The sequence below is a fragment of the Gobio gobio genome, assembly GCF_949357685.1.
Source record: "Gobio gobio genome assembly, chromosome: 18".
In the NCBI taxonomy this organism is placed as follows: domain Eukaryota; kingdom Metazoa; phylum Chordata; class Actinopteri; order Cypriniformes; family Gobionidae; genus Gobio; species Gobio gobio.
This window is the reverse complement of record NC_137111.1, coordinates 19342918-19631275: the sequence shown is the minus strand read 5'-3', so window position 1 is coordinate 19631275 and position 288358 is coordinate 19342918. Positions and strand designations below refer to the sequence as shown.

At 38.7% G+C, this 288358-nt stretch overlaps 6 protein-coding genes across 8 annotated transcripts in view; 5 read left to right on the top strand and 1 right to left on the bottom strand.

Annotated features, from left to right (window-relative positions):
• The window catches only part of LOC307141746 (uncharacterized protein), a gene marked incomplete at its 5' end in the record, with an annotated part of 252555 nt that extends 172242 nt beyond the window's left edge, over positions 1 to 80313 (top strand). Inside the window, 34 exons of the mRNA XM_079842185.1 lie at positions 3894 to 3956; positions 4058 to 4102; positions 4299 to 4331; positions 13572 to 13610; positions 14784 to 14828; positions 15211 to 15246; positions 15575 to 15619; positions 16072 to 16125; positions 18298 to 18351; positions 19937 to 20026; positions 23920 to 23961; positions 24603 to 24680; positions 33213 to 33248; positions 33424 to 33468; positions 33629 to 33682; positions 33858 to 33899; positions 40256 to 40360; positions 41877 to 41930; positions 42725 to 42778; positions 43505 to 43558; positions 43697 to 43750; positions 45831 to 45875; positions 47660 to 47710; positions 47805 to 47852; positions 52028 to 52054; positions 55188 to 55241; positions 56035 to 56079; positions 57126 to 57170; positions 57283 to 57345; positions 64116 to 64151; positions 70234 to 70278; positions 70732 to 70884; positions 77089 to 77155; positions 78127 to 80313. Coding sequence (XP_079698311.1) covers positions 3894 to 3956; positions 4058 to 4102; positions 4299 to 4331; positions 13572 to 13610; positions 14784 to 14828; positions 15211 to 15246; positions 15575 to 15619; positions 16072 to 16125; positions 18298 to 18351; positions 19937 to 20026; positions 23920 to 23961; positions 24603 to 24680; positions 33213 to 33248; positions 33424 to 33468; positions 33629 to 33682; positions 33858 to 33899; positions 40256 to 40360; positions 41877 to 41930; positions 42725 to 42778; positions 43505 to 43558; positions 43697 to 43750; positions 45831 to 45875; positions 47660 to 47710; positions 47805 to 47852; positions 52028 to 52054; positions 55188 to 55241; positions 56035 to 56079; positions 57126 to 57170; positions 57283 to 57345; positions 64116 to 64151; positions 70234 to 70278; positions 70732 to 70884; positions 77089 to 77155; positions 78127 to 78290 — 1965 coding nt within the window. The 3' untranslated portion in view covers positions 78291 to 80313. The remainder of the gene's footprint in view (positions 1 to 3893; positions 3957 to 4057; positions 4103 to 4298; positions 4332 to 13571; positions 13611 to 14783; positions 14829 to 15210; positions 15247 to 15574; positions 15620 to 16071; positions 16126 to 18297; positions 18352 to 19936; positions 20027 to 23919; positions 23962 to 24602; positions 24681 to 33212; positions 33249 to 33423; positions 33469 to 33628; positions 33683 to 33857; positions 33900 to 40255; positions 40361 to 41876; positions 41931 to 42724; positions 42779 to 43504; positions 43559 to 43696; positions 43751 to 45830; positions 45876 to 47659; positions 47711 to 47804; positions 47853 to 52027; positions 52055 to 55187; positions 55242 to 56034; positions 56080 to 57125; positions 57171 to 57282; positions 57346 to 64115; positions 64152 to 70233; positions 70279 to 70731; positions 70885 to 77088; positions 77156 to 78126) is intronic.
• A 29607-nt stretch (positions 80314 to 109920) lies between these two features.
• On the bottom strand, positions 109921 to 144699 carry col9a1b (collagen, type IX, alpha 1b). Its single transcript, XM_079842402.1, has 32 exons — positions 144527 to 144699; positions 144070 to 144126; positions 143933 to 143968; positions 143782 to 143844; positions 142693 to 142746; positions 141900 to 141935; positions 141600 to 141623; positions 141438 to 141491; positions 140572 to 140625; positions 140168 to 140203; positions 139914 to 139970; positions 139703 to 139756; positions 138341 to 138394; positions 138176 to 138229; positions 137736 to 137789; positions 137465 to 137518; positions 137160 to 137213; positions 136936 to 136989; positions 136795 to 136848; positions 134264 to 134308; positions 133221 to 133274; positions 133093 to 133146; positions 132932 to 132985; positions 125737 to 125808; positions 124987 to 125022; positions 124393 to 124437; positions 124250 to 124282; positions 123905 to 124051; positions 122067 to 122121; positions 115071 to 115259; positions 112540 to 112617; positions 109921 to 110846 (listed from the first exon to the last, which is right to left on the bottom strand). The coding sequence occupies exons 1-32, from the start codon at positions 144599 to 144601 to the stop codon at positions 110641 to 110643; spliced, it is 2046 nt and encodes a 681-aa protein (XP_079698528.1). The 5' UTR covers positions 144602 to 144699; the 3' UTR covers positions 109921 to 110640.
• Positions 144700 to 158583: 13884 nt separating this feature from the next.
• fam135a (family with sequence similarity 135 member A) lies at positions 158584 to 194039 on the top strand. Of its 2 annotated transcripts, XM_079843074.1 has the most exons (22): positions 158584 to 158878; positions 159267 to 159321; positions 161751 to 161877; positions 170787 to 170866; positions 172681 to 172820; positions 172931 to 173001; positions 173111 to 173284; positions 175216 to 175342; positions 177914 to 178067; positions 179474 to 179551; positions 179950 to 179999; positions 182605 to 182763; positions 182951 to 183024; positions 183122 to 183276; positions 184036 to 185839; positions 187341 to 187501; positions 187597 to 187688; positions 187889 to 187986; positions 188588 to 188739; positions 188834 to 188944; positions 189027 to 189140; positions 192831 to 194039. In XM_079843074.1, exons 3-22 carry the CDS (start codon positions 161801 to 161803, stop codon positions 193034 to 193036), a joined length of 4077 nt encoding a protein of 1358 aa, XP_079699200.1. In that variant the 5' UTR covers positions 158584 to 158878; positions 159267 to 159321; positions 161751 to 161800; the 3' UTR covers positions 193037 to 194039. The 2 variants fall into 2 exon arrangements, with proteins under 2 accessions (XP_079699200.1, XP_079699201.1); XM_079843075.1 differs by lacking the exon at positions 179474 to 179551.
• Positions 194040 to 199797: 5758 nt separating this feature from the next.
• LOC307141689 (FERM domain-containing protein 6) lies at positions 199798 to 230263 on the top strand. The gene is made up of 14 exons (XM_079842078.1): positions 199798 to 199888; positions 214484 to 214688; positions 214929 to 215019; positions 217633 to 217712; positions 218055 to 218131; positions 219567 to 219750; positions 220712 to 220867; positions 221399 to 221464; positions 222730 to 222798; positions 222927 to 223101; positions 224267 to 224536; positions 225137 to 225268; positions 227871 to 227938; positions 228013 to 230263. Exons 2-14 carry the CDS (start codon positions 214611 to 214613, stop codon positions 228262 to 228264), a joined length of 1698 nt encoding a protein of 565 aa, XP_079698204.1. The 5' UTR covers positions 199798 to 199888; positions 214484 to 214610; the 3' UTR covers positions 228265 to 230263.
• Positions 230264 to 234542: 4279 nt separating this feature from the next.
• tarbp1 (TAR (HIV-1) RNA binding protein 1) lies at positions 234543 to 280241 on the top strand. Of its 2 annotated transcripts, none has more exons than XM_079842353.1 (29): positions 234543 to 235558; positions 235631 to 235728; positions 238279 to 238348; positions 238435 to 238580; positions 239687 to 239739; positions 239846 to 239943; positions 240050 to 240185; positions 241374 to 241470; positions 242206 to 242295; positions 242414 to 242579; positions 246941 to 247192; positions 247282 to 247379; positions 247634 to 247792; positions 248581 to 248792; positions 251649 to 251868; positions 253384 to 253572; positions 253692 to 253891; positions 255248 to 255319; positions 255593 to 255713; positions 255876 to 255986; positions 259887 to 260039; positions 260258 to 260344; positions 260434 to 260636; positions 262957 to 263038; positions 266012 to 266183; positions 266385 to 266564; positions 267230 to 267354; positions 270468 to 270604; positions 279748 to 280241. In XM_079842353.1, exons 1-29 carry the CDS (start codon positions 234682 to 234684, stop codon positions 279917 to 279919), a joined length of 4776 nt encoding a protein of 1591 aa, XP_079698479.1. In that variant the 5' UTR covers positions 234543 to 234681; the 3' UTR covers positions 279920 to 280241. The 2 variants fall into 2 exon arrangements, with proteins under 2 accessions (XP_079698479.1, XP_079698478.1); XM_079842352.1 differs by having other exon boundaries at positions 234611 to 235558; positions 253381 to 253572; positions 279748 to 280240.
• Positions 280242 to 280484: 243 nt separating this feature from the next.
• Positions 280485 to 286694, top strand: LOC307141887 (5-hydroxytryptamine receptor 1D). The gene is made up of 3 exons (XM_079842351.1): positions 280485 to 280850; positions 282074 to 282234; positions 284566 to 286694. Exons 1-3 carry the CDS (start codon positions 280712 to 280714, stop codon positions 285829 to 285831), a joined length of 1566 nt encoding a protein of 521 aa, XP_079698477.1. The 5' UTR covers positions 280485 to 280711; the 3' UTR covers positions 285832 to 286694.
• Positions 286695 to 288358: the final 1664 nt, after the last annotated feature.

The window sequence follows — 288358 nt, the reverse complement described above, 5'->3', positions numbered from 1 at the left end:
TGAACACCTGCGTACGTGTTTGAGTCAAAATAAGTATACTTTGCAAGGCTGTGCGTTTGACGGCACGTACTCTCGCACACACGTAAAAAAACAAACGTACTTTGGGCTTTAGGGTAATCCACAGACGTAATCCCCAAAATGTTTACAAGACACCATTTTCAACTAAAATCATAAAACGTTTTATGTGTTATGGCCATTTATTGACACGACAACAGCGTTTTGGGTGCCTGAAAACGCAAACGTTTGAAAACGGGTTTCAGAGTGCAAGTTTTTGAAAAGCTCTCAGAGTAAACGACAAATACACGAATCTGTGAAAACGATGACGTAATGCACATGCGTATTACATGTTCAGTCTATAGTGTATCATCGACATCTAATGGCCTAGCAGCAGAATACAGCATTTTTTGTCATTTTCGTGGATTCGTGTAAACGCACCCTTATATTGACAGAGTTAACAAGGCTAATGAGCAACAGCGGAATGCAATGAGTGCTGATGGGTCCAGGCAAAGGATTATGGGGAATGTAGTCCATGACTGAATAGCAGAGGTCTGGGGAGGAGTGCCCTCTGGTGACTGTGACACGAGGAATTTTTTTTAAAATGTATTTTTAAAATGTATTTAAATTTGAATTATTTATTTTAAATGTAATTACTTAATTTATTTATTTTTTATTTTTTAATTAATTTAAAACTAGAACCGCCAGGGGTCACTGTATACCTAAAACCACCAGCAGGTAAAATTGACCCATGCAGATGATTACTGTTTTTATACGGCTAAAACACGTAATATGTCACTGTATTATGCTACTGTCTTCACAAAGTAATGTATAGAGTCATGAAATGATTATTTTTAGTCATCAACTATGTTTTTGTCCTGTTGTTTTATGCTATTTTAAGCAGGTTACAATAATCACTTTTTGGTGAATATAGGCTAAATCAGCCTGCAATGACAACGAGAATTAGAAGGAAATAAATACATATTTGGGTGGTGTAATATTATAATAAAATGTCATTAATCACATATTAAGATAACCCATGTTATTTAAATTACTAAAATACCCTAAATAGACAATAAAGAGCAATAATAATCCACCGCGCTGCATAGGATGTATATGACAACCTACGATAAGGATAACATACAATGTATATATGCAACGACAAATTCAAGCATACAGTTTTACCTAATTAATTATTAATTTGTATAGTTATATAATAATAATTTGAATAAGTGAACAACACCCATAAACTTGGGGTAATCATGAAAATTGTTTTATTCATCATTATATATACGGAAACGGGCAGACTTGAATAAATAGCAACACAGTAGCAAACAAAACACAATAAAAATTGCAAAACAAAAATGTATACATCTATAAATAGGCTAAAACATCTTCATTTGAATGTGCGTCGTGTGACTGAGGACGAAAATAAAGGAATTATATAGGGGTAAATTTGACCCGCTGGCGCTTACAGGTATAAATGCCCCGTTTTTAAATCTGGTTTTATCTAAACAATTTTTAACAACAGGGGATTGTACATAACTCAGTATCAGTAAATGTCAGTGACTGGGGGACTGAAAATCTGTTATGTACATTTGAAAAACAGCGATTGGTAAATGTTAACCCGTGGCGGTAGTGTTAAAATGTATTTATTTAAAATGTAATTATTTATTTAAAATGTCATTTTATTCATGTTTTTAATTAGTAATACAGTTTATTTTTGTTCTAAGAAAACTATAGGGACAGCTTTAAATTATATTTTTGAATGAATCGTGATTTAAGACAATAGAATCCAATGATATGGTGGCAGATTTTTTTTTATTCAATAAAGAAATTCATGAAATGAGGTTCTTGTATGCTGTGCAACACTGGGGACATACTAGGGAAAGGCTATTATTTCCATGTTTCTTTCAAAATTGCATCATGAAATTAAAACATTCAGAAAGTTTTTCATAAATTTTTTATGTCTTTTTCATAAAGCGACAGTGAAAACATATGTCAACTTTTCAAATATAGCTTTTGGTGCTTCTTTACTGATTGGATTGCTATACTGCAGAGCCCTCTAAGACGCAATCAAAACAGACAGCTATCTGATCACTCAGGAGGTGGTTTGGGAGGTGGCAATTACAGAGAAGAACAGAGACTGTGAGCTTGGGCATTACACCAAGCTATCTTTTGTGTGCGCTTGTGGCTGTAAGCAATTTTATGAAAAAGAAAAGCTTGTACAATTTGGGGAAAATGTCTTGTCCAGGTTGAGTAGACAAATTGTATTACCTTTCCATGGAGCTCCTCTCAGGAATTTTAATGTGTCAGGCTTGACCAAACGCTGAACACTCTACCAGTAAAATCACCACAGGATTCTGGTCCCTTCTCTCCTCAACACTTCTTGAAACACTCTCTCACTCTCCCTCTGTTTGTTTTGAAAGAAAACACAGCATGCAATTCTAAATCCTTCATCTTTACATCAAATAACTATGAGCCCTGTGTATTGGAGTATCCAAAACCAAAAATGGTTTCCATACTCCTTATATAGTGACTAACTCCTCGATGTCACGCCTGCCAGTGTAAAAGATGCTCAGTTTGCATTGTCTAGAGAGAGGACAACATCTCAAAATGGACGCAGAATAAGACAGACAGGAATTCATCTTCAGTGAGAAAGTGCCATCTAATGGCCGATAAATTCCTGTCCTATGTGTGTGTGACATGATGTACTGTGTCGAGGTACGGAACATTGATTTCACGTTTAGTGGCTGTAATTAAGTGGTAAACCACCATGTGTGATGTATGCAAACATGAGAACATTTGTGTAATGGAAGTTAGCTCAAATTAAGAGTTCAGAGACCGTTTTGACTGTCCCATATCAACACCACCACCACCAAAAAAAAGGGAAGAAAAAAAAGTGTGATAACTGCAGTGCTGGATGCTAGACTCTCAGCATGCATCACAGCATGAAGCGTGCATATTACAGCTTCAGATTGTTTATAATGTTTTCTGATTTATTTGAAAGGGTGTCTTTTGTGTTTTTTTCCCTTTGACTTGTCATTACTTGATGTGTTTTTGAGTGTCACTGTCATTGCAGTTTAGTCTTTGCTACAAATTGTGATTTTATTTAATACATAATAGTCAGGGAAGTGCTGCTGAATTTTTAGCACTTTAAGCACTTTAGTTATGTTCATCTTTAAAGTACTTTGATACATTTTTATTTACAATTTGTATATTTCATATTGTAGATTTATACTGTAGTAAAAAAACTTAATATTTTAAAATGAGCATATATATACACACACACACACACACACACACACACACACACACACACACACACACACACACACACACACACACACACACACACACACAACCAAACACACACTATCGTTCAAAAGTTCAGGGTCACTAAGTTTTTTTTTTTTTTTTATAAAAAAATATCACAGTTTCCACAAAAGTATTAAGTAGCACAATCATGTAGGATCATGTGACACTGAAGACTGGAGTAATGATGCTGAATATTCAATGAATTATTGAATAAATTACATTTTAAAATATAGCAAAACAGAAAAGTTATTTTAAATTGTATATTGTATATTATTTCACAATATTAATCAATCAAATAAATGCAATCTTGGTGAGCTTAAGAGATTTCTCTCAAAAACATTAAAAAAGCTTACCGACCCCAAACCATTTTTGTTGTAATGTATTTATAATATTTAATAAAAATATATGTATGTGTGAGGGAATTTCTAAAATAAAAAATAATAAAATGAAGGTGAAAAAAAACTTAATAAAAATTTTGCTAGTGGTTACCCCCTTAGACGGTTGTTGAGCCCTAGACAATATGATCTGTGTGTTCATGTGTTGTATGCATATGTGTGATTGTTGTTGTTGTTGTTTTTCAGGGGGTGAAAGGTGACCCGGGTGTTGCAGGAGGGGATGGACAGAAGGGTGATAGAGGGGATATTGTATGTAACGTTTCAGGGACCTGATTTAAAAATTCCGTCAGATTTTTGTGTGTTTATTTACCTCATGATACATCCGTCTCATCTACCATTTCACTCTACAGGGTTTGCCTGGCCTGGAGGGAGCCAGCGGAATAAAGGGGCAAAAGGTGTGAAATGCATGTTTTATTTGTTACTTCCGTGCATGTGTGCTGGGAGGAAGTTGATCTTTTCACTTGTTTGACGGATCTTTGAAGTCTTGTGTAGAATGACTTTTGACTGACTGAGGTTCAGATTAAATGAATCCTGTGGTTCATTTGATTCCATTTCTTTGTGTTTGTGTGTGTTTTGTTAATATTCCTTTAGGGTGAAGAAGGACCCAGAGGACCGCCGGGCCCTGTGAGTACTGTACAGTTTCAGCCAGAGGCTTTCTGATAGAGTACATAGATACATCTGCCTTCATACCACAAACGGCTCAGATAAATGATTCAGAGTCAGTGCTCTAGGATTCATTTGAACTTTTCATTTTTACAGTGCCCCTAAAAGGACATTGTGATGAAAAAAATTAGTTGGGATGAAAAATTATATGTCAGTGAAAAACATGTTCCCTCACAAGGCCTTTGCATTCCCTCACAAAACTTTTGCATTCACCCTAGAAAAACGTTGTCTTCACTCACAAAACCTTTGCGTTTGTGCACAAAACTTTGCAGTTTGCTCGCAAAGAACATAAAAATGTGGAAAAGGTCGCAAAAAAGTCGAAACAAGGTTGCAACGGTTTTGTGAGAGAACGCAAAGTTTCTTGGGGGAATGCAAAAGATTAGCAAGGGAATGCAATGGCGTGTCTTTTCCTGGGGTCTTGCAAGGCAATACAAAGTTTCTCTGGGGGATGCAAACGTTTTTTAAGAGAATGCAAAGTTTCTCACGGGTGACACAAAGGTTTGCAAGGGAACGCAAAGATTTGCAAGGCTACACAAAATTTTCTCTGGGGAACGCAAAAGTTTTGCAAGGGAACGCAAAGTTTCTCACGGGAGCACAAAGGTTTGGCAACGGAACGCAAAGTTTCTTGGGGGGGGGGGTATAAAAGTTTTGCAAGGGAACATCTCGAGTTACTTCTGTAACCCTTTTTCCCTGAGAAGGGAACGAGACACTGCGCCGGAACGACACTTTGGGGAACGCCCCAGCGTAGCGCATCTGAAGCATGAATGAAATCTATTCCAATCCTGATTGGTGCTGCGTCATGACGTGGTATGTGACGGCATACACGGAAGCTACAAAGGGACGCCGGCTCATACTAGAGATAGCTTTTGCGATGAAGCAAACACTCCCGGCGTGATGAGGTGTGGCGGCGAGACGCAGTGTCTCGTTCCCTTCTCAGGGAACAAGGGTTACAATCGTAACCCGAGATGTTCCCTTTCGAGGGAACTCACACTGCATCAGAACGACACTTTGGGGAACGATTACCCACTATGCCACACCGAAATCACGCCCGTCCTAGTGTGAAGCTGGACCCCAGGCACACTTAGGACACGAGCACTCTGGCGCCAGGCGTCGCAGGGAGTTGCAGACTGTGGAATCTTATGAAGGTGTGCGGGGTGGCCCACCCAGTCCAGTGGAGAAACGATCTTGGAGGAACTCCATCACTGAAGCCAGTGGGCAGTTAACTGGGTCCACCTCACGCTCTCTACACCAAGTGGAAAACACATTCCACTTCAGGCTGTACAATCTCCTGGTGGAAGGAGCCCCTGGAGCTGAGTAAGGTCTTGACAACACCTGCTGACAAGCCAGCCACGAGAGACCGTCTAGCAGTGCTACAATGTCAGAGAACCATACCCGGGTTGGCCAGCAGGGTGTTACTAGAAGTAGGCTGATCCCATTCTCGGCGGACCCGCTCCAAGACTCCCGGGAGCAGAGCGATCGGGGGAAATGCATACAGACGCAGCCTCGGCCATGTCTACATCATGGCATCCAACCCCAGTGGAGCTGGAGGCCTGAGAGAAAACCACAGTGGACAGTGGGACGTCTCTCGAGACACAAACAGATCCACTTCCACTGGGCCGAACCTCTCACACATGGCCTTCACCACCTCTGGGTGAAGTCGCCACTCCCCGGGCCTCAGCCCCTGCCTCGACAGGATGTCTGCTCCCTAATTTTGGTCCCCGGGAACGTACATCGCTCTGAGAGATGACAGTTTCCCCTGGGACCACAGGAGAAAGCTCCACGGAGGAGGCGACCTCGATCGCTCCTTCCCGGGAGAGGGGGCTGGCCAGCAGGGGCCTTATCTAAGGGAGCAGCTCGACAGGGACGCAACGACTTAGGGCTGACACTGGGATTTGCAATTGCTGGAATCCGATGTGTGCCGCAGCCACAAGGCGACGAGAACAAGCATTGATTTCCTGAGGGAGGAGCAAGAACCTCACAATGCACGAAAGCAGCCCCCTCAGGAACTGCCCATGCATGTTATGCTCCCATCTTAGATGAATATTCTTTCCTCAGAGAAGTGATAGCAAGGAGAAAGGCCAGCTTAAGGGTCAGGTTCTTTGCCTCAGCCGACTCCAGTAGTTCAAAGGGGGTCTAAGCCAACCCTTCGAGCACCACCACCAGATCGCAGGTAGGGACTCTGGAGTGAGTCGCAGGCCTCATCCTCTGAGCCCCACGGAGGAAACGTACAACCAGATGGTGCTTCCCCAGAGGCCCATCACCTACAGGTGAGTGGAAAGCCCCAATGGCAGCCACATACACCTTAAGTGTGGACGGGGTAAGACAAGTGGAGAAACGATTTTGAGAGTCCTTCCCGGGAGAGGGGGCTGGCCAGCAGGGGCCTTATCTAAGGGAGCAGCTCGACAGGGCCACAACGACTCAGGGCTGACACTGCAATTTGCAATTGCTGGAAACCGATTGGTCCCGCAGCCACAAGGCGACGAGAACAAGCATTGATTTCCTGAGGGCTCTCTGGAGGAGCAAGAACCTCACAATGCACGAAAGCAGCCCCCTCTGGAACTGCCCATGCATGTTATGCTCCCATCTTAGATGAATATTCAGACAAGTGAAATACACTTTGGATGACAGGCTGATTTAAAATATCCAACTTATCAAAGTCAGATAATATGCCATTTAATTCCTCAGAATGAAATGCCTCCATAATCACCCAACCAGTGAAACATGGTCTGAATGATAGGCTGAATAAAAATATCTAACTCCTCAAAGTCAGATAATATTTCATTTTAATTCCTCAGAATTAAATGCATACTGTTTTAATATGTATTTATATGGTCTAGTAATCTACTCATTGTCTCAGCAAACTCAAGATTCGAGCCGTTATAATACAATTGGCTTTCATCCCTCGAGAAGAAAGTCAACAGGCGTGAGGCTGAATCACCCAAAAGCTCACGGCTGTATGCGTCGAGATATTTCTCAATGAAAACAGCCAGCACCCTCAGGAGCTGACTGCATGCCTTGCACCCAAACAGTATCACATGCACACCGATCGTGTGTGTCACTCTTCTTGAAGACCCGTGATCTACACGCTGCCTCAGCAAACGCGAGATCGAGCCTTACATTATGAAGTGGCAAGCTCTAATTTTTGCTAATTCAACTGCATCATTGCTCAGCACGTCTAATCAGAATCAGACAACTCAAGCATCGGGTCCTCCACTCTGGGGGAAGAAGCCGCAGGGGGAAGAACAACGGAACTGTCAAACGAGGAAAGAGAAGATGCCTCAGCACTCTCAAGTTATCTTGATATACCCATCTACGAGTCCCATGATCTGAGCCGCCACACTGCCTCAACAGACGCGGGACCAGAAAGCAAAAAGCTATTTAGTGTGAGCCGGCGTCCCTTTATATTTTCTGTTTATGCCGTCACATACTATGTCATGACGCAGCACCAATCAGGATTGGAATAGATTTCATTCATGCTTCAGACGTACTACACTGGGGGCATTCCCCAAAGTCTCGTTCCAATGCAGTGCGAGTTCCCTCGAAAGGGAACGCAAAGTTTCTCAGGGGAACAAAAGTTTTGCAAGGGAATGCAAAGTTTCTTGGGGGAACGCAAAAGTTTAGCAAGGGAATGCAAGGTTTCTTGGGAAATGCAAAAGTTTTGCAAGGCAACCCAAAGTTTATCTGGGGAACGCAAACGTTTTGCAAGGGAATGCAAAGTTTCTCACAGGAACACAAAGATTTGCAATGGAACGCAAAAGTTTTGCAAGGGAACGCAAAGTTTCTCTGGAGAACGTAAAAGTTTTGCAAGTGAACAGCATTTATATGAAATACGTGTATTTTTTATAACAAAGTTTTTACTGTCACTTTTGAACAATTGAATGCACCCTTGCTGAATGAAAGTAATAATTCCTTCAAAAAAAAAAAAAACATTACTGACCCCAAACTTTTTAACTGTTGCGCATGTTAAAATGCATTTATTTGTGTAACTCTATTATCAATTGCGTTAATTTTCATATTAAATTAAATTAAATTTGAATTTTAATGTTTATTTAAAAAAGACACATGATCGAGGAGAACAGTTCGCTCCCTTTAAGACATTCGGTAAGACGTGTCCACATGAAAACGCAATCTAGGATTTCGTTATTCTTTTGTTCGTTCTGCCTTTTTATGTTCGTCCAACGTTTCCTAGTACGGACAGCGGAGAGTGTACTGCATCAGTGCAGCTCTGTTCATCGACTTCATCTCTGCTGACTGGCAACTAATAAGAAAACCTTTGAGAGCTGGGAAGCCAAAAGCTTTTTGGTCGCACTTAGCCAGAAATTTGCAGGTTTGGAACAGCATTGCCAGTGTCAATTAAATCAAAGGGGGGAGAGGAAAGGTGCGATTTGACAGCAGGGCACAAAATCAATTGATGCCGCCTGCTGTGTGAATCTCTAGCTAAATGGGAAAAGCGAGATGACTGTGGCCCTTTTAAACCAATTTACAAAGATTCAGGAAGACTAAAGAATCCTTTTGTTGTTTCTCCTGTTCTGAAACGGCTAATTACGATGATGGGTGACTCAAATATGAACTGGCTTTTAAGAGTTTGTTTATTCTCCCATGGTTTCCTCTTTAGTTTGTAATTTGATTGTAGCTGGCTCTGAATGGAGCATGTTGTTTAGAGCCAGTTCTCTTTTAATTAAGGATGTGTAATTAATGTGTTTTTTTTCTGTCCAAGGAAAAAAAAAATCTTAGAACAACTGTAACCTAAATCCCATTTCAAGATTTTAATTACATTCTTGTTAAATGGTAATTAGCCATTTTTTTTCTGTGCTCAGACTAGAGCAAGTCAATGTATGGTTGTGCTCAAATGACTTCAATGGATTGTTTATTTAAAAAAATCAAGAACTTCTGTTTGTTTTATGATGATGTATTGCACATCATAGCTCTTTTTCAAAACCTAGTGTGCTGCCTACCTATAAATAAATTAGTTTCACTGCTTATGCAAGTCCAAAAAATAGCAAAAATATAGCAAAAAGTAAAAATATCATACCGACCCCAAACCTTTGAATGGTAGTGTACACTTATTTTTAAGAATAGTTTTTAAAGTAAACTTTTCTCTATTTAATGAAACAATTTAAATATTCAGTATATTTAGGGGTCAGCGATATGACCAAAATCTCATATATTTCAAGATATAGTTATTTTTGCTTTAAAAAAGGTTATGATATCATACTCTATAAAAACTGTCAAGCTTACTGAAGATAAGTAAACTGTGATAAAGAAAAAGCAAAGAAAACAAATTACAATAGAACAAAGACACAAATGAAATAGACCTACTGAAGAACTTCAAGCACTTGAAATACTAAAATGTATAATCAAATGTATAAAAAAGCAATGCATAGTCTTTGCTGTGTAAATTAAATATACCTTCATTCTTTTTAAAGTTACAAAAGGGAATCAGTCAAGAGCAGTGAGGGATTTTCTCTATTTTTGTGTTGTTTGATTAGCATTAATAATGACATCATGTAAATTTGCTGTCACTTTAAGACCAGCTCCACGGACCCATTATACTTGTGCGTTGTTCTTTCTAAACAGTTTACGTCGACTTAAGACATAAATGACTCTGTTTACTTGCAAATACATGTCACTCTGACACAAAGGTATGTGTATGTATCTGTTCAAGCCCAATTAGGCGGCAAAAAGCACTCAGATCTCACAAGCTCTATGAGCAGTGGCTTCAAAGAACGTCTCCTAGACAGCGCTGAGAAACAGTCTCTCAGAGAGCGTACGCATATACAGAAATGAGTTGTCTTCCGCTGCTTACCGTGCTTTAACGGTTTAAAATCACCTGTTTTTAAACCGCAGTGCTTAAAAACGCAAGCAAACGATAAGCTTTCATGACCCCACACACTGTTAAAAAAGTCCGTAAAAATAGGGCACAATGTACTGTATAAATATGAAGGAATTTTCCGTATTGTTTTTTTTTTTCAGTTTACCTGTATTTTGAATTACACATTGCATTAGTTTGTGTTTTAAAGGAACACGCCAACATTTTGGGACTTTGGCTTGTTAACTGTATTCCCCAGAGTTAGATAAGTCCATTCATACCATTCTCATCTCCGTGCGTGCCATAACTCTGTCTGACGCACCCCCCCCCCCCCCCCCCCCGCCCGCTAGCCTAGCTTAGCACAAAGACTGGAGGTAAATGGCTCCAGCTAGCCTACTGCTCAATAAGTGACAAAATAACGCCAACATTTTCCTATTTACATGTTGTGATGTGTATAGTCACAGCGTGTACAAATAACAAGGTTACATAAGACACAGCCATCTATAACGTATACATACTGGGGGCTATATTCTCAGAAGGCGCAGTTAATAAGTCAAAGTCATGAACAGTTAATAAGCCAAAGTCCCAAAAAGTTGGCGTGTTCCTTTAAGGGTTAACGAAAAGTGAAGTTATTAAACGTAATTTCGGGAGGAGAACGCCCATCTAATCTTTCAATTAATACCAAGGTATAAAACCAGCAGCTTACCTCTTCCCATTGTTAGTTCTTGCAGCATCCCTCCTCCTCCCCTGCTCCTCCTTTTTGTACAATTTTGCCTGTTATAGGGGGGCAATCGGAGCTCGGGAAGAATATCCTCTCCGAGCCCCTCTATAGCAGACAGCAAGCCAAATCTGTTTACCACCTTCACCAAGATTATACAGGGAGTGCAGAATTATTAGGCACGTTGATTTTCTGATCATATTTTTTTTCCAGGCACATTTGACCAATTCCAAACCACAGTAATCCTAATAACTACTATTGATTTAGTATTTAATAATGTATAAGTGATATATAATTGTTCATGAAGGCTGGAAATGAAAATCACCTTATATTCAGGTGTGCAGAATTATTAGGCATGTTTTCTTTTACAGATAAATTGAACCAAAAAAGAGATTTAACTCAGACTGAAAAGTCAAAAAGTATTAAATGCCCATGAGAAGGATGCAATACTAATGCAATACTAGACATTGCAGTTAAGGCATGACCATTGGACAGTGAAATGCTCGTTGGGTCATCAGGGTCAGACAAAAACAGGTGGCGGAGAAAAGACACCTGTTAACTGCAAAAGAATTAAGAATTAAGGTGAAGAATTAAGGGTGAAACCATCAGGAACCCTTTAGTCTCCAGCGCCACCATTTTCCAGAGCTGCAACCTACCTGGAGTCTCCAGAAGTGCAAGGTGTCAGGATCTCAGAGACTTCAGTTAGGTAAAGAATCCTAAAAAATGACCCCCACTAAATAAGAATCATAAGCTGAAGTGTTGTAAAATACATGAAGAAGGTTTTTTTATAGGCTTTATGGACAGATAGGTTGAGAGTGACTCTTGAAGGACCAGCACCACATCCTCTAGTACCACTGTTTGAAGAATTCATCTTCCAGAATCTGGCAGTACGTTTTGGGAGTTCATTTTTAGTCCATCTCTGCAAAACGGACTTCAGGATGGACTAAAATGAACTCCCAAAACGTACTGCTAGTATTTTACAACACTTCAGCTTATGATTCTTATTTAGTGGGGGTCATTTTTTAGGATTCTTTACCTAACTGAAGTCTCTGAGATCCTGACACCTTGCACTTCTGGAGACTCCAGGTAGGTTGCAGCTCTGGAAAATGGTGGCGCTGGAGACTAAAGGGTTCCTGATGGTTTCACCCTTAATTCTTCACCTTAATTCTTAATACTTTTGCGGTTAATAGGTGTCTTTTCTCCGCCACATGTTTTTGTCTGACCCTGCTGACCCAACGAGCATTTCATTGTGCAATGGTCATGCCTTAACTGCATTTTCTAGTATTGCATTAGTATTGCATCCTTCTCATGGGCATTTAATACTTTTTGACTTTTCAGTCTGAGTTAAATCTCTTTTTTGGCTCAATTTATCTGTAAAAGAAAACATGCCTAATAATTCTGCACACCTGAATATAAGGTGTTTTTCTTTTCCAGCCTTCATGAACAATTATATATCACTTATACATTATTAAATACTAAAACAATAGTAGTTATTAGGATTACTGTGGTTTGGAATTGGTCAAATGTGCCTGGAAAAAAAATATGATCAGAAAATCAACGTGCCTAATAATTCTGCACTCCCTGTATGTGCACACAAACTCGTGAATTTCCGTAAAAATTACTGGATAATGTACTGGCAGAAAATTACCCGTACATTTTCCGTTTTAATTTTTTACAGTGCAGCACAGCAACGTCAAATGAGCATAACCGTGATAGTCCAAAATCTACCGGTTGACAAATTTCTACCGGTTAATTGTCTACCAGTATATTACCCACCCCAAGTGTATTTGATTAAAAACATTGATTACATTTTTTTGTTTGTTTTTTTTGTTATTTTAAAAGTTTTACCCATTGTTTGTGCGTAGTATATTTTTATTTTTAGAGTATTGTGTCATTAGCATTCTAACACTGAACTGTGTTGGAATCGTTTGTGAGTCCAGTGTTTCAAATCAGTCAGTTGTGTAGTTCCATTTCACTTAGGATGTCTTAGAAGGCAACTTCCTATGCAAGGATTATAAAGCTAGGAATCTCACTAGGTTTTAGAGCAGAGCTCATTTTACATGCTTTTCTTCAGCACAATGAACTAATGAACAAGATAAAAAGAAACTACATTTTTTTCTCTAGACCCACTTTGTCTTGAAGTTACTTCAGGCCTCCTGTTGTTTCATCTTTATTCAGCGTTTTACACTGCGTGAAAGACAGTAGATGAATCCACAGATTTATCCAACGAAACACTCTTGTCTTTCACCGTTGACTGAAAGCCGTCAGAATGATTGACGGGCTACTAACCCTGCTGAGCACTGGCAGTTAATGGGTAAATGGAAAGCCATAAAGCAGATTCAGAATTCACCTCCATGTGCCTTGAAGAGGGTCTGTATTTCTCTGGGCTCTTGTTGCAGTAAAAGGCTCTTGCCATTTTAAATGTCATAAGCCCTGGATTAATGTTAATCTCTCACGCAGAGCCCATCCAGACAGAGAGAGAGGAAGCTTCCGTTTTATTCTTGTGCAGAGATGTTGAGGTTTTCAATGAACTGAGATCTAAGAGCGGAGCGTGAGAAAACATTAAATCATAACTGATGGGTTCATTTTACCCTGCAGTTGCAGTCTCATGATGGTCTTCTGTAACAGCATAAATTGACATCAGTATTAAAGATAGTCTTTTTTCTTTATTCAGGTAATGACAGCACATGGACTGAGACTTCTTTCTGGACCTGTAAGTTTAGATGCTAGGCTTTTAATAACATTTAAATATTTTGAAATACAGTATAGTGTCTGATGCCAAATTCACACAGAGCAAAGGTGGCACAGAAGCTCTTCTGAAAAGGCATCTACACCAAATGTTTAATGCTGCTCAGAGGTGGCATACATGCTTTTATACAGCAATTATAACTGTAAACTTTAATACTAGGGGCTGAAGTGGGTCAGAGCAGGCATCATTTTTTCAGGGTTTTTTTGCGGCATTATGTCTTCAAACAGAAATTTGAGCAGGCACAGAGCAGCCTTTAAAGGAATAGTTCACCCAAAAATGTTATCATTACTTACTCATCCTCAAGTTGTTCCAAACCTGTATGTGTTTCTTTCTTATGTTGCACACAAAAGAAGATATTTTGAAGAATGTTAATAACCAGACAGCTGACGGTAGCCATTGACATCCTTTTTTTTTTTCTACTACACTCTCAGAAAAAAGGTACAGTGCTGTCACTGGGGTGGTACCCTAAGGTACATCTTTGTACCTTATTTACCCCTAAATGGTACATATTAGTTCTTTAAAAGTACATATTAAAAGTACCTTTTCACTTTTGTATCCTAGGATACTGTCCCAGTGACAGAACTGTACCTTTTTTGTGTCTGAAAGTCAATGGGTGTTGTCAACTGTCTGGCTACCAACATTCTTCTAAATATCTTCTTTTGTGCTTAAACTCATACAGATTTGAAACAACTTGAGGGTGAGTAAATTATGACAACATTTTCATTTTTGGGTGGGAGTTATCCCTTTAACCTTTAAGTCTTCTCCACTAGTAAAAATTATTCAGTTTTGACTTTTGTACAAATATTTTACATTTAGTTTGGATTCTTGATTAAAATATTTTTTTTTTAGCTTAAAACAAAGTAAATTTTTATTTAGTTATTTTTGTAAATGCAAATCTATGATAAAATATTAACAGAACATTATATAAAAATAGCAATAATGAAAATATTTTCTTAATTTTACATCATGTTTCTTAAAAATGTTTCCTAAACATTCCAGGTTTACATTTACATTTGCAATTAATTTTAAAATGTCAGTCATGAGCTGTTTAAAATGTCAATATGAGCTGTTTTAATCATTTTGAAATGTAACCTCTATGCATTATTTTGTTTGTTTCCTCTCGCTATAATCTATGAGGGGGAAGGAGGTGAGAGAGGCCAGAAAGGAGAGAAAGGAGACCAGGTTAGTAGACACACATTAACCATTGTTTGTCATACATCCACAACAGTTTGTAAGATCATTAAAAAGTTGAACTATACTGCCGGATGGTGTTTAAAAGTCTGTTTTTGCAGCCTTGCCTCTAAAAAAAAAAAGAAAATATAAAAGCTGCATTTAATCAATACAATGGACAGCCAATCAAAATGCTCAGTCCGGCTTTCCCTTTGATCTGTCAGATGTTAGGAGAGGTTTTAAAGGTTTTAAAAAGAGGGACTCTGATGTATTTTAAAAGCATGGACACATAAAAAGATGTTTTTTCGACCTTGGAAATCTCTTGTTTTACGGTTGGTCCGCTCAAAAATGTGATTTCATGCATTGCGTTCAGTATGTTCTCTTCTTTCACCAGGGTGAAAAAGGTTCTGAAGGCTCACAAGGTCTACAGGTAAATAAAGTCTGTTTCTGGCATCAGAGGAGCAAATTAAACTTTAAGTGACCTGTCTTTAATTTTCTGCCATTTGTGCATTGTCCTTGTGATACAATTAACTTAGTCACATAATAGATTTACCTATATTTAAAAATCAATCTAAACTTATTTTTATTGAAATTAAAATACCCCTCAATGCCTGTATTTCTTTTTTTGTAATGCAGAATATTCTAATATAATATTTATTCTGACATGTTCTGGTAAATGGCACACTTTTCTGAGAAGGATTGATTTCTCTCTCTCTTCTTTTCTTACTCTATTGTTTTTTCCTTTAACTGTCATAAAGGGCATTAGCGGATTGTCTGGACTGACAGGGCCACCAGGACTTGAGGTATGAACTTCCTGTCTCCATGAACCCTCCATTCTGATATATTGGGAGTTGACCAAGACAGACTGAACATTAAAGTCTTTTTACTTTAGTGTGATGCAATTATTGTGGACCTTTTCAACATAATTGACCAGCAAGAGAGCAGCTCTGCCATGATCTCGCTGATTTACTGACCAGAGCCAAAAGCTTTCTAACGGGTGGCTTATTGCAACCAGTTCTTGCTGGGTTAAATGGGTTCAGTCACAAAAAGTGTCTGATTGTGGCCTTCATTTTGGTTAAGGGCACCGATAGGAGCCTCTCAGAATAGCAAGCAGTCACAATGCTACAATTTTCACAGCTGGTAAAAAATCAGAGTACCTGAAGCAAGAGCTTTCAGAGCGTATTTTTATTTGATCTGAAATAAGGTCATACTGTTCATATGAAGAGATCTTAACATGATTTTTGTGTTCTTGCAGGGAAAGGAGGGTCAGCCTGGTCCCATTGGCCTCCGTGGTCTTCCAGGAGACCCGGTAAGCAGGAAACAACTAGTTTCTCAACTTTTCCCACACTGCTTTGAAAAATGCATATTGAAATACATTGAATGGGGCAACTTGAAAAAAAAGAACCCTTTTTTTTAGATAGGCACCGAATGACTAAATGTCTCCACTGATATTGATAGTTTGATTTTCTTAAAGGGCTAGTTCACCCAAAATGAAAATTCTGTCATTATTTACTCACCCTCATGCTGTTCCAAACCCGTAAGACTTTCAATTATCTTCTGAATCAAATCTGAGAGCTTTCTGTCCCTCCATTGACAGGTAACTACAACTTTGATGCAAAAAAAATCATAAAGAGATCTTTAGTTGAGAAATGTAGTAGAATTTTTGATGAACAGATTTAATTTAGGCTTTTATTCACAATTAAACATTAATCAGTGAACATAAACGGAAGCTCTACTGAACCTGCTTGACATGTGAGAACAAACCACATTGGTTCTTGCAGAAACTAAAATGTGCTGCGTAACACACGAGAACGAACCTCATTGGTTCTTGCAGAAGCTCAAACGTGCTGTGTAACACATGAGAATGATCCTCATTGGTTCTTGCAGAAGCTCAAACGTGCTGTGTAACACACAAGAATGATCCTCTTTGGTTCTTGCAGAAGCTCAAGCGTACTGTGTAACACATGAGAATGATCCTCATTGGTTCTTGCAGAAGCTCAAACGTGCTGCGTAACACATGAGAATGATCCTCATTGGTTCTTGCAGAAGCTCAAACGTGCTGTGTAACACATGAGAATGATCCTCATTGGTTCTTGCAGAAGCTCAAACGTGCTGTGTAACACATGAGAATGATCCTCATTGGTTCTTGCTGAAGCTCTTATTTTCAGATATAATAATTACACTCAAATAAAAACTGAAATGTTTGTACATAAGGTAGTTTTCTTAAACACTTGTCTTCATGACAAATGTATTCAAGCATACATATATAATTTCCAGAAAATAAGCTCCTCTCTAGTGTTTTTATAGCTAACTAATAAACTGTGAACACTAGATAATTTCCTGAGGTAAATGCAATGTTAAGTGACATTGTTCAGAAGCTGTTTTATTTAAGTCTTTCCGCGGTTAAAACACTGATTGAGCAAGTACATGATACATTTTGGTATTTTTCAACATACCTTTTGATGTTCATGTATGTTTAAGTAAAAGAAAAGACAAGACTTGAGCTGCCGCTTAAACTTTGGCGCTACAACGATCTGTCACGTCACATTTAAGATCGTCAAATCGCCATTTATAGTTTTAATTTCGTGATACAGTTATCAGAAGTAACAAAGCTCTTTGGGATTATTGGATGGGAGGCACATTACAAGTAATGTTTGGTGTAGTAAAAAGTGCAGAACTGACAACCCTGGCTTGAACTACGGGTGATTCATTGGGTCAAATAGAACCTGCTTTATCATTGTTTAAAATGTTCATGTGTTATTGTTGCGTTTACTTTGACAGCCCTTAATTCAACACAAGAGAGATTTTCTTCGCACACAGTATGAGTATGAGACACTTTTTTCCGCCCCCTTTTGATCGACAGGATATTTTGATTTCATAGTGAATTTAAAGGTTCTTCATGGAACCACGTGTCAATAAAGAGGCTTTTTAAGAGTGTAGAGGCTTGGGGATGAATTATTCTGGCTACATAAAATACAACCCCGCACACACACACAATATCTAAGCAACTGTTTATGCTCTCGCAACCACCCACAACGTCTTAGCATAATGACAGTGAATTCTGCACGGGCAAACACTCCACAAAACAGTAAAAATCTAGTTTGATTTGAATCATGCTCTCCACATCCTTTTAGTTTTTCCCACTCTCGCTCACAGACAGAAAAAGACAATGCACTTATAAATAAGGCGAGAAAAACGAGGATGCAGAACTGTAAATTGTTGCGTAGACAATCAGTAATCAATCAGTAATCTGAGAATTAATTTGCAGGGACGGGTACATCTGAGTTCTCTACGTGTGGGAGGAAGCAGCATCAGCATCACAATCTGTTCTCGGCACCTGCTTCTGCTAACAAGCATCTGCCTTTATTCCAAAAATATGGGAACACAGGGATGGGGGATGTTAGGGATCAAATCAAAAGCGAATTGCTCAGGAACTGCTAAAGCTGATAGGCATGTGTCTTATCGCTCCTCGTTTTTTCAGGGCTCTCCCGGTCAGACAGGACTGCCTGGAAAAGATGGAATGAAAGGAGAAAAGGTACGCAAGAGCATTGTGCATTTGGAAGCACAGTGTAACAGTGTAAATGTTTCTAATGTGATGTTTTCCATGTTTCTGCATATGTTGAGGCACAAGGTCATGTTCAGAAGAATTTGTTCACATTAGGCTTCACTGAGCTGTGCTTTGCTTGTGCATTTCGACAGTTTGCACCAGCTGTAAGCAGATAAAAAGCTGCATGATGGAATAGTTTTGAAAAAAAAAAAGAAGCCTTTTGAAATTTTTTGAAAAAAGTTGCCGGCCAGAGCCAGCATTTTTGATCGTTTTGACAAAAGTTTCATGGCCCCCGGAATATTTCGTTTTATAAATATCTGAACATGCAATCTAGCAAAAGAAAAAGAAGAACCTGTTTTATTCTAGATTCATGCCTTTTTTATCAACACTTGAATGTGGGGAAGTTTCTTTTAAAAAACAACATTTCGAGCAAAAAGCTGAGAAAATCACATTTTTGTCAAAGACTAGATCTGGATCAGATTCAGAACGATGATCAAAACATAGATGGAATAGATCCAACAACACCCCAAAGCTTCACAGTTGTCCTGGGTCGACATTTCATTCAGTAACGTTCGACAGTTTTGATTTATATGCTGTTTAATGTTGATGATCGCTTTATTTTACATATGCATGTGATTACATATGATACCACTTGTTACTGCGTCTTCTTCGCATGTGTTTTGATCAGGAGATTCAGTACTCTTTCAGAAGATGTGTAATAGCGCCCTCCACTGTATTACAGTGAAAACCCAGAAAGCCAGAAAAAGAATGAATGATAGTATTATTTATATACTATTATATTTATTAATATTTTGAATGGTATTTTATTTTTATATGTCATTTCTTAATTTGAATATAAATTTTTTACGTTTTAATAATTTGATTTGCTTTTGTCATTTTTATATTTTTATGTTTTTAGCTTTATTTTTTATTTCAGTTTTAGTTAGTTATTTTAGTACTTCAATTGCCAAGACAACTTTTTGTATTGAAGTTCAGTTTAGATGTATAAATATTATATTTATTTTTTTATTTTAATTACTGAAAAATATTTATATTGTTTTATATTATTTATTTAATTTTAGTCAATTTTATTGTATTATTACTGTAAATATTCCAAGTACTTATGTTGATCTTATGTCTTAATAGACTAAGATATTGCATTATGGCAGGAAGGGGCCTTAAGTACATTTAATTTTCCTCCAATAATAATAATTCAAATGTGCAAATATGTTTGATTTGTTCTTTTTTGTTCAGAGCACAAAATTAAAGTCAACTAGTGAAAATGCTTTCAAAATCTCTCAGATCTCAGTTTTTAATAATGTGAGTGAGTTCAGCGTAGCGGAAGTTTAGTGAGCTTTTTTAGTCTCTCAGCTCACCTCTGAAGCTGCGTGAGGCGATTCCAGGTTGTTGGCATTTGCCCCAGATGTCGGTGATATTTACGTCCAGCTCTTGTTTTGTATGTGCGTGTGAAGGCGGGCATGTGTGTGCATTTGTGCGGCCCTTCTCAACCTGTCAAATGACAAACTGGAGGTGACAGTGTCTCTAAATGCCAGCTGTCGGTGTGTATTTGCAGGGGGATGCAGGCGGAGCACCAGGACTGATTGGCCCCCCAGGCCTCAAAGGTGAACCTGGAGAGCCCTGCTCTGTCGGACTTTGCAATGGGGTAGGTATACAACACCATTCCTGTGTTTCTCTTTCTCTTCACCTCCATGTTCCCCACTCAATATCATCTCTTTCAGCACCTCTTATAGACACAAACAGAATATCACTCAACACTTATCCAACGTCCCACCACTTTGATGACAGCTCAGATTTAAGAGGCCCACTGACCAAGACGTTATGCTCCTGTAAATCTGCAACAGCTAATGCGAGACATTGCTGCACATGCATTCTTCCTCCGCCAGCAGCCGGGGTTATTGATGACAGCTCCTTGTTTTCAGCTGTGACAATGAAAAACTGTTCATGCTAATACACCGCTTTGGTAAAACTATCCTAATTGTACACCTGTCCAAGTCATGAGAGAGAGAAATAACCAATCAGATCTGTTAAATAGCTCAGTTGTTTCTCTTAAAATCGAGCTAATTGAGGTTTTTGCTTCAGTGTCCGGCTTCTTGGTTTTCTCAGATCTAAAAATAGTCAATGATCTGAAAGTTCCCTTGCGATAGGCTACTACACGAGTACTGCGTCATTCGTTTTATTAATATGAATAAGACAGGGCACTACGGGGAAAACTCCTTTTTATCCGATTCTGAAGCCTTTATAGCCTGACAAGCCAGACCCACATCAAGATGTTGGGTCTGGGAACTCATCATTGGCAGGGCTCAATCCGAGGGGCGGGATAAACGGTTGTCTTTCAAATTTCCTCTGCACGCAATAGGATGGCGCTACAACCAACCAGAGCAACGTAGAAGGTGAAGCGGAGGTAGTTGATAGATTAAACTTTCGCCGTTTCCGGTCAGCAAAACTCTGAACACATATTCCTTTCTTAAGAATGACTTCAGTGCCGTTCTTTGTTCTTTTCTCAAAGAAAAGCTTAACAAAAAGCTTAACACTGTTTGCCAGCTTCTTTGTTTACAAGTAGCAGTCGGAACTGCGTCAACTCAGCCATCATTATGTTAAGCCCGCCCACCGACTCTATACACAATGTGATTGGCCTGACCAGAGTTTGTTTTTTCCAGCTCGCAAGCCAACAGAGAGTTGCTAGACTACCCTGGCTGCAAATTAGATTTGCTGTCGCTAGGGTGCGTCTAGATTTCTCGGCTAAAGCCTTTATACAATCACGCAGTGAAACTCGTAAAGTTCGTAAAGTTAAAGAAAACCCTGCTCGGTTCAGAAGATTTGGGATGTTTTCGTGAAGGCAGAGGTCGACCTCTTTGCTTCAGAAAACAATCATCAGTGCCCAATACATTTCTCAAAAGCCAAGGATGCGCTGGCCCACGATTGGCCCAGCCTCCTTCTTTATGTGTTCCCCCCGATCGCTCTGATGAACCAGGGAGGGCAGCCACAAGGTTCTCCTCTTTGGAGGACCTAACCATGGTTCTCGGAGCTGTCTTGGTTATCGCTGCTGAGGCCATGGCCGATTCCTCTGAGACAGGACCTCTCCCAAGCGAGAGGGACAATTTGGCACCCCAGACCCAAGCTGTGGGACCTTCATGTGTGGCTTCTCAACGGGAGCCCCTAAACCTCCCTGAGAATATCCTAAACACTATTTCTCAGGTCAGAGCTCCGTCTACAAGACATCTCTGCACCTCAAAGTGGGCCGTCTTCGCCTCGTGGTGCAAAACCCAGGGCGGCGACCCTCTAACTTGTGACATATCTCAGATATTGTCATTCCTTCAAGACTTAATGGATAGAGGCCGTTCCCCCTCTACTCTTAAAGTCTATGTTGTGGCTAGCAGCTTCACATGCTCCTATAGCAGAGCAGTCTATAGGAAGAAACGATCTTGTTGTTCGCTTCCTTAAAGACTCCAGGAGGCTAAACCTTCCTCGTCCCTCCACGGTCCCTACACCTAGCACGGCGTAATTGTATTATCCCCGTAGCGTCTTGTCTTATTTATATGAATAAGACGAACGACGCAGTACTCGTGTAGTATCGCAAGGGAACATACTCGGTTACTAACGTAACCTTGGTTCCCTTAGATACGGAACGAGTACTGCGTAATTTGTGTATGCGTAATATGCATCAAATTACAAAAAACTAGTTAACACTTCTGTGAGGGTGTTTCTAATACAGCGGCTGTGGAAGCGACGGTAAAGTTGACGCTGAAATCTTTTTCTCTTCTGACTGCGGTTATCAAACGCTCTCTATTTGTTGTTGTTTTTTTAAGTTGTAAAAACACCATTGTGGAGTGTCACATTTCTCATTCACCACTATAGAAGTTTACCCAACCATGACGGAAAAGGGCCAATTGTCAAATTTGATTTCACAGTTTTGATACTAGTTAGATGCCAGCTGGACTCAGACCTAAGAAATTATGTTTGTTTGCAAGAGAGGGAGATAAACTGCATATTAACTGTAATGGTGGCAAGAAATCCAGCATGAAACATTATAGACAGATGGGTGGTGGGCAGACAGAGCACTTGTTGATCAGTTGAATGATGGCTTGTTGGTCTGAAATCAATACAGCATGAAGTCATCAGCCACCTTCATCATTTCTGTTTTAGTGGAAAAGAGGGAAATTCATGAACGAATGAAATAAAACTGGCACTATTAACATTTTAATGCACATCCCTGGTCTCATTCTGCACTATTAATATTATTGCATAATATAAATTGAAGGGGGGAAAAAACGTTAAACTTGATCCATTTGGATTGAATGGATTGTGAAAGTGGATGTTTCTATTATTACCACTACTACTTCACACACTTTTCAATTTAATCCAACTTCTTAAAAAGGCCTTGCTGTATTTATTTAATCAGTTCACTATACTTTAATATCCTGTATTTCGTCTTCATGGAAATCAAACAGCCTGCAATGCGAAAACTACTTGCTAATCTAATTCTTGCTGACCACAAAAATCTATTTTCCATCAGTGGCGCATAGCAAATAATGCTTACTGCAACTCTTTCGCACTGTCGGCTCTTACAGTATCACTTGCAAATCACACAGAGAAAAACAATTAAAAATTTGCTGTCAATTGTACTCAACTCCAGAAAACAAGGTCATGCAATATTTAGAGATGTTGAAGAAACTACTTAAAAAAAATTTCTTGTCAAGCTATAAGATACTAATTTGAAGTGGTCTTGAAAAAGTTGTTTGCTTAGTAGTGTGACAGTAACTCTGTTTTCAGAATACTGTAGCTTTTCCAGTTGCAAGCTACTTTTGCAAACAACTGACAAAAGTGTTTGGAAAGTTGTTAGTCCACGGTTCAATACATACCTCGGTTTTTTAACCACAGTTTTCGGTTCGGTTCTGATGGCTTGTCACATCAGTTTTTTGCTATTCTATTCTTAGGCGACAGGAACAGAAAGAGGTTAAGGAGAATTTTTTTTTTTTTAATTATTGCAATACTCTTTCTTTATTTTACTTCAAAGACTTGAAAAACCTTACTTAAACTTAAAACTTAAAAAAAAAAAACTTGTACACATTCCTAGTGTATGGTATAATATAAAATAAATATATATAAAGATTTACAGTGGCCGCTCAGAGCTGTACAGCAGCATTTAAGTATGATATTGAATGAATAAATGTAAAAATAAAACACTACATTGACTTCACTATATATATATATATATATATATATATATATATATATATATATATATATATATATATATATATATATATATATATATATATATATATATATATATATATATATATATATATATATATATATATATAAAACAAACTATTCTTTGTTTCTTTATTTTATGGCTTTAGTAGCATCACTACTTTTTGTATTCCTGAACACTGATTTTGCAGCCAACTATTTCCATAAAAGTTTCTCAGTTCATCACTTGTGTCTATTTATCTGGCTGAAATTGAATCTTACGCAAGTCTTAAGAACATGGTCTTGATTTAAGTTTGTATTTCATCTCTTATTTTACTCTAGGAAGAGGTTGGGTCTGGTCCACGGGGGCCACGGGGCCCTAAGGTTGGTTACTGTGAACATTTTTTTTTTTTATTCAATTTTTGCGCTTGTGAAGTTTATCTGCAAAGGAACATCCCCCGAGTTCATATCAGTCATATTACCCTGCGCTTTGCTTCCTTGTGTCTTTTAGTCCACTTTTTTTTTGGTGTGATAAGAAATATCAGCATTGTGAATAGTTAAAGGAAAGTTCTGGGTTCATCAGTGACATTTTTGATTACCAGAGAATATAATTTTGACTCGTTTCTGTAGTTTAAAACAAAATAAAAATTGTGTTTACTGTTTCAAATAAGTTACAAGTTATAATTGTCTGTGATGAGCAACTTGTACTGAACGCAGAACGTTCCTTTAAACCAGTTACATGCTGTCATAAATGATTTGCTTATGCTAAACGCTTCATTAAATCTCTTTTTTTACTGCTGTGTAAGCATCTGTTTGTAAGTGTTTCATTTTAAATATATTACTGGCTGAAGATGTTCATGATGTTGCTATAGCAACAAATTCATTGAAAACCACAATAGTTATTCAGCCAAGCCTTATTGCATAAACTGTCATTACTTGACTGTTTTGTGAATTTTGGACTTACTCAACCCTGAGTTTATTTAGTTTGGCTGAATTAACTTTTTTCGGGGGGTTCTCTCTGCCAGGGTGAGCGAGGTGTACCTGGAGTACCTGGAGATGCTGGAGAGAAAGGAGAACCTGGGATTGGAATCATCGGACCCCCTGTAAGTACCTGTTTGATGTGAATGTTCAAATTATCTACATTTAAAGGGATAGTGCAGTAAAAAAATCGAAATTCTGTGATCATTTACTTCCTTTACTTAACCTCATGTTGTTCTTAAAGGCACAATATGTAAGATTTTTTATTAAAATTTACAAAAACCACTAGATCAGTATGTATATATATATACATATATATATATACATATATATATATATATATATATATATATATATATATATATATATATATATATATACATATATATATATACATATATATATATATATATATATATATATATATATATATATATATATATATATATATATATATATATATATATATATATATATATATATATATATATATATATATATATATATATATATATATATATATATATATATTGTTTGCTTGTGTTCTTACATTATCCCAGATGTTTCCAAGAATGTTTAAATCCAGAAAAATAAGCAAGTTTAAAGGGTTAGTTCACCCAAAATTTTTAATTAGCCCATGATTTACTCACCCTCAAGCCATCCTAGGTGTATATGACTTTCTTCTTTCAGACAAACAATCAGAGTTTGTCTGAAAATCAAAAAAATGTCCTGGTCCTTCCTTTTGGCTGAACTATCCCTTTAACCAGGACACAGGCCGTGTCCGTGCGTCGCGTATCAGTGACATCATTACGTGGAACCCTCGATTTCCTTTTATTTGGATACATTTATAGACAGAAAACTAATTATTGTACAGTAATACAGCATTTGTATAGTGTCTCATAGCAGCCGCGGAACGAACGCACAGAGGAACGTTATAACATAATTTTCAAAATACAAATGTATCTAATATGATAAATGACCGGAAGAAGCAGAAGTGGCGACTGTGGCATAATAAAAGCTCCACTGCTGTCGAGCTGCTTGTCGTGCTCGTCTCTCATTGGCAGTCGCTTTAGTGGCCTCGTTCAGCTCCCACAGCACTCGGCCCTGCTCTGCTTCATAGTTCATACTATAGTAAAGTTAATAGGCAAGGTTACATATTGTGCCTTTAACTTTTTTGTGCGGTGAACAAAAAGAGATATGCTGAAATTTCAGTCTGTTCCACATGCAAAAATATGGTACGGTCCGTGGCTTCAAAAGACTTGGAATATACTGTACTGTACAAGTCAGATGAAAAAGTACTTTTTGTCAGAATTAGAGCTTGACGGTTGCTTTATTTTGTTCCACTGAGTTATACGGGTTTGCAAAGACACAAACACTTCCGGTACTTAAAGTAAAGGCCAATTCACACTGCTCCGACAGACGGCAACAGACACTTTGTCGGGTTTTGTCGAATCAGTGTTACCGCTGTCGTAGTCTGTTGGCATCTGTCGGAGTTTGTTTTCGCAGATTGCACATGCTGAATTGGAATGGTCTGTGTCTGTCAGTGTAGTGTGAATGGGCCTTTAGACGTAAATGTCGGGCAGCGCTTCAACACCAGAGTTCGACTCCTTGTAGTTCTTTCCCGATCCTCTGCCCTTCTCTCCTCCCCTTTCGCTTCCTGTCTCTCCTTCACTGTCCGATCCAATAAAGGCAAAAATTCTCCAAAATCTTAAAAAAAATATGTAAAAGATAATCTAATCATGCAGTAGTTTTGGCTGAATCTCAGGGAAAGGTAACTTTTCACACATACATAAGCCCTATTCGGACGGGACTGGTTTTCTAAACGAGGTTTGACTTACTGTTCTTATCACTCAACACCTGTGATTTCATGTACCAATTCGGATGGGACTAACGTCTCCATGTTTATTACAGAGGTGGGAGTGTGTGTTTTTTAGACGTGAGCATGACAGAAAGTCATGTGCTATGTTTGCGTGCATAATTTATGACGTACATTTATTATTTGTTAACATAGTTTTAATTTATTAGAAAAACCCTATTTAAGTAAATTTCATGTTTATAACAAACTTGCATAATTGAGCAGAGAAATGTAGACAAGTATCTTACTCTTAACTGACACTGATATTAAAATGGGCAGTCATCGCAGTTTCTGCGATTTGCCTCTATTTATTGATTGTTATTTGTTTTTTTGGATACTATCTATACAAATCGAAAATGAAAGCAAGCCGAAGATTGGTGCGCAAAAGGAAGTAGGTCAAAAGCACATGAGGACAAGCGTTAGTATCAGCAATCAAAGACATTCGCATTCAGACGGGATTAGATTTCTCAGAGGACTGTTGAGTTTGCCCTAGAAAGTAGGTAATTTGTCCTGAGGTTGTGTGAGAAAAACACTGATTTGCAGATTCTGACGGGATTAAATTCGCAAAGTATGTCTGTAGCCCTATTCGCACGGGATTAGTATTACCTGGTGACCTCTAGTAATTTGTAATAATTGCAGAGGTTGTTTGTGATCTTAATCCCGTGCGAATCATGTCCGTATTCTGTAAAGTTAAAATTCCCCCGCAAATGACCTACCATATTTCACTGAACACAGAGGTCCTGTGATACTATTAGTCATGTGCGAATCTGCATCTCTGTGATTTGGCGGGGTTGTATATAATTTCTTCAAGGTTTTTGTCCATCTTTCGCGAAGAATGGAGGCTGCGTTAAAGTGTATAGTATTTTGTGTGCTGGGTCATATATACATCTATACATCATACAACTATATACAATTTGCAGAGTGTCTCCTGCCGTGTCCAATGCCGGTTTTTCTTCTTAGAACTCAAGATTCAAGATTCAAGATTCAAGATTCAAGAGTTTTATTTGTCACATACACAGTTATATACACAATATACAACTGGCAGTGAAATGTAAACAGGTCCGCTCCATGGACAGTGCAAATAACAGTTACAAGAAATTAAATAGAAATAGAATAAAATTAGAATAAAAAGTATTAACATAAGTAGAATTATAAATAAATCAAGTTAAGATAAAAATAGGAAATAAGATAAAAATAAAAATATAAAAAATATGTGGATATGATAAGTGAGATAAACTGTAGACTTAAAAATAAGTGGTTAACATAAAATATATAATATGTATATATAAAGAAGTATAATGTGCAAGGTTTATTACAGGTTGTTACGCAGTAACAATAGGGACGTAAAGTGCAGTGCAATTGCAGTATGTGGATGTTAATGTTAAAAGACTGGATGTTTATGTGTGTGCGGGGGTGAAGTGAGTCACGTGACTGAGTTCAGGAGTCTGATGGCCTGGGGGAAGAAACTCCTCCTGAGTCTTTCAGTCTTTGCCATCAGGCTACGGAAGCGCTTACCAGATGGCAGCAGGGTGAAGTGAGAGTTTGCAGGGTGATTAATGTCTCTGATGATTTTAGTAGCTCTACCTCTGCAGCGTTTGGTGTAGATGTCCTGCAGAGACGGGAGAGCTGAGCCTGAGATGCGCTCGGATAAGCGCACCACTCTTTGCAGGGCTTTGCAGTCGTGACAGGTGCTGTTCCCGTACCACGCTGTGATGCACTGAGTCAGGACACTTTCTATCGCCCCTCGATAGAAAGTTTTCAGGATGGCTGGTGAAACCCTGAATTTCCTCAGCTGGCGCAGGTGGTACAGTCTTTGCCTGGCTTTTTTCACCTGTGTCTGGATGTGTGTAGTCCAGGTCAGATCCTCGGAGATGTTCACACCCAGGTATTTGAAGCTGCTCACTCTCTCTACCGGTGTCCCGCTGATCATGAGAGGGGAGTATGACCGATGCTGTCTCTTCCTGAAGTCCACAATCAGTTCTTTGGTCTTGTTAACATTCAGAGAGAGACAGTTGTCCTGGCACCATGATGTCAGTTGCTCCACTTCGTCCAAGTATGCCGTCTCATTGTTGTTGGAGATGAGACCCAGGACAACAGTATCATCAGCAAACTTGATGATCGAGGTGGAGCTGTGTGTGGACAAACAGTCATGGGTGTAGAGAGAGTAGAGCAGGGGACTCAGCACACAGCCCTGTGGAGCTCCAACACTCAGGGTGATGGAGGTGGAGGTGAACTGGCCTACTCTCACCGCCTGGGGTCTGCCAGTGAGGAAATCTTCTATCCAGAGGCAGAGAGAAGAATTCAGGCCTAGATCCAGGAGTTTGTGTGTTAGCTTAATGGGAACTATGGTGTTAAAGGCTGAGCTATAGTCAATAAATAGCAGCCTGACATAGTTCCCACTTTTGCTGTCGATGTGAGTGAGGCAGGAGTGAAGGACGTGAGAAATGGCATCTTCAGTCGATCTATTGGGACGATAGGCAAACTGAAGAGGGTCCAAAGTGTCAGGAATGGAGGAGCAAATGTTGTTTTTAATGAGTCTCTCAAAGACCTTCATGACTAAAGATGTGAGAGCCACTGGACGATAGTCATTTAGGCAAGAGGGTTTACTGATCTTAGGTACAGGGATGATGGAGGATCGTTTGAAGGAGGTGGGGACAACAGATGTAGCAAGGGACTCGTTGAATATGGATGTAAAGAGCCCTGCGAGCTGATCAGCACAGGACCGCAGAACACGACCTGAAATACCATCCGGCCCAGCAGCTTTCCTGACATCCACACGTTTGAGTGCCCTCCGAACCTCGTCCTCCGAGACAGAGATCACGTGACCGTTGCTGCTCTGAGGGACTCTCTCTGACGCGTCACTCGCCGGAGTCGCGCTGCCGCGATTACCATCAAAGCGAGCGTAGAAAGAGTTTAACTCGTTCACCAGTAACGGATCAGCTCTCACCTCTGCAGAGGATTTAGTTCCAAAAGCACAGATGGTTCTTAGTCCCTGCCACATCCGCCGGGAGTCGTTGAGTTGGAAATGAGATTCCACTCGGTCTTTATAGCGGAGTTTTGCGGCTTTAACGGCGCGCCGGAGGGCGTAACATGACGCTTTGTACTCCCTCATATCCCCCGTTAGGAGACCGGCATTGTAAGCGGTGGTGCGCGAGTTTACTGCAGTGCGAATTGAACTGTCCACCCACGGTTTCTGATTAGGGAAGGACGTTATAGTTATTGTTTGTGTGGCTTGCTCTGTCAGTGTGTTAATAAAGCAGAGCGCCACTTCTGTGAACTCGCTGACGTCTTCAGAACTCGCGCGGAACATGTCCCAGTCGACGTCATCAAGAGCTGCCTGTAGCGTGATCTCTGAATGGGATGACCAGCGTTTGACTTCCCTCCTCACCGGGGGCTCTTGAACGAGCCTTTGTTTATATTCCGGTGTGAGGAAAATGGCGGCATGGTCCGATTTGCCAAAAGCTGGCTGTGAACGAGCTTTGTAGGCGTTCTTAAACGGAGAGTAGCAATGATCCAGTGTGTTTGCTCCTCGTGTGGGACAGGAGACATGCTGGTGAAAGTTTGGCAATACTTTCTTTAGGTTTGCTTTGTTAAAATCACCCGCGACGATGAAAGCAGCGTCGGGGTGTTTGTTTATGAAGCCGCTGGTCACATCATGGAGGGCAGATAAAGCCAGCCCCGTGTCTGCTTGTGGTGGAATATAAACGGCAGTGGAGATGACCGAGGAAAACTCCCTCGGTAGGTAGAAAGGCCGGCACATGATAGTTAAATGTTCCAAGTGAGGCGAGCAGGATCGCGAAAGAATGGAGACGTTCCTAGGATCGCACCATTTCTTGTTTATCATGAAACACACTCCACCGCCTTTAGATTTCCCGGCCTCGGCTGTTCTGTCCATCCGAAAAACAGAGAAGTTCTCGGACGGCGTCACGGCTGTATCCGGGACCGCTGGCGTGAGCCATGTTTCGGACAGACAATAGATGTTGCAGTCTCTCATGTCCCGTTGAAAACTTATCCTGGCTCTAAGATCGTCCATCTTATTCTCCAAGGATTGGACATTTGCGAGCAAAATGCTCGGGAGAGGAGGACTGAATGCTCTTTTTCTCAGTCTGTTGCGGATCCCAGCGCGTTTCCCGCGGTGTTTTTTGAATCTTCGCCGTCGACTCGAGTGGCCATTGTTCAACTCGGCGTCCCGGCGAATCTCAGATGGAAGATTGGAGAAAGTGTCCTGAAACAGGTCAGTGTAGCGGTAACCAATTTCCAGAAGTGTTTTGCTGTCGTAACAGATCAAAGCAGATGATCCGTTGGAAAAAATAGAGAGTAAAAGAGAGTAGAATAATAAATAAAAGCAAAGTCTTAGCGGAGCGACCTGAACGGCGACCGAGCACGGCGGCGCCATCATTTCCAGCCATGTTGAGAAACAAGGAAGCCTTGACATCATATACGGGAGATAAGTTTTATCTAAGATAAGAATAGGGCTTGTGAAACAGGAATTTCTCTAAGGTCTCCCTGGAACACTTACATTCCCACAGACAACCACAAAGTTCTATATAAAAGCATTCCAAGTAGCTTTAGATTTGAGCAGAGGTGTCAAAAGTATTCGCATTCATTACTCAGGTAGAAGTATAGATACTGGGGTTTAAAAAGACTTCTGTAGAAGTTGAAGTATCAACTCAAGCTTTTTACTCAAGTAAAAGTGTAAAAGTAACTGGTTTCAAAACTACTTAAAGTATAAAAGTAAAAGTAATGTAAGGGGAAAAAATGCCATTAAAGGGGTAATTCACCCAAAAATGAAAATTCTGTCATAATTTACTCAAATTGTTCCAAACCTGTATGAGTTTCTTTGTTCTGAAGATTGAAGAATTTTTGTAACCAAGCAGATTATATGCAACCATTGACTGCCATAGCATTTTGCCCCTACTATGGCAGTCAATGGTTGCTCTATCTGCTTGGTTACAAACATTCTTCAAAATATCTTCAGAACAAAAACTCATACAGGTTTGGAACAACTTGAAGGTGAGTAAATGATGACAGAATTTTCATTTTTGGGTGAAGTATCCCTTTAAGGACAAAAGATTAGGCCGCGCCACAGTGCATACCCCACCTCCTCAAAAAAACATTTTTCTGAAGGCCATAATGACTATAATGTTATATTAAAAAGTTAATGTTGAACATTTTTAGATGCACTTGGCTATGCGTTTCAGCCGCATATATTCCCATTGAAAATGAACGCATTTTAGGACAATGCAAATACATTAAAGAACCATATTGTGTACTACTGAGCATTAACGTGTTTCATGGAGTGGAAGATTTGATGACAAGTTGCCTATAAATATTGTAAAGGTGCAAAAAGTCAAAATTCAGAGGCATGTTATCAATAACCATTTTTTGAATGTGTGATCAGTGTGGCCAGATTGGGTCAACAATTTCCAGCCCAAAAACCTCACCAAATGTACATTTATATATATTTTAAAAAAAAATGGTTATTGATAACAATTTTGCACCTCTTACAATATAGGCAACTAGTCACTCCAAGAAAAAACCCCAAAACTTTAACTGCCAAAATAATGTGATATTATTTTATTGCCATACCAATCAATGTTGATAAGCAAGTTACCATTTTATCTCCTTAAAGCATAACATTGAACATTGAAAAAAAAAAAAAAAATCCCAGTACAATGGTTCAAATATGACTATATGTCCAGCTAGAAACTGTCAAAACAGCAATCCCTTAGAAAAACACAAGATTTTCAATGTCAACAGTAAGATGCCAATTTACTTGCAAAAAGTGCCCAATATAGAGATTGGAAAAAGCAATGTAATTAACAGGCATTTCACACGTTAATGCACACACCACTGTCAAAATGCGTAATTCATTTATACTGTACAATAATCCGTCAACAAATAAATAACAATGCGCTTACCTTTGTGTTGCACTTTGCTTTGACAAAACTACAGTATGTCTTTCGTGAAGTACATTGCACATGCACTTAGCACAGTCAAAATGGATTAATCGTTGATTTAAAGCTCTTTCAGCAGCTGTAGGGGTTGCTAGTTGCAGTCAGGTGTCCTAAGTGTGTATATGACGATGGACAGGAGTCACGGTTATATTTAAAAAGAGTCTTCGTGTCACAGGTGTAATTCACGTTTGAGAGTTGAGTCACTCTCCCACTCTTTACTGTAGATACAACTTACTGTATATTTATGCCACTGGCATAGCGATCACTGGAATACACAGCTATGAGTTATCGCGCTAAAAACCCGGCTAAAGTCATGAATGAGGCTGAGCACGTCTGCCTGCTGATCGCTGATTGGCTGAAAGTGCGTGCTCATCGGCGAGAACCCGCCCTATCTGGCAACATGGTGTGTGATTTGTGCAGGTGCAGTCGTGATTGATCGCCTACAACCCAATAGGGTGTCGGAATGGTTTGTGTTTATCCTTCTCATCCAACCACAATCAAATTCACTCTGTCCGGATGGCGCGATTTGTCTGGATAGTTTTTTTTTTTTGAAAACATGCAGAAATGGAATAGGAGTAACGAGGCTATTTTTAAAATGTAAGGAGTAGAAAGTACAGATAATTGCTTGATAATGTAAGGAGTAGAAGTAAAAAGTAGGCTGAAAAATAATTACTCCAGTAAAGTATAGATACTCAAAATTTCTACTTAAGTAAGGTAACGAAGTATTTGTACTTCGTTACTTGACACCTCTGGATTTGAGCCTTTTAGTAAATGCATATCAGACTGAAAACAACAGTATTATAAGATAAGTTCTTTATTTTGTATTAATATTTCTTTCTTTTTAGGGTTTTATTGGACTTAAAGGGGAATCAGGAATTCAGGTAAAGGACTAATTAATATCCAAAAATCATCAATTACATGTAGTCCAAGCATGTAAATTATGTCACTTTGCATATAACTGTATATTTATACCTCACTGTTACATATTTTTCTAGAAGTTTAATAAAAGACTGAATCTAGATTTAGTGAATTTGCATGATGGTGTCATTTTCACAGGGTCCCCGTGGACCTGCAGGGACAGTTGGATTGCCAGGAAATATGGTGAGAAGTGCTTTAAATTATTTGCATTCATATTATGTCAAAAGGTGGAAATATCCAATGTATATTCCTATATGTGTGAATTATAGTATTTGAAGAAATCCTAAATACATCAAATAAACTTATATATATATATACATGTATCTGTTACTTAATTTGAAAGGGACCTCCAGGCCCACAAGGCAGACCAGGGCCCCCTGGACCTCCCGGAGAACCGGTTCGTAACTTTTTTGTGCAGCTGTTTTTTTTAAAGGGTTGTTTTTGTGCTCCACTAATGAAAATAATTGGATTATGGCTACTTCATGGAGAATATAATAAATATTTGTGTTTGTGTTGCATCTAATTTTTTTATGTTGTATCTACTGCTGCTCCAAATAATGTTTCTCTTTCAGACAGCACTACCCATTGTGGGAGACATGGGGACATTACTGAAGGTACTGTTCCATCCAGCTATCTGTACACTTATTTCCACAGCAGTCTATTGGATGCTGAGCATTAGAAGTATGAACAGAGCTCAAATAAATAAATAAAAGATGCTGAATTTGTAGTTAGACCTCATGCTCCCAAAAAAGTTTCCGTTTAGATGCATATCAGCAAGATCTTTGCAAACTTTGAAACCTGACATCTCAAACTAAAATAGTTATAGTTTGACATCTCAAACTATAATATAAATCTATATTTAAAACTGCGTTCCCTTCAGTCAGATTGTGTATGGATCTAACCCTGCGTTACCTAGAGAAAGCTTATTTTTCCTCTATAAAATTGGAAGATTTCAAAAGAATTGCCTTTCATTATACATTATACTTGAGTAAAAAAAACACAAATGACAGACTATAGCCAGAGGGAATGTAAAGCCCAATTTTATCTGAAATTGCTATGAATAACTTTCAAGCATGTTTTATAAATTATTTAATTGTCTGGTGTATTACTGTCTTTGAAACTCTTTATATTCATTTATATTCAGCGCTTAGAAAAAGAAACACTCTTCCAACACACTCCCTTTAATTCTTGCCTATAAGTACATTCTGATCTGTCTTCCTCCTCCACTGCTCTTTATGTGTCTGTTTGGGCATCATGCATTCATCTCTTTGCGACTGAAGAAACTTCTGACAAGATAAATGCCCATTTGCTGAAATTCTGAAGCAGTGCGGTTCTTAGGAGTGAACCATCAACCACAACAACACATTGAGCTACTTACAGTAGCTAATGTAATGTAGTTCATCTCAAGTTTAGATTCATACACAAAGAAAAGGAAATGCATCAAAACATACTTAAATGTCAAAAGAACAAGCAAGCGCATGACTGCTTTCTGCAGAGTTTGAATTGGAGCTGGAGTCAAATATGTAGATACAGTAGATAGACAGACAGAGAGTCAGACCCTGACTAAAGGTTTTCCTAGTCAACTGTTACCCATTTATTTAAGCTATTAGTTGATTAGTCAGGGGAGTAATACTAAACCATAATGAGCATTTCAAATATAAATTACGTGGTCCAGCACACGCAAAATCATTGCATATAAACATCGACACTGGCATGCACTATTTTCTAAGATCACAGTGCAAGCAAAACAAATAACCTATAATATAGGCCTAAATAACAGCCTTATCTTAAAAGAACTAAATTTAACGATCATATTTTTAAAGGGGTCCTATTATGCCCCTTTTTACAAGATGTATAAGTCTCTGATGTCCCCAGAGTGTGTATGTGAAGTTGTTGCTCAAAATACCCCACATATCTTTTTTATAGCATGTTAAAATTGTCATTTTTTGGGAAGAACAAAAATGCGCCATTTTTTGTGTGTCCCCCTTTAAATGCAAATGAGCTGATGCTCCCGGCCCCCTTTCTAGAAGAGGGTGGAGCTTCAAGAGCTCATGTTAGCAACTCAGATTACCAGGGGTGTGTTTCTCGTACAACAACGTAAGTCACTGCATAACTACCATAGTGCGATACATCGTTGAAGAAATCAACTAGCTAGTCACGACTGTTTCCCGAAACCGTATTGTCGGAAATTTATCGTTCAACCACATTGGTTAATGATGTCACACAGGTGGTGGAGTATTAAAGGTGCAGTGTGTATTATTTATGAGGATCAATTGACAGAAATGCAATATGATATACATAACTATGTTTTCAGTGGTGTATAAAGACCGTACATTATGAACCGTTATGTTTTTATTACCTTAGAATGAGCCATTTCTATCTACATACACCTGTTTTGCTACATACTGCTAATGTCTTTACAGTAGCCCTAAACAGACAAACTGCTCTAAAGAGCGCTAGTCACTCTCTGCTGTCTCCGATGACTACATTTTTGTCCTGTGTCGGCCACCGTAGCTTCTCTATGTGCTTTGAAAGGGAGGGGTGAGCGGTGACCGGTTGCAATTCACAACCTCACCGCTAAAATGTACACAGTGCTCTAATTCTTTTATTGAATTAGTTTGCGATCGAATTCATGCTAGATTTTTTTGCTATAATTTATAGACATGACATCTGAGGAGTAATGAGGAGTCATTTTTCTCAGTTATTTTGCTTTATTTACAGATTCAATCATAGACTCGTTTTTACATGCTAGAGCATGTGCGCACATTCACACTCTTCAAAAACTGTGCTTTAAATCTCTAGTTTTAAATAAACTAAAAGATGTAAATGACATGTATGTATTCGAAATAAAAGATATAGATTGTACTATATCTAAACAATACGCTTTGCAAATGTTCGCTTGGAACTATAGTTTCGGGAAAAAGCGACTTGTTGAACTATGTTGATAACTTGCGACCATAGTTGGCTAATGAGCTTTTGGGAAACGCACCCCAGATTAGCTCAGAACAACTGAAAATGTCAGAAACTGTCCAGCCTTTTATGTCCAAACCGGAGTTGGACACTGATGGAGAGACTCGCAAAGAAGTGACAACTTGAAGAATGCACCATGGTGAATGGTGAGAAATGAATATATGTAGCTGATGCTGCATGAAGATAGAACAAGTATAGTTTAGTTTAATTACGCTTATAACTTATGTCGTCATCTTGATTTTATGACATGGTGTTGAATTTGTGTTACGTACTGTATTGCAATAAGATTGTATTTATTTGATTTGATTAGATTTTATTTATTTTAATTTTTACATTTAGCAGTATAATTCATCATTCAAGTTGTATGGAAAAGAGCAACTCTTCTTGCTTAAAAATTTGAAACACAGTTTTGGTAAACTATTCCTTTAATTTAATTCGTCTTAGTTATTTAATGAAGCTCTGATACATATTTGTACAGCAACATTTTCTCCCTTTTCAAAATCTTTTGAATTTCGAAATGTGTGTACAAATGTCCTATTTCTCATCTAATGCTAAACATCTGCTACTATATCGGTCACATGCTATTTGCTAATTGTCAGTCTTGCACAAAGAACGCAAATATAAATGCACTTCCTGAATTGTCCTTCACTTATCGAGCAGGACGGACTAATGCACTAGTAAATTGCTACCTTCAGAGACACGCTGGTGCCAGGCGCGAAAAGTGCATCCAGTGTGAAATGTCAGCACAATCCCTGCGACCCATTATGGTAAACCTTTGATTCCGCTTCCCAGTTATACAGTTATACTCTTTAAAGAGCAGAAGAGAAAAAGGTTGCTTACTTAGCCCCCGCGTTTAAAACTGCTTTTGAAAGCACCTTCGCTTTTGCTTTTCCTGTTTCTCTCTGTATCATTGGGCCAATGTATTGAGTTGAATGCATCAGGCTGACAAGGTTAAAACCTGGGGGAAAAGGCTTTGAGGAAAAAAAGTATTTCACTAATGCATACCTTTTCACAAGTTCTCTGCCTTTAAGTTTTTTGTATCTCTGGGTTTGACCTTTTAGCAATGTGCAAAGCTAGATTGCTGTGCCATATGTGTCTCTGAAAGCTAGTAAAAGCATGTAGCCAGATGGGCAGGCATGAATCCTATACAGATATGCAATAAAGGTCAGTGTACACAAACAGATAAATGTGTGGAGCTCATGCACGTAAATAAGGACACTGGAGTCTTTTTAGTGTATTTCCACAGGAAGAGTTGTCCTTTAGTGGAAATGAAATGGAGGTAAAAGGATTCCTCCTAATAATATTTCAGAAAATCTGCTATGAATTGAAATGGGAAGGAAACTTCATGACAGAGACTCATAGAAATATCACATCTCAAAATAAAATGGTTCCAGTGACAAAACGTCATTCCGCGTCAAAGGAAAAGTTGAATCATTGGTGAATTTTCAAACCATGTTGAAGTAAAATACAAATATGAATGAGATTTTTTTTTCTGTGCTACCATTTTGAGAAAATTCTTCATTTTAATAATTGGCTAATCGGTAGATCAAAAACTTACATTGTTTTATGCATTGGCAGTTTATTAAAGGGTACATAACACATCATTTCTGCCAATCTCATGTTAATCTTGAGTACCTATTGAGTAGTATTGCATCCTTCATATCTCTGAAGACTATTTAGTTTTATCATATTTATAAAAGAAAGATATGCTGTACTGCTTTATTTCCGAAAAACAGCCGAGCTCGTGGAGGCGTGCAATGGGCGGAGCTAAAGAGTCACGAGCACACACACACGCACACACAGGGGCGTAAATTTCATCTAACAGTTGGGGGGGACAATAAACATGAAATTTCTCAAGAGCAAATTTTGAAGGGGACACAAATAATACAGCCAAAATCGTACTTATAAGGATATGTGTACCAACAAAACAAAAAAAATCTTTCGTACTTATTTGCCGTTTTGGTGCACTGAAAAATGATGTAGGCCTAATGTCCATTTTTCTTTTCTCTTTCATTTTATCTGACCAACAACACAAATTGATAGTTGTTTAAATACGATTAAAGTTCACCACGCAGTCATATTATAATTATTATCTTATATTATCTTATCTTATATATTATATTATATCTTATATATATATCTTATATTATCTTGCGTCCTCCACATAGTATTTTATACTATGATATTCAGATCTTTAGATATTCAACTGCAGCAAACCCTCTGATCTGCCACTTCATATTGAGCAAAACCTAACACAGACCTGGCGGAGCGGCAGTGCGCATATAGGCTACTTTAGGTTTAGAATGAGCGCCAATTTGGGGGCGGGTTGCTTGCATTTCATTAGTTCATTAACCTATTATTCGTAATGAAAACACAGCAGGAAAATGACACACTCATTTAAATAGGCGCTTTTACATTTCGCTTTGAAACCAAATCTTCCGCGATCATCTTGTCTGTCAGCTGTTCGGCTCGTGCTGTATTGAGCAGACGCGTTCAGTTTTTAATAGTTGTGTCTGTTCTCTAACTGAACCAAATTATTTTATTACTATAAAAATGAAGACGACGGTGGCCCGGGGCAGTGCCGCGGTGGGCAAGTGATGTTAACAGTGTTTTGCCTAATCTGTATTAAAGAGAAAATAATCACTTCATCTGATGTTTAAAGTGAATAAAATAGCCTTGACAGCTTGCTGGAGTTTCACAACTGCTGTCTGAAGAGCTTTGTTCTCTCCCCAAATTTGTGTGGTACTTTTTTTACGTTCTATGGGTAACGTTAGTTGAGGTGCGCGGTGGATCAAACCACTGTGGGACAAGGGGGGAGGGGGGACTCAAAATGTTTCTAAACTTAAAACGCATTTTTTGTCCCGTTTGCATTTGTATTGTTTTACTACTTACACATTTATTTTAAGTATATATCATTATATTATTTACAATACTCAGCATGGTTTTCAGGGGGGGACAGCCCTCAGATTGGGGGGGTCCTGTCCCCCCCGCCCCCACAATACATCATTCGATTCACTATACGTTTGTGTTGTTTACATTATATGCACTTACGCGCCAATTGCCAACAAAACACAGACATTTGATGCAGTTTCACTCCTGCGGTTTCGACTCATGACCTGGTACAAACAAACACATTTGCAGAACTCCGTTGCTGCTCCGGAAAGACAAACTGCATCCACTGTTTCCTTAACTCTGGGTTATTTGGGAAGCTGAACAAGGTTATCTTTCCCTCACAACCAAAAACACACTTCTTTAGTGATATTGTTGATTTTGTGGTCTTAAAACAAAATGACAGCGCTGCCAATGGCTTCTGTAACCCAAATGAAGCTCGTTGATGGGGACAAACTTTCCGACACCCTCCTCGAATCCTGAAGGAGTATATTTGGCATAGAAATACTCCATAATGCATCAACTTGTTTTTTTTATTTATTTTGGCCATGTTTAGCATGAGAATCCAACTCTTTAACAGTGTAAATAAGTCAGAATGCACAAAATAGCATTAGACCCCCCCCCCCCCCCCCCCTTAAGATCTGTGGTATGTATTTTAAACCTGGATAAGTTAAAAAAAATAATTTTACCTGCTAAAATTTTCTTTGACATGCAAAAAAGCACAAAAAATAATTGTCTCATCTGCATTTAATCACATGCATTTGTATATGATGGGTTCTATATATGTGGAACTAAGAGAAAGCTTCATTTTAAAATGCGTTGCATCCGAAGCTCATCTGAACAGAAGGAGAAAGAGATTAAAGGAGAGAAAGTTGGATTGCTGCACCTTACTGTGTGTGTGTGTGTGTGTGTGTGTGTGTGTGTGTGTGTGTGTGTGTGTGTGTGTGTGTGTGTGTGTGTGTGTGTGTGTGTGTGTGTGTGTGTGTGTGTGTGTGTGTGTGTGTGTGTGTGTGTGTGTGTGTGTGTGTGTGTGTGTGTGTGTGTGTGTGTGTGTCTGTGTCTGTGTCTGTGTGTGTGTGTGTGTGTGTGTGTGTGTTTGTGATGTTGCCAGAACGCCTGCAGTGTGTGTCAGACCAGAGTACCAGGATTACCAGGGCAGAAAGGAGAAAAAGGTTCCTCTGGAGCTTCAGGTGTCCCAGGAATGGATGGAGAAAAGGTAAAAATGTCTGCAATTTCATCTCCTCACTAATTAATATTCTGCCCCTCCACCTGAGATTCTCTAGCACTGGCTGCTGTCATCTTTTCTGGCTAATGTGATGAATGATTTGTTTATAAATGGCACCATTGTAGACACAAATACAACATACATTTTAGATTTTAAGATTTGCCCTACAACAACCCAAGTAGTATCACAAGTCACTCTTAAAAATGAATGCATGTTATTGTATTAGATATCAAATCTGCAAAGAAATTTTCACTTCCCGCGCTAAAATTACAAGAACTTGAAATGTTTTACTTGCAACAGCAGCTTGTTCTGTTTAAAATGAATTTTTTTTGTTATCTAATGTGATGACATTTCTACATTAAGTGTGGCCTAAAGGCTGCTATACACTACCCCAATTTGCAGTTGAGGATAGTTTGAAAAGTAATTTTTTTGGGCTACAGACTATGATTCCATCTAGTCGGAAGATATCAAAACATGCTTAAAACATGCTTGAGCCAGTTTTAGAACATATATATAATAGTGTATGACGTGTGACTACTGAAACCGAAGCTGTCCTCCATCTTCTAGTGTTGTAATAAAATACAATACAAATACAAAAACAATACAATTAACAGAACACAATATATGACTCTTCAGCATACATAAAACAACTGACAACCACTCACCTCTAACTCCTGTAATCTATAGAGTACATGCTGACCACGTCTACCCACCCAAAACCGGATCCAAATGAGCTTGCCCCGTTTCTTTTGCGACTGAGCACACAGTCATCTCCATATTTGTTTAATCTGTCATGCGTGAGTTTGTTGTGTTTGGAATGATTAGAAAGTCTGGTACTGTAAGGTCCTTAGTAGTTTAATGTATGATAGCCAATTTTCCTCTGGACATCATAAAGTCATGTAGTGTATTCAAGCCTTAAAGGGATAGTTCACCCAAAAATGTAAATTACCCCATGATTTACTCACCCTCAAGCCATCCTAGGTGTGTATGACTTTTTTCTTTCAGATGAATACAATAGAAGATATATTAAAAAATGTCTTCCAAGCTTAATCATGGTAGTGAATGGAGGATGAAATGAAGCCAAAAAAAGTGCATCCATCCTACATAAACATACTCCACTCGGAATGCTAGTTATTTTAGTTTATAAAGTTTTAAATATGGATATTTTTCTTACACAAACTAATTGCCTCGCTTCAGAAGGCCATTGTCACCCCCTGGAGCCGCGTGGAGTACTGTTATGATGGATGGATGCAATTTTTGGGCTTCAAAATCTCATCCTCCATTCACTGCCTTTATAAAGCTTGGAAGAGCCACAGCCTTTTTTACATATCTCTGATTATATTAGTCTGAAAGAAGAAAGTCATATACACCTAGAATGGCTTGAGAGTGAGTAAATCATGTGTTAATTTTTGGGTGAACTGTTGCTCAAATAATTTTCTGGGCCACTGCATATTCTTGTGTCTGTCCTGTGGATCTGTCTTCTTAAGTTCTATGTTGGCTTCGACAGGGGGATCAGGGACTGCGGGGCCCAGCTGGTAATCCTGGAAAAGAGGGTCCGAAGGTAAGCCGCCCTAAATCACAGATTAGAGAAAAGAATCATGTGATCAGGAGACACATGAGCCCTAGTTCTGTCATGACAACTCTCGGAGAGACTGACATGGTAATGGATATGGCAATGTTAATGTATTTGGTCTTAGCGGAATAGATTTGCTTCGCTGCTGCTGCAGGGCAAGTACCGAGACTTGCTACTGCCAGTACATTCACAGACATTGCTTTGAGCATGTAAGACATGCTGCTGCACATGCAACATAGATGAAATAACTGCTGTAGCAGATCTATACAGGTGGAGCTGGGGAAGGAGGAGGGTTTGTGAAAGTGCGCTGCAGGCTGCTAAGAGCAACACTACCATTATTTAAATGTTAAGCCACAGCTCATTGGCCATCGATACAACAGCAACCAGTTAGCTGCGCTATGTAGATAACAATGTGATCGCTACCAAATTGAGTTAGGACCTATCAGCCTGCACCATCTAGAGGTTCATGACAGAACTTGGTATAAATATCCACAGATTTCCCTTTAGCTGTAATTCTTTTTGGAAGTCACATGCATTTCCTCCATTACAGCAAGGTGTTGTGAGGTAAATATTTTATAAATGGTGCAACAATTAAAGCAAAAGAAAAAAAGTTTATATACAGTACAGAACAGTGCCTGAATGCGAAACATTCAGTGACAGGCAAGAATTGAGGCCAGAGGAAAAGCATTAATAATGTATGAGAACATTCTTTAGAGAGAAACTAAATCAAAAGTGTGTACTTCCTGTCTCAACTATTGTTTATCTGTCTTGTCATCATATAGGGAGTGAAGGGTGAGAGAGGTTTTCCTGGTCCATTGGGGGATAAGGGTGATGAGGTGAGTTATCAGAATAACACTGTGTTTACACTGTACGGGTGTGTCTTGGTGCAATGCGACATAGATAAATAGATCCTGTTATAGTTAGTGGAGCTGCCTGATGCATCATAGTTGACTACTACTGTATACAGCTACACCAGTCACTTTATTTTCCCTGTCTGAAATAAAATAATTTTATTATCGCATTGCTGTTTATATAAGAGTTTAAATAACTTCAGACTCTTATATAATCTGTTTATGTCCAATAATTTTTATTGTGATAACATTTTAGCATACATATAATCAAACATTTCATGGTTATAAATAAACAGAATAACTTTGTATAGTTGGTTAGTTTTTACTTTTAAAATATTGTTTCCAGATCTTTTTTCTTCTTTCGGTTTTTAAAGAATATTGCAAGACAGCAAACAAAATCATTTAAAATATTTTTTTTTTTAATCCATTTGCATTTGTAGCGATACTAACATTATATGGAAATGTATTTTGCTAGTGTAAGACAGTTGGACCAATGGATTTTCATTAAAAAATGAAATAGAAATTTATTTTCAGCACATTTATTTTCATTTTATTGTTGCTGAAGTCATATTCCTCTGCATCCAAGTCTAGCCTCAAGCTCACTGTTGATTGGTCCAGGGTTAGGGAATGCATTATCATACAATTTAATTTATTATCACTAAGTTTACTAAGTTTAGTTTTGAGCTGTGCTCTGAAATTCTCTGTTCCCAGGGGACCCCGGGTGTGCCAGGATTGCCTGGATCCACAGGCCGTATAGGTGCACCGGTGAGGATCTCTCAACAAAACGAAATGTTATTATGGCATCATGATTTCTATATGGGGCTTAGTTTAGTTCCTTGGCAATCTTTTTCTTCCCAGCATCATTTCTAATCAAAATCCTTTTGCATATTCCTCTGCATCCAGGGACTACTTGGCAGACCAGGCACTGTTGGACCCCCAGGACTGAAGGGAGAACGGGTAAGCATATTAAGGACCTTCAAAAAAATGATGATGTTATTCCAAACCATCTTCTTTGTGTGAACCACATAGCATTCACACTACTCTTCCATAGAATGAAAATGAATGGTGACAGTCAAAGTTAAGTGAATAAGTGAACACCAGATTTGAGGGCTGAGGTTGTCATATGTACCAGTTTTTTAGGGCGTCTTGACGTCTAAAATAAAAACAATCTCGTTGTTGATGCTCTGTATACATACTATACACTGTGAATTCTGTAAAGTTTTTTTTATGCAATGTTTTTTTTAATGGGTACTTAGGTGTGTATAAATGTATTATATAATAGAATTACATTATTTTTGGTTATTTGGTGTCCTTTTGTAGTCTCCAATGATCCCTGAAACTTGCAGAAAATACAGCTTTGTGAGAACCCTTCAATCTGATTGTTTACTTTGGATATAGCAAATTATGACAAAATGAATGGGCCTCATTCATGAAACACGAGCAGAACAAATTTGTGTGTAAATTGTTCGTAAAGCCGATCTGAGGTCAATTTTCGGATTCTCGAAAATTTTCGTATTTTCAAAATGTCAGTTGGTACGAAAGAAATTTACACATGCTCCCTACCACGTGTAAATGGTGCGTAAAACATTTGAATGTTCTCTTTTCTAATTTAGGCAAACTGATGACATTGCATTTTGATGCACTATGTACCAGAATAATGTTTATTCTGTTGATTTGCCCCGTCTTTTTTTTTTTACTGTTCAACGTTGGGTAATAGGCAGCACTCTTCACTGTCACTTTTTACCAAGCCGTCCAATCACAATGGAGGAGGGGCAGGACAAATACTACACCAACCAATCATCATACTTGTACACCGACTGAACAACAATAATGGAGAAGTTAATACTGCTTTTTACAGCATTTTTTATATTCAGTAATATTCTTCAAAATTAGATACTAGTAACACATTACTGCCATGGATATTCTGTATCATATTCATAGCAATCAAAGTATCTCAGCTGGAAAAACGCTGCCCTTGCAAAGCGCTTTCAAGTGCCACCAGCTGGCCGTTTTCAGAAGAGCACCAGGCATTTTTTTAGCTGGCTAAAAATGCTTTGGTGGACACACGATAATTGAATATTTATTGCTAGGCATATGGTCAATTAGTCTCTTTAGAATTTATGCTAAATACTGTGGAAGATTCCACAGCGTTCCTGCACACGTCATTTGCAGTTGTAACTCATGGGCGGGGATTATGCTAATTATGAATGAGCGTGCACGTGCGTCCTATTTACGAATGTTCGGAATTCATTAATATACACACGTTTAACTACCGAATCCGTGGTATACGAAGCGTTTGTGAATCTGGAGGAGAGTTTTCGTAAAGGTCCATTATACGCGCAAATTACTCTGAATTTGCTCATATATTTACGAACATTTCATGAATGAGGCCCAAAGTGTTTAATGAGATAAATGGCACATGCTTAATTTCACGATAAGTGTGCGATTAATCGCACAACAAAGGTGCGATTAATCGTGAATCTTTTTTTTATCTATTGACAGCCCTAGTATATACATTTAAATGGGTTTTTTTTATATTCTGCAATTATATTGTATTTCAGAGTGGGATAAAGACAACATGTGATACACATCTTTTTCTGTTTTTCACTTTTCCCAACATTATAATTCTTTGACCCATCTGCATCAGTATGAGTCACACACACTGTCTGATAAATGGCTGGAGTAATACTCTCACAAACGGTTAGCAGGAGATAGTGAAAATGCTGCTCGATGTGTTCGACAAGCTTGTGTGGTGCCCTGCAGTGTGCAGATATGCACTAGAAAAGGAATAGAGGTATTTTTCATCGTTTTCATCAGCTAGTCGACTCCACTGAGAGCCAACCCAATAAGAGCTAAGGGGCACAGAGTCTATCCTCAAAACTTCCAAGGGCTCTATCTGAATCCTGTTATTATTCACACCATTTGCTAACACTGCAGCATGGCTTTGGCCCTGACTCTCAATGCAATCACATACCGTGTTTGGAGAGGCAGAGTTTGTGTTACGCATGTAAAGAAAAGGAATTTGTTTTTATTCCAGGGCAGTGAAGGACCACAAGGCAGACCCGGACCTCCTGGACCTCCTGTAAGTTCTGGTGCTCATTGCAAGTGTTTAAGATGACTTGAATTGTAAATGTAAAGGTGTGGAAGTTTAAAGTGTGCATGTTCACCATCACTAGGAATTGCAAAAACAATGAATTTCAACGGTTTTCCTTAACACTTATTTTATTTATTTATTTATTTAGTCAGTCCTCAGAATAAAGTATGAACTCCATATCATACTATATTGACATAAAAGCCTGATGTATAAAATATGATACAAAATGTTAACGTTTTATAATTTTTTTTAAATATTTTGTCTAAAGTTTCAATAACAATTTTTTCATACGTCAAGGTTTAGAGTTAAATGGACCAGGACCTAAATATTAAGTTCAGCAGTCCACATAACAATGTAGCTGTCATGTCAGTGAACATAAAGCTGCAAAATCTATTTTCTTCAGCACTCCATCTCATTTCAAACATCCATAATGAAATTAACAATTGATATTTACTACAAAAGAGTTTGCACAGTATGCAATGCTCTAACTGACACATAACATTAGCCATAATTTCATAACCACATCAGTTGAACATTCTAGCCACAGCTTGACATTAACACCCGCCAACCCGTCAAATGCGAGTGTATTTCAGCAGGGGTGTGTAACGCAGTCACTCCTACTAGCCACTTTGGCGGGTTGAATTTTCTATCTGGTATAGCCGATACATTTTTCAATTGTAGTCTTTTAAAAGGCACCTGAAATAATAAACTAAGTGCAATGTATTGTTGTCAAAAAATATTGTTTTCTCGATACTGAAATATCTGTTAACACTCAATTTCCACAGGATAGATACACCAGTTGCGTTTTCTCGCTCTCTCGTGATCTCTCCGACAGCGAGTTACACACAAACCGCCTCCCCTCACTCTTTTCATTTGCTCCAGATGAATATTGTTGGTGTTACAGAGCTTGAATCTCGGTGTGGGATTGTGCGGATTGCACATAATTTTTCTCCTTCCCGCAGATTTTTTGTTCACATAAAGCCGTCTCTCAGTACTAAATTTAGTTCTTTTTCCACTGCTTATTGCGCTTAAACAGTCAAATACACACAAAATAATGTCAACATGCTGATTATGGATAATATTCATGTAAACACAGTCAGTTATGTTTTAAGTAAATGTAAACAGTTGTGAAAGAAAACACATGTGTAACAGTATAATGGATCCGTGTGTCAGGTCTTAGTGACAGCAGCCTAATATACTTGCTGTATATATACAAATTATGAGGTAATATTAGAAATATCTGTATGGCAGTTTTTCCTCATAGTATTGATGTCAAAATTGTGGCCAGTGAAAATACTGAGCGGCTGGTAACTTTGAGAAACCACTAGCCACAATGGCTGGTGAGCAGAAAAGTTCATGTCAAGCCCTGATTAAAACCCATTTCTTGGCCCAAGAAATACACAAATGGCAACTTTAGATTCATAGTTAGTTATCCTTTAGTTCATGTTAACTTATGCATTAACTAATGCTAACTAATACAACCTTATTGTAAAGTGTTAGCCAATATCCTAGTTATATGCATGCTAATAAGCAACTAGTTAATAGTAAGAATTGAATCCTAAACTAGAGTGTTACCTTCCTTTCTTATTTTATTGCATAGTGAATGATAAAACGGGAGAAAAATCTCATTGACTTTGACTTTGACTAATTGAAGGAGAGACCCATGATACATTTGGAGACAAGAATATCTTATTGACTGGTGTGTGTTTTTAATTTTTTTTTACTTAACCACTTAGCAACATGCTAAAAACCTTGTAAACCTTTCTTTTCAGGGTGCTCCATTTGCAGAGGGCAATGGGATGAGCAGTCTCTATAAGCTTCAGGTAAAACTTTCAACACAGTCGCTGTATTTTAGTATGTCATTTTATTTGTCACATTGTTCATTTTTGATAAACTGTAGTATAATTTTTTTTTCAGAATGGAGCGGCTAATACCGGAGGCCAACCCGGACCACCCGGGCCCCCGGTACGTTGTATTTTTTTTAATTATGCCCCACATAAAATAAATAGCTGTTTTGAAGTTAACCCACCGCAGGGAATCAGTTGTTGCACTTTTAATGAAGTTTAAATGACGGTACACAAAGAAGCTACATTGATTTGTGAATCTGTATTCGGTTTAGCTGCTGTCTGCCTCTGTTTTCAAGAGTTTTACACAGCATGATTTGAAGGACGGATCACGGCCACACAGACACAAATGTGAAATTCAGACAATGGCATATAGCCCAAAGGGAGAAGGGCAAAACAACACATAGTCACACTAAGTCAACAATGTAGCTGCTTGTAAAGAAGGGGTAATTTAAATGCAGAGCTTTAACGGGGGGAAAAAAATTATATATATATAACAGAGCTTTTCTGCCCTAGCAGAAACATCCGATTAGCTTATCAACACAGCGACACGCACACTTATCTACTTTGTATGTAATGTGTCCTTCCTTTCCATGAAGAACAAGAGTGTATTCCCTCCTGGGCCATCTTTACCAGACCGCCCAGAACTCTGAAAAATGCTAAACCCTTATCAGCAGGTCTGAAATAGGACACTCTCCAATCTCCTTCCTCACTGTTATAGACACAAGGAGCTGCTTACGAGTCCCCCAGGGGGTTTTGTTTCGGTTTTATCCTCAGCTGAACCGGTTCTAAGTGGAACGTGACTCCTCTTGTTGACGTGCTGCAGCGAGAGAGCGCATTGAGACAAAGCTCACTTAAACTTCATTTGAACTATCAAGAGGCTTGCGGTTGGGAGAAAGAATGATGTGACAGGGTTATGTCAGCATGCAGAGTCATGATATATTAGCTCACTGGGGTGCTAAAGGATAAAATTAGCTTTCAAATGTAATATTCAATCATGTTTTAATGGGGGAAATAAGGTAAATTGGAGCCACTCTTGGCTGTCATCTCAAAAAGTGGCTCAATGTGCCTCAATTCACATTAGTGTTTGTATTTTATGTCTAATGCTGCTCTGTCTGGGCTCTGTTCCACAGCCTAGCATGCCGTTTCGCCATCTACTGACTACATATTGTAGGCAGCTACCTTCTGAGTCAGCATCCTAAGCATCATGGAATCTCATAAGTGAATGATTTGAAACAATCTACAAAGGCATAAACAGTCACCCATGCATATCACAAAACTAGTGCTCTTTTGATGCCTTAAATTGCTAGATAGGATTGTTCAGAATTTCAATGAGAATGCCGTTTAAATGTTTGTTAAATTGCTGAATTTGAGTTACCTGATCCGATCACAATTGGACAACGCTAAATACAGGTGTAAACAGGGTCTATAACGTTTTAAGCTTGTCCACTTTATACCACTTCCAGAGGTAGTCGAAAATGCATGTTCAAACAGCCACAAAAGACCGCCTACTGACCTAATGCGTAAATATTATGGGAAGCGCGCTAGCCAGACAGGATTTAAAGGATTAGTTCACTTTAAAATGAAAATTACCTCATGATTTACTCACCCTCAAGCTATCCTAGGGGGGAGAACAAGTATTTGATACACTGCCGATTTTGCAGGTTTGCCCACTTACAAAGTATGTAGAACTCTGTAATTTTTATCATAGGTACACTTCAACTGTGAGTGACAGAATCTAAAACAAAAATCCAGAAAATCACATTGTATGATTTTTAAGTATTTAATTGTCATTTTATTGCATGACATAAGTATTTGATACATCAGAAAAGCAGAACTTAATATTTGGTACAGAAACCTTTGTTTGCAATTACAGAGATCATACGTTTCCTTCAGTTCCTGACCAGGTTTGCACACAATACAGCAGGGATTTTGGCCCCATACAGATCTTCTCCAGATCATTCAGGTTTCGGGGCTGTCGCTGGTCAATACGGGCTTTCAGCTCCCTCCAAAGATTTTCTATTGGGTTTAGGTCTGGAGACTTGCTAGGCCACTCCAGGACCTTGAGACCCGGAGCTACTCCTTAGTTGCCCTGGCTGTGTGTTTCGGGTCGTTGTTGTAACGAGGTATGTAGGTTCGGGGAAGAAGGGGGCGGGAACCGGCGAACAATAAACAACAAACTTTTAATAAAATAAATGAACACAAAATGAAAGTAAAAGCGGCAGCCCCTCACGGACGACTGCCGCGCACATACATAAACAAAACGTATACAAAATACAAATTAAAGTCCAGGCCTGGTCCTCTCTCGTCCTTCACTGTCGTCGCTCCTCCTTTATACTCCCGTCACTCCTCCGCGAGAGACAAGGCCAATGCGGCACGCAGCTGGCGCTCATCATCATAATAATGACCGCAGCCTAGTCCCGCTCTCACGGTCCCTCAGCCTCGCTGCTCGCCACAGTTGTCATGCTGGAAAACCCAGCCACGACCCATCTTCAATGCTCTTACTGAGGGAAGGAGGTTGTTGGCCAAGATCTCGGGATACATGGCCCCATCCATCCTCCCCTCAATATGGTGCAGTCATCCTTTGCAGAAAAGCATCGCCAAAGAATGATGTTTCCACCTCCATGCTTCACGGTTGGGATGGTGTTATTGGGGTTGTACTCATCCTTCTTCTTCCTCCAAACACGGCGAGTGGAGTTTAGACCAAAAAGTTCTATTTTGGTCTCATCTGACCACATGACCTTCTCCCATTCCTCCTCTGGATCATCCAGATGGTCATTGGCAAATTTCAGACGGGCCTGGACATGTGCTGGCTTGAGTAGGGGGACCTTGCGTGGGCTACAGGATTTTAATCCATGACGGCGTAGTGTGTTACTAATGGTTTTCTTTGAGACTGTGGTCCCAGCTCTATTCATGTCATTTACCACGTCCTGCCGTGTAGTTCTGGGCTGATCCCTCACTTCATGATCATTGATGCCCCACGAGGTTAGATCTTGCATGGTGCCCCAGACCGAGGGAGATTGACCGTCATCTTGAACTTCTTCCATTTTCTAATAATTGCGCCAACAGTTGTTGCCTTCTCACCAAGCTGCTTGCCTATTGTCCTGTAGCCCATCCCAGCCTTGTGCAGGTCTACAATTTTATCCCTGATGTCCTTACACAGCTCTCTGGTCTTGGCCATTGTGGAGAGGTTGGAGTCTGTTTGATTGAGTGTGTGGACAGGTGTCTTTTATACAGGTAACGAGTTAAAACAGGTGCAGTTAATTCAGGTAATGAGTGGAGAACAGCAGGGCTTCTTAAAGAAAAACTAACAGGTCTGTAAGAACCGGAATTCTTATTGAGATCAACCATTCATTCATTCATTCATTCATCTGTTGATTTTATTCAATTTACTTTCATTTTACAAATTGTGGTGAAAGAACACTTCCCATAACATTTCCCATAATGCTTTAACATCATTATAATTAATAGATTCAAATAATGTCAAATATTTATCTAATAACATTGTAGTAGGCATTTTGTGGTGCGGTGGCTATTTTGTTTTGATTAGAAATATTTCCAATCTGTTGGGTAAAATGCCAATGGTCATATTTAATAAATAATTAAATATAATTATTTGTTTAGTCACAAACTTCCTAACAATCCTTTCTTGTGTGACTATTTAAAGCTGCAGTCTGTAACTTTTTGCGCTCTAGCGGTTTATAAACAGAACTGCATGCGTCTTGCGGAGCTACTTCTCTCTGTTTATGTCTATGGCGAGTCACGCAGGGACTGTGCTCCTCCGCAGCGGTTCCTACCAGACCGGTCTTAAATAGTCCCAATATAAACACTTATTATAAGTGTACCATAATGATTCTGGGTAAGACAAAAACACGGTTTGGAAAATGGATTCATGTTGTACATTCTCATTATATAATTTTCGTAAATCTCGAACACAAAAAAAGTTACGGACAGCAGCTTTAATTTAAATGACAACCCACTAAATTCTACTTCCTGTCATGCCAATGAAACATCCTGTGATACGTTGCTAGTTCAGTTCAAGTTCACACTCGTGAAAAGCTTTGATTCTTAAATTCAGATTCATGCTCAACCTTTGTTAGATGGGCAAGCTCACTAGGTTTTGGAACAGGGTTCTGTCAACATAATTCCCTTGTGGGTCTTTTGTTTGATTTTGTTACTGTATGACAGCAAATCTAAGCACATGTCATCCAGCTAATTACACAGTTTGGATTAATTGATCGCGCACATAGAAATAAGGTCAGTTTCATGAGCTAATTCTGTGCTTTTCTTTTCCAGGGGCCCAAAGGAGATGACGGAAGGATGGTGAGTGTTGCTTCACTGTGATTTGTATTAAACGGTCCTCTTCCCTTCTATGCCTTTGGATTGAGAGAAACAGGTCTGGCCAGCACTCGCGTTCTGGCTAGTCTCCATTAATCACAGCTCCTGGCTCAGAAGTAGCCCGAGAGCAGCCGAGCACAACAGTTTAGTCACACAGCATTCTCAACAACAATAGGAGTGATCAGGAATGCCGCCTAAATCAAATTGTCGCCGCATTTTCCTCTGCCTTTGGGGGATGTTGTGAACGCGGTACATGCACACCCCCCAACAAAAGCACAGGCACGTCAGCGACGGACCCCTACAATAGTGATAATACAGCTCCGGCAAGCAAAAAGCTGGCACTTCCTGTTCTCACGGGTGCAATTTTGATGATTTTTTTTGTTTCTTTTTTTGCGGAACGATTTTTCAGCGCCATGCTAATTTGACATTTGAATAAATGGTCCCAGCAGTCTCTGGCACTGTGCTGGAATTGCACCCATCTGTCTCCAGTCGATCCTCTTTCTGGTCCCACGTAGGTCTGCGCTCTGTTATACATGGCAATCTACACGTGCGACGATTACTGCCGCAATCCGTCTCGGCGGCGAGGCCCGTTAACATGGCGCCCGCAGCTGTCCGTTAATAGCGACTGAGGCATGAGACGAACATAATGTACGACACTCGAGCGCAGATTCTTCAGCGCTCCGCAGAAGGGTTCGGTGTGGTGTAGCAGCCAATCACTTGGGGTGAATTACGAGCTGCTCTGTTTGCGCCGAAGTACGTGTGATTTATTAACATGGCAAGCTAAATGAAAATGGAAGGGGGAAAGTAAATGCTTTGTCAGGATGGTAATGCGACAGAATTAGAGTTAACGCGACGCACTTGTCAGGACGAAGATAAATCTGTGGTTTTTAATTGAAATAATCAGTGACATGCTGGAGAAATGGCGTTTGGTGTTTGTTGGGTTCCTAAAATATATTACGATGGTTTAGTAGCTACACCGTTGTGATCTGTTCCATCAGTCGTTGTGACCTAGAAATACATTTTGAGTTTTATGCACTGAAGGAAACAGGAAAGTCAGCTTTCTCCAAAACGTTTCTGATACAATCATCTAAGGGTGTTTCTTCAACTACAGGCACTTGTATGTCCCAGGGGTTGATTTTTATTGTTTAATTTTTTTACATTATATATATGAAGGTAAAGTTTTAATTGACTTGGAAACTTTTTACAATGCTTTCATCACTTTCCAAATTCCATGTATTTGTAGTTTTGATTGTTTTACCTTGTCCTAGATCTAGAATATCCAATATCTAGACCATCCATCATGTTTTTAAGTTTTGAAACCATTCACACACACACACGTTGGGCTGTCATGTTTTATGTGGACTTTCCATTGACATAATGATTTATATACTGTACAAACTGTATATTCTATCCCCTTACACTAATCTTCCCCTAAACCTAAAGAAAATCACCAAAAATATGTCCCCACAATGACATGTATTTCGGATATTGCCATCTTTTTGGGGATATTTTGTCCCAATGATGTTTGGTGTACCAGGACCAAACTGTATAATCTATCCTCTAACACTAACCCTACCCCTAAACCTACCCATCACAGAAAACGTTCTGCATTTTTTTTTTAAAAAAGAAGAAAAAAAAAACACTGTTCAGTTGGTTTACGAGGACACAGGAAGCTTACGTTGTAATACCCATGCCATTTTGACATAGACATTTCTGTCTTCATAAACCGTATATATACAAGAACACACACACACACACACACACACACACATACCTATATGTTTACATTAAATAGCATTAAATAATAAAAAATAACATAAAAAAAATTGGATTATTTATTTATTTATTTATTTTTTAAATTAAGACCTAAGTCCTTAAAGGTTTAGTTCCCTTTTAAATAAACTTTTGCTGATAATTTACTCACCCCCATGTCATCCAAGATGTCCATGTCTTTCTTTCTTCAGTCAAAAAGAAATTAAGGATTTTGATGAAAACATTACAGGATTTTTCTCCATATAATGGACTTCGATGGGCTCCAAACAGTTCAAGGTCCAAATGACAGTTTCAGTACAGCTTCAAAGGGCTTTAAACGATACCAAACGATACCAGACAATGAATTAGGGTCTTATCTAGCGAAATGATCAGTTTCTGCGAGAAACCGAGTGAGGTGAGGTCAAAATACGAGCCTGGTCATAGATGTATACGTAGATGCCTCATTAGCGCCTGCACGGATCAGCAGAATGACGCATCTTCGATCGATATATCTATGACCACGCTCGTATTTTGACCTTACTTAGCGGAAGTTATGGCGGAGCTCAGAGAGGGTCACGTTCGTCTGATAAGAGGTAAAATAATAGCATAAATACTGCTCGGTTTCTCGCAGAAACTGATCGTTTCGCTAGATAAGACCCTTATTCATCGTCTGGTATCATTTAAAGCCCTTTGAAACTGTCATTTGGACCTTGAACCATTTGGAGCCCAAAATCCTGTAATGTTTTCATCAAAAACCTTTATTTCTTTTTGACTGAAGAAAGAAGGACATGGACATCTTGGATGACATGGGGGTGAGTACATTATCAGCAAAAGTTTATTTAAAAGTGAACTAATCCTTTAATTAGTCAACCCAATCCAGCTGTAATTTGGTCAAATTATCCAAAAAGGGTTATTTAATTTTGTGTATGTAGAATTCATATAATACTAGCTTTCAAATTAGCGTTATTAAAAAAGAGCCTGCCATTTTATTCCAAAATATAATGCTATTAAAAGCAATACAGAATTTGAGAAGTGACGTGGTGGTGAGCATTTTCAGTACTTTATTTAAAGTACACAGGGCCAAAAGTTGCGCAGTAAAAGTTTGAAATTGTGACAAAACTAACTTAATACTCAAAATCATTATTTGTGCATTTCTCCTCAACTCATTGCGACTTCTGACCCAAAATGATAGCGTGCCTCGCTGCTATTCGTAACTATCTTGTTTGTTTTCTTGAAAATTGTAGTGGAGTTAGGGTTAGTTGCATTGCCACTTTTACTTAGTCCCTCCTCAACTCTGACACACACAGACAGACTTTCACGCATGAAGGTGTCTGTGCCGAACTGGAATGTGTTTCTTTTATTCCAGGGTGAGCCGGGGATGATGGGATTACCAGGAATAGAGGGGCTGCCAGGTGCTAAGGTAAGCACGTTTGAATGAATCGTGTCACTGGACGCTCTCTCACACTTTCTGAGTGTCCCAGATTACACACAGCTTTCAACAGCTCAACCAGACGTTCCACTCTGTAGCTTCACGATTTGACATGACATTGCAGTTTCGGTGTGTAAGTGTGTGTGTTAGACTGACAGAGAGATGGAGGATGGCGGGTAATTGATTCAAGCATTGTTAGTATTCTAATTTCACCGCAGTGCTTAGTCAAAGCACTCGAGAATTCAAGAAAAAGACCATGAATACGAGAATACTAGAGAGGGTAGAAATAATAGGCTTCATTAAATCGAGCCCACAGAAGCGTCCAGACCCCCCACCCCCCCGCCCGACTGTTTCCTCATGCACGTATCAGAGCGCTGGTGCATGGAGACTCTCTTTCGTCTGTCTGCCAGAGCAGCTTCCTCCTTTGAGCGGCATCAAACTCGCCCACTCTTCCCAGAAAGGACTTGTCAAGATGTAGTCGCAGCATTTTGCGCACTCGCCGACTCCACCACAGCCACAAAGCTGCCTGATCTCAAGCTGTTTATTTGCATGCTGTGCCCTAAAACTTAAAAGCAGCTCATTAATTCCTAAAGTCAGCAGAGTGCATATGGAGAAAAGAGAGCAGCTCACACACACAGACAGAGAGAGAATGATTTTGGAGGACTTGTCAAGCACAGTTGGTATTGAGAACAAAAAGAAAAGCAATAATTGTGTTTTGGGACATTTTCACAGGCATTTTTGCATTGAAGATTCATCTTACATTAGTATGTTTGTTTGTTGTAAGGGTGATCCTGGACTTCCTGGTCCTTCTGGCGTTCCTGGTCCTGCTGTAAGTTATTCTGTTGTAATTTTTCTGCTTTCAGATGACACTAATACACATTAAAACTGCATATTATTTAGACAATAAGCTACAAGCCATAGTAAATAAATAAAGCCTTCAGCCTTCGCTATAGTCACAATTTTCACAATGTCATTGGCACAAATTTTCATGAAAACACAATTTATTCAGCAGATTTATTCAGTTCTGTCTTTCCGCTATAATAAGGATCTTCAAGAGAGGGTACAGCAATTATTGGTCAAACTAGTTTTTGTGAATAAATGGAAATATGCATTAAAGGGTTAGTTCTACCAAAAATGAAAATCCTGTCATCATTTGCTTATACCCTCCTGTAGTTTCAAACCCATAACACTTTTGTTCATCTTCGAAACACAAATGAAGGTATTTTAAATTAAATCTCAAAGATTTCTGTCCCTCAATCTGTTCTTTGTATAAAGCGATCGTGTCTGTTCCAAAAATATTTGGACTAAACTGCTCAATTCATTTGGATAGTTTTACAATCTCTTTATGAATTTTTTGAAGCGTCAAAGTGGTAGTTGTGTAGACTATCAATGGAGGGACAGAAATCTCTCAGATTTCCTCAAAAAGATCTTCATTTGTGTTCCGAAGATGAACAGCAGACTTGCACATTTGGAACGACATGAGGATGAGTAATTAATGACAGAATTTTCATTTAGGTGAATTAACCCTTTAAATAAAATACATAATGTGTTATGTTAAATTAATATTCTAATTTATTTACAAAAACTTGTTTGAGATCAGCATACTGTACAATAAGACTTTATTAGTTCAACTCTATACTTTACGCAAGAAGATATACAATACTCACTGACAAGTACAGTTCACATGGGAGCATACATTGCTTACATTGAAGCTGTAACATTTTAGTGGTCTATCTCAAGATATAGGTTTCATATCGAGTATGAATTTTACGATAAAATCAGTGAGTGTTGTAGCTGTGTCCCCAGCCTACAGGTGGTTTAGATGGACACCAGGTTTGAGGTCTAACTATTTCTCTCCTTCTCGTTCCTATGAAGGGAAAGCCTGGTCCGCGTGGTGAGACAGGGATCCCTGGAGAGCCGGTGAGATTTGCTTTGTTGCTTGTTAGCTGCTGTCAATCATACGGCAGGTTTTGGCAACAGGATGATGCGAGACTGATGATGTCCCATTTTCCCATTTTGTCTTTCCACACAGGGAGAACGAGGGCCTCTGGGAGAGACTGGCTTCCCTGGACCCGAAGGACCTCCTGGAGCCCCTGTAATCAATCTTAACATTCACTACACATGTAATCTGTACACTAATGCACACCTGCCTGGAATCTACAGCAGGGATGTTCAAACATCATTATGATAAGACCCCAAATATCAGAATCCCCTTGTAAGGGACATATTAAAATATAAAGGCATCTGTATATTTTCATGACAAAAGATCAATTTATAGTATGTGAGGAAAATTATGATACATCTTTTTCCAAAATGTATTAATTCAATGTTTTAATATATATTTATTTATATGGACACTGCGTCATGCAGGCGAACTTAAAGTCGAAGGAGAGTTGGATCCAAAGGCAGTAGATTTAGTACCAAAATACAAACAAACTACCACCAACATAAGAGCCTAGAAGGACAAGATATGACAAACAACATGGGAAACACAAGGGCTATAAAGTAGTAATTACAGCAATTACGTGATTTCAACTTGTAAAAAGCGTTCATGTCCTTGTAAGTTTTCTGAGATCCCTACTTATACCACCTGACAGCTGCAGATTAATTTATGCATTGATAGTGGTGTTATAGAAATGCATAATTCCCAGTCTGAGGACGTGAACAGCTCTGAATATAACATCACAGGCCCTATTTTAACAATCTGAGCGCATGGTCTGAAGGGCATGGCGCAGGTGCACTTAGGCCGTGTCCAAATCCACTTTTGCTAGTTTTAACGACCAAAAAAATACGGTGTTTTCAGTTGCTTAAAAATTAAATCTTCGCAAACATGGGCGAACAGATGGATGCTAGTGCATTTGCTATTAACCAACGTGGTGCTGGACGTAAAAATTATAACTGTGTCGGGCTGAAACTAGCAAAAAACACTTTGCGCCTGCCGTCACATTGCGCCGGGTGTATGTTAGGGCCCCACATGTGGTCATCTTGAGAGTACTGTAATTATAACATTGCGTGAAGGCAGAAATATATACAGACAAGCTAACAAGATAAGGTAACAAGAAACACATGTGGATACAATCAAGGGGAACCAATTATACAAAAGGACTACAAAGGGACTACAAAACTAGACACACAAAAAAAATGTAGAAATACAACTTAAAGTTCCAAACAAACAGGGAAAAGGTTATGCACTGGATTTGCAGATCTGTACATGCAAATTCAGTGTACCAAAGATGTTCCAATTAACACAAATGATTTGAGATGCTGTTAGAAAATCACTGTTCTTTAAGCAGTTTCACAGAAATGAAAATGGAAGCCAGGTTTCACCTCAGAGTAAAAAGGTACCTTGTTCTATGTAATGATATATGGTTGCAATTTTAAAAGTAGTTGCAGCTCTGAAAAATGTTGCAATTGTGAGATTTTCAAATATGCAGTTGTGAGAGTTTAAAGAAATCAAATATAAATGATTGAGAAATACACCGATCAGGCATAACATTATGACAGGTGAAGTGAATAACACTGATTATCTCTTCATCACGGCACCTGTTAGTGGGTGGGATACATTAGGCAGCAAGTGAACATTTTGTCCTCTAAGTTGATGTGTTAGAAGCAGGAAAAATTGGCAAGTGTAAGGATTTGAGCGAGTTTGACAAGGGCCAAATTGTGATAGATAGAAAAAAACTGCAGCTCTTGTGGGGTGCTCAAGAAGTTAATGCGGGTCTGATAGAAAGCTGTCAGAATACACAGTGCATCGTAGTTTGTTGCGTATGGGGCTGCATAGCCGCAGACCAGTCAGGGTGCCCATGCTGACCCCTGTCCACCGCCGGAAGCGCCTACAGTGGGCATGTGAGCATCAGAAGTGGACCACGGAGCAATGGAAGAAGGTGGCCTGTCTAATAAATCACGTTTTTTTTTTACATCACGTGGATGGCGGGGTGTGTGTGTGTAGCTTACCTGGGGAACACATGGCACCAGGATGCACTATGGGAAGAAAGCACGCCGGCGGAAGCAGTGAGATGCTTTGGGCAATGTTCTGCTGGGAAACCTTGGGTCCTGCCAGCCATGTGGATGTTACTTTGACATGTACCACCTACCTAAGCATTGTTTCAGACAATTCTGTGGGCCCCTACTTGACATCAAAGTTTAGTGTTATTGCGGCCCGCACGTTGTTCTGAAAAACACCTTTTTGCTGAGTCGTTGCGTGTGCTGCGCTTGGTTTGCCACGCTTGCTGCCTCCTTTGTGTGTGTGTGTGTGTGTGTGTGTGAGACAGAGTTGGCTCGCCCCTCCCTCATGCAGTATAATTGGTTGACACCGCATGATTGACAGGTACAGATTGTGAGGCCGATCAGACAGTCGAAACTAATGTGGTCTAACAGCGCTCATCAATGTCAAAATGATTGAGATGGCCAATCAAATCAAAGTAGGCAGGGTTTACGTTTTCTTTTGGCTCGTGCACAGTCTTCACACACAGATGGGCACGTCAATCTATCGCTTCATGCCGTTGTGGAGAGAGACTCTATTCTTTCGGGTGAAATCACAAAACAAAATGCACACAAACGTGTCCCTGCTCTTAATATACAATCATTGATGAGCATGTTTGATTTTACTGAAGAAAAAAAACTATATGAGAACGGATTAGAACCCAGAACCTTTGACACGGTTTTAAAAAAATTCTACCACCAGACCACTAGGAATTCAAATGTTAACAGCAGATCTATGTATTTATTCACTAATGAGAATAATACCGGGACTAGTAATACATTTGACGCAAATTAATGCAAATATTGTTTGCAAATAGTCCCAAAAAGATTATTTCCCAACTAGAATTAGACCTAGAATTTTGTTCACTGTTCTGTTTAGCCTAGTTACGGCCTTGCTTTGAATTAGTCTATTATTTAAAATAAAATTAAAATCATTCATTATTTCATATTACATAATAATTTAATTTCAATAGGCTATATTTTAAAAAATAGAGTAGGCAAGAGAAGCCTATGATCTGAAGAACCATTCATGTTCAGAAGGAAAATTCAAATTCAGAGGAACAGTTCATGTTCAGAAGAAAAATTCATGTTGAAGAACTGTTAATAATAAAGATTGAGAAGATTGGATCAGTTGTGGTCCTTTTTTTGGAATACTTGAAACACTTTTTTTTGTGGAATACTTGATGCGGCCCAGCCTGACCCAGAGTCTACCTCCAGCAGCCCCCAGGTAAAATGAGTTTGAGACCCCTGATGTACACCCTTTCATAGAAACAATATTCCCTGGTGGCTGTGGCCTCTTTCAGCAGAATAATGTGCCCTGCACCAAAGCAAAAATGGTTCAGGAATGGTTTGAGGAGCACAACAACGAATTTGAGGTGTTGACTTGGCCTCCAAATTCCCCAGATCTCAATCCAATCGAGCATCTGTGTGATGTGCTGAACAAACAAGTCCACTCCATGGAGGCCCCACCTCGCAACTTACAGGACTTAAAGGATCTGCTGCTAACATCTTGCTGCCAGATACCACAGCACACCTTCAGGGGTCTAGTGGAGTCCATGCCTCGACGGGTCAGGGCTGTTTTGGCAGCGAAAGGGTGACCAACACAAAATGATTATGCCTGATCGGTGTATATATAGAATTATGAGAAATAAAGTTTCACTTGTGAAAAGGTCGCACATAACTATTTAAATAACCTGAAGAGAAATGAATAGAATAAAACTATATGCAATGTTTTATCAAACACTATTAATTTTTTTTAAACAATTGTTCAGCTTTTCCATGGACCCTTTGTGGGCCCCCGGGGTCCCTGGATCTACCTGTTATCTACCGTTAATGCTGAACCTGGCTGTGATCTGCACTGTCTACAATAACATTATAGTTTCTGTCCTTTGTTCTCAGCTCTGTGATCTTATAACAGATTGATCCATGCAGACCAGATTTAATTAACTGATTAATGTGCTGATTGATTCACAGTTTGACTCGCTGTGGAATCAGAGTTCTGACACAAACATTCTGTTGGGGTTTATTTTTCCTAGATTCTTGATTTCCGCTCACTGGCCTGTAGTTTAAGAGTCTGGGCTGTTTCTAATTAGAGATCCCAGAATGCTCAGGCATGCTCAAAACATCAGAGATATTACGACGCAACTGGATATATACAGGTTTTGATCGGCTGAATTATTAATATTGCGTGATAGAGCGGCATTCATCAGAGCTCGGTGTTAGATTCTTCTCTATAAACCACAGCAACTATTTTCAGCTGTAATATCTCACTTCATAGCACTCTAATCTCTTCATATACTTCTCAGTACTGTGGGGTTAAACCCGGCTGATTTGTGCTGTGGTAATGAGTGCAGTCACTGGGGTAAATGTTTGATTGGCTGTCTCACTGAAGGAGTACAGTGGCTGAATGGGTCTCATATAATTGCTTCGTTATTCGCACAGACATAATGCCTTCAGCGCCTCAGCTGAATACACTGAATTCCCCTGAGGAATTCCTGTTTCTTCCAGGTGATGTTTTACGACTTATTCCTAGTTTATCTAGCTCAGTTCCTAATTATTCGCACTTAACCTTAGTAGAATTGTGTGCACTAAGATAGATAGAATCTAGATTACATCAAAGTTGAGATGCGTCTGCAACATAATGTGACATACAGTCACTCCAAGAAGCATTTGGACACTTCAGACACACGCATGAATGTCATTGCATTAGATGATACAATATATCAAAGCAAGTGGCATTTTCTCTCTCTAAATGAAACAGGACATTTAACAAAGAAAAAACAGCTTTTCCTTTGCAACCGCCTACACTGATGAATCAATCAAAATATGACCAGAAGCTTATATTAAGAAAGAAAATTGGGCCAATTTTGATTTCATATTGACTTCTGATTTCTATGGAATTAGTTTTTCCTGTTGGCTTCTATGTGACTAGCTTTCTTTTAAAATCTTACAATTATAGCAAGTTTTTAATGTTTTTTACTTTGAGGTGAAAACTGGCTTCCATTTTCATTTCAGTGAACATCATGAAAGTGGTTTTCTAATAGCATCTTAAAGGGTTAGTTCACCCAAAAATGAAAATTCTGTCATTAATCACTTAACGTCATGTCGTTCGACGCCCGTAAGACCCTTCATTCATCTTCAGAACACAAATGAAGATATTTTAGTTGAAATCCGATGGCTCAGAAAGGCCTCCATTGGCACAATGCACTTTACACTCTCAAGACCCATAAAAGGTACTAAAGACGTCGTTACAAAGTCCATCTCACTACAGTGGTTCTACAATACCTTTATGAAGCGACGAGAATAGTTTTTGTGCGCAAAAAAACCTAAATAACGACTTATATAGTGATGACCGATTTCAAAAAGCATCATGAAGCTTCGAAACGTTATGAATCAGCGAGTCGAATCATGATTCGGATTGCGTGTCAAACCGCCAGACTGCTGAAATCACGTGACTTCGACTCGAATCGACTCGCTGATTCATAACACTTCGAAGCTTCATGATGCTGTGTTTTTGGAAATCGGTCATCACTATATAAGTCGTTATTTAATTTTTTTTTGCGCACAAAAACTATTCTCGTCGATTCATAAAGTTATTGTAGAACCACTGTAGTGAGATGGACTTTGTAACGACGTCTTTAGTACCTTTTATGGGTCTTGAGAGTGTAAAGTGCATTGTGCCAATGGAGGCCTTTCTGAGCCATCGGATTTCAACTAAAATATTTTCATTTGTGTTCCGAAGATGAACGGAGGTCTTACGGGTGTCGAACGACATGAGGGTAAGTAATTAATGACAGAATTTTCATTTTTGGGTGAACTAACCCTTTAAAGCTGCACTATGTAACATTTTCTCAGTAAAATATTCAAAAACCACTAGGCCAGTGTTATTTATTTTGTTCAGTTGAGTACTTAAAATATCCCAAATGTTTCCAACTATTTTTAAATCGTGAGAAAATTGCTATTTTAACCAAGGAACCGGGACGTGTGAGGGAGTCGCCTGTCAATGGCGTCATATCTGCGTTACCCTCAGTTTCCGGTTTTATTTTGCAGAAACACTTTACTCTTACTGCAGTGTGAACAAGTGTCATCGCAGCCGCCGAGCGAACACACAGAGTAATGTCATGACATAATTTTCAACACACTCTGATGTATCTAATATGATAAACAGAGCTGCATTACCTCATACTCATGACCGGAAAAGCGGAAGTGGCTCCGGCGATTGTGGCATAATAAAATTCCAGCTGCTTGCGAGGTGTGTGTTGTGTTCATCTTATTAACAATCGCTCCAGCGGCCTTGCTCAGCTCCACAACACTCGGCCCTGCTCTGCTTCATACTACAGTAACGTTAATAATCGCATCCATGAACATGATTTCTGCCCGAGTCCTATCCCGATTCTTTTCCACCGGCTGTGAGGTGAAGACCACATGTCCCAAGATTCTGCGCTCAAACGTGGCGTCATCAAACTACGCCTTTGTTTTGAATAGGCGACCTCTAGCGGATGGAAAAGTTACATAGTCCAGCTTTTAAATATTGAATGAATTACCTATGGAAATGATAAACAATGCAAAGTTGCTTTTATTGCAACAGTTTGTTATTTTAGTATCATTGAGATATTATTATACTTTTTATTAATATTTTGAATAACATTTTATTTTTATATTTTCTGCATTTTAGTAATTTTAGCATATCAAGTTAAACTAAATGAAAATGAGAAATGTTTTCTTTGCAACCAGCTGAAATAAAATAATTACGTTTTTTAATTTAATTTTATTTCAGTTTACATTTATTTTATTTCAAGCAACAACCATTTTTTTTATGGTTTTAGTTAACTACAATAACCTTGGATTGCAAAGATTGATGAGAATGTTTTGTCTCCTCCACAGGGAAGGCCGGGAAAAGATGGAATTCCAGGCTATGAGGTATGTGAGTGTACAGTATATGCTTTTGAGAGAGCTTTGGCTCAGCTATAATGTTAGTAGAAAATGAATGTTTTGACTTTAATACATGCAGCATCTAATAACTTGTGCCTTAATATTTTGCCAGCGAGTTAGAATAGTGGATGACAAAAGCTCGAATCTGTGCTGGTCTACATTTATCTCTGTCTCACTCGATTTCTTTCTTTCCTGAGCAAATAAAAGCCCAACACCAGTCATTAGTCTTGTAAAGTTTTCAATAATAAGACCGCTTACTCACTGCTAATGCTCTTCAGTGTGGATAAAATCCTGCCCATGAGCCATTAAATCATGAATAATGCATGTGATCACTAATTAAATGTCCCCTACAAACAGGGTTTGTAGTTTCGAAAGCCTTGTCGCATCAAAAAAAAAAGTGTTCTGTTCTCTGATGCCTTGTCACAACAGAACGCATATCTACGACAGAACTGTGTGACAAATCGCACTTCTGCACTTTACTGCAGCAAGCAGACACATCAGAGAGCCACCAACACACGAACACACATATATAGACGCCTCCGACACAGACATACAAATGCGGTAAATACAGCATGCATCTGCAGATCTTAATGAGGTGAGCGTGAAAGAGCTGAGGATGAGCGATGAGTCAGAAGTCAGTTTGCTCAGCGGCCATCTTGCTAACATTCATGGGCAGCTGTGCCTGCCCACTTTTTCAACGACGTTTGTTACAGAAGTATTTTTTCACACATTTCTCCCATAGGGATTTCAAAAAGTCTTTGTTAAGCCTTTAACCAAGCCAATATATATATATATATATATATATATATATATATATATATATATATATATATATATATATATATATATATATATATATATATATATATATATATATATATATATATATATATATATATATATATATATATATATATATACGTAGCCAAATGTTTTGGGACGCCTGCCTTTACATGCACATGAACTTTAATGACATCCCATTCTTAATCCATTGGGTTTAATATGGAGTTTGCACCATTTGCAGCTATAGCAGCTTCAACTCTTCTGGGAAGGATTTCCAAAAGGTTTAGGAGTGTGTTTATGGGAATTTCTGACCATTCTTCTAGAAGCACACTTCTCAGGGTTAGGCACTGATGTTGGACGAGAAGGCTTGGCTCGCAGTCTCCGCTCTAATTCATCGCAAAGGTGTTCTATCGGGTTGAGGTCAGGACTCTGTGCATGCCAGTCAAGTTCCTCCATAACAAACTCGCTCATCCATGTCTTTATGGACCTTGCTTTGTGCACTGGTGGGCAGTCATGTTGGAACAGGAAGGGGCCATCCCCAAACTGTTCCCACAAAGTTGGGAACATGAAATTGTCCAAAATGTCTTGGTATGCTGAAGCATTAAGAGTTCCTTTCACTGGAACTAAGGGGCCAACCCCTGAAAAACAACCCCCACCATAATCCCCCTCCACCAAACTTTACACTTGGCACAATGCAGTCAGGCAAGTACTGTTCTCCTGGCAACCACCAAACCCAGACTTGTCAATCAGATTGTCAGACAGAGAAGCATGATTGGTCACTCCAGAGAACATGTCTCCACTGTTCTAGCGTCCAGTGGCGGCGTGCTTTACACCACTGCATCCACACTTGGTGATGTAAGGCTTGGATGCAGATGCTCGGACATGGAAACCCATTCTGTGAAGCTCTCTATGCACTGTTCTTGAGCTAATCTGAACGTCACACAAAGTTTGGAGGTCTGTAGCTATTGACTCTGCAGAAAGTTGGTGACTTCTGCGCACTGTGCGCCTCAGCGTGCGCTGACCCCACTCTGGGATTTTACGTGGCCTACCACTTCATGGCTGAGTTACTGTTGTTCCCAATTGCTTCCACTTTGCTATAATATAATACTTATTGCACATGTGGCAACCTATCACGGAACCACGCTTGAATTCACTGAGCTCCTGAGAGCGACCCATTCTTTCACTGCTTGATTTTATACACCTGAATTCAATGATTTGGAGGGGTGTCCCAATACTATTGGCAATATAGTGTATATACAAGCATATTTTATTGCATAATATGCTTGTATATTGAAATATTAAAATATTTAGAGAGTGTAGGGAGACTGACTCGATTACGTCATTTGCAGTGCTTCATGAGAGTGGTTGAGGCTGAGATATTTTGGCACGTTTTGTTTGGTTCGATTTTGGAATTTTCCAAATAGCATTGTGGGTAATGTAGTTTTTACCATGAATTCTGATGTTAAACAATTATTTTAAAACTAATTATGTAAATAATGTGGCCTGACTGCTTCAGCAGAAGCAAATACTATCAATTAACAACCTCGTAGCACACAGTAAGGCTGTCTTTTAAGTTATTAAGGGTTATAAGTTATCGTTATCTTATAGTTATCGCTTCCCTATGGAGAAAATGAATGGAGTTTTTACTTCTGGATCCTGACTGTTGCTCTCTCTAGGCACTATAGAGACCTGCCCCTGCTGGTTGATTCCGTAACTACAACATCTTACAGTAATAATCAAGCGTTGTGACCATAGACATAAAAAAAATATGGCCGATGCACTGTCACTCTATTCCATTGTAGAAAAGTGAAGCCGCCAATGTCCCAATATGGCACTGACATATTGAGCTGATGGACCTGAGTTTGCGCAGTAGTGAGTGTGAAATGGAGCCGTGGTGTCAAGGCCCCACCCACACTCCCACAGAATCGATTTGTACAGTTTACTACAGAACAACTCATTATGTCGGTGTAAAGTAAACAGTTATGGAATTGTAGAAATTAAAGTTAAAGCGCCAATTTCCCCCCGAAAATACAGAAAAATGCCAGTTGGTTCCTCAGGGACTACTTCGCTCTGAGAATCTGTCAATCTCAGCTGTCAATTGTGACGTCACACTACATTTTTATTTTATTTTATTTTATTTGAGCTTTATTCCAATTAAACAAAATGATTAATGGTGTGAAATGTTGGTGTTTTAGCATGAAAAAGGTCTGCAAAGTTACAAAGCACAAAGTCACTCTAAAGGGAGTTATTCTCTATATCAGTTATCACTGTTTCTGAATTCCCTTGATTGTTGTGTCGCGTTTTCTTCTGTGAAAATACACGTCACAATATTCCTCATTAAAATAATTCCCACCCAAGGCATACACAAAAAAATGGAGGTGAGGCCTGGTTGAGTTTGTTGGTTGTGGTTATGATAAGGTGTGTGATTGTTACGAAACATTCCTAAAACTGTTGACCAATCACAGCTATGCAAAGGAGCATAGGTCCCCTTTAAAGGTTTTTATTATTTTATAATGTTTCCTGAGGTGTACTTATATTGTTAGTATGGTTTTTACATCAAAACATTTCATAATTTAGATATAAAAAGCATTTTTTCTATTCTGATTAGTCTTCTGGCTTGAATGCTCTGTTTCAAGGGGCGTGTCTGCTGTGAGACTTCAGTGAAAACCACTGTTGTGTTGTGATTTGCTGACATCTTTGCATTTGAAATGAGTATTAGATTATGTGGCGGAGGGGGCGTGGTTTAGCGAGGTACCTTCTGACTCTGCAAGCACTGCCAGTCCAGAGAGAGACGGACTGGGCACACAAGATAGCTTAGAAAGTTTGATTGTACCGAGTTGTTGAGAGCGCTAAGAGCGCGAGTTTATTTTGTTTGTATCTTAGAGTTCTGAATAAACACGAGTCCCAGTCACGCAACCCTGTCTTCTTCCTCCTTATTCTACAATATTTGTAACATGTGGAACCCCTCTCGAATACTTTTTTTTACCATCACAGCCGTCGAGATGAACGAATCGTCAGTGTTGATTATAGCATTATTTTTCAATCTATTCCCATACACAGGCAGTCTGTTGATCACGTGAATGCAGTGATCCCGTCATTGCAGTGTATTTTCTCTCACAAAATGCTTTCACCACAAGTAACAGCAAACACGACATAGACATGAATACAGTAAGAGCTTCGTTGTGCTGAATAACAGCGTCATTCACTATAACGGCAGTTTGGACAAGTGGGCAGAAACACTCGTGGGGTGTGATTGACAGCTCCGATCATTATAAAGAGAGTGTTCTTTGATCGCTCTCTGTAATCATTTAAATAACGGATTTGTTTCATGCTACTAACAGAAACCATGTGAAGTTTATCGTTTTAGTCACTGGCTTGATATACTGATGCATTACGCTTAGGACATCAAGACGGCCAGCGGCGGGACTAACAGTATTAAACGATTTAGAAAGAAAGTCTGTGTGAAATTGAATAAAGCTACACATCAGAAATCACTGATCACAGATCAGGCATTAATGAGCACTGTTACTCACTATTTGTGGCATTGCTGTAGAATCCATTTCGTAAAAGTCTGTTTGTAAAGCCTGTGCTGACACTGATAAACGGAATCCATTTTCTCCAAATTCTGTGGGCGGGCAAAGCAGAGGAAGGGGAGGTAACCGTTCCCCGTATGACGGCATACAGGGAAGATTCCAGATCTGCTTTCATTTTCTCAAAGGCAGAGCAGGACACCCAGAACTCGGTTTACACCTATCAAAATTTCTAACCACTTGGGGACCATATACAGGCTAGGGGAACTCATATTAATGTAAAAATCCTCATAAAATGAAAATTTCATGCCCTGGGACCTCAAAAAATAGCAATGCTGGTCGTCATTCGTGGCATCATTTCCTGCGTTTCAAATGGGTTTTGTGGCTAACTCGAACTGACTCAAAACTGCTTGCGAGCAGAACTGAGCGCCTATGAGCAAAGATGGTAGATTTTATACTGAGATTTTCGACGAGCGGGCCACCTTTCTCCCCTTTATACTGTCTCTGAATGAGTCAAGGTTCAAATGGGTGCAGATCATCTGGAGGAAGTTCACTGACCTTATTTTCGCTTTCATTCACGTCACTGTCTTCTCAAATGGCACGACTGCATGTTTGCAGGGTGTTGGACCACTCATTGAGAATTTTCTCTATTTTCTTTTCCCCCTCCCTGTTTTGTTCATGGATGGCTGTCTGTCTCTTTCAGTGGTGCAACAGTGCCATCTAGCAGGAAGGAAGTTTTCTCGGTCCTCTCGGTTTCATACTTTTCCATCTCTTTTATGGCAGGGGCTGAGGGAAACACAATTCAGAGGGCACGGTGATGGCTTTAAGCTCTCCTCATCAGGAGCCTGGGAATAGAGAGGAGAAGAGAGAGTGTTAGACATTGATGGGGGTGTGGATGAAAGCAGATGGTAGAGGATGCTTTCACAAAGTGCCCGACCGCTTTAGAAACGCAGGCTAGATTGCATTTCTTTTTTGCTCTGCTGCTGTAATCTAGCAGGAGAATTTGATACAGAGATGTTCCCCGAGGAGCTAGTGGGAGCCGTGATGCGAGAGAGGAGCAAAGATAGATGGGAATGCGAGGGGAGAGTGGTTTTGGAGTACAATGAGAGGTGTTTCTCTACAGAGCCCTCTCAGAGGAGATGGAGAGAGAGGGGAATAAGAGAATGAGAGATCCAGAGGTTCACGGCTTTGATGAGTTTGGAGAGAAATTGGTCATTTGTAAATCCACCGAGCTCTTTCGCTCTCATCTCGACTGAATAACTGGAAAAGTTGGGCCATTAAAGCAGCCAAATAATTTCGTTCCGCTAATGCAGATTTGGGAGCAGTCTATAAAAAATGGTGCTTTTAAGCTGTCTATATGTATGAGGGTTTCCTTTGGGGACCAAAAAAATGTGCCTAAATCTGACAGAACCACCTTTGGGGAACTTCTTAGTTTGAAAACAAAATTGAGAAGCTAGTTTTGTGTATGTGACCCGTGCTGACAAAATGAGTTCAAGTTACAGGCAAAACAAGAGTAAAATGTTGATTATTGTAATATTATAATATAACTTTTTTGGACTTCAAAATCAGGACTGCCATTCAGTATCATTATAACGCCACATTATATAATTGTATGTATATATATATATATATATATATATATATATATATATATATATATATATATATATATATATATATATACATACACTTTTGGGCTTTTGTGATATTCATTTCTTGATTTGATTTTTTGTCTCTCTCTCTCTCTATTTTTACAGGGAGCCACAGGCAGACCTGGAGATAGAGGCACAAAAGGAGAACGGGTACGATTTTCTTTCTTTTTTTGATGGATCACAGTATAAAAGTCTGACTGTGTGACAATCATGTGTCCATGTTTATGTGCCAGAATGCACCTGTTCAATGATCAGAATATATATTATTAATGTTTTATAACGTTTTGTTTACCAACTCAAAATCACTGTAGTGCAATTAAGAATCAGGAAGACATTTTGTTGTCATGTGACAAGAAAACCTTTAAAAAAGGACATATCACAAAAACTGAAATATATCAATAATCAAAGTAAACGCATTTAAAATGTATACCTCTGTTATCGGCTAAAAATCTCTAAGCTGCACGTAGTAGTTTTGATTATTATCATGCATTGAATGTAATCCAGCTAAAGTCTGTTATCAGTTAATGTTAAGGCAGCTCCCAATAGCCAGCTTGTGTTGTTTGTGTTGTGCTTTTTATTTATATTTTGGCTTTGCCTTTGCAGGGAGATACAGGGATTCCAGGAGAGAGAGGAGTCCAGGGAGAAAGAGGGAAAGCTGGGGAAAGAGGGATCATTGGTCCTCAAGGGGTGCCTGGACCGAAAGGAGAACCAGGCTCACCTGGATCTTCAACAACACCTGGGACTGTCAATCTGTTGGTATGCACCAAATTCTTCTGTTACAAGCCATGAAGACAGAATGTAGTATTTGTTACAACGTTGATAGACCTCACTACACTTACGGAAAGATTTGAGGTTGTGCTGGTTTTCTTTTGGACTGCTAATGCTGAGATATACACTACCATTCAGAAGAGAGCTCCATGAACTCAGGTGTCCCCGTGTAGTGTTCACTGCTCCTCTGAGTATGGGATATCTGTTGAAGTTCACTTCACTTAACAAAATGTGTTCATTCAGAGCACCCTGCAACTTCATCAAACCTAGACGAAACTCAAGTTTAAAGGGGTCATGAATTGAGAAAACAAAACTTCTACATTATCACGTCTTGAGGGCTAAAATCAGGGTAGGATTTTCTAAATTATGACAATTTTTGATGTAAAAATCCTACTAACATTATAAGTGCACATCATTATAAAATAAAATAAAAAATGCAGTTCATGACCCCTTTAAGGTTTGTTGTCATAAAATACTTCTGTAAATAAATATAATATACATTTCTATACTTTTATTTAATGTGTTTAATACATCCGTATAAATATAAATTAATTATACATTTCGCTTAACCAAGTCAAGTCAAGTCAAGTGTATTTTTATTGTCATTCCTCTATATAACATGTATACATTGGAAAGAGATGGCGTTTCTTCAGGACGATGGTGCACCACGGAACATTACACAAAACTACATAAAGTGCCAAATTGATATGAACTACACTTAACACTTCACATGCACCATTTGTGGACCCAAAGTGGCCGCTGCGTGCTACCGCGCCGCCACACAAAGTGCTCTACTGGAGCACTGTAATCTTGTCAAAAGCCCTAAACTGAATGATAAATGTATGTTGCAATGTTTAATACGGAAATAAACATGCCGGTAATTTGGTTATATTAAAAAGGTCTTTTTATCTTATTTAACAGTAATTATTATAGTTGACTTATAACTCTCACGTCTCCCACACTTTATACACGTGAACAGCCGCGTACAAATACACCTGCTTCGGATTGGAATCTTAAGATGGTGAAATACCCTTTTAAGTACACTTTGCAGTGCAACTGAACGTGTCAGATAGGAGAGACAAAGGCTGTGTCCGAAAGCACACCCTATACCCTTAAATAGGGCACTATTTGAGGGGACAGTCATTTGCAGTGGTGTCCAAAACCATAGTGGAAGTTAGCGAGTGTACAACCAATGTATGCTCAACGACTAGAGAATACCCACAATGCACTGTGAGAGTCGCGCGCCGAATGAATTCCCGTGCCTGACCAGAAGATGGCGTCCGCAGCTGAATCATCCATCCATTAATTTTTCCAAACCATGCTAGTCCAATGTGGCTACAGCGTAATATCATGCAGGCCTAAATTCATTTTTAATTTATTATTAAATTGTTTAACAAAGGTTTAAACATAGTTTCCATGACAGATTTCAAGATAAATCTTTTCATCTTATTAATGGAGATGTCAGTTTGCTAAGTTTCAAATGATTATTGAACTTCAAGCACAAACTAGGCAAAAGCTGGAGCCCTTCTGAATGGAAGCAGATTAGTCTCATTAATAATTCATGCAAAAAAACTTTCGCGTGTTTAAAATGTACAAGTTTATCCTTGAATGTGAATGTGCAAATCGTCACTTGCGTGGGAATTGCCTTGAATGTGTGTGTGTGTGTGTGTGTGTGTGTGTTTTTGAGACATCCCTGGCAGCACTCTCCTCCCACCCAGGTCAGTCATACTCTTTAGCCAACCAGATGCTAGCTTACCATTCAACCAATCAGAAGCCACTGAGTGTGCATACACAATAAATATATTAGTGGAGTAATGTAGGGAATAATGAATGAGGGTAAAGGGCCGATTCCGGACACAGCCATACAAAATGTGCAGAGCGTGAAGGCGTGAGGATTGGAATTGGGAACCTCTGTAGTGTATTGTATATTTTGTGTATCAAAAACGATAGAGCAGGTATTTGAGGTATATGTATTTAAAAATAATTTACATTGTTACATCAAATTTAAAATGATTTAAAAAGAATGAAAATCTATGTTTTATTTTTTACTGTTATTTCATATATTCATGCCTCGGGCTTACAAGGTTAAGAAACATTCACATCAGCAGAGATTTACAGCAGTAAAGCAACCGGTAATCATTGGTTTGTGATGCGAGTTGGCATTGAAGACATTTGAAGTAACATCAGTGGTACATGTCCGTACATTTTTTGTGTCAAGAAAATTGATTCAATGTCAAACAGTACATCCCATTTGAAATCAGATTTTCAAAAGCTGTGGCCAGCGGCACAGCCACTCAAATAAACTTAAGGGCCTTCAGCAGCATGAAAACCCACTACAATCAACTGTACTGCTACTCCATAACCTCCAGCAATAAAACCCTGTCAGTGTGAACAGATTACAGTGACTGCACACTCTTCTGGAGGTGGAGCACATCTTTGACCTCAGTAAAGATCCAGTTGCTGGCGTTTCTCCCAATCTGCACCAGCCTCCTGGCCCCCATCCCGAATCCATAACCGCGGGGTCACCCCACGCTGTTCAGAGGGCAACCGTCATTGATTGCTTTGTTGTGCGTTACACACTCGTGAACACTCCAGAATAAATAATTAGTAACTCTGCATAACAATAATTACCCACACATGTTCACGAACCCATTAGCCTCTGAAAAGCACAGGATGCAGCAAATAGCCGCCTGCTGCGATCCCTATATGCAACGCTCTCAGTCCCAATCAAACAAACGCACAACCATGTCGCTCAGGAGTGGATTTTTAGGAGTGTATTGTGTGTGTGTGTGTGTGTGGCGGGGGTGGAAGGATATAGTAGCATCAGGAGCTCTACGCACCTCCACCTCTGTAAACCACACACACAGAGCAACTACCATTAATTCTCTTTAAATAATGGCTATTGTTATGGCAAGGTTGTGAGGGTTTTAAAGGAAAAGTTTCATTATTATTTGTTCACCTTTCATGTATTTATTTTTCTTTTGGGGTACACAGCAGCTGAATTTGTGAAAAACATCCTGTTTGCTTTTTCATATAATGAAAATGAATGAGAACTAGAGACGTCAAGCTTCAAAAAAGGACACAAAAAATGGCAAAAGAAAGAGTCCTGGACTCATACACTACCATTATTTTTTTACCAGATATTTTTTTTAAAGAAATTAATACTTTTATTCAGGAAGAACCCTCCGCAAAAGTGACGGTAAAGAGATTTATAATTTTCTAAATGCTGCTTTTGAAAATTATATTCATCTGAGAATCCTGAAAAAAAATGAATCATGGTTTCCATTAAAATATTAAGCAGCACAACTGTTTTCAACATTGAAATGTTTCTTAAGCAGTAAATCAGCATATTAGAATTATTTCTGAAGGATCATGTGACACTGAAGACTGGCGTAATGATGCTGAAAATTCAGCTTTGCCAACTCTGGAATAAATTCAATTTTATAATGCATTAAAAATAGAAAATATTTATTTTATAATATTGCTGTATATGACCAAATAAATGCAGCCTTGGTGAGCATAACCATAATAATTTCTTCATAATTTCAAAAACATAAACAAATCTTACTAACCCCTAACTTCTGAGAGGAACAAAATAAAATGAACTGTTGATCATGAAATTTGTGAACTGGATAAACTGAATCACTGAAAAAATCCTTTTCAAAATAACTTCCTCATGAAGTCCTATGAAAGTGCCAAGACGAGCAGTGCGGATATATATTTTTATTTTTTTCTGTGAATAATAACTTTAATTATATTGGCAAGAAAATGATGCTAAATTCACAAAGACCATCTCAAAGCAATCATTATTACTTTTTTCAGGTTTAAATGCATGCAATCATTCGCTTTCACCATTTGCAGTGATTTTCTCTACGTTTTGTGCTTTATTGCTGCCAACTTTTTAAAATCGCCCTTCCTTGTGTGAAAAGATTTTCTTGCAGAAGTGCATGACGCATATGCTACTAGTTATGAGGAAAAATAACTTTACCTTACCTTTGGTGCGTGCCAGGACATTTGATGAGGACATATTGTTAAGGACAATACTTTTTATGATATTTTAGTAGCATCTGTTATTTTCTATGCTATAGTATGTTGGGGCAGTGGGATTTCTGAGAGGGATAAAAAAAAAAAAGACTCAACAAACTGATTAGGAGGGCTAGTTCAGGACTGGGGTGCTCTCTGCCCTCTGTAGATGAAATTGGGAAAGAGAGGATGGTAAGGAAGTTGTCTTCCATCATGAATCATGAATCTCACCCCCTCTATTAAACATTTAGCAATAGACTTATTTATCCCCGTTCCTCAAACGAGAGATATAGGCTATGTTCAGACTGCAGGTAAATGCACCCCAAATCCGAGATCTTTTAAATTCTGATTTGGGCCATTTCCATATGTGGTCCTAAATCCAATACAGGTCAGATGTTTAGCAATGCGACCTCAGTCTGAACAGTCATATCGGAATTCTGTTTAGACTTTTTACGTCACTCTAGAGTAACATTCGTCACAATTCTGCGCTCATGAGAGTCACTTCAAAGATTTGTATACATACCCAAAGTTATCAAGACTTTGTGAAACAGTTACAGTGACAGCTCTATATACAAGCAAAACATGAGGGCTCGTAACTCTGCTCTCTTTTTTCGCATCCTCGTCTTAGTTTTTTTTTAAATATTGCCTGTGCAATATAAAGCGTAATCACTTACTGTAATGTCCTCCGTGTTTAATTCCGTTGGACAGCGTGCTGCGTGACGTCCACATGCGGGTCAGTTTAGGACCATGATCTGTTCACACTGGAATCTGATATTGGCCATATTTAAAGGTTTAGTTCACCCAAAAATTAAAATTAACCCATGGTTTACTCACCCTCAAGCCATCCTAGGTGTATAAGACATTCTTCTTTCAAATGAATACAAGTTTTAAAAATGTCCTGGCTCTTCCAAGCTTTTTAATGGCAGTGAATGGCAGCCCAAAATTTGAAGACCAAAAAAGTGCATCCATCCATTATAAAAGTAATCCGCACGACTCCGGGGGGTTAATAAAGCCCTTCTGAAGTGAAATGATGTGTTTGTGTAAGAAAAATATCCATATTTAAAGGGATAGTTCACCCAAAATGAAAATTATCCCAAGATTTACTCACCCTCAAGTCATCCTAGGTGTATAAGACATTCTTCTTTCAGACATTCAGAGTTATATTTAAAAAGTCCAGGCTAATACAAGCTTTATAATAGCAGTAATTGTTGCTCTTTTTTTGAAGTCCATAAAAAATGCATCTGTCCGTCAAATAACGTGCTCCACACGCCTCTGGGGGGTAAATAAAGGCCTTCTGAAGCTAATCGATGTGTTTGTGTAAGAAAAATATCCATATTTAAAACTTTATAAAGTAAAGTTTCGGCCAATGAGTTTCAGAAATCCTTTATTAACCCCCCGGAGCCATGTGGATTACTTTTATAATGGATGGATGCACTTTTTGGGCTTCAAATTTTGGGCTGCCGTTCACTGCCATTATAAAGCTTGGAAGAGCCAGGACATTTTTTTATATAACTCAGATTGTATTCGTCTGAAAGAAGAATGCCATATACACCTGGCATGAGGGTGAGTAAATCATGGGCTACTTTTCATTTTTGGGTGAACTATCCCTTTAAAACAACAATGTGAATAGATATACAGCAATAAATTGAGCAATACATCGGACATAAATTGGCTGTGTCATATGGAATCTCACGAGTCATGTTAAAGGGCTTTTAGACTGATCGCACAAATTTTCAACATCCTAAAAAAATTGGATGAACCCATTCCGTTTTAACCCACCACACGCGTTGAGGTGCGTATGCTGCTTGTGCAGCCTGAGGCAAAGAGCATCGCAGGGGCCTCTGAGCGTTTGACTGAATGGCCTTGAACTGAAAGGTATGTTTTTGATTGGAAGGAAGAGGTTTGTTTTCCTACGAGATGTTCTTCTCCAGGCCTCCTCCTGCGTAGAGCAGTGATCGTGAATGGCAAGATGCTTTGAGGAGAGATGTTGATTACACGTTTATGTGTCATCCATCCCTTTGTCTCTGAGAACTCAACATTTCTCAGCATGAATAAAACATGATTCATTGCCATTTTGTAGCTGCACTTTATAATCTGCAAATCATGTTTTGCTGATGTTTGTTTTCCCTCTCTGCCTTCTTTTTTTTCCACGTTCATTTCTGTTTTCAGGGAGATACAGCTGCCTTGGAGGAAATTAAAACATTCATCCGAAATGAAGTATTGCGTGTATTTGAAGGTACATCATCTGCCACCACTGAGGTGTTTTCTTTTAGTCTCCACCAGTAGACGAGAGATTTGGTTCTTTTAATGGGTGTTTGGAAAATTGTGACACAAAACATTGAAAGACATTTAAAAGGCATTTGACAACATTAACAGTACTGCAAATGAGCTCTTTACCAGATGGGCTCTAAAAATGAGAAGAGTTAAGATAAAGTGGAGTGATAAAGTGTATTGCCATTATTATTGCTTGTTTTAATGTCAGCTAGCACAGAACTTTGACCTTAGACTTAAAATAATGTTTCTGGAGCACCAAATCAGCCTATTAAAATGATTTCTGAAGGATCATGTGATACTAAAGACTGGAGTAATGATGCTGAACATTCAGCTTTGCCATCACAGGAGTAAATTACATTTTAAAATATATTAAAATAAAATGGTTATTTTTAAATTGTAATATTATTTCACAATATCAGTTTTTACTGTATTTTTGATTAAATAAATGCAGACTTGGTGAGTATAAAAGACACTAAGAGTACTGCAAATGAGCTCTATACCAGCTTTTAATAAAAAATTACCAGCTAAAAAATTAAATAGAAAAATTTATTTTATTTGTTTTTATTTGTTTTAATATTTTTTATTTCCTATATTTTTGTATTTTTTACATTTATTTTATTTTAAAATATACATTCTTTTATTTATTTTTTATTTTATTTAAAATATTTAATTTTATTATTTTTGTATTTTTATTATTTTATTTAGTTATTGTTTTATAATTTATTTTTTAATTTTGTTTTATTTTTATAATTTTTTAGTAATTTTTGTATGGTATTTATTTATTTATTCATTTTTATTGAGCGACAATTTGACATTTTGTTAACTGAAAGCTCTGTTCCATGACTCTAAGATAATATAATTAATATCAAATCTTATATCATATCAATCATATATCATATCATAATATGGAAGCTTAATTCTTCTTTTTTTCAGAGAAATTTTCAGACAGTTTGCTGCAGAAGACACCAGCAGCTATATTAGCCGCACAGGGTCGACAAGGCCCTCCGGGGCCACCCGGTAATGATGGCTCCCCAGGACCCCCCGGAGAGCCAGGACCTCCAGGCTCCCAAGGTAGGAGCCAAAACCCAAAAGACTAAACATAGTATGGACCTCTTGACGCTGCTCCTACGGTGGTCTTGGCTCACACAAAAACACAGATGCGCAAGACCATGATTTATTTAAATGACTCATCTGTTTCCCCAGTATTAAGCTAAGTTTTTTTGCTTGCTTCTCAAGGATTCCAGGTTTTATTTTCTCTCTCTCTTGGTAGAAAAGAGTGTGTGTATGTATTATGTTTGGATTTACTGTGTCAACTGCTGCTCAGATGATTGATTGAGTTACACTGAACGGAGCGGGTTGAGGTCATGTTGCTGTTTTGGCCAAGTCCAGCTTTGAACCTCAAGTTTTGATCACGAAAGCTGAGGAGTTAAAAAGGAGTCTTTTAGTTTGAGCCAACAGTATCTAGTGCAGAAAACTAGAAAACGAGCAAGACGGTAATGTCCTTCCTGCATGCCGTGCAAAAAATGGCCGTTGATTGGAATATTAGGAACGGGGGCTTCACAAGAATCTTGCTGGCTACGTTAGAGGAGAAAGAAGGAAGATAGCTGCATGACAAAGTGGCATATGGTGCCGGGAGCATATGAAGACGGATGAAGAACCGACCCAGAATAGGTGAATGTAATATCCCTGGACAGACTTTTGAGAGCAAGAAAGATAAAGAGAAGTGAGCGGATGGAAAAAAAAGCCACAGAATATCTCACTTTTTTTGGATTAAGCTCACGAAGGGGAGTGAGAAAATAAGCAATTCGGAAGATTCATCAAAGACTAGCAACTGATATACCGTTCCTCTAGTGTTTCTCATCAATAATGACTTGCAGTTTGGTTCTGTCCCTTCTGTCTGAGTTCCTAAGGACCCATGATACTTTTTAAGATTTAAACTATACGGTGTACATTCGAACTCTAATAACTGATGTCCATGCAAAGAAATCACATACTTTGGGCTGTGCTGAGTGCGTATACACATCTGTCATGTTGTGAAGATTGTTTTATTTATATATAGATTGTGTTGATGCATTTACAACAGCGGATGGAGCTCAGAAATGCTCATTTCTATCACTTTAATATGTATTTTTGTTGTGTGGCACATTTAACTGCGGATTGGGCTTTGGAGAATGTTGGAGAGAAACATTTCTCTGCAGGCACAAATCCAATGTGAGGTATCAGAGATGGAATATTAACTCTGGTAAATCTGAGTTGTTGTTGTTGTTTTGTTTTTTTTTGGTCAGATGTTGACGTCCACCTCCGTGTGGCTTGACAAAGATTGCGGGTAATATTTCCTCATTATTCCTCGTCATCCTCCGCTGGAGTCTGTCCTCCTTTGGAATCCTCAATCTGGCCACTTTTTCATGTCATATGCTAAAATATATTGTTATGAAGAAAAATACCTCTGCAATCTTGGATGCTTTACACGTCTGAGTCACATTAATTCCACTCGGGGGCAGTTTTCTTGCTACTTAAAAGGATAGCTCACCCAAAAAGGAAAATGTTGTCATTACATACCCTCATGTTGTTCTAAACCTGTACGAGTTTCAGTATTCTGTTGAAGACAAAAGAAGATTTTTTTTTTGGTAATCAAACACTTAATAGTAGCCATTGACTTCCATAGCAGGAGATATAATACTATGAAAGTAAATGGCTACCGTCAACTGTCTGGTTACTGACACTCTTTAACATATCTTCTTTTGTGTTCAGCAGAAGAAAGAAACTCATACAGGTTTGGAACAACATGAGGGTGAGTAAATGATGACAACATTTTCATTTTTGGGTGAACTATCCCTTTAAACTAAATGAGAATCTGCAACATTAATATGTCTTAGTAGGCGTTGCTCAAGAACGCTTCCAAATGCTGGTGTTGAATTTAAATGCTTTTGCTTTTTTTATGTCATTTTTGTGCCTTTTTTGGGGTGCCGTTTAGCTTTTCCTTATTTATTTCAAATATGTTCTTAAAGGAACACGTCGACTTTTTGGGACTTTAGCTTATTCACCGTATCCCCCAGAGTTAGATAAGTCCATACATACCATTTGCATCTCTGTGCGTGCCATAACTCTGTCTGACAGAGGGTAACAGTGAAAACCGTGGGTTTTCACTGTTAGAAAACCCACGATTTTCTAGACCGATATGGCTAGGAACTATTCTCTCATTCCTGCGTAATGATCGAGGAAGTTTGCTGCCGTACCATGGGTGCAGCGGCACAATGATATTGCGCAGCGCCTGAAAATAGTCCCCTGCATTCTCTCTGTGCAAGCAGGTTTTTCACGTTGGTTATGTTGACGGAAGTTAGCCTATTTTCAACCTCCCGCAGTTTCTCTTGTAGCCAATACGGAAGTGACTTAAAGGGATAGTTCACCCAAAAATTAAAATTTGCCCATAATTTACTCAACCTCAAGTCATCCTAGGTGTATATGGCATTCTTCTTCGAATGACGAATAAAATCTGAGTTATATTACAAAAGTCCAGGCTAATCCAAGCATTAGAATTGGATTCATAGTTGCTCTGTTTTTGAAGTCCCTAAAAAGTGCATCTGCCCATCAAATAACTGCTCCACGAGGCTCTGGGGTGTTAATAAAGGCCTTCTGAAGCGAATCGATGCATTTGTGTAAGAAAAATATCCACATTTAAAACTTTATCAAGGAAACTTTCGACCGACCGCCTTCCCTGTTCAATTTATGGAAAAATTGTTGAAAGTTCCTCTGCCGATCGAAAGACTAACGCGACCAGGTCCGCTCGTCATGACGTCACGTACGCATCTTGAGTTTCACTTTCAACATTCAACACTTTTCCATGGAAGGCGGTCGGTCGAAAGTTTACTTGATAAAGTTTTAAATATGAATATTTTTCTTACACAAACACATCGATTCGCTTCAGAAGGCCTTTATTAACACCCCGGAGCCGCGTGGAGCACGTTATTTGACAGACAGATGCACTTTTTATGGACTTATAACTGGTAATATAACTCAGATTTTATTCATCTGAAAGAAGAATGTCATATATACCTAGGATGACTTGGAGGTGAGTAAATTATGGGCTAATTTTCATTTTTGGGTGAACTATCCCTTTAAACTGCAATTCATCAACTGGCCGCTAGAGAAAGGCTCCAGAAGAGAGCAGAATCTCATTGAGCCCCATTTTAAAATGCCCAACTTTACAGCAGAAAAAAACATGTTTACAGTCTGGTACAAATTGTGGTTTTGGTCTATATGGCTAATTTTGCCCTTATTGACAACTGAGGGGGGTGAATTTTTTTTTATAACTCATTCGTTTACATTATATAAAGCCTTAAAGTTCTGCATAATTAAGGGCGTGGCCACTTTGAGTGACAGGTGAATTGCTCCGCCCACATCCCGCCTCTTTGTCTGTTATCCAGGAGTGACGTGCGACGACGCACTGCCAAGATGGCAACGGCCAGCTCGTCCCTTCTTTACGCTTCAAAACTGCTCTTCAGAATCCTATGGGTGACGTCACAGACACTACGTCCATATTTTTTGCAGTCTATGGTAATATCATTGGTACTGCACCCATGGTACGGCAGCAAAGTTCCTTGATTACTACGCAGGAATGAGAGAATAGTTCCTAGCCATATCGGTCTAGAAAATCACAACTTTTAATTTTCCATCGGTTTTAGTACACGATGTAACTATACACATCACATAATGTAAATAGGAAAATGTTGGGGTTATTTTGTCACTTATTGAGCAGTAGGCTAGCTGGAGCCGTTTACCTCCAGTCTTTGTGCTAAGCTAGGCTAGCGGTGGGTGCGTCAGTGAGTTATGGCACGCACATCGATGAGAACGGTATGTATGGACTTATCTAACTCTGGGGAATAAGGTGAATAAACTAAAGTCCAAAAAAGTCGGTGTGTTCCTTTAAGATGAAACGATTTATCGTGTTTCATGTTGTTTCCTTAAAATGACTTATGCACATGAACCACATATATGTGGTTCATGCAATTTGAGAGTCATATAACATCATAACATCTACTTATGCAACTGTTTTACAAAGCTCAAGTGTAATCAGCCATGCTTATGTATAACAATTTTTTGGGATAACATTTTTTAATCCCTTTGTAACGTTTTTATTCATTTAAAGGTGTGTCCTAGAGTGACGAAATCCTCTAACTTGGTTTCATTAAAAATGTATCTAATTTATATTTTCAGCTGTATTTTCCTGCATGCCAAGAACATACCCAGTTATACTTAATGCTGAGTGAGCCGTCATTTTATGAATATCAAATGTCATTTTATGCAGAGTAATGTAACATTTTTAAAAGGTGTTTTTTTTTAACTAACTGGTGGTTTATATGAGCAGATTTTATGGAAATACTGAGCCATTAAATGTAAATATATTTCTATAATGTTTTTATTCTCATTTTTATTTCTCCACAAGGTTTAGACTTTTTTTCCTGAGTATGAAAAAGGATTTTTAATGTAAGATCTTAGCAAGATAACAGTTTGTAGATGTTGCTGCAAGTATTGTATTGCAGCTCCCCCTGCCTTATAGCTGTGCAGTATGAACTCCCGCCTCGAGCAGGGGGTGGTAATGCAGTGATTGTGAGCGGCCACAGGAAGCCATGATGTGATGCCGCAGGTAGAGTGCTGTCCTTCCGTGGAATGCCATTGCATCGGATGAATGCATCTGAAGGTGTCGAGTCGACACACTTTAGTTAGTTAGCTAGTTAGTGTGTTTGCTTGTGTAAGTTGCACATGTAAATTAGCACTGGTCACACTGACGATTACTGCATCATTTGGCATCTCTTGGGTATTTTCTTTATTAACACCTTCAGTGTTTCTCTTTCAGGCTTGGCTGCCTTAAAGGAAACACATCACTAATGCATGTGTATTTTGACTGGAGGCAGTTTTCTGCATGCCATTATAAGATGATCTTTTGAATGGTTTCTTACTGAGTGTGTGAAAACAAAACTAAAAGATCAGCATCAGCTAATGCGTTTTTGTTTGTTCGTTTGCCTGCCCGCTGTGTGTGACATGCCGTCCAGCGCTGTCAGCATTTGTGGTGCTCTTTAAATACTTTGAAAGCGTGTTTCTGAGAGATGGATTTGTCATTACTCCTGAAGGGCTTAGAAAACTGTCTGAGACTAGTTGTGTAATACAGCAAATTTGATCAGGGTTTTATGTACAGTTCCCAACTAACTTTTTTTTACGGATGCAGAATTGTTTGGATATTATGTCTCAGCAAATCTGTTAAGATCTGTCAATGCTTTTTCAAAGATGGTAAAGATGGAATACAGTATAAAGTATTATATTAAAATCATCACATGACCATAACTCTCTCCCTCCCCACAATTACTCCCCCCTGCATAGATATATAAAGACGTATATATTCCATATCTGACATTGGGCTTTTGTGTGTTTTACCCCTACAGGGTATCGGGGGATGAAAGGGGAACGGGGTCAAATGGGGTTGGGAATTCCAGGAGCTCCAGGCCCCACTGGACCACCAGGTACAAAACTCTCCAGCACTGTTTAGCCATTTAGGAATATTTTGGATAAACATTTCAAATTGTGTTGACTCTTTCTGTTATATATCTTTCATATACCATAGAAAATAATTTAGATTAGTTAGCCTATATAATTGTTCACTGAATAGGTATAATTCATGTGCATTACCATTCAAAATTTAGGGTAAGTTTTTTTTTTAAATAATACTTTTATTCAGCAAGGAGTCAAGGACGCACGCATTAAGTTGATTTAAAAAGGACAGTAAAAATGTATAATATTATTGGAAATAATGATTTATATTTCAAGTAATTGATGTTATTTTCAGCTATCTATAAAAAATGTATCAGTTTTCACAAAAATATTAACTCTTTCCCTGCCATTGCAGACATTTCTGCTTTCCCTGTTTGCTCTGTTATGCATGTTCTGAAAGAGTACTGAATCTTCCGACCGAAAAAAAAAAGCAAAAACAAATGATATTATATGCAAGCAGATGTATATGTAAAATAACGCGATCATCAACACGCAGTGTTTCAGCCCGATGCAGTTATCATTTTCACGTTCAGTGCCGCGTTGTTAAAATAGCAAATGCACTCGCGCCCTGTTCACCCATGTGTGTGCTGGTCTGAAAACGAGGTGTGTTCAGGCGCATTTTTGGTGCATTGCTATTTTGAGGCAACTGAAAACGACTGCACCATTGACCAACAAAAACCTGGTCTAAAGTCAACAGCGCAGTATTTTTTGTGTTATTTAAAGGGCGCGTTAGTAAGTACTTATTACACACATAGTGACGCGCAGCAGCACACAAACATTTTTAAATATTAAAAATAAAAGAATTCCTCTCTGGAGAATTGTTTCCGCTATTCTTTCCGCTCGCCATGTAAATAGCAAATCCGCCATGGTGCAAGTGCAACTGGCTTTTAAAGGGAATGGGAGATGAGACTCTGATTGGTTTATTGCATGTTACACCCAAAACACACCCATGACTCGTTAAAAGAATAGGTACTACCCTTTTTGACCATGCGCCTGGCACACCGACCGTTTTTTTCCGTCATTAAACTAGCAAAAGTAGATTTGGACATGCCCTAAGTCCACCTGCGCAATGCGCTTCAGACCATGCGCATAAGATTGTTAAAATAGTTCCCTAAAAAGCAAATAAATCAAAACTACCTAATGTTACTGAATGTAATGTCGACCCAGGACGAGCTATAGGACTGTGAAAATTTGGGGTGTTGATGGACTCGATCTACTCCATCTGTGTTTTGATCATCATTCTGAATCCGATCAGATGTATTCTTTGACAAAAACATGATTTTTTTTCTCAGCTTTTTGCTCAAAATTATGGTTTTTTTATGAAACTTAACCATATTCAAGTGCTGAGGCTAGAATAATTTTTTTTGTTTGTTTAACACAAAAAAAGGTATCATTTTAATGAATCTAACCATTTTGATCAACTCTTAACGAGTGCTGAGTAGTCACTCTAAAATGGAGTGTACTGCCGGCAGGCACCATTAAAAAAATTAATAATCATATTATTTAAAACTACTGCCTAGATCAACACAAAATAGGTGTCAGTTGAAAGCTTAGAGTATGAACTTTACAATGTCAATAGCCAATTTGATTCACTCCTAAGTAGTGCTGAGTTATTTGCTGATAAATAAATAAAATAAAATAAATCATAATTTATTAAATACTTTTTTGTACTATGCACTGTAATATGTCAAAAACATCATACAGCTCTATGTCCTTTGAAAAGGAACACACAAGCATTTGTTTTGGGCTTTGACTTAACTTGAGTGAGTTCCCTTTCGTTCAGTCACTACGACGTACGTTAGTGACTAACGAATGGGGGTTTCGCTTAGAAGCCAATCATCTTCATCGTATTCAACACCGCCCAATGGCAGTGCCAATGCCATGGGCATGCGGAATTTGCATGCGTAACTCCGCCCCACCTCGTGGGTATATAAGGAAGTACGCTGCGAACATCGCATTATGTTTCTGCTTTGGAGCCAAGAGGATCTCTTCACTCCTACAAGCCTGATCTGAGTCATCGACAGCTTTCGAGACGAGCAGCTTTCCAGAGGCGTTGGTGTTACGGCGCGTTCCAGTGATCATCATACTGCCTGCCTGCTGATCTGCGCAGTGGTCTGCTAGACAGCTGGTGTGTGGTCCCTGGGCGCTTCGGCGTTCTCTGCGAGGCTTTCCTCTCATAAAAGAGCTTACACGTGACGCGTCCTTTTCAGGATGTCTCGTCCGTGTACTTCTGGGTGTGGTCGGTTGCTTTCCTCCTCTGATGGGCACGAACACTGTCTGGTATGTTTGGGCTTTCAGCATGCTCAGACAGCGTTCGCGGATGAGTCATGTTCTCACTGCGGGAACATGACCATCGCAATGTTGCGGTCAAGACTCCATGACCTTCGTACTGAAGTGAGAGTCCCCTCTACCACACCCCGATCTACTGAGTCCCAGAGGCCCAGTACTTCGGCTGGTGGTCAGGGTGACTTGACGGTTACGGTGTGGAACAAAGCCCCGACGCTCATGCCTCGGGCCACACCCCCGTCTTGCACATTGCAACCCGCGAGTGTTCAGATGCAGATCGCGGGGCCGGCTCCGGCCCCCCCCGCGCATCTCATTTGGCGCTCCGGAGGAGGATGCGATGTCGATCACCGCATCACAAGGTGGGCTCGAGTCCTCTGGAGATGATGACTCGGCTGTGCTGCCGCCCTCGGGCGTGCCAGCATTGCCCGAGTCAGATCCAGAGCTGACAGCCATGTTGTCTCGGGCAGCCACGAGTTTAGGGATCGAGTGGAACCCTCCACCCTGTCCCGAACGCTCAAGGCTCGATGATTGGTTTTTGGGGGCTCGCGCTGACACCCGTCAGTCCTTGCCCTCAATACCTTTCTTTCCCGAGCTGCATGAGGAACTCACGCGGTCCTGGAAGTCCCCGTTGTCTTCCCGTGACCGTTCACTGACTTCCTCCGCCTTCTCCGTCCTCGATGGGGCGGCAGCTAAAGGGTACACTGGGGTCCCTCCAGTTGAACGTTCTGTTGCAATGCAACTGTGTCCTCAGAGCGCTTCAACCTGGCGTGGTGATCCTAAGCACCCCTCCAAAGCCTGTCGATTCACATCAACCTTGGTGTCGAAATCGCACAGAGCCGCGGGGCAGGCTGCCGCTTCGCTGCATGCCATGGCGATCCTCCAGGTCTACCAGGCCAGGATCCTCAAGGACATGCACGAGGGTGGAGTTGATCCGGGGCTCTTAAATGAGCTGCGTGCCGCCACCGACCTCGCTCTCCGGGCGACGAAGGTGACCGCACGCTCCCTGGGTCAAGTGATGTCCACAAATGTGGTCCAGGAGCGTCACCTGTGGCTGAACCTGGCCGATATGCGGGACACCGAGCGAACCCGGTTCCTCGATGCCCCCGTATCCCAGGCCGGCCTCTTCGGCGGGGCGGTTGAGGACTTTGCCCAACAGTTCTCAATCGCCCAGAAGCAGACTGAGGCAATCAAACACGTACTGCCCCTGCCGCTAAACGCCAGGCCAAGCGGCGCTCCTGAGACGGACGGCTCAGGGATGGGAAATTCTTTCAAGGAGATGGTAGCAGGACCACTCCTTCCCCCGGTGGAGGGCCGGGGGAGAATCCTTTGTTCAGCTGCTGGCCCCCGGGTCAGCAGCACCCTATGTTGGTCAAAGAAAGAATTAACACTCCCATCCCTGAGCCCACAGAGTCCGGTGATGACGGTGCGCGCCACCCACGGGCCCGCCACTCGCATCCCACTCTGTCGCCAGCCTCCTGGCAGAGCAGACCCCAGTGGAACGCTGGTCCTTCCCTGGTCTCCTCTGTCAGGACGCAGCTGTCAACCGTGCCCCCGCACCGGGACGCCCCACAGCCTCCCATGTCCGGGCCGGTGACGCTGCATCGCTGCAAGCCCACACCGGGTACGTCTGTACACCGTATGACCCCGCTGGTGCAGTTTCTGGATGTCTGGCTTCAGCTTCCAGGGCTGTCCCGCTGGGTCGAGCGGACCGTCAGGCGCGGATACGCGATTCAGTTCGCGCAGGTTCCTCCCTGCTTCCGGGGAGTCCGTTCCACCATGATCGGGGCCAACGCCCCCATCATGCGAGCGGAGATTGCCACCCTACTGGCGAAGGGTGCGATCGAACCTGTCCCTCCAGCCGAGATGAATTGCGGGTTTTACAGCCCGTACTTCATTGTACCCAAAAAGACCGGTGGGCTACGGCCAATCCTGGACCTGCGCGTCTTGAACCGTTACCTTCACCGGTTTCCGTTCAAGATGTTGACAGCGAAACGCCTTTTCGAATGCGTTCGTCCACGCGATTGGTTTGCAGCGATCGACCTGAAGGACGCCTACTTCCATGTCTCCATTTTGCCTCGACACAGACCGTTCCTACGGTTTGCTTTCGAGGGGCGGGCATATCAGTACGCAGTTCTACCATTCGGGCTATCTCTGTCCCCTCGCGTCTTTACGAAGATTGCCGAGGCAGCCCTTGCGCCCTTTCGGCAGCACGGGGTCCGCATCCTGAACTACCTCGACGACTGGCTCATACTGGGTCCCTCTCGAGAGCAGGTTTGCGGACACAGAGATCTGGTGCTCCATCACCTAGCCCGTCTGGGCCTTCGGGTCAACTGGGAGAAGAGCAAACTTTGCCCCGCGCAGAGGATCTCTTTTCTCGGTATGGATATCGACTCGGTCGCCATGTGCGCGCAGCTTTCGAGCGAGCGCGCGCAGTCTCTGCTGACTTCCCTTCGACAACTCGAGGGCAAGAGTGCGGTTCCACTGAAACACTTTCAGAGGCTCCTGGGGCATATGGCATCTGCAGCCGCGGTAACGCCGCTCGGATTGCTTCATATGAGACCGCTTCAGCACTGGCTACGCGATCGAGTCCCGAGATGGGCATGGCGGTCTGGCACGCTCCGGGTCCCAGTGACCCGGGCCTGCTTACAGACACTCACCCCGTGGTCGAACCTCAAGTTTCTACGGACCGGAGTGTCCTTAGAACGAGCTTCCCGGCATGTTGTTGTGTCAACAGATGCATCATCCACGGGCTGGGGTGCCATGTGCAATGGACAAGCAGCCGCGGGCTCCTGGACAGGACCCCAGCGCCTTCTGCATGTCAATTGCCTCGAGTTACTGGCTGTACGGTTCGCCCTGCACCGCTTCCGAGCGTTGCTGAAGGGTCAACATGTGCTAGTCAGGACAGACAACACGGCCGTAGTAGCGTACATCAACCACCAGGGCGGTCTACGCTCCCACCGTATGTCTCAACTCGCCCGCCATCTCGTTTTGTGGAGTCAGAAGCGCCTGAGGTCCCTTCGTGCTGTCCACATCCCTGGAGACCTGAACTGTGCAGCCGACGAGCTCTCACGGTTTCAGCCTCTCCCCGGAGAGTGGAGACTCCACCCCCAGACGATCCAGCTGATATGGGAACGGTTCGGCGACGCACAGGTAGATCTGTTTGCCTCCCAGGACTCTTCCCATTGCTCCCTGTATTATTCCCTGACCGAGGGTACCCTCGGCACGGATGCACTGGCGCACAGCTGGCCGTCAGGGCTACGCAAGTATGCGTTTCCCCCAGTGAGCCTTCTTGCACGGGTACTGTGCAAGATCAGGGAGGACAAGGAGCAGGTCGTCTTGGTCGCCCCGCTTTGGCACGGCCAGACCTGGTTCCCAGAACTCTTACTCCTTGCGACAGCCCCTCCCTGGCCTATTCCTCTGAGACCGGACCTCCTGACTCAGAGACGGGGCACCTTTTGGCACCCGCGTCCAGCGTTCTGGAAGCTCCACGTGTGGCTTCTGGACGGGACACGGTAGGTTTGAGTAGCCTTCCACCTGCGGTGGTCGCTACCATCACTTCCGCTAGAGCTGAGTCTACACGACGTCTCTACGCGTTGAAGTGGAACCTCTTCGTCACATGGTGCTCTTCCCGCCAAGAAGACCCCTGGAAATGCCCGATCGGGTCCGTGCTATCGTTTCTCCAGGAGGGGGTGGAGCGAAGGCTGTCTCCCTCCACCCTTAAAGTGTACGTGGCCGCAATATCTGCCTACCACGATCTCCTGGGAGACAAAAAGGTAAGTCAGCACGACCTGATCATCAGGTTCCTGAGGGGGGCGAGGAGACTGAATCCTCCTCGCTCTCCTCTCGTTCCCTCTTGGGACCTCTCAGTAGTCTTAAGTGCTCTGCAGAGGCCTCCCTTTGAGCCTTTGCGGTCGGCCGAGATTAAGTTCTTGTCTATGAAGACGGCTCTGCTGACCGCATTGGCCTCGCTTAAGAGGGTCGGGGACCTGCAAGCATTTTCGGTTGACGAAGCGTGCCTTGACACTGCATGAAAAAAGGTGTATCCGGACCAGGATACTCCTGTATACACTGCTGAAATTCGGAAGAATCCAGGAGTATACTGGCCGGATAGGTCAAATTCCATGGATCCGTATATGTCCGTATTCATCCGAAATGGTACCAAATCGGATGTATGTTGTGGCCGTATACTCCCATGCTACAGCCATTTGTTGCCATGGCAAATAATCCCATCAAGTTTTTCCCAGGAGACATTTTCACACCTCTAAACAGCTTTGCCTTCCACCCCCTATTGGTCCTTCATCTCAAACTGGATTGGTTGTTTTTTTTAAAACCACTCCCAAAACCCAGACTGCTATTGGAGGACAGGACGCATTGAAAACCCAGTCAAGTGACTTTATTGGTTACTTCTAAGGCTAAGGGTGGGCTAGGTTTTGTAGCATAGGGACTTGATTGGTTATAGGCCAGCTATGCAGATTTTGCTCATTAATATATAATATATATATATATATATATATATATATATATAAAAAATAATCCCCTCTCCCTCCCAAAAGAAAAATACACACAAAACAATTTGAGAAAGTCTGAAATATTTATTAAAAAGGTATATAAAAAAAAAAAACATTCTTAACAGCATTATAAACGAACATTAAAACAATGGTGAAACAAAAACAAGTGAACTAAATGTATTTAAAAGGGATGAAAATGTAAAGGAACAAATGTAAAAATATAAACAGTCCAAAGAACATAAATATACGTTAAATTGAATTGGTAAAGAAACAAAAAGGGAAAAAAAATTAACAAAATGCATTTAAAAGACAGATGTAAAGGAATAAAATACACAGTGAACATAAAAAGGAAAATAATAAATATACAAATCAAACAATATAAAATGAGAACAATAAATTTATAAGACAAAAAAAAGTGTATATAAAATACACATAAATATTCCAAGTAAACAATATAACCAAATAAAAAGAACAAAGAGCATTATAAACATACATTCAAATGAATGGGGGAAAAGATAAGTGAACAAAATGTTTCTAAAGGAAGGCGACGTAAGAGGAACAACAATACAAAACGTGGAGATCAAAAGCAACATGGACATCTAAAAAGGAACAAACATACAAAGTATACAATATAAAACGAGACAAAGAAATCTATAAATTAAAAAGTGTATATAAAATATATGTAAATGTTCTATATATGGGAACCAATAAAAGTATAAGTATATAAACATAGGAATAAAGAAAATATAAAATGGAACAATTGAATATTAAAATTATAATTATAAAATAATTGTGACCAACTCTAACACAATGTTGTTTGAGCTAACCAAACCATCCACACTGGCCTTCCATCAACAACAGCATCATCTTCATCTTCATCAGGTCTATAGTTGCAGTCTTCCACAGGTTCTGTGTTGGTTTGTGCAACCCTGGACCTGGTCTCCAGCAACTGCAAAACATGACAGTGAATTAACCACTAAAACTCAGAGAGTGGTATAGTAACATTATGGAGGGAAAAAGCTTAACCGGTTTCTTAACTTACCCATCTCTTTCTCTGACGGTTCTGTGTGATGTTCTTCATAGTGTTTCTTTTCTGGGCCTTTTCAGACTGAGCCAAAGAATACTTCCTCAGCAAAGTCTCACAAAATAAAATACATCTTGCAACCTGCCAAATAAATCATGAATAATATATAGTTAATGCCAATAAAAGTAAGTAAAACAATTCAATTAAAATGTATTTGTATAGCGCTTTTCACAATACATATTCAGGGTTTTTCCTGGGTCAAAAATGGTCTTCGGTGGTGGCTGACAGACATGGTCACACGGTCACACGGTCTCACACACTCACACACACACACACACACACACACACACACACACACACACACACACACACACACACACACACACACACACACACACACACACACACACACACACACACACACACACACACACACAGTAAAAAAAAATACCCTACCCACTTGATCTGCAAGCACAAAACTGACAATAAATTTGAAATAAATTCAAAGAAAGTTTGTAACTTTTGCTTATCTTATTTTGATACCTTGATGTTTGTTTTTTTTCCTCATTTTTACACTATTTACTGATAATTGTTTGTTTGATAGCGCCACGTGCAACATGGATTCGGTCTTCCGACCTTTTGATTTTGATTAACGTAATATGTGAAACATTAGAAAGCTAAGAATGCTTATTTTGAAGACAGAGAGCGTGCGAGCGGGAGGAGCTCACTGGTCGTTCTCTCTGTCACTCAGTTAACGCAAGCGCAGCAGTCATCTACTACATCAATCATAAATCACAATAACTCATCAAATAAGGCTTTGGCGGGACAAAAATTTGTTTTGGCGGCCGGCAAAAAAATTTCAATGTAGGAAAAACCCTGATATTGTTTCAAAGCAACTTCACAGAAAATGCATGCGTCTACATTACAGAAAAAAACAGAGAACATTAAAATAATTTTTAAGATTACCTTTTACACATTCAGGGTCAACATCTGTAAAAGTTCTTCAGGATCATGGATCCAAAACTTCTGGATCATGAGGGGGGAAGAAACATGCACACACACAAATGAATATTAATTTGTTTGATAAAACATTAATATTAATTATCAACTTACGGACAAGGACTTGCAAAACATACTCACCAGGCCCATACAAAAACTTCACAGTAGATCCAAAATCCTGGTTTGCCTATAATTTTTCAGAGTCCAAGGATGGTGGTTTCCTGTCCTCTCTGCTGAATGAGTACATGATCTCAGATTAATCATTCCAAAGCTCCTTTACATTTATGACAAGCTTGATCTTAAAACTAGCTGACAGTAGGGATGGGCATTATGACCATATAATTATACATACATGAGAAATTTTATTTTACAATAACGATATCACAATATATTTATTTTGATGGATATTTTATTAAAATGCTACAGAATAATACTGCTTTAAAAGTCTTCACTGTATGATATTCAATTAATTAATATCACTTGATTCTTAAAGAAGCAGAAGGTCTTCTCTATTCTTTTGTTTTATTAAAATGATGACAAAGCTGCAGCCCCTTTAAGAACGGATGCACAGAATGACACGCATCTGGGTTTCCCCACGTTAACTTGAACTGTTTAATTTACTTAAGACATAACTGACTGTTTAAATCAAGCGAATACCTCACATGACAGGCTTACTGAGATAACTGTGTGCATTTTACAGAAAGATAATTGATTTCGGGATCGCCTGCTGTCTGAGAGAGGCTTATTTTAACACATGCATGTCCCGTTCATTATTCTACATTCATGCATGTTTCCTTGTCAAAATGTCAAAAAGTTTTAGTACAGTCAGTGCTGCGTTATATACGCTATATTCCCATTCCGCAATATAAAAAGGTAATGTTAACGTTTACAGCAAAATCGCTAACAATAGTCAGTATCATCAGATCGCCATAACACCCAGCCCTATCTTAACAATATTACAACACAACAAAACACAGAAACAGAATATGTAAGTTAATCACGATTAGCATATGACTTTAATGCACTAACGTTATATCTTGATGAGCAGTAGAAACAATATAAAGGGATTTACGTTACCTTCTGCCGTCTGCTGTCCGCCATTGGAAACTTAGTCTGTTCGTATTCATGTTTTTTCGTTCTCAGTCGACATCCCACCATCAAAATTCGTCCAAAATAAGATTTTAACAGGTTTAAATGGTCCATGCAATGCCATTAATAGACCGACGTGAAGATTAGAAGCCGCGATCGCGTCGCGTCCCCGCGAGCCACGATCAACGGCAACGGGTGTATAATTCAAACTGAAGGCGCGCACTGTCATTGGCCAGATTTCTGGATGACGTTCAGATTGACCAATCACGCTCAAAAGAACACGGAAAGACAGCAAATAGCCTTGCAAATATACACGGGTTTCCTGTTTACAAACATTACAGGGTGCGTGCGCATCCTGGAGGCAGAAAGACAGATCGCTGAGCTGGTCCGCTACTGCAACAACCTTAAGTATTGAAGCTTTCCTTATTGTTTGTATATAACTGCTGACTCAATAAAACGTGATTTTAGTTGGATCGGTTTGTCTGTCTTTAATTTTGCAGTGTTGCTGTGATACATGTATGAATGATCATGTTAGGCTAGTAATGTACTAGCCGCATCTAACGTTACTGGACAGCGCGAATTTGTTTTTATTTACGTTAAGCTTGTTAACGTTACTTTACGACCTGCCACATTTCATGACTGCACATATATACACAAAATACTAAACTGTAAATAAAATATTTGACAATGGATTACGTGGGAAGCCTCAGTACCTTAGTACCTCCGACCGTGCCGATTATATAAAAAAACTTACTCTCAGCAATGGTGAGATCTTGCCAGATCCTTACGCTGTATAATACATGACGATCTGTGGATTTGGATGACAAAAAATGGCCAGCAATTGAATGGCCTGATATATACAATTATCTAATTCAGACACCAAGTGTGTATACTAGAGAAATAGAGCGTACAAATCCCTCGATGCATACAACTACGTGCGGTCATGCGCAGCTTGTTAAATACTTTGATGCTGCACCGGATTTTTGCGTGTTGAGGTCAGGTGTGCTCCCTAGTCAAAGGCAAGGGATTAAAGCCAAGCCTTATGATGCCTGGGTGTATGTCCACAAGGCCCTTGGGTACATCCTCACAGCTAACTGCAAATGCATGGCAGGGTACGTCTACCTATCAAAATGTACCTGCAATAACAAAAAAAATTTTTTGGCAAACGCATGCTTCCCCCTAGGTATGTTAAACATCAGGCACCCAGCACTGGCTCTGTTGGTACAATTAACCACGCAGCAACTCCTTGGCATTTTGACTTATGCTGCGTCCCAATTCGCCTACTTATACTACGTCCTAAAAGTATGTACTCTTTTTGTGAAGAAAAAGTACATACTTTTGAGTGTATAGCAGAAGAGTATGCAAGCTTTGGGACATACTACTTCGTCATCTTTAACGGACTCTGTTACGTGCGTCCCGTCACCGTTTAAACTGCCCTGTCAATCATCGTCACAGTTCATATCCTCCACTTTCAATTTAATTTCCTACCGTATCGGAGAGAAATGTAGTCGCTCGTTGATCTGCCTTTCGTCGGTCTTTAATGCAGAGACTCCTCTCATGTGTTTGCAAAGTTAATGGGCAAACGTATCATTACAAAAGTTCTCAATGCTGCTGAAGGAGAAATATAATGTGGGTAATATTGAATAAATATCTTTTCGTCAGGTTAAATACTGATAATTGCTCACTCAAACCACTTTATCTAATCCTCTCCACTTAACCGTCAGACTCGCGTAACCGTCATGTTTGTAGTTTTTTAAACACTTTTTATCCGCGTTTGTAGTTCTAATCGAATCCTCGTCCATCTCGCAATGGGTTGTGGGCAATATCAGCCGTTAGAGTGCGCATCGATCAGCACTTCGGATTCTGACCGGAAATAGTAGACCATCCGGGAATCTTTGGAATACTTTTTTCAACATACTAAGATTTGGGACATACTAATTCTTTTTTCGAATACTATTTAGTACGGATAGTATGCGAATTGGGACGCAGCATTACAGACACGCCGCTACTAACCTACAACACGAGAGGTTTCTTCTTTCTGCCTCTCGGGTGCGTGCGCAAGCAGTGATGACGTCGCCGAGAAAACTTGTTTTAAACAACAGTTAGAAAATGTGTATATTTATTTTTATTTGCTGTTATATTTAATTAATTGGTCAAATGGTGTTTTGTGGTGTGGGCAGAAGTTTCAACCTGGAGAGCAGTGCAGATTTGTACTCTTTAAAAACAATTATTGTTTGATATTTAGTTTGCTATATATTTTGTTATATTTGTATCCAGAATTGAATGTAAAAATACACCTTCACTGTAAAACAGAAAATTAAATTAAAATATCTTAATTTAAATAAGGAAAAATCTGTAAACTAATAGTGTTTTCTCTAAAACGTTTAATGTAAATTTCTGTGAAGTTTTTTAACTGTATTTGACTTAAGATATTTTTACAGTGTAAATATAAAACTAATACGATTTACTTCAAAATGACAAAGAATAATGTTAAATTGTTAGTATGGACATAAACATAAATCTTTAATATAATGAGCTAAATATTGTATTACAGTTGTTAATTTACAGATATTGTTTGTAATTTTGCATGAATTTGTTATTTATGAAAACAGAAAAATAATACAGTGATGTTCCTGTATAAAAAAAATTAGAATTACTGTAATTTGTCATTAATGATATAATCCTTAAAATAACAGTCAAGTTGTTTATTTAGATATTGTTTGTAATTTTACATCGTTTTAAACATAATTCAAAATTACAAGAAAATACTGTAAATAAACTGAAGTTTTTTTCTGTAAAATTAGGATTATTTTTATTGGTTGCCTTATTTTTATTGGTAACCTTATTGGTTGCACCTACATCTATTGTGAGTGGTGGATTTCAAACCTCAAAATGCCCCTCTTTTGCAGCGTGTTAAAGTTAAGAATCTTGGAGTGACACTTTTTGTTAACAGTTGCAGAGCTGAGAGATCTGCTTGTGTTTCTGTGTTTCTTGAGCAAGTGAATCCCTGCTCTTTTTTTATTCCATATTTTTATTTTGAGCATATCAGTTTTTGGTGTTTTTAAAACAAACTTTTTCATTTTCCACATTTCATCTCCTCTTTATTTAATTCTATTATTGCCTACAATTTGTAAAACTTTGCAAAAATTGTTTGGGGATAGTCTAAAATGTTTGGTTAATTATCCTTTGTTAATTCCATTACATTTCTTTGTTTATTTCATTACATATTCAGATTTTTTTGTGAACGTATATGTTCAGACAGGGTTTTTATTTTGTACTGTTTTTATAAAAAATATTTGATTAAGAGACTCTTTTCATGCAGTGGTTTTAAGGCCCTGACACACCATTCTGATGGTTTGGCCCAGACCCAGACAACGTGAACTAACCCCACAGTCGGCTTTAGTCATTGCTAGTTCAGTTTAGTGTTTCAGGGCCTTAAGAATTATTTTTTCTGTGCAAAAAGCTTGTTTGCTGTAGCCTACAGTAGACCAGAGATAATTCTCAATCCTGAATTCCTCCCCTGCCCCCCCTCCCTCTGAGAACAGCCAGCACAAGTGTCAGTCATTAACATATGAAAGGTCTTCTTCACACCTAACAGTCTTCAGTCCTAGCACACCCAGCAGTGTTTCAGCTGTATATGTCCGTGAAATTTCACGGATTCCTGTATACGTCCGCATATGTGAGGTTTCCGGGTTTTTCTGGAAATATACTGTTCCGTGTTACTCTGATCCGCTTTTTCCCACATACATCCGGTAAACATCAAATTACACAGGAGTATACCATGCCCGGATAGTGCCGGATTTCAGTGTTTTCATGCAGTGTGAGTTCGGGCCGGCTAACTCTCACGTGATCCTGAGACCCCGGCCCGGATATGTGCCCAAGGTTCCTACCACTCCGTTCCGAGATCAGGTGGTGAACCTGCAAGCGCTGCCTTTGGAGGAGGCAGACCCAGCCTTGGCATTGCTCTGTCCAGTACGCGCTCTCCGCGCCTACGTAGACATGACGCAGTGTTTCAGGACCTCAGACCAGCTCTTTGTCTGTTATGGTGGAGAGCGGAAGGGAAGCGCTCTCTCAAAGCAGAGGTTGTCTCAGTGGATAGTGGACACCATTGTTTTGGCATACCAGTAGCAAGGCCGACCATGTCCCCTTGGTGTGAGGGCACACTCCACCCGGAGTGTGGCCTCCTCTTGGGCTCTAGCGCATGGCGCCTCGCTAACAGACATCTGCAGAGCTGCAGGCTGGGCGACACCCAACACATTCGCCAGATTCTACAATCTCCGAGTGGAGCCAGTGTCCGACTATGTACTCGCCCCTACGGGTGGCCGGTAATGGGCCAGGCTCAGGTGTCTTCGCTTGCTCGCCATTCCACTCCAAGGACTGGATACGTGCGATATTTTCCTCAGGTGAGCTCCCCGAGAGCCCTGAGCTCCTCCAGCACTGTCGACGCCGACATCAGTTCAGTCTGCCCTTTCGAGCCCAGACCCTCATGTCCGGCCAGGTGCTCCGTGTGCATGGTTCCCCTCCGGCGACCCCCACACGAGTATTCCCACCGTAAGCCTCCTCAGTGAGCAGGTGTCTTTCCCTTGGCAAGTCCCTGCCACCCCTAGGGTTAAAAATCCACCTTCGGCTGGTACCCTAGAGATCTTCCATATGCAACCCTCAGCGGGTCATATGTGTATTCTCTAAGTCCTCCCTACGGTAGGCATCTTGGCATTCCCTCACTGGGATATGCTTCCCAGTGTACCTTGGTATTCCTGTGATAAGTGGGAGTCCTAGGGCCTTAAGTGGCGGGATCTCACACTTACGCAGGGCACTGGATGACAGCTGAGTGGCGTTGTTGAATAGGATCCCCCATTCGTTAGTCACTAACGTACGTCGTAGTGACTGAACGAAAGGGAACGTCTCGGTTACGTATGTAACCCTCGTTCCCTGAGGAGGGAACGGAGACGTACGTTTCCTTAGCCACGTCAGCTGTGCTGCCTGGAACGCGGAGTTCAGTCTTGGCTCCTGCAGCAGTAACATAATGCGATGTTCGCAGCGTACTTCCTTATATACCCACGAGGTGGGGCGGAGTTACGCATGCAAATTCCGCATGCCCATGGCATTGGCACTGCCATTGGGCGCTGTTGAATACGATGAAGATGATTGGCTTCTAAGCGAAACCCCCATTCGTTAGTCACTAACGTACGTCTCCGTTCCCTCCTCAGGGAACGAGGGTTACATACGTAACCGAGACGTTTTTGTACGTGAAGCCCCCCGAATAAGAAAGAAAGAAAATTTCCCTTGAGCATGCTTTTTAAAAATCTTTTATCAGAAGTTTTGCCGCATAAGAATGTCCAAATGTAATGATTTTTCTAAAAATGTAAAAAGTTTTCAACTATACCTACCTTTTTGACTCTCCTTGCTATAGTTTTGGAGTGATGTGTCTTTACTTTTGTGTATGTCAAAAAAACAACTCTAAAAATGCCTTCAGGGCTTATAGGGTTAAAAGCAGAGGGTCTGTTCTTTGTTTTGATATATTGCATGTTCAGATATTCATACAACAAAATATCCCAGGGGCCATGAAACTTTTGTGAAAATGATCAAAAAAGCTGCCGCTGGCTGGCAACTTTTTTTCAAAAAACGCTGGCGGGGAAAGTGTTAAACAACTGTGATAAGAAATGTTTCTTGAGCAGCAAATTCCAATATGATTTCTGAAGGATCATGTGACACTGAAGACTGAAGTATTGATGCTGAAAATTCAGCATTGACACCACAGAAATAAATTACATTTGAAAATATATTCAAGTGGAAAACAGCTATTTTAAATAATAATAAATGCAGCCTTGGTGAGCAGAAGAGACTTCTTTCAAAAGCATTAAAAAATCTTACTGACCCCAAACTTTTGAACTTGAGTGTAAGTCCTTTGTAGTTCAAGCTCTATGCTTCTATAAGAGCATTAGCTTAAACGCGTTTACAAAATGAGGGAATTGAATTATTTTCTTTGGTAATTGACCGCATGCCTCGGATGCTGCCAATGGACCTTACAATGTATTTAACCCAGAGTATTTCTTAAATACATGAGCCGTGACCACGTAATGAGCAGAGATAATTAAAACAAACAAACAAATCATCTGGTTTCTGGTTATCACTTTTAAGAGTGAGAGATGCATTGTCCCTTATGTAATAGCATATGTTTTTTAAGGATGGACAGGCTAGATCATGTAGAACAATAGGTCCAGAAAGGCCCTCGTCGCTTGTAAACGCATTTCCCTGATGGCCGTACTTTACACTTTTCACACTCTTGACATTTGCAACACCCAGATAGCAGCAATTATTTAAATTGGTGCTTTAATGTTTTACTTTTTAAAAGCATGGGCAGATAATGGCTCCAAACTAAACTAATGACTACGGAATTCTTTAATGAACGGCTCTTTTATAGAGGTACAAAGAGCTCACTGATTGTTCTTCAAATGAAAAAATACAAAGGAGACTTCTTACTGTGGCTTCTTTATAATTGCACGGCACACCGTTATCATTGTGTGCTGTGATTTTCCCTCTTCCTCCCACCCTCTGCAGTTAAAGGGTAACAAGCCCATGAAAAGAACTGTTATTGTCTTTATATTCTGTTGTGACCACTCTATGGTAAATGTGCCCATAACACCTCAGCATCATAGCAATGAGTTTCACACAGGGGTTTTATAGCTTCTAGCAAACTACCTGTTCTTGATTTGTCTACAGGTTCACCTGGGATGGGATTCCAGGGGCCTTCAGGTCCCCCGGGACCCCAAGGCACACATGGAAGATGTAACCCCAGCGACTGCCTCCATCCTTACACCAGACGAGATGGGTAGAATCTGAAGCGTCCTCATCAAACCTGATGAGATCCTGGAAACCAATGAAGCAGCTCATCTACATAAGCTTTACATCCTATTACAAACAAATGTAGGATCCCTGCTGGAGGAGAAGACTCGAGCAAACTTCATCCCCATAGAGCAGCCATGACTGGTGATGTCATTTCATTTCATCATTTATCTCCGTTTCATTTCCTATATTTGTGACCAACGCATTTACTCGTTTCCCATGTTTTGTGGGTATCACGTGAGAATTCAAGTCCCGTCATTACACTAATCACAACGGTCTGCTTTATCTGAGGCGGCGGATGCAGGCGAAATGAGAATTTTATGTACGTTTGCTTATTTTCTTCAGGCCGATGTAGAGTTGCGTTTTAATTCAATTGTGATGGCGCTATGCAATCTAAAATAGAACATATGATAACTAACATTAAGTTAATGTAAATAACAGGCATTTTAATTGTCTTTCAAACTTTGAATTTAGGGGGGAAAGGGAGTTTTTGTCATGTTTATCACCTCAGATGCACTGATGTTACCTACAATAATGGAGCACTGAATATAAAGACGGAGGCCACATCCACACGAAGCTAGAGCTTTCACACGAGACCGCAACCACTGAACCCGACTCAAAACAATGTAGTATACATGCCAGACCAGTATGTGGCGCTGTAATTCTGCCACAGATACACTAAAAATGGAGAAGAAGACTTCATCATTTCATAAAATATACGGATTGGCTGTCCACACGAAAACGCAAGGGTGTCAGTTTCAGATTTATCCGCTCTGGGACCCGGTTTCATAAAATACTGGTTTCAAGCTCCCAAAACGCCAGATCCGTCTGGACGAAACGCTGATACGATACAATATTTTAACGTATACAGCTAAACGCGTCTCCCTCTTCGTGTGGACGGGGCCTGACATTATAAACACTAAATAAATCATAAAATAATTTAAAATATAAATACATATTTTTATATATATTCATTTATTTCGGTTTTGTAGTATTTATTTATTATTTTATTTAGTAATTATAAATAAATGTATTCATTACAAATTGCAAAATCAGAATAATTTAAATCGGGAAATGAACACAGACAGAATATCTCATATCATTTCTTGTTCGTTTTATCTTTTTGATTTTATTTAGATTTTATTTCCATGTTTAAAGCTGCTGTCCGTAACTTTTTTTTTGTGTTCAAGATTTACAAAAATTATATAATGAGAATGTACTACATGAATCCATTTTCCAAACCGTGTTTTTGTCTTACCCTGAATCATTATGGTACACTTATAATACGTGTTTATATTGGGACTATTTCACACCGGAACCGCTGCGGAGGAGCACAGTCCCTGCGTGACTCGCCATAGACATAAACAGAGAGAAGTAGTTCCGGCTGCAATGTTCTTCCGTAAGACGCATGCAGTTCTGTTTATTAACCCCTAGAGCGCAAAAAGTTACGGACTGCAGCTTTAAATTAGATTTTGAATCCCAGATCTTCAATGTGGCATCAGACTTTTATGTTCTTTTTTGACCAAACACAGTAAAGAGATTAGAGAAATAATACTGGCGATCTCGCTGTGTTGGCCAGTGCTGGTGAGGTGAAAACTGCTCACGACATTGATACGCTTTAATTGTTTACAGGGAAATAAGCGCTGTTCCTTTTTTTCTGACCGTTTAAACACCCTCATACTGGGGTTGTATGTATATTTTGTTCTTTACTTGGTTTTTTCTTTTCCAAAGAAAAGATGTGGAGTGCTTTTAAATATATTTATCTGTGCATTTGAATATCATTATCTCTGATTTCTTTAGCTTTGTATGGAAAGCGTCCTTCCATGTTACTTGAATATTTTTATAAAGACATACTTGTCGTTATCATGTTCACAGTTTAACAAATTGCAAACCTTTTAACATCAAACTTTGTACATTTTTCTTTTCATGGGCAGCAGTGTGTCTTAAGACCATGTTTCTGTGTAATTTTAGTTGTTTAATTTTGCAAGGATTGTAGTCTGGATTTAATTATTTATTTATTTGATAGATATTATTAATGTGGTGATCCAGAATCAGTAAAGTAAGATAACTGAAGGTGCATACGAGTCATTGAACAGAGCATGTGAGTGACGCTCAATATTTCCGCTCAATCGCGAACACCCGACATAGAATCCCGCTCCAACATAAAATAGCCCTCAAGCGCCAGAGAAACAAGTACGCAGCCATCTTTATAATTTTGTGTTTGAACTTCTGTTTTCACAGTTGCACTGTGTATCTATGGCATCACTGTCTAAAGCCTTATCCCGAGATGAGATGTCTTATCCCATGCAAATTGGCCATTAATATTACAGACGTCCTGAGGTAAAATTACTTTACCCCCACCTCCCCATGTAAAACTAATCCCGTCCGAATAGGGCTAAGAGTTAATGACAGTTATCCTGAGCATTGTAATGTTTGAAACGGATGTCATAACAAATGGCAGAAGACCGGGAATATTTTTAACAAGCGGTTCATTGGTAAATCCTTAAGATCTTACCTTCATGCTGTGGAAATAGAAACCGGAAGACAGAGTGTAGTGCTGAAAAGGGGCGGGGCTACGTGAGATCTATACTCATAGGCTGTTGAATGCTTGAATCTGATTGATGAACATTCTAAGGTGTGCAGTTGTTTTCAGGGAAACGCACGGCTAAAGTAGTTCCAGGCAGGTTTTGACCGCATTACAGTTCCATATCACTTTCCGGAATTATTTCAGTTATTTCAAAAGTCCTTACAGCCGCCAACAGCAAAAAAAAAACACAATGACACTGACCAAGCAAATAAATAGTAAACAATAGGATAGAACAACAAATTATTTATCTGTTTTTTTGCCACAAAATGACATTTCCCCGGTAAAAATCATGTTCAGGGGGGTAAAATCTTCATATTATTGGCGGGGTTCTCCTGCTTAAATTCGCATTCCCAGGGCTAAATCTCACGTTATTGGAGTCGCTTCAACCCGTGGAAACATTGTTAAAGTAGACTTGGCATCACTGATTCTGAGACAGCTTTTCACCTCAATGAGAAATATTGTCACGTTAATATTGCGAGATCTCGTCACACCCATAATATTTACATATTCATCTAAACACCACTCATGCTTCTATGGAAGCTTGTTTCCACCACTAAATAGAAAAAAAAAAGGTAATAGCAACTTCTTTTTTTAAAGTTTACATCTTGCAATCATGAATTAGTTTTTTTTTTTTTCCAGAATTGCAATTCCATCACATCGGAAAAGCATTTACTTTCAATAAAAATTAAGCAAAGGTTCTAAAAGTGGAAATAAAGTGCCTAATGACTGTTTAATAATAATAAAAGTATTTATTGGGTAGGGTTAGGGGTAGGTGTAGGTAGGGCTTTTATTGTCCCATTAAGGCGGCATTCATTTAATCATTTTAATAAATATAATCATTTACACTGTTATTATTGCATCCTGTTAATGTACAACAATTCCCGAGGTGCAGATAGTATATATCTGTCAAAATAAAGTATAAATTACTATTTACACATATTGCACAGAACTGCTACTTTTACATGGTGTAAATAGAATATATCACTATTTTCACTTAGTATTAATAGCAACTGCATTATTTTTTTATTCAGTGGTGGAAACAAGTACCTCCGTACAAGTGTGAGCTGTGTTTAGATGAATATGTAAATATTAGGAATGTGACGAGATATTAACAATATTTCTCGTTTAGCTGATGTGCGGGATGTTCGCTAACAGTTGCGAAGGTATTTGAATCTTCTTTTTACCCCTAAGCAAAGAACGAAAAAGAACTTTGCTGTTAGTATATCACAAAATGAATCTTTGCTAACTCGGTTTCTCCACACTTCCTTAAAGGTGCACTATGTAAAATGTTTTGAGTAAAATATCCAAAAACCACTAGGCCAGTGTTATATATTTTGTTCAGTTGAGTACTTACAATATCCCAAATGTTTCCAACTATTTGTAAATCGTGAGAAATTGCTATTTTAACCGAGGTACCGGGACGTGTGAGGGAGTCGCCTGTCAATGGCGTCATATCTGCGTTACCCTCGGTTTCCGGTTTTATTTTGCAGAAACGCTTTACTCTCACTGCAATGTGAACAAGTGTCATAGCAGCCGCCGAGAGAACGCACAGAGTAACGTCATAACATAATTTTCAACACACTCCGATGTATCTAATATGATAAACAGAGCTGCGTTACCTCATACTCATGACCGGAAAACCAGAAGTGGCACCGGTGACTGTGTCATAATAAAAGTCCGGCCGCTCTTCTCATTAACAATCGCTCCAGCGGCCTTGCTCAGCTCCACAACACTCGGGTCTTGCTTCTGCTTCATACTACAGTAACGTTAATAATCGCATCCATGGACATGATTTCTGCCCGAGTCCTATCCCGATTCTTTTCCACCGGCTGTGAGGTGAAGACCACATGTCCCAAGATTCTGCGCTCAAACGTGGCGTCATCAAACTACGCCTTTGTTTTGAACAGGCGACCTCTAGTGGACGGAAAAGTTACATAGTGCAGCTTTAACTACTGTGCATTAATTTATGTATAAGGTTCGCAACTTCAATAAAGGTGCACTGTGTAAATTTTAGCGGCATCTAGTGGTGAGTTTGCGAATTGCAACCGCCCACTGCTCACCCCTCCCTTTCAAAGCACATAGAGAAGCTATGGTGGCCGACACAGGACAAAGATGTCATCGTCTGAGACAGCAGATAGTGACTAGCACTCTGTAGAGAAGTTTGTCCGTTTAGGGCTACTGTAGAAACATGGCGGCGCAAAATGGTGACTTCACTGTAAGGAGACCCGCGTAGTATGGAGATAGAAATGACTCATTCTAAGGTAATAAAAACATAACGGTTCATTATGTAAGGTCTTTATACACCACTGAAAACATAGTTATGTATATTATATTGCATTTCTGTAAATAGATGCACCTTTAAAACAATATTTGAACTCAATAACCTTAGACCTATTTCACATATTCTCGAACCAGCATATCACAATCCGGAGAAGATATTAGCGCTCTGCTCACATGCTCTTGAATCTTTTGACTTCGCCCATCTGCCTCTGTTCGGAAGATGAAAGTATACTAGAGTCATGTGGGAGGATGACAGTTTTGTGATGTTCTGCTTTTGCTGTGTTTGTGCTGCTTTCTTCTTTTCATCTCTGTCTTCCTATACTCCTCAATTACATCTTTCTTTCTTTCTTTCTTTGCACCCAAGATTACGTTTGACAAAGCAAACCCTTGTTAGGTTTTTGCTGTTTTACTGTTTTAATTTGATGCTTTATACATGTAATTTACCAGATTACCTCTGCCGAGAGTTTAAATATTGATGGTCACAAGGCCCTTTTTGTGAGAGAGGAGTGAACTGCTTGTCTGAAATCCTTCCAAGTAAGCATCTCAGAGTTCATATTAACCTATTAGTACCGTTTGTCTTGTCAATTTTATTTATCACAAACATATATTTGCGTTGTTTTTCAGTCAACCACAGATGTTTAATTTAGAAATTGACGACGTGTAGCATGAATACAATATTCTTCTCAAGGGCTAAAACTGTGGACTTACTTGAAAGACAGTCTTGAGACAAAACACCACATCTACCTGATATGCACTGCATCACCAACTGAATATCTGAAATTGATATAATATGGTTCTGTTCTCAATAGAATGAATGCTCATTTTGGTCAGATAAAGTAGCACACATCATTTGTCAGTTCCTTTTTTGTGCTTGGTCTTGTAGATTAATTTGGTTTGCATATTTATATAATTGTACATTGTTTTAATAAATGTACTTAATTTAACATTCTTTGTGAAACAGTAGTGTCTTGCGTATCTTAATATGCAATTGTTTTCTTTTCTGACTTAATGGCACATTTTTGTAATTCAATGTCAAATTTGGTTAAACTATGAGGGATAAAAAGTTTCATTTATTCAGTTAATTTCAAACGGAAGGCAGAAGGTAACTTGCCTTTGCAGACTGTTATATATTAAACTATGAATGTACTAACACGTTTGGTTTATTATAAGTTTAAAGGGATAGTTCACCCAAAAATGAAAACTAGCCCATGATTTACTCACCCTCAAGCCATCCTAGGTGTATAAGACATTCTTCTTTCAGACGAATACAATCGGAGTTATATTAAAAAATGTCCTGGCTCTTCCAAGCTTTATAATGGAAGCCCATATTTTACTTCATAACGTGTTAAATATGGATATTTTTCTTAGAAAAACCCATCGCTTCACTTCAGAAGGTCTTTATTAACCCACCCGGAGCCGTGTGGATTACTGTTGTAATGGATGGACGCACTTTTTTGGGGCTTCCATTCACTGCCATTATAAAGCTTGGAAGAGCCAGGACATTTTTTAATATAACTGAAAGAAGAATGTCATATACAGGGTACCCCCAGGATCCTCCAAATGAAATTCAAGGCTTTTTAAGGCCTTTTTAATGCCATTTTAAATGAAATTCAATGCCAACTTCGTACCCATTCTGACAGAAGTATGAGGGGAAAATGTCAAATCTGTATAAATTTTGAACCCTAGAAAATAATTATGTACAAGTAGGCTACTTGAATTAAATACAACATTTTATTTAAATTATCAGTTATATTTAATACATACGCAACAGTGTAACACATTTGATTTGTAATAAACAAATAGATTTGATCTTGGTGTTGAACACTACAGCCTTCGCAGCTCTGCTGCCTTGGTTGCAATTTTTTCGCCCAGGCTCTCAAGTTCTGTCAACTTCTGCTTGTAGCTTCTTCTCAACGCGTTTGACTTTGACTAGGAGGACGTCCCAGGGTTTGGAAGCTTTTTGGTGCTAACAGCCTCAACATACTTCATCATGTCTGGCCAGATGACAAGGGCGATGACCACAAAAAGGCAAAGCGAAGATTTTGGACTTTGTGAGATTACAGAAATCCTCCCTTCTTGCTGGCACATTGTGAAAAATTGTATGCAGAGCTCTTAGGAACTTCTCCATATGCCAGTCGGTGAATCCACATTTGACAGCATTATGGAGAGTATGCAGGCCACAACTCCCCACCACTGCCAGCTGAGCACCCCCAAAATGCTCTGCATGCTCCTGCTGCAACATCTCAAAAAAACGCCAATTAACATTGGGTCCATCCATAGACACAGAGACCATCTTCCTCAAGTCAAGGTCACATACACACTCCTAAAAGACATGAAAAGCACATTTTAAACAAAGACATTATATAGCCTACATAATAGCTAGTGTGATGGAGGTTGGGTTAAAAAATATTTATTTGTAAGCTACTTCCATTTAATCACACATAAGGAAGTTTTTATAATAATGTTACAATACATTTTTAATGACATAATATGTTTCTACTTTTTAAATAATGTCTGTCATAAATAAATCAAATTTATTTTGAAGCAATATTCTTCAGACTTTACATACTTAAATCTGCATAATTGTCATTTTTACACCAGGGCGTTATTTACTTTTATAAGGACAGTTTTTAAACCTTACTATATATATGCACTCTCTTTCCTATCAAATTCTTACATTTGATCAAATTCAGTTTTAATAAGGCTGCCGTTATCAATCAAATTAAGTCATTTACACTGCAAAATTGCAACTGTAATAAATAATTTTATGAGATTGATGTTTAAACAAATGATATAAAAAAACAATGATGCCTTTAAACAATAAACCAATAGGTGGCAGCAAGTGACCGTCTTAATAAATGAATCATTGAGTCATTCATTAAAACGATTTGTTCAAAATGCTGAATCATTCAATAACAAAACACAGCACTTTAGTGTTGCTTTTCTTTTGTAACTATTTTCGTCGTTGAAATAGAACAAAACGATATTGCGTCTAAATTGTAAGTGACTACATATTAGCTAGGCTAACTTACTTGTTTATTAAACTATACATTCAATGTAACGTTAACATTTGCAATCGTGATATTATAGAACAGCTCACTTGCTCGTGTTATGTTACTTTACTATATCATATATTATTTATAAACTAAAAAAACTCAACATTTTTAAAATTCATAATAAAAACTTACTTTGAAATGTTTGAGGAAGTCCACCGCCGTTGCATGCCCCATGAACTGCGAGCCGAAGTATCGTGACTGGACGTGGTCTTCCACCCAGTAGCGAATATGAAGGTCCAACTGCTTACTTTTCGTCATCTTATTGAGTCGGCCACGGGTCCCACACACGAGCACACCGACGGGCACGGGTCCGGTTCACCGGGAGCCGCTTTAAACCCCGTGAGGTGAAGCACGAGCAGCGCGAGGCTCACAGCGCGAGCGGGCTGCGGCATTATCACCCGCAACAACAAAAAATAATTAAAAAAAAGTAACCATAGTAACGGGTGCACGAGCTTTCGTGCACCCGTTGTGCAATGTTGAGTGCACATCGCGCTCAACGTCATAGCAGTAAGCGCGATGTGCACTCAACATTACGCTGCATGAATTTTTAATTATCCCACACTAGTAACAGTTCATTTTGTTACGGTATGAACTTAATCCTAGGAAGAGTTAAAAAAAATAAGACCTTTGTAACGAAATCCAAGACTTTGTATACCAAATTCAAGGCTATTAAGGCCTTAATTTTAGATTATCAAATTTAAGACTTTTTCAATGCTTTTAAGACCCCGCGGGTACCCTGCATATACACCTAGGATAGCCTTAGGGGGTGAGTGAATCATAGGCTAATTTCCATTTTTGGGTGAACTGTCCCTTTAATAGCATCATTTGAGTTAGAAAATTATTGTAAAATTTTTTGTGGTGTCATGAATATTTGTTAATAATAATTTAACATCTTTGGTTGTTTCTCACTTGTGTGACAATGCCATATTGCAATACCTTTAATATTTACTGTTGATTATGTCCTGTACAAAGATTGTTTGCATTTTTATCCTTTGCTTGGTGTTTTCAGGATGCTCAGACTTTCAGCATTCCACTCATATTGTTGTCGTTTGGATTGCTGAGTGCATGAGATATTAATATCTACAGTGGATTCAAAAAGAATTTGGAGACTTAAAGGTATTTATTGTTTTTTTTTGTTTTAATGCGCCGATGGTCTAGCTTAAGTGTCCAAATGCTTTTTGATGCCACTTTATATATTAAGGAGATTTCTCGTTATAATGAACATTTAAATAATTGATTTAATAGGAATGCGTTCACTTTATGCATAACCATTATCACGTCTGTATTCATGTTTGAAGTTTTAATTGAAGCAAATAACATTTATGCAATCCTTAGTTTGATTCTGTTACTGAGTAATTGCCGAGTTCAGTTTGCCAGCATTTCTAAATTAGCATCTATACGAAAAGAGCAATCTGAATGTGTTTGTGCCAACATTTCTGCACTGGCATGTAATGAGTTATTTGAGAGAGAAATGAGTGTGGATGAAAAGCATTGGGTGGGGAAGACGCATAAGAATGTTTGAGACCTACATTTATTTTGAATTCATAGAAAAACATCCAAATTTATTCAAATGTGTCTCCCTTGGATCTCTGTACAAACTTCATCGTCATCAAACACCTATGTAAAATAAATAGAAATACCATGAAATGACAAATCTGCATTTTTCGTGTGTTTGTCACATGCAGCGCCTTCCCGCCCACAATCCTGGAGCAATAAATCACACTGATGTTTTTTTTTTTTAGCAAGGGGAGTGAATTTCTTACAAAACCACAAATCACATTTACATAGATGTACAGAATACATTGCAGCATGTATATATATATATCCTCTCTCCTTTTAGCAGGCCGTTTCTGTTATGAACTTGGAGCTCCATCAATATTTCTGCCAGGTTTATCTTTGCCACACAGAAATGAAAAAGGCCTCAGGTCTGAAGGACACATTGACGTTTGTTCAGTGGATTTAAAGTATGAGCTGAGAAAAAAAAACATTTCTAAAATCTACTGTAAATGGCTTTCAGGAGAACATTAGATGACCAATAAGTTCTGTGAAAGTTCATTTGCACCAGCAGATAACATCAAGCGGACAAAAAATGCCATTTCTGGACATGGGAAGTTGGTAAAGTGTATTAGTCATTACAGCTGTAGTGCGGTAGTAAAACTATCTGCGAGGGGCGATAATGTTTTGAGCTCTTCGCAGAGCTGTAAAGGAGTCTCTCTGAATGTCCTGAGGTTTTTAGTTTCCTCCCGGTCCCTTCATGCTAGTGTCTTTGAGAGACTGGTGGGCGGCGCCTGCCCTAAGATTACAGGCCGAAGGATCGCAGTAACCTGGCGGTCCAGCTGAGCCGGGAGGTCCAGGAACGCCCGGCTGACCCGGGGAACCAGGTAGACCCCTTTCTCCATCACGCCCGTCCTGACCGTACCCTGGTTTTCCAGGTTCGCCTGCAAGACAAAAACAGGTCTGTCATCACTACATTTCCAAATAAAAGCTCTAATTTAGATTCAAAAAGCCAAAGTGCAAGCCAAAGTTAATCTCACTTGCATTCCACATATTCAGAATACACCAACCCGAATGAGATTTGAGAATCAAATAAAAAATGTTTACATTACATATGAACTAACTTTTTTTTTAGGGCATACTGGGTTGAGGACCACTGCCACCCGGTGAATAGTGGGTGACATGCATTTAAGCGGGTAAATATAGGAGAAATATGGTCATTTTGATGTGCCACACTTCCTGCTACCAGCAGGTGGCGCTTTGGCTATAGCTGTCTTCAGGTTAGGACTATTATGAAAAGTGAAGTTTAAGGCAGATTGGACATTTTATGCCTGAGTTACAACAACTTCCTGTTTCGTGGCGTAAATCGCATACATTAACACTTAGCCCAGTGTGGCATAATTTAACGTGTTTCTAGCATGTTTGGTACTTCATGGCATATTTAAACGTGTTTCTGGCAGGGCATTACAGTGTAAAGCATGCCATTTCCTGTTGCCAGCAGGTGTTCAGGTCAGGACTCTAATAAAATGTGAAGTTTGGGGCAGATCGGACATTGTATGCCCAAGTTACATCAACTTCCTGTTTCATGGCGAAACATCGAATTTTGTCAGGCCGTCACGGACACGCCCTTCAACGAAAAATCAAGATCTCAAGAGGAGTTTGTTAAAGTACGTCTGGAAATGGCAAAAACTGCAAAAAATTTGCTGAGAAAATTCCAAATATCTCACTTCCTGTTGGGTTTTCAGATTTTGCTCCCAGTGACTTTTTTGCAAGTATTGGGCTGTTACATGTTTGTGCTGAATTTCATACTTGTATGCGAAATGTAGCGCAAACTGCGCTTAATTGAAATTTCGTAGGTGCCGCTATCGAGCCATTTTGCCACACCTAATTCTGAAACCCATTTCAGACGTAAATTTTCACCACTTCTGATGTGCGTGCAAAGTTTCCGAGCATGTTTAGGCCCTCAAAAATGCGATTCATTTCGGAGAAGAAGAATAATAGACCGAGCAATTCCAATAGGGTCCTCACACCATCGGTGCTCGATTATGCTTTATTGGCATAACTTAGAGAAAGCACCTGCAAATTCTGCTAAACATCTCCTTTCGTGCGATATAGACGAACACATGAGAGTGTGTAAAAGGCAGAATTTGTATATTTTGGGTGATCTACTGGTTTAGCATATCATTTTAAAATCTCTTCAAGTAGGCTACTGAATAAAATGCTATAATATAAATTGAAAATATAATTGACCTCAGCACATGGCACTGCAGCTGATCTGTCCATTCCAATTAGACTACAAGGTAATGACTGCATAAGAAATCCCATTTAAACAGACGGCTTCATTCGACTGACAGTAAGTATCAGTGACACACATACAGCGACAACAGAAGGCTTTGTATACCTCCAATTCATCGACGTCTGACAGCTTCATTTAACACCAATTTAACTTTGCTTTCAAAAGTCTATTACCAGGATGGAGCTAAATATATCTCCAGTATCATTGTAGAAACGAATTGAGTTGTTTCAGATGGAATTGGTTTGCAGACGATATTCATTAAAACCTCTTCCATTTATGCATTAATACCATGATTTTTTTTGACAAGAGGAAGTAGGATATGAGACACAGTCAGAACTGACCTGGTAATCCAGGAGGGCCCGGCATGCCTTTGGGTCCCCGAACTGTAGGTCCCCTGTCCCCTCTGTCTCCCAGCTCACCTGTAACACACACACAAACACAATTCAATACCACTATAACAATAAAAATTAAAAAACCTTACAAAAATGACTTCAGTAATTACTAGAGCGTTTATCATGGTTTTCACTTTAGAATACTGATCCTTCTGAAGGATTTAATAATACCCGAGTCATTACTAGTGGGTTACCATGATCTTCACTTTAGAATGAATTATACATTATGCATTATTCATGTTAATTATGAAGCTGTATGTAGTAGTTCTTAGTAGTCCTCTGAGAGGTATGAAAAAAATTGTACGTTATTGATTAGCTAATTCAACTGAGCGCTATTACTTACTAATTCAGTAATCAGTTTCTTGTTAGTTAATAGTAGTTATTAGAACGCTAATAGTGTGTTACTCATTTGTTCCTGTGCAGTTATTTATTAATTCTGCACTATGTAACTTTTCCGTCCGCTAGAGGTCGCCTATTCAAAACAAAGGTGTAGTTTGATGACGCCACGTTTGAGCGCAGAATCTTGGGACATGTGGTCTTCACCTCACAGCCGGTGGAAAAGAGTTCAGGATAGGACTCATGTTCATGGATGCGATTATTAACGTTACTGTAGTATGAAGGAGAAGCAGGAGCGATTGTTAATAAGAGGAGCGCAACACAAGCCTCGCGAGCAGCAGAACTTTTATTATGGCATAGTCGCCAGCGGGACTTTTATTATGACAGTCACCGGCGCCACTTCCGCTTTTTTCCGGTCACGTGTATGAGGTAACGCAGCTCTGTTTATCATATTAGATACATCTGAGTGTGTTGAAAAGGAAGTTATGACGTTCTCTCGGCGGCTGCGATGACACTTGTTCACACTGCAGTGAGAGTAAAGCGTTTCTGCAAAATAAAAACGGAAACCGAGGGTAACGCAGATATGACGCAATTGACAGGCGACTTCCTCACACGTCCCGGTTCCTTGGTTAAAATAGCAATTTCTCACGATTTACAAATAGTTGGAAACATTTGGGATATTTTAAGTACTCAACTGAAGAAAATATATAACACTGGCCTAGTGGTTTTTGGATATTTTACTGAAAATGTTTAATGACGGAACAGTATTCTAAAGTGTTACCTATATGTATTTTATTAAATCGCACTATTGTCATTTTAGTTTTAATTAAATACATTTTAGATTTAAAGGCACAATTTACACAATTTAAAAGGTAATTTTCTCCACTAGAGGTCGCTTATTCAAAACAGGCGTAGCTTGATGACGGCTTGATTTTGCATAATCATGGGAATTGTCGTCTTCACCTCTACAGCCGGTGGAAAAGAATCCGACGGAACTCGGGCAGAAATCATATTCATGGATGAGCTAATGTATTAAATATTTATTAACGTTACTGTAGTATGAAGAAGGATGGAGCGGAACGAGCTCCGCTGGAACGATTGCTAATGAGAGACAAGCGCGACACACGGCTCGAGAGCAGTGGAGCTTTTATTATGCCGCAGACGAACGCTTCCGCTTCTTCTGGTCATGTGTATGTGGTAACACAGTAAGCAAGATGGATATTAGGCATGGTAAAACCAAGCGGCAACCTCCCGCAGTTTCTCTTGAAGCCAATACGGAAGTGACTTAAACTGCAATTCATCGACTGGCCGCTAGAGACCGGCTCTGAATTTTGCCCTTCATGACAACTGTGAGGGGGGTGATTTTTTTTTTAGAACTCATTCGTTTACGTAAAGCCTTAAAGTTCTGCATAATTAAGGGCATGACCACTTTGAGTGACAGGTGGATTGCTGTTTGTCTGCTGTCTGTTAGTCATCACGTCACCTCAGCTCCAACCACGTCCCGCCTCTTTGCCCATTTTCTATTATCCGGGAGTGGCGCGTGATGACGCGCTGCCAAGATGGCAACGGCCAGCTCGACCCTACTTTACGCTTCAAAACTGCTCTTCAGAATCCTATGGGTGACGTCACAGACACTTCGTCCATATTTTTTTACAGTCTATGGGTAAAACAAGGTACTCGCGGTAAATCAAGAAAGAGAGATTTAAACAATAAGACTAACTGTGTTGAGCTATATAACAATGATTCGTTTTCTGTTGATGAATGTATCCAAACAGTTGCTCACCTGTCTAATAAAACACATAATATATTAAAGCGTCTTTGGTGTTTTCATGGTTTCTATAAAATAAAACGGAAATCAAGGGTAACGCGGTCATTGTCATTGATATGTCATTGATAGGCGACGCACGGACACAGTCCGTGTCCTGTTTAAATTCTCGGAAACATTTGTGATAATGTAAGTACACAAGTCAACAAAATCACATTGTTCTAGTGGTTTTTGGATATTTTAATCCAAAAATCTTACATATTGTGCTTTTAATTATTAGCTTTTCATCAAGTCGGGAAGCCCCTGCAGTATTTCATTACATCATATGTTATTCTAGGACCAACAAGCGGTCCAAACTCACAGTGCTATTTTAACTCACCTTTCGGCCCCTTGATACCCAGAAGTCCCGGTGGCCCTTTGAGTCCCGGGAGTCCTCTTGCACCAGCATGCCCAGGGAAGCCGCTGTCACCTGGGGGTCCGGGAGAGCCAGGGGGACCAGGTTTGCCTGGCAGTCCGACCGCTCCAGACTCTGGTCTTCTCAGACTGGCAGCCAACTGGGCCAGCTGCTCTGAAAAGGCAAAGACCAAATGCACTAATGAATGTGAATGGTCCCCTGCTATTAGCACAGCTCATTTTTATTTCATTTCTCCATTGATTTTGCAGTTGCACTCACTAATTAGAGTCATTTAACACTGCACACCGACTGCTTTGTGATTTGTCTATTGTGCTTCTGTACTAATGTTAGGGCGCCTCCTTGAGGTTGATCCATCTTCCTGCTCTTTGTCTTCACATAATTCTTCATGTACGCTACACTTAAAGGTGCAGTAAGCGATTTCTGAGAAACCCTGTTGATATTTAAAATCAACCCAAATAAACACACCCCTCCCTTCATTGCTCTGCCTCCAAAATGCACAAACATGCAATGTTAGTGTGGATGTGTCTTTATCATAGATGAAGCAATGCAAAATAATGCTTCACAGCAAAGATGAGGAACGAACAACAAGGAAGAACAATAAATGAACATATGGTACACAAGAGTATATACAGGGAGTGCAGAATTATTAGGCACGTTGATTTTCTGATCATATTTTTTTTCCAGGCACATTTGACCAATTCCAAACCACAGTAATCCTAATACCTACTATTAATTTAGTATTTAATAATGTATAAGTGATATATAATTGTTCATGAAGGCTGGAAATGAAAAACACCTTATATTCAGGTGTGCAGAATTATTAGGCATGTTTTCTTTTACAGATAAATTGAGCCAAAAAAGAGATTTAACTCAGACTGAAAAGTCAAAAATTATTAAATGCCCATGAGAAGGATGCAATACTAGACATTGCAGTTAAGGCATGACCATTGGACAGTGAAATGCTCGTTGGGTCAGCAGGGTCAGACAAAAACATGTGGCGGAGAAAAGACACCTGTTAACCGCAAAATAATTAAGAATTAAGGTGAAGAATTAAGGGTGAAACCATCAGGAACCCTTTAGTCTCCAGCGCCACCATTTTCCAGAGCTGCAACCTACCTGGAGTCTCCAGAAGTGCAAGGTGTCAGGATCTCAGAGACTTCAGTTAGGTAAAGAATCCTAAAAAATGACACCCACTAGATAAGAATCACAAGCTGAAGTGTTGTAAAATACATGAAGCCTGCTTTTTTATAGGCTTTATAGGTTTTATAGGTTGAGAGTGACTCTTGAAGGACCAGCACCACATCCTCTAGTACCACTGTTTGAAGAATTCATCTTCCAGAATCTGGCAGTACGTTTTGGGAGTTCATTTTAGTCCATCCTGAAGTCACCATTTGCAGAGATGGACTAAAAATGAACTCCCAAAACGTACTGCCAGATTCTGGAAGATGAATTCTTCAAACAGTGGTACTAGAGGATGTGGTGCTGGTCCTTCAAAAGTCACTCTCAACCTATCTGTCCATAAAGCCTATAAAAAAGCAGGCTTCATGTATTTTACAACACTTCAGCTTGTGAATCTTATCTAGTGGGGGTCATTTTTTAGGATTCTTTACCTAACTGAAGTCTCTGAGATCCTGACACCTTGCACTTCTGGAGACTCCAGGTAGGTTGCAGCTTTGGAAAATGGTGGCGCTGGAGACTAAAGGGTTCCTGATGGTTTCACCCTTAATTCTTCACCTTAATTCTTCATTCTTTTGCAGTTAACAGGTGTCTTTTCTTCACCACATGTTTTTGTCTGACCCTGCTGACCCAACGAGCATTTCACTGTCCAATGGTCATGCCTTAACTGCAATGTCTAGTATTGCATTAGTATTGCATCCTTCTCATGGGCATTTCATAATTTTTGACTTTTCAGTCTGAGTTAAATCTCTTTTTTGGCTCAATTTATCTGTAAAAGAAAACATGCCTAATAATTCTGCACACCTGAATATAAGGTGATTTTCATTTCCAGCCTTCATGAACAATTATATATCACTTATACATTATTAAATACTAAATCAATAGTAGTTATTAGGATTACTGTGGTTTGGAATTGGTCAAATGTGCCTGGAAAAAAAATATGATCAGAAAATCAACGTGCCTAATAATTCTGCACTCCCTGTACAAGCAAGAGTTTGTTGTAGCTCCAGACAAACAATGACACTCAAAACATTACAACAACAATATATCTTGGTTCTGTAAAACATGGCAAACCCAATGTTACTGACATATGGAGTAGAAACAACGCAACTTTGGCCTCAGTTTTCAGGCCTTCCAGCTTAGGTCTCTCCAGCACTGAAAAGCTTTTCTAATATTAATGCGGGTCCTAAAGAGAGAGTGAGCAAGAGGGAGATTTGAAGAAAGATTGTAGAAAGAGAGATGGCTGAGAGACATTACAAAAGAGAAAAGGTCTGAGGAATATTATTGGGAAAAGAAGGGTTGCAGGCAAGAGCTTTAGGACCAGCGTTAATATTAGAAAATATTAAAAAAAATTGCAAAGCTTTATTTTGCTTCGCTTCTACTATGATAAAAAGACACCCACTCTTACATTGCATGTTCGTGCATTTTGATTAAATTTGAAGAAAAAGAAAAAAAACTGAGGTCAATTTTTTTATATAATAAAACACACACAAATGAACTGTTCATTCTGACTTTAACCATGAGTTACTGTCATTTTAACTTGTGGTTAAAGCAATGATTCACAATAATAATTAAGCTGCTTTTAACCTTGGTTTATAAAACTCTGTGAAATGCTGTAATGTTATGACCAGTTGTTTAACAACAAATAATCAATCATAAAGTGCTTCGGTGCTTACCTCATTAAATATGCATGTGCTTTGTACAATCTCAGCACCATTCATAAATTATTCTGCGATCATTTTTCTTTCTATATACTATCTTTTTGTTCACACTGCTTTATCCTGGGTTAGTAATTAAAACAGTGTAGTTTGTTTTACATATTTCACATTGTACACTAATACACTCTGGGTTTCCTATTTGCATATTTATAATGTTATTATAAGGGATAGTTCATCCAAAAATGAAAATTGTCATCATTTACTCACCCTTATGTTGTTCAAAACCTGTATGAGTTTCTTTGTTAGGAAACAAAAATACTATGGAAATCAATGGCTACTGTCAGCTGTTTGATTACTGACATTTTTTAAAATATCTTCTTTTGTGTTCAACAGAAGAAACTCATACAGGTTTTGTGACAGAGCGACACGCATCATAATCTGAAGACCATGCCCACCGGGGGGTGGGAAACAATCAAACCGTCTCCATTGACTTTTGTATTGCGTGAAGCGGCCTCCTTGTCATTTTTGACTTGTAACAAAAAACAGAACAATGTCTAAAAGCTGATATGTGACAAGGTGTACAGAAAACAAGCTAAAAAACCAAAAACCCAGAAGTTTTATAAGCTGTTGACCCAAAAAACGAGCGTTTAAGGACACAAAAGTGGATACAGGCAATTGAGACAGAGCGCAACATGTTATATTACACCTACTAGAGGGGAACGTAATCAGCGACAGGAAATATAATATATAAAACTAACATTTGGATATTTGACTTAAAAGTGACAAAATGTTTACTGCACACATAGGCATACTGAGTGTCAGGTTCCCAAAATGTACCCATTCTTCCTGCTGATGCTTCACGTCTTATTGCCTGTATCCACTTTTGTCTCCTTAAAGGGTTAGTTCACCCAAAAAATGAAAATTCTGTCATTAATTACTCATCCTCATGTCGTTGGACACCCGTAAGACCTCCGTTCATATTCGGAACACAAATGAAGATATTTTTGTTGAAAGCTGATGGCTTAGAAAGGCTTCAGATAGGCCTCCATTGGCATTCAGTACATTTATACTCCCAAGACCCATAAAAGGCACTTAAAACGTTGTTACAAAGTCTATCTCACCACAGTGACTCTACAAAAATTTTACGATGCGACGACAATAGTTTTTGTGCGCAAAAAAAAATCAAAATAACACCTTTATCCAACTTGTTCTTGTCTTCCGTGTGTGCCTCCACGACGCATGCGCGAGAATATGGCGCAGATCCGGCGTTCGGACACATGACCCAGAAGCGATTTGTTTACAAGCAGAGGAAGACACGCATATCTAAGCTGTTGAATTCTACATTGATCGTGCTTTAGGTCTCGGCGTAGTTCTCAAATTGGGGTTAAAGTGTGCATTTCATGGATTCCCGAACCCCGGCACTACGTCATATTCTCGCGCATGCGTCGTGGAGGCACACACGGAAGACAAGAACAAGTTGGATAAAGGTGTTATTTTGATTTTTTTTTGCGCACAAAAACTATTGTCGTCGCATCGTAAAATTATTGTAGAGTCACTATGGTGAGATGGACTTTGTAACGACGTTTTAAGTGCCTTTTATGGGTCTTGGGAGTGTAAATTTACTGAATGCCAGTTCTTACAGGTGTCCAACGACATGAGGGTGAGTAATTAATGACAGAATTTTCATTTTTGGGTGAACTAACCCTTTAAACGCTCGTTTTTTTGGGTCGACAGCTTATAAAAACGTAGTTCTGTGTTTATTAGCTTGTTTGCTGTACACCTTGTCACATAGCAGCTTTTAGACATTGTTCTATTTTTTTTTTATAAGGCAGAAATGACGAGGAGGCCGCTTCACACAATACAAAATCAATGGAGGGCATTGGATTGGTGGAGTCTGCACCATTCTGGTCTGAAGATCTTTCCTGCAACACTAAAGGTGCAGAGGAAGCTGCTATGGCAAGATGGACATGTATATGAATTTTTATTGAATTTAAATTCTGCTTCCTTTAATTCAAATTCGAATTGTAATTCTAGATCCTGTTTTTGACATCAATTCAAATTCAAGAATTGAACTGGAATTTAGGAGTCATTCCCAATTCAATTCTGAATTGTGCACAAGCCTGTTATAGAGGGTATGCGTGTTGATTATGGCCACTGAGTGGCAAAAAGACTGACGCAGCATTGGTTTTCAGCGTGAATGCCACAAGAAACACATCTAAAACGGGAAAGAGCTTTGAGATTGACTGTACAAACAGATTTGACAAGAAATCTGAGGTATATTTTGACAGAATGTCGAAAGCTACAGCAAAGAGAAGCAAATGGATTGCTGCAATTCACAGAAACAACTGGACTTTCAGTTATTTTGTGTAAATATGTTGAATTTTGGGGTAAAATCATACCCTATATGTTGTATTGACAACTCATCAATTAAATATTTACCATTGTATATTCTGCCTAATTTGATGTTTTTAAATAAACACTGACAAAAACTATACAAGTTTTAGGGCTGGATGATATGATGATATATATATATAACATTGAAGTGATCACCTGGATTTAGACCTACCTATATTGTATTTATAAAAAGCATTCACAGGCAAATTTGCTTTATGTAATTCCCCTCGAAATCAGGCACATTTAAATGTCAGGAAACACGATCATGGACGCATGTCAATATCCATGGATCACTGGATCTTTGGTAAGTTGTAAGGAACACTTATATTGAGTCCAACCTTTAATTTAAACTGAAAAACGTTTGTTTTACAAGTGTTTTCGCAGTTTCCTCTATTAACTTTAGTCATGCAGCAGCTCTTTTGCCAGTCCGGCTGAGGGGACGTGTTTCGGCAGGAAAGTGACGTCCATGCACACCCTCTATTCAGTCATTCTATGCAAAGTCTTGTACGTGTCACACTGCATTTCTCCTATGTTTTAGTTCTGACCTTCTGCCCGATTTCCTGGATTCCCCTGTGGTTTTGACCCTTGACTGTCATATGGATTTCGATTGTGGATTACCCCTAATAAAAGCTGCGTTTGGATCTTCACCCAAGTCTCGGAGCAGTTCATGACTAATAGACACAACTATCCCTAATATAAAGCACATGAATGAATAACTGATGCTGTTTGTGACTGGCTGTCTACCCTTAACATTCTAGCACCGCATTTGTTTCACACTTTACTCCTTCGGCACTGCAATTCAGGCTAAAATGCTCCTTCTCTATGTCGCTTTGAATAAAAGCTGAATGTGTCAGATATGGCTTGGTGAGTATTCCACCTGGTCTGACTCCTTATTGCACACACTTTAAGCGGCTTTATGTTTTGGAAGTAAATAGACCCTAGACTAATTTTACTTTGTTATAGCTCTGATATTTTGATGTGAATAAGCAGATCATTTGCCTGCTTTCAATATTCACTCAAAGCTGTGTTGCAGAACGCTGTTAAAGCTCACGCCTTTCATTTGCCCTCATTCATCCCTTTGAATGGTGTTCTTTTACATTTTCAATTTGCAATGGGAAATTGAGCATAAAGGAAGAGCATTGCTGCCGTTTTTACAACTTTCTTTTTCATTGTGCGAAGGGATAAAAGGGCAGACCGATTTATTCATGATGTAAAGAATCCAATCCCAGGCCCTGAGCCATTGAGCAGAGGCTAGGGTACAGTGAATTTCAACTTTCAGTCGGAAAACGTCCTGAAAATGTATGCAGCACAATGCTTGACTGAGCTTTTTCAGGGAGTTTTTGGCAGAGGAAACCAAGCTGAAGGAGGAAATTCATCACCATGAGGCAAAAGTGCAGATCAGCACTGAAACGAAAATGAATTTTTCAGTGAAATGTGAATGAAAAAGTCATGAGGGAATCGGTGGCGTGCGCTCAAGAGGACTTAGAGGGAGGCAGAACTGATGGCTAACTTTAGCGATGTGTCTCTGCTCATCAGAGTAGAATCAAAAAGAATCTTTGAAACAACACACATTTCCTCTTCTTTTCATCTTACTCTTTCCTTCTGTGGTCAGTAGATGCGTTCTCCTTCCTGGAAAGTTCTGATGCTCTGACGGCAAATGTGCTGCTTTGTATGCATAAAAGGAAATCCTTTTATTTTTTGAAATGATAAAAATGTTGGCTTCCAGACTCACCCTGCATAACGCGCATACACACTTGTCTGATGTGTTGATCACTTGGTTCTTTACCCTGTGAACACAGGAGGAGTTGTTTGGAAGAAAAATCACAAAATCCTGTTACTGTATTCTGATCATTTCATCTCTACAACAGAAAATTGGAATAGGAATGAAGTGTTCTTTAAAAGCGGCAGAAGCTTTCAGATATCAGCACGGTTTCTAATCAATATGAATTTTTTTCTCAATATACCTTTCCAAACATGAGTGTGTACAACAAAACACTGATAACTACAGGGTTTCCACACACATTAGCCATTGAATTTTCCGTTTCTAAAACATGTCATCCATGACTATTGGATAAGGATGAACCAATATTCATTTGGTAAAGATTGCACTCACAAAGAGCAATTTTTAGCTAATTAAATATACTTTGACTTGAGCATAACAGAACCAAATTATAGTCACTATAGACACTTAGGCTGTGTTCACACTTGACGTGTTTTTTGACAAGAAAAAGTTGACAAGAGCGCTCTTTTAGTAAACAAAAAAAAAAAGCTGGAAGCGTTTGGTTCCAAATAGCAGCCTAGGGCGTCTTTTGTTGCTATAACAACAGCTGCAACAAGAGTGCTGTGTGGTGCAGAGATACAAAATGTCGAGAAAGAGAATGTTGGCTCTTGTGTTGGCTTTTGCAGTTAACCGGGAGGAGAATGTCGGTTCACAATGACGTTTATGGGTGCACGACATTATACGGGGAAGAAAACATTATGGTGCTTATACTAATTTAGTCCAGGGTCACGAGTCATTGGTCAGCTGTCAAAAAGGCGCTTGACGTAGGTCATTTTAATCAGAAAAGTTGAACTTTTTTCAACTTGAAAAGACGCTCTGAGCTGCAGAAAGAAGTCGGCATTGCCATTTAAAAAAGCGCTCACAACTTCATAGGATTATAATGTAAAACAGACGTGGCAGCTTCAAAAAAGACGTCAGGTGTGAACACGCCCTTAAAGGGCTGGAAATTTCATTTTCATGATATTTACAGGTTTTCAATGACCCTAGGAACCCTGTACATATCAAAATCACCTAAAATTATATTTTTTCCACCCTGTTGTCTTAATGTGGAAATGTGAACACATGAATGGATGAAATGGGCAAACATTTCAAAAAAGGAGCTCATTATAATACCAAAAATTAGCACCGTTCAAAAGTTTGGGATTGGTAAGATTAAAAAAAAAAGTTTTTAATCAAGTCTTTTATGCTCACTAAGGCTGCATTTATTTGATCAAAATACAGTATCAATAATAATATTATGAAACTAAGATTTTAAAATATATATTTTTATAATTTTTTTACAATGTATTTTTATTTTAATATATTTTAAAATGTTATTTATTCCTGTGATGTCTAAGTAAAATTTTCAGCATCATTACTCCAGTCTTCAGTGTCACATAATCTTTCAGAAATCATTCTAATATGCTGATTTGCTGCTCAAAAAACATTATTATCAATGTTTAAAACTGATAAACCGATTATTTAAAAGAACAATTTATTTGAAAAAGAAATCTTTTGTAATATTATAAATGTATTTACTGTAGCTTTTGATCAATTTAAATCATCTTTGCTGAATAAAAGTATTAAAAAAATATCTTACTGACCACAAACATTTGAATGGTAGTGTACATGTGCAACAAAACTACCAAGAATAACGCCTTAATAAACTGACAGAACACTGATAATGCCGTTTATATTAGGTAAAGGGCATACATTTATTTGTCCGTCCCTTTTGTTTTTCATCTATACACAGCATTGTCTTATAAAGCTTGATCGCTAATCACACTCTCTTTGAGAGGTTGGAGACATACCGCTGGTCCCTGGGTGCCACGAGGTCCTGGAGCTCCTCTGTTCCCCTGCATGCCACGCGGTCCAGGACTACCAGGAGGCCCCTCAATGCCAGGCTGCCCACGGGAACCTTCTGGCCCTCTGTTACCCGGATCTCCCTGGTTACCAACCTGAATTACACCAGAGATAGATGTAAATAGATGTCTTTCATACAGTTAATCATTAGAATGATTTAGTGTTTCAATGTTATCTCTGAGGGCTACAGTGAGCTGAGATAAAGCCAAGGAAAACTCTTCATGGATATCTGAAATCAGAACCGACAGCTGAATAGTCAAAAACAATCATGAGAATACTGATCAAAAACTCACTTCGCCTTTAGCTCCAGGTTGGCCAGGATCACCCTAAGTACATGAACAGTAAGAGAATTAAAGTTCACTATCTCAAAAAGCTCAGTGTACATTAGCATACTGCATTCCTATTATTTTCAGCACAGTATTTCAGAGCTACTCACAAGATCTCCCTTGTCTCCTGGCGTTCCCTCGGCACCTTGATCTCCCTAGAATAAAACACATCACCGTGAAGGAGATCATTTCATAGATGTCTATAAATAAGTTTTGTTATTGTAAAACTTCTAGAATGGATAAGTTTGGTTATAAAATGTGACTGGATGAGCGGCATTCATAGCCTACAGAAACCATATTACTAGAGAACTGTTTTTGTGTTTTTCATGATTAATACATTGAATTATTTAAAGATTAATGCTGTCTTTAATCCTTTAAATGTAAGTTATATGATTTTTAGATGCAGTGAACCATTTGATGGTGGACAATTCAGTGATTTCACAGCATTTTAAGGAGTGTGGTACCTAACAATTCTCCTTAACCATGGTACAAGCCTTTTTCCAAAGGGCCTCTTGTCATTTATTGCATTATTAAGTTCTGTAATATACACTGTAAAAAAAGCTATAAATAAAAGCAAATATTAAATATTACTTGCTATTTATTTGTTATAATTTGTGAAATTTACTAGCAGTTTCTACACCCAAGTTGTTTCAGCCTGTCGTACATTTCTTCGTATCTGATGATAATATGAATCACGCTCTTACCTGTTCTCCCTTTGGTCCTGGTTCACCTGCTTCACCCTGTGTAATATCACATTCAGAAATTCATTCCCATGAATATTTCACTCAAAGCGTCTGTTTGAAGTGTTCATTATAACAACAGTTATTCAATAATGTAGGCTCAGCATTTCACTTTCTCTAAATCCTACATCTGTGTGAGGTGCTTAAGTTTCCCCCCCCCAAATTAATTAAAGAAATCATTTAAGTCTAAAAGGGATGAATTTGATTTTCAAAAGCCTCATTGTACTTTCAAAGTGTTTTAAACTTTAAAACACCAGTGGGAGCACATAATAATTGCAATGCCTTAAAGGCTGGAAAAAGTGAAGCCCTCATTGTCTAATTGAACAAGAACAGTGAATATAAGGAGGTTAGCTGTTTTAAAATAGATTTTTATAGTGAGTGATTTAGCAAAACTCCAAGTACACGTTGCTGTTCCTTAATAGATATAGAATTAAGGATGCAAATCACCTAAGAATTGATTTGTATGAGCCTCAGGTTCACTGAGATCTTACGCATATTGCACATGAAACATGAAAAAAATCACTTGAAAGTGATCACATGAAAACTTGAAACGGCCTGACTGCAACATATTTTCCACAGGTGCACAGGTTTTTATCAGTACACCAGGGAACAAAATCATGATGAAAAAAGGTTGGGAGCAATTTAAGAAATTTTGAGATTACAAAAATCTGTTCAGGATGTTCTGAGAAATGTGGTGGGCAGAGACATCCTCACCCTATCTCCTTTTATCCCTGGCAGGCCCGGCGGTCCAGGAAGTCCAGGCAAGCCCAAGTCACCTTTCGGACCCTGAAAAGACAATCAAAGTAAGATGGCATGCAGTCAGAGTCTGGCATTTACTTTAAAGTTCTGCTTCATGTGTTTATCTATTCCTTCCTCTCTCGCTGCAGGATTTCCAAACAGATGGGAAAGGTTCAAAACCTTTGTCAATAAAGAGAAAAGACTTCAGAATCATGTAGTTCCTCCCCACAAAAACACTCTCATGCTTTTTTTTTAAAGAGAGCAGTCTGCTAAACCAGGACAAAATGGCAAATGCTGATAAATTTGAATGTTTTGGGAATTGGTCAAAATCTAAATCAATGGTCATAGGGCCCTATCATACATCCGGCACAATGCGATGACAGGCACAAATGGACTGCATTTATATAGCGCTTTTAACAGACCTACGGCCATCCAAAGTGCTTTACATTTTTGCCTCACATTCACCCATTCACACACCGACAGCGGTGTCAGCCATGCAAAGGCTCCATCCAGCTCGTCGGGAGCAGCTGGTGTTAGGTGTCTTGCTCATGGACACCTCGGCACTTGGTCAGGTGGAACCGGGGATCGAATCACCAGCCTTCCGGTTTGTAGACAACCTACATGAACCACTGAGCCACTGCCGCCCACAAATTGTGGGCCACAACACAAATGTTTTTTGCTAGTTTCAGCCCAACGCAGTTTTCATTTTTATGTCCAGCGCCACATTGTTTAAATAGCAAATGCATTTGCGCCCATCTGTTCGCCCATGTGTGTGCTGATCTGAAAACGAGATGTGTTCAGGCACATTGTTGGCGCGTTGTTATTTTGAGGCAACTGAAAACGACTGCACCTTTGACCAACAAAAACCTGGTCTAAAGTCAATAGCACAGTATTTTTTGTGTTATTTAAAAGGTGCGTTAGTAACATGCGGCTATAGGCGGGTGCACAACGCGGGTACACTCTGCTTATTACACACACAGGGATGCGCAGCAGCACTCAAACATTTTTATATATTAAAAATAAAAGGATTACAATGTAAAAGATTAGGCTAGTCAATGATGAATGAAATTGGCTACTTATTTAACCAATTGTGGCAATAGACACATGTATTAAAACTGACTTGTCAGGTTGAGGGTGTTTATATTCCACCATGTAAATAGTGAATCCGCCATGGTGCAAGCACAACTGGCTTTTAAAGTGAATGGGAAATGAGACTCTGATTGGCTTATTGCACGTAACGCCCAAAATGCACCCATTACTCATTAATAGAATGGGTACAACCCTTTTTCAGTCATTCAGTTTTTTTCAGTCATTAAACTAGAAAAAGTGGATTCGGACACTCCCTAAGAGCACCTGCGCCATGCGCTTCAGACTTGGCACCTAGATTGTTAAAATAGGGCCCATAATCTGTCATTAAATTAAATCTGTCACAAATCTCTGCTGATTGGATGTCTGGATGTCAGTTTAGCTGAATGTATATTCACAACAGAGTTTCAGTACATTTGAATGTAAATCAATCAATAAATAACATTTCCAACAAACAGTAGTGGCAAAAACATAAAGTGATGACCCTTTATTCAAATATTATTAAAAGTTAAAAATTATATTGTTGTTCTCGGAGTCGAATGCTATATTTGTGATAACGCAATGAAACATGCCAAATTGTGCGGACATAATTTTTGACAAGGCTGTTTTCTCTATTTCTATTTTCCTCATATTTTGATGGTTTAATCAAAATTGTAGAGTCATTAAAAACAAATATCCCCTCTGGACTGTTCAGTTTATGTTCTGTTTTCATGGACTTTTAGTGTGTATCACATTGTTCCCCTGTGTTCTGTTCCTGTTTCCTTTGTTCCCCATGTTCCCACTTATCCGTCTCATAGGTTACTGATTGTGTCCCTGTTTGTTTCCATGGTTAGCTATTATTTGCACCTATGTGTAGTTTAGGCAAAGCCACTTGAAGGCAAGCCTGCAAGATTATAAAAAAAAAAAAAAACGTAAACGCCTGTTAACGCTGTGGTATGCAGGGAAGGAGACCAGAGGCCGTTCTTTTTAATGCGTGTCAATGGAGGAGGCTTCCCTATGATGAATAAACTACTTTTGTGGGAAAAGGCTTATTTAATTCATCGACAGCCCATCTGCTAATCTTCAACATGTTTGCTCTTAAACATTTGTTTACACCCCCAAAAAAATTTGTGTTTTATAAGAGAAATCACGGACAATTGTGCGACAGGTAGGATTCAGTTTACGGCAATTCTCATTCATTTCTATGGTATCCTCAAACAGTTGCTGCATCCCAATTCGCCTACGTATACTATGCCCTAAAAGTATGTACTGTTTTTGTGAAGAAAAACGTCTCGGTTACGTATGTAACCCTCGTTCCATGAAGGAGGGAACGGAGAAGTATGTCAGAATGTGAACTGACAAATTGGGGATATCGCATGAGAGCGTGACCGACTGATAGGGAACTACTTTTGAGTGTGTAGCAGAATAGTAGGCAAGCTTTGGGACATTCTTCATCATAATTGCGTCTTTAAATGACAGCTCTGTCATTTAGTTACGTGCATCCTGTCACTGTTTAAACTGCCCTGTCAATCATCTTTTCACAGTTAAAATCCTCCACATTCAATTTAATTTAATTTCCTACAGTTTCGGAGAGAAATGCAGTACCACGTTGATCTGCCAATCGTGGTCTTTAATGCAGAGAATTTGCAATTTGTACAATAATGCATTTACAAGTTAATGACCAAACGTATCTTTACAAAAGTTCACTATGCTGTTGAAGATTAAATATAATGTAGATAACTTTGAATACATATATTTTCATCAGGTTAGATACTGATTATTAATCATTCAACCCCCCTAAACCTTTCTACTTAACCATCAGATTTGCACATCTGCCATGTTTGTAGTTTTTTAACAGTTTTTATTCGTATTTGTAGTTATAATTGAATCCTTGCCCAATGTGCAATGGGTTGTTGTGGGCAATATTAGCCGTTAAAGAGGGTGCATGGATCTGCACTTCGGATTCTAACCAGAAAAAGTAAACCATCTGGGTATCTTTGGAATACTCAGTCATACTATGATTTGGGACGCATTAATTCTAATTTTGAATAATTTCGGATAGTATGCAAATTGGGACGCAGAACTGTCGTACAACTCTGAACAAAATTCAATGTCATCAAGGCTGTAATGTGGTTGGTTATCAAGGCACATGTGATCCAAGTAGGCCATTACGCTTTCTCCAATGGTAGAGCCAAGGACCCTCGTATCTCCAAATAATAATCATAATAATAAGATGAATAATATCATCTCTGGTTTAGTTGCCTTTGTCCCATGTGTGTATGCATGTATGTATCTATGTATACACACACACACACACACATATGAAAAAAAAAAAAATAATAATAATAATAATAATGTTGGAATTTATTCACATAATATATGAATGTTTAAACATTGAGTGTGTGTGTGTGTGTGTGTGTGTGTGTGTGTGTGTGTGTGTGTGTGTGTGTGTGTGTGTGTGTGTGTGTGTGTGTGTGTGTGTGTGTGTGTGTGTGTGTGTGTGTGTGTGTGTGTGTGTAGATAAGTGTGTGCTCATGGGAATGGCAGGGGAACAGAGGGCTCTTTGAGAGACACTACTGTGAGACATTCTTTTGACTGTTTACTCTTTACTGAGGAAACAGTGAGGTAGGATGAGATCCCGTTCAAGAGAGAGACCGCTGGCTCCATTCTCTTCTACAGGCCACAGCGTGATGCTTCCCTTCTTACCAGCAGTGTGTCTGCATTTCAATATCATGAATACTTGCCTTGGTTTGACCCTCAAATTAGCATAATATAAAGTCATGAATTCCCCTAAAAGACTATTAGTGAAAAGTTTTTGGAATTCACCGTGCACCAAACCGTCTAAATAAGTAAAAGCAGTTGAGCTTAGTGCATGTCAAAACGACTTTGAACACTGGGATAATGGAATAATTTAAATGTGATGCTGCCTATGACTTGTTTTGAACTTTGGGTTTGCTGGCAGCTCATAGACAAAAAAGAATGACAAATGAGATCTCTTTAATGTCAGCAGTTCCTCCTACACTGCACTAAATAATTTTCATAATCAGTATGTTTGTCTTATTTTCCAGTAACTAAACATCTAAACATCCTTAAAACAAGATCCATTTACCCAACAAGCAAAACTGAGAGTTTTTCTTTTTCTTAAACATAAATCTAATCAAATGTTTTGCCAGTGGTGTAAAGTCAGATTTTTTTTTCTTTACTTTGCAGTCAAAATGAACTTTTTTTTAGGATGTTACAATATGTTTACTGGGGGAAAGGCAAATAATAATGATTAAAGTAGTCTAAACTATGTAACTCTTTTGTTCAAAATGTATATAATGAGTAGGCCTACATCCTGGACCCATCTTCCAAAGCAAACTGTGTCTTATCCTGTTTTTGTCTTATCCTGGATCACTACAGTACGCCTTTAATAGGGGTTTACAGGGCCAAAAATGAACACTCGCCAAGTGCCAAATACGAGTAAAAATCGATGTCAATTGCCAGTTGGCCGGTAATATTTTTATGAATTCTAGCAATGCAATATTGTGAGAAAATGAACGTAAACAAACGTGAACGACAGGACAGCTGACAGGCCGACGCTGCATCGTCACAAGAGTTTAAGCCTTGGCAATTGAAATATTCAGGTGCAAAAAGACGTGAATGGGAGCTCAATTCGTTGCATGCTGTGTGGCAAGTTTTGTGTTTACACGTCCAAAGCACATGCTCAGAAAGGTGCGTCTCGGACAGTGTGAGAATACTGAATTAAGCTCAGTCTTCTTGCGCTTGAACTGACAAATTCGCACAAGAAAAAAATGTCAGTCTCTGTGAGAATCCTAGTAAACATATTTGGTTATGGCGTATTACGTTTTTTAGCTTTTAGTATGACTATGTTATAGCCTTAAGGTTATAAATAGGCTGGTGTGTTCCAAAACAATGACAAAATTCGCATTTAGGAGATATAAGCATTCAAAACTTACAGTCTCTCACTACAGTTAAAATGGATCACAGATTTTGATGACATCATCGCAGACTTCATCTTCTGTCCAATCAAATGGTCTCTAGAATCTGAAGCGCCCGCCTACACTATAAATAGATGCTGAAGCAGCGGCTGAAATCGGTCAGCTGTTCACACATTTACTATTTTCTACATGGTGAATGGCACATAGCGCACTATACATGCAATAGGAAACTATTCAGACAATGTAAATATGCTTTCAGTTGAGGCAAATGAAGTCTGGTTTCACGTTACTTTCCCGCACACCGCCACAGCGCACACACATAGTCTAGACCAGAGCCGTTGACTAGAGACACGAGAGCGCAGCGCAGATCATATGGGCAAGTTGGCGCAGACAACAAAACATATCAGACCCATTTAAATTCTGCACAGAATGCTTTATTTCAAAGCGATATGGAGGAGATTATGATGATAAACGGTTAGAGATTAGTAGGAAACTCTGGCTTTACCAAACAGAAATTACGGAATTACAAACAGAAAGAGCCGTTTCAGGGGAAATTACGTCAACACATTGAATAATGCTGCGCATTTCAATGCATTTCAGTGGGCCTTTAAGTGAATGTAAACAGTAAAGAAATACTGTATGTGTATCAGTCCATTGGATCTGTGCATTAGGTCTTAAAGTGACAGCAGCCTAATATTTCTGCTTCAAAAGGCCTTTATAAACCCCCCAGAGGCGTGTGGAGCATGTTATTTGATGGATAGATGCATTTTTTTATGGACTTCAAAAACAGAGCAACAATTACTGCTATTATAAAGCTTGGATTAGCCAGGACTTATTTTAATATTACTCCGATTTTATTCGTCTGAAGGAAGAATGTCATATACACCTAGGATGACTTGAGGGTGAGTAAATCATGGGCTAATTTTCATTTTTGGGTGAACTAACCCTTTAATCAAACAACAAAGGACAAAGAAAATAATCATTCACTGCTCTCGACTGAATAACTTTTGTAATTTTGATAAGAATGAATCTATGCTCCTGCTTCTTAGAAATTTCTACAATGTAAAAAATCCAACTTGTGTTTTGTATGACAAATTCAGCTTTTAGAGTTTATTCAACTATTTAATATGAAAAAAGTTGATATAACTAATTGATCCTAAGTTGAGAAAACTCAAAAATGTTCTGCAGCTGGTTGCCTTAAACTTTTAAGTTTTCTCAAAAAAAATTTTTTACAGTGTACACATAATAAAAAAAAATGATAATCTCATATATCTCATATTTCAATATGAACTCAAACATATTTCATTAAACTTTACCAGGAGCATACTGATCTGAGCTATACTATTAATATATTAATTGTATATAAAACTCAGTCATACCAAGGACGATAACAATAAAGATAAAGATATAGTTGTAAAATTCGTTCTAAGTATAAACAAATAGCAGAGTTCACACCACAACTATAATGATAACGGCACAGAGAAACTATACACTGTAAAAAAAATTATATGATCAATAAGTTGACAACATGACAAAATTTACATTGCTTTAACTCATCAAAAAAAGTTAAGCAATTTTCAACCCTTATTTAAGTTTTACAACATTCAACGTTTTTTTTAAGTCAGTTTAATGTAATTTAAGTTGAAATGACTTAAACGTCCAAGTTGATTGTACTTAAAAATTTAAGGTAGCAACTTTTTTTTACAGTGTAGTTCGTTCAGAACCCTTTTTTTTCAGCTGATGAAACATTTGACAGCCAATCGGAATCAAACTTTCTTTAAAGAGATTGAGCATTTAAAGCGTCAGACGACAAAACTTAGAATAGACCGAACGCTATCATGCGTTAGTGTGGATGCTAATATAGTTATCGTTATTGTTGTCTTTACAGTTATTGTTCTTGGTGTGAATGGACCTTTACTGTATGTCAGCATTTGTTTTCATTTGTGTCATTTTTAGGAGAAACATCTGAAACAGGGTTCATACTTAAACATGTTTGCTGAGCTATGAAAGAGCAACATCTGAGCAACAAAGGCGACCTCAGGTCAGCCATCTCTCTACTTGCAGGTTTTTACTTTGTTTGGTAATTTGCATGATGGAAAATATAAAGTATGGCAGATGCTTGCTTTGATATCACAACCATGTCATTATACAGATTAAGCACTTACTCTGGCTCCAGGTTTTCCCATTGGTCCGGGTTGCCCCTGCTCTCCTCTGTCTCCCTAAACACAAAGACATTATTATTATCTACAAGATATACCTTAGTGGGTAAATATAGACACATCCAGCCTGTGCATTAGCCATTAGTTATGCTGCAGTGTGTACTCACAGGCTGTCCAATAGGCCCAATGGGTCCAAATTCTCCTTGTTCTCCACGCTCACCCTGAACAGAGGCATTTATTGTCAGATCAGCTATTCCTAACGGCAGAGCTATTGGACGGTTTACCATCAACTTACCTGTCTGCCTGCAGATCCCATAGTGCCAATGAGGCCTGGTTGTCCTGAATTACCCTGTAATCAGAGTGTGTATATCACACAGTGTCCATAGTAACATACAGGCAGAGTAAGGAGTTTTACTGCACATATTAACTTAAAGCTGAAGTGTGTAATTTCACTGCCACCTGTGGTACTAAATGGAATTGCAAAAAGTATAAACCAATGTTTCTGTGTTGGGCCACTGAAATAAACAGAGCAATGCTGAAAGATCCACAGTGTCACACTTTTCAGGAAAAATCAACCAGGGATGAGCAATATTATTTTTTTTATTATAAAATACAATAATTTTTTAATTAATTGGTATCAGTATATATATGTATCAGTTATATCAGCATATGTGACCCTGGACCACAAAACCAGTCATACTGGTATTTTTTTTATTTTTTTTATTGAGATGTATATATCATCTAAAGCTGAATAAGCTTTCCATTGATATATGGTTTGTTAGGATAGGACAGTATTTGGCTGAGATAGAACTATTTGTAAAATCTGGAATCTGAGGGTGCAAAAAAAATTATAAATATTGAAAAAATCACCTTTAAAGTTGTCCAAATTAAGTCCTTAGCAAGGCATATTACTAACTAATAATTTATATATATTTATGGTAGGAAATGTAAAAAATATCTTCATGGAACATGATCTTTACTTAATATCCTAATGATTTTTGGCATAAAAGAAAAATTGATAATTTTGACCCATACAAATGTATTGTTGGCTATTGCCACAAATATACCCGTGCGACTTATGACTGGTTTTGTGGTCCAGGGTCACATATATTATGAACATTAAGATCAATGTATCTGTACCAGAATTCTAAATATTTTAATCAATGTATCTGCTTAGTAGATGAAATAAAGTATTTTCAAATTTAAAAAAAACACATTTCAGCTTTAACAGTCAATGGTTTGAGACATATCTGTATTTCTGTTTCATGACCAGATAAAAGCCTTTGTCAGTTTATGATGACTACACTGAACACAGATAAATTCAGCAACAGTTCTCACCTTCTCTCCTCCTCCACCTTTTGGCCCAGGGATTCCTGGTAAACCCTGCAGACATGGAAGAGAAAGTCACTAAATATCAAAAAGCAGTTGTTTTAAAGCTACAACTCCTGAAGAAAGTAAAATGTTTATCTTTGTTCTGTAAGATCAAAGTAAAACTCAAGTGGTAGTTGAACCATCTCAAAATTAATGATGATGTGAATTAGTCATGAAGAGCTGACATGCTGGATAAAGTCAGAAGTGTTTTATAATCTTGCCCTGCCATGAAATGGAGCAGAGACAACATACATGAATTTGAAATCGAAATAAATTATTGACTTTTATCCTCTGCTATAGTGAGCTATGAGCTTTATGGCTTTAAAGAAGACAGGTTGAAGATGCAGTGCATGTCTAACAAGGGTAAAATAAAAGAGACTTCTTGTGCTGCATCTTGTAGATGAAAATGAAAACTAGGATGCACTACCATTCAAAAGTTTGGGGTCGGTAAGATTTTTTTTTAATATTATTTGAAAGAAGGCTTTTATGCTTACCAAGGCTGCATTTATGTGATCAAAATACAGTAAAAACAATAATATTGTGAAATGTATTCAAATTGAAGTTATTTTGAATTGAAATAATATTCTAAAATGTTATTTTTTTTCTGCATCATTTCTCCAGTCTTCAGTGTCACATGATCTTTCAGAAATCATTCTAATAGGCTGATTTGCTGCTCAAGAAACATTTCTTCTTATCAATATTGAAAACAGTTGTGCTGCTTAATATTTTATGGAAAACGTGATACATTTTTAAGGATTTTTTAATAGAAAGTAAAAAAAAACATTGTGTCATGCAAAGCATCGGATGCAGTGGTGTAAAGCACCGCCCCACTGGACTCTAGAGCAGTGGTGATGTGTTCTCTGGAGTGACCAATCACGCTTCTCTGTCTGGCAATCCGATGGACGAGTCTGGGTTTGGCGGTTGCCAGGAGAACGGTACTTGCCTGACTGCATTATGCAAAGTGTAAAGTTTGGTGGAGGGGGGATTCTGGTGTGGGGTTGTTATTCAGGGGTTGGGCTTGGTCCCTTAGTTCCAGTGAAAGGAACTCTTAATGCTTCAGCATGCCAAGATATTTTGGACAATTTCATGCTCCCAACTCTGTGGGAACAGTTTGGGGATGGCCCTTTCATGTTCCAACATGACTGCGCACCAGTGCACAAAGCAAGGTCCATAACATGGATGAGCGAGTTTGGTGTGGAGGAACTTGATTGGCCTGCGCAGAGTCCTGACCTCAACCCGATAGAACACCTTTGGGATGAATTAGAGCGGAGACTACGAGCCAGGCCTTCTCGTCCAACATTAGCTTTAATACCTAATGTTGGAACCTAATGTACCTAATACAGAAGTGCGCTTCTAGAAGAATGGTCAAAAATTCCCATTAACACACTCCTAAACCTGGTGGAAAGCCTTCCCAGAAGAGTTGAAGCTGTTATATCTGCAAAGGGTGGGCCAACTCCATATTAAACCCAACAAATTAAGAATGGGATGTCATTCAAATTCATGTGCATGTAAACGCAGGCATCCCAAAACTTTTGGCAATATAGTGTATCAGAATTACAAGATATAAACTCGATATTCTGTCTTTTCTCAGAGTTGTGATATCAACTCGCTAATGCTGTAACTGTAAAGCTATTATGCTCCTATGAACTGCATATGTGAATATAATGTAGATCTATTGTTTACATCAAATCCATGCTTTAATAGTAGACTAATAAATGTAAAAAGTAAAAAAATATATGAAGTCCAATAAATGTCTGCGTTTATTTTCACAGAGTGTTTTGACGATGGTATTCTATAAATATGAAGACCATCTATATTGCATTCCGTTGCATTCAGGCACATTTTTTTCTGTTATTCCGTGGATTTTGCCCATTTTCCTCCACTTGTTACCCGTTTTTCTGCCACCACAATGCGCGCACAGCTGAAAATAACTTAACTGTGACGTCTTCTCAAAATTGGTCTATAATGTAAACATCTGTACTGCTGTAACATGCATGTTCTGTTTTAGTTTCCTTTTCTCTCTGTTTGCTGTTCCCGTTTGCCTGTTCACAGTAGTCCCCTTGGTTACTTATTCACGCTCTAGTTTGTTGACATGTTTATTCATTGATTATTTGATTCTGTTCACCTGTGTTAATTTAGTTCCCTTTGTTTGTTCCTTGTATTTAAGCCTTGAGTTGTCGATGTATATGTGGTTATCTACCGTTATGTACCGAGTGTTCTGTTTGAATTAATTAAAGACTGTTTTCTAGCTATTCCTTCATCGTGCGCATTCTCTCCATCCACTTCACGTTACAACTGTAATTTTTGACCAATTTAATGCATCCTTGCTGAATAAAACTATTCATCTCTTTAAAGCAAAAAAATCGTATTGACCCCAATTGTTGAACGTTAGCATTTTGTATGTGAACTTTCTTACCTCTGACAAAAAAAAATAGCATTATAGCAGTTCATATATTTAATACATTTACATACTTTTTCTACATTACATTAAGACTTACAGGGAGTCCTTGAAGGCCAATTTCCCCTGGGTTTCCAGCTTTTCCAGTGGTGCCCTGTAAAAGAACCACATATCAATTATTACCTCTATCACACTTTCTACATTGTCATGGTTGACTAATGAAAGCCAGGCAAGGCTGTACCTTGGCACCTGGTATGCCAGGGATTCCCTCACGCCCATCCACACCTGGCAAACCCTGAAAAAAGACACAGATGCTGTTTGAATGCATAGAATAGTCTTCAACCAAAAAGTACCATACTGCCACATTTTCTTATGGTATTGTCCATCTGATTCCATCACTGTACGATGGTAGCAAACATTTTAATAAAAATAAGTTCAAGTTTATTTGTATGTTAAACCACGTACACCATCTCCCTTTGGCCCTGGAAGACCAGTGTTGCCTCTTGGCCCAAGAGGTCCCTGCAGAAAGAGATTATTTTATTAAAATCAGCATCATTAAAATCAGTATTACCCTTAGCACGACAGAATATAGCTAATAAGGCATGTTCCTGGACCATCATCATTTAAACGTTATTCCAGGACTAACAAGGATCCTTGGTCATGACCTACTTATCATGGACAACTTCTCAAAGGCTAATTTAATTAACAAAAACCTCTTAAACTTACACTGTGTGCATGATTTGCTGTTCTAACGATGGGTGTACACATACCTGTTCGCCTTTAGGGCCAGCTTCTCCCATTCCTCCTCTTTGGCCTAGATCCCCCTAGTTAAAAAGAGACATACATCTCAGATGTCTACTAAAATTGTTTTGTATATTTACACCCAAGGCTCAGGACATCAATGCCCACTGCCGAAACAGGCCGTTTTCAAAGCCTTCAACTGTAAATGTGAGGTAAAACGTTCCTGTTTCATGATTGTTTACACAGTATTAGATTAGATTGGTTTCGTTTGAAGAGGGTAGAGGAAGTTACAGAACTTACCATCGCCCCTGCAACCCCCTGAGGGCCTGGGTCACCATCAACACCTCGAGCGCCCTGTAAATAAATAACACCATTTTATTTGTTTGTTTGTTTATTTATTGTTCTTATTTTTTATTACATTTTTCTTTATGTTTAGCTTTTATGTATGTTGCAGTGCTACCGTATACCATCTAATGACACTAATTGTAAAAAATAAATAGTAAAATTTTAAGTCTCTAGACAGCAATCCCATAAAATATAAATATGACTTATGGCTTTACTTTATCTTTCTCATTCATGTAAATGAACACAAAGATGGATTGCTCATCTTGTATGCTGGGGTATATCATGGTTTTATCACACTGTGAAAAACTAAAGGCAAATGGATATTTAAAAAATGAACAGGCAAAATATGTTATGCCTCGACTTCCTATTTCAACCAAGCTCTATTGAAATCTTACCAATTCTCCTTTGGAGCCAATCATACCAGTGGCACCTCGAATTCCCTGCGGCCCCTGAGAGCACATCATTGAAACAAGGCTTTAAGAGACTAGATCAAAATACAGCCACTGGACTGATTCGTTAATTAAGTGTAGATTGTTGAAGTAAACAGGAAAAGCACGTACAGTTGGGCCTTGAGAGCCGACCTCTCCAGATGCCCCCTGATCTCCCTCCTCTCCCTGAAAAGATAAAGAAGGATATTTTACAAACTGAGATCCTAAAAATCCTCAAAATAGACCGACTTAGTTGTTTGCAGTACCGTATGTTAACCTGAAACAAAAGGTGGTAATTTATCTGAACTAGACAGACAGACAGACAGACAGACAGACAGACAGACAGACAGACAGACAGACAGACAGACAGACAGACAGACAGACAGACAGACAGACAGACAGACAGACAGACAGACAGATAGATAGATAGATAGATAGATAGATAGATAGATAGATAGATAGATAGATAGATAGATAGATAGATAGATAGATAGATAGATAGATAGATAGATAGATAGATAGACGATGATAGACAGACAGACAGACAGACAGACAGACAGACAGACAGACAGACAGACAGATAGATAGATAGATAGATAGATAGATAGATAGATAGATAGATAGATAGATAGATAGATAGATAGATAGATAGATAGATAGATAGATAGATAGATAGATAGATAGATAGATAGATAGATAGATAGATAGATAGATAGATAGATAGATAGATAGATAGATAGATAGATAGATAGATAGATAGATAGATAGATAGATAGATAGATAGACAGACAGACAAACAGTTAGATAGACAGGCAGATAGACAGACGATGATAGATAGATAGATAGATAGATAGATAGATAGATAGATAGATAGATAGATAGATAGATAGACAGACAGACAGACAGACAGACAGACAGACAGACAGACAGACAGATAGATAGACAGATAGACAGACAGACGATGATAGATTTTGTATTTTAATGTGATATTTAAAAAAGAACTGCAAAGTTTTGATTGAGGTAAATGATTTGTAAATGTACTGATTCCGAGCCAAGAATCTTGAGGACAATATAGCAAGCAGTCACGAGTGAACTAAATGTCACCACACTAACTTATTCTTACAACACTCAAATCCCTCAATACTTTTCATGCACCAGTGGAGTTTAGTTCTTACACACATCTTTAATAGACCGCATTTAAATACATCCTCCACGTTAATTCAGCCCGAGCGTCGGTCCTCAATAATAAATGAGGCTCTGTAATAATCTCGAAAGTGTCACAGTGGGAGAAAAAAAATGTCTCAAACATGATGTTTTCTCATTACAACAGACCGATTCACTCTGGAGAACTTCATGACTATTGCTGACCTCAATCACACACACACACACACACACACACACACACACACACACACACAAAACCCAGATGGTTCTGGTTCCTCCTTTATCAGCATAATTATATCAAACTTTTTGTAAATAATATAAAGTTCTTACCTTGTGTCCTTGTTTACCAGGCTCTCCGGATTCTCCTTTCACCCCTTTATGACCCTAACAATGGACAGTAAAAAGCATGGACATTTATATATTTTTATGTATATTAATAATTGCGTATATTTATGCATTTACATTTGTATTGAAAACTTCAAAAAATGTCTTGATCTTATCAACAAATTCCTTTTGAATTACTATCTCCAAGAAAACTCACCTTCATCCCAGGCAAACCAGGATGGCCAGGTGCACCAGCTGAGCAAGCGTTAGGGCACTAAACATCAGAAAAGATCATTTAGAGTCCGATTATTTATGTCACTCAGACTCAGTCCAACCATATACTGTATAATAGTCATCAATAGTCACTTTACACAAAACATATTGCTCATCATAACATATTTCAGTGTTGAAAATGTTCATATGGTTTGCAACAAAAGGTCTGATGGAGCACATAGTGAAATATCCTCTTACCAGTTCCATTGTTCCACCCAACATCCCTGCAGCACCCTGTAAACACGAAGGATTCTCTTTAGACCAGTTCTCACCCAGTACGATAGAAATAAACGGTGATTCGACGATTAAGGAAGCAGTTGTGTCACCCTGTTGTTTCATAATTATAATTGCTGCTCTACATGATGTTCCTAATTAGTCTGTGAATATAGATGTCTTACACTCCAAAAAAAGGAAAATGTACAGTTTGGATAAAAGTGTCTGCTAAATGTAAATTTAAAATGACTTTTGTTGAATCAGGATAATTCATTATAAATCAAGATTCATATTTTTTCCCCAAGATGAATGTTGTTTTGACGCATTCACAGTTTTGAGTTTAAAGGTTTGCTGTTGTGTTAGTCTTGATATGTCACAGCGATACTCACACGGGGCCCGGTTGTTCCACGGGGTCCCTGTGGCCCTCTCACACCCATTGATCCCTGTTTTACAGAGAGAAACACATGAATTTTACAACAATGTAAAAAAAAAAATAAAAAAATAAAAAAAAAGGTTGCCCTAAATTTTTTGAAAACTTGGATGTTTAAATCATTTAAACTTAAATTACATTAAACTGACTTCTTAACTTATTTCGATGAGTTAAAGCAATAAATTAAAAATATGTTGTCATAACTTATTGATCATATTTTTTACACTGTAGTTGTATGAATACTCTTTAACTATTAGCATTTATAAGATTGCTACCTTTTTTAATACAATTACAAAATAGTCAAACTAAGAGAAATACTACAGCAATAATTCACTATGAAATAAATAGCTGTGTTTTAAAGTTTTTTTTCTCTATGAAGCAAACATTTCTCACTGCCTTTCCTGACATGAGAGGAACTAGAGGAACCGCTGAAGCAGCAGCTCTGTGCCCTTCATATTAACACTGAGGCTGATTTTTCATGGACAGAGTGAGATTTGAACTGTAATACCATACATCAATAATACATCATAAATGGGTATTATATAGTGAAAATGTTTTGAAGGTTTAAACTTTGTTTATTTATTTATATATAGTTTTTTTTTTTTTAAATCTACGTATTCCTTGCAATGGCTCTAGTTGAGTGAATCTCGTGAATCTCATGAATCTCATGAATCTCAAAGCAGAAGAGAGAAGTAGTGAATAAATAGAAAGAAAATGAAAAACAAGGCTAATTTGGCTGCTTGCTAATATTAACCCAGAGAGCAATCAGTGTATTCAAAACAAAATCCACCCTTTTTTTTGTTTTTTTGTTGGAGAGTTACTCACAGGGGGTCCCACTTTTCCCAGCTCGCCCGGAAGTCCTCCTGGTCCTGGTTGTCCCTGTACAAACACGTATTAAATTTAAACCTTTGTGTCTCATACCCAAAGAAAACCCCTCACTCCACCCACTGCTTTTTGGTTATCATATAAAAACAAAAAGGCACTTACAATTGGTCCATCAGGTCCAACACCCTAAAAAGACAGAGAAGGTATACATGTTGCATTGGATTTTGTATTTCTGTACATTTTCTCCCCATTTCTGAGATATGTTTATACAATATATGATATACTATGTGGATATAATCTTTCTTTTGCCTAACTTGCTGCTGTCAGCATTGAGGTAAGATATGCAGTGCAGTGTGTACAGATCAGCTTTAAGCCTATTTACAACTATAAGTATCTGCTCAATAGTGTTTTTTATTGAATGCAGGGGCTTTGGATGCTAGACAATGACAAAATCAGACTTACCGCCTCTCCTCTAGGTCCAGGTTTGCCAGGTTCCCCCTGTTCCACAACAACAATTACACAGTCTTATTTTAGGCTGGATATAATTTAAAACACACACACAAACACACGTTGGGTTTTCATGTTTTACGGGGACTTTCCATAGACATAATGCTTTTTATACTGTACAAACTGTATTTCTAAAAAACAAAAAACTGTCTTTTCAAAAAACATCACTTAATATGATTTATAAGCTGTTTTCCTAATGATGACTAAAAATGTCCCCACAAGGACAAAGATTTCGGATATTGCCATCTTTGTGGAGACATTTTGTCCCCATAATCTAGGGTTTACCAGGCCACACACACACACACACACACACACATACATAAATAGGCCTACATATATATATATATATATATATATATATATATATATATATATATATATATATATATATATATATATATATATATATATATATATATATATATATATATATATATATATATAAAATACTGTTGTAATACTGTTTTGTATTTACTGCATTACTGCACAATTACTGTTATGAAAATTACATAAAGCCAGAGAATCTTCCCAGGTCGAGTGAAGTGCTGCGTTTGAACATCAGTGAGTTTAACAGGAACTGATGTATCTGACTAGCCCACACAGATCACTGAGCACACAGACAGGATTAAGTCTAAACTAGTGGTCATGTGAAAATATTTATAATTCCCTCTGTAAGGCCAGTTAGAACACCGTTTTGAGCTCTGGTCCCTAGTGAAGCAGAAAACTGAGAAGCTCATTAGTCAGTCACCTTTTGTCCTGGAGGGCCATCGAGGCCTGGTTCTCCTATAGGGCCAGTCAATCCCTGAGGAACACAGAGGGGAAATGTTACATTACTACCCCTTACATCAGTAAATGATGACAGACTTTAATTGAAAAGGATTTTTTAGGGGATGGTTTGTTGCATAAATGTTTTTCATTCAAATGTATCTTTCACTTTATAAGCAAAACTGAGGTTTAAAACATCAACCAACCCATGATTACACAATTAGCTATGACATTTGATGCCTAAACAAAGACACCTGTCATGTAAAGTCATCCAACACTTTCTGTCTCAGACCACAGTGGATATTTTCTTGACCCCCACTTCCATTTTCACAGGGAATCCACTTTAATTAAGTCCAGGCTTCGGGTGTCCATGCTTAAACAAAAACCCTGTTGTCTGTTGGGCAGACCTCTTTCCTGTGGTCTTTGCTTCAGTCCGGCATGAGAAATTCCCTGCATTTTTGACCCATCTAAGAGTGCCGCCCACCATTGACTGAACTCTTTGACACTGAGGTTTGTTTTCCCATATACAGTCAAACCAAAATGTATTCAGACACCTTCAACATTCCTCACATTATCACAGTTTATTCGCTATAGTTTTCGAAAAATGGTAATAAAATATGACAAGAAGTTAAATATTCAGATAATGTTAGATGAATTTGATAGAAAGGTATGTAAAAATCAACAAATCAGCTGTTACATTTAAGTATACAATTAGATAATACCAATTTAGGTCAACCAATTACCAAGCAATGCTTAATTTTGTTCAGTCTGTGGTGAAAAAGGTCGCATTAGCAATTAAAGAAAAAAAACACTTAAGCAAAACAAAGTGTCTGAATAATTTTGGTCTCAAATTTTTATCAATTTTACTGGTAGTCCACTGTATGAAGAATTTGTGGGTATAATATGTCACAGTTTACTTTATTTTACTATCCTCACTTACATAAATGAACTGTAGTGTCCTGCTCCCACTAGTAAAAAAATATCAAAAATGATATCTGCTATGACTGTTAAGACTATGTCAGTTTTAACATGTTATGGAGAGAATCCCCGAGATTTTAATGTGATTCCTTACATCGGCTCCAGGTAATCCAGGAAGTCCAGCAGAACCAGGTTTTCCAGTATCTCCATCAGGACCCTTCGGGTACAAACAACAGTGTGAGATACAACATAATTCCTAAATATAGCAGATTATAATATGTTTGACACAAAATGCTGATATTTACAGCTGAACCCTCTTCACCGGGGTCACCTCTCTCCCCCTGCAAGAAAAACACACTTTTATAACTTCCATTATGCATAATGTTTTGTTGAATAACGTGCTTTATATTTTAAATTATGCTGTTTGTAAAAATCAACTCACAGAAATGCCGTCTATTCCAGGAACACCGGGCGGACCAGGAGTTCCAGTACCAGCCCTCTATTCAAAAATAGTGAATAAACAATGTTGTCATATTCCTACAGAGTTCACTGACATGCTTTTAGATGCATTAAGATTATGCAATATGTAGACTAAAATTATCCAGTCGGTAAAATTATAGTACAATTTTTTGTCTAAGCAAACAAAATAGTTTAAGTTTAGGCAAGCTGTTCAAACACATGCCATGCGACAGGTGTGCAGTTATCTCTTACAACATATGGACTGTACAGAAATGCAAAAAATGCAATGCCACCTATAATATTTTACAGCATTTGTTATTCTATTTAGGAAAGCACACTTTCTTTCTTTCTCTTTACATTTTATGCTTAACTACAAGCACTCACCTTAAACTCTGCCTCGGTTATCTGAAAGGAAAAGAACAAAGAAGGGTTGCATTTACCTGCGCCGTGCAGAGGAAGGTTATCTCCAACAAAATCAGTAAAAAGGGCCCGCGCACACCTGCAGCGCGAGCCATGATTTCCCAAAAGACACGGAAGCCCCTGTTTTCTGAGATCAGTTGGGTTGATGGACCCCCCGACCAAGAAACCCAACTAAATCCCCTTTCAACTATCTGAACTCAAGGGAGACCATAACCACAGAGTGCTCATGCATATGCATGAGGAGGTTTGTTCTGGGTCTGTGATTGGAGGACAATGACACAGTGGGAGGAGTTGTCCAGCACACATTCGAATGGACGGCGGGAAATTTTACTAGACAGTGACATTTGACCTCTGTTAACAAACACTGCATGATCTTTGGGAGACGGAAAGGGAATGCTGGAAAATAGTCGAACTGTAACATTACATTCCAGTTTCCTAGATGAAAATTGAGATGTTAGACAAGTCTCACCTGTCTCCTTGCAGGAAGGTCACCGCATGTGTCTCTCTGCGGGATGTTTAAGTCGCAGTGAATCAGCATTGACTGCAGCTCAAACTGAAAGAACAGACAAACAATGATCAAAAAGCATCCTTATAATGTGAGCCAGTGGGGTGTATTGAATTGTTTATCATTGACTTGTGTGTAATGTTCAAAAAGATGCTGATTCGTTTTTGGTACAAGAAACAAGCTGTTTTATGCTGCACTTTTTGTTCTCAATTATTTTGGCAGAACAATGAATTGAAATGAGTTTAGTGGTAGATTGAGCTCATAATATGTGCATATATCATTTGGTGACACTTAATTTAAAAGTTACACAAAAGAGATCAGTTGCTTTGAGGAAGACACAAACCTTATGTCTGTCAATACAAAGACACACGCTAAGATACACACATTCCCTTAAACACTATATTGTTCGAAAGTTTGGGGTCAGCAAGTTTTTGAAAGAAATTAATACTTTTATTCAGCAAGGAGGCATTCAATTGATCAAAAGTGACAACATTTAAAATGTACAAGTTTTCTATTTCAAATAAATGCTGTTCGTTTTAACTCTGTTCATCAAAAAACCCTGAAACAAAATGTATTCAGCAGCTGTTTTCAACATTAATAATAATAATAAATGTTTCTTGAGCACTAAATCATTATATTAGAATGATTTCTAAAGGATCATGTGACACTGAAGATGTAATGGCTGTTTTTACTGTATTTTTGATCAAATAAATGCAGTCTTGGTCAGCATATAAATTACTTCTTTCAAAAATATTAAAACATTGTACCGACCCCAAACTTTTGAACGTTAGTGTACATTTTTAATGTCTTAAGACACCACAGGTGAAGAGGGTAAATCAGATATCACCATCCTTCCCCCAGATGATTGGTTACATAGAATTTGCAATATTTGCAATACGTTTTCTAAAATACTATGTTTAAATATGCAGGCATATCATTTGCATATGTAACCCCTCCTGTTCGAACCACCCGCTCCAAGCGGGACTCGAACCCGGGTCCACCGGCATGAGAGTTGCACGCTCTAACAAGGAGGCTAAAGGCTGCAACCTCCAGCGTCAGTCGCTAGAGCGTCTCTTGAGATTAGAGGAGTGAGGTTTACTCGCACAGCAACTACTAGCTGGCCTCCGTTACACATACATTTCCAGAACCGAAATCTGAACATTAGATAAAACTAAGTTCAAAATTCTTGTTTTACTTATTAGACATATTATAAGAAATAATAAAAGGTTTTTACTGAAGGATTTTTGATATCTCTTTTTATTACCCCATAAACCAGAAAATACTTTTAACAGCCTGAATTTTTTTTATTTTCACCATTTTGTAAATATAAAGTGTATAAAACCCATAAACACAACCAAGCCTATAAAAAAACCACAGAACAACCCCTTTAAAATAGAAAACTGTTATTTTACATTTTATTTATATTTCACAATATTACTGGGTTTTTTTTATAAAATAAATGCAGACTTGGTGAGCAGAAGAGTCTTCTTCTAAAAACATTAACCATCTTACCAATCAAAAAATTTTGAAGGGCAGTGTATATGATATGATATGATATGAAACTTTATATTTTTGTGCATGTTAGTGCTACTGAAGTGGAGAAAAAAACTCATTTTGAGAAAACGGTCTTTAAAGATATGTATTACAATTTGAAATCTACAGAATCAACCAGATAAAGTGTAATAAAATAAACAAATAAATGTGTATTTGGGATGTTTTACACATTATAGGAAAAGTAAAATAGCCCAAAATCTCAAAATTAAATCTGCATAAAACCCCCCAATGTTTTTGCCTGTATAGTGTCTCATCTTAATGTTGTTAAAAAGTCTGTGGACATGATATGCTATAATGCATCAACCACTCACAAAACTGTAAATAATCATTTTCAGCAACCAATTAATATGTCACTAAAGATTATTGATCCTTTATGATATAAAAGTTATTTACTGGACAATTCTGATTAGACCAAAAATAAAAGAAGAGCAGATATTTGGTTTTGTCTAACGTCTCAAATTTCGATGCGGCAAGTATTGTAGTGTGGAAAAATTCTGATATTTTTATGCGGGTCAGCTGTTGGACTAGAACCTTACTGCTAGAATTCCCACGTATCTGCTGAAATGTATTTGTCCGAATCCAAATTCCATTTAAAGAGACAGTCTGCTGCTGAGCCTTTAAACAGCCTTCAAACTCACGTCTCACAATGGCACAAAAACCTGTGACCTCGAGAAGCAAATGAGAGTATGCATATATAACATGATATTTTGGACATATAAAAGTATCATTATATTCTTTAAACTGCCTTGGAGTAAAATTTAAATATTATGGTTTTCCCAGCTGATATCATCATGGTACCAAAACAGTAATGGAAGGAATGTAAACACACAAAAAAGACTTGTATATGTGTAAAAACAGATAAGAAAGAAAAGTTTCACTTGATTCTCACCGGCACAGCTATTGCTGAATGGTCCTTCAGTTTTCCAATATGTGTGAATCCATCTAGGTTTACTTGTCCTCTTGGTGCCAGCTGCTGTGAATCTGTTGCCATACAATCTGTTATGAGACTCACAGAGCCTTTTTTGACAAGCAGTAAAATGTTGTGCCACTGAGAATTGAAGAGGAGTGTTTGATAAGGGAATAAAGCCGTCATCACTCTGTTCTCCTGGGTTCTGTATGAAAACTCCACTGACAGGGCCTCCCCACTGAGTCTGACTGCGAGCTGTTCGTTTCCATTCAGATCTTGCATTTGCCACATGTTCCAGCTCTTATTCTGTGTATTGCCACTCATCCGATAGGTTGCAGAAAATGCAAATTCCTCAGGCAGCCCCATGGGAAATGCAGATCTGATTCAAAGATGGAATATCAAGACTCAATTAGACCTGATTATGGACATGATATCCTAATGTAATCAATAAAGTAAGTTACATATTTTACAATGTTTAAATAACATGAAAACACACCATACTGAACACTATTAGCATGGTTACTACTACCTATAAAACAGTAGGTACAGTAATGGTATCAAATGATATTTTGAAACATACCATGGTACCAAGTGTTTTATTCATGTGTATTTTGGGTATTTCACAGAAGCTGTCCAAATGTTCAAAAGCATGGTGTTACAATGTATTTATTTTTTAGTACATTTGTTTTGTTATCGATGTATTTAAAAAAGAAAAGAAAAAAATAGGTTTATGTCAATAATTAATTTTTATAATTCAGCACCATGGACAGAGGAAGTTCCATCCGTGACCAGTAGATGTCGCCACATGACAACAGTTCAAGACATTCTCAAGCATTTTTTTGGTTACTGAGATTTTTCTGATAAGGTTGCAAACACCGAGTCTGTATCATCAGAAAGCATTGGGGGTGGGGTGGGGGAATGCAATATGACTTTAAATTATTAAAAATGAGACTTAAGTTTTAAAATAAGCAAACAGCTAAAAAAAAAAAAAAAAAAAGGATGTAAAGTGGAATCATATTTCTTATTAATTAATTTATTTGTTCTCTTAAAGGAATAGTTCACCCAAAAACTTTTTGTGTGTGAATTTTTGTTGAAATCCGAAGGCTCAGTGAGGCCTGCATAGCCAGCAATGACATTTCCTCTTTCAAGATCCATTAATGTACTAAAAACATATTTAAATCAGTTAATGCGAGTACAGTGGTTCAATATTAATATTTTAAAGCGTCGCTAATATTTTTGGTGCGCCAAAAAAAACGTAATAACGACTTATATAGTGATAACCGAATTCAAAACACTGCTTCATGAAGCGTTATGAATCAGCATGTCGAATCATGATTGGGATCGCGTGTCAACCCGCCAAACTGCTGAAATCATCGGCATCGGAAATCATCGACTTTGGCATCGGATTTCAACAAAAATGTCTTCATTTGTGTTCCGAAGATGAACGAAGGTCTTACAGGTGTGGAACGGCATGAGGGTGAGTTAATAAATGACATTATTTTCATTTTTGGGTGAACTAACCCTTTAACAACTGCCATTTTTATTGATTTAAGGTATCTTACTCAACCTGGATGTATGAGGGATGTATGTGTGATTTTTAGATTTGTTCTAAAGACATTAAATTTTTTTTTATAATGCATATAAGGGCTAAAATATTTTATTGGGTAGAAATGTATGTAATGTAAATGTATGTTATGTAAATTAATTGGTAAAATGAATGAATTAATTATTTACAATCATTTTATTTTATTGTTTTACTGTATTGGCACTCCTAAATCAAACGTTTTGAAAAGGAGCAGCTTTGTCATTATAAAATATCACAAATATCTTTGCGGGCCTTTGAAAATGGGGGGAATTTGAAGTAAAAAGGTTGAGAACCTCTCCATTAAACCTTCAGTTTGATGAGACTTATACTACATTATGACCTGCTGTGCCAGAAACCTGAACATAGCCACGGTCTAAAATATATATATATTTCCATTTCTATTTTCTATTCAATTTTTACCACAACCGTTCTGTTTCTCGAATTTGATTAGCTGAGTAGGCGTTCAAAGAGTGCTGATATCAGTCCAACAGACATTCCATTGCTTGTTTGTTTCTCTCTCTGTCTATGTTTTCGTGTTCAAGACAGTCAGCTCTTTCTGCAGATTACAGTGTTACGCCAGTAGGTGGCGGCAATTCGGTCTTTACGAGTCACTGAACTATACTACTCTTACTACTTGTAATGCTGCGTTCACACTATTGCTGTGTTCGAAATCACCCCCTATACCCTCATTCACTATTCCCCACATTACTCCACAAATAGGCTATAGTCCACTTGAATGAGTGAATGAAAACGAGTGATTGAATTCGGATTACGCCAGAAGGGCTGCCGCTTTTACATAGTTTGTGGTTGCTGTTTAATAATTATTTGAAACGTATAGCAGAGCAGTAAGCTGAAAAGATTTATATTTACCTCTGCCATGGAAACTAGCATGTATAAACCTTTTAATTAAAGTATTTAATAATCAAAAGGAATTTATACATGATATTACTTTAGACCAGCGGCTTGGAAAATGGATGGATGGATGAATTAGCTACTGGGCGCCATCTTCTGGTGAGACCTAGGAATTCATTCAGCGAGCGACTCTCACAGTGTATTATGGGTATTTTCTAGCCGTTGAGTGTACATCAGTTGTACACTTGTTATTGCGAAGCATAGTGGATTGAATGTGTGCACTCAATAACGTCCACTATGGTCTCGGACACCACTACAAATGACTGTCCCCTCAAATAGTGCTTTATTTAAAGGTGCTGTATGTACGTTTTTCACTTTGCTAAAGCTAAAAAAAAATACCATAACATGCTAAATGCTTGTTTCTCAGATAAAACAATGCTACAGTTATTCTACCTTGAAATGTTTTTGTTTTGGTCTGTGCGATGCCGGTTTACCCAATAATATTTTGACACCCCAGGTTGCCAGTTGGCGGAAAACACATTGTATTGCAGCCATGGAAGCCAGAGAACAAACTCTTAAGCCGCGTTTCCACTGCAGGAACTTTCCCCAGGAACTAGGAACTGGGTGGGGGGTACTCTGGTGGTACTCTGTGTGTTTCGACCACAGGAACCAGGGTCTAACTGAAGTTCCGGGTAAATATTTCCCCCTCCAAACGGCCCTGCTCCCGGGGTAATACTTTTTCAAAGTTCGGGAACTTTCGGGGGTGGGGCTTGGGTGCTGAACATGCTGATTGGTTGAACTCATGCAGCGTTTTATTTCAACCAGCATTTTTAAAAGTCTTTTGCGAGGTTCGTTCATTCTGCGTTCAGTAAATATCATTTTGCTCTTTCTGTCTGATGGCGCACGTTCGTCTCAACCATCTCACGGTCAATGTTCGTAATAGCTGATAATAACATACGTTGTCTAATTTTAAATCTAGCTTTACGAGCTTTCAGAATACGCTTTAGTATCAGTGCTGGTCTCTTTTCCGCCGTTTTGTTAATGACCTCTTTATTAAAACAATACATAACTACCAAAAGCAGCGCTGCCGCATCTCCTCCATACTTGTTATTGTTGCAGACAGTATGATTCCACTATGATTCAAAAATCATTCCTGTCCTTCCTTGACTGGGAGGAGCAGCCGTGCGCAGTCCCACGTCTCTGGACTCATTTGCCTAATCTTCCCGGTACTTTAGACTGCAGTGGAAACGCAGACAGTAGCAGATCTGGGGGGAAAAAGGTTCCTATAAAAAAAGTTCCTGGTACAAATTGTTCCGGGTAATTTCGGTGGAAATGCGGCTATAGATGGCAGATTCTACCCTAAAAAACCTTGGCATCCCTCTAAAAATCTCTATGAACGAGAGCATATTAAAACATGGATAAATCAACTCATCAACTTACAGTGTGTTAGTCTCTTTGGCTTCGTTGCGTGTCCTCAAGCTGGCAACCCGCATGAGCGTCGATTCTGAGGAGGAGGGTGCGGGGGAAACAACTCTCTCCAATATTTTGAATTCGGACTGCAGTACCCATTTCAACCACTAGAATACCGCACCTTTAAGGGTTTAGGGGTGATTTCAGACCAAGCGGCAACCTCCCCCAGTTTCTCTTGAAGCCAATACGGAAGTGACTTAAACTGCAATTCATCAACTGGCCGCTAGAGAAAGGCTCCAGAAGGGAGCAGAATCCCATGTTAAAATGCCCGACTTTACAGCCTGGTACAAATTGTGGTTTTGGTCTATACAGCTAATTTTACCCTTCATGACATCTGTGAGGGGGGTAAATTTTTTTTATAACTCATTCGTTTACATTATATAAAGCCTTAAAGTTCTGCAAAATTAAGGGCGTGGCCACTTTGAGTGACAGGTGGAGTACCATTAGTCTGCTGTCTGTTAGCCATCACGTCACCTCAGCTCCACCCACGTCCCGCCTCTTTGCCCATTGTCAGTTATCCGGGAGTAACGTGCGGTGACGTATTGCCAAGATGGCAATAGAGACAGAGCGTATTTAGGCCACGCCCACACCGGGGGGGAAAACAATCCAAAAAACAAAACGCTCTCCATTGACTTTGCATTGCGTGAGGCTGCATCCTTGTCATTTCAGACTTATAACAAAAGACAGAACAATGTCTAAAAGCTGATATGTGACAAAGTGTACAGCAAACTAGCTAAAAAACACAAATACGTTTTTATAAGCTGTCGACCCAAAAAAACGAGAGTTTAAGGAGACAAAAGTGGATAAAGGCAGTAAAACGTGAGGCTTCAGCAGGAGGAATGGGTACATTTTGGGATCCTGACACTCAGTATGCCTCAGTATGTGTGCAGTAAACATTTTGTCACTGTTAAGTCTAATATCCAAATGTCAGGTTTATATATTTTATTTCCTGTCGCTGATTACATTCCCCTCCAGTGGGTGAACTTCTCAGTGTAATTTAACGTGTCGCGCTCTGTCTGGTGGATGAAAAACAATAACTAAGTAATAGTAACGGTAATATTGTACAACTTAGACGGAGTCTACAACAAAAATATAACACAATCCGAAGTTGTTCCAAGTTTATAGATGAATCCAACCTTTTGTAATATTTACTTGCCCTTTCTTATAAAAAAGATATGTTCTTAGTAGCAGCTATAGCTCTCTCCATATTGAATATGCTGAAGATCCCAATCATTACTGTTTCCACACACACAAAAGTTGTTTATTTAGAGCACTAAAGCATATCCTTGGTCCATTCAGGTAGAACAGTCTGTAGTTTTCCTGTTGGGATATCTCACTGTCAGAGGTGTTTACCTGGTGTTGATCCTGAAGTTGAATTCAGGGCCGATCTTATATGCTACATGTTGAGATGTCGTTCCAGGCACTTTCCTCACCATCCCTCTCCTGGCCATTTCAGCAATGTTGAACTGAGTCATTATGTAAAATCCTATGGGATATCAGAGAGACTGGAGTTAAATAATAGCACACTTAGTCTAAATGTATGTAGTTTTTGAGATGTTTACCTGGAAATAAGCCATTCCCATCTTTAGTCTGAGGACACACAGTTTGGTCTGTCTGCAGGTGGCTCATACTGGAAAATGGCATGACTGTGAAGAAAATTACATTATTGTTAATTACCAAGTAGAACACATTTTATTGCTTCAGCCGTTCTTTCCTTTTATTCCTTTACTCCTCCTCCCTGTGTTTGACGAACACACATTGCTTGTGGGAAATCTGTGTTGACTGTGTGAACAACACAAGCACACTGTGTTTGAAAAGCTGCGCCACCTTGTCCCCCTTGACTTCAAGCATTTTACTGTTTTCAAGTCTGAATTCTCATTGGATCCAAAACAAGAAATCACTGATATTACAAAATCATTGATATTGAAGGCACTTACCATGTGCATGAAGACCAGTGGAGGTGCATCGTTTGATCACATTACACAACAGATACAGACAAACTTCCCTAGAAATAAAAGTATTGAGATGTTTGTGATTGCATCATGTACATATTTGTTTGTCCATTACATGAATAAATTCAATAAATCCAATATATAATAAAAATGAGATGAAGGAACAAAAATAAGAGGAAGAATATATGCATTACCTCCAGATCATTTTTCCTGATTCACACAGATGTTCGTCTCATGCAAGAGGCCTCTGATCTGAGAAGCCCACCCAGATCTCACCAAACCTACTAACTGAACATGAACTGCAGCTGACCAGTGAGGTGAGGAACAGCTGACCACCCCAAACATGATGGTGAGCTGGTCCTTTAGTTCCTTTAAGGGGGTGGCTGAAACACTCAGTTTAGGTCAATCTCATTCTTGAGTACCTAGAGTAGAGATAGCTTACAACACAAAGACATTTAAAGCAGTTTTACTCACCGCCTGCTTCCAACATACGACTATGAACCTTAATCGCTGGAACTGCTCCATCTTTCAGCATAAGACGAACTACAAATCCGGAGTTGAACTGTACCTTGCCTTGTTTATAAACCATCGTCACCGAAATGCAGGGAACAAACAAAAACACTTGCACAACTCCAATGCTGCTCCGGAAAAACAAACTCCATCCACTGTCCCATTAACGCTGGGTTCTTTGGGAAGCTGTGCAGGGTTGTCTTGCCCTGACAACCAAAAACACACATCTTTGGTGACATTGTTGATTTCGTGAAGTCCTGTGACGGAAATCCTTCCCTAAAAGCGTTTGCTCTCTCGCTGTGGTGCGCGCCTTTCCGGGAGAAGAGTCCGTACGGCCCATACAAGGACATTCTGCCCTATCTGACGTCAGATATACCCATATTTGAAAAAAACTTTCCGAAACTTACCAGAAGGAGTATTTTTGGCACAGAAATGTTGAAGTTAACATATTAACGATGAACAATACTTCCACAGCATATTTATTAACCTTAGTTACTGTTTAAAATGGAATCTTATTGTAGTGTTACCATTTCATACAAATCCAAAGTCTGCTTTTTTAGAAAGAGATTATCTAATAAAAAACAAATGTGCTTCTGCTTTGTTTATGTTTCTGTCGGCACCATGACGATACAGTTTGCTTTCTCACATCACTAATTTTATTTTATATATGCAACATTTGGGTCGGACTTGCGTGTGTTTTTATCACGTACTGCAAATGTTAGAAATGTTAGCGTCCTCTCAACTCCAAACATACACACTGTTGTTATTTACCTGTTAATACAGCATCTAGTCAAGAAATGAATTACTTTATAATGATTTGGCAACAAGTACTGTAGTGTTCTGTAGTCATACCGTTTCGCTGGCGTGTTTTAAACATCTGATGTGTGTCAGTGCTCTCTGTGCAGCGCGCGCTCTCCGTTCAGCGCGCAGCCTCACGTGGTAATGTAAACAACACACGAGTTTTTTTTCTAGCCTCTAGAGGCCGCTCTCGTGCCAACAGACCCTTCTCAGAGCTCTTGTACATAGTTGCCAAGTCCGCGTATAACACGCGACTTTGGGCTTCTTTTTTTGGCAAGTCGCGTTAAAAAATCACGAGTCGCGGGTTGCGTTTTTTTGGGCTTATTTTAAAAAATGTGGTTGCTTTTTAGGAAAATATAATAAGCAACTTCGTTCCTTTATACTTATAGTCACTGTTTTGTCCAATACATTGACTGACACTGTCTTCTCGCAGCCATTCAGTGCAACGATACAAGTGCTGTAGTAATCCGTCCTTTTATATCCCGCCTCCTTCTCCCCCTCATTGAAGAAAAATCGCATTCAACGTGCAGGTATGTGACGTTATAAATGCACGTAATGATTGTTAGTAGACTTAAATTCTGTTCTGTTCTAAAAACCTCTTCTGTTCATAGCTGATCGGAGGATATTGCGTGTCCTTTATTGCAATTTGATGATTTTTGTAAAATCACATCTGTTTTTGCTTTTCAAACTCCGAGAGGTTTCAGTTTAATATGTTGCAGGCTCATTTATTGATACAAATTTTGGGCTTGTTTTGGAAGCTGTGGTTGCTTACTTGTCTCGCGAGAGTTGGCAACACTGCTCTTGTACTGTGTAATAACAGCGCATCCGTCTCAGCCGCTCCAGCTACGGACGCAACACGGGAAAACTGTCTATCGGTGAGGATTTTTGCCGATAACCGATTGAACCACCAATCAGCTATCGGTGCCGATTTATCGCAAAACCGATGAATCGGTCGACCTCTAAAAAATAGCCATATTTAAATTAAAACTTAAAAAACTAAAATAACTAGCTTCCGGCAGATGGCCTACACAAGTCGACTTGCGCAAAGAGACAATGTGATGTAGGAGTAGCGTAAGCTTTGGCGCCTCTCGCGGTTAAAACAAATAGGGCTGGGCAACAAACTCAAGCTCCACTTCTCTAATATCGAAATCCTCTGATATTTCTCTTTAAAGCTACACTGTGTAACTTTTTTTGTTTATTCTTAGCTAAAAACACTTAGTTATTTCAAAAATATATGTGCTCATTAATGTATATTTACTTCTTTCAAGTAATAAAGTATTCTCGCAAGTTTATTATATGCCATTGAAAATACATACGGGTGAGGGGTTCGAATGCGGGTCGCCATGTTGCCCCTCCATCTTTAAAGTACATAAGCCAAAGAGGGACATACCCGTAAATTCAAGCTTCGCCTTTCGCGTTTTAACACTCGATGGCACCGTGTCGAATGTGGACGAGGTCGAACTGGAAGCCATGTTAATCTTGGACTAAATCGGCCACCGTAGGAGTTAAAATGAAATCGTAATTGAGAGGAACAGAAACTAATATTCACTGGATGGTCATATACCTTTTCACCGCTAGATGGGGGAAAATATCACACAGTGTAGCTTTAAAAATTCTCGTTTTAGACTTCTAATTCGTGACCGATGTTTTGTTTTGCTCTATGCTCTGCACTTCCACATTCATCAATACGTCAGCGTCAGGTCAGAGGTTACTCTTTCACCGTAAATCGATGCGTACGCCGTCATAATGTTTGAAATATGGATATTTTTCTTACACAAACGCATCACTTCACTTGTTAGGAATAGGTAAATAATGTAAATCATGGGGTAATTTTCATTTTTGGGTGAACTATCCCTTTAAGTCTGATTCTCCAGGCTGTTTGGCATACAACTGCATATGTAATGCCAAAATGAACAGAATTCCAACAAACATGAACATTAGTTTAATTTTTTTGTTAAGTTTTTAAATAATAATACTATTATATAATAATACTATTTTATAATAGAACCTCATGCATCAGTCATTTTATAATTTTGTGCCAATTGCAAGTCAGAAAATCACGTTTGGGGACAAGTGTCTCGAAAACACTTCTCAATCATTTACAATCGTTTGCTTTAACACAGCAGTTCCCTTGGTAACATCCACTGTGAATAGAAAGTCACAGATGTCTCAGATGAGGATGGAAAATATCCTGTGTTGGTCCTGTATTACAAATCTCCAGCTGAGGCATACAAATGTATTAAGACACCATTTTGGCTGTTATTGTTAAATATCTTAACCGAGTTGTGTTTTCATCTAGTAAGAAACACTCCACTGATGAACTGACGATAATTACAGTAAATATCCATGAAAGAATATATACATAATTGATAACTTTGAAAATAGGAGATCTGTGCAATAATTTATGACAACAAAAAATGAAATATTAATTTTGCACTGGCATCCAGGACATCTTTTACAGAATGCATAACCGATTGCAAGTTTGCACGCCTCTTTTGCTGGCAATAATATTTAATAATATTATGTTAAACTATCCTGACCATGGCATCTGATTATGAATGCATTGATTCCCAAGAGTGCTTTATTCTTCCAGTCAAATTAAAGAATTCATCAAGAGTCATAAACTAGAAACGTATATGAAGGCAATTCTAATTATGTTGTTCCAGAATTTCATATTAAACCTTCTTGAATATGCTTATTGTCCCTATTGCATTAACCAGAGAGAGAGAGAGAGAGAGTCATATGGCAGCACATATGGTGTACCCACAGGCTCCTTCAAGAACTTATGACTTTTCTTTTTTGGGGGTAGTTATTATGCTATAGAGACATTTGCTTGCTTCTTTTATGTAGGATAGTAGATAAGTAAAATCATCGAAATGTGAAATGTGAAATTTGCAAGGACACAACAGACAGATTTTCTTACTCCTAATGATGGTCTTTTCAACCAACTGCTAATTTAGACTATCCTAGTATCCTTTAATCATCTGTGAATTTGATATTTACATTGCTAAAAGAATTGTCGACGTGACAAGGATAAGCTATCTATGCACAATGGTAAGTTAAAACCGGATAAACCAGTTGTTGATAAGTAATTTGAATACCAGAGGAACTGCTGTGAAAATTCATCTCCAAGTATTACATTAAACAATAACTATATTTGCTTTGAATAATGTTTGTCAGTGTGAACTAATCTTCTTTCTAATATGGCAAAACAGTAGATTTATGCAATTAAAACATAATTATTTGTGTTGTTGAGACAAACAGAATGTCTGTCTGTGGGAGGTTTTTTGAACAGAGGAATCAAAAACACTCTAATTTACATAGCCTAAACATCCACAGATTAAAAACATCATCTGCAATACACAAACAAAGAATACACATAATATTAATACCTTTGAAGGTGGTCCTTTAAATATTCTGTGAGTTCTCTTAGATTAGACTAATATAGCCTATATTAGATTGTTTACAACGCCTAGCCTAATTAATAGGCTACTATTTAATATTTAATAATGATATAGAAAAAAAAAGAGTTTAAAGTCAGTCTAGTCTAGTTGATAAAGATATCCCAGCTGGAGAAAAAGAAGACGAAGAAAAAGAACTTAAACCAGCCAGAGATGGTTTTGCTAGTCTTGGTTAAAGGTCTTCCAGCCTGTCAGCTAAAATGCCCAAAAACCACTTAAAATCAGCCAACAGCCCTACCTGACCAGGATAAAGGCCAGCAAGGGAACAATAAACATTTTATATAACATTTTTATAAATTACTTGATTTCTCATTGGGATTAAGAGCCTGTTTTGCAGTTTTGTTTCGCAAACAACATGGCATAATATATCATAATATATTTTTTCTCTTTATGAAAAACGAAAGTGTCTGAAGTGAATAATTATAATAAGTGAATAACGTCTTCAATAAATAATAAGGACAGGAATAATATATTAACGCCTTTGATAGTGACCGGTGTTGTACCGGCTTGTGAGCGCCTCCCTTAAACTCACTCTTACAGCAAGTTTAGACAATATTTACGATCTACGACTCTCACCGCACACCGTACGGAGATGTGATTCATTTTCCTTCCAATCCGACCGATCTGGAGTTTTAAGTCTTTGCTTTGGGGACGGGACATAGCGAAATTTTAAACGACATGCAGAGGAATTAAGCAGCGAAGTGATCGGAACGTCGAGGCGGGATCGCTCTGAAATCCAGCCCGCGGATTGAGGCCTAAATTTCCGAAGCGGATACATGTACGTGGTTTTTAATAACATATCAGCCAGATATTGTATGAACTATAACTGTTTGTTGCATTTCAAGTTGTAGGTTTTGCAACCGTGTCCGTTAACTTACGCAAATAGTGTGATGTTTGTGAAAGCTGGTCATTTGGCAACCAAAACAGGCTAACGCTAGAGCTAACTGCCATACAGGAATTAAAAAAAAAAAACCTGTTCAACAAATCATGTTTAACTCGATACTATTTAAGAAATTGTTAATAATATTACTGATAATAAAATGAAATTGCTAATATTTAGCTGAATTATCAAATGCATTCACATTCTTATTTGAACGTTTTATATTAAACATTTATTAGTTGGGTTTAAATACGTTTTATATGTGTGTAATTGTGTTTTTATATAGGATTGTGTTGAACAGTTGACATGAAGAGAGAAGATACTGAACCGAGTCAGGACGGGTGAGTCATTTACACTGATAATATCATATATTATCTTATTATCTAAGATGCATAACTTGCATGCATACAGACCTAAATCACTAATATTTTTCAATATAAAGTATTTTCCCCATTCTTCTTATCCATAAGTTTAAGACTTATAAGCCTTATAATACACCATTTGGTTTTTAAATGAATATATAAAATATAATATGTGTGTGTGTACATATATATATATATATATATATATATATATATATATATATATATATATATATATATATATATCTCATATTTGATTTGAAGAACAAAAAGTCAGAAAAGGATAAAAGACTGTGTACATAAATTATTCCTATGGGTTGTGGATCTTCAGAATTGTAGGTAATAGCATTTCATTGTGAATTTGACAAGACTTCTGACTTCAACAGAAACATAACATTCTGAGCTCATGGTAGGCAAGTCTTGACATATTTAGCCTATGTTATCACTAAAATCAGTTTATGGGGGCAATGAATGGGATTTTACTTCAGATCTTGACTCTTTTGCTCTATAGAAGTCTGAATTTGAGAGCGAGTGAGTGGAAGAAATCAGAAAACGCAAGAATGAAAATATGCCAAGCAGTAGGGCAATAGTGATATCGTAACTAAATTTTCACAGGCACAGCTCAGAGGAAGGAAAGTGGCTACCCTTACACAAATAAGGCCTGTTTTCTGTCCGTATCTGCGTAGCGCTGAGACAGTGGGACAGGGCTCTTGTGCTCTTATCACTAGCTTAACACATGTTTGGAAGGAAAATCTTGCTGTGGTTGATCTGATTTGACTTTGTGGTTTGCATGTGATCAGCAACTGCAGTTTCTTTCATTTAAGGGAGCTAATCTGTACTAATGAAAGCTAAAGCCCCTGATAATGTAACAAAAGCACATTAAATCCTCCAGAGAACCCCGCGGGGGAGTCTAGCCAGCATTAGCGGAGGTATTTGCATCGAATCGTCTGAAGTGTGCTGGACTTGTCAGGATCTTGCATCACACTTCAGTACTGTAACTGCGACTTGCAAATAAGGGTGAATCATTCTGAAAGCCTGTGGGGTGTGTGAAATCATTTTGTGCTAATTCAGAACAAGCTCAGGCAGTGCTTAAGGATATTAAGGTGAAGAGCACTGAGAATACACCGGCTTGTATGTTAATTCATGCATGCTTGCTGACGCGAATGCCTCTGCTATATTTGTGGAGTTTAAATGTCAGGAGGTAGTCAAACTTGTCTCGTGAACTTGGGTCAGAGTTGCTTGGTGAAGTCGAAGGGTATTTGTTTTGAATGCAAATGTGCATGAGGTTTCTTTTGGGAACGTTTTGACTTTGTTGACTTCTAGAGTTTTTCAAACCATTTAGATTCTTTTCAAAGTGTGAGTGAGTGATTAAATGTGGCAGAGTTGCACATTTTAGGCGTTGTTCACACAGAAATGTATTCACTCACCTTAACAATGATCCAAACCTGAATGCTTTTATTTTTTGTTTTTCAGTGAAGGGGGTGATTTATTAGTGAACTTGCACTACTGTTTAGGGTGTGGCAAAAAAATAAAATTTTCTATGAACGTATTTTAAAATGTGGTCGATTCGATATCAATTCTCGAAAGCCACAAATGTATCTTTTTCCGTATTTACCTTGTGAGATGTTACAGCAGGGACCCCGTCATTCATTTAGTACTAAACATGGCTTTTACAGGTGCGCCTTTCAGAGTGAAAGACGTTCCAGACAGGTGAAGGAACTGTCACTGTCCCGATCGTGCCAGTGCTGTATGGTCACGAAAGTTTATCATTTGCACACGTCTTCAAGCCTTGCCAATTTAAAGTGCATTTTAATGTAGCCTTGGTGAAAATGAGACTTAAGCCCTATTCGCACGGGGATTAGTATTACCTGGTGACTTCTAGTAATTTGTAATAATTGCGGAGGTTGTCTGTTATCATAATCCCGTGCGAATCGGCCATGTCTGTAATTTGTAAAGTAAAAATTCCCCCGCAAATGACCTACCATATTTCGCCAAACATAGAGGTCCTGTGATAAAATTAGTCCCGTGCGAATCGGCATCTGTGATTTGGCCTGGATTTGGAGGGTCGTATATAATTTGGTTTTTGTTTCCTGCGCGCATTTTTATCCATATTTCGCGAAGAATGAAGACCGCATTCATAGCGCGCACCGTTATAAATGCCTGTGCGGCTGTGCACATTATACTTACTTTCACTTTAGAATTTGAGCCAATTTGGTAACGAATTGCTTGAAAGGTGTGTTCAATATTATTCTTAATGAAAATCACAAAAACAGAACGGTACAATGTAAAGCTCGCTTAAATGGGCGCTTTTATGTTTAGCTTTGAAACCAAATCTTCCGTCTTTTTCAGACCTACCCCTATTGATGGTACAACTGATCAATTTGTTTATTTGTTCTGTATCGGCACAGTTTTGCTGCAGATCGTTTGAGACAGGCCGTCCTCCAGCCCTGAATCCAGCATGACGGAGGTCCAGGCCACGGTGGAGTTCTCTGTGGAGCTCCACAAGTTCTATAATGTGGATCTCTTCCAAAGAGGGTAAGACACGTTTCCAATACCTTTCTGTTTCACTAAAGCTCTTATTCTGTAGAAAGTGTAATTCCAGGTTGGGTAGCGTAGCACACACAGATAAAATATTTTCAAGGATCTTGGGAGGAAGCCATGACTAAAACAACAAAAGGAATAGGGATGATTGCACACGAAAATATTTTGCTGGTATGATAATGTGTTATCAGGCACCTGCTCTTCATCAAGATGGGGAACGTTGGCATGTATTTGTTATCATCTTTGGAAGGAAGTCAAAACTGAATGATATTCACAAGTATGAACATGCTTCACATCCCTATTGGATGCCCCAGGTTCAGTTTTCTGTTCTGGAATTCTTGGCGTTTGTCAAGTTAAATGTATTGATGTATACTTTTGTACATTTAATGCAATTATTGAGCACATTGCTAAAACTCAACTATCTCCATTTAGACATTCCATATGAGATCATCTTTACTGATGATAACACGTTATGCTCTCTTACAGTGCTATACGGTCTCCATCATTCCTGCTGTTACTTGCCGACGCGAGTCTCAGCTTCTCTATCTATATGTGCACCAGCTTTTCTTAGAAATCATAAATTAGGAGTCTACAACTATTTCTGTTCAGGCACGTCACAAGTGTCTGGTTGTACAGTTGTGTTTAATGCAGGAGACTGATTCTCCATATATAGAGGTGTACTTCAAAATAGGGGTGTAAATCGGACAGTTCATCACGATTTGATACGATATCGATTCTCATAGCCAGCGATACGATATCTTCCGATGCCTCAAAAAGTTCTGCGATACGATTTGATTCGATTCAGGGGTATAACAATCAATATTTCGATATTATGATGATATGTGCCTATTTTACGCAACCAGTTACATTTTTATTAACTCACAACTGCAACCAAAATATATAAAATAAATAGGGGTGCACCGATCCGATATTAGGATCGGATATCGGCCGCGATACTGACAAAATAGCTGGATCGGGGATCGGAAAAATGAACAGATCCACAAGCCGATCCAGGTGTTTTTTTCCGTCGCAGCAGAACCGACGTCATTCGTCAGCTTCACGTGTGTCGCATGCTAGAAGAGACTCGGCTGTGTGGAGGAGATATTTCACGCTTGTCACGCGAACTAGTTCGCAATGTCTGCAAAGTAACTTAAATGTTTCGAGGGGAGGTGGTATTACTGCAAAGTCAGGGTTTTTCCTGCATTGAACATTTTTTGACGGCCGCCAAAGCCTAATTTGATGAGTTATTGTGATTTACGAGCGATGTAGAACAGATGCTGCGCTTGTGACTGAGTGACAGAGAGACCGATCAGAGAATTCCTCCCCCGCGCACACTCTCTGGGTCTTCAAAATAATCAGCGTTAGCTCTCTCATATTTCACATATTAATCCAAATCAAAAGGTCGGAAGACCGAAACCATGTTGCACGTGACACATTCGGACAAATTTGTCCTTGAAATATCGCTGGTTGTGAATTGCGCTCAAAAAACATTGCCTCTTCTCTTACCAGCTGACATAAAGCATACTTTCAATAAACGGGAGACAAATTTTATTCAGTTATGAAGTGTTTTCTTTGTGTTGACATCTTTCGCGATGTTCTTACAGACGGGATTCACACACAACGTGTCTGCTAATGTCCGATTCGTGACCTGATGACTCATTTGAACAGAATCATTTTAACGACTGGTTAGAACAACTGATCTGTCCAACACTGAACTCATGAATCAGTTTATTAATTTACTCAGAACGCATCTGAAATGAGAACACAAGTGCTTACCCAATTAAGCAAGAGTGGGTAGTAAGAATTATTTTTAATTATCGACAGTATTTCAGCTTATTTCTGTTGACAATGTGTAGTAAAATAAATAGGCCTAGCCTACAATCATTTAGACAGGAGTGAGGTGAAACCAGAACAAAGTTGTTATTAGCTAGCTGATCATTTTTATTAAATTGCATATGGCAGAAAATTAAGACTTTGTTAATTTGTAATGCTACTTTTTAATATTGATATGATTATATACCAAAACAATGATCTGTAGTGTAAAAAATGTTTGGTAACTGTCAGATTACTATTGTATGTTTGACTGTTTTTTGTTTCCACTGCTACATTTTATTTATTTAAAGAAGTTTGATTACATTCTATTTTAGATTTGAAAGCACAATTGTTTTTTAAATAAATAAGAATTCAACACTTTACATTCATCTGTTATTTTGTCTTAGTTATGTTTAGTTAGTAAAGTCTGGTGCCTTTAGTCTCTTCAAGGAAGGTATAAGGTGGAAGATATACAGTTTATTATTAATTCAACAATAGTATCGGATCGGTATCGGGTATCGACAGATACACAAAGCCCAGGCATCGGTATCGGTATCGGGACTGAAAAAGTCGGATCGGTGCACCCCTAAAAATAAACATGTATTTCAAAATCTCACATCCTGCACCCTGATTGGGACATCCACAAATAAAAAAATTCACACAGGAATCTAATGACCGCTTATGACATGACCACAGTCAAGAAATTATTTTAGGCTTCTGTGCTAAAATGTGTAATGTCAAACAACTGGGGAAAAATTATATATAAATACTATAAAATTAAAAGATATTTCTTTTAAATGTATAGCGCAGATTTTTAATGAAGCAACAACATATAGGTAGGACAGAACAAGATATGCAATTAATATTCTTTCATTATGCAAAAGTATTATAATATGAAAGGCTCTAATACAGAGCGGTACAAAGCACATATGCGCATCCCGTGTGCAGAATGATGCGCTTGAAGCAACACAGAATTACATCGCACAGCGCTCCTATGCAGCAGTATATTGAGCATTTTCTTTTAACAGTTTTAAATTTCAGTGTGAAGAATGATTCATAACCATAGACTGTAAAAAAAAATGTGGATGTAGGCTCTGTGACGTCACCCATAAGATTCTGAAGAGCAATTTTGAAGAGTAAAGTCGGCCGTTGCCATCTTGGCAGTGTGTCACTCCCAGATAACTGAAAATGGGCAAAGAGGCGGGACATGGCTGGAGCTGAGGTGACGTGATGACTAACAGACAGCAGAATAAACTTAAAGGCTTTATATAATGTAAATGAAGGAGTTATAAAAAATATTCTCCCCCCTCACAGTTGTCATGAAGGGCAAAATTAGCCGTATAGACCAAAACCACAATTTGTACCAGGCTGTAAACATGTTTTTTTTTTTTCTGCTGTAAAGTTGGCCATTTTAACATGAGCTCAATGAGATTCTGCTCCCTTTTAAAGCCTGTCTCTAGCGGCCAGTAGATGAATTGCAGTTTAAGTCACTTCCGTATTAGCTTCAAGAGAAACTGGGGGAGGTTGCCGCTTGTTCATAACACTATTCTCCTTTGCAAAACCATAGACCTTTACTGAGGCACTAAAATAAGACTCAATTTAGTGGTATTTGTGAGCTGTTTAAGATGCGTGCGCGCTGCTTTTGCAAGGCTTTAAACACGAGCAAATTATACATTTTTGTGAAGATTCAGCACTGGCCTGGTCGTCTTTCACAAGCTAATTTAAGGTCATTTAAACGAGAATGCGCACGTTGATGATAATGCATAGACTGACATTGTGTGAAAATGTCGAGAGTGTAAAAATAAATGTGCCTCTTAAATATATAAATTGCCTACAGGTATTGATTTTTAACGCGTTGCATCAAATTGTTAGACAATAGATCAATGTATTGATCTATATCGATGTATTGTTACATCCCTAATTCAAAATATCTTGCTGTTTTAACCAGTTACAGTTATGGCCCAAAATTAATACTTGCCGACTGCCAGATGAACAGAGTAAATACTGCAGAGTTACTCGGCAGTTGCAGCATGATTGGCAGTTGGTAACCTACTTTAAACGCACGGTTACCTGACAAATATTTTTAAAGTAATCCTGACCCTCCATTTTCTACCACTCCAGATAGGGGTTATACTATATATATTTTTTTACATTTTATTCACTTACGAATATTTTAATTCCATTTCTGTGTGAAGTACTTTGAATTTCCACTGTGTATGAAATGTGCTATACAAATAAACTTGCCTTGCCTTGCCTAACCTGGTACTGGGCGCAGTCGGCAGTTGGTAACCTGATTAATAACTGCAATATTATATGGTTTAAATTGCAGTGTAAATGTGTAGTCACATTTACCGTTGTTCTGCAAACAATTCAATTGAATAGGAATCCAGGCAATTGGGAGCTTCAAGTGATGTGAGTTTGGGAGTTTCAGGTTGAACAGGCAGATTTTGCTAAGATTGGAAGTGACTTCTATGTGAGCGGGTGCTTCATGCATCACTACACTATTGACAATGCACCTTTTTAGCCTGCACAATTTCACAGAAATGTCACTAATGTGACCGCACCTTATAGGGTTAGTTCAATCACAAATGAAAAACCTGCCATCATTTACTCACCCTCCTGTTGTTCCAAACCCGTAAGAATTTCGTTCAGCTTCGAAACACAAATGAAGATATTTTAACGAAATCCGAGATTTCTGTCCCTCCATTGACAGCTACGCAACTACCACTTTGATTCTTCAAAAAAATTCAAAAATAGATAGTCAAACTAATCCATATGAATTGAGTGGTTTAGTCCAACTTTTCTGAACAGACTTTATACAATGAACAGATTTAAATAAGGGTTTTATTCACATATAAACATTCATCAACTCACACATCAGTTATGGTAAACAGAAGCTCAAGCATGTTCGCATGCTCGCAGTGCGAGAACCATTGCGATTCATTCTCGTGGTAAGCAGCACGATTGAGCTTCAGCAAGAACCAATGAGGTTTGTTCTCGCTCGTCAAGCAAGTACAGTTGAGCTTCTGTTTCAATCTGTTCATCATATAAAGTGAATGTGTCTCTTCAGAAAATTTGGACTAAACCACTCCATTCATAAGAATCAGTTTTACAATCTCTTTGTGTACTTGTTGAAGTGGTAGTTGCGTTTAAATGAAATGTAGAAATTTAAATGTCATTTAAAATATCTTCATTTGTGTTTTGAAAGATGAACGAAAGTCTTATGGGTTTGGAATGACATGAGGGTGAGTAATTGACGTTTTTGTTCATTTTTGGGTGAATTAACCCTTTAAGAAGGGTTAAAAAAAAGCAGAGACATTTCTGTTCCTCCATTAAAAGTCTATTCAACCAAAAAAAGAGAGAGCTGATTAATCCCCGAAGTCTTCTGAAGAGACACGATCACTTTATATGAGGATCAGATTTAATTTAGGCTTTTATTCACATATAAACATTGATCTGCGGCCTTGGGTGAATAGACGTTCAACAAATCAGATTTAATTAAATAGATCTTCACTTTGAATGAAAGTCTTGTGGGTTTGTAATGACATGAGGGTGAGTAAATGATGATAGAATTAGAATAGTTTGAACTAACCCTTTAACAAACTGCACAATTTGATGTTTCAGTCACATCTGTAGCACAAATGGTGCAGGATGCAACGTTTTATGCTTTGGGTTAGCAATTCAAACAATGCTAAGTATGCGCAAACCCCACTAATGCATAATGCAGATCATGGATATAGACAAGCGGAATGCATTTACATATTTAATGTGAGGAAGAGCTTTTTATTAGCAGAGAATCTCAGAATACAGTTGAGGTTAACAACAGTTTGCACAAGTGTCGATCTATGCGTCAACAGTATTGATCTGACAGAACTGAACTGAGCTGGACTTGACTTGTAATTTTTTTGCCAAACTGCTTTATAGATGAACTAATTTAATAATTGATTATCTTTACAACGGAACTGGATCAACACTGAACTGACTTCAGCTGAACAACAGCTGCAATGCATAATTTTCCTGTTAATATTGTAAAGCTGCTTTGAAACAATCTGTATTGTATAAAGCGCTGTATAAATAAAGGTGACTTGACCTGAAATGATCCAAAGTTAGTGCAGATAATTTATGAACACTCCATACCTAGTATTATCCTAAGTAATACTACACATTTCGACATCCAAGATCCTAATGTAATGTAATCTCTAAAGTCCATTGTTCTCTATTAAAAGCCATTGTTTTATTCAGAACAGGTAAGGGTTAAGTTACAAGTGCGGCCTACATTTCAAATCCAGTCACTTGATATAACCAGGGGTGGGAGGTATGAGTATGATACAAGCCATTACTGGCATATAAAGTTATTTTTGCGAGATATCCAAACAGTAAAAATGTGTTAGTTCTAAAAATGTTGTTGAGTTGATGTTGTAAGCAGTGTTGGGGGTAACACATTACAAGTAACTTGAGCTGTGCAATCAGATTACTTTTTTTCAAATAACTAGTACAGATTTCTTTTAAATTTTAAACTTTTCAAAGTTACTTTTTCAAATTAGTAACACAAGTTACTCTGTTCTTCTATTTATTAACTGACACCTATCGTGTCCCCATATTAAGAGATTACACTGTACAGATGTGAATTTGCGTTTCACTTTTTGTGTGAAAGGGCCTTTACATTTGCCAAAAATAGATTTTGGGGGGGGGGGGGGGGGGGGGGGTGTACAAGAAAGCCCAGATGAGATAAGTAATGCAAAAGTAACGTAATGCATCACTTTCCATAAAAAGTAATTAAGCAATGCAATGCAAATACTTTTAAATATAACTTTCTCCAGCACTGGTCGTAACTTCACACTTCTAAACATCTAAAGGGACCGTGTTCAAATGAAAAGGAAGAAACCCTGTGTTACCAGCAGTGCTAATAGGGTTGTTTGGTGTCAGCACAGCAGTTTGCAACCTCAGGCTAACATTCCACATCTGCTGACATTGTCGCCGTGGGTCTAACTAAAACAGAGAGCCATTGGGTTTGCTCAGCTGTGCGACAGGAAGCTTAACGCAACCCTCATTCTACTCTTCACCTCCTGTAAGGGGACTGGTTGTTTGTTCCCGTTCCCAGATTTGTGTTCCGGCCAGCCCGTTGTATTCTTACCTATCTCCTCACTTCCCCCATAAGAGCCTCTGTGCGCTTTTGATGTCATGATATTCTCGTCAGAAGGATAATTGCAGCTCTATTTTGGTTGCCTGTGCTTCCTCTTTCATTGCAAATGCATTGGTGGATGGGACACGGGATATAAACAGAGCTGTGTGGATACAGCCATGTGCCGGAGCTCTCAGATCTGGTTTATTCAGCCGAGCTCTGAGTAGAAATGAGGAACTGCGAGGGCATGAGACTTCTCTTTGGCGGTCACAGTGGCTTCTTCCTTTCTAAGAAGCACGTTAAGAAAATAAGCTGACTGGTTTCATTTACGCAAAACACAAATGATTAATTTTCAAGAGGCTTGGTTGTATTAAAGGTTTTTAAACTGCATTTTTCTGCTGAATACTGTATTAAAACATTCTGACAACACTGCATTGCTCAATCTGCAGTGGCATGGCAAAAGAAAATATGCTTTACCTGAGTTGTGAATATGTAGTCTGAATTTATTGTGATGAGAGGAAGGGTGAGAGAGAAAAAATACAGGCACTGCAAAATAGCTAATTCACTAAAAAAAACTTAATGGACAACTCCTTCAAATGTTATGATCTTATGAGCAGAGTTCTTTTTATTGTAACGCCCAAAATGAGTCACAAATAAACTCATTGATCTAAATGAATCAGTGTTTAATTCATGATTTATGTCTAGTATGCTTTTTTTGTTTAGTATGTTTATTACACACCCATTCCAAAGTTGGGGACGGCAAGTTTTTTAAATGTTTTTGCTCATCATATTTTTTTGTTTAAAAATATAATAAAAACTGTATGTTAGACTGTTGTGTAACTGTTGTGAAATATTATTACAATTTAAAATAACGGTTTTCTATTTGAATTTTAAAATGTAATTTATTCCTGTGATGGCAAAGCTGATTTTTCAGCATCATTCCAGTCTTCAGTGTCACATGATCCTTCCAAAATCATTCTAATATGTTGATATGGTGCTCTAGAAACGTTCTTTCATAAACTTTCAAATCATAAATGTTGAAAACAGTTGTGCTGCTTAATATTTTTGTGGAAACCATGACGCATTGTTTTTAGGATTCTTGAATGAATGGAAAGTACAAAAGAGAGGGTTCGTAACGACATGAAAACCTGGAAAAGTCATTGGATTTTAGGGCAATTTCCAGGCCTGGAAAAGTTTAGGGAAAATCATGGAAATTTGTTTCTCAAATTTATAGCAAACAAATAGCATTAATAGTTATTAATTTGTGTTAAGATATGCTATGATACATTTGAACATTGATTTTTATTCGTATTTTACATGTTATACATAGACTTTCATGGAACGCTATCGATATTCCCCTCAAAAGTAATGGAAATGTATTGGTAAAAATGTGTATGAAGCCTAAAAAAGGACAGCTTTTTATTTTTAAATAAAAATTTACATTATAAACTACAAAAAAAACTGTCACTTGATCTACTTAAACTTTCTTAACTCAAACTTTTGGAACTTTTTCTAAACTGTGGTATGTGATATATGGTATAACTTTGTTTCAATCAGTAATTTGATGCGTTCACATTCACAATACTAAACTCATTTAGGAATCATTGAGGAATTGGACTTTAAAATTCCTTTAGATTGTTATCCGTAGCTCTACCTATACAGAAAGTTTGTCTTTCAGCTGAGTAAGCTCTTAAGTGTAGCAATATAGTATTTATGCCTCACTTACTGGTGGTTAACTGCAGAGTTTTTGAATGAGTTTGTTTTGTATAGATTGTTTCCTTACACGGGCTGCTCTCTATGAGAAAAATATTCAAGGCATCAAAAAACCCAATTCATAATAAATCTGGTGCTTGGTTTTATTTGTGTAATAAAGATGAGGAAAAAGGCCTAAGTTTTTACAACGGCAATCAACTTTAAATAAAGTTTTCTCGAATACTTTATGAAAACTGTTGTTTTCCTGTATTGACAGGTTCTATCAGATCCGAGCCGGTGTGAAAGTGCCGCCACGGATCCCACAGAGGGTGGAAGCCAGTCTGCTGCATCCCATAGGTAATTATACTCATACACCTCAAATGAACATGCCACATTCAGTGAAATGGATAGTGGTATGGTTGATAATCAAGTGAGATGCCACGTTTTATTTTTCAACAAATTAAGTCTCTGTTTGAAGGGTCATGAAACCCTAAACCAAATTTAGTTATGTTATGAGTTATGCGAGTTAAACGTCATAGAAGTCAGTGTTACCATCTGTTAGTTTTGATTGTAGGAGAAAGCTAGTTAATTTAAAAAACTTTGTGCACTTTTTTTGCACTTGTGTCAACGTCACAGAATGTGACATTTTCTTGTACTATAGTACATTGATGACTCATCTGTGTCTCATAATTATTCATGAGACTGCGTGTCCTTAGAAGATGCCTTGCTTAATTATTCATGACAGTACACGTTAATTTCTTATGACAGGCGCTTCAAACAGTGAGATTGCATACAGTAAGTGAGAGATGCATTAAAGGATTAGTTCACTTCAAAATGGAACATTTCCTGATAATTTACTCACCCCCATCTCATCCAAGATGTTCATGTCTTTCTTTCTTCAGTCGAAAAGAAATTACGTTTTTTGAGGAAAACTTTCCAGGATTTTTCTCCACATAATGGATTTCAATTGCAACCAAGGTTCAAATCAATGCAGTTTCAAACCATCATTCATAAAAATAAAAATAAACATTTATATACTTTTTAACCTCAAATGTAGGGATATGCAATTTTCGATATGCGATACGATATTCGATATGCAACACGATATTGCTTTAAGTGTGTAAAATCTATTTAAATTATATTAAAAACAATTATTTAAAAACTGGCCAATTATTTAAAAACTGAGAATGATACCATTTATGTGCTTCACATTCTTTCTGGGAAAAGAAAGCATCGTTACAACTTCTGAAAAAATTCCCAGATCGTCTACTATTTCCGGTCAGAATTCGAAGTGCAGATCTATGCGCAATCTACATCAATTTCTATAAAACGTTAAAATATATGTTTCACTAGTGTAGGAAATGGCAAATGTAAATTATAATTGAATTTAATATTGAATTTAAATGATAATTTTGCCCCAAATGTTGCACATATGGTAAGGAAAATGTAAATTTAAATATAGAAATACATTAACATTTTACATATTGCAGCATTGCCATTTTGCATATTACATTTCAAATGGAAGCATTTGCTCCCGGAATGCTTTCATACCTCCAGAGATTTCTTTAGGCTGTATTTTTCATAGGGGTGCAGCTTAACTTCTCTTATGAGGGTTAAACGTCTAACCTCCCCTTTCCTAACACAGTTCTTAAAGATGTAGCCTTCGGCTCTCTTAATATCACATCAACGTTTACCTCAGAGCCCACAGTGATTGAGACAGTGGGTTGAAAGTATCTCTGCTTTGCTTGCACTTTAACAGGCTCTGTGTCTGTTGGAGTGTGTAATGTCTTTCACCCTGTGGGGTGGGGGGGGGGGGGGGGGGGGTTGAGTCAGATGTATGTATGAGTCAGATGTTTATTTTATTAAAAAAAAATTAGCTTTGTGTTTGAAAAGCATGTGTACTGTGGGTTGGCACCGATAACCGCTCGTTGCAAGATGCGCAAACACTAATAAAGTTTGATGTTGACACCATTGATGTCAAACTTTTATTGGTTAACTTTGTCACGCCATATTTGCATGTACACAAATAAGGCAGAAAGCAAGACAGAACGATTTAAAACTGTAAAAATTAGCTTTTTCCGTTAAGTCAACAGACCGTTTTTTTATAGGTTCACATGGAAGAGTAGCACATCTATCTGAGCTTTGTAAAGCTAATGTGTGTTTTCTCACAGGTTCAGATCTGGCTTTCCCAGCATCAGTTCAAGATGATGTGGTCTGCAGCAAAACCTTTCAGATCCTTTACAAAAACGAGGAGATTGTAGTCAACGATGTCCTCGTATTCAAAGTGATGTTGCTGCTAGATGCAAAGAAGGTGAGCGACTCTCGTGACTCGAACAACAGTCACATTATGGGTTCGGTGATTAAAATCTACCTCTGTATGCATCACTAGTGATAATGGTGATGGTATATTTTCCCCTGCAGGTGGAAGAGTCCTTAAATGAAATGGACTTTCAGCTGTCTTTGGACCTGTATTTCACCGATGGCGACTACTCGTACGTAGACGAATAACTGAATGCTATTTTCACATTTTACTGTTGCTCATATTTAGGGTTAGGGATTTGAACAAACAAAAAATATAAGTTTGTTTTTGTCTGTGTTCAGGCCCGAGGACCCTAGTTCTCTCCAGAGCATCAGCAGTCGGACGCTACGTTTGCACTTTAGCCTCCACAGAGGCATCCACCAGCACGTCAACGTCATGTTTGACTATTTCCACCTGTCTGTTATCTCTGCCACTATCCACGCATCACTGGTGGCCCTGCATCAACCTCTAATCAGGTCAGCAGTACACAGAGAACTGGACCTGCAGATCATAGTAGTCATTTTGAATATGTCACAAGTGAAGATAGTAGGTTGTGAGCTTTAAAGACTATTGTGCTTTCCAGGACAAACAAATATCTATGCTTTATACACATAGAACAATGCAAAATTAACTTTGTCATACTGGCCAATGTCAAAATATAATTTAAGACATACCATTCCAAAGGTTTGGTTCTGTAATATATCAATATTTTTTTATTCAGCAAGGACAAACTAAATGGATTAAAACTGACAGTTAAGACATGAATAGAAAGTAATTTCAAATAAAAATATTTTATATATCAAAGAATCCTGGAAATAAATGTATCACAGTTTTGACAGAAAGTATTTAGCAACACAAGTTCACAACTGTTTCCGATGTTGATAATAAGAAATGTTCTTTTGGAGGCCAAATCAGCATATGTGACCCATGCTGGCAAAATGAGTCGCAATGAACAAATGTTAAAAAATGAGTTTTTATTCTCTAAACCCCTTCCAAAAATGACTGAGCTACACCTGTTTGAAGTCAATAGAGTCAGCAATGTAGACTGGGTAAACCCAGCCTGATCTGCCGGCGATTTGATTTCGCCCTGCAACTCAGTCTGGAAACCTGTACATTAATTTCTTCTGCTTCTGTTACATGTTTGCTAGAACCAATCACAGACTGGCTTATCCACCTGGTGCGCTATTGGCGGATTTAACACGATGACTGATAGAGAAGCGATCACGCCTCTTGTGGTCTTATTGGTTGAAGGACTATCCAATTGCGTACAGGGTCTTTTGAATTATGCTCGTTTATCACGCCTTTTGTGCAGTAGAAAATACATAGCAGACTCCCCAGACCAATGTTCAATCTTAAATTGAGCTTGGTCTGGTGATAGCCAGACAATCAGCAATGTTAATTTTGAGATGAATCGAGTTCAATTTTTCTGAAGGTTCCGAAACAAATTCACCTAGCAACCATACCTTAATATCCCTGGTAATAACACCAAATTTGGCACACATCAAGTCAAAACCAAATATATATAGGATAAATATCTATTCAACCTTTTTTCTGTGATGCCACAATTGTTTGATTAACATTAATTAAACAGACGGGCTATATATTAAGACCTACTGTACCGCACAGATGTTTTATAATGTTACACATCAGATGTTTTTCCACAACAGCTAACCAAACGTTCATTTAAGACATAACAGATAATGTTTGCGGGAATACTCATAAAGACAGATATTTAGAAGTACTGTAAATTCTGTGTTTGTGTGTATATCAGGATCACGCGCTGTGAAAGGCGTCTTTGTGTGCAGTGCACAAATCGGATCTGTCAGTCAGCGTGAGTAAGATCGTTTTTTATGGACAAGGGAAAGGTACTCCTCTCAGAAAACTTTTAGATGTTTAATTGCTATTTGGAGCATTGGGATCGCTAGACGAGGGCTTAATTAACTAATTTTTGTGTGAACCCCAAAATCAACATTTTTTGCCAGCACGGGTCACATATCAGAATGATTTCTGAAGGATCATGTGATACTGAAGACTAGAGTTATGATTCTGAAAATTCAGCTTTGCCATCACAGAAATAAATGACATTATATTGAAATGGCAAACAGAACATATTTAAATAAAAAAATAATTTGTAACATTTCACAATATTATTGTTTTTGCTGTATTTTTGATCAAATAATAACAGTTTTGGTAAGCAGAAGAGATTTCTTACAAAAACATTAAAACATCTTACTGACCCCACGCTATTGAACTTGAGTGTATTTTTCAGTTATTTAAACAAAACATCTTTTCATTGACAAACAAAAATACTTTCAAAAGGTGCACTTTTTGGTTATTGTGTTTTTTTTTTTTTTAAATCAGTAGAAATGCGTGTGCTGAATTTGACTGTCAGTGTTTGTCCCCTCAGTTTCCCACGGCCAGTAAAAAGCACCTGGCTGAATCGTAACGCTCCGGCACAGAGCAAAGACTCTCTCATCCCACCACTGGAATCTGTGGTGTTTGGCACCACCTACGTCAAGCAGCTGTCACCAGATGTAAGAATACAAGCGCGCGCACACACACACACACACACACACACACACACACTCACACACAAATATCCTTACTCGCCTGAATCAACCTAGTATGCAAGAATTTTTTTTTATAATACACTCCTTTTATGTATTAACTTTCCCTTGAGCCTTTGATATATAAAAGTTCATGGTGATATAAGAATATCCTGTTAGTTTCAGAGCTGAAAACATCCTTGTTAGTCAAAGAAAAGCTTTTATTGACACCAGGCCCAGAAAACGAGAGATCTCGGAATATGTCGACCACTGACGTAATAGGATGCAGAAGCACCGCCTCAAGCCCGCCCACCGACTCGTGGAGTTAAACGGGTTGCGCTACCGAGCAATAAACATGACGGTTCCAGCTCACGTGCGTAAGACATTGCGCGTTTGTTCGCTTCATTTCACAGCAGAATCGATTGTAAACAATATGCAGGTCGAGACTGGATTTGCAGACATATTGAGTTTAAAACACAATGCTGTGCCTTCTATATTGGATCCGACAGGAACGGTGCAACACACACTTATGTGAGTAAAACATGTTTTTAACATGTGTTAGTATTGCATTGTTACAGATCGTTTGATATCTATTGATTACATACCTTAGCACACGATCACGGGCTGGAGAATCCTCTATTTGAAGTGTTATTGCTTCATTCGTGATCATACTCTGACTTATAACATTATGGGCCAGGGCTCGGACTTGACTTTTTTAAAAGCCCAACGTCCCCGGGGCTATGTTTTTCAGCCTGCCGACGGGCTATCTTAAATAGTGAAATAACATTCCTTTCTTGCGCACGTGTGTATGTGTACGTTTCGCGGTTATATTCACTGATCGAGCGACAACATTCCAATCAATTGCGGGTGGATGAGAGATGAATCTTTGTGTTTGTTTGATAAAGATATTTTGCGAGTCCTGTGAGCGATTTCCCCAGACGCTTTCAAAACAATCCCCACATGTACTGAGGGAGCTGAAGCTCATTAAATATGCAATTCTTATCCAATCCTAGCCGTGGGCGTTTACTTCCAAGTCTTCAGTGCGGCACGCCCATCAAAACCGACCGTTTTTCAGAGAGCCTCAAAACCAAGGCAGAAAATAGCCTATTACTTATTCATTATGGTGTTTCTGAATGTAAAAACCACGCAAACGTCATAAGTTGACCTCAGACAACAGTATAATTTTTTTTTTAAAAGCCAGTTCATGACACCTTTAATTTTACAGGTTTCATTGACTTCAAATGGTCTTTTTTTTTCTTCTTTTGTTTTGGCAAATAATAAGTGCAGTGTCCTTCGTTGTAAGCCAATTAGTTAAACAATTAATCAAACAACTTTGCTGACATTGCATTTGAAAAGCAAAGTACAGAGGCAGTGATTTTTCTCATGAGATCTGAGAGCTTTAAGGCTGTCCATAAATAGACATCATTATGTAACTAAAAAGGCTTGTGAGGTATAAGAGATGTGATTTTTACATTGCAACAATTCTCTTTAGACCCCAGTCACATTAGGCTGCCATGTATGTGCCTGGGGGACTATAGTGAGCTCTAGAGTTCACTAAAAAGTTTTACACCTATCAAGCATGACAGGTGAAGTGAATAACACTGATTATTTCTTCATCATGGCACCTGCTAGTGGGTGGGAGCAAGGCACCAAGTGAACATTTTGTGCTCAAAGTTGATAGAAGCAGGAAAAATGGGCAAGCGTAAGGATTTGCGCTTAGAAAGCTAAGCACCAACAGTGGGCACGTGAGCATCAGAACTGGACCACGGAGCAATGGAAGAAGGTGGCCTGGTCGAATTAATCAAGTTTTATTTTACATCACGTGGATGGCCAGGTGCATGTGCGTTGCTTACCTGGGGAACACATGGTACCAGGATGCACTATGGGAAGAAGAAGGCAAGCCGGCGAAGGCAGTGTGATGCTTTTGGACAATGTTCTGCTGGGAAACCTCGGGTCCTGCCATCCATGTGAATGTTACTTTGACACATACCACCTACCTAAGCATTGTTGCAGACCATGTACATTGTACACCGTTTCATGAAATTGGTATTCCCTGGTGGCCTCTTTCAGCAGGATAATGCGCTCTGCCACAAAGCAAAAATGGTTCAGGAATGGTTTCAGGAGCACGACAATGAGTTTGAGGTGTTGACTTGGCCTCCAAATTCCCCAGATCTCAATCGAGCATCTGTGGGATGTGCTGCTGAACAAACAAGTCTGATTCATGGAGCCCCCACTTCGCAACTTACAGGACTTAAAGGATCTGCTGCTAACATCTTAGTGCCAGATACCACAGCACACCTTCAGGGGTCTAGTGGAGTCCATGCCTCGACGGGACACGGCTGTTTTGGTAGCAAAAGGGGGACCAACACAATATTAAGTGTTAAGTCATAATGTTATGCCTGATCGGTGTAAACCTTCATTGAATAGAAAACCCATCTCAAATGTAATAGATTGAATCTCTAAGGGGAACTGGCTTTGATCACAGTGCAAAAACTCTTAATGCTCCTGCTTTTCATTCTACGTTCAGTAATTCATCAAGCCCTGTTTTATGATTTGCAGGGCAAAACCTTTCTGGTATCGGATCAGTGCCTACAGCATGCCTTCAGCCTCCACCAGAACATGTGTGCCAGCTTGCTGCAGGCGTATCAAGGCCTGTTCTGTTACTTAACCTCCCTGACCAAGAATCTGCCCGCATCGCAGCGCATGGAGCTAGGTATGTAGTCCCATCAGAACTGAACGAATAAAAATGTTGTTTCCAACCTGAGTTGGAAGACTGAAATTTATTTATTTTACAAAATTTTTACACTGCACTTCAATCATTGACCCTGTATAAGGTGTTTTGGTAACCAATTGACACGTTTTGCTTAAATATTTCAGAAGGGTGTTATTTTAACCAAACCTTCATTACTAAACCCAGTTTAACCGCTGAGCTTCACTATGTGTATGTGTGAGCAATATACACTACCATCCAAATGTTTGGGGACTAACATTTTTCAAAAAATATTAACATTATTATTCAGCTGGGATGCATTAAATTGATCACAAGTGTATGTCACAATTCTGACTTTTTTCAGATTTGATAAACGCGCAATTCTTTTAAATTGTTTTATTCCATGGCGGAAACAAGCTTCCATAATCACAGGAATAAATTGCATTTTAAAATATATGAATATATAAATTGTAATATTTTATTTCTCAATATTACAGTTTTTACTTTATTTTTTATTTGATTTAATGCAGCCTTGGTGAGCATAAGAGACTTATTTAAAAAAAAAACATTGGGAAATATTAATGACCCGAAACAGAAGACCAGAAGAAAATTGTCTGGTAGAAATTGTACATTATTTGAAACAACTAGAGATAAAAAGTCTAGCATTATTATTGTCACAACGGAACACTTGGAAGCACCTTCAGAGAAGCTTGTTGAAAACCCTGGGACTAATTCGTTTCAGGAGTTATGGAATCATTGCTCCTTATTAATTGTTTATTGTGATTTTTATTTAATTTTGTTTCAATATATGTGGTTATATTTAAACTTGTATATGCTAATTTTATTCTTGTTTTTTGTCTACTTCTACTGTCTATATATATGTTGTTGTTTTTGTTGTATATGCATTGGATTATTTTCCTTCATGTATTAATTTTTTATTTATGTTTTTAAATTTCATCAGAGCCCATCACTGAATACTCACTCACTTATACTAATGCACCCACTCACTTCTTAGAGACTCAGGAAGAGCTGCTGTTCTGGACATTTACCTTTTTAATGTCTTGTTTACCTGCGGATTGTTAGCGTTTCTAATTAGCCTTTGTCCCTCATTTGTGCCTCTGCCCTCTTTCTTATATATGTGTCAGCAAGCAGATCCTTTTATCTCCCGTTTTGTTTTTGTCTTTAATACAAATCCCTTCAGAACTTTCACTGTAAAGCTTCACTCACTCACTCACTCACTCACTCACTCACTCACTCACTCAAAGCTAAACTACTCACCCTTTGCTGCTTCTGACCGAATGTATCTCGTGACTAAACTTGCATGTATTTAAGGGTTAATTTTAAGCTCAAACAGCAAAAGGGGAGAGTGAAAGTTTTAAACGTGCCTATATGTGCAATCCCACCACTAGCCAAGCCCAGCATGCAGGTCCTTTATGAACGAGTTCTCAGAAGACCTTATCCTCCAGGCCAAAGGCACGTCTACATAGGTATGTCCCTACAAAACCGACCCTCAGCTCCACACGCCTCTTGCCTTTCATTTGTGTCTTTTTTTTAGCTCTATTTCTTTCTTCTGTTCCCCCTAAATTGGACATTTGTCAATGACAAGTGTCCTTCTGTGAGGGAGTTCTTAGCTCAGCTTAGTCCTTTTTTCCCTTTAGCAGTATCTTAGATCTCAGGCTGACTTTGGATCAGTCTAATTTCTTGAACATTGCTGTATTCTTTGTCCTCTGACTCCTACTTCCTGTGCTGTTGTTCCTCTAGCTCCCTCTCATGTGCTGTCAATCACAGGCTCTTCAGACAGACCCTTGTCTCTCATTCACTCCATACTGCAGCTGTAGAAACAACATTTTCACTCGGCTGTCTTTTTTTTAATTCTTTGTTTTAGAGAAACTTGATGTGGAGGCCCGACTTAATGAGCTTTGTGAACAAGTCAAGGTATGTCATGATTATCAAGCGAAGTTAGTATCATAGTTTAGCACTTTCAATATAATTATTATTATTTTCATTCTGTTTTACATTATTTACATGTAAAGAAACATAGTTATGGAGCCCCCTAGTGACCCTTGGCCCTCTGGTTACTACTGTTTTACATGATTTAACTTCTGCATTTAATGTAAACTTTGTGTTTTACTGATTCCATGCTTATCATGAACTTATTGTGAATAATCATGTGTTTTGGTTTGCATCCATACATTTTTCAAGTGTATATATAGTTCACTAATAATTAAACCCATAATTTGTTAACACTTTTTTTTACAGTCCTTGTTACATGTACTTACCATAGTTATAACAGTAAATTATTCATAATTACAATTAACTAACCTTAAACCAAACCCTATCTCTATAGAAAGTACATGTAGTTAATTAAATGAACTGGCTTTAAAAAAAAAATTATACTGTTGTCTAAGGTCAACTTATGACGTTTGCATGGTTTTTACATTCAAAAACATCATAATGAATAAGTAATAGGCTATTTTCTACCCTGGTTTTGAGCCTAGCTCTTGGAACGCTCGGTTTTTATGGACGTGACGCATTGAAGACTTGGAAGTAAACTCCCACTGCTATGATTGGATAACAGTTGTGCATATTATAATGAGCTTCAACTCCCCCGTCAGTACATGTGGGAATTGTTTTGAAAAACGTGTGGAAAAACGGCAACCGGAATGATTCGCCCACAGGGCTCACAATATATCAAAATATTATATTAATTGGAATGTTATTTTTTTATTACTTGGCCCGCCCGATCCATGGATATAACCACGAACCGCATCACTAACACACACAAGCATCTTCACTGCAGCGATTGTATTTTTCCTTCAGATAACAAGTCAAGAGAGTGGACAACGCACATCAAGAAAGGAATGTTATTTCACTATTTAAGATGATGCGTAGGCCGGTGAAACGTTTTGGTAGCCCGTCTGGGAAAACGAGTTAATGTTAATCCCGGGACGTCAGGCTTTGTGAGCCCTGGCCCATACATGTTCTAGTCTGATCCAGAATCGCAGGACAATGAACCAACAACACCTCAAATACAAAGGATACTCCAGCCTGTGACAGCGTGGTATTTTATGTTTAGTTAGACACGTACACATAATCAGTAGATATCAAACTATCCGTAACGATGCAATACTATCACATATAAAAGAGATGTTTTACTTGCATAAGTGTGTTGCATCACTCCTGTCGGATTCAGTGTAGAAGGCACAGTATCTTTTTTTTAATCTTATCCTGTCTGCAAATCCAGTCTCTTGTTTATAAACGAATCCACAGTGAAATGATGCGAACCAACGCGCAATGTGTCCATGCATTCCTAATATTGGAATCCGAATTAAGTTTATGCAGCATGTTTATTGCTTGGAAGTTCGATCCGGTTTCGCTTCACGTAGGCCTGTTATTTCTCTATAACATGTTAGGTGCGAGTTGGTGGGCGGAGCTACAGAATCAGGTGTTGGTCTTCAGTTAAAGCAACGTTTCACTGCACTCTTGACGTCACAGGGAAGAATCGATCGTTTGCTCAGCCAGCTGTCACTAAAAGCTTTTATTTGACTAACAAGGAAGTTTTCAGCTCTGAAACTTACAGGATATTCTTATATTACGATGACATTTTATATATCAAAAGCTCAAGGGAAAGTTGATTTCTCAATTCATGACCCCTTTAATTACTCAGTACTTACATATATAATTACACTAACAATGACACCTTAAAGGGGTTGTTCCATGTTTTTTTTCTAGGCTTGGTTGTGTTTATGGGGCGCAGTATAACATGTCTTAAAACTTCTTTTTTTTTTTTTTTAAATGCCGTATTTTTCTTATATTTTACCTTTATTCCACACCGCTGTCTCCACTGTCCTTTGTACGGCTCGTTTGCTTCCTGCTTCTATGAAGCCCTTAGATTGGTTAGATGGCCAAATGTAGTTTGTAGTTCTGCAACAGCTCTCTCTCTTTCGTAATGACTGCGATGTGGCCTCGCCCACTTTGTTGCGTGTTCGCGGGGGCAGTGTTTATGTTAATAGCAAGGGTTTATGATGTCACCAACCCGGGAAGAAGCTTGTTGTAGTCCAAACCGGCCGTTTTTGTAGGCAATAAACTGCCATAACTTTAAAAGACAATATCTCCGTTTGCATTGAACTTTCAGCGCTGTAACTTTGCAGATACTGTTTATGCTCAAGCAGCAACATAACACACTAACTAAAGTTTAAAAAGTGAAATCGCATGCAACCACCCCTTTAAATAAAGGGTAACACAATTTATTTTAAGGTGATGTAGTTACATTGTACTTGCTCAAATAAGTACCGAGTAATATTAATTAATTAACTGCATGTACTTTCTATAGAGTTAGGGTTTGGTTTAGGGTTGGTTACTTGTAATTATGCATAATTTACTGTTATTACTATAGTAAGTACATGTTGTAACGTGTAACTACATCATCTTAAAATAAAGTGTTACCAATATTTTTTGTTGAATTGCACCATAAGTTTACTGGTGCTTCATGATGGTTTATTGCAGTCTTTTATATATGTTTGTGTATGTGATCTTGCAGCAAAGGGCAGAGACCCCAGATGAGTTGGCTGAACTGGTGAACATGAATTTGGCGCAGCTATGCTCTCTGCTTATGGCATTGTGGGGGAGTTTCCTTGAAGTGGTGTCACTGAATGAGCGTGTATCTGCGCTGTTGGCCCAGGAGCACCACACGCTACGGGTGAGCTCTGAGATTACTTCTATCATTTGCATATTATATTTGCATACTTGCTGTTATGCTTTGCATTTTTGCATTATATACTAAAACATTTTATAACACAAAGATGCATGAAATTGATGTTGCATAGTTAGAAGTGTTTGTGCTAGTATATTTCTGGCTTTACTTATCTTGTATTTACAATTTTTAGGTGCAAAGATTTGCAGAAGCTTTCTTTTGTCTTGAACACCCAAGACAGAGTGCACTGGCCTATCAGGAACTGCAGTATGTCTTAAAATATCATTACTGTAATGTAGTTATTTAGCACAAAGAGATGATGTCAGTTCTCATGAGAATTCAAATGAACTACTTTATTTAACAGTGCTCACAGTCACCAACAGATGACCACAGCTATCAAGAACTCTTCCTACTTTCTGTCCTTACCACCTCTTCCTGTTGAATGTGCTGATCTTGATGGGGATGTGAACTCCCTACCAATCATCTTTGAGGACAGATATTTAGAATCTATTACTGAAGGTATGTTTAAAGGCACTCCTTGATCGATTACAAGATAATCTTTGATTATCATTTTAGCTATGAGCTCATAAGAAAAAACAGTGCACAGTGTGTGGCTTTTAATTGTAAAATGTACAGTATTCTGGGAAAATGTGGAGAAATTATTAGACTCATATTGCACTTTTTTACAATTATTGTCCGATAAAATGCTTTCTACAATGAGAAAGGTGCACCACCTAAGTTATTTAATACCACATGTGTCTTGCTTACATTTTTGATCACCTGTTCTTAAAGTGCCTCAATTATGGAAGTTTTCAAGTATACTTTTGCTAGTCTAAACAAACAAAGGCAGGGCTACCTTCCTGCTAAATTTAGCTCCAACCTTAAATCCTGAAGACCTTGATTAGCTGTGTTTAATTGGGGTTGTAGCTAAATTCTGCAGGACCGTGGCCCTCCATGAGTAGGAATGGACACCACTGAACTAAAGGCTATAAACAAAGGGTAAAAAAGGGATGAGACCTTTTGATCGTTCAAATCCATTTTATGCTAGTTCATGATGTCTTTAGAATACACTGGGTGTGGAATAGTGGTTAAATATATGTTTGGTAATGAAAAGCTTAGTTTCAGACCCTTCATGGGGCATTTCAGGAATTATCAGCATTATGTCCTTAATCTCAAATAGCACCAGTGGAACAGTACCTGTATTAAATGTACAGTAGGCACTTAATATGTCTGCCAAACGTCTACTTGCTATAAAACTATATTGTTTTTACCCTGAAGATCGTGATGGTCCATGGCTTGGTCTCCACAACACTAGAAGTGGCTCTATGTCCTCTAAAGCAGACAGGTCCAACTCAAAAGACTGCATTGCTAGTGGATTGGGAGCCCTTGGTCCATGCACCGATAAACAGCAAGCTGCCCTCGCCACCACTTGGCCTGAACAAAATGAGCCTCCCATCAAATCCAAAGCCAAATCCATCAAGCTGAAGAAGAATGCCAAGACTGAAAATTCAAAGAAGTTAATCAGGCAGACCTCGAAAGACTCTGTGGTCCTCACAGGCTACAAGAACTTGAAGGTTCCTCACGGCGAACCGACAACCAAGTCCAAAGAAGTTGATGTTCAGTGCAATCCGAAAGATAATCTGGATGATATAGGCAAATGCGTCCTCCAAAATGAAACCGCAACCACGCATTGTGCTCAGAGTGCTAAAGACTGCAGCACAAGTGCCATTCAAGGCAATGTCAGTGTCCAGAGCGACAGCTTTTCCGGTCTTTTGAGTTTGCAAATGCAGGCTAGGCCCCAGGCAGGTACTGGAGCAGAAGCCGCACAGAGTGCAGCTGCCAGAGTTGATTTGACACATCCACCTGCTGGGCTCAGACATATTGATGTTAAACCAAGCGACAAGGACCCCTACCAGGGCGATAAGGTCACCATTCTCTTACCGCACCACTCAGATCTAACCGCCAGGAGGGATGTTCCAGAGATCACACAGACCAATTTCTCTGAGTTCAAGAGTCGAGTTGGGGATGGTGCCACATTCGTCGGAACTTGTGGAGCCGCACTGAGAAGTGATTGTGTTCCTCAAGCCTCCTCCAGGCTCTCAGACTCAGGAATCGAGAGCGAGCCCAGCTCTGCGACACAGCTAGCACCGGTTTCTCCATCTCCTTTTGCTTCTTCTGGCCTCGAGGCACCTACAGAGCTTATTCCACAGAGCACCCACCAGAGACCACCGCCGCTCAGCCCTGCCTCTAGAGGAACCACTGCGTTGGAGGGCCTAAATCCAGAGAGCACCAGCGGCATCAGCGGAGTCCAGTCTTCCCTTACCTCCATTAACTCCCTCCCCTCGGATGATGAGGTGGAGACAGAGGACACTAGCAGGAAGTCCAGCATCCTGGTGCAGGAACAGAGTCTCATCTTTTCTGGAGAGTCTCACAGCCTCCTGCAATCGAGCACTAGAGTTTTGGCTCAACAAAAAGCCTCCGTCAGTCATGGAGATGGGCCTGTGTCTCACAATGAACACTCTGCTCTCCAGTCCCTCTGTGAAACTGCTGCTTCTGACGGGCCGACGGGATCTACTGAGACAGAATTTCCAGTTGGTGTAGGTATGGGGCCAGAAGCATGTAGTGAGCCTCAGACGGCCGCCCAGTCCAGTACATCAGTCACTAGCAGCACGGACCTGGTGAAGAAAGGTTTTGTGGAGAACTATTTTGGCTCTCGCTCTAGCACTGATATATCTGAGATCAGCCCACTGGAGACTACAGCCGTGACACTGGGGATTCAGACTTGCCCCAATGCTAATGACGAAGAAGATGAGGAGGAGGAGCAGGAAAGTGAAATGATTGAGAACGGTTACTATGAGGAGACAGATGGGCTGGTTTATGTTAATGGACTCCCAGGGGAAGAAGGGAGGTGTGAGGACGGGGGAGCCGAGGGAAGAACCGTTTTTTATGATCACCTGGGTTTGGAACAGCTCCAGGAAACGTACATCCCCTCAGCCGGCCAGCAGACACGGCCTCCTGGACCAGCTCCAACCAGCAACAACCTGTGCTGGTACAATGGTGCCCCTACTGCTCAGATGACAGCGTGAGTTTTTCTTTTTTTTTTCTCCCCCTTTATTTTTGCAGTTTGCCTTGCACAACGGAAGATTGCCCATGTTAACGTTCTTTATACATGATTCTCCTTTTTTTAATGTGTGATTCATCAGTGTTCCAAAATGTATTTATTTTTCTCAGTTTTCTTAATATATTTTAAAATGTAATTCATTTCCTGTTTTGGTTGAATTTCCAGTCTTTAGTGTCACATGGTCCTTCAGAAATCATTCTAATATGCTGATTTGGTGGTAACCATTAGCTATTTTTGGCTTCTTTTTTTTTAGGCCACTCTTCTTGGTAACCTCTTGTAACTGCCTTTATAAAATATTTGCAGTAATTAAACATGTTGCAATAATTTAATGCAAATTAACATAATAAATTACAACAGTAATGGCAAATTTGGATAAATCAAATGCTGTTAAAGCAATGAGTTTAAGTTTGGATTCTGGTACTCCAAGATATTTTTTGGAAGTACACTGCCATTCAAACTTTTTTGATTGGTATGTTTAAAAAAAAAAAAGTTTATTTTATGTCTTTTATGCTCACCAAGCCTGCATTTATTTGATTAAATATACAAAAAAAAAGAACATTAATATTGTGAAATGTTGTTAAAATGTAAAATAAATATTTTCTTAATATTTTGTGTTTTTTTTTTTTGTGATAAAAAGCTGAATTTTCAGCATCATTAATCCAGTAATCAGTGTCACATGATCCTTCAGAAATCATTTTAATATGCTGATATGCTGCTCAAGAAAGTTTATTTAAGATTATTATCAATGTTGAAAACAGTAAAACATGTTTTTCAGGATTCTTTGAGGAATAGAACGTTCAAAAGAACAGCATTTATTTTAAATATAATCTTTTGTAACATTATAAAAGTCACTTTTGATCAATTTAATGCATCCTTGCTGAATAAATGTATTAATTTATCAAGTTATTTCCCCCCAAAAAATAATAAATAAATTCTTACTGACCTAAAACTTTTGAACGGTAGTACAATGTTGCAAAAGGTTCCTATTTCAGATAAATACTGTTCTTTTGAACTTTCTATTCATCAAAGAATCCTAATAAAAAAGTGTACACAACTGTTTTCAACATTTATAATAATCATAAATGTTTCATCATATTGGAATGATTTCTGAAGGATCATGTGACACTGAAGACTGGAGTAGTGATGCTGAATATTCAGCTTTGCATCACAGAAATAAATTACATTTTAAAATATTTTCAAATAGAAAAGTTATTTTACATTTTAATAATATTTCACAATATTACTGTTTTTCTGTATTTTTTATAAAATAAATGCAGCCTTGGTGAGCATAAGAGACTTAAAAGAGACTTAAAACATGAAAAATATCACCAATCAAAAAACATTTGAACAGCAGTGTACATTAAAAGAAGTAGTATTAAAAGGAGTTTGTGCTTCTTATGCATAATAATTAGAAACTGTGGATTGCAGATGCATGAGCTAATACCTGTGTGTGAATCTTTAGGTTTGTCCAAGCAAAAGAGGAGTTAAAGCAACTAAAGTTGCCAGGGTTCCTGTACAGTGAGGTGGCAGATCTGGCATCCACTGTGCCATATTTCAGCATGGATGAGGATGAAAATTGTGATGAAGGCATACACCTCATAGTGTGTGTACACGGCCTGGATGGTAAGCAGTCACACTCTTCTGTTTCTTTAAATTGAATAAGCCCACATTAACAGATTCGCATTGATTTTTCTTTTAATAAAAAAATCTTTCTTTAGGTAACAGTGCAGATCTGCGTCTAGTGAAGACTTATCTGGAGCTTGGATTACCTGGTGCTCGTATAGATTTCCTAATGTCCGAGCGCAATCAGGTAAACCGTCCTATGGACGAGCACTAGGTTTGATGGGAGGTTTAGAGAGTGAATATCATAAATATTTTATTAATACTAAATACATACTTTTAAAAAAGAAAAACTTATGTTGACTTGTAAAAAAAAAAAGGAACATTATTAACGGTTAAAATGTGATGTTTTACAACTTTAACCTTTATTTTCTTTGGTTTTTATTCAAGAATGACACATTTGCAGATTTTGAGTCAATGACGGACAGACTTTTGGATGAAATAGTGCAGTACATTCAAATCTACAACCTCACCGTTTCCAAGATAAGGTAAGATATTTTCCTCAAAGATCTAGTAAAACTCAGATATGAGAAATCATTGCAGTATTTTTAGAGATCTACAAACATAATTTCAACTTCAAGATTTTTTTTTTTCCTTAAGTTTCCATAAAAACATTTTTCAATTACCATATTGATTGATTTACAAGGCTTTTTTAATACCTTTTTGAGGGAATTTGTTTAGTATGTGACAGTGTTGCCTATTTATTTGAAGTATTTCCATTGAATAATTTAAATATTATTTCAAAACGCTAGACTAAAATTCACCACAGGGCCACTTTTGAAATACCTGAATTTTTGACCCTGTCCCAAAATATTCCCTCAGCCCTTTCTGTGATCTTCCAATACTGTGTGGTCTGAATCAATATTCATCATGGGTACATTCTGGCCTCAAAGGGGGTGCACTTGCGCAAAATTTTGCACTATAAAATGACAAATGAGACCCTGGGGTCTTTTGGGTTTTACAGACATGGAGGTCAATCCAAGTGTTCCATTTTTGTTGATTGCTTAGACAAGCTCATATTTCTAAACTCAGATCTAAAACGCATCTAGCCTTAGGATGACCGAATCATTTTTCCATTTTCTTTCTCAGTTTTGTGGGTCACTCGCTGGGAAATCTGATTGTACGCTCTGTGCTGACGCGGCCCAGGTTTAAGTGTTATCTTAGCAGACTCCACACGTTTCTATCTCTGTCTGGACCTCATCTCGGCACGCTGTACAACAGCTCGGCTCTTGTCAATACCGGTAACTCGCGGTCATAAACTCTGATTTCTGAAGACAGTAATTTATGAACCATTCATTGTTAAACTGGACCACTTTAATTTTTCCTCTCTGTCAGGGTTGTGGTTTATGCAGAAGTGGAAAAAATCTGGCTCTCTGCTGCAGCTGACCTGTCGTGACCACTCAGACCCACGCCAGACTTTCCTCTATAAGCTAAGCAAGAAAGCAGGTGAGTGTGACATCATTGTGGTTTCACAAAGTCAATGCTAGTTTGGGTTTCTCCATATCCAATCCCTCAAACTCTGTTTCAGGTCTTCAGTTCTTTAAGAATGTGGTGCTGGTGGGGTCCCTTCAGGACCGATATGTCCCCTATCACTCTGCCCGAATCGAGATGTGCAAAACAGCCTTAAAGGATAAACAGACTGGTGAGAATTAAAGAAATATTCCCTATATTTAAAAAAAATATATATTTTTTTTTTTTCCTCATCATTTATTCACACTCACGTCATTCCAAAACAGCATGACTCTACCATTCAAATGTTAGGGTCAGTAAGATTTTTTTTCTTTAAGAAATTAATATCAGCAAGGACGCATCAAATTGGTCAAAAGTGACAGTAAAGACTTTATAATGTTACTTTTTTTTATTATATACATGTAGGTTATTTGGCAAAAAGCAAAATTGAAGTGTACATTTTGTGCTAAAATTCAAACATTTCTATTTCAAATGAATGCTGTTGTTTTGAACTTTCTATTCATTAAAGAATCCTGAAATGTATCACGGTTTCCACAAAAAATATTACGTTTTTAACGTTGATGGTAAGAAATGTTTTTTGAGCTCCAAATCAGCATATTAGAGTTTTTTCTGAAGAATCATGTGACACGTGATGACTGCCATCACAGAAATAAAATACATTTTAATCAAAGTCTTTTTTTAATCAATAAATGCAGGCTTGGTAAACATAAAGTTTCTTTCAAAAACATTTTAAACACCTTAACCTCAAACTTTTGAATGGTTTGAGTACAAAGATCTCCAAAAAAGAAGATCTTTGGGACCATGTCATGTAGGCATATAGGGCCCTAACATACAACCGGTGCAATCCAGTGTTTTTTTGCTAGTTTCAGCCCTGGCGCAGTTATCATTTTCACATCCAGCTCCACAATGTTTAAATAGCAAATGCATTTGCGCCCATTTGTGCGGCCATGGGCATGCTGCTCTGAAAATTAGGTGTGTTCAGGCGCATTGTTGGCGAGTTGCTATTTTGAGGCAACTGAAAATGACTGCATTGACCAACAAAAACCTGGTCTAAAGTCGATAGCGCAGTATTTTTTGTGTTATTTAAAGAATACCACAACGTAGGGATGGGCGATATGGACTTAAAAATGTATCCCGATATTTTCTAGTATTTATTGCGATAACGAAATCAATGACGATAAATGTAGTATCATTCCCCATGTTTTTGGATACAAGTGAGAGCTGCATGCATTCTTGAGTCTCAGAAAAACAAACAATGATATTTATATAATATATATAATTTTTTTTATTTTTATTTTTTTATGTAAAATTCCACACCAGCCTTTTCAGAAATGGAAAAGTTGCAGATATAATTGTCTTCTGTAAAAGTGCAGGTAATGTTTAAATACTGCAACTGTGCTGAAAAACATCACACAATACAAACAATAATAATTCAAATCAATGACAAGTTTTACATGTAAACCGATTCTGTATTTATTCATACACTCATGGTGTAAACAGTGGTAAAAATAGCAGAGACAGCAAAAGTAATTATCCCAAAAATGTCTTCAGTTTACAAAAAAGTTGAAAATAATGATTAAATGATAGAACTTCAGTAATTTGAGTTGATAAGATAATACCATGAATTCTTCTACTAATAAAAATAAACTGCACTAAGGAATAATGAGCTTCTGGGTTCATGAATATTAATCACGTTGTCAGCGCTCATTCAAACTGATTTACTAAAATCAAAACAGGCACAGTAATAGGTGCACGCCAGCCAGTGAGATTCCCGTTTGTGCAATCGTTTCTTCCTGTTCATGAAAGGCTGAATAATTCCAAATAAACGCAATTATTTTGCAGGAAAATTCAACAAAGGATATTGTTTACGTGTAGCACGTCAATTCTGTGTGGTATAAGACTCTCTCGCTCTCTCTTTGAGTGTGTGTGAAACACTGAGCGCTCTCAGTCGCGCGCCTCACACTAGTGTTAACTGTGCGTCAAATACACTGCGCATTCATTGAGTTGAACTAAAATAGTGTGCTTTACCGATCGATTGAGACAGAGCGAACCTCTTAAGCGCTCAGTCCAAGTGCTCAGCGACTGAAAATACATCTGTATGTACAGGTTCAGATTGCCCTCAGGTAGCCCCTCGTTTAGCTATGAACTCTTCCGCAGCTTCCGCCATAGTTGTTTTCGCTCTGCACGTGATATGCGGATTCAGTGCCGCCGCTCCCATTGCGCGGCGCTTAGGGCACCGAGTGCTGCGGGGGCACCACAAGAAAATTCTCTCACCAACCCCCGTTCAGCTATACAGAGTGACGAACGCAGCCACTGCGGCCATCATAAAGTAATAACGCTTAGGGCATCAAGAGACGGCCAGCGGCGTCACTGTGTGGATGGGTCGCGCCATCAACTAGGCTTTATCGTTATTATCGCGGGAAGACAAATTCTTATCGTGGGGAGTATTTTTACCGGTTTATCGCAAACGAGAAGATATCGCCCATCCCTACCGCAACGCGGGTGTACACTCTGCGTATTACACACACAGGGATGCGCAGCAGCACATAAACATTTTTAAATCTGAAAAATAAAAGGATTAAAATGTACAAGATTGTTATTGTGTACATAAATGTCAAAATGTCTACAAGTCATAATGGATAGTCATTGCATGTATCAGAATTAGCTTACCGGTACCTATTTGCAGTAGGGGGTGACACAGGAGTGGATTTTCAAACCTCTCCCGTCCCACTCCCACCCGTCTCATCCCAATCCCATGAAAAAACTGGGGGAAAATCGTGTCCTGTCCCAGAAGAATTCCCTCCCACTCCCGTGTTGTGTATTTTTGGCTGGAATTGGTCAGTTACAGTAAAAAATTAAGTCCAGATCACAGCATGCCCACTTAGTTGAATAAAAGTAGTTTATTGAACTGAAAGCCAGCTTAAACAATGCACACACATTAAATTCCATGTAAATCATCTATGCAAACACACACATTAAATTCCATGTAAATCATCTATGCAAACACACACAAAGGCACGCACTCGCGCACACACGCACTCACAGTAAATGTCTTGCAGCTAGCGTATGCCGTCTTTTTGGTTATTTCAGACTGCCCATAAATGTCGGTGAGCACAACTGAGGTATAATTTTCTGACAGTGGTCGTTGCAGCGTGGCTTGCATGTCTGACTCCATTTTGATTATGATTTTCGTGGCTATAAAGTGCATGGGGAAGCCTCCTTTTCTTATTGGTGGTTGGCATTGGCATACCAACTTGGTGCATTACCGCCACCAACTGTTACGGGTGTGGAGCACGTCATACACTTAACCAGCCACACCAAAGCAAACAGAAGAGCATAAAGACAAGGGAACTAGAATTGAGTTCAAAATGAAAACGTTGTTAATTTATATAAACTGTATATTTGTGTATATAGTTGGTATCATAGTGTTATTACGATTCTCGGTCCCACCCAATCCCGCTGAAATTTTTCCTCTCCCATCCTAATCACGTGATTTAATAGTGATTTTTAGTGAAAATTTTAGGCGTGATTGGACGAGCAGATCCGTTTCCTCCCTAGAGAAGCATTCAGTTTCTCTGCTTGCAAATTCCGCCATGTAAATAGCGACTCCGCCATGGTGCAAACGCAACTGGCTTTTAAAGGAAATGGGAGACTCTGATTGGTTTATTGCAAAACACACCCGTTTTTTTTAACTAGCAAAGGTGGATTCGGACACGCCCCAAGTTAATTTGCGCCGTGCGCTTTAGACCATATGCTTAGATCGTTAAAATGGGGCCCATAAAATTATTTTACTGTTTGTAACAACATATTTCTCTCCTTTTGCCGATTCTTTCTCCCTCCCTCCCTCCACTTGTGTGATTAGGTCCAGTGTATGCCGAGATGATCGAGAACCTTCTACTCCCCGTGCTTCAGAACAAAGACTGTAACCTGGTGCGTTACGACGTCATCCATGCGCTGCCCAACACCGCCAACTCCCTGATTGGCCGGGCAGCCCACATCGCCGTCCTGGACTCTGAGATTTTCCTGGAAAAGTTCTTCCTGGTGGCGGGGCTCAAGTTTTTTCAGTAGCCTTGCTGGATCGGAAGCGAATACCTCACTGCAAGCGGACGTTTTTTCTGGGTTTTTTTTTTTTCCTCACGGTTTTAAGTATACTCTTGGAGGTAAAGCAAAATATATCAGTGTTATTTTTGTTGTTGATTTCGTTTCTATTTAGTCTGTTGTGAATGTGGGATTTATCGTTTTTATTTTTCTACAGCCTTTTTTTTTTATATATATAATTTGAATGTTTTATTCATTATTAGGAAAATCAAACCTCCTTGTGGTATTTTTTCAGTGTTATTTATGTACAACGTTAATTTTTACCATTTTCGTTTAACAATTCATTCTATTAAACGATCTTATGCTGAACTGGAAATGTAGCTGCTAAAAAAGAATGAACTATTTATTCGGGGTGGAGAGGCGGGTCATCTTCATGGTGAAAGCACGTTCACTTGAACATTCTGGCATCTAGGGTTGGCTTGCATCCGAACTGCATAAAACATTTTTTCTATTAAGAAATTGCCATTTGACTACACATTTTTTACAAAGCTTTTTTTTATTACAATGTCAAAGGCTTCCTGAACCTGGACGAACGTGATTGTAGCTGAAATGAAGCACCCTTGGACCACGTGGTGGTTTTATACGATGTCTCTGGTGCCCATTGCATTATCATGCACAATCTCTCAACCCAGCCTGGTGTTGGGTGGAGGAAACGCACGCTTGGCATGCTAGCATTTTCTTTTTATTACAGGGGATACAGGTAACTACCATAATTAACAGTGGGCCAGGTGTGTGGGATAGACGGTTTACCAGTATAAAACAGCACAAATCCTAGTAATCAGATCACATAGTTTTGGGAAAGTATTTATGTTCGGTTTCCTATGGAGTTCATTTGAATCTTGTGTGAAAAAAAAACATTGAATTTATCCTGTTTTTGTTAAAATAGTTTTGTAACATGGACTCCACATTTCATTAAATGTATTCGCAATAAATGCTTTTGTCCTCTTTGAATAGAAGCTTTGTTTCATGGATCAAACCTATTATTGTATTTATTTCTAAATGAATATTTACAAACCTGTGGAAGCCCATTTCCATTATAGTAGGCATACCCTTGTATCTCACAATGAATTACTCCCCTCCCCCCTTCACTTTTGTTGAAAACTTTAGTCTATTATTAGGTACACTGTAACTTTTGGCCCTCTAGCGGTTAAAAAACAAAACTGCATGTATTTTGTGGAAGAACATTGTCTGCTAGTGACTGGGGATGTAACTTTCTTGTAACTAAAAAAAGAGACTATCCCACTGCTCATAAAACATTAACTAGGCTTAAGAGATTTAACCTGTTTAGATAGAAAGGATCTCAAGCTGAAGATGTTATACCCATACAAGACACTTCCTTGAAAATAAATTCCTTCTAGCGCAGGGCTACAACCACAATGAAACAAACCTTCACATAAGAAAAAATACACATTGCTCACAATTATTCATACCCTTTTATTTGATACCTTTTGTAGCCTATTTTTCCTAAAATATAAGCTCTGAACAAGATGTCCAGGATCTCTGGAAAAATAGGCCCACAACATTAAAGATCCAGCGGTATATTTTTCATGTGGTTCTTTTTCTTTAATCCCCGTGTGCACCAAACCATCTTGAGTGTTTGCTGACAAAAAGCTCTTTTTTTTCATCTGACTGGCCCAGCTAGAAATCATATAATGGGCCAAAGTTGGCTCTTCCAACAGGACAGTGATCCAAAAAAAAAAAAAAAAAAACCAAAATCAAAACAAGCATTAGTCACTGAGTACAAACCCAAGCTTTTGCCATGGCCATCCCAGTTCCCTGCCTGAACACTATAAAATGAGTGGGGTAAACTAAAGAGAAGAAGCACCAACAAGGATCTGGGAATCTGAAGGATCTGGAGAGATTCTGAATGAAGGAAGGTCTCTGATCTTGGTGTTCTCCAAACTCATCAGGCAAGAAGAAGACTCAGAGCTGTTATCTTGGGAAAAGGAGGTTGTGTATTATAGAAAAGCATTTATTTCATAATAGAGATTTTAAAATTCTTAGTCTCCAATGAAAGGTTAGATTTTTATACATTTTTAAAACAAAAGATCAAAAGGATTAACAATGCAGATTTCTTTTCACAGCCTTCCTTTGGTAATATTTACCAAGGATATGAATAATTTTGAGCACAACTGTATGGCAATGTATCTGTTCAATAAAATACCTTATTCACCTGCTGAATAACCATCTCTGCATCGCTTTTACGTTTCAAATCCCTCGGTTCTAGCCATCTACGGAAAGAAGGTATTCTGTCACATTATGTTTTTTTTGCCAGCAGACTCTTTTCTGTGTGGCGTTTAAACAACACACAAAAAATTGGTGATTCCACGGATTCGAGATTTAGCTGCAACATATCAACCTTTCTCGCTCGTTGTGACAGTTAACCTATAGCACTCCCACAAATAATTACTACAACTAGGCCTACAGTCAGGGAAATCAGTAGGCCCCTAGCTATAGGCCTAATAAAAAAAAATAAAAAAAACTGTGACAAACTTAAAAGTTAAATACAAATATGAAAATGTTTACAAATGGAATACATTTTACAGCTTATTCTTTAAAGATATTGTGTTCGGTATTGTTGAACTTCTGGTTTAAGGCAGATTTCAAATAAAGGCGTATTCCCTCCATTTATGAATACTAAATTTAGCTAAAATAAGTGGCTAGTAGCCAATTCCTTATGATAAGATTTGTCATATAAAAGTTGACGTGAGCCTAATGAAAGAACAGACTTCTGACCAAAAACAATGAGGACAACTCCAAAATAAATGATAAAATGTTTTCACAATATAATAATTACAAGGGTAATATTTATAAATGAGTTATGAGACATTTCTTAGATTTAATTTGTGCTTAAATATTTATGAGCAAGTTTCCAGACGAGACTAGCACGGGCGAGGCCACGCAATTTCCCGCGAAAACCATCCCGACAAGTTAAAAATATAAACACTTATAATAATAGGCTTAAACACTTAATAATAGTTTTAACTTACTGAACCAGGGTAAGACAAAACACGCTTTGGAAGAAGCATGACGTATTGACTTCACAAAAAGATAACAGTAGCCTAACTTTAAGTCAAACACGATGACTTTTGTGCTGTGTATTTTGAAGTCATCACTTAGGCCTATGTGAGGAACGGACAGTATCTAGGTTGTTTACTGAAAGTTTTGTCACACTAGACGGTGTGTTAAATGGATAGTTCACCCAAAAATGAAAATTATGTCATATTTTACTCACCCACAAGTTGTTCCAAATCTGTATGCATTTCTTTCACCTGCTGAACACAAAAGAAGATATTTTGGGAAAGGAAAAAAAAATGGGTAAAGTTGATGTGCTCCATTGACTTCCGGAAAAAAAAGGCTACTATGGAAGTCATGGAGCCCATCAACTTCCAAATTTTAATGTGAACATCAATACAAGATTTCAGAGCTCTATTGGAGGGGTGGATAGTGAATAGCTTCAGAACACGTAATTAATTGTGCTTTGTTTTTGTTTTTTTATTTTATTTTTAGAGATTGTAGTCACTTCTGAACTGTCCTTATATGGAAAAGAGTTGCATGTAGGGTCATTGGTATCTTTTGTTCTCTAGATGGCAGTGTTCACATGATCTCAGAATTGGAGAACAACATGACACAATTTATTCTGTTTGTAAATTGGGGTGAATTTCATCTTGTACTGGCAGTGTTATATTATTAGTACTGATAGAGATATAGAGATACTATTATAGGTTTTATTCATATCTCAACTTGTTTTTGACTTTTTATATATGCATTTTCATTTTTAAAGTTTTCTCATTTTATTTAAGTCTATGTAGTTTTTACTATACTTTTATTTTAGTTTTAGCTAGCTCCTAAAGTTAAACTGCATTAGAATAAAAAATGTTGCCTTAGCTGAAATAAAATAAAAGTTTAATTTCATAAAAAAAAAAAAAATCTGTTTATTCAAGTAATGAAACAGTTTTTTTATGGTTTTAGTTTCAGTTGACTATCATAGCCCTAGTACTTTTTAAATAAAATATAGAACTTAATTGCTGCCAGAACCATCATAATTAGTGGTTAAGTCTAGGACGCGAATTTTTTTAATCTAACAAGGAATGATCCTGTGTAATAGAAATGTTTTCTTTCCTCTATTTAGCTCCTAGTGTTTTTGCTGCATGTGGCCTCTTGAAACCAGCTGATCTTCGGAATGCGGGGGTCACCATGGAAACCTTAAAGACCTGAATGAAAGCAGCCTGTTGAGCAGCACCACCACCCCCAGTCCTCTGGACTCCCTATCCAAGTGCTGGGCGGTGCTGCCGGGGATGATGTCATGCGGTCTAGAAACAGAGGGAACAGCGGGTGATGACCTGGGCAGAGAGAAAGTCAGAGATCGAAGGTCATGTGAATATGATCACAGCAGGGGTCAGTGGCTAAAGACAGCACACGGCCATTTTCCTGGAGACTCTTAAGAGGCTGAAATTGTCAAGACAGCAGACAGCTTTTTTGCACAATGGAAGCAGAGAATAATCCCTAACGGCCTGTCATGACCCCTAATTACCCCACACACAAACACATACAGCACAGCTCATATTAAACTCCCATTTTCTTGCCGAAATATCAATCACTGCAGCACGATCAGATGTTTGGGTGGATAATAATGGGAAGGCGGTGGTCTGCGCTGGCCCGAATTATAGTGTAATCTCAGACAGGTTAATGCTAATCTTGATTCGTAATCTGCTTGTTATGGATTTAATCTGATCCGGGCAGCTCCAGAGATTTGAATGTTATTGCCAAAGAAGAGGAAACCCTGAAGTAAAGAAAAAAGAATACGGATAAGATGCAAGGATGAAATCATATTTCTGCAATATTTGGGTTATATTGGCACACATCTAGCAGTTAAATCATGCACCCTCACAATATTTCACTATAAATAAACATGATTTCCACCAAAATAATGTACACTGTAAAAAACGATATGATCAATAAGTTGTGGTTTTTACATTGCATTAACTCATCAAAATAATTTTTAAAAAATAAGCAATTTTTCAAATTTATACAAGATTTAACTAATTTTTAAGTCAGTTTAAGTTTAATGTAATTTAAGTTGAAATCACTTAAACATTCAAGTTGATACTTCAAAATTTAAGGCAGCAACTTTATTTTATTTTTTTACAATGTATGTAGCCTACTGTAAAAAAATATTGTTGGTTTAACTTAAAAAATTAAAAATTTGAGTTACTACAATGAAGGAAATTGGTTTAATAAACAGAAACTCAAAATATTATTGTATCTGAACCACATAAATAAATAAAAAATGTGATAAATCATGACAATAGCACAATTTGGCATGTTTCACTGCATTATTACAAATAAAACACACAATTACGCAATATACAAAATGTTTAATATTTGAATAAAGGGTGATGTTGATTCTCAAATGTTCATTGTATTAACTAAAGTTTTTTATTTCAATGAACTCAAAATTTTAAGGCAACCAGGTAACTTACTTTTTAAAAAATGTTTTACAGTGTACAGATATTGTTACTGTTGTAAAATATAAATCAATTTAATATGGGATCTTCTGCAAGCAATGTAGTCAGTTTGTTTGTTTGACAATAGTAGGAAGATTTCAGGATCTTATTTTAGTTTTTTTATGAATATGTAAAAGGTTTTGTGAACTTTGTTATTACACTGTAAAAAAATATTGTTGGTTTAACTTAAAAAAGTAAGTAACCTGGTTGCCTTAACATTTTGAGTTAAAAATTTGAGTTACTACAATGAAGGAAATTGGTTTAATAAACAGAAACTCAAAATATTATTGTATCTGAACCACATAAATAAATAAAAATGTTGTGATAAATCACGAAAATAGCACAGTTTGGAATGTTTTACTGGATTATTACAAATAAAACACACAATTACGCAATATGCTTACAAAATCTTTTAATAATATTTGAATAAAGGGTGATGTCAATTCTCAAAAATGTTCATTGTATTAACTCATATTTCAATGAACTCAAAAATTTAAGGCAACCAGGTTACTTACTTTTTAATTTTTTTTTTACATTGTATTTATTTATTATGACTAAAGTTTCAGGATCCATGTCAGGTTTTAACATTTTATTATTTTTTACAACTATAAATAAAAAATTAAAAAAGTAAACAGTTTTAAAGATCCTTATCATTTTATTGATGTAATTGATTGTTTGTTTGACGATGGTGGCAAAATAACCACAGATTGACTGAATAAAAGCAATAATTGTTTATCAGATTTTTTTTCCCCTTTTCTATTGCTTCCATGGTGAATTTGTGTAGTTCCGCAACATGCGTTTTACAAGGCGTTTTGCATGAGCATGAGCAATAAACAAGCTCGTAAAACCACGAGTAATTGATGCATTTTACACTTTAATGCATTCTTCCATCAGAGCAACAAAATCCAATGTGTACAGTGATACATTCCCACACGCAGAGTATTGTTAAGTATCAATTTGAAGGATGGTCATACATATTCATGAATGGGCTGGGGGGATTCTGAGTTGTAGCTATAGGTTATCACCACCACAGACAACTAAAGTTTTACAGTTTCCCCCCACTATTACATTGTTAGCTTATATTGTTTGTTGTCGATGACAAATACAAATATTTAAATGAGTAGCGGTGTATTAGTTGTTCGCGCGGTGTAATGAAACCACCCCCCTCACAGTGGTAATTGGTTTCGTCCGATCTACTCTGCTCCGATTCTCTCATCAGTCAGTCAGTCAGTGAGCGCGCGTCTGTGTTTATCTGAGTTCTACAAAAACAGCATCCACCCTCAAAACAAACATACACTCGGGATTTTATTAAGAGGTAAGTGTTTTTCCCGCCTCTTCTAATGGCATTTATTTGTATTTAAACGTCTAATGGACTAGTAAGAATATTTATGTTTATATATTTGTGTAGATTCCTGTAATGAATTTGTTTGTTTTTTGACGGGTTTCTCCCTTCTGCTATATTTCGAAAAGTATTCCACTAGTCCTAATTTACTGGTCGTTTTTGCATGTATTTAAGTTTTTCTTCCTTCGTTATAGTCATTAAAGTTGATTTGACCGAATGTATTTCCATGTATTTCCATTAGGCTATTGCATTGTTTAATACAATATATTAATACTATTTAACCATATTATTATTATTACATAGCCTATGCCATTATAAGCTTAATTTTCTAATAATTTTGCATATATTGAGTACTTCTCTCTAGGCTATAGCCTATATAGTATAGCCTAATTAAAGTTGAACTTTCTAGAGCACACTCCACTGTTGTTGGTAATATAGTATTAATGCAGAATCTTTGGTTAACTTTTCAATAGATATAGTTCAGTATCGATTCTGCTATTCTAGATCTGGAAGTTAGGCTGATTTGTTTATGAGTGATATTGCAACTTGCTGTCTCCAGTTACTTTCCCACCCATCAAGTTGCACAGCATGTTCTTTCATTTAGATGGTGAGGTTGTGGTGTATAAGGACTCTATATAGACATTGAGCTGGTTTTAATGCATAATACTACAAAATATGGTCCATAGATGGGGATAAAATGTAGCTGTGTATACATACATATCATTAAATGGAATTGAATTGAACATTTTTGGTGTGAGAACGATTCAGAAAGGAAAGCAGTTGGAATTTAATTGCGGATATAACAGACTCACCCTCTGACATGTCGAAACACGAATGCACATTCAACGGGCGAGAGGTATGATGGTTCATGACAACATGAGTGATTTTTTTTTTAGAGCCACAGGTGGGTGGAAAACGTCTAAGGTTACGTATGTAACCTCTGTTCCCTGAGAACAGGGAACGAGCGCTGCGTCTAGCTGACGCTATGGGGGAACGCCCTCGGCGTGACTGGTGTCTGAAGCTACTATCGAATCACGGCAAAGTCTTTGACCGACGTCAGCCCATGACGTCATCAACGTGCGACCCGGAAGTATAAAAGGGCGCCGTGCCAACACATACACATCTTCTCGTCTGAAGGGACTGTATGGCAGATAGGCCCTGAAGCATGGCAACGCGACGCAGCGCTCGTTCCCTGTTCTCAGGGAACAGAGGTTACATACGTAACCTTAGACGTTCCCTTTCGAAAGGGAACTCTCGCTGCGTCTAGCTGACGCTATGGGGAACGATATACCAACGCCGCCATGCTGAGGGGAGTGTCTGCCATTGGCAGTGACAACTGTCAACTCAAGTAATTCATAGAAAAACCTGAGCGATTCCCCCTCAGGTCCTGGGCTGACAGTGACAGCACTCCCTACGGTCATAGCCCAAGCTATACAACTAAACGGAACCCTAACGCACTGCGTGGAGTTCCATCTAGACAGCTCGAAGGCCCGGGACCACTACTTCCAAAGAAGGGGTCCCTTCAAGGGAATGTGGCTAGGGGACCCGAAGGAACCCCAGCCAGTCACTACTCGGGAAATGTTCTCCCGAGTGCCACCAGGGAGGCCTGACCTGGTGCCCTAAGTGTTATGGACACTTCGGTTTAGCCAACCCTGTCTGTTCAAACAGAGCCTCTGGATGGTGCCCAAGGGGCGTCCAAGCTAAGGGACTGAAACACAGGCAGTCTTACTTAGCCCGGAACTCAGAGACGGGTTATCCAAGAGAGCAACACTCAGCGTAGTGCTTTTCAACCCTTGCTATCGAGGGGAGTCTGCCTGCTCAAATCAAGGATCTACCAGGTGCTTGTGTTTCAAAGCAGTAGGGAGGCCGAAAGGGCCTTAATGACTGATCTAACAGGGAGGCCTCATGAGAGGCCTACGACCGTCTGACCAGGCTCAGGCGGCTGAGCACTCATAGACGACCCTCATTGAGGGGAGCAGCTGAGCCTGCCTGGCGAGTAACCTCCAGCTGTAGGCCCAACTACCACAAGTTCTCACAGAGAACTGGTAATTAAAGTGCCTAGCTCAGGAACTTCAACTTCAAGGAGGCCCTGTGGGCCTACTACTTGATAGCGGGTATTCCAGGGAGGCCTATAGAGGCCTACTACCTAACCGCAAGCCATGCTGGAAACCCAAGCATCCAGGCTCGGGACTCCGTCCTCAGGGAGGCCTTAGTGAGGCCTACTACCTGACAGCAATACCGCCTGCTGAGGTTACCCTTGTTTTCTCAAGGAGGCCTAATGGAGGCCTACTACTTGACAGTCAAGCTACGCAGGCTAGTCGGGCATCCTGTTTAAGGAACCCGTCCTCAAGGGAGGCCTATTAAGGCCTACTACCTGATAACCAGCCTTTAGGGAGGCCTGGAGAGGCCTACTACCTGATTGCAATACGTGCCAAATGACTGGGTCCCAGGAACACCTCAGGGAGGCCTGATGGGGCCTACTACCTCGTTCGAGTGACCACCATCTGGGACTCGACAGTCAAGCTACGCAGGCTTTTCGAGCATCCTGATTAAGGAACTCGCCCTCAAGGGAGGCCTATTAAGGCCTACTACCTGATAAGCAGCCTTCAGGGAGGCCTGGAGAGGCCTGCTACCTGTATGCAATGCGTGCTAACTGTTTTCAGATGACTGGACCCCAGGAACACCTTAGGGAGGCCTGATGGGGCCTACTACCTTGTTCGAGTCAGGGAGGCCTATTAAGGCCTAGAATTAACAGCAGGCTCTCAGGGAGGCCTGATGAGGCCTACAACCTGCCTCTGAGAGTGACCACAATCCGGGAACTCACCCTCAGGAAAGCCTAGTAAGGTCTTAGAGTTAACAGCAGGCCTTTCAGGGAGGCCTGATGAGGCCTACAACCTGCTTCTGGTAGTGATCACAACCTGAGAGCTCACTCTCAAGGAGGCCTAGTAAGGCCTTACACCTACCAGCGGGCCTTCGGGGAGGCCTGATGAGGCCTACAACCTGATAGCCTCCAGGCTAGCTGTCCTGATGCGCACATCGGTACATACCTCCAGTGAGGCCTGTTTGAGGCCTTCCAACTGAAAATGCGCCTTGTTCAAGAGGCCTACTGAGGCCTACAATTGACAGCCGACCTTCAGGAGAGCGTATTCACCCCTATTTAACCTGATAGCCAGCTAGGCTAGTAGTACCTTGATGCTTAAGCATTGTCACCTGCCTTACTAGAGGCCTGATAAGGCCTACCACTATCACCGTTATTCTTGAGAACGGTGCAATCCTTCCTGCTAACTGGGACCGCCATGTTTGAAAAATGTGGGTTGTAGTAATATTAGACCCAACGGCTCGTTTTCATGGAGGCCTGCTGAGGCCTAACACATGATAGCTACCCATTACAATGGGGACCCGTTCCAGGGAGGCTTGTAGAAGCCTACAAGCTGTACGAGTTTCGCAAAAACGAGAAATAACTGCCAGACAAACAAACTGACTGCTATTAAACCCAACGACTCTCAATGAGAGGAGGCTCTGATCTAAGTACAACAAAAAAGGTGACGGTGCCTCAGCAACGCGCCTCCTTTACCACATACCAACTGACGCCGTAGCGCTCAGTCGTAACAGAGACAAACTAATCCAACCTGCAGTGGCTTAGGGGACCGAAGACACATAATAACCCTAGGCGGTAGACAACCACTACATTCTAACAGAAAAGTGTGCTACCGCCTAGTAATCCGCAAATATTTCAAAGAAAAGAGCGGCGGCCTAACAATACTCTCAAATGAGAGGAGGCCCATCTTCTGATAACCATAAGCGGTGGCCTATCTGGCGCCATCTTGACCAACCAGGGAAAGCCAACACACGCTCACACACATAGCCCAGATAATGGTGCTGTGTTCAAGCCTAACTAAACAGGGGAAAGACAGTTCTCTCTGATGAATACCCAACTCTATACAGGAACCTGGGGTCTGTAAGAAATACATATTTTTAGTATTACATACAAAAAAGACCACTCTCACCTGCGGCATGCTGAGCGAAGACTCATTGTGCAGTTCTCACCACCATGTTCTACCGCCCATGAATGCCTGAAAGGGGCGTTCTCACTCTCCGGGCGGGCCATCAGAACATAGTACTACTCATCATAGGCCCGCCTCAGGCCTGATGTAAGAAGCGCCTGGGTAAAAAGTCATAAAAAGACATAGAAAGGAAAAAGGAGAGGGCTATGATGTAACCGCCCTCAAGGGAAGTGACCCATTACCAACGCCTTCGTTGGGAACGTTTGTCCTGGATCACCTCCCTTAAATCCTTTTTCCCCCCGCGGGAGTCCCGTCTCCTCTGTGCCCTGCTCCTCCAAGGAGGGGGGGCACGAGAGGAGACGCTAGCCCTCTGGTCCTGCCTACGGTCCTCAGACCGTGAAGGACCAGGTCCCGCCTGCCTGGGTGGGGGCGCGGATCTCAGCGGTATGCATGTTTTAAATGCCGCTGAGCGCGCCTTCGCCTCCCTGAACTTTCCAACCACCGCCTCCACGGAGGTGCCGAAAAGCTCAGTAGGCGAAACCGGTGAATCGAGGAGAAAACCCTTTTCTTTCTCCCCGATATCAGCCAGGCCCAACCACAGATGCCTCTCCGTAACCACCATAGCCGCCATAGAGCGGCCGATAGCAGCAGCAGTCTGCTTGGTGGCCCGGAGAGACAGATCTGTGGTGCGGCGCAGCTCAGCAACCGCCTCAGGGGACAGCCCGGCCCCCTGGTCGAGATCCTCCAGCAGGTCCGCCTGGTACGCCTGCAACACCGCCATCGTGTGCAGGGTCGCACCAGCCTGACCTGCTGCCGCGTATGCCCTGCCATTCAACCGCGAGGTAGTTTTCAGCGGTTTGGATGGCAGAGATGGAGCTCTCAGTGTCGACACCTGCCCAGAGACGAGATAGTTCGCAAACGTCTCGTCTATGGGAGGCATCGACACATACCCGTGCTTACCCACTCCCTCGACATCAGCAAAGCTCGCCCGCTGATGTCGGTGAATGCGGGCAGAGAACGGGTTCTTCCATGCCGCCTGGACCTCAGTATGGAGGTCCGGTAGGAATGGAAGGCTCATCTGAGGTGCTGGTGTATGACCGGGGAGAAATCGATCGTCGAGCCGTCCACGAGCGACCTCTCCCCCAGCGCGCCGCCAGGGCAGCCTCAGCCTGTCCGTGGCGCGCTCCATAGCATCCAGCAACTCGGCATACGCGGGACAGGGTGGCTGAGAGGGTCCAGGCAGGTCCTGGTCGCTCTCATCATCCTCCTCAGCCATCTCCTGCCCGTCCCGAAGAGCACCCGCTGCAGGTCTCAGCGGAGAACCATCGTTCACCACATCGACCTGCAGGTCGCTCTCGTCAGCCGTTTGATCGTCCGAGAGTACCACACCTCTCTCCAGACGATCAGCGAGCTCCATCTGGGAACCCCATGAAGTGCGCCGCCGCTCCGCCTCAGCGAGAGCGGAACTCACATCAGCAGCCCCAGATGTTGCACCCTCTTCCCTCGAGAAGAGGGCCAGACGAGAACGGAGCGTTCTAACTGGAAATTGCTCACAGTTTGCACAGGCAGCTCCCTCGAGAACTGCCTGTGCATGCTCTTCGCCCAGGCAATAAACGCACAGAGAATGTGTGTCTCCCGGTGTCAGAAATCTCTGACACGGGTCAACACACTTCCTAAAGCTCTGCCTCTTCTCTGTGCGTTTCATCCTTTTCCTAGTTTAGTAATACTTTACCAGATCTGCAGATTACCGCTTCAAACAAACAGTCCCTGAAGACGAAAAAGATGTGTATGTGTTGGCACGGCGCCCTTTTATACTTCCGGGTCGCACGTTGATGACGTCATGGGCTGACGTCGGTCAAAGACTTTGCCGTGATTCGATAGTAGCTTCAGACACCAGTCACGCCGAGGGCGTTCCCCCATAGCGTCAGCTAGACGCAGCGAGAGTTCCCTTTCGAAAGGGAACCGGCTTTTGACTTGTCCTCAGATCTTAGTAGTTGGTAAAGCCTTGTGATTGGCATTGGGCAATAACGTAAAGGTTTCTTCCTGTAGGAACCTCATTTCGGTTGAAGCGCCTGTTGTACTCCTCGAATACACCATCACTGCTCTTCTTCCTTATCAAACAAGCTCATCATCGTGTAGTGTAACCTGTTACCCTGAGGCTTAACTGAATCTTTTTTTCACTGGAATTGACACACACTGTGTATATGTATGCCTTCAGAGGTGTTGGGGCATGGCAGGGGAAGGAAAACTCCTTAAGCACATAGCCGCAGTCTGTTGTGTTTGGAAAAGTGTGGTTGTGCTGAAGATTTTATCTCGCTTAGAGGCTCAAGTGATCCTTCTTTATCAGTCCCTATAGAATAAGTGACTCTTCCAGTCTGAAGAATGCATGCTTGAAGATTGATTTACAGCTGTTGTTCTCAGGGAGGCGTGTGTGCCTGAAAGTTTGGTGTTTCAGAGTGACAATATTCAACTAACCATTTATTCAGCATTTATTCACACTAATATTTTTCGTAGTTTATTCACACTATTTTTGATCTGTAAGATTTGTAATGTTTTCAGAAGAAGTCTCTTATGCTCACCAAGGCTGCATTTATTTTAGTTAAAATCCAACAAACAAAAACAGTAATATTGCGAAATATTAAAATGCAAAATAACTTGTAAATTGTCATTTATTTCTGAGATGCAAAGCAGAATTTCAAGCATCACTACTCCAGTCTTCAGTGTCACATGATCCTTCAGAAATCATTCTAGTATGATGATTTGCTGCTCAAGAAACATTTATGATTATTATCAATGTTGAAAACAGTTGTGTTAATTTTTTTTTTAGGATTCTTTAATGAATAGAAAGTGCAAAAGAACAGTATTTATCTGAAATAGGAAGCTTATGCAACATTGAATACCGTTCAAAAGTTTTGGGTCAGTAAGAATTTTTTTTGAGGGGAAAGAACTTAAAGAAATTAATACATTTATTCAGCAAGGATGCATTAAATTGATCAAAAGTGACAGTAAAGACTTTTATAATGTTACAAAAGATTCTATTTCAAATAAATACTGTTCTTTTGAACTTTCTATTCATCAAAGGATCCTGAAAACAATGTTTTACACAACTGTTTTCAACATTGATAATAATCATAAATGTTTCTTGAGCAGCAACTCATCATATTAGAATGATTTCTGAAGGATCATGTGACAACTGAAGACTGGAGTAGTGATGCTGAAAATGCAGCTTTGCATCAGAGAAATAAATTGTATTTTAAAATACATTCAAACAGAAAACAGTTATTTTACATTTGAATAATATTTCACAATATTACTGATTTTTGTATTTCTGATCAAATAAATGCAGCCTTGGTGAGCATAAAAGACTTCTAAAAACATAAAAAATTTTACTGATCAAAAACTTCTGAACAGCAGTGTATTTTCGAACACAAAAGTAGCAATTATGTAGAATTGTTTTCCATGCTCTTTTCCTGCAAACATAAACCAAAGCTTTCAAGCTTCAAAACAATGCAAAAGTATCGTACATTTAGCTGGTAGTAGTATGATTTGTTTGCTTTATTGCAAGTCTTATGATAACACAATTATTCACTACATTTCTTGACGTTAGTTCGTGGAAGACGTAGGAATCATGCAATAATCTTTTGAATTGATTTTATCTGGTTCACAAAGCCTGCAGCCTGAATGATTCATTCACAAACTTGATTTCAGCTTATTCAAACATTTGATCACACAGTGGTTAACAGGCTTAAATTTCATTCTGTTTCCCACACAAAGTTAACGCTTTAGTTCAGGGGTGCCCAATCCTGTTCCTTAAGATCTACCTTCCTGCAAAGTTTAGTGATCAAACACAACTGAACCAACCAATTCAAATCTTCAGCACTTGATAATTGTGTTGGATCAGGGTTGGATCTGAACCTTGCAGGCAGGTAGATGATCTCCAGGAAAAGGATTGGGCACCCCTGCTTTAGTTGATGTAATACTTTATGGATATTCTGCATCGTTTTTTTTTTTGAGGATTGAAACTGTCGCTTGTAATTGAATTGAACAGTGTCAAGCACAGTCTTCATAATTGTGCTGCATTGGCGAAAGGCACATTGTAAACAATTATCCTGTAAAAAATACAGTGACAATGTTTCCAGTTTCACAGGATGACTGCATATTTTACAACGTATAACAGTATATTTCATTTAGTGATATAATACCTACTTAAATACCGAAATCTCTACCTTTGTACATTAAAATGTACCGATAACCACCACAGTAATACAGGTGGCACAATAGAAAACCATGATGAATCAGAGTTCATCATAAGCGGCCTGTTTATAAAACATGGTTAATACTTATAGATGGTGCACAGGGTCATACAAAACGCCATCATGGTAACACACAAATAACACAATAAACATTAACTAAATAACGAAAATGTAACACAAAACACACTAATGTACGTAACTGATAACAAAAACAAGAAAGGACAAAGTTGTTTATAAAAATGTAATCATATGTGTTTTTACTGTAAACTATATGCTAATTACTTGCAAAAACGATCACTTGTAATTACTTGTAAAATCAAATGTAATGTGACGTTAAACTTTATTTTTTTCACTGCACAGCCATGTTAAATAGAAAGGACACCCTATTGAATTCCATGGTTTTCCGTATCAGGTCATAAAAAAATCATCTGGTTGTTAGCAGGTCTTAAAATTTGGAAAATAAAATCTCAGATGAACAACAACACATGATATATGACACGTGTCATTATTTATTTAACAAAAACGAGGCCAAAATGGAAAAGCCATTGGTGACAAACTAAGTACACCCTTTCTGCTTCCATAGGAATTAACTTGCAGTAGCAAATGCCTTTGATTAACTGATCATCAGCAACTTAATAAAAGTTTTGAAGAAGTTTTGGCAGTTTGTTAGTCTGGAGTATTCAGGTGTGTGTTAACTCAATGCAAGGAGGAAAGACATCAGCAATGATCTTAGAGAAGCAATTGTTGCTGCACATCAATCTGAGAAGGGTAATATGGTAATTTCCAATTTCCAACCCAATAACTACACCTCAGACTCTACAGGCCTCAATTAACATGTTAAATGTTCATGACAGTACAATCAGAAAAAGATCAGAGAAGCGTGGCATGTTTGGAAGGGTTGCCAGGAGAAAGCCTCTTCTCTCTAAAAAGAACATGACAGCAAGGATTAGGTTTGCAAAGTTCCATCTGGACAAACCATAAGACTTCTAGAAAAATATCCACTGGACAGACGAGACCAAAGTGGAGATTTTTGGCCAGAATGCACAGAGCCAAGTTTGGTGAAAACCAAAAGAGCATATCAGCACAAACACCTCATACCAACTGTCTATCATGCTGGTGGAGGGGTGATGATTTGGGGCTTGTTTTGTAGCCGCAGGACCTGGGCACCTTGCGGTCATTGAGATGACCATAAACTGTTATGTATACCAAAGTATTCTAGAGTCAAATATCAGGCCACCTGTCCAACAGCTAAAGCTTGGCCAAAATTGGGCCATGCAACAGGACAATGATGTCCACAATGACAAAGACTGGCCCAGTCAAAGTCCAGACCTCACCCCGACTGAAATGCTGTGACAAGAGCTGTGCTTGTGCATAAACAAATGCCCACAAACCTCAATGAACTAGAGCAACGTTGTAAAGAAGAGCGGGCCGAAATTCCTCCAGAACGTTGTGAGACTGATAAAGTCATACCGAAAATGTTTTTTATGAAAGGGACTCTTCCAGTTGTTTATGAAAATGCAATTTTAAGACCTGCTAATGACCAGATGAATTTTTAGTATGTCCTGATACGGAAAACCATGGAATTCAAAAGGGTTTCCTTTCTTTTTCACATGACTGTATATGGGAATTTATAGTTTATCAATTTACTGGAGCATTTTTACAGTTTTTCAGTATTTTTTTTTTTTTTTTTACAGTGTTTGGAAAAGTATTATTTTAGTTTTATTGATATACTATTAAAGTTTGTATTACTATTTTGATTACAATTTTTTTTATTTGATTTTAGTTTTATGTTATGTTATTATTATTTATGTTTAAATTATTTTTGTTTTTAGTTTTAGTTATTTATTTATTTCCAGTTAGCAATTTTAGCGCTTCAACAGAATTTAGTTTCAGTTAACAATAATATCCTTGGTCTGGAACAACATGAGGGTAAATAGATGACATAATTTTAATTTTGTCTGAACTGTTCCTTTAAGAGGCATTGTATTTTCCCATTCAGATCTAGACTGGTCCAGAGCAGAGGTCTCGAGACAGGTCAGATTTAATCTGATTAATTGGTTTAAAGATAAACCTCCTTAAATCCTACCCAGTAGAGAATTGTACCAACTGAATCTTTGGCAGAAGATGTGTTTGCTGGCAAACCCTCTTAAATTAGGGGCATTTTGGCAATGTCTTGTCCTGATGTAAATATATCAGGGCTCAACAATAAGAATGCCCAGATGGCCAAACGTTTGTTTCAAGGCCAGTGCTTACAGCTTTTGACGTGCTTCGGTTAGTTTTGTGCGATGTATTAAACATTATTTTTGTGATTTTTCAGATTTTAAAATGCCACAACAGGTAACTAGCTGTTTAGTAAGAACGTCAGTTATGTTTTGCACCATATGCCATCCAACAAAAGTTCATACCTTTAATATACGGGGAGCGATTGGGGGTTCGTGCCTTCCTTGCTCAAGGGCAGCTCAGTCGTTTCCTTCGGTATTGAGAATCAAACCCGCAACCTTCGGGTTACAAGTCCGACTCTCTAACCATTAGGACAGATAATGCTTCTGTTATCAAAATAATCGCAAAAAACCCAAACATTGTCCAAATTATTGTCATAGACGATATATTATAGTCTACACACATTTGTCTATTATATTTTACATGAGATAAATTACATCTTTAGTGGTGTGTAGTTAATTGTTTTAAATGTTATTAAATGTTAAATGTTTTTTTCTTCTCGTGTTTGTTCCCAGTAAGTCAAAAGTGATAACTGTCTTTCTTCTGTGGAACACAAAAGGAGATTTAAGGCAGAACAGCAGCCTCGGTCATCATTCACTCTCATTGTACGGAGAGAAAAAAACACAATAAGAGAAAAGATGACTGTCACTCTGCCTAACATTCCTTTAGTGTTCCACAAAAGAAAAAGTCAAACAGGTTTGGAACAACACTAGAGTGAGTAAATGACAATATTTTTGGGTGAACTATCGCTTAAACAAGCTTTCAACTTTTTTTTTTTTTTGCATGCCTTGTATAAAATGAGACAAACTCCATGAATCAAACTAAATCAATTGAGATTAGCAGCTGGATTTCCCTGAGGCTGTAGCGGTTAACAGTAGCCTAGTTTATGTGTCTAGATTCACAGGTGTGACTGTCATGCTCTGAATCACCTGAAGGTAACACATGCCCTGTAAACCCAGTGTGAGAGAGAAACAGCATAATTACAGCCAATGGCTAATGAATATTAAGAGATTCATGTATACAGTTGGGATATACAGTATAGTGTATATAAATACTATATATAGTATTTGAACTTAAACGTTGGGGTTAAAAGTAATACAAAAAATGGTTTCTGACAAATATCTTTAGCATAATTTGTTTGCAGATGGCACTTGGTTAGATATGTCATCTATTGCAATTACATTCATACATTTTAAGTTTGACTTGAACTTCCAAATGCATTTTTGGGGGTCACCCAGCATTGTAGAAGGGGAGCAGATTAACAAATGTTTTATAGGATTAGTTTTGTATCAGGAGCACATGTTGGGTTTTTTCAGTTCAGTGAAAACTCGGAGCAGGTGGAATTTGCCAAATAATGCGAGGAATGCAGCGGCGGCCTGTAATGTTTTCACAGGTGAGCTTATCTACACTGTGAAACTCACTATAGCAGGAAAAGTGAAGGTCCATAAACATGATAACAGCACCTGATACTATTCCCTAGAGGATCTGCGAGACTCTTTGTTTACAAGTTTAGCGTTAATTTACTTGTTACATAATTGCATGTTTATATAATCTGACTTGACTGGGCAGATTGTGCAATGTAATGAGCTTTTATTGCATGGCTGAAGTGGGGGTCCAGTTTGCACGAAATACGAGAGCAGGACAAAACCCTCATATTCCACCACAGACGTCATCAACATTTCTGGACAGTCTAGACATTTTAATTACCCAAGTGTTTCCTTTTTTGCCTTGTTTTGTGTCTTGAAAATGAGAAAAGCACATTAGCAGACATTTCCTCATAGAGCTAATCAATCTTCAGTTATTATATTGTTAGTTTTGTTTGTTAGTAGTGCAACGGACATGTTTGTTGATGAGAGGTTTGCTTCTACTTTTCAATCAAACGTGTGCTTTTCACCTGGCAGACGATAAAATGGGCATAAAAATCCTGTAGACTTTTTGAGCAATGTTGCCAGGCAATATTGCAGAACGATGTTGGTTGGGCATTTTCCCATTGAGAATGGACAACAAATCTGGATACTTCAGATCGGTCGTTGGCCTTGAGTCTCACCTGGTTGCCCGTTCATGGCAACATTGCCCAGCAACATTGCTCAAAAAGTTGCCCCATGTATCATCACCTTTAGGCCATGTCTACATTAATCCGGATACATTTGAAAATGCCATTTTTGTATCTAAACGATCTCCGTCCACACTAACATGGTTTTCAAGCATTTTCACATCCACACAGCAAGTTTCACATCCACACTGAAATGTTGGAAAGCGCCAAATTCACCTTACCGCACATGCGTAAAGCTTACTGAGATGACACAGACGGAACAGACATAATAAAGTTCTCATGCTATTCTTCAGGCACAATCATTTTATTTAGCAAAATATCTATTGACTGATGCATCCAGGTCACGCTCAGTCAACATCAACAATATACACTATATTGCCAAAAGTATTGGGACACCCCTCCAAATCATTGAATTCAGGTGTTCCAATCACTTCCATGGCCACAGGTGTAAAACCAAGCACTTAGGCATGCATGCATCTACAAACATTTGTGAAAGAATGGGTCGCTCTCAGGAGCTCAGTGAATTCAAGCGTGGTACTGTGATAGGTTGCTTGCCACCTGTGCAATAAATCCATTCGTGAAATGTCCTCACTTTTAAATATTCCACGGTCAATTGTTAGTGGTATTATAACAAAGTGGAAGCAATTGGGAACAACAGCAACTCAGCCATGAAGTGATAGGCCATGTAAAATCACAGAGTGGGGTCAGCGCATACTGAGGCGCACAGTGTGCAGAAGTAGCCAACTGTCTTCAGAGTCAATAGCTACAGACCTCCAAACTTTGTGTGGCCTTCAGATTAGCTCAAGAACAGTGCGTAGAGAGCTTCATGGAATAGGTTTCTTTGGTCGAGCAGCTGCATCCAAGCCTTACATCACCAAGTGCAATGCAAAGTGTCAGATGCAGTGGTGTAAAGCTCTAGAGCAGTGGTTATGTGTTGTCTGGAGTGACGAATCATGCTTCTCTGTCTGGCAATCCAAAGGACGAGTCTGGGTTTGGCAGTTGCCAGGAGAACAGTACTTGCCTGACTGCATTGTGCCAAGTGTAAAGTTTGGTAGAGGGGGGATTCTGGTGTGGGGTTGTTTTTCAGGTGTTGGGCTTGGCCCCTTAGTTCCAGTGAAAGGAACTCTTAATGCTTCAGCATACCAAGAGATTTCTGCAAATGTGGGAACAGTTTGGGGATGGCCCCTTCCTGTTCCAACATGACTGCGCACCAGTGCACAAAGCAAGGTCCATAAAGACATGGATTGGCGAGTTTGGTGTGTAGGAACTTGACTGGCCTGCACAGAGTCCTGACCTCAACTGGATTGGACATCTTAGGGATGAATTAGGGTGGAGACTGCGAGCCAAAAAATTCCCATAAACACACTCCTAAACATTGTGGAAAGCCTTCCCAGAAGAGTTGAAGCTGTTAAAGCTGCAAAGGGTGGGCCAACTCCATATTGAACCATACAGATTAAGAATGGGATGTCATTAAAGTTCATGTGCATGTAAATGCAGGCGTCCCAACACTTTTGGCAATATAGCCTAGTGTATATTTGGTCTAAAACACAATTGCCCTCATATTTTGCCGCAGGACAGCAATTGTGAGTAAAAATGTCTGTAATCTTTGCAGGACTGTGATATGAATTTAGCAACTGTGTGAGGCACAATACTGGTATAAACTTAGATATCTATCGTACAATATGCGTCACATTACTAAAAATGAATCATCATTTTACAATGCCTCAATTTTCACAGTCCACTACAACAACGTGAAAACAGCTTTTTCAAATTTCAATTTCAAATTTCAAATCTCAGTGTGGACGGAAGGCCAAAACAGAGATAAAAAATATGTTTTTAAACAAAAAAGTATTAGTGTGAACAAGGCCTTACATTGCCATATCTATCCAAGTCATATCTATAGATCAGAATAGCATAGCAACTTGTGGCAACCACCTAGTAACACCCTAGAAACCACTTAACTCCAGATACAATAGCAACCGTATTGTAATCCCCTGGCTAAGTCTGAACTGACTGGTTTGTTTGTGTTCTTTTGCAGATATTCAAAATGAAGGAGCCAATACCTCTGAGCAAAGCATCTTGAAGAAAAAAGACCAGTGTGATTGCATTTGTGTGCGTGTGTGTGTGCACACACATGTGTGTATGTGGATGAGCTTTCATAGGCCATGTCTGTCCCCGCCAAACAAGAGAGGACAGTGTGTGTCCTCCTTCCCACCAAGGAGACATTGGACATCACAGTGGGGGTAAAAAAAAGCTCTTGTAATATTTCTTATTTTGATTTGGATCATGTCTTCCTCATGTTTGTATGTAAATCTGTCATTGACCTACTGTATGCACTATGATTGTTGGGAAAGCAATAACCTACTCAAGCCTGTACTTTATAGTACAGAATATAACATGTGCACTTGTAGTTATTGAGTCTGTTTTAAAATAATGTTTTTGTACCAGATTCATTGTAAAATCAGTTTTCCCTTTCTTCCAAGCTGAAAGCGACAGGTCAAGAAGTGTTTCAACGGGTCTGCGAGCTTATCGGGGTTAAAGAGCTGCACTACTTTGGATTGACTTTAGTCAAAAGTAAGGATTGATGCTTTCCAGATAAAGTGTATGTAGATTTGTGTGTATCTGTATGTACTACGAAATGGAAATTTTAACCAAAGTAGAGTCAGCATTTGTCTTTCACCGAATGCAAACGCTTACATCCCAAGGCCTTCTGGGTGTTGCCCATTCTAGCAATATATGTAATGCACCTGAATGAAAATCTTCCGACAGGTTAAAGACCCTAACTTGCTTTTTTCCCAAGGAAAATATAAAGGAAATTGGTTTAAAACTAATTTTGCATTAATATTTTCCAGTTGTTTTGCAATTCCATTCTAATCACTCAATACCTTTTTATGATTTTGTGTCACTCTCTTCTTAGAGTGTCAAGACTGTCTTTGTTTTTGTGTATTTGAGGGCCGGTGACCCCTGAGGCCTGGAATCGAGCTATATTAACTTTGTTAAGCCTGGAATTTACCATGATTCACCACTTCAGGGCAGAGAGGCAGCGGGAGAGAGCAATAGAAACTGGCTGAGCATTTAGCAGGGTCACAACCTTCTGGAGATGAACCTCAGCTGGAGAGACAATGAGTCAGAAGGAGTTTGAGTCATGTGGCGAGGGAGTTAGTGATGTGAAGCTAGCAGTGATAAAGGATGGAGTAGTGATGAACTGAATGGAATGTGAACTTGCGCTCATTCGTATCTCTTACCTAAAGTGTGCACATACTGTTCATTTTTGTAATTTTGAATAGACACTGAAACATTGACAGCATTTAAAAGTCAAACTTAACACTAATACTTCGATTTTTCCTAATTTATAATTAAAATAATGAATAATTCATATTTATACTAAAAATGTCAAAAATATATTTACATTATATTCATAATAAAATAATACATTTTGAATGCAATAATAGGATATAAATATACTTGTCAATGTATGCTACACATATTTTTTATTAAATAATTACTTATTTTATAAATATATTAAATAATAACAATAAAAATATACACCGATCAGGCATAACATTATGACAGGTGAAGTGAATAACACTGATTATCTCTTCATCACGGTACCTGTTAGTGGGTGGGATATATTAGGCAGCAAGTGAACATTTTGTCCCCAAAGTTGATGTGTTAGAAGCAGGAAAAATGGGCAAGCGTAAGGATTTGAGAGAGTTTGACAAGGGACAAATTGTGATGGCTAGACGACTGGGTCAGAGAATCTCCAAAACTGCAGCTCTTGTGGGGTGTTCCCGGTCTGCAGTGATCAGTGTCTATCAAAAGTAGTCCAAGGAAGGAACAGTGGTGAACCGGCGACAGGGTCATGGGCGGCCAAGGCTCATTGATGCACATGGGGAGCAAAGGCTGGCGCGTATGGTCCGATCAAACAGACAAGCTACTGTAGCTCAAATTGCTCAAGAAGTTCATGCTGGTTCTGATAGAAAAGTGTCAAAATACACAGTGCATTGCCGTTTTTTTGCGTATGGGGCTGCATAGACGCAGACCAGTCAGGGCTTCCATGCTGACTCCTGTCCGCTGTTGAAAGCACCAACAGTGGGCACGTGAGCATCAGAACTGGACCACGGAGCAATGGAAGAAGGTGGCAGGTCTGATGAATCACGTGGATGGCCGGGTGTGTGTGCATCGCTTACTTGGGAAACACATGGTACCAGGATGCACTATGGGAAGAAGGGAAGAAGGCAAGCCGGCAGAGGCAGTGTGATGCCTTTGGCAATGTTCTGCTGGGGAAAAAATGCTTCAGGAATGGTTTGAGGAGCACAACAACGAGTTTGAGGTGTTGACTTGGCCTCCAAATTCCCCAGATCTCAATCCAATCGAGCATCTGTAGGATCTGTTTCTAAAATCTTGGTGCCAGATACCACAGCACACCATCAGGGGTCTAGTGGAGTCAATGCCTCTATGGTTTCAGGGCTGTTTTGGCAGCAAAAGGGCGACCAACACAATATTAGAAAGGTAGTCATAATGTTATGGCTGATCGGTGTATGCTCTTTACATAAAGTTATATGTATTATTTATATAATGTTAACAAATTGAAATGTAGTGTACAGTGTACTGCTCATTTATACTTTGATATTGTACATTTCAGTGTCTGTTCAAACATATAATAATGTATGTGCGCTAGATCTACACTTTACGTACAAATACCTACAAGTGAATGAATCAGGTCATATTGGCAAATCGAATAAATCACATGGACCACCTGAATAAAAAGGATGTGCTAGAAATGTTGTTTCGCAAGACTTTGGGAAAAAAACATTTTGTTGGTATTAGCTAAATCTCCTTTCATTTTTACATTGTGCCATTTTTTTTTAACCATCTTAATTCCATTCTTGCGCAAGCTCCTTTTCGAAGTGTTTACACGATTTACTCAAAGCTCTGGAATTCTTTTGCAATCGAGATTGTTTTGGCATGAGACTAGTTTTTACTGTGGTAAGTTTTGTCTGCGATTAGGGCTGTTGCATACCGGGCCCTGCGTTCACCAATGGCTGAGCGGGTCTTTTCATTCCAGTCGTCTCCCTAATTGAGGTCATTGTTGGGCAGATTTCATGCATGAATTCATGATGCCATTGTTCGCACGACGAGAGCATTTACGCTTGTTTCCTGTGTGTCTTTTCGGGGCTGTTTTAGACAATGAGCACATCTTTCTGGACTTGGAAGAGAAACTTGCCAAGTACTTCCCCAAGGAGTGGAAACAGGACTCAGGGAAGGTGAGCATATCATGGTCCTGCTCCTAAATGGGCGTCCTTTATTCTGGAATTCACCCTCTTATTTCATTGCATGTCTATTTACTCCAAAATCACTATAAGTATCAGGTCCAATGGCAATACCATCATGGTAGTAGCATTGTATTCTTGTAAGTACCTGTAAATACCTTGGTTGTGATACTACCACCTGCGTCCATCACAGTATAACTGTATCATTGTTCCATGTGGTCATCAGGGCAGTTACAGTAAAGATAAACACTAGGAGGCCGTTCGGGATGTGGGAGTGACTTCATAATGAGGGGGTTGCCACAGTAACCTAGTCAAGCCTGTTCTTTCTCTCGGCAGGGGTCACAGAGGAGGTCAATCCCTCCCCTGCTCTGTCTGAAGGTCCAGTACTATGTGGAGAATGGCAGACTCATCTGGTAAGACACAGGCTAGAGATTCCCGGACGTTTGAAGGGAGGAACCCTCTCCTGGGCCTCTTTCCTTCATTAGTTTTAATCCACCAGGGGGTGAGGCCAGTTTAAGTGGGTTTGTGATCTTAGTTTTTATGCGGTCTGTCTTTGAAAGCTTTTTTTATTAGGTAGGGCAATTTTTCCCCTCATTTGGGTGTGGTGTAATTGAAAACAGCTCATAATGAAACTTATAATGAAAATTTTACTTAAATGTGGAGGATTTTGAAGACAGTGAGGATAGTATTTTAATAAATTCCTCTTTAAATATTTTTTTATGTCATATTTAGTCGTACAAGCTTATATTGAAGGGATAGTTCAAATATTTAAAATTAGTAAATGATGGCACTACCATTGCAGTTTAGTGTCAGTTTTTTTTGACAAGATTTTTTTAAATGTTTTAGAAAGAAGTCTTATTATGCTCACCAAGGCAGCATTTATTGACTCAAAATTCAGTAAACAAACATCATATTGTGAAATATTATTACAAAATTACAAATGACAAATAACTTTTTTATTTGAATATATTTATTCCTGTGATGCAAAGCTGAATTTTCTCCAGTATTTAGTGTCACATCAGAAATTATTCTAATATGCTGATTTGGTGCTCAAGAAATATTTCTTATTAGTATATTTTTTCAAGATTCTTTGATGAATAGAAAGTTCAAAACATCAGCATTTATTTAAAATAGAAATAGTTTGTTACATTATAAATGTCTTTACTTTCACTTTTGATCAATTTAATGCATCCTTGTTTACTAAAAATGTTTAAATTATTTTAAACTTTTGAATTGTAGTGTATATTAGTGCTTTAGCTGTATCAGTGTGGTATTTTTTTTTAAATAATATTGACCATTATATTGATTACTGACTATCAGTGGAAATTTTATATTATTAATTAATCAAACAAAGTATATTCTTTTTCTAACATGTTTCAAAAATACTAACCATCATTTGTACTGTATATAAAAAATGTGATGCTTGATTTTACTTACATGCAAAAGCATATATATATATATATATATATATATATATATATATATATATATATATATATATATATATATATATATATATATATATATATATATATATATATATATATATATATATGCTTTTGCATGTATATATATGCATGTATATAAAAGCATATATATATATATATATATATATATATATATATATATATATATATATATATATATATATATATATATATATATATATGCTTTTGCATGTAAGTAAAATCAAGCATCACATTTTTTATATACAGTACAAATGATGGTTAGTATTTTAACATTCACCATAATATCAGTTATCACTATAACAAAAATAATTATTGCTAAAACAAAATGATATCTGATGTTTAGTTTGTTATTGTATTGTGTATTTCTCTATGTCCTCAGTGAGCGTAAAGCGAGAAAACTGTACTACTATGATCTGCGGGAACGTGTCCTGCGCTCAGAATGCAGACAGCAGGAGGAAGTGTATTTCCAGCTGGCAGGATACGCCCTACAGTCCGATCACTCGGACCACCTCAGTCACGGACACGCTATGTATTTCCAGCCCAAAGAATACTTTCCACCCTGGGTAAATCTTCATTAGAGTGTAGAAAGTACAATCACATACATTTGCATTCAAGCAGGTGGTGCTTACTTTGTTTTTAAGGGTGCTTTCACACTTGGTTCGATTGCCTGGACCGAACCTGAGTTCGAATGCTCCCCCTTCCCCCTGCCCCCTTTGGACTATCTTCATATTATATTATTTGGTCCGAACCGGGGTGCGTTTGCGCCATCAAAGCTTGGTAACAACAGCGAGCGAGAAGGTGGTGAAATGCATAGCGTTGCTCACCTCACTTTTATATTTTTGTTTTTGTTGGTTTTGTTACTAAAGCTTCAGCAAGTAATGGCACTTGCGTCTATCTGCCGCTTATGTACTGCAAATGCTCTAAAGAACACTGAAGGCGAGCAGAAATGAGATCTACAGCTCTCTGCTTGAAGTACATTAGTCACGCTTGTCAGGAAAATTTGTGAAACTCACGCAAACACACATTTTTTTCAAATCATACATCATAAATAGCGGTTCACTTCCGTGATTTAGTACGATTGAGTTCACATCAGCAGCGAACCGTACAGGAGTTCACATGAACTGAACCCCAGATCACCTTTTAAGTGGACTCGTGGGGTACGGTTCGCAGGTGCGTTCATCCAAATGAACTGAACTCTGACGAACCCGAACCCGAACCCGAGTGCGCACCAAAAGTGCTAGTGTGAAAGCACCCTAAGTGTAGTAAGCATAAGGTGTATTTTGGATGCTGGTATGCTAATGTCCCACCAGGCTTCTTAATTAAAAAAATTCTTAACGAGCAAACATTTCACCTGAAAGAACATGCTGGTTGACAAGCATTTTAGGACACGCACCAAACCAGCAAATTCATGTTGTTTTTTATTACAGCAGGGGTTTAATTAAAGTTTTTGTAAAACTAATAAAGAATGGGTAGAGCCCACACTTGTTTCGTAATCACGCATGACCCGTGTCTGCTCTCTTCTAGATAATTGCGAAGCGTGGCATCGACTACCTGCTGTGTCATGGGCCCAAGGTTCATAAAGAGCTGTGGGGGATGTCCTCTCGTGACGCTATCCTGCTCTTCATCAGAGAATCCTGCCGTCTGGAGGATGTCCCAGTCACCTTTTATCGCCTACAGAAGGTCAGAGGTCATGCATGGTTATCAGAATGTCTTGCTGTAGGTCAAGACCTTCTCAGCTGTGGTATGTAGGGGAGGATTTGAAAAATATCCTCATCAAAGTGGAGGTTAAAAGTGAAGTCATTTCTGCACTACTAGTGCAACCCAAAAAGAATTGCAGCGTGCTTGTTTGAGTGATATTGCAACATTATCTCAACAAGATTTGTGAGTTTGGGGAGGACCTGTTTGTCAAAGCAATGTATAACCAAGGGGAGTGTTTGAACATTTTGACAACAGTCATGGGTTTTGCAATTCCAATGTTTTATTTGCAATTAAAGATGCATACATTGCACATTATGAAATCTACAATTTTTCTTTTTCACCTAAATATTAAGCAGAACTGTTTTCAACATTGATAAAATAAGAATTTTTTCTCGAGTAATCCACATTTTAGAATGATTTCTGGAGGTTTGAAAATTCAGAAAATTATGTGCAATATTTATATATTCCTTTATTTGACAGTGTGTTAATAAGCCTGTGTTCTCTTTCCTGAAGGACAAGAAAGAAGAGAAAGGTTCAGCACTCCTTGGACTGACTCTTCGAGGAATGCAAGTGTATCAGGTGTGCTTTTGTAAATGCTTGAGGCGTTTATGTGTGTTTGTTATGTAGCATTCACATGATTTTATCGTTGGAGGTCATTCCCTTACGAAACAAAAATATATTGCAGTATATTGGAAAATATCGTGTAATACATTAGGCAATATATTCCCATATATGGGATTTAATATTTATATTTTCTAATATATTGCAATATATTGAAAGCAGCAATCATTTGTATATTTTGCAATATACTGCAATATATCACATGAATATATAATATATTGTATATATGTACCATCAATATATTATAATATATTTCAAGTAATATATTGGTAAATATATTTTCCTTTCGTAAGGCTGTATTTTTGTTTGTAGCAGCCTCTGCATTTTTGCACATATGGCCATAGCTTTCTTGACCACAAATGAGATGTTTTAACAGTAGAAATAAGATGTAATTCTGATTTGACAAGGAATCAGTCTTGCCACTAAATACAGGCGAACAACCTGTATATAAATGGCAGCAGTGCAAAAAATGTTTTATCGCACTAGTGTTTGTAGCACATCACATTAAAACGTTGAAAATTATGTATGCTTTTTGCTACACATGTAAATGTTGTGTTAATGCTACTGTTGGTAATCATTCTGTGATTCATTGCAGTCCTGTGTTTTCTCTTTGAGCCGGTGCCAATCACAATGATAGAGCTCTCCAGATAGGCCTCACTGGAATGCATATATTTGAGGGTTCAGTCCATAAACAGGGATTTGGAGTGCATGCCTTTCCCCTGAATCCTCTGATCTGCCCGCTAAAGCGTCTGGGGCTGGATTAAACTAAGGGCCCTGTGTCTAAGAGATCAAAGACCCAGTGTGTTGAGGCCCTGACCCCAACCCTTAAATGGGCTCCCCTTCTGCTTTGATAAAAAAACAGGATTTATATTTTTTCTTCTTTCTCACACTGCCAAATAAGCAAATGTTACATATGATATAACACATTAAACTCATAGCGGGAGGAGAATGTATAAAGGTTGTCTATCTGTGGCAAGGGAAATCTGATTGTTGGTCAGAAAGATCCATTTTCAAAAAACTACAAATATTTTTTGTTGGAATGGTCTGGAAATGATTTGTAATAGAATAACAAATTATACAATTCTATAATGGTATGTGTACTAAAGTACTAAAATAATCAGTATTGAAATCATAAAGGAACCCAAACCATTTAGTGAAACCAGAATCTGAGCTATTTTACCATTAGTAGACCATTTCACAGATGTTTTTGTTTTGTTTTGCAGGAGGTGAACAATGTGCGTGATCTGCTGTATGACTTCCCCTGGTTTCACGTGGGACGACTCACCTTTCTGGTAACATTTAATGTTATTGCTTGTTTCATTATTATGTCATTATTATGGATTGTGGTGGTTGAACATCTGCTCTGACATTAAAAGTTGCTTTACATATACAGAGTTCTCTCTTTTTGCTCTCTGCACAGGGGAAGAAGTTTGAAATCCAGCCAGATGGTTTGCCCTCAGCGAGGAAGCTGGTGTATTACACGGGTTCGGCTTTTCGTTCTCGACATCTGCTGCTGCATCTGAGTTCCTGTCACCGATTGTATCTCAGCTTGCAACCTTCGCTCAAACACCTGCGCCAGCTGGAGGAGACGGAGGGTGTGTGTCCACACAATATTCTTCTCACTATTAAGGCTCGTTCACACCAAGGACGATAATGATAGCTCTAAAAAAAATTCTAAATATAACGATAGCTATAACGATAATGGCACAGAGAAACTATATTGTTGAAATTGGTTTCAAAACAATTGTTTTTCCAGATGATGAAAGATGAAATCAGAATCAGATTCCATCTTGCATTAAAGCACTTGAGGATTTAAAGTAGCAGATATTTACACTAATATCTTTATAGCTATCGTTCTTGGTGTGAACGGGATTTTGTTTTGTATTTTTTTTCTCAGTGGAGTTGTTTCTATTATAGCCCATTAGTTTCATGATGTCCAAGATTATTCTCACAAAAAACATGTCCAGGTCACATTTCAGACCAAAATCAAAAGGGGAAAAAAAAAATTATATTTTGTACATAGAATATGAAGCATTTTTAGGCTCATAAAGGGGTTTTTGCATTGTGTATTTTTTATGATGATTAAGCACATTTCCCCAACTGACATTACTGTAATACATCTGGAGTCTGGACGTTTTATTTTGCGTGTACATGTGTGTGTGTTTGTGTGTAAGCATTCTCATTACTGTAATACATACATTTATTTTTGTTGCAATACAGTAAAAATACTACCATAACATATAAGTACTTCACAATTTTACGTCTTTATTTTCTTTTTATATTATTTTCTTACAAATAATGTCTTTATTTTCTTTTTCACATTACAGTAATGAGAAGATTTTTCGATTATAGTAATGAATATTGGAGGAAATTTGTCAGTAATGTCATAATACAAAAAAAACTTAATGGACGTGGAAAATAGTTCATTTTCTTTAACGCAAAATACAGTTTATTCTTTAATATTACTTTTTTCCTTGACACAGTCACTTCTGGCTTCTTGATTGTAATATTTGTATTAAGCATCTGCTTTAAAATTATTTGTATTGTGAAAAGCGTTATAAATGAACATGAATTGAAAAAATATAGTTTAAATATAGTATTTCCCTTTATTTATAGTTTTTCCCTTTAATTCTGTTGAAATAAGACCTAGATATGTTCTTGGCTGGTTTGTGAGAATCACGCTTATTAGTCACAGAACCATGGTTTAACCATGTCAGGCTGTTTTTGACTAAATACTTTTTTCCCCCTCTTCGGATGCAGAGAAGAAGAGGTATCGTGAATCGTACATCAGTGACGAGCTAGACCTGGATCACCCGTGCAGCGAGGGCAGTCCCCGTCTGTCTCAACACTCCACCAGCAGCTCTGGCATTGAGGCGGACACCAGGCAACGCAGCGTCTCCGTAGAGATGGTTTCCATGGAGGAGAAGGAAAAGTCCTTCATCTCTGCCGTCAGTCATGGCTCCTCACACACCTCTGGGACTGACACAAGCAGCAAAGCTCGGACTGATGAATACGAGTGGCAGGAGGAAGGTGAGGGTCAAACAACTTAAAGTGATAATCAGTATTAAAAAATGCAGGATATAAAAGTATATTTATAATCAACATTTATCTAAACTTGTCACATTTTATAAATAAAGAATTTCCAAGGCACTCGAATGGTGTAGAAAAAGTTAAAAAGCCTTTTTTTTTTGATGGGTCACATTTTATTTTTGCACAGTTTGAATAGTTTGTGGTAGGGATGTGCCCGATGCTGAAAACTATGTTCAGAAAGGAAATGGCGCATTCTACGGAGCCCCTAATGGGACATGGTGAAGGAATCGCTTTTGAATCCGTGCTTTAAATTTCCAATTCGAGATCACGTGCATAGAGAGTGGCGGTACTGACCACACATTTGACATGGTCTGCTGACAGATGGGCATTGCTGGGATTCCTCGCATATGTAATTCTGGAAAGACATGTTGTTGATGTTGTTGTGGAGTTATTTAGTCTATTTGCTCAACCAGCTTGGCGTGCAAGTCATTGTCTTCATTCTCTTAGAATGTCACGTTCGCACTGACAGTGAGACTAAAATCTTTTAGGTTAAGCACAGTTAAACCTAGAGGGACAGTTTGTGATGAAATCTGCATGTAGATTTGCAGGAGATGGTGAAGGAGCCCGGGGAGGTTTCTGTGGACGACCCTGTGGATATCTTGCGACTGGCTGAGCTCCTGGAGGGCGTGTCCGTCGACTGTCCCACCATCCAATCAGACAATGAGTGTAAAGGTGAAAACTCAACCAAAAAAAAACACAGATCTTGGTCAATTTCATGTGTGGTTCTAAATACAATGCACCCAATCTAACTTCTGATTAACTTCTGATCTTCTATCTGATTCAGATTCTCTCAAAAAAAATGTAATTTTTTTTTACATATGCACGGGTGCTGTTTAGTAAACCCCCACTACTTAACAGAACACCTGACAGCAGCACTACAAGACACGAAATTGGTTGGTTGGTTAAAATTAGCTGTCAATCACTTCCCTTTCACTGTGTTCCGTTGTCACGTGACAGGGAACTAACTAGCGTGCAAAATATAAAGAGCTGAAGAAGAGAAATATTTATTGAAGCGCCAAGTGAAAGAGCTAGATTAAACATCAATAACAAAACAAAAAAACCCCCCGAAATAATCACCTAAACACGAGAATGATTCTGATTTAATTTAATTTATTGTAAGTGGCGATTGATGGTGGATAATAATCATAGACTGTAAAAAAATATGGACGTAGTGTCCGTGACTTCACCTATAGGATTCTGAAGAGCAGTTTTTGAAGAGTAAAGTCGGCCGTTGCCATCTAAAAATGGAGCCTGTGTCTAGCGGCCAGTCGATGAATTGCAGTTTAAGTCACTTCCGTATTGGCTTCAAGAGAAACTGGGGGAGTTTGCTGCTTGATAATTATATTCATACTATATTCTACTGACAAGGTTGCGCTGTTGAGGCTCGCGCAGCCTCATGAGGAGAAATAATAAAAAAAAAACAGCGCAGCAGCACACACAGAGATTGAAAAAAAAATGTGACAATGATTTCATACAATAGTACAATAAACAGTTAAAATCAAGTCACTTTAATTTTAGACGAAATATTGACTGTTTTTGTTCAGTTTCAACAGCGAAAATAGTTCCAAACGAAGATCACAGCAGAACCATAGCGCCGTTTGAACAAATCATTTGAATGAACGATTCAATGACTCACTCATTAAGACGGTCACCTGCCAGTTTAGTTTTATGCTTAAAAGTATCATTCCTTCAAACATTTCTTATTTGTATATTTAAAATATATTTAAAACAATCTCATAACATTGTTCGATACAATTGTAATTTTTCACTGTAAATTATTTCATTTGATTGGCAACAATCGGTGTCTTATTATTCCAATTGAATGTATTGATCATAATTTAAAATGAAGGATGAAGCATACATTTCATAAGATTAGGGAAAAATGCACTTTATAAAAGGGGAAATAAATGCCCTCGGGTAAATATCAGAAATATGCATATTTAAATGTGATAGAACTGCTGAGAATATTGCTTCAGAATAAATTATATTTATAACACAAAAATCCAATTTTTTCCAGACAAGCAGCATTTTTTATTCTGACAATTGAATGACTGATTTATTTGCACATGACACACACACACACACACACACACACACACACACACACACACACACACACACACACACACACACACACACACACACACACACACACACACACACACACACACACACACACACACACACACACACACACACACACACACACACACACACACACACACACACACACACACACACACACACACACACACACACACACACATTTAAACATTATAAAATATAATATATAAACATTTTAGTTGTGGTGCTCCTAAATTTTTGCTGGTGCCACCTTTTTGAAGTTGGGAGCACCAGTGCTACCAAGTAAAAAAGTTAATTTCGAGCTCTGGACTAATTTAATTCCATACCCGACCCGACCCGTTGGAAATAAAGACCACGACCCGAACCACACCCGCATTGAATCTAAATCAGGTAAACATATATTTTCATTTAACACAAGCAATCAAATCAACATTCTGAGTTGATGCATTTAAGAAAAATATGGTAATAATTGCAGCCCAACATAGTAATAATTAAAAGAAAATATACGAGTATGTGCATCCGTCATGTAAACAATACAAAAATGTTGCCTACATCATCTAAACAATACAGGATATTTTATACAAATGTGCATAAATCACACCAAAGGCTATACAGATGCTTAAAGGTCTGCAGTGTATACATGGCCGTTGGTCCTCTTAGCAGCATGAAAAATAAAACTTTTATTCAAATTGCCTATAGAGAAAGCAAGCAAAGTGCACTCCCTTAATGACAGAAGCTGTCAATCACTTCAGTTGCAGCACGCAAACACTGTGCTCAGCACTGAGCTCAACGCTGCAAATAGTGTTGTAATTAGAAACCTTTGATGGCCTTCAGACTACAGAACGTGAACACAAATATGCACAACTGGTTTTAAAAGGAATGAGAGATGAGACTCTGATTGTTTTTTTAAGAGACTAGGTACAACCCTTTTAGACTACGCGCCGGGTGCACCAACCATTTTTCCTGTCATTAAACTAGCAAAAGTGGATTCGGACACACCCTAAGTGCACTTGTGCCGTGCGCTTTAGACCATGTGCTTAGATCGTTAAAATAGGGCCCCTAAAGTTTAAATAGTTATCCTCTTTTTTTTTTTTTGGGACAATTTTTACACACTGTAAATCTATACTTTGCCTTTGCTCTTTGATGAGAATATAAATCTAATCCTGTTTACTGTAACTTCTGTTTCCAGGTCTGCAGATGAGTTCAGTTACAGGCAACGGCCAAATGGACCTTTGTGATCCAGATGGCATGAAACAGGTATTCTGTCTTCTCCAATCTTTCTCTTTTCATTCCTTCATCATGTCACTAATTGCTCTTATCACTCATTGCAGGTTTCTCATCAGAAGGCTCGTAACCCGGCCGACCGCTACAGCCTGAGCCTGGACGACGTGCGACTGTTTTCCCCTCTTCTCCGGCTAGGAACGGCATCAGTTCCAGACACCTCGGTCAGCTACACGTTTGGGCTCCCGCACACCGCGACCAGCCCATGTCCAGACAAAACTACTTTCTGTGTCCAGCGCTCCACGAACTGCCTATCTCTCGACCTGCTGGATGATAACCAGCTGCTGGAGCTTGTCCTATAAGAAACTGAGAAGACTTTAGCCTTCTGTGGTCTTCCAGTTCAGGCCATTAAACCGGACAGCAAAATGAAGAGGACACATTTTCAACAGGACTTTCATCAAAACAACCATACACTTGTTTCTGTGCTGTTCAACAGCAGGACAATATGAACAATTGTGGATTGTTTTACAAATTATACATGCAGAATTTTGTGTTGATGAACTTTATACAGACTTGTTAATGGATAATATGACAAGATTGTGTCCTGTGTCCTATCAAGGTGTGATGCAAAAATCGACTTCTTCTAACTGGCCGTAACCACAATGAGCAAAAAGAAGCCCCTGCCATAGTGAACTTTCATTGGTCTAAATCCTGCTCTTCATGAATCTGTATTAAACATCAAAAGCGAAACATTTTCGCTTTCATCGTGGACACACCTTGTTAGGACATGGTGTAACAGTTATGCTACAAGGTTTGTGGAGGAGCGTTCACTGATATACAGAATTAATACAGACAGAGCCTGCCAGAATAACCAGTTCTAAAAGGAAATCTTATACTCATGCATTTGAAAGCCACGTTCCTTTAAAATCGACATGAAATGAAAGTTGCAGTAGATTTGTCTTCCCTATTGTGATGTATATCAGAGCCAAACGGCTTTTTGAACAAGAAACAAAATGTAGGGCGGGACTTGATTTTGTCCGCTGGGTATTGATTGGATCGTTGGATGGTTGTGGTTTGCTATTGGCCGATCTCATGTGAGTGACAGGTTGCCCCGTCCTCACGGGCAGTAAACGCGTCATCGGAGAAGAAAAGATGTCGCTGCAAAGTTATTTTGATTAAAGATTACGAGAACACATTTATAATTTTTTTTTTATTAAATGATTTAAAAAAAAAAAAAGAATTAAACAATTTAGATTTATTGGTGGCTTTAAATAAACACTTTTAACTTGGAGTTTGTCTGGCCAGAGCTTCCCTTAATGTTTGAGATTATTACAGATGGGGTATTAATGTCAGCACATAAACTCATTTACCCATGTACAATAGTGCAGTGGTCATTTTTGGTCATGCTAATCTTGTTGCATCATTCAAAGACACTCGACTTGCACCGCCTGTTCTCCGGTTTCAAACAATTGTGTACAGACAATACTCATGTTCCCCCAAGTTACAAAGCACGTGTGAACCCACTCAAACAGCAAGCAGGATCGGAACAGAAAGTTGAAAAGTCAAACCAAAATATTCCATGTGAGTTTTTTGAAAGATCTAACCAATATAACAGCAAATAGGTTATATGTTCTTTCCTACCCAAGTAATGAGATGAACTTCTGTAACAATACGAACAAAGATTCTTTCCCTGTATATAGATCAATGTTTGTTTTGTTCCGGATACATGGAGCTCTTTTGATTTTGATCAATGCAAAATGCACATCAAGCCCTCAGAGTTTGTGTAATGTTGGGTGTAATTTCTTCATCAATGTATTGTAAACACACATCCTATTAAAAGCATGCTCATGCGTTCCTTTCAGTGAAAGGAAAAACACAGAGAATGAATAGTATATATTTAGCTGGAATCTGTCAAGATATTCCCCTGGTTTCACAGACAAGGTTTAAGCTAGTCCCAGACTAAAATGCACATTTGAGCTGTTTTTAACTGCACTGACATAGTTTAAAATATGTCAGTGCCGTTGTTTTGTCTCAAGATTTCACATCAGTATTTTTTTTCTCCCTAAGGCAAATTTGTAAAAGCTACTTAAATGTCCTAAATGAACCAGGCCTAGTTAATTTTTTTAAAGATAGTCATTACATATAAATACTATGATAAACTGATAAAGGCAATTCGCATAAGCAGAAGGATTATTGATATGATTGGTATAAATAATAATTATAATATTTTATTGATGATTTAAACAATTCATTTGATCATCTGCTGAATCAGTCCGAACAGTTTGGCTGCGTATGAAATCGCATACTCTCTTGAGTAAGTACTTACTTTGTGACCACTAATAAAGTATGTTCTGTATAGTGAATGTGTGTAGTAGCCTGTAATCTAAGGGAGAGCACACAACCTAACGCTTTTTGACTTTCTCAGTTTGTGTAAGTCCACTTGGGGTTCAGAGTATTTTATTTATTTTATTCACATTAATTGCATACATGTCTAGTACAATTATGTGGTTTTGTTTCATTATTCAGTGTAGGCCTATACTTTTTTCTTGATTTACCCCGAAAGAATTGAAGTGAATAGGTGAATACCCCATAGGTGGGGCACATTGTAACATGACCAAATGACTGACCAATAAACTAAGACTGGACGATATGACGATATACACCGATCAGGCATAACATTATGACCGTGAAGTGAATAACACTGATTATCTCTTCATCACAGCACCTGTTAGTGGGTGGGATATATTAGGCAGCAAGTGAACATTTTGTCCTCAAAGTTGATGTGTTAGAAGCAGGGAAAATGGGCAAGCGTAAGGATTTGAGCGAGTTTGACAAGGGCCAAATTGTGATCGACTACTGGGTCAGAGCATGTCCAAAACTGCAGCTCTTGTGGGGTGTTCCCGGTCTGCAGTGGTCAGTATCTATCAAACGTGGTCCAAGGAAGGAACAGTGGTGAACCGGCGACAGGGTCATGGTAGGCCAAGGCTCATTGATGCACGTGAGGAGTGAGGGCTGGCCCGTGTGGTCCGATCAAACAGACAAGCTACTGTAGCTCAAATTGTTTAAGAAGGTAATGCTGGTTCTGATAGGAAGGTGCCCGAATACACAGTGCATCGCAGTTTGTTGCGTATGGGGCTGCATAGCTGCAGACCAGTCAGGGTGCCCATGTTGACCCCTGTCCACTGCCGAAGCGCCAACAGTGGGCACGTGAGCATCAGAACTGGACCACGGAGTCTGATGAATCACATTTTCTTTTACATCACGTGGATGGTCGGGTGAGTGTGTCGCTTATCTGGGGAACACATTGCACCAGGATGCACTATGGGAAGAAGGCAAGCTGGCGGAGGCAGTGTGATGCTTTGGGCAATTTTCTGCTGGGAAACCTTGGGTCCTGCCATCCATGTGGATGTTACTTTGACACGTACCACCTAAGCATTGCAAAAATGGTTCAGGAATGGTTTGAGGAGCACAACAACGAGTTTGAAGTGTTGACTTGGCCTCCAAATTCCCCAGATCTCAATCCAATCAAGCATCTGTGGGACGTGCTGAACAAACAAGTCCGATCCATGGAGGCTCCACCTCGCAACTTACAGGAATTAAAGGTTCTGCTGCTAACTTCTTGGTGCCAGATACCACAGCACACCTTCAGGGGTCTAGTGGAGTCCATGCCTCATAATGTTATGCCTGATCGGTGTATATATAACATAGATATAAGTGATCACCCAGATTTAGACCTACCTATATTGTATTTATAGGCTTTAAAGCGTTCATGCTACAGGCTCTTTGTCTCTTTTGCCACTCAGTGCGGCTGAGGGGGCGTGTTCCGGCGGGAAAGTGATGTCAATGCAAACACTCTATACTGTGCGTAGCATGCAAATTTTCTGTATGCATGGAATACCCAAATAAGAACACTGAAATCAGTATGAAAGCTGTGTTTGGAATGGCCTATACCAAATGATTCCTACTATATTGCAGTATGCAATGTGTATACTGTGAATAGCATGTGAATTTACTGTATGCATTCTGTATTCTGTACTACATTTGCTGAAATCTGATGTATGCATCTGAGGACACTGCATGGTTTAGAGTGCGATGTGAACTGGAGGCGGGGAAAATTTTAACACATTCATGTTACTGTGTAAAGTACAAACTATCTGTATTTCCAAAACACTTAGTAGCACATAATCCAACATGACATCATGACATTTCTAATTATCCGCGTGTATGTCTCAGCCGCGTGAATGTAAATGGATTTATAAACATACTAAATGATGTTTTTTTGAAAATGTAAAAATGCAGAATGTTTCTTTTGATGGGTAGGTTTAGGGGCAGGGGCAGTGTGTGTGTGTGTGTGTGTGTGTGTGTGTGTGTGTGTGTGTGTGTGATGGGTAGGTTTAGGGGTAGGGGCAGTGTAGGGGGACAGAATAAAACGGCGTCGATAAACACGCTAAAAAGCGATTATGCATCTTGATAGCACGCCAAAATGGCATACGAATTGGCGTGTCATACTTACGCCCATAGATATAATAAAGGCTAGATGTCTTACGCCGGAGTCTCTAACGTCATCACCGGCGGCCATCTTGTCACAGGCAGGGCTCTGTGGTATCTGATGTAAGGTGAGTGATCTGCATGAACACAAATACTCTTATCTCACTGAAATCTTGACGGATTTACAAATGGTTTGGTTTCTTACAAACGTTATTAACATGGCTATAATAATGGATGCTTGAACAAATTATGAATAATTTTTCATAAGTATGCAGTGTCATAACTTCATCTCTGACGTTTATAACAAACCAGACAGTTTGAAAATCGGTAGAAAATTGAGCAAGTTATGGTTATTTAAAAAGTGCAAGCACCCATGAAAACAATGTTAGGAGTGAGCGAGCTGCCTGTGACAAGATGGCCGCCAGGTGCGGACGTCGACCTCCATTGGCCAGCAGCGTGCACGAGACATCTAGCCTTTATTATGGATATGTATACGCCATTTCATTCCAATCAAGTCAAATCAAGCACCTTTATTTAGGCCTATATAGAGCTTTATACATAGCCTACAGATTTCAGAGCAGCTTTACAGTGATAAACAGGAAAATAATGATTCAGTGATGTCTGTTTAGTGTCTATTCCAATCCGTTGAATAACTGTGTAAAGTTCATCCATTATTAAATGAGTTCAATTCGGCTATAAACCATCATTGTTTAGTAGTACGATCAACTGAACGCAACCAGGGGTTTTCAACATGGGGTCTGGGGACCCCCAGGGGGTCCTCCAGAAGGTTCTAAAGGGTCCCCGAAAAATTCAGAGAATAAAAAGACAAATCAAAAATGGATAAAGTCTATCGAACATTCTAACCGTTTCATTTCTAAATGTTTCTCTCCTTTCTTGCCATATACATACTTTCCAGAATTGTATATGTTTGCTTTGTATCTTTCTAGTGAGCTTTTCCTCACTATAGTCCCCTTTATATTGCTCACTTTGGTTGTAAGGCAGTATTCCTAACGCCTATAGGTTCATCATATTTGGGGGTCCTTGGCATCATAAAGTTTGAAAAACTTTCTATTTACTTTCAAAATAAACAAATCTTTCTCATTTTTTGTGTTATCACCCCAAGTTAACCAGAGACAAGTGTCTCAAAATAAACCATAGTAATGCTTAATAATCTATGCACCAAGCCAAGTGTATCCATAGTAGTTCACGGCCATTCATTTTAAGGAGCACAGATATTGACTTGAATCAGCATGTATGTATAGGGATTTATTTATGCTATTAAAAAAAGCAAAACAAGCAAACCCAGCCCGGGTGAGAAAGAGTAACACAAAAGTGAGGTAACACATTACTTTCCATTAAAAGTGACTAAGTAAGGCAATTACTCACTGTTTAGGGAGTAATGCAACATTGGAATGCCTAACTTTCCCCAACACTGACTGTATGTTTATGCCAGGTCATCCAAGAAACATTTCCAATTAACTAACTAGCATGCATTGTTCAAAGAATGACAACCTTGTAAAAATGTGGCTGCTGTGTTATTACTGAGCCTATTATAACTAAATGGAAAAGTCTGCTAAAATAAAGATATGAGCTTCATTTTATGCCACATTATTAAAACTTGCAAAAACTTTTCTGTCGAGATATTACTTTTAAAGGGATAGTTCACCCAAAAAATGTAACTATCCCATGATTTACTCACCCTCAAACCATCCGGTATATGACATTCTTCTTTCAGACAAACCGGAGTTATATTAAAAATGTCCTGGCTAATCCAAGCTTTATAATGGCAGTCAATGGCAGCACAAAATTTGAAGCCCAAAAAAGTATATCCATCCATTATAAAAGTAGCCTAATAACGTGTGGAGCCGTTTTTAGGCTTCACATTTTAGGCAGCCATTCTCTGGCATTATAATGCTGGGAAGAGCCAGGACATTTTTTTTTATATAACTCCGATTGTATTCGTCTGAAAGAATAATGTCACATACACCTGATGGCTTGAGAGTGAGTAAATCATGGGGTAATTTTAATTTTTGGGTGAACTATCCCTTTAACATAAACTCCAGCAAGGTAAATGCAAAGAAATAACCATAGGATAAAAAAGGCACCATGCGCCCCCTGCTGGCAGCGACGCTGCTCACACAGCGCATGCGTCAATCGTGCACGTAATATTTCAGGAAGTAGACGCACCGCACTGGTTCCCACGTGTGTAGGAGGCAAAACATCGAACCGGATTTTAACTATTTTGAAGTTGCGAATGCGGATGTTTTTATCTTAGAAGGGCTTATACGAAAATGTCTAATTTTTTGTTAAACCTCCTATTGTCCCAATATCCCGACCCCGAGAATTTGATCAATACTTTGTGCTGGCCAAGCTCATCACGCCCCGATATAGAGAAGATTGAAGCTTTAACTGTTTTGATCACGGAACTTTCTAAAAAATCACAAGAGGAGCGCTTCATCTGTAAGGTGCGGTCAGTTATATGGGATCAATGCATGCCACTACTGCAAACGATCTCCAGTGCAGATGATGGAGGTAAGGATCTGCTCAGCGCTGTCTGTGGACTCTTTGCAGTGTGTGTCAGTACCTGTCAGGCTGATGATGTACCTGAGCAGGTCATTCATGTTCTTCTGCCAGTTCTTATTACCAGAGATGATGGCAACCATGAACCAGGCAGGTTTGACGTAGATGTTGCTATTGAAGTCACAGCAGTGCTGCTATCTACCATCTCATACGATGGAGGCATCATCTCCAGGACTCTATCCTGCACCCTTTGCTGTGTCAAAGATCTTTCTGACTCCATAGTTTCAAAAATCATAGTGCGGATCTGGTTCACCATACTCAAGTCCTGCAGTAAGGATGCTGAATCAGAGGTGCTCCATCAGATATGGGATGATTTGCTGTCATGGCATCAGAGAGATCCGACAGAATCAGTGTCAGCTCGGATTCTGTTGTGTCTCACTGCTCTCTCCGACCACCTCTACTCTCCGGAAACCTCCCAGAACCGGCCAGACCCTAGAAGATGTCAAAGGCTTTTTAGGGCAATTCAGGCCGGGTTGACTCACAAGGACAGCGTGACCCGCAAACGGGCGCTTTACCTGCTCACCAGGTGTGTGGCACTGGCAGAGATCAAGAAAGAAGATGTGTTTACCAGTGAGGAACCACAGACAGGTAGGACGATGTTCAGTGTCTGTCATGTTCATGACTTCTAACATTGTTCACACATGTCTTGGATCTCTGCAGATGAAATCCTGTTCAGATGGACACCGGAAAAACAGCAGTTACTGAGAGAATTCTGGGAAGATTTTGCTCTAGTGTTAGAGACTCTAGAGGAGAACCAGGTACGAATACTTTATTTAGAGAGTCAAAACGCAACTGGCCTAAAGTACTACACCAGTCATACTACTTCTGTTGTTTGAGTGATACAGCTTCTCGAACAAGAAAAAATGTAGGGCTTGTGTTGTCGTGAGCGACAGGTTGTCCCACCCTGATGCCATAGACACATCATCAGAGAAGAGATGGTGGAAATAAAATATTTGTGAACTGCATTTTACGTTCACTTTACTATGGAAACTTGCTTACGCCACAGAATAAATCATTTTTAAAGATAATTGTGACTTTTTATCTTACAATTGCGAGTTTACATCTTGCAATTCTGACTTTTTTCTCAGAATTGTGAGTTATAAAGTCAGAATTGCGAGATGTTAACTCGTAATTGCAAGAAGTCTGAATTGATAGCTCACATTTTTTTCTCACACTTTATATCACGCAGTTCTGAATTCTTAGAATTGTGAGAAGATTAGAAATAAGAGATAAGACAAGCAGCGGTCTTTTGGGGTTTCAGTCAGATCAACACACCCCACGCCACTGTCCGCCATAACAACACCACACACACCGATACATACAAAATACACTCATGCACTGTATGCGCTACTGTTACGAACCCCGCTTTCAAAGTAATATAATAATAAAATGGAAATACTAATACATACTAAAGTGCTCTTTGGGAAGGGGGCAAGCAACATAAAAGCTACCATCTTGACAACACAGCCCGTCATCCGCAGCGGCCATAGGTTATTGCACTTAGATCGCTCACAACTCGTCAAAAGTTCAAACGGCTGATGACATCAGCGCGGGGTAGCGCCGACACATCGCTGGGCCTCTGGGGCGTTTAATCACTACACATAAAAATTTGATTGGCTGATGACACACCACACGTCAGTCAAAGTTATGATCAACTGGAAAATGGCAGCTTCAGCGGAAGGCTAGCTATACTACTAGTGCTGGTCCACAGAGCTGTGATGCGTTTAGATGATGACATATGGAAAATACAGCTCAGCCTAAAAAAAAATAACCACAGTCTTTCTGGAAATATAATTGTAACGTAGTGAAATAGAAAGTAATTGGACACATTAATTAAATTTAATTATGAAAAATATAGACTTGGTCGGCATTACTGGGAATGTCCACAAAACGTCATATCCGTCATATGCCGTGGGGGAAAACAAGCCATTAGAATGAATGCACGTAGACCTTGTTAGACGCTTTATCTTTACTCTTTGTAATGATTACGATTGATTTTAGCTTGATGCAGTCCCGAAAAGTTGCCATGTGGCGTTCTGCACCTCTAGTAAGTTAAAAAACCTTGATCTGAAGTTTTATACTGCCAAATAAACAGACAGTTTATGTCGTATCCCTGTGCAATACGTCCATTACAATTAAACATTTGCACTACATGATACTGGTATTATTGTAAAGATTAAAACAAGTGATTTCATTAATTGCAATGGCAAAAGTTTGTTGAACAAAACGCCAATAAAGTCATACTTGTTACGGGACGGGTTAAAGCAGTTTTTCCACGATGAACGATACATACAAAACTTTCAAAAGTCTTCTTTATTTCGTGAATGGAAGGGCTGGGCTCATGCTTGTGCTTCAAGCTGATAGTCACATTATATGTACAGCACTTGTACATTTTCTCGTCTAAATGCAGCTGCTCCCACAAATATTACACGACATAATAGCTAGGCTACTTCATAAATCACCCAGTCTTTTGATGAAGACGGTTGCTATAAAAAAGTAAATAAAAAAACGTTGCTATTGTCGTAATTCTAATAATATTGTGACACTGACATGTCAATTTCATAGCACAAGACGTTTTATGATAATTTTAAAACGTTAAATGTATGTAATACATACTTTTAATACCATAAATTCAGGAACACTGAATTAACGTCTTCATCGAAAGACTGGGAGATTAATGAAGTAGGTACGTCATACCTATATGGGGGTCGATGGAGCAGCATGGATTTTGATAAGAAAATGACACCTCTGGCCATTGATTAAATTACATTGGGTCGTTTATCAGTCACAGATACTGTACGGACAATCTGACCCAATATGGCTCAGTTTTTCTATATATCTTGCTCTGTTGAGTGGCAAAAGTGATTCTACACCGGTTAAACTGGGTTAACCCCATGCATTTACATTGTGGGGGAATGGACTGTTTTCCCCCATGCCGACCAAGTCTATATATTTTTGATTTTGAGTAGGCCCTGACAGCCCAATGCTGGTGAGATATAAACTCGCAACTGCAAAAGTCCAATTCTGAGGAAAAAAATCAATTCAAGTCAATTCTGACTTTATAACACGCAATTGCAATTTATGTATTATTCAATTCTGGCTTTTTTTACTCAGAATTGTGAGATGTAAACTTGAAATTGTTAGAAAAGAGATAAATTACCTTTTTTATTTTTTATTCTATGGCGGAAACAAGCTTCCATACTTCACTAATTTTATTTTATGCAGTTATATATTTAAGTCTATGAGTCTATTTAAGTCTACATGTCTATGTGTGTCTTATGCTGTTTTTTTATCAATTATTTTTTAAGATTCACGTGATTCGACCTGTACTCAACAGGATTGACGTGCTTGTTGAGACAACGGCAACTGATATTCAAGGTTGGTCATGTTTCTTATGTGGCAGTATAATATCAGTTTTACTGTAATTTGTCTTGAATCTGTTCTCCAACTCTCTCCATAATCAGGTGGGCTGTTTTCTCCATCCTGGCTGCTGTGTGTGTATCAGCGCATGTTTCACAGCGAGAACAAGGCAGTAATGAAAGAAGGAGTCAATCACCTGCTAGAGCTGAAAGCACTGCATCGCTCTGCATTTGCTTTGGCATTCTCACAGGTATCCATCCATAAATCTTAAACCCTGTCAAATCTGACAATTTAATGAATTTTTACATATTGTGTTTTTTGCTCCTGTATCATATTTGATACATCAGACTTTTATGATATAGTTTTATGGTAGTATGATATAGGAAAATATTGAGCTCATACTCAACTAGGCAATACTTTAATTTTATCCAGAGGTTCATATTTATATGGCATAAAAAGTAAGGTGTAACTTTTAAACGGAATAGCTGAATAATTGCATAAAATGTGCTTAAATATCAATGGTCACTCTATATCTCCAACATTATATCTTAGTAAGATGATATTTAAATGTTTAGTTTTATGATCAAAGATTTGTAGTTTTTACTGTTGAGGGCAAAACATATCCAACACGATGATTGAGAGATGAACAAATAAACCTTCCTCAAAAACCTGATATATGATATTTGACTCACATTTTAGCATGATTTAAAAAAAACAAAAAAAAGATGAATGGATAATCATGTAAACCTAATTTGCTTCAGTCCAGTAAATATCTTGAAATATTAAATGTATTCGGTAACACTTTAGTATTCACTTTTGCCTCAATAAACTCCTAATTTGCTGCTTATTAATAGTTAGTAAGGTAGTTGTTCAGTTTAGGTACTGGATAGGATCAAGGGATGTAGAATATGGTCATGCAGAATAAGGCATTAATATGTGCTTTATAAGTACAGCCAATATCCTAGTAATATGCATTCTAATAAGCAACTAGTTCATAGTGAGATTTGAACCCTTAAATAAAGTGTTACCATGTATTCTTACATTTACTTTTTTTTAAAAATCAATAAAGATTTCAAAGCAAATTACCTGAAGGGGGTATGACTTATATTATATTAGTATAATTTACAATTTTATAGTAGATTGAGCACAAAAGGTCGTTCAGCAAAATTTTTATCATGTTGATGATTTAGATTACTTAGAAATTCACATCAAATGTGATACAGTAGGCTTTATAGGGTTTAGGATAATGTGATCTTCTGCCTTATAAGATAGTGATAACCCAAAAATATGTCTTGATATGGATGTAAAATAGTTGATATAGTAGTTATTGATAATGAATGTTCTTCTGGTTGTCAGTTTGTAGTCGGCCCTCTCATGGATGTTCTTGCGGAGAGCTCTCTCTATCAAAGGTAATTGTTCTCTGCTGTTAAAATTCATACTAGGAGAAGTTTTATTACATAATACAATTAGTTAGGTCTCGATCTTAAAATGTTTTTAAGCTGTTTGTTTCCACAGGGCACCACAGCAGAACATCAGAGATTGTCCAGAGCTGGGAGTGAAACTCCAAATCTTTATGGTGAATTTCTTCAGCAGTTTGCCAGAAGAAAACAGAGGTAAAGAGGGCAGTATATTTTTGTGGAGATGTTTTGGTCTCTATTTTTGGCTATTGAGTAAATTCAATTCCACATCCAGAAATGATGTTGTTGTTATTGTGGTCAGGTTCAGTGTTGCTGCAGCTCATTCAGCGGTTGGGTTCACGGCAATGGTGCGCAGTCCCACTGCTCTTTCTGTCCCAGGCCCTGTCCTGTCTGTCCCCTTGTCCTTTGCTTGGATCTGATGGACTCCATGCGATCAGGTACAAACTACTAGCTTCTAGAATCTCGTGATTCTGCAATTGGAGAGAGTATATAGAGAGAGGGTTAGTTCACCCAAAAATGAATATTCTCTCGTTAATTACTCGCCCTCATATCTCAAACCCGTAAGACACAATTGAAGATCTTTTTGATGAAATCTAATGCTGCGTTCACACCAAACGTGAATAGAGCGTCGGGAGCGAGTGATTTCAATGTTAAGTCAATGGAAAGACGCGCTGACGCGCGTCTGGAGGTCCTGCGGCGCGATGGACACGATTCCGCCTCATTCGCGTGTCCAGTTCTAACCCTAACCCTAACGCGACTACAAACTTTGACGCTTCAAAAACTTCATAAAGAGATCGTAAAACTAATCCATATGAATTGAGCTAATCCATATGAAAAGATGAACGAAATTCTTACAGGTTTGGAACGACATGAGGGTGAGTAAATGATGACAGAATTTTCTTTTTTGGGTGAACTATCCCTTTAAAGGTAGTTATTTTTAAGATATTGAAGATCATCTCCATTTGAAAGTCTTGACGCGTCAAAATTTTCATAGAGAGAATGTAAAATGAATCCATATAAATTGAGGAGTTTTTAATCCAAGCCCTCTGAAGAGAGGTGGTTGCTTTAAATCATGAACAGGTTTAATTTAGGCTTTTACTCGCATATAAACATTGATCAGGGAGCATAAACCAAAAGCTCAACCATACATGCTTGATACTGAGAACAAACCTCATTGGTCCTCGCAGAAGCTCAGACGTGCTGCATGACACACAAGAATGAACCTCATTGGTTCTCGCACATCAAGCAAGGATGCTTGAGCTTCCTTTTACCAAAATCTGTGAAAATATGGAATTAAAGCCTAAATTAAATCTGTTCATATAAATCGATTGTGTCTTTTCATAAGACTTTGATTAAATCGCTTGATTCATATGGATTTATTTTAAGATCTGTTCATGAACATTTTGAAACATCAGAGTTTTGGGTGAATATACTTTCAATGGAGGGACAGAAATCTGTCATATTTCATTAAAAAGATCTTAATTTGTGTTCCGAAGATAAAAAAATTATTTAAAACAGATGTGAAGATCAGTTGCTTGGTGAAAGCACGTCTGTTATTGCCTCAATAAAGCATGTGTTTGTAATTCACATGATCTGCTCTTAATTTTCATGTTTGTGTTTTTCAGAGAAGTTCTGCGCTGTACTATGATCACCCACCAGGTTCTTTTGAGAGGAGCATCACAGTGTTTTCTGCTCCATTCCGCTCTCTGCCTGACAGATGTGGTACTGTACTTTTTTCCTTCAAATCCTTAACCCAGTAAAGCCTGATATGATTTTTTTTTTTTAATCGAGCAGCTTACCTTTAGAAAAAAATAAAAAGTTAAATATGTTTTTTTTTTATTATATTTGATAGTAAATCTGAATTGTATGGCCCATGTAGTATGATAGTGTGAATATGGAAAAGTATGAACTATCAATAAAATGACTGAAGGCATAGAAGATTGTGTACAACACGTTCTTCAGCAAAGTTTTGATAATGTTGACAGTTTAGAGGCTTTAGAAAAGCACATATTAAATATGATACAGTAGGCTTTATAGGGTTAAATTAGTATTATTAGTAATAATTTACTAATTTTCATCATTAACTCACCTTCACTTTGCTCCAAACCCACATGACTTTCTTTATTTTTACCATACAGTTGCTTTGTGTGAGGAAAACTGAAATTTTAAATCACTCCATTGAACCTCTTGTTCCTCCACATATTGAAACTTGGCTCATTGCGATTAGTTATAAAAAATGCACACAACCTCATTAACATAATGCATAAATGCGGCGAATTTGAATGCACAAACACACATGAGAATGTAGGTTTTTCAGTGCTATTTCTTAAAAATGTTGTTTACTATAATGTGGATTTTACAACTGGCATTCTGTTATGATTATGACATTATGTAAAGTCACAGCACATTTTATGATCAAACAAAACTGATATCTGAATGATTTTCTTGTTTTGACAGTCAACTGTGTCACTAGATGAGCTATTTGGTTTCCTTGCACATTTTCGAGCTGATGAGTCTCTATGTCGGGGTACAGAACTTTGGAAGGAGGTAAACTCAAAGACTGTTAACTAAACCAGAATGTAAAAATCATGCACAAAATGCAAAGTATTTGTATCTTAACTAATATTCACGACGTATTAAAGTTCAAACTTTGCTCCCATCACAGCTGTGTAATTGGCTCCAGACTAATGAAGGCCGTTTTCGTTTGACTGATGGCGATTTGGGCTCCTCTGATGAGCTTTGCACTGAAATTTCAAACAGTAAAGGTGCTTCTATATTCAGCTACGTCCAGCAGCGACTGAAGAGCTTCCTCACAGTTCCAGCCAACTCAGGTGAGATACTGCACAACATTTTGGACAAATAGGACATGTTTCTACATCGACATCCTTTATCGATCCTGCAACAAGATTCCTGTCAATGCCCATTCACACTAAGGATGACAACTATAACGATAACGGCACAGAGAAACGGTATCTTTCGTCAGCTTACGACAGCTTTGTGCGCATGCTGCGGGTGTGTGCACTCAGAAAACCACATATCAGAAGTTTAGATGGATATGGTTTTAAAACGCATGCAGATAATAAACTTTCATAATGCTGAAGAACTGCAATGTCACGTTAGCGTGACTGTGATAGAGATAATAATCACAACAATATAGATGTTTTAGTTTTTGGCAGTGTATCCGAGGCACGAACTAGAGACCTGTGCGGGACGGATTTTGTCCCACTGCCCGCTCCCACAAAAATATACGTTACCTTTTCCCGCTCCTGCCCGCAACATTTATGTTTTGTCCCGCTCCTGCCCACAAAAGACCGCATGAAAGTATAGATTTTTTTCTGTACGTCCATGAAACAATTTCAAGTAATTTAACTTAAAGGGTTAGTTCACCCAAAAATGAAAATTCTGTCATTAATTACTTACCCTCATGTCGTTCGACACCCGTAAGACCTCCGTTCATATTCGGAACAGAAATGAAGATATTTTAGTTGAAATCTGATGGCTCTGAAAGGCCTCCATTGGCACAATGGCACTTTACACTCTCAAGACCCTTAAAAGGTACTAAAGACGTTGATACAAAGTCCATCTCACTACAGTAGTTCTAAAATAACTTTATAAATCGGCGAGAATAGTTTTTGTGCGCAAAAAAACCCTAAATAACGACTTGCATAGTGATGACGATTTCAAAACACGGCATCATGAAGCTTCGAAGCGTTATGAATCAGTGAGCCGAATCATGATTCGGATCGCGTGTCAAACCGCCAAACTGCTGAAATTTGGCGATTCAAACCGCTGATTCGACTCGCTGATTCATAACGCTTCGAAGCTTCATGATGCCGTGTTTTGAAATCGTCATCACTATGTAAGTCGTTATTTAGGGTTTTTTTGCGCACAAAAACTATTCTCGCCGATTTATAAAGTTATTTTAGAACTACTGTAGTGAGATGGACTTTTTAACGACATCTTTAGTACATTTTAAGGGTCTTGAGAGTGTAAAGTGCCATTGTGCCAATGGAGGCCTTTCAGAGCCATCAGATTTCAACTAAAATATATTAATTTCTGTTCCGAAGATGAACGGAGGTCTTACGGGTGTCGAACGACATGAGGGTAAGTAATTAATGACAGAATTTTCATTTTTGGGTGAACTAACCCTTTAAAAGCAAGCACGTGCATGGTTTGGCGTGGCAGAATGCACGCAAAGTGCGCTCCCTTAATAACTCCTAAACAGCTCACATCTCGGTTCATCGTGATCTCCAAAAGCTCCGTTATGAAGCCGACTGCACAATGAATCTTTCATAATGTCTGCACTTTCTTCGTTATAATCAGAGGATTTGCCAGCATGCAGAATTCAGCACTGAACAAAAACTCACTTTAAATGGTGAGTGGAATCTTAAATGCATCTGATTGGCCATTGCGTTTTAGAAATCAACACACGTCTGTGATTGGCTACATTGCACAAAGCAGCAAAAACATAAACAGTCAGAAACTCTGCAGAAACTATGCTTGCACGTGTAAATTGTTTTTATTTTGCTTTAGTTGTTCTTGTTGTTTTTGTGCAATAGATGAATAACAATTTATTTGTTTTTAGTAGGGATGGGTTGATACCACAATTTTGGCTTCGGTACGGTACCACAATCTAATACCGAAGTACCAATATTAAATCGATACCATACAGGGTCTGAATTTTGGCGCGGGTATTGCGCATAATTTTACTCACTCTCGCAAACCCGGGGTTTATGAAGCGGGAAATTACTGCAAATGTTTATTATTAAATTAATCAACAAAGATTATCACATCAAATTGGGCATTTGGAAACTTTCTTGTGAGAAGTAATTTCAGCAATACTGCCCTTCTCTAGCTCTCAAAATTTGCAAATTGCTTCTGGCTTCAAAAGACATCGCACCTGCACTGTAAAAGCAATCTGCGCGCTCAGATTCAGCACTTTCGCTGTCATTTCGGGAGAGCTGACGGAAATCACTTGCCCACTTCTTTTTAAACCTTGCCCATTTGAACATGCAAGCGATTTTATAGCATTCTGTAATACATGGGATGGGATGAGAGGGAGTTTTCTTTGCGCTCATACCAACAACAAACACACAAGCCTAAAGAGCTTGTGTATTACAAATTAAAGGGATAGTTCACCCAACAAATGAAAATTAGCCCATGATTTACTCACCTTCAAGTCATCTGAGGTGTTTGACATTCTTCTTTCAGACGAATAAAATCGGAGTTATATTACAAAAGTCCAGGCTAATCCAAGCGTTATTATAGCAGTAATAGTTGTTCTGTTTTTGAAGTCCGTAAAAAATGCATCTGTCCGTCAAATAACGTGCTCCACATGCCTCCCGGGGCTTAATAAAGGCCTTCTGAAGCGAATCGATGCATTTGTGTAAGAAAACTATCCATATTTAAAACTTTATAAAGTAAAGTTTTGGCTGACCGCCTTCCGTGTTAAATTTATGGAAAAAGTGTTGAAAGGTCCTCTGCCGATCGAAAGACTAACGCGACAAGGTACGCTCGTCATGACATCACGTATGCATCTTGAGTTTAATTTTCAACTTTCAACACTTTTCCATGGAAGGCTATCGGCTGGAACTTTACTTGATAATGTTTTAAATATGGGTATTTTTCTTTTACAAAGGCATCGATTCGCTTCAGAAGGCCTTTATTAACACCCCGGAGCCGCATGGAGCACGTTATTTGACGGACAGATGCATTTTTTATGGACTTCGAAAACAGAGCAACTATTATTGAAATTCTAATGCTTGGATTAGCCTGGACTTTTGTAATATAACTCTGATTATATTCGTCTGAAGGAAGAATGTCTTATACACCTAGGATGACTTGAGGGTGATTAAATCATGGGCTAATTTTCATTTTTGGGTGAACTATCCCTTTAAGTTGTTTTTCCTTTGTCAAATACACACAAAATGATGTCAAAAAGTCTTTAGTGAGTAGTCACATAAACACAGTCTTTCACCAATGTAAATAGTGCAATAGTATGTGTGCAAATATTATGAAATCTAAACGTCACTGGTTGAAATCGAATGCTGGAGATTGTTATATTTAAACGATACGATCTTATATGTGCGTTGATCAGTGTTAAAAGAAATGAATTCAATTCAAATGAATTGAATTATGCACTCACCTGTCAATCTCTTAATGTCTTGTACAAGACAGGAATGGCAAGTGACAGATGCTTGGCAAGGTTTGATGGTTCTTCAGCAGTTTTATAAGCAAAGTAATGCCGAATTTCACGTCTACTCCTCTCTTTATTAATTAGTTTTGGGCATGTTGAGTGAGATTTAACTGCTGTATTCATTTTGTTCTATGTTGCCACATTTGCTGGTTCCACGTCAGCCACCTAGCGGTTAACCTTGGAACAGCAGCATATACCGAAATGAGCAAAATCATGATATTGTACCATTTGAAATAAAATATATATCGGTATTTTCCCAGTACCGGTATACCACGCATCCCTAGTTTTTAGATTTTTTATTTCTATTTTGCGGGAGTACCGCAAATTGTTTTATTCTCCCGCAACCCGCGCACATGAGTTCTTTACCTCCCGCGCCCACACTCGGCCATCAAATCTAGTCCCGCGCCAAAAGAGATTAGGCTTATTAGGCTTACTATTGCGTTGGGTCCTGATAGTCCCGCGGCCTCTAGCACAAACTGTAAAGGCTCCACCCTCTTCTGGAAAGTGGGGCCGGAAGCAGCAGCTCATTTGCATTTAAAGAAACACACACAAAAACAGCATGTTTTTCCTTCCACTCAAGTATCTGCATTTACAACATGGTGTAATAAATGATCTGTGGGTTGTTTTGACCTGAAACTTCACAAACAAATTCTGGGGACACCCAAGACTTATATTACATCCTTATTACATCACAAAAAGGGGCATAATGGTCCCCTTTAATGTAGAAACAACATGAAGAATGTATATTATAAATATTTGTTTAATGCCATCTTTTTACCGAGTACTATGAATGAAGACCATTATCACCGATACTAATACTTCCAATACCAATGTTCTTTGAAATTTGTAATTATAGCCATTGAACATTGCAGTATAATTGAAAGCCATAATTTTTAACATTTAATATTTTATTAATAACATTTAATATGTGTTGTATATAGTGTAAATAATAATGGTTTAGGCTGTGCGTGAGTATGGTTTCTTCTCTTCTGGCAGATCAGTCAGGAAGTCTACCTGATCCAGGTGAGGCCGAGCTGCTGGCACGGGCCGTACTGCTTACAGCGGACCTGCAGCAGACCAGGAGTGAGGAACCTGGTTTAGAACTACTTCTCCAGCCCCTATTGGACGTCTTACGGAGACTTAGCACTAACGTCTATCTGGTGCTTCACAAGACGGACAAGAGCCTGCAGCTACTGCTGCGCTTGCTACAGCTGCATCGCAGACGCTCAGATACAGAGAAGGAGAATGGTGCGTGTTGGGTTTGAGAAAAGAAGACAAACTGTGTTTTGGACCTGCTAAATGGAAGTCTTGAAGCTGTTGTGTTTGGATGTTTGTAGAAGATGTTGTGGCTGTCGCTTTGGTAACGCACATGCTGTCGGTTGTGGATTCAGTGCTGGAATTTCTGCTGAGGAGGCTGAGTGGGGAACTGAGGGAGGTGAGTGTTTACACACAGTGACACAGTGAATCCTGCTGGAAAAACTAAGCCTGGGTGGTCAAAGCGGATCCAAGGTGGTGTACCAGCACTAATGAGCCTGTTCCATCAACCGTTTAGACCAGCTAATGAACGTAAATGGTCAACTTGAACCACTTAAAACGTAAAACAAACTACCATCTGGTTTAGCCGGATTTCGGGGGGATTTTTACACTCTGACAAATGTATCTGTCCTCTCTCTCTCTCTCTCTCTCTAGTTATGTGATGTGGAGAGGTCTGAACTTTATCTATCGGTATTAAGGGAGCTGGTTCTCTCTTACTCCACTGTTTCGTGGTACGGCTCAAATCTGCAGCAGAACTACATCCCAAAACTCACCGCTCACTGCTTGAGGATCCTCAATGAACCTTCGGAACAGGTGCACCACTCAACACAGATTTGATTCTGTTCATCATATTTGCACTACAGTTGCTAAATGTACTTTACTGTTCAAAAGTTTGGGGTCAGTAAGATTACAAAAAAACAATATTTTGATATTTTGAAATTTAAGTTGCTCAAAGGTGACAGTGACATTTAAAATGTTACAAAAGATTTCTATAGCAAATGCATCCTGAAAAATATGTATCATGGTTTTCACAAAACTGTTAACTGTTTTCAACATTGATAATATAAAAGTAATGTCTTGAACACCAAATCAGCATAATAGAATGATTTCTGAAGGATCATGTGACACTGAAGATTGGAGTAATGATGCTAAAATAAATTCAGCTTTGCCATTACAGGAAACAATTACTCAAAAATATGCTAAAATAGTAATTTTAAATATGTCACAATATTACCGTTTTTAACATACTTTTGATAAAAATGCAGTCTTCTTTAAATCTTACCAACCCTAAACTTGTTCAGTTTTGTATCCCTAGAATGCTCTATTTTCCTTCCCTTTGAAATTAAATATGAAGTTAAGTGATCATTACAAAAATATTTGATTCAAAATCAAGTATTTAGAAGAACCATCTAGTAAGCAGAGCAGCACAACAATTCTTTCCCTTTCCTTTGAGCTAAACCCCAGTTGTGTTGATTCCTTTTTTCTTTCACTATATTTTGTTTGAAGTGAGCTCCTAGTTAGCAAATTAGACACCTCCTGAAACATTTTGTAAGTGGATGGCAATTTTATCATGGAATAAGATCTAAACTGTGTTTTTCCAGAGTCCCTCTATGCCAGGGCAGGTTCAGAGAGCGGTCAGTATGGCCACACTTGCGCTGTTGTGTGACATGGCTGATCAAGGTGTCCTAGAGTCCCAGTCTCAGGCCATGAGATCACTTCACTCGCTGACCGACTATTTCTACCCTTCATCATCATCATCATCATCCCAGCATCTCAACCAGACATTACTGAAGCCCACAATTGGGACAGTCAGGTCTGTTCAAGCTCTAAAAAAATATTGGTAAACCTTTACAATAAGGCTTCATTTGTCAAACTGTTAGTTCACCAACATTTTTTTAATTCTGTTATAAATTACTCACTGTAATGTCGTTCCAAATCCATAAGACTTTCGTTCATTGTCGGAGCACAAATGAAGATCTTTTTTATGAAATCTGAGAGATTACATTCCCTACATTGACAGCTACACAACTTCCATTTTGATGCTTCAAAAAGTTAATAAAGAGATTGTAAAACTAATCCATATGAATTGAGCAGTTTAGTCCAGATTTTCTGAAGAGACACAATCGCTTTATATGATGAACAGATTGAATTTAGGCTTTTATTCACATATAAACATTCATCAATGCACACATCAGTTGTGGTAAACGGACGCTCAAGCATGTTCACTTTGAACATAGGAAAGAACCAATGAGGTTCATTCTCATGTGTTACGCAGCACGTTTGAGCTTCTGCAAGAACCAATGAGGTTCATTCTCATGTGTTACGCAGCACGTTTGAGCTTCTGCAAGAACCAATGAGGTTCATTCTCATGTGTTACGCAGCACGTTTGAGCTTCAGCAAGAACCAATGAGGTTCATTCTCATGTGTTACGCAGCACGTTTGAGCTTCTGCAAGAACCAATGAGGTTCATTCTCATGTGTTACGCAGCACGTTTGAGCTTCAGCAAGAACCAATGAGGTTCATTCTCATGTGTTACGCAGCACGTTTGAGCTTCAGCAAGAACCAATGAGGTTCATTCTCATGTGTTACGCAGCACGTTTGAGCTTCTGCAAAAACCAATGAGGTTCATTCTCATGTGTTACGCAGCACGTTTGAGCTTCAGCAAGAACCAATGAGGTTCATTCTCATGTGTTACGCAGCATGTTTGAGCTTCAGCAAGAACCAATGAGGTTCATTCTCATGTGTTACGCAGCACGTTTGAGCTTCTGCAAAAACCAATGAGGATCATTCTCGTGTTACGCAGCACGTTTGAGCTTCTGCAAGAACCAAAGAGGTTCATTCTCAAGTGTTACACAGCGCGTTTGAGCTTCCACAAGAACCAACAAGGTTCATTCTCGTGTTACGCAGCACATTTGAGCTTCAGCAAGAACCAATGAGGTTCATTCTCGTGTTACGCACCACATTTGAGTTTGAGCGTGTCAAGCAGGTTCGTTGAGCTTCTGTTTATGTTCACTGATGAATGTTTATATGTGAATAAAAGCCTAAATTCAATATGTTCATTTTATTAAGCAATTGTGTCTCTTCAGAAAATTTGGACCAAACTTGATCTCTTTAGGAACTTTTTGAAGCATCACATTTTCAGTTGCATAGCTGCCAATGAAGGGACAGAAATCTTTTAATCAAAAAAGATCTTAATTTGTGTTTCAAAAGTCTTACGGGTTTGGAATGACATCATGGTGAGTAATTGAGGACAGAATTAAAATTTTTGGGTGAACTTAATTTTACATTACATTACATACTACATTAGTTAAAGAGCACCTATCATGGCATTTAAAATGTTCCAAATATTGTTTTAGAAGTCCCCAACAACAGTTTTGCATGCATGCAATGACAAAAAAGACTTTAGTTTTCTTATAATATGCATTTATTTTTTACCTGTTTTGACAGCGATTCTCAAATGATTCCTTTAGTGATTCACTTTTCAAAACCCCGCCTTTAATCTGCGGTGATTGGTCCGATGACCCAGTCAGTTGTGATTGGTATAGTCTGTGCAGATATTTTCGGAAACGGAACTTCCATCAAAGTCTTAGTGACAGTAATTTGTTAATATGTGTCAGGAGTTATGAATATGAAAACCGCGTCTGTACCGTTTGATTGTAATATGAGCCTCAGCTGATCTCATTCATAAAAAAACTCCTCTATTCTCGTCACGAAGACTCGCGACAAATCAACATCCCTCAGAGCTTTTAGTTCAAAAGTGTGCAGATGAGGAGACATATTGATAGTCTCATATGTCTGTGTCAAATTTCTAAACAGAGGAGTATTTTTTATTCAATACTTCCTCAAAATGCGCAGATGTAGCCTAATTGAGCGATTGAGTCTCTTATGTGTTGTTTTCAATTCATACTGGCAGCCGGAGGGCGCTCTGTGCACATGTAATCCATATATGGTACAGATAGACGAAGAAGATACCATGTGCCATAATAGAAGTCCATAATAAAAGCTTCCTGAGATCGCGAAACATGCAAATAGAGACATTTGACGATTAAATAAACACACAATCGCGACAATGTATGGTTTGTCTTCAAGCCACTTAGTCTTCAAATGCTCATCCTTGGGCAGATGAAAAAAGTTTGCTTTTGAGTCGCACTTCAGAACACAGCGTCTTGTTGCCATGATGCTTTCTAGTTTTCACTGGCGTCTTGGAGCGCAATCGTCTTGGAGCGCAATAAGTGGGCGTATCGTATTCAAATAACTTGACAAGTTGACGTCATCTAGTCAGAGAAAAAGCTTCGGTCTTCTAACGATTCTTAAAAATGACTCCGAGTCGACTCTTACTTTTGAAAGAAAATAACTATATATACGGTGCACTGTCATATTTCAAAACTTTGCAGGATGTTTTTGTTCACTTAGATCTATAGTACACACTACATGAAAGGTACATTTCAAAATTCCATGATAGGTGCTCTTTAACATTAACTAACAATGAACATTTGTATTTTTATTAACTAACCTTAACAAAGTTTGCTGCTCATTGTTAATGTTAGGTAATGCGTTAACTAGCATTTAACTAATGTGACCTTTTTGTAAAGTGCTACCAAAATATCTTAGTTAAGCTACCAACTTATAAATATTTGGCATAGTCATTGAATGAATGTGTTTATTCCAGTCACCCAGAGGACGGTCTCTTGCTGAAAGACTGGGGGCGAATTGTGGCCCAGTTTATTGGAGATCAGTGGACGTGTCTAAGTTTCCTGCAGAAGTCTGCTGGGGCCCTTCGGGCTCCTGAAGCTCCTGAGGTCCTGAGGGCTGCGGTGGATGCTCTAGCATTATTGCCTGGGCGTCTCATTCTGCCAGTGCTGGGCTTCATGGCATCAGTCTTACCACAGGTGGGCTGCAGAAGAGAAGGACATAAAACGTACTCTTGAATTAAATTAAAAGTTTATTTTCGGGTGTACAGTGCCAAGTGTAAAAAGGTGAAAAATCTATATTTACAACTTAAGAGACAAATCACAACAATACAAATAACAAACTAAGATGGGAAGGTAAGCTTGAGGGGTACCAAACAAAATAAATAGAACGCATTTTAGAAAGTCTCAGGTGTTGTTTACAGTGTTGCAAACTCTTTCTATTTCAGATAAATACTGTTCTTTTAACTTTCAATTCATCAAATAATCGTAAAACAATATATTACACAACTGTTTTCAACATTGATAATGAACAATAATGAGCATAAATAATAATTGAGCAGCAAATCAGCATATTAGAATGATTTCTGAAGGATCATGTGACACTGAAGACACTGGAGTAGTGATGCTGAAAATTCAACTTTGCATCACCGAAATAAATTACATTTTAAAATATATTCAAATAGAAAACAGTAATTTTAAATGTTAATAATATTTCACAATAAAACTCTTTTTTTGTATTTTTAATCAAATAAATGCAGCCTTGGTGAGCATAAGAGACTTCTTCTAAAAACATAAAAAATCTTACAAATCAAAAACTTTTGTAGTTTTTATTAACTAAACTGACGATTACATAAAATGTAGAAAAGAAAAGTCTTCTAAACTATTCTAACTGTTCAAATAAACAAAACATACAGGGGGTGGCCCTCTCTCCTAAACCTTGTTGTGTCTAATACAACGGGAAATTCCTATGTGGTGCTCAATGTATGTCGTACGACTGACTTACTCGCTCCTTTTCACACAACGTGACGACTTGAGAAGACCGACAGAACATGCGGAACTGTACACTTTACATCCACAATAATAACAGGGATCGTTTCAGGCAAATATAGGACATGCGTATATAATAAACTCTAGCAACAACAGCATGTAATCACAAAAACACAGATTTATGATAACAAGGAGTATACTAGACGGTAACAGTAAGACAAATCGAGCAAAAAGCTGCCGGGACGGAGGAGATACGGGTGAACAATGAACGGTGAAAGATGATTGACAGTGTGAACTGGAGTGTCAACTTCCGTGATGAAGAATGACAAGCTGTTCCAGTGAAATCTGAAGCACAAAACAGACGAGCCTACACACACACACACACACACACACACACACACACATACACACACATTCCTCCATGTACTTAAGAGTACGTAACAATTATCATTTTAGATTTAAAGGGCAACAAATGCATATTCTACTGTTTTCTAGGTATCGTCTTAAAGTCAACTGATAATCTTAGTTAAGGTTTCTTGGGCCTGTCAGTAACATTATAAAAACATCAGGAATTTCAGGGAATTTGCTATTGTAAAATTATTGAAAAAAATAAAAGATTTCCTGTTGGTGTAATTTCTTTTAAAATAATATTTTTCTGTGCCTTTTTAAGGACCGGTTAGATTGGTGTGATTGTGTTTTAGTTCATGGGTGTATTTTCTCCAGCAGGTGGTGCAGTGTGAAGAATCTCTGTGCGTTGAGGCCATATGTGCATCGTGGAAGGTGGTTCAGGCTCTGAGCACAAACCCTTATGACTTCTGGTGCACATTACAGGGATTTGTGCGCTTAGCTTTTGACCAGGGGTTTCTGCAGCTCACGGAGGAACAGAATCCCAGAATCACGGCCTGCTTACAACAGGTCAGAGAAAGATCTACAAACACTTCACCATCTCTCTTTACATCCCCAATATTTTTTAAAGTGTTTATGATCAAAGTATATATAGCTAGTGTATAAAATATAAAATCTGTTTTCGACAGATTGTGAGTGAGCTCATGGGGTTGGCTCAGCTCCGATCAGGGGTTTTTAATGTTCTAATCCAGCATTGTTGTGAGACTTGGCTTCCCTCTGGGGTAGCAGAGGGTGTCCAGTCAGATGCTGTGTTCAATACGGCTCTCTTACACCTCAACATCCTGACTGAGGCCTGTGTGTACGGCCCAGTGTTCAGAAGAGACCAAAGGTAAATATGAGCATTAAGAAAAAGATAATCAAAAAGTAAAATATACTTTTTTTTTTGCTATTCTATTCTTAAGCGACAGAAACAGCACGAGGTTAAGGAGAATTTTTTTTTTTTTATTGCAATACCCTTTCTTTATTTTACTTAAAAGACTTGAAAAACCTTACTTAAACTTAAAACTTTACTTTAAAAAAAAACTTTGTACACATTCCTAGTGTATTGTATAATATAAGATAGATAGATAGATAGATAGATAGATAGATAGATAGATAGATAGATAGATAGATAGATAGATAGATAGATAGATAGATAGATAGATAGATAGATAGATAGATAGATAGATAGATAGATAGATAGATAGATAGATAGATAGAGATATAACTTTAATACAGTAGCTTTAATAAGAATCAATGTATATTTTATAGTGAAGTCTATGTAGTGTTTTAGTTTTACATTTATTCATTCAATTTCATACTTAAATGCTGCAGTACAGCTCTGAGCTGCCAGTGTAAATCTATATATATATATATATAGATATATTTACACTGGCAGCTCAGAGCTGTACTGCAGCATTTAAGTATGAAATTGAATGAATAAATGTAAAACACTACATAGACTTCACTATAAAATATACATTGATTCTTATTAAAGCTACTGTATTAAAGTTTTTCAGTCAAGAGCAGTGAGTGATTTTCTCTTTGTTGTTGTATTAACATTAAAGGGAATGTCATCGAAAAATGAATACAGGTTTGGAACAATATTAGAGTGAGTAAATAATGACATAATTTTAGATGTGTGTTCACTAGGCTGCGCTGCTGTCAATTTAAGACCTGCGTGCATATAATATACAGACATTTTACTTTCACTTTAAACATAACAGACTGTGTTTATGTTAACCTTGTGTGTATTTGACAGTATTAGCGCAGTAAGACGACTACTTAGTCCAGTAATCACGTGTTTGACAGGCTTTTAGTGCGCGCGCTCCGCGCATGTCAACACAGTGCATAAGCACGCAAATGAAATGTTTGACCGGCAAGGTTTTAAAACGCATGCAAATGAACTTTCGTGATTGTGAATCACTATAGTGTTCCGTGACTATAACTCTACCACTAACGTGTGATGTGAATGTATGTCGCATTGTTCAGTATATTGGGATGGAGGCAAATTATAGAATTTGTAGAAAAATAATTAATTAAATGCAAAACCTGCAAAAACTCACAATTCACAAGTGCGTATTGAACCGTGAATGCCGTACTGAACGGTTCAATATTATATTCAGAATTGTGGCATATATATATCGTGATTAATCAAATCAATTTGACTGCAATTATTTATTTTCCTTAATTTTTTTGCTTTCAGGCTTGTTCAGGAGGTTCAAAGCTACGTTGAGCAACTTGGTGATACTTGTGCAGCAAATACAGCTGTCAGCAGGTAAACCACAACAGTAGCTGTTTGTAATGTCTAAAAGAGAGGTTACTCTTGATCACTAATGAGTAAGGTTTCATTAAAGCAGTCCATAATTGTGAATAATTTTTTTTTAAATTGTTGCTATGGTATGCACATTTTAGAAGTTGACAACATTGACTAAGCATGACTTTTACAAATAGACTATGTGGTAAAAAACTACTTGAATCTAAATATTTTCATTGTACTTTTCTTCATAGCATGTCAAATACTTTGATGCCGATTTACATTTATTTCCAGTGATAACAGAGACGACCAGTTTCCTCGAGTGTGTGCTTTGGCTTTTCTCTGCCGCTTGAATCCATCTAATCGTCTTCACCAGCGTCTGATGGAAGAGCTCGTGCAACGACTACTGAGCAAGGTTTGTGTTCAATTCTTAACTACAGCTCTTACTGGAAATTAGGTGTTCAATTCTTAAAGAAAGCACTTCCTGAAAACAATGAGTTTTGAATGCCCCCCTCTCATTGTTATTGCATGTGTTTATGATTAAAGTTCCCTCCTGTTTCTCTTATCCTTCCCTCAGGATGCCGAGATTTCAAAATCCAAAGTACGTTACTATAGCAACTCCATCCAGCACAGAGTGAAGAACCGCGTGTGGCAGACGCTGCTGCTGCTTCTGCATAAACTTAGACCGGTTAGAGCTCTACACGCACACATGCATTTTAATCCACTTTGATTTCAAGGATTTTGGCCGATACCAATTCTTCTATTGTCAGATCACAATTTAACTTTTATATTATGCTTTTTAATGAAGACAATTTGAGAACACCCTCACAAAGAGATAACATTCAGTCATTTCTACTAAACATTACTCGATTAAATCTGTTGGATGTATAATAAGCCCACATTGACAGGCACAATGAAGGAAAAATATGAATTAATTAAATATTCTATTATGACTACTTGTATGTATGATGTTATTTGTAATAGAGTACAACAGTTGGGTTCCGGAGGTATTTTTTCCAATGAATTTTAATGCTAACTTGAAGACCCTTAAAATCCCTTACTGTGAGCTGTGAGGTTGCCAATTCGAGGCTGCATTATTTAATCTTATTTATTAAATAATCGTGTTTTACAGCACAATTTGTGCTGAAAAACTACATTACCCATGATGCTGTGCAGAAAATTCCACTAATCAGAGACGAAAAGAGCAAAAAGCAGCAAAAGAGCTCTTTAGCTCCGCCCACTCCCTTGAAGTACTGCGAATTACGTAATTGAGTTATAAAAAGACCAAGACCAAGGGATAGTGTACAGTCAGCAGATTGTTATGCAAAAGAAACCTCTTCAGGGTGATACAAGCCCCAACTGCATAATTATCTTGCTTATTATGTGGCCACTTGACACATAAGTAAATAATTGAGCACGACATATTAATTTGACATATTTGATTACCTCAAAATCACCCGCAGTACTTGCTTGAGAGGTCTGTTATGTTGTAGTTGTTGTCGTCATGCAATGTACCGGTATGTACCGGACCGAATCTGAACGCAGATTTCGGGGCCAATTAAATTCAAACGTGCTTTCGCGTTTTGGCTGACGCTGAGAAAGACACGCTCAGTGCTCATCACATATCACAACAATTCAGTGTTTTCAACCACATAATATTTATTTTAGGTTTCAGACATTTTAAATGTTCATAACTACTAGCAAAAAACAAACATTGATGTCTATGGAAGCGGCAAAAACAATCCTTTCAGACCGTTATAACTTGACTAACGTTACGTGTTTTATTCATATCAGATACACATTATATAGTAACTATGTAGTTTACTCTATTCTTCTCCCAGTTCAGCGGTCACTTACTTTCATGTATTAAATAAATCCGATAAATTAAGTAAATCCGACAGATCCGATTCTCTGAGGCACAAACTAACATGGCGCCGCCCATCGCGCAGTATAGATCAACTAACAAACAAACACTCACACATATTTGAAAATCAGAATATCAGATAGTTCATGACATAGTTATTAGCAAGTTTGTGAATATTTTGAATAAAAAAGAAAAAACGAAATAAACCCGATACAGCTGAGCTTTCATACAGCGCTATTGCGGCTGCTGTGTGTCATGTGAGAAGCATGACACGTCGTCATGGAAACAATAAGGCGATACGTTCTAAAATATTTAGCCAGAGAATATGGTCATATTTCTGCAAAATAAAGCTGAAGCTTGAAGCTGGTTTGTAGCATACCAAGAATTACACTGTAACTGTTATTTTATGTTAAATTAGGCCTGTTGTAGTTGGGTTAGGTGGCTTTAGTTTTACTGTGAATTTGTTAAGTAAATTGTGTTTTGAATTTATTTATATTTATATATTTAAGTATACTTTAAACTTGTAATAAATTGTTCAATTGAAATAATAAAAATAAAAAAATCAATAAAAAGCCATTCTTTAATGTCATCCACCGTTGTTTTGTGGCTCTTTGTTTTTTATAAAGTATCGGTTTAGGCACCGATACCATTTTTAAAAGTATCGGTTTGGCACCGGTATCGAAAAAAACCCAAACGATACCCAACCCTAACGATTAATCTAAGTAAAGTTCACAAATGACATAACATGTCTACACCAGACGCTAGCGGAGCAATGCAACAAAAGCAAATAGAACCCATTATAATTAGTGATGCCATCTTCTAGATGCGGTACAACATTACAAATCCCAGACAGTAAACGAATGCCTCGTTCCATTTCGAATGTAGCATACTCCAGCACTCTGACACAAAGGACAAATGGGTTTGCAGTGTTCACTTTCTCCACGTCGTGTCGCGTCATGTAGACAGCATTTGTTTTGTTATGGCATGGCCGTTGCGTCCGGTGCGGGTGAAAAGTAAAGAAAATATGAAAATATTTCCGGCTTCTAACACATCAACTTTGAGGACAAAATGTTCACTTGCTGCCTAATATATTCCACCCACTAAAAGGTTCCGTGATAGAGATAATCAGTGTTATTCACTTCACCTGTCAGTGGTCGTAATGTTATGCCTGATCGGTGTATATACACTATATACACATCTACTATGGGGTTCTGTTGAGTCTTAATTTGGCCACAACTTTCTCTGTTTCAGCAAATGGACTGATTTTTGGTGACAAATCTTATTTATACAAGTCTTAACACACAAAATGACTTACCGGTATTTGCAATATAAAAAGTGATTGTGGACTGGATATTTTTTTACCTTTTATCATAGTCTTAGGCATGTCAAAGATTAGTAACAACATTGGCTTTGATGCATTGTTAGTTTTTGTGCAACATCAGATTTTATATTTTTTGTTCCCTCATTTACTGTCCGTGGCTGTTTTTGCCCCATTGACTTCCATTATAACGACATTTTTGGATATACCATATAATCAGTGTTGGGGAAAGTTACTTTGAAAAGTAATGCATTACAATATTGCGTTACTCCCTTAAAAAGTAACTAATTGAGTTACTTAGTTACTTTTTAAGAAAAGTAATGCGTAATGTTACTTTTGCGTTACTTTTTCTCACCTGTGCTGGGCTTGTTTTTGTTTATAACAAAAAAGTTATATTTTTGTGCAACGGTAAAGACCTCTTCATACCAAATATAAATAATAAAAAAGATAAATAAGCAAATTCACGCATGAACAGTAGAGGGCGCAGCTCTGCTGTGCTGCCATTCTGGATAATGGTAGAATAGGATGCAGGAGAAAAAAGTTTTACCAATAAAAACAAAAAATCTAGTAATTTTCATCATCAAGGGTCAGCAGCAAGACATTGGTAAATTAAATATAAAGGTAGATTATGCATAAAAATAGTTGTTTAATTTAACATTTAATTATTGGAGGTTTGCATAGTACTCTGATTTTGCATTTGACTGATTTTATTCATTTTGAGGAGTACAGAATCTTTATTGTGCATGTGAGATAAATAAATGCTAACATTTAGTCTAGAACTACAATAACCACCATGTTCACACACAACGCCTCTGCACTTATTTTTCTCAACATGGGGGCAGGAGAGCTGTCAGTCAAATTAATGTGAAAAAGTAACTTGCGTTACTTTTTTGAAAAAGTAACTCAGATATTTTGTTGTAAATTTGAAAAGTAATGCGTTACTTTACTAGTTACTAAGAAAAAGTAATATTATTACGTAACTCAAGTTTCTTGTAATGCGTTACCCCCAACACTGCATATAATCATACATTCTGATTGTTGATGGTTTTCCCTGTTGGGAAGAGGTAAAATTGTAATTTTTAAAAGGCACCATTGTACCTTTAGATAGGCCTGTGCAAAAAAAAAAGCTTAGTTTCTGGCTTTTATATGGAGTTATATGGAGTATAACAGCATATAAATGATAAATGATGATATTTATCTAATACATTTTTACAGCAGTTAAATTTAGTGGATGTTTTTATCCCGAACATAACGAAAGGGTAGTGAATTTGAACAATACACAAGGGTTAAAGAATAAAATACATTTTATCTATATGAAAATGAGTAATATAATTAGTACAATTAATTTTTTTTTAGCAGGTAAAATTTTTAGTCACTTTAATGGTGTACTTTGTTATCTGTCTCAGGAGTTTGTGTCGGACTGTGTGTTGAGTCACGTGTGTGAGGCTGGGTTCTGCAGTAACCAAGCATCCATCAAGTACCTGATCGAGTGGACCCTGATTCTGATCCTCCATCTGAACCCGTCTCACATCCAGAACCTGTGGAACTGTTTCACTCTGGTGAGTCTTAAACTTTTTAACTTATCAACACACAAACCTCAATCTACAAACAGGTGCGACACAAAACCAGGCCTGTATGTTTCTCATTATAAGCACTGCAGTAGAAAAAATAACTAGATTAAACTCGGACAGGAGGAAGTATTTTAACATCTGAAATATTACATACTGCAGTTTGAGTTATGTAATGTCTATTTTCTTGTAAATTATTTGTTTTGCAGGATCATGAGATGACAAAAACAAGCATTTGCACTTTTCTCTCTGTCCTCGTGCACCTGAACGTCCTCCTCCCAAAACTGCAAGATAAGGTGCAGTTTTATCATTTGAATCTAATTTCTTCCTCTGCCAACAGGAAGAAATCTACATTTTCTGTATTTATTTCTGGTGTTTCTCTCAGGAGGTGCAGTGGCGTAGAGCGGTGGAGGCCAGCCTGCAGTGGTGTTTCAGTCATAACTTCAGCGTCCGTCTGTATGCCCTGCTCGCCCTTAAGAGAGTGTGGGAGCTGGAGGACGCCCGTGTCCTCATGGTGGAAAACCTGGGTGGGCTGACCACAGTGGTCCAGGCCTGTTTACAGCAGGCTGAAGCCATGCAGAACACCGGGTGAGAAAAGATTCACTCGTAAATTCTATAAAGCTTACTCAGGGTGTCCGCGGGGTTGTAAAAGGTAGTAAAAGGTAGTAAATGAAATTAGCCAAAATTAAGGGCATTAAAAAGTAGTAAACGTCATCTGACGAGGTATTACATTTTTAGAGCCCAATTTTTTTTAGATACATTTTCAAATTGTGTTAAGTACAGGCCTTTTTTTCTCAAATTCGCGTGGATTTATTTATATGTTGAGAGTAGGACCTGCGCGATATCGTGAGGTGGTGTTCGTTCGCGCGCGTGCTGATACAAACTGGGTCCGCGGCTGGCTTGCTGCCAAACATGTACGCGAGCTCGCTTCCATTCAGTAAGTAAAGCATGGGGAAATGCAAGTTCTCGGACCTCTGGCTGGAGGACTCACGATTTAAAGACTGGCTCAGGCCAGTAGTTTGCAACAGCCGCAAGGCTTATTGCCACGTCTGCAAGAAGACAATAACTTGGGTGGGTGTGAATGGCATCAAATCGCATATGTAAGTTAATCAAATAGCCACCAAGATGCGCGGACGTAGCGAGCAGCTTCCCATATCAATGTTCTGCGCTACGGATGCATCAACGACCTCAACCTCCACTGCTTAGCCCTCAACCCCGACTGCTCTCCCGATTCAAACCACTGCAGCCAGCAGTAGCCTGCTGTGAGGTGCTGTGGTGTTTAGACCTTGCAACTAAACACCACTCTTTCAATTTGAACGATGGCATTGAAGAGCTGTTTCGAAATATGCAAGTTGCTTAAAGCTGGGCATACACTGTGCGATTTCAGCAAGGTTATCTACTCACACTGTACGAGTAGATCGCATGCGATGTAAAGCTCACACCATGGCTCGGATCGTCGAGCGCGACTTGTCTGCTCACTATACGAGTGAAATATGTGGAAAAACCTATAATAGAGAGATAGAAACATTTAAAAATTTAAAAACGTAAAAGTTTTCGGTTATTTTTGACCAAAGAGGACCAGAGGGTTAAAACGAAAAAGAAAAAAAATCTTTATTGCGCCGTGAAAATTGCTCTCGTTTCCCTCTGTACACTGCACGAACTATGAAGAAGATGTCTCCTTCCTCTTCTGTCTTTATTTCTATTCTCATCTCTGTGGGCAGTTGATGTTAAGTTATAATGACCTCGTTACATTGTGATGCAATATGTTATTCCATTTGGAAAGATATTTAATTTACGCTACTATAGTTGCAGCTTGAAGTCGCGCTGGTATTAAAAAATATTTTTAAGGTATTAAAAAGGTAGTAAAAGGTATTAAATTCAACTTAAGAAGTTCTGTATATACCCTGTTACTGCATCATATTTGATTCATGAATGTCTAAGGCCTCTAAATGATCAAAACTTTGCTGAAAAACCTGTTGTGCTTAATCTTCTACATTGTGATGCCGTCTGATGTCTAATTGATAGTTTATACTTTTTTAGCAAGTAAAAAGCCTTTTAGTATAACTGTAAAAATGTCCCCCTTCAGGTCGTGGTACGTGTGTCTTTTTGCTGGGAAATCTTTACTGATTTTTGTATAGTATATGTTAGAAGAACTTTAATATTTCAAGATGATCACTTACTTGACTGAAGGAGCAACTTGGGTTTACTTGATTATCCATACATTATTTTTCATATTACATATAAAAGATTATATAAATTATATATCAGGCTTTTAATAAATTTATATTTGTCAGCCCTCAATGCATTGAATCGTATCAACCCCCCCCCCCCCCCCCCTCCACACACACACACACACACACACACACACACACACACACACACACACACACACACACACACACACACACACACACACACACACACACACACACACACACACACACACACACACACACACACACAATTAAAACTACAGGGCTTTGATCATAAAATTAAGCATTTAAATATCATCTTACTAAGACATATTATTGGGAGATATAGAGTGACAACTGATATTTATAACCATTTTATGCAAGTAGTCTGCTATACTGTTATATAGATATTTACTGTTATATAGGTTTCATTGATTTACATAACAATCTATTTTTATCTTACCTTCTGGCCATATAAATATTAACAACTGCACCTAAATTGCATATGTTTAGCTCAGTTGGGCCTCTGAATAAAACTGGTGCTTTTTCTTCCTTGAATTTGAGCTCCATATCGGCTTTACAGGGTTTAATAGAGCTGCGATCCTGAATTATAGAGACACATTTTGGGACTGGTATTCTAAGACTGGTTTTTCCATAGATTCTCATAAGAAACCTGGAGATATCAGAGCATTTTAAAACTAGTTTATTTCCCACAGAAATGCAATGAAAAATTGGTCTAGAATCCAGGAGCATTTCTTCTTCAGTGCTTTCCACCCAATCAGGGATTACAGTGTTGAGGTGAGCTCTCTCTCACACACACACACACACAAACTCGGTTTCGCTATCTTTGTGGAGACTCTCCATAGGCGTAATGGTTTTTATACTGTACAGACTGTACTTTCTATCCCCTAACCCAACCTCTAAACCTACCCATCACAGAAAACATTCTGCTCTTTTAAAAAAAAAAAAAAAAAGCAAAACACCATTTAGTATGTTTATTAGGGGTGTGACGAGATCTCGCGATATCGCCAGTGAGGGTGAAATTAGCATAAAATATACCATATACAAAATATACCGCCACGTTTACATTAGATAAAAACCATTTAATTCAGTTGGATAACGGTCGCTTCAGTTGACCTATCTGTAAGCCCCTCCCCTCGAACGCAGTTGAGCCAATGGCAGTTGAGTATCAGTTGCACGGCGACCGGAACTCAGACATCTTTAGGTTTCAGCGCCATAGAGAAAAATTGGAAAATCCGAAGCTCTCATCGGTTTAATTGTTTATGCTATAAAAATTGTAAAATGATGTGCCTGGGGTACTGTAACACTGATTCCCGGTATCCTGAAAGGATTTTGTGGTTGTTATACTCTCACTAAGTTACGATTCAAGTTAGTGAGTCCCTGCTAACATACAAACCGAAATAACTAGTTTTCTCACATCATGTAACGTTAACAGTTTTGGTCAAAAACACATAAATGTGTTTAAACACATAAAATATGTTTAAGGTCTGCATTATCTAAGGAGGGACTCCTATTTTGATGGGTATTATAGTCTACGGGTAGTGAAAGGGAGAGCTAACGTTAGCAATTTATCTGAGTTGTTTTGCCAAAAAAAAGTTGACAGTTTATTAGCACCCCCGAAAAGGCATACGGTCTGTATATGTTTTTTTTACTGTGAGTGTTTTTGTATAATTTGCTGTGTGTTAATGATACTGCAACGGAGAGAGAGTTTGTGAATGAGACTTTAATGCACACTTCTTATGCTGTGAAAAACGATGTAATAAACTTCATAAACCATCAGTAAAGTTTGGCCATCATTCAGACAGGGTCCAAAAACATCTTGGAATAAGGGTTTCACACTGACAGCTGTCATTGTAAGACCGTTAGCAACTACGTTTGTTTGTCCGAGTTGGCAACAGTAACTAAGGGGGTGGGGCTTACTGATAGGTCAATTGTAAACCATTGTAAACATCTGCTCTGCGCTGTGTGTGACTGCGTCTGAGGAATCACAGTTCACTGTCATTGACAGGATCATGGCAGAAGTTTTGTGCGCAACGGAGCCTGATAGAGTGTCTGATAAATGTCTTTGTATCTAGAATGCGCGCTCAGCACTGCCTCTCCCTATACACCGAGTATGTGCGATCGCAAATCACAACAAATCAAACGCGAGCTCCCTGATTCATGCAAATTAGGCAACACACAATAGCCTGTCTCCAAATTGCAAATCTATCTTATGCTGGGCTGTGTAGTTGTAGCCACCTCTTAGCTCTGGTCTCTGTTTTGCACTTTAATTAGTACTTTAATTATGGTTGCACTTATTATTTGCAGTTAATAGACCCTTTTCACATTTCCGGGTTTCTCAAAGCTGAAGTCATCATATCGTTGGGTTAACTTTTATAGCGGTGAATGAGAGTATACATTAAATATATTTTTTGTGTCCCTATTTGCTCGGATAGCAAAAGAAAAACTCCACAATCGTGATTTCACAACTTTTAAAAAGAGGGAAAAAATAGTGATATTGATAACGGCAGTGAAAAGAGATCAAGATGTTCATTTTTCTAGGGCTGCGCAATATATCTAAATTATCTAAATATCGCAAATGTACATATCGCAATATGCATATCGCAAGGGTACAAAGTATCTGAATGATTTTAATAGGCTACTTCAACGTTGTGAAAAGTTTACGTTTTAGGTTGACGCATTATAGTAGAGAATAGACTGGGCACACGACTGTTACTTATGTGATTTGCTTGACGTTAAAAAGAGTTATTAAACGCAATAACTTGCAAAAAACAACTCCTTGCAGTCTTGTGCTGTCTGACACACACTGAAACATGCACACAAGCCGTTGTTTTTTTCTAGTCTTGTTACACACTCAAAATGTCAAATACACACACAGTTATGTCTTGATGAGTATTTATGTAAACACAGTCGGTTATGCTTTAAGTGAAAGATATCAGTTGGGGAAAGAAATAGATTTTACACACTTAAAGCAAAATCGTATTGGATAATGAATATCGCATTATTTAACAAGGATTATCTCATATCGCATTTTTCTTCAATATCGCACAGCCCTAATTTTTACCATCACATCCATAGACGCTGCATTAAAAAAGACCTTCACAGCAGCGGTAACTTGTTTTTGTAATTTGATGCAAAAGTATTAATGTTATAAATGTACATACATTTAAAAAAATATGAAAATACAAAAAACTTTCCAGGATTTACGATATTGATGACCGTTAAAATACATCATCAGAGGCTGTGAAAAAAAAAATCAAGTGAAATCATACAGGGGAGAAGCCAGTCAGTTAAGTTTGTGGCTTGAGTATTGTTGTCCTTCAAGGAATTTGATAATTCATACTCAGAAAGTAGAACTGAAATTACATTCATGATGATTAGTTCAATCATTTCAAAATGCACCTGCAGACTATTCTTTCCAGTCATGAATTTTGTCATTGAGGATTTCTTAAAAATACTGGTCTAAAAATCTTGTCTTGTTCTAGTGAACCCAATCTCGTGTCTCATCTCGTGAGCTAAGTGTCTCGTCACACCCCTAATGTTTATTAATCCATTTTCCTTGTGGGGAACACTGGGTGGTCCCCACAATGTAGATGATTTCAGGTGTTACTATCCTTATGGGGACATTTGCTCCCCACAATGTAATATAAAACTTTCTCACACACACACACCTTTTTCTATTTTCTGTGTATAATCTGATTTGTTCTGTGCTGTTATAATCCAGCAGCATCACATTCTCTTCCTCCCCAGACAATATTCCAGACCTTTCCCTCCCTTTCAGAGTTGGCAGAAGATGAGTGGCTTCCACTGTGGAAATTTGAGAGTTTTGTTGTCTTCCCGATGTGCGGCGCCCTGCAATTAAATAACCGTGTGAGGGATCTCTGTGCACTCCAGCCTGGTGACTGGATCCAGCAGGACAAAGGTAATCACCACATGAGGGCAGCAGAGAGCAGGAACCGCACCACCCTTATGAAAACCATGAGAATCTCCCTCGTTTCAATCAGTGTTTGGGATGTGGGATTTCTCTATTTTGTAATGTTCAGTTTGTTACAGCACCAGCTAATTTGTTAGAAGAAGAGCGAAATCATTACAGTGTGAAATGTTAAGCATGCATGTCTAATAGGTGATTTGGAGCAGGAAGAGCGCTGGGCAGAAGTTCAGAAGAAAATCACGCCGTGGAAGCTGAGTGTCCAGGAGCAGGAGCCTGAGCTCATGGCCCAGCAGAGGGCAGCACGCCTGGGAAAACTCACCAGCAACCTCCTGGTGGTCGCATCGCTCATCGACAAGCCCACCAATCTGGGCGGTAAGACAAATAGACACATTAATGATAGTAATATTATATAGGAGAAGGGATCAATAAAATTGTTTATGATGGCTAAACCCTAAACCCAAGAAAGCGTCTGGTCATAGCGGTGTAGATGTTTGTACAAGCTCTGCAATTCAGCACTCCAGTGAAGGCACGTTTATTTATATAGCACTTTTTTTTTTTTTTTTACAATACATTTCTTTAAAACAAGCAGCTTTACAGTATTAAATATAAAAAAAAACAATCATGGATTGGACTATGAACTTTCTGTTTAAAAGATACATAGGCATATCATTGAATGCGTCCTGTGATGGTCTTCATTGTCCTTGCTGTGACGGATATTAGTTTGCCTCACACTGTTTTCATTACGTTTGGTCTTAGTTTTCTTCTGAATGTCATCATTGCAACTATAACCGAGACATTCACCTTGCACATCATCCCTTCTGAATCAACCAACAAATCTGTTTTAACACAAGCTCATTATAAAAGTCTCATTCATCACATTCAATCATTCTGCACAAGCGATTATTGTTAGTTTCATAGGCATATGGTATTCATTCATGCAGTTTTATCTCAGTCACATTCTATGAATACATCTGTCTGTCACTGTCTCAAATCAAAATTAGAGGACTAAACCGCAATTGTTGTTGTGTCTGTTGCAGGTCTGTGCAGGACGTGTGAGATATTTGGGGCCAAAGCTCTGGTTCTGGACAGTTTGCGACACATTAATGATAAACAGTTCCAGGCGCTTAGTGTGTCTTCAGAGTTGTGGCTGACAATGCTCGAGGTGTGTTGTTATTTCTGGTCAGATATAGATTAGATATAGATCAGTTCTGTTCAGCCTTTTTGACATACATACACTCACCAATAGAATTATTAGGAACACCTGTTAAATTTCTCATTAATGCAATTATCTAATCAACCAATCACATGGCAGTTGCTTCAATGCATTTAGGGGTGTGGGCCTGGTCAAGACAATCTCCTGAACTCCAAACTGAATGTCAGAATGGGAAAGAAAGGGGATAAGAAATTTTGAGCGTGGCATGGTTGTTGGTGCCAGACGGGCCGGTCTGAGTATTTCACAATCTGTTCAGTTACTGGGATTTTCAAGCACAACTATTTCTAGGGTTTACAAAGAATGGTGTGAAAAGGGAAAAACATCCAGTATGCGGCAGTCCTGTGGGCGAAAATGCCTTGTTGATGCTAGATGTCAGCGGGGAATGGGCCGACTGATTCAAGGTGATAGAAGAGCAACTTTGACTGAAATAACCACTCATTACAACCGAGGTATGCAGCAAAATATTTGTGAAGCCACAACACGCACAACCTTGAGGCGGATGGGCTACAACAGCAGAAGACCCCACCGGGTACCACTCATCTCCACTACAAATAGGAAAAAGAGGCTACAATTTGCACAAGCTCACCGAAATTGGACAGTTGAAGACTGGAAAAATGTTGCCTGGTCTGATGAGTCTCGATTTCTGTTGAGACATTCAGATGGTAGAGTCAGAATTTGGCGTAAACAGAATGAGAACATGGATCCATCATGCCTTGTTACCACTGTGCAGGCTGTGCAGACCTGCCAACATGTACGCATTTTTCGTACTCGGCACGCATTTTGACCCTTTGGTACGCTTGTACGATTCGCTGCTCTCTATGTACGCATTTTGTTGCATCTCGCATTTCGCCGGTTTCAGTGCAATCTATGACGTTGATTCTGCTGCTGAGCCACAGCGTGAAAGTGGAGTGAAAAGCTTTCGGCCAATCAGAGCGCTTAATTACCTCCGCTTACATGCCCGCCCCTCCTAGACAAATGCTTCGAGTCCGCGCCGCGCGCGTTCGTTTCATTTCAGTTCCTCAAGCAAGCTAGGCAGGCCGGATAACTGCAGGCTTGCATGCCATGGATGAACCGCCTCACAGAGATACGCTGTTGGCGGTTCAATTTTAATGAATGAATAGAGTTGGCGTTTCTGTAATATCAAAGCTCCATAATTCCTTTATTGTATGATTTTGTTTGACCTGCTGGTATAAAATGAATTAACGTAACTGTTGTGTTGTGTTGCGTCGCGTCTTGCCACATTCAATGTAGAAAGCATTGCTTTCGTTTGAGGGTGCTTAACTCGCGTCAGTAGACAAAAAGTTACCTGATTGTGACAGATGGTCGAATTCACATGACGCATTATAAATTAGCATTATAGTCTGCCATAGCCTACCCTACAGTATCAAAAAGACCAATGCCCTCTGATGCAGGGAAGATGAAAAATGGGGATAAAGACAGAGGTAAAGTGATGTAATGAAGGAACAGTGTATCTAATTGCATAGTATTAAGATTCTAGTAAATGAATGGCAGTTATTTTTACCTAAAACGTTATGCTAACAATTGTGCTGGGTTGTCTAGAGAGGCACCAGACAGTGTGACTTTACCTTAATCTTGTCAGATTTTTTTAAATGGATGGAATATCAGTTTTTTATTAATGTTTTTACTCTACAGTTGTGTAGTTTTGTGTAGTTGTGTTAAATTATATACATTTTTATTTATTAATTAAAATTCATATTTAATTTGATTACATATTAAATTAAATGTACATAAATTAGTAATAATAGTCTATTTATATAATAGCAACATTTTATGTCAAATTCAATTAAAATATCTACTACTCAGTTTCATTCATAGTGAAAATATGAAATGTGCCATAGTTTAGTGGAAGATTGCTGCCATCTACTGGAAAACAAACACTTTTGCTATTGAATATGGTAGTTTGTTATTAATCTTACTATTTGTGTTTAATCTGTCTTTGGTTCTATTTTTGTATGACGTTTAACCATCATCAGCCTTTTTTGTATATAATATCCTGAACACAATGATGGGTGTGCAGTAACTGTATAACATTTATGGTCTACTTGTATTTGGTTATGGAGTAACTAATAAATCGTAATTGGTGAAAGTATATTGTGTATATTATGTATTTTAGTGTTAGGTATCTCATAGATTACTTACTGGTGGGTGGACAACGGTGGAGCGTACATTGGCGGTGGGCTGTCGGGTGCGCTGTGGGCCCGCGGTGGGGTTGGGGGGGGTTTGTACTCATAAAGTTTCTTCAAGGTTGGCAGCTCTGGTAATGGTGTGGGGGATGTTTTCTTGGCACACTTTAGGCCCCTTAGTGCCAATTGTTTAAATGCCACGGCCTACCTGAGCATTGTTTCTGACCATGTCCATCCCTTTATGACCACCAAGTACCCATCCTCTGATGGCTACTTCCAGCAGGATAATGTCACAAAGCTCAAATCATTTCAAAGTGGTTTCTTGAACATGACAATGAGTTCACTGTACTAAAATGGCCCCCACAGTCACCAGATCTCAACCCAATAGAGCATCTTTGGGATGCGGTGGAACGGGAGCTTCGTGCCCTGGATGTGCATCCCACAAATCTCCATCAACTGCAAGATGCTATCCTATCAATATGGGCCAACATTTCTAAAGAATGCCACGTAGAATTAAGGCAGTTCTGAAGGCGAAAGGGGGTCAAACACAGTATTAGTATGGTGTTCCTAATAATCCTTTAGGTGAGTGTATATCTGTTGCTCAAAACCAATCCGAATTGCAAAATTTGTGATTTTGCAACTTTCAAAACAATTGCGATTCCATTTGGTGGAGAAAAAGTGTGGGAAAAAAGTGTGTAGAAATGACACACTGCAGGAATGGTTAATTTTTGTATATTTCCTCTAAGTGTGGGCTGAAACAAGCTTAGAGATGTTATTCATCATAATCATGCATTACATCAGCCAAATACTTACTACACAAAACCAAAAGCTCTGTTTTGTGGGGTGAAATGTAGAATATGAGCATTATGTTAAATAAAGCCGTTCAGATATCTCAAGTTATCTGCTTTAATTTTCCAGGTGAAGCCTGCAGAGTTGTCAGATTACCTGCAGCTGAAGAAGAGAGAGGGATACTGGGTAATAGGAGTGGAGCAAACATCCAACAGCCAGAGCTTACAAGATTACAAGTTTCCTGAAAGAAGCCTCCTTTTACTCGGGTAAACCAACACCTCCAACTTACCGCCCAGATTCTGTCTATATGCAGTGGCCCAAAAAAGTGTTTGTGCACCTAAGCCACACTAAAAAATTTATGAAATTCAATCATATTAGCAAATTTCCTAGCAGAGTAACTGCAGAATTGTTTGACAACCACATTTTAAATAGTTTTATAACTTCTTAGATTGATATTTTATGTAATGCAAATATATTTATACATGATATAATAGATGACCTAATATGATAAAAAAGGACACATCTTTTAAAAATGTAGCTTGTTGAAGGTACATTATGTAACATCATTTTTTTTTTTCAAAATTAACTATTTAAATGACCCTGATTTACTATGGTTATATACTATTATATAAGTTTTAGACCTGTTGGGATGGTTTTTGCTAGGGATCGACCGATATGGATTTTTTAGTGCCGGTGCCGATACCGAGGCACCAAACGCGGCGTGAGATTAAGCAGAAGGGGGGTAAGCGTGAGGGTATCCGGCTAGGCTAGCTAGTTTTCCCCACAATAAACTGGATTACATTCGATTACTGCTGTTGTGTCTTTGTTTGCGCTGTGTACTCAACGCGCGTCACTGACGCTTTTATTTTATTTTAAAAATAATGCTATTATCAACACTTACTTTTAACTCGTTCATCTCGACAGCTGTAATGGTACTTTGCATGTGTTACAAAGTTGGTAATAATGGTGAAGACGGACTCGGTGTGACTGGGACTCGTGTTTATTCAGAACTCTCAGATACAAACACAGTAAACTCGCGCTGACTGACAGCGCTCTCATAACTCAGTAGTTACTATAAATAACTTTGTTAGCGATTGCTGAGCTCCGTCTCTGGTACATTAATGATGTCCGGTTCGCGAACGATCTTTCTTTTGAACCAGTTCTTTTTAGTGAACCGAATCAGTTCACCAAATCGGACTGAATCGTTCTAAACGGTTCGCGTCTCCAGTCAGCGCTGATCCATAATTTACTAAAGTTACTAACTTTCTGACATGAGTGACAGTCCCTCCGACTAGAAATAGACTAATAACCTGAAGTATATGCTGTAACTACAACAGTTCAGACATGCTGAGAACTGATGTGAAGCGAACTCAGGTCCATCCGTCTCTCTGGCAGCAGCTCGTGCCTGCTCGTGCCTCGTTAAACCACGCCCCCTCCGCTCATTTAAAATGCAAAGATGTCAGCCAATCACAACAGTGGGCGTTTTTACTGAAGTCTCACAGCGGACACGCCTCTTGAAGCAGGACATTCAGCCACAGGGCAAACAGCAGTATAGAAAAAATGCCTTTTATTTCTAAATGATGACATTTTATGATGTAAAAGTCATACTAACAATATAAGTACACCTCAGGAAACATTATAAAATAATAGAAAAATGCCATGCCATGGGACCTTTAATGGTTACACTCTAAAAAATGCTGGGTTAAAAATAACCCAAGTTGGGTTGAATATGGACTAACCCAGCAATTAGGTTTTTTTGACCCAGCGGTTGGGTTAAATGTTTGCTTAAATAACCCAATTGCTGGGTTAAAACAACCCAATTGATGGGTTAGTCAATTTTCAACCCAACTTGGGTTATTTTTAACCCAGCATTTTTTAGAGTGTAGGTGCACTTAACTTAATCTCTTGTAGAGCAACACCAGCGGTAATTCAGGAAAAAATCTCCCAATGCTCCACGTGAAACTTCAGTCTTTCGACCTTTTACCATCGTGTCAATTCTCAATTGATTTTGATTAATATGCGCGAGGGAGGGAGAGCAAGACATTTTGAAGATGGTGAGAGCTGCCTGTGGACGCCTGTCTGTAAATAATGCAGGGAAAAAATATTTGTATTTTTACGTGTATCTGCATCGGCCCGATATATCGGTCTAACACTAGTTTTTGCTGGAAATTGTGTACATGGGTCACCCGCCCGTGCGCGTCTCGTCATATCTGTAAATAGAGAAAAGCTACTATGTGGGAGTGGCATTGGTTTGTTGTCACAATGAGCGATCAAGTTTAACATGGAGCGTGGTAAATCTTGAACCTCTGGGGAATCACCTGTTTTTAAAAAACGCTGAACAGAGGAGAGACTGCTGGCAAAAAGAGAATGCGATAGAGCTTGTAATAAAACAAGAATCAACATTTGCTTGGCTTTGAACTGAGGGATTTGAAACGTTGTTAAGTTTCACAGCAGTATGATAACCAAAAAACATGTGGAGATGTTTTGTATTTTTTTAATAAGGTATTTTATTGAACAGATAAATTGCAATATGTAGCTCTCAAACGGAGTTCTTTGTAAAACATGTATTGTGAAGGGACATTTCATTATGGTTGTTGGAGCGCTGTGCTGGAATTTATTTTCAAGGAAGTACAGTGTCTAGTAAAGGGTACGTACAGTAACGTCTTCAGCTAATCAGCTTGAGATCCTTTCAATCTAAACTGCTTATATCTCTTCAGCGCTGGAAAGATGAATGTGTATTTAAATTGGGTAATTTATGTAGTAGAAATGTGAAATAATTTTTTAATTTGGTGCCTTCTAGACCGAGAAAAGACAGAAAATGTATTTTTGTCTCATGTGGATGAAAGACAACAACTCCCAGAATGCACTTGCTTCGCTGCCCTACGAGGCCACTCCCAAAGCCAAGGCTATTGGTTACATCTCTTGCCCACCGTGGCACCGCCCCCCACCGTCGTTTTGATATTCATAGTAATAAAATAATATCATTCCGTTAGAGAACAGACACTAAAATTAAAAACTGAACGCGTCAGATTTCATTCATCACGAGAGCGAAGAGCTGAGGTAAGCACGGCAGACATTCTCGGCGCGTGTCCAGTCTGGCACATGATCAGATCATGTCTATGGAAGTTTAACCCTCTCTAGTCGGCGGTGGCGCCGGCTCGCATTTTTTCTTATTAGTGCCAAAGAGACTCAAATAACTGTCGTTTTTTATCATTCAGGCAAGTGTTATACATCATTGTAATATGTTAAGTTTCTATTTTTTTTGTGTGCAGTCACAATAAAAACAAATTGTTGTGCTTTTTGCAAAATAAAGAAAACAAACTTGATGCGCGATCTGCAGCCTCTCTGTCAAAGACGTTCATTTCATAGGAATTCATTGAAAAGTTGAAACACTCACTTTGCTCCGTACCGCTCCGCTCCATTATTAATGCCCGAGCGGAGCGGCAGCGGCCGTGTGCATTTACATTCTGTGAGTGAGATATCTCCCCTATGGGCGGGTTGAAAACATGTGGAACTAGCTCCTTCTACTGGCTGTAGTCTATAGCCTCTGGCCAGAAAATCCTCAGATGATGCAAAATGACGATATTTGCGTCATCGGAGGATTTTTTTCCAGAAATAAAATGCATAATTCTCTCGTCTCAGGGGGACATGAGGGGGGAAAGTACCATAATTCGAATATACTACCGGGTTTCTACTGATATAAAGCTTAATGCTAAATCGCTGAAGTAACTCTTTAAGCGTAGTAGTTTTATGAGCAGCAGGAGCGGTTATAGGATTTCACCCTTAGGGGGGCTTAGCCCTCACTGCTGATAACACTACTGAGTGTTATGGCTGTGTATTGCAGAATGTCGATAGCACAAATATAAAGGATAGCACAAATGTGCTCATAGCTGAATTACATTAGTTTAAATTAACCTAAAACTACACATTTAACAGTCTTTGTTTTATTGCTTATGAAGTGTTACTTTTAATCTTTTAACTCATATTTACTTTTTCTTACTTTTACTTTTTATATGGGGTTATCCCGTTAAATGATGTATCAGGACTATTTAACTGTCATACAAACATCAAATAGTTTAGGGAAATAGAAAGCAAGAAAAAAATTTCTGGAATACAGCTGAATTGTGGGCACAGAAATTGGGGTTGGTGATTGGCACAAATGTCGATTTCGATCTTGATTCAGTATCAATTCATACTGTACATATAAGGACGTTTGCCTTTTTAGCACCATTTTAAACTTTTCTTGGGTTAAATTATATTTGCTTGCATTCATTAATATTCACTTGTGTGTGCTTTATATAAGTATCATTAAAAATATTAGGATGTAAGTTATTAACGTTTTAAAATTTCACATTTAAAAAAATCTAGTGTTTGATCATGTCTAAACATTCAAATGCAAAACCTAAAAATAAGCAAGCAGCTATGATCTGCAATACTTTTTTGAGCAACTAGAATGTATATTTATTAAAGAGCCATACAGGCACCTATAGTGGGTAAACCATGGTATTACAAATTAAAATGTATTATTTTTCCAGCCACAAAATGACTCTAATTTGCCTCTTTGCATTGGAATTCTCTATTTTAACCTTAATTACTACACTAATTGCAATATAAATAAGAAAAATATTTAAATTAATTAAATGGTCGTTATTGAACCATAATTATTGCACAAATAGTAGGCCTATTTAGTACCAATAGATATCCTCAAAATATTAAATTAATATTCTTGAACTAAAAATATAGAACATTTATTTAATTGAACAATAGTTAAGGTGTATGGTCACATTTGACCATCAATGAGTATAAGTGTGACCAATTAGTAAGGAATACCCGAGGGCTAAATACAAGAAAATTATGCGTGTTTTAAATAGCGTTAAACAAAATTAATAACGACACACAATATGTGGTATTGATTCTGTGATTCCCACTTTCAATATATTTTGACAACATAATAGTTCATAGTTTTAGGGGGCTGGCATGACAGACAGGGGGTCTATAACCGCCCCTGATGAGCAGTATGACAACCATATTCATCCTCACAGGCAGCCACACAGAGCCAAAGATCAACCAAAACAATGTTCTTCTGCAAAATTCATGAAGTTTTGTTTTTAAACAGCTAGAGGGCCAAAAGTTACATAGTGTACCTTTTTAAAATGATTTCAAACATCTGTTTTTCAGAACTGTCATGTTTGTTTTATACATCTTGAAAAACAATATTGACCCTTAATTGCTCAAAAACATTTTGAGGCCATTGTACATAAACATAACACACAAACAAGTGATCTCTTTTGATTACTAATTATGAAGAGCAGGATTGTCTTTGTGAAGGGATGTGAAAATAGAAACGTTTCAGTGTGCGCTGACGGTGCAGTTTAACGTTATGAAGCTAATTGATGTGTCCCTCCCTGTGAGATTTCCTCACCTTTTGAATGCTGCTAGAGAGAGAGAAGCATGTCCTGACATGCCATGCGCTCATTAGCAAAGCCACCCAACATAAATGCACAATTTACACATAAAACAAGCATCAGCCATCATTCAGTCTTTTTTTTATTTTTTATTTTATGCTAAATTTAACAAGCATCAATCAGTGAGATCAGTGATTCTAAAAGCATCAGAGTTTTATATATATATATGTATATGATTTTTTTTACTATTTATTTGTATGAACTCTGCAAATAAGTATCTGAACACCTGTCTATTAGCTAGAATTCTGACCATCAAAGACCTGTTAGTCTGCCTTTAAAATGTCCACCTCCACTCCATTTATTATCCTAAATTAGATGCACCTGTTTGAGGTCGTTGGCTGCATAAAGACACCTGTCCACCCCATACAATCAGTAAGAATCCAACTACTAACATGGCCAAGACCAAAGAGCTGTCCAAAGACACTAGAGACAAAATTGTACACCTCCACAAGGCTGGAAAGGGCTACGGGGAAATTGCCAAGCAGCTTGGTGAAAAGAGCTGGGACCACCGTTTCCAAGGTTACTGTTGGTAATACACTAAGACGTCATGGTTTGAAATCATGCATGGCACGGAAGGTTCCCCTGCTTCAACCAGCACATGTCCAGGCCCGTCTTAAGTTTGCCAATGACCATTTGGATGATCCAGAGGAGTCATGGGAGAAAGTCATGTGGTCAGATGAGACCAAAATAGAACTTTTTGTTCATAATTCCACTAAACGTGTTTGGAGGAAGAAGAATGATGAGTACCAAACCAAGAACACCATCCATACTGTGTAGCATGGGGGTGGTAGCATCATGCTTTGGGGGTGTTTTTCTGCACATGGGACAGGGCGACTGCACTGTATTAAGGAGAGGATGACCGGGGCCATGTATTGGAAGATTTTGGGGAACAACCTCCTTCCCTCAGTTAGAGCATTGAAGATGGGTTGAGGCTGGGTCTTCCAACATGACAATGACCCGAAGCACACAGCCAGGATAACCAAGGAGTGGCTCTGTAAGAAGCATATCAAGGCTCTGGCGTGGCCTAGCCAGTTTCCAGACCTAAACCCAATAGAGAATCTTTCGAGGGAGCTCAAACTCTGTGTTTCTCAGCGACAGGCCAGAAACCTGACTGATCTAGAGAAGATCTATGTGGTGGAGTGGGCCAAAACCCCTCCTGCAGTGTGTGCAAACCTGGTGAAAAAACTACAGGAAACGTTAGACCTCTGTAATTGCAAACAAAGGCTACTGTACCAAATGTTAACATTGATTTTCTCAGGTGTTCAAATACCTATTTGCAGCTGTATCATTCAAATAAATAGTTAAAAAAATCATACATTGTGATTTCTGGATTTTTTTTTTTTTAGATTATGTCTCTCACAGTGGACATGGACCTATGATGACAATTTCAGACCCCTCCATGATTTCTAAGTGGGAGAACTTGCAAAATAGCAGGGTGTTCAAATACTTATTTTCCTCACTGTATATATATGTGTACACACACACACACACACACACACACACACACACACACACACACACACACACACACACACACACACACACACACACACACACACACACACACACACACACACACACACACACACACACACACACACACACACACACACACACACACACAATTTAAATAATGTCCCAATTGATATAATGTATACAATTGAAATAATGCCCCAAAAGTTTTTTTATATTTCTCAAAGAGAGCTGTGTTATGTTGACCATATGTTTATAAGCAACACATTTAAACCCACACTGATATAGTATATTAGTCACAATTATGATGTGTTTGAAAGAATCAACGAGCGCGTGTGCGTGCATGTGTTTGTTTAGTGTTCATGATTTGTCTTGCTGTATTACTTGTCTTCGAGGCAGTAAAGCCACCTGATGTTTCCTGCGCAGCAGGTGTGTGAATCACTGTATTATGCCTGATTATCTCGCTGATGCAAAGCTATTGAGCAGCGGTTAAAGGCTTATTATTTAAAAGCATGGCTTATTAGTTCAATCAGCACCTGTACACTTCTTATCTGTCCTCATCAGCAGGCCTAGATGAAATTAATGAGTTTTTCACATTTTACTGCATTTTTTCAGAATGCATTTTTAGACCATGTAAATATAATAGTATTATTATTATTTTTTTTTAAGCTTTAAGATCATCTATATTCTAGTGTTGGCCTATTTACATAATACATTTAAAGACCATGTAAATTAATATTCCCTATATTGCCAAATGTATAGGGACACCCCTCCAAATTATTGAATTCAGGTGTTCCAATCACTTCCATGGCCACAGGTGTATAAAATCAAGCACCTAGGCATGCAGACGCTTCTACAAACGTTTTTGAAAGAATGTCTTGCTCTCAGGAGCTCAGTGAATTCAAGAGTGGTACCGTGATAGGTTTCCACCTGTGCAATAAGTCCATTCATTGGTGACATTTCCTCACTATTAAATATTATACGGTCAACTGTTAGTGGTATTATAACAAAGTGGAAGCAATTGGGGACAGCAGCAACTCAGCCACGAAGTGCTAGGCCACGTAAAATCACAGAGCGGGGTCAGCGCATGCTGAGGTGTGGGGTTGTTATTCAGGGGTTGGGCTTGGCCCCTTAGTTCCAGTGAAAGGAACTCTTAATGCTTCAGCATACCAAGACATTTTGGACAATTTCATGCTCCTAACTTTGTGGAAACAGTTTAAGGATGGTAGCCTGGTCCTACCAGACTCTCGTACATTTCATTTGTACAGAGGGTCTGGCCACTCTCCATTGACAAGTGTTAACTTCCTTGATCTCCTCTGGATCTGCCATAACCAATTGCTAACGTTTGGTCGTTTGGTCTAGTGCATGATATCAACGTCATTGTTCTCAGCCACTCCTTCTGTTCGCTGATTGGACCGGTTAAAATTTAATCAGAGAAAACAAGAATATATACCGCAATCCTGTAGGAGGGCTGAGCCAGGCTATAAGGATGGCCCCTTCCTGTTCCAACATAACTGCGCACCAGTGCACAAAGCAAGGTCCATAAAGACATGGATGAGCGAGTTTGGTGTGGAGGAACTTGACTGGCCTGCTCAGAGTCCTGACCTCAACCCGATAGAACACCTTTGGGATGAATTAGAGCGGAGACTGTGAACCAGGCCTTCTCGTCCAACATCAGTGCCTGACCTCACAAATGTGCTTCTAGAAAAATGGTCAAAAATTCCCATAAACACACTCCTAAACCTTGTGGAAAGCCTTCCCAGAAGAGTTGAAGCTGTAACAGATGTGAAGGGTGGGCCAACTCCATATTAAACCCTGCAGATTAAGAATGGGATGTCATTAAAGTTCATGTGCATTTATAGGCAGGCGTCCAAAAACTTTTGGCAATATAGTGTGTGTATGTATGTATTAGATTTAATTTTTTTTATTCAAGGTTATCTATATGCAAAAGGTGACAAATGTTTCATAGATATACACATTAAAATGTAGAGTTTTTCCCTTTAAGAAAGAATGAAGCTGATCTTGTCCGGAGAGGCATATACTAGTTTCTGTCCAATATAATATACCCAAATAGCATTTCATTGTCCATGTGCTTTTTCCATGGGAAACACAGGAGCCAAAAATGCACTTGTCAAGTAATTTCTTTGGGACATTAAACATGGTAAATATTTTAAACGGAGACTGCTAAGAAAGCAAATTGGTCAAAATGATTGGTCAAAATAAACATGCTACTTAAAGGGGAGGTGGAGAGCCGTGAACGAGGGGAAATCAGCTGAGCTTCCCGTGGAGTTTTGCAGATGCCAATTCTGTGTGGGCCTGCACCTTGTTTAAAATTACCACTTTTAAATGGCTTCATTAACTCATTAGCTTGACTTGAACATTACATTTAGAGACCTTAGCTTTCCTTCGGATATGAATTTTTGAATTCTGCCTGGTGCATGACTCTAAAGTGTCTGTTTGTCTCTGAACAGTAATGAAAGGGAAGGCATTCCTGCAAACCTGCTGCAGCTGGTGGATGTGTGTGTGGAGATCCCTCAGCACGGTGTCATCCGCTCCCTCAATGTGCACGTGAGCGCCGCCCTGCTGGTGTGGGAATATACACGCCAGCATTTAGGACAAAACCCTGCTGCCCCTCGGTGCTGAATTTGCTGAGCGAGTCTTCTGTGTTTTAGCAGAACACATCTGTCAGTATTTGGGAGATGTTGCATTTTACGTCATTTTTCTACGGAAAAGTCGTTGATGCGTAAGATTCTTTTTGCTTGACAAGATGGAAAACCGCTTCATGTTTAAATATGGCATCTATCCACATACCATCTGTTGTTCCTTTTCCTTCTTTTTGAGTTTTTATTTTTCACTCTGTATTGACATTTAAAAGTGATGTTTGATGACTGTTTTGTCTTCTATTTTAAGAGAAACATTTTAATATTGCTTTGAATTTAGGTTAAATAAACTCTTTTCTGTCTTAAAATGACTGTTGATATTTAATTCATATTTACACAAATCGTATTTGTTCCCACACATTTAGCATGGAAAAATACAATGCAAAAGGTCTCAATTAATTACATCCATATCCATTGTAAACCCTTGAGAAACTAAGCATCTGTTTAAATTGACTATTCAAATGAGCCACACGTTCAAGCGTTCTGTTTTCTCTTTCAGTGTAATTCACAAGTCAAGCGTTTGATTTTCCATGTTGTCATCGCTGTAGATAAACTGTTGAAGGGACCCTGGAGATACTGAACTGCACTGTCAGGTGCTCACAGGGCAAATGAAGAACCGGAGAGGAGTAAGAAGCCAACTGTCTGCTTTAAGTATAGATGGCTTATTGTTTTGATCAAATACTGTATTCTTAAATGAGCCTTTTGCATTATTATGGAAGATTTGCTTGTGATGCAACTGAGATTGGAATATCAGACTTAATCAGACTGTTTTAAAATGGAGTCCTCAGCTCAAGAGTGGGATGAGTCTGAGTTTCATATGCGGACTGCACTGAGGAACTCAACCGTTCTGTCGCCTCGGGCGCGTCTGGTGCTGGAGACTCTGATGGTGCTGATGAGTCTGGCCGCAGTAACAGGTGAGTTTTACACTACACAACACGCTTCATAAATGTGTGTGAATGTCAGAGATGTCATGAGAAAGTTTTGCATTTGATGTCTAACCGTAAACATATCTGAGGAATTCTTATGGTATAAGATCAATGTTTCGTGTTAAGTTGTGTAAACAAAGTCCATAGCCCTAATGGCATCATCCTGCATGATATGAATATTTTGGGAACACTTTACAATAAGGTTTCATTAGTTAACATCAACTAAGAATTAACTGCACTTCTACAGCATGTATTAATCTTAGTTAATGTTAATTTCAATACTTATGCATTATTAAAATCAAAAGTTGTATTTGTTAACATTAGTTAATGCTCTGTGAACTAAAATAATACAAATACTGCTGTTCATTGTTCAACTTACATTAACAAAGATTAATACATACTGTAACACGTTTTGTTCCTTTTCAGTTCATAATCAGTTAATCATTAACTAATGTTAACTAATGAGACCTAATTGTAAAGTGTTACCACTATTTTGGTGGCAAACATCAGCCTAAACACGACGAGTATACAGTTTTATGAAGTTTGTGGTGTTTTGTGACATTATGTGGTTTTGCCTCTCTCAAATAATGTTTGATCAAATTACAGAAATTCGTATGATAATTTCAAAAGATGGATTACAATTTTTTTTCCCGCAGTAAAATTCTAAACATCCTCATATTACTTGAACTACTTTTAACAAATATTTGCAAAAGAAACTAAAATATTAAGACTTGTTTTCAGAGATTGAGTTATGGTTGTTTTTTAAAAACTCAAAATGCACTGCATAACAGCAATGCCTCACTACGTTATATAATAGTATAGATCGTTGGTTCATGTTTATTCAAATGGTCACAATTCGCATGACACTTATTTCAATATATATCTCTATATAAACTACTGATCTAACATTTTTTTATCATAATGCTATAGCATTTAAAGGGGTGATGTCATGAGAAAATAGAAATAAAATACATAATTCAAAACATACTGTGCTATAAGTTTCAGAATTGAAAACACTACTTATTCCAAATAAACTATTGAAAATAAACTGCGAAATCATTGCTGATATCTCAGCCTTTGTGAGATCACACCCATAAATACATTAACACAATAAATAAAAATCTGACATTGACATATTTTATATGAATTTTATTTAAAAAACTATAATAAAAGTATGTTTATTCAGTTGTGCTTTTGTTCCTCCTTGTCAGGAAACATTCTGGTCATTGTGATTGTGGCAGCCACAAAAACCTTCCACACCGCAAACTCCGTCCTGATCGTTAATCTTGCCATTAGTGATTTCTTAGTGGGAATAGGTGTCATGCCGTTTGTGGCAGTTTCCATTATGAACAACGGATGGGTCAACTACAATGTAAGAACATAATGCTTTACTTCCAACATTTATAACTTAAAGGTGAAGTGTATGTGTGATGTCTGAACCACTAGCAACACCAAACGGAATCCCAAAAGGAATGACCATTTCCATCTGCCATTGGTTGAAAGGTTAAAGCCCATTTATAATAAAAACGTTAATGATAACGTAGTTCGTTAATGATAATTAGCATCCACAACAACGGACAATTACATTATTTTTATTGTAAGTGCACGCCACATTTTTAAATGCTCAAGCTCTTTAAAGTCCGGTGGATTTAAAATTTTAAATCATAACTATAATGATAAATGGTTAGTTCAACGAAAAAGAAAATTCTGTCATTAATTGCTCACCCGCATGTCGTTCCAAACCCGTAAGACTTTTATGGAATCTGGGAGCTTTCTGTCCCTCCATTAACAGCTACGCAACTGAAACTTTCTTTGACGCTTCAAAAAGTTGTTTATGTCTGTTTGCTGATCAATGTTTATACGTGAATAAAAGCCTAAATTCAATCTCTTCATTATATAAAGCGATCGTGTCTCTTCAGAACAATTTTGGACTAAACCGCACAATTCATATGGATTAGTTTTGCAATCTCTTTATGAACTTTTTGAAGCGTCAAAGTTTCAGTTGTGTAGCTGTCTATGGAGGGACAAAAAGCTCTCAGATTTCATAAAAAAGATCTTTGTTTGTGTTCCGAAGATGAACGAAAGTCTTATGGGTTTGACATGAGGGTGAGTAAATTATTTTCCTTTTATGAATATATATACACTCACCTAAAGGATTATTAGGAACACCTGTTCAATTTCTCATTAATGCAATTATCTAATCCACCAATCACATGGCAGTTGCTTCACCAGGTGTGGTCTTGGTCAAGACAATCTCCTGAACTCCAAACTGAATGTCAGAATGGGAAAGAAAGGTGATTTAAGCAATTTTGAGCGTGGCATGGTTGTTGGTGCCAGACGGGCCGGTCTGAGTATTTCACAATCTGCTCAGTTACTGGGATTTTCACGCACAACCATTTCTAGGGTTTACAAAGAATGGTGTGAAAAGGGAAAACATCCAGTATGCGACAGTCCTGTGGGCAAAAATGCCTTGTTGATGCTAGAGGTCAGAGGAGAATGGGCCGACTGATTCAAGCTGATAGAAGAGCAACTTTGACTGAAATAACCACTCGTTACAACCGAGGTATGCAGCAAAGCATTTGTGAAGCCACAACACGCACAACCTTGAGGCGGATGGGCTACAACAGCAGAAGACCCCACCGGGTACCACTCATCTCCTCTACAAATAGGAAAAAGAGGCTACAATTTGCACAAGCTCATCAAAATTGGACAGTTGAAGACTGGAAAAATGTTGCCTGGTCTGATGAGTCTCGATTACTGTTGAGACATTCAGATGGTAGAGTCAGAATTTGGCGTAAACAGAATGAGAACATGGATCCATCATGCCTTGTTACCACTGTGCAGGCTGGTGGTGGTGGTGTAATGGTGTGGGGGATGTTTTCTTGGCACACTTTAGGCCCCTTAGTGCCAATTGGGCATCGTTTAAATGCCACGGCCTACCTGAGCATTGTTTCTGACCATATCCATCCCTTTATGACCACCATGTACCCATCCTCTGATGGCTACTTCCAGCAGGATAATGCACCATGTCACAAAGCTTGAATCATTTCAGATTGGTTTCTTGAACATGACAATGAGTTCACTGTACTAAAATGGCCCCCACAGTCACCAGATCTCAACCCAATAGAGCATCTTTGGGATGTGGTGGAACGGGAGCTTCGTGCCTTGGATGTGCATCCCACAAATCTCCATCAACTGCAAGATGCTATCCTATCAATATGGGCCAACATTTCTAAAGAATGCTTTCAGCACCTTGTTGAATCAATGCCATGTAGAATTAAGGCAGTTCTGAAGGCGAAAGGGGGTCAAACACAGTATTAGTATGGTGTTCCTAATAATCCTTTAGGTGAGTGTATAGGGTCCACACCAATGGATGACTATGTTCTGTTTATTATAAGCTCTCGCTGCAGTTTTTAATCGTCTGTTGCTTTTAAATGCTCAAGTTTTTTAAAGTCAGATGGATTCTGATTGGCTGTCAATGTTTTTAACGTTCATCACCCGGGAAAAAAATTATTCTGAAAGTCTCTAGGTTGATCGACATTCTAAAACAAACCTAGCAATTGTTTGCATAGAACCACAGTGTTTATTTTAACATTGATAAAATGACATGCATCACCTTTAAGTTGTTTGAAGTTACAAAATAACATTTTGAGCACTTTAACAGATGTTTTTGCTCATTTTGAACTCTCTCTTGATCTCCCAGGGTCTATGTCAGTATGTCGGCTACACATCTTCAGTCTACTGCACCGCGTCAGTTTTAACACTCGCCGCTATTGCCCTGGATCGTTACTTCTCCATTGTGGACTGTCTGCGGTACGATTCCCGCTGCACAATATGGAGAACAGGTTTGGTGGTGCTGTGGATTTGGCTTCAAGCTATGTTGACCAGCTGTCCTCCTCTCCTAGGCTGGAGCAACATTAGTTTCGTGGCTCCTATGTACAGCTGTGGCGTGAACTGGGCCAACAGCCCAAGCTACACAGTCATTATGGCCTGCCTATCTTTTCTCCTGCCGGCTATTGTCATCCTTTTCTGCTATGTGAAGATTGTCCGTGTGGCACGATACCACGCTAGGAGGATCCACAGTTTGGAAGAACATCTCCAGCGTAGCAGAACCACATCTGTCTTGAATCTCCAGCACTCATTCATGGACACCTACACACCATCCGAGCTTATTTACTTTGTGAGTGGGAGGTTTGTGACGGAATTGGATGTTCCTGATGAAGTTGCTCCAGATGCACCCTCTGAGATGTCTTCCAACCCAACTGCTGGACGTCTGCACTCTTTTATGGCTCAAATCCATAGAAGTAGCCCTCAACATCCCAGTCATCGTCAGCATCATGGAATTCTGAGGTTGTTCCTAGTCATCGCCGCTTTTTTCTTGTGCTGGACGCCCTACATCAGTGTAGCTCTTGTGCAGGCCACCGAAACCGCCCTGTCTCGGCCCAGGAGTCTTGTTCCCCCGTCTGCTGTCACTTTCTCCTATTGGCTGGTGCTGTTTAATTCAGATATCAACCCGTTGCTGTATGCGCTCCTCAGCAAGCGCTTCCAAGGGGCCTTCCAGAGTTTGAGATGGAAGATCCAGGCCAGGTTGGGAAGTGTTGTGGAGAGAGTAGGAGCTGAGAGGTCTACAGGTGGAGGTGGAGGTGAGAGTAACCCCACTAACGGATCGACCCACAGTTCCAGGGCACACTCCAGAAACGACAGGGAGCCGACGTACTCTTCCGTTTTCACTCTTAGCTCTCAGTTAAACAGCCTCAAGGAGCAACTGAATAATGTTCTTCCGGTGGCCACTTGTTCTTGTCCTGTTTGTCGTGAATGTGGAGGACGGAGCTCGAGGACAGTGGACCACCTGCAGGTTCCCTCCAAACATCGTGAGCGGAACAGACTCCCATATTCTGCTGCAACTAAAAAGAAACAAGCCACATTCTTTTATGGACAGATCACAGTAAGAGTGGAACATATTTGCTGAGTGTATCACAGTCCTGCATTATGGAATGATATTCCTGACAATATTCAAAAGGAATTGCAAATTCTATTTGCAATTGCATTTTCAATTTGTGCACGCATGCGTTGTGACATATTGGAAACACAAATGCGTGATTTGCAATTGCGTTTGGATTTTCTTTCCTTGATTGTAACATGTCTGCCAAATTCCAATTGAAAACGCGAAACCCATTTGCAATTGCATTTCCAATGTCTTGCGAGTTATGACCCTGCCATTTTGAAATAGAAATAGAAAATCACTCATTTGTTATTTCACTTCCTCCGCGTCCTGCACCAACTCTCACAAAATTCAAATGGAATCGCAATCCTCTTTGCACTTGCATTTCCGATGCCTAATACAGTCAACTGTCAAAGAGTCTTAATGGTGGGGTTTATTGATATAGTCAGAAAATATTTTTATATTTAACCCTCTGGTGCTCTTCGATCATTTCTGACCGGAACATTTTCTGTTTTGAAATGTTAAAAATCACAGCTTCATCGGAATGATATGAAACTTGGTGACTTTTCTTGCATTAGTATGTAAACACACAAAGAAATTGGGGTCATGATTCAAGCATGCTAATTGGTCGTAAAAAAAAAGTAGCGTTCATTGTCTTCGGTCATAAATGTCCGACCATACAAAATGAATGAGAAATCGGCAAAAACACACAAATTCACTGAATATTTGTTTACAATCTACAAATCGGCCACAATGCTGAAAAAAAGTACACAGCAGTAAAGGGGTGACACTGTAAAACATCAAGAGTGTGATATTGACACATCCACTCACGCACACTTATACACACTTATACACACTTGCACGTACGCCATCAAATAATATCAAAGTACAAAATTAAAAAGAAAAAATATTATTGAAGAAAAATAAATTGCATTGGTTTTACTGGGGTGGAGGAAGTAAAATGTTTAGGTGTCCGGTCACTTATGACTGGGAAGACAACCATTGGAACCCCTAAACGAAGAGCACCAGGAGGTTAAATATTTTTGCAACAAACATGTCTGTTTGTCTTTGCAATTGAATGAGTATGAATACATTTCAAAAATGTATGTTGAATAAAATGCTGAAATGAAGCAGAATTCAGAGCATCCTCCTACGAAACGAACATGAACTGCGATTGAATGTCACTACTTATGTAATTTTCTCACATCATGTCAAGTTTCTACAGATTCTTTGATTTTAACTCAAGATAAATCACTGTGTCAGCTGGAAAATATGATAAGGATATTCATCTGATACATGCCGACTGCAGTTACGGTTTTCGTTCTGTCTCTTTTTCTGGTTGCCAGGTAATCATAAAATCAGTTTTGAATTTTTGACTTTGAATTAAAGTAGAAAAAGTCAGCATGTTTTTATTGCCAAAACAGTAAAATTCCCTGTTTTCCACCACTTGGGGGTGTGGCATACTTTCGAACTATATCAATAAACCCCACCCTCAAGACTGACTGACAGTTGACTGTGTTAGGCATTGGGATTCCATTTGAATTTTGTGAGAGTTGGGGCAGGATGGAGGAAGTGAAATAGCAAATGGGTGATTTTCCTATTGCTATTCCAAAATGGCAGGGTCATAACTGGACCTTAGAAATGCAATTGCGTTTCCCTTTGAAATTTGGCAGACATGTTGCATACACAGAAAAGAAAATCCAAGTGCAATTGCAAATCACGCATTTGTGTTTCCATTATGTCACAATGTTTGCATGCAAATATTGAATATTGTCCGGAATATCATTCCATATTCCATACTGAATAATGGAAACAAAACTGAATATTATTTGCATTTTGTGAGTGGTTGATTATTTTAATGGAATGTTATGGTTCAATAAAATGTAAGTTCTATGAGGCATAAACTATTTAAATAATAATGTTGCCATAATGATGTTAAGAAAATGTAGTTTTCAAAACTTTTACAAAAATTCAAAAAGATAAAATACAAGAGATTTTTTTTTCCCCCTGTTTTTGATCAACATAAGATACCTTATTGTTCTTGTGGTGTATGTGTATGTGTATGTATATATATATATACACAATGTTAAATTGATAATTTTATATACATATAAAGCAAAGGTTGAAAATTATAACATGGGACAGTGTTTCAGAGGGTTTTAAAGCAGAAAAAGTGAAGGTCATATTTTTGTTAAAGCACTTACATGAATTATTCAGTAAAAACTGTTTTTATTTTAGCTTTTATCTTTTTTTTAACCTCACTTTGTATGTGGATGAACTCGAGGTCATGCATTGCCGACATGATTTCTGGACAAGGCCAGTAAACAATTTTGTTATATTAGTCTCAAACCAACTGTATACTTTTGAAAATGTTAATGTTTACTGCCTGGTCTGTGTTCTTCCATTATAGGTGCTTTATAGTAACTGCACTTTTAATTTGTACTGCCAATCATGTTGATGACCCATAAATATGATTTATAAGCTTTCAGAGCTGTCAATCATGTTTAAAGCTTTTTATTTTCCTCTCAATTTTTCTATTACCATCTTCACTCTG

Coding starts and splice junctions, on each gene's coding strand:
- col9a1b (XM_079842402.1), bottom strand. CDS start 144,601: ATGGCTCGCGCTGCAGGTGTGCGCGGGCCCTTTTTACTGATTTTGTTG. Junction 142,747..143,781: donor CTGGATTACCTGGAGCCGAT/GTAAGGAATCAC, acceptor TGTGTTCCTCAG/GGATTGACTGGCCCTATAGG. Junction 137,214..137,464: donor CTGGCCCTAAAGGCGAACAG/GTATGTGTACAC, acceptor CTCTTTCTGCAG/GGACCTCTTGGGCCAAGAGG.
- fam135a (XM_079843074.1), top strand. CDS start 161,801: ATGACGGAGGTCCAGGCCACGGTGGAGTTCTCTGTGGAGCTCCACAAG. Junction 161,878..170,786: donor GTGGATCTCTTCCAAAGAGG/GTAAGACACGTT, acceptor CTGTATTGACAG/GTTCTATCAGATCCGAGCCG. Junction 180,000..182,604: donor AGCTTTGTGAACAAGTCAAG/GTATGTCATGAT, acceptor GTGATCTTGCAG/CAAAGGGCAGAGACCCCAGA.
- LOC307141689 (XM_079842078.1), top strand. CDS start 214,611: ATGTCTGTCCCCGCCAAACAAGAGAGGACAGTGTGTGTCCTCCTTCCC. Junction 220,868..221,398: donor CCTTTTATCGCCTACAGAAG/GTCAGAGGTCAT, acceptor TCTTTCCTGAAG/GACAAGAAAGAAGAGAAAGG. Junction 223,102..224,266: donor CCAGCTGGAGGAGACGGAGG/GTGTGTGTCCAC, acceptor CTTCGGATGCAG/AGAAGAAGAGGTATCGTGAA.
- tarbp1 (XM_079842352.1), top strand. CDS start 234,682: ATGTCTAATTTTTTGTTAAACCTCCTATTGTCCCAATATCCCGACCCC. Junction 239,740..239,845: donor GAGAGCTCTCTCTATCAAAG/GTAATTGTTCTC, acceptor TTGTTTCCACAG/GGCACCACAGCAGAACATCA. Junction 255,320..255,592: donor GCAAATACAGCTGTCAGCAG/GTAAACCACAAC, acceptor ATTTATTTCCAG/TGATAACAGAGACGACCAGT.
- LOC307141887 (XM_079842351.1), top strand. CDS start 280,712: ATGGAGTCCTCAGCTCAAGAGTGGGATGAGTCTGAGTTTCATATGCGG. Junction 280,851..282,073: donor GAGTCTGGCCGCAGTAACAG/GTGAGTTTTACA, acceptor CCTCCTTGTCAG/GAAACATTCTGGTCATTGTG. Junction 282,235..284,565: donor ACGGATGGGTCAACTACAAT/GTAAGAACATAA, acceptor TTGATCTCCCAG/GGTCTATGTCAGTATGTCGG.